Genomic DNA, 288358 nt, shown 5'->3' with positions numbered 1-288358 from the left:
ATCCAGCCCTTCAAAGGTTAATAACAGAAAAAAAACAATACAAGGACGGGAACCACGCCCTAGAAACAACAAGAAGGTAATCCCACAACAAACCTAAAAGAAGACAGCCACAAGAACAGAATGCCAACTTTAACAACAAAAATAACAGGAAACAACAATTACTTTTCCTTAATATCTCTTAATATCAATGGACTCAACTCCCCGATAAAAAGACATAGACTAACAAACTGGCTACACAAACAAGACCCAACATTTTGCTGCTTACAGGAAACTCATCTCAGAGAAAAAGATAGACACTACCTCAGAATGAAAGGCTGGAAAACAATTTTCCAAGCAAATGGTATGAAGAAACAAGCTGGAGTAGCCATTCTAATATCTGATAAGATTGACTTCCAACCCAAAGTCATCAAAAAAGACAGGGAGGGGCACTTCATACTCATCAAAGGTAAAATCCTCCAAGAGGAACTATCAATCCTGAATATCTATGCTCTAAATACAAAGGCAGCCTCATTCATTAAAGAAACTTTAGTAAATCTCAAAGCACACATTGCACCTCATACAATAATAGTGGGAGACTTCAACACACTACTTTCACCAATGGACAGATCATGGAAACAGAAACTAAACAGAGACACAGTGAAACTAACAGAAGTTATGGATCAAATGGATCTGGCAGATATCTACAGAACATTTTACCCTAAAACAAAGGGATATACCTTCTTCTCAGCACCTCATGGTACCTTCTCCAAAATTGACCACATAATTGGTCACAAAACAGGCCTCAACAGATACAAAAATATTGAACTTCTCCCATGCATCCTATCAGATCACCATGGACTAAGGCTGATCTTCAATAACAAAATAAATAATACAAAGCCAACATTCACGTGGAAACTGAACAACACTCTTCTCAATGATACCTTGGTCAAGGAAGGAATAAAGAAAGAAATTAAGGACTATTTAGAGTTCAATGAAAATGAAGCCACAACATACCCAAACTTATGGGACGCAATGAAAGCATTTCTAAGAGGAAAACTCATAGCTCTGAGTGCCTCCAAAAGAAAACTAGAGAGAGCACACATTAGCAGCTTGACAACATACCTAAAAGCACTAGAACAAAAGGAAGCAAATTCACCCAACAGGAGTAGACGGCAGGAAATAATCAAACTCAGGGGTGAAATCAACCAAGTGGAAACAAGAAAAACTATTCAAAGAATCAACCAATCAAGGAGCTGGTTCTTTGAGAAAATCAACAAGATAGATAAACCCATAGCCAGACTCACTAGAGGGCACAGGGAAAGCATCCTAATTAACAAAATCAGAAATGAAAAAGGAGACATAACAACAGATCCTGAAGACATCCAAAACACCATCAGATCCTTCTAACAAAGGCTATACTCAACAAAACTGGAGAACCTGGATGAAATGGAGAAGTTCCTAGACAGATACCAGGTACCAAAGTTGAATCAAGATCAGGTTAATGATCTAAACAGCCCTATATCCCCCAAAGAAATAGAAGCAGTCGTTAATAGTCTCCCAACTAAAAAAAGCCCAGGACCAGATGGGTTTAGTGCAGAGTTCTATCAGACCTTCAAAGAAGATCTAATCCCAGTTCTTCACAAACTATTCCACAAAATAGAAACAGAAGGTACTCTACCCAACTCATTCTATGAAGCCACAATTACTCTGATACCTAAACCACAAAAAGACCCAACAAAGATAGAAAATTTCAGACCAATATCCCTTATGAATATTGATGTAAAAATCCTCAATAAAGTTCTTGCTAACCGAATCCAAGAACACATCAAAACAATCATCCATCCTGACCAAGTAGGTTCCATCCCAGGGATGGAGGGATGGTTCATTATACGGAAATCCATCAACATAATCCAGTATATAAACAAACTCAAAGACAAAAACCACATGGTCATCTCGTTAGATGCGGAAAAAGCATTTGACAAGATCCAACACCCATTCATGATAAAAGTCTTGGAAAGATCAGGAATTCAAGGCCCATACCTAAACATGATTAAAGCAATCTACAGCAAACCAGTAGCCAACATCAAAGTAAACGGTGAGAAGCTTGAAGCAATCCCTCTAAAATCAGGGACTAGACAAGGCTGTCCACTTTCTCCATACATATTCAACATTGTACTTGAAGTCCTAGCCAGAGCAATTCGACAACAAAAGGAGATCAAAGGGATACAAATTGGAAAAGATGAAGTCAATATATCACTCTTTGCAGATGATATGACAGTATATATAAGTGACCCTAAAAATTCCACCAGAGAACTCCTAAGCCTGATAAACAGCTTCAGTGAAGTAGCTGGATATAAAATTAACTCAAACAAATCAATGGCCTTTCTCTACACAAAGAATAAACAGGCTGAGAAAGAAATTAGGGAAACAACACCCTTCTCAATAGTCACAAATAATATAAAATATCTTGGCGTGACTCTAACTAAGGAAGTGAAAGATCTGTATGATAAAAACTTCAAGTCTCTGAAGAAAGAAATTATAGAAGATCTCAGAAGATGGAAAGATCTCCCATGCTCATGGATTGGCAGGATCAACATTGTAAAAATGGCTATCTTGCCAAAAGCAATCTACAGATTCAATGCAATCCCCATCAAAATTCCAAATCAATTCTTCAACGAATTAGAAAGTGCAATCTGCAAATTCATCTGGAATAACAAAAAACCAAGGATAGCAAAAACTCTTCTCAAGGATAAAAGAACCTCTGGTGGAATCACCATGCCGGACCTAAAGCTCTACTACAGAGCAATTGTGATAAAAACTGCATGGTACTGGTATAGTGACAGACAAATAGACCAATGGAATAGAATTGAAGACCCAGAAATGAACCCACACACCTATGGTCACTTGATCTTTGACAAGGGAGCTAAAAGCATCCAGTGGAAGAAAGACAGCATTTTCAACAAATGGTGCTGGCACAACTAGTTGTTAACATGTAGAAGAATGCGAATCGATCCATTCCTATCTCCTTGTACTAAGGTCAAGTATAAGTGGATCAAGGAACTTCACATAAAACCAGAGACACTGAAACTTATAGAGGAGAAAGTGGGGAAAAGCCTTGAAGATATGGGCACAGGGGAAAAATTCCTGAATAGAACAGTAATGGCTTGTGCTGTAAGATCGAGAATTGACAAGTGGGACCTCATGAAACTACAAAGCTTCTGCAAGGCTAAAGACACCATCAATAAGACAAAAAAACCACCAACAGATTGGGAAAGGATCTTCACCTATCCTAAATCAGATAAGGGACTAATATCCAATATATATAAAGAACTCAAGAAGGTGGACTCCAGAAAGTCAAATAACCCCATTAAAAAATGGGGCTCAGAACTGAACAAAGAATTCTCACCTGAGGAATACCGAATGGCAGAGAAGCACCTGAAAAAATGTTCAACATCCTTAATCATCAGGGAAATGCAAATCAAAACAACCCTGAGATTCCACCTCACACCAGTCAGAATGGCTAAGATCAAAAATTCAGGTAACAGCAGATGCTGGCGAGGATGTGGAGAAAGAGGAACACTCCTCCATTGTTGGTGGGATTGCAAGCTTGTACAACCACTCTGGAAATCAGTCTGGCGGTTCCTCAGAAAATTGGACATAGTACTACCGGAGGATCCAGCAATACCTCTCCTGGGCATATATACAGAAGATGTCCCAACCGGTAGAAAGGACACATGCTCCACTATGTTCATAGCAGCCCTATTTATAATAGCCAGAAGCTGGAAAGAACCCAGATGTCCCTCAACAGAGGAATGGATACAGAAATTATGGTACATTTACACAATGGAGTACTACTCAGCTATTAAAAAGAATGAATTTATGAAATTCCTAGCCAAATGGATGGACCTGGAGGGCATCATCTTGAGTGAAGTAACACAATCACAAAAGAACTCACACAATATGTATTCACTGATAAGTGGATATTAGCCCAAAACTTAGGATACCCAAGATATAAGATACAATTTGCTAAACGCATTAAACTCAAGAAGAATGAAGACCAAAGTGTGGACACTGTGCACCTTCTTAGAATTGGGAACAAAACACCCAGGGAAGGAGTTACAGAGACAAAGTTCGTAGCTGTGATGAAAGGATGGACCATTTAGAGACTGCCGTATCCAGGGATCCATCCCATAATCAGCTTCTAAACGCTGACACCATTGCATACACTAGCAAGATTTTGCTGAAAGGACCCAAATATAGCTGTCTCTTGTGAGACGATGCCGGGGCCTAGCAAACACAGGAGTGGATGTTCACAGTCAGCTATTGGATGTAGCACAGGGCTCCCAATGGAGAAGCTAGAGAAAGTACCCAAGGAGCTAAAGGGATCTGCAACCCTATTGTTGGAACAACATGATGTACTAACCAGAACCCCAGAGCTCTTGTCTCTAGCTGCATATGTATCGAAAGATGACCTAGAAGGCCATCAATGGAAAGAGAGGCCCATTGGACTTGCAAACTTTATATGCCCCAATATAGGGGAATGCCAGGGCCAAAAGAATGGGAATGGGTGGGTAGGGAAGTGGGGGGCGCTATGGGGGACTTTTGGGATAGCATTGGAAATGTAATTGAGGAAAATATGTAATAAAAATATTAAAAATTTAAAAATAAATAAATAAAAACAAAAAAACACATAAAAATAAATCTAAGAGAAAAAAGTTTAAAAAAAAGACACAGAACATCTTCTCCATTTCCAATGTTATATTGAATTCAATATTAATATAATATAAATATATAAATATACAAAATAAATATAAATAGCAAAAAAAAAAAAAAAGAGCACACATTAGCAGCTTGACAACACACCTAAAAGCACTAGAACAAAAGGAAGAAAATTCACCCAAGAGGAGTACATGGCAGTACCGGTAAAAAGGACACATGCTCCACTATGTTCATAGCAGCCCTATTTATAATAGCCAGAAGCTGGAAAAAAACCCAGATGTCCCTCAACAGAGGAATGGATACAGAAATTATGGTACATTTACACAATGGAGTACTATTCAGCTATTAAAAAGAATGAATTTATGAAATTCCTAGTCAAATGGATGGACCTGGAGGGCATCATCTTGAGTGAGGTAACACAATCACAAAGGAACTCACACAATATGTATTCACTGATAAGTGGATATTAGCCCAAAACTTAGGATACCCCAGATATAAGATACAATTTGCTAAACGCATGAAACTCAAGAAGAATGAAGACCAAAATGTGGACACTGTGCCCCTTCTTAGAATTGGGAACAAAACACCCATGGAAGGAGTTACAGAGACAAAGTTTGGAGCCATGAAGAAAGGATGGACCATCTAGAGACTGCCGTATCCAGGGATCCATCCTATAATCAGCTTCTAAACTCGGACACCATTGCATACACTAGCAAGATTTTGCTGAAAGGACCCAAATATAGCTGTCTCTTGTGAAACTATGCAGGGGCCTAGCAAACACAGGAGTGGATGCTCACAGTCAGCTATTGGATGTATCACAGGGCTCCCAATGGAGAAGCTAGAGAAAGTACCCAAGGAGCAAAAGGGATCTGCAACCCTATAGTTGGAACAACATGATGAACTAACCAGTACCCCAGAGCTCTTGTCTCTAGCAGCATATGTATCGAAAGATGGCCTAGTAGGCCATCAATGGAAAGAGAGGCCCATTGGACTTGCAAACTTTATATGCCCCAATATAGGGGAATGCCAGGGCCAAAAGAATGGGAATCGGTGGGTAGCGAAGTGGGGGTCGCTATGGGAGACTTTTGGGATAGCATTGGAAATGTAATTGAGGAAAATATGTAATAAAAAATATTAAAATTTTTTTTAAAAAAATTGTGTTCAGAAAAAAAACAAACAAAAAAAAAAATCAAGGAAATACAGGACACAATGAGAAGACCAAACCTATGGATAATAGGAGTTGATAAGAATGAAGATTTTCAACTTAAAGGACCAGCAAATATCTTCAACAAAATTATACAAGAAAACTTCCCAAACCTAAAGAAAGACATGACCATGATCATACAAGAAGCCTACAGAACTCCAAATAGACTGGACCAGAAAAGAAATTCCTCCCGACACATAATAATCAGAACAACAAATGCACTAAATAAAGATAGAATATTAAAAGCAGTAAGGGAGAAAAGTCAAGTAACATATAAAGTCAGGCCTATCAGAATTACACCAGACTTTTCACCAGAGACTATGAAAGCCAGAAGAGCCTGGACAGATGTTCTACAGACAGTAAGAGAACACAAATGCCAGCCCAGGCTACTATACCCGGCCAAACTCTCAATTACCATAGATGGAGAAACCAAAGTATTCCACAACAAAACCAAATTCACACATTATCTTTCCACAAATCCAGCCCTTCAAAGGATAATAACAGAAAAAAACCAATACAAGGACAGAAAGCACACCCTAGAAAGTAATTCCTCAACAAACCAAAAAGAACAGCCAAAAGAAAAGAATGCCAACTCTAACAACAAAAATAAAAGGAAGCAACAATTACTTTTCCTTAATATCTCTTAATATCAATGGACTCGATTCCACAATAAAAAGACATAGGCTAACAGACTGACTACACAAACAGGACCCAACATTCTGCTGCTTACAGGAAACCCATCTCAGAGAAAAAGACAGACACTACCTCAGAGTGAAAGGCTGGAAAACAATTTTCCAAGCAAATGCTCTGAAGAAACAAGCTGGAGTAACCATTCTAATATCGAATAAAATCGACTTCCAACCCAAAGATATCAAAAACGACAAGGAGGGACACTTCATACTCATCAAAGGTAAAATCATCCAAGAGGAACTTTCAATTCTGAATATCTATGCTCCAAATGAAAGGGCAGCCACATTCATTAAAGACACTTTAGTAAAGCTGAAAGCACACATTTCACCTCATACAATAATAGTGGGAGACTTCAAGACACCAGTTTCATCAATGGACAGATCATGGAAACAGAAACTAAACAGGGACACAGTGAAACTAACAGAAGTTATGAAACAAATGGACTTAACAGATATCTACAGAACATTTTATCCTAAAACAAAAGGATATACCTTCTTCTCAGCACCTTACTGGACCTTCTCCAAAATTGACCATATAATTGGTCACAAAACCTGCCTCGACAGATACAAAAATATTGAAATCATCCCATGCATCCTATCAGAAAACCATGGACTAAGGCTGATCTTTAATAACAACATAAATAATGGAAAGCCAACATTCACATGGAAACTGAACAACACTCTTCTCAATGATACCTTGGTCAAAGAAGGAATAAAGAAAGAAATTAAAGACGTTTTAGAGTTTAATGAAAATGAAGCCACAACATACCCAAACCTATGGGACACAATGAAAGCATTTCTAAGAGGGAAATTTATAGTTCTGAGTGGCTCCAAAAAGAAACTACAGAGAGCACACACTAGCAGCTTGACAACACATCTAAATGCTCTAGAAAAAAAGGAAGAAAATTCACCCAAGAGGAGTACATGGCAGGAAATAATCAAACTAAGGGGAGAAATCAACCAAGTGGAAACAAGAAGAACTATTCAAAGAATTAACCAAAGGAGGAGTTGGTTCTTTGAGAAAATCAACAAGATAGATAAACCCTTAGCTATACTCACTAGAGGGAACAGGGACAACATCCTAATTAACAAAATCAGAAGTGAAAAGGGAGACATAACAACAAATCCTGAAGAAATCCAAATCACCATCAGATCCTTCTACAAAAGGCTATACTCAACAAAACTGGAAAACCTGGATGAAATGGGGAAATTTCTAGACAGATACCAGGTACCAAAGGTAAATCAGGATCAAGTTAATGATCTAAATAGTCCCATATCCCCTAAAGAAATAGAAGCTGTCATTAATAGTCTCCCAGCCAATAAAAGCCTAGTAACAGATGGGATTAGTGCAGAGTTCTACCAGACATTCAAAGAAGATCTATTTCCAGTTCTGCACAAACTATTCAACAAAATAGAAGTAGAAGGAACTCTACCCAACTCATTCTAATAAGCCACAATTACTCTGATACCTTAAACCACAGAAAGATCCAGCAAAGATAGAGAACTTCAGACCAATTTCCCTTATGAATATAGATGCAAAAATAATCAATAAAATTCTCGCTAACCGAATCCAAGAACACATTAAAGCAATCATCCATCCTGACCAAGTAGATATTATTCCAGAGATGTAGGGATGGTTTAATATATGGAAATCCATCAACGTAATCCATTATATAAACAAACTCAAAAGACAAAAACCACATGATCATCTCCTTAGATTCAGAAAAAGCATTTGACAAGATTCAACAACCATTCATGATAAAAGTCTTAGAAAGATAAGGAAATCAAGGCCCATACTTAACAGGATAAAAGTAATCTGCAGCAAACCAGTAGCCAACATCAAAGTAAATGGTGAGAAGATTGAAGCAATCCCACTAAAGTCAGGGACTAGACCAGGCTGCCCACTTTCTCCATACCTATTCAACATAGTACTTGAAGTCCTAGCCAGAGCAATTCGACAACAAAAAGAGATCAAGGGGATATAAATTGGAAAAGATGAAGTTAAAATATCACTTTTTGCAGATGATATGATAGTTTATATAAGTGACCCTAAAAATTCCTCCAGAGAACTCCTAAACCTGATAAACACCTTCGGAGAAGTAGCTGGATATAAAATTAACTCAAACAAGTCAATGGCTTTCTCTACAGAAAGAATAAATAGGCTGAGAAAGAAATTAGGGAAACAACACCCTTCTCAATAGTCACAAATAATATAAAATATCTTGGCATAAATCTAACCAAGGAAGTTAAAGATCTGTATGATAAAAACATCAAGTCTCTGAAGAAAGAAATTATAGAAGATCTCAGAAGATGGAAAGAACTCCCATGCTCATGGATTGGCAGGATCAACATTGTAAAAATGGCTATCTTGCCAAAAGCAATCTACAGACTCAATGCAATCCCCATCAAAATTCCAACTCAATTCTTCAACGAATTAGAAAGAGCAATCTGCAAATTCATCTGGAATAACAAAAAACCTAGGATAGGCAAAACTCTTCTCAAGCATAAAAGAACCTCTGGTGGAATCATCATGCCTGGCCTAAAGCTTTACTACAGAGCAATTGTGATAAAAACTGCATGGTACTGGTATAGTGACAGACAAGTAGACCAATGGAATAAAATTGAAGACGCAGAAATGAACCCAAAAAACCTATGGTCACTTGATCTTTGACAAGGGAGCTAAAACCATCCAGTGGAAGAAAGACAGCATTTTCAACAAATGGTGCTGGCACAACTGGTTGTTAACATGTAGAAGAATGCGAATCGATCCATTCCTATCTCCTTGTACTAAGGTCAAATATAAGTGGATCAAGGAACTTCATATAAAACCAGAGAAACTGAAACTTATAGAGGAGAAAGTGGGGAAAAGCCTTGAAGATATGGGCACAGGGGGAAAATTCCTGAATAGAACAGCAATGGCTTGTGCTGTAAGATCGAGAATCGATAAATGGGACCTCATAAAATTGCAAAGCTTCTGCAAGGCAAAAGACAGTGTCAATAAGACAAAAAGACCACCAACAGATTGGGAAAGGATCTTTACCTATCCCAAATCGGATAGGGGACTAATATCCAATATATATAAAGAACTCAAGAAGGTGGACTCCGGAAAATCAAATAACCCCATTAAAAATGGGACTCAGAACTGAACAAGGAATTCTCACCTGAGGAATACCAAGTGGCAGAGAAGCACCTGAAAAAATGTTCAACATCCTTAATCATCAGGGAAATGCAAATCAAAACAATCCTGAGATTCCACCTAACACCAGTCAGAATGGCTAAGATGAAAAATTCAGGTGACAGCAGATGCTGGCGAGGATGTGGAGAAAGAGGAACACTCCTCCATTTTTGGTGGGATTCCAAGCTTGTACAACCACTCTGGAAATCAGTCGGGCGATTCCTCAGAAAATTGGACATAGTACTACCGGAGGATCCAGCAATACCTCTCCTGGGCATATATCCAGAAGATGTCCCAACCGGTAAGAAGGACACATGCTCCACTATGTTCATAGCAGCCTTATTTATAATAGCCAGAAGCTGGAAAGAACCCAGATGCCCTTCAACAGAGGAATGGATACAGAAAATGTGGTACATTTACACAATGGAGTACTACTCAGCTATTAAAAGGAATGAATTTATAAAATTCCTAGGCAAATGGTTGGACCTGGAGGGCATCATCCTAAGTGAGGTAACACAATCACAAAAGAACTCAAATTATATGTACTCACTGATAAGTGGAGATTAGCCCAGAAACTTAGTATACCTGAAATATAAGATACAATTTGCAAAAAAAAAAAAAAAAAAAAAACATGAAACTGAAGAAGAATGAAGACCAAAGTGTGGACACTTTGCCCCTTCTTAGAATTGGAAACAATCACCCATGGAAGGATTTACAGAGACAAAGTTTGGAGCTGAGACAAAAGGATGGACCATCTAGAGACTGCCATATCCAGGGATCCATCCCATAATTAGCCTCCAAATGATGACACCATTGCATACAATAGCAAGCGTTTGCTGAAAGGACCCTGGTATAGCTGTCTCTTGTGAGACTAGGCCGGGGCCTAGCAAACACATAAGTGGATGCTCACAGCTATTGGATGGATCACAAGTCCCCCAATTGAGGAGCTAGAGAAAGTATCCAAGGACCTAAAGAGATCTGCAACCCTGTATGTGCAACAACATTATAAACTAACCAGTACCCCAGAGCTCTTGACTCTAGCTGCATATGTATCAAAAGATGGCCTAGTCTGCCATCACTGGAAAGAGAGGCCCATTGGACATGCAAACTTTATATGCCCCAGTACAGGGTAATGCCAGGGCCAAAAAGTGGGAATGGGTGGGTAGGGAAGTAGGGGGGAGGGTATGAGGGACTTTTGGGATAGCATTGGAAATGTAATTGAGGAAAATACCTAATTAAAAAAAAAAGAATCCTGAGTCCTATGATTGTTCTGGAACTGCCTATTTCTCTACAAGGAAACTGAATAGTACAGATGTTATGGTAGTCTTCCAGAGGTAATCATGGATTCTTGCTTCAAATGATAACAATAGTCTTGCCCAACTCTGAGGGAACAGCTACATATCTGGCATCCATGTTAGAGCTTGTTTGTACACCTGTAATTTTAACATGAAGGAAGTCATGGAAGGAGGAGCTGTAACACAAAACCATCCTCCTCTGTAGAGTGAGTTTGGAGTGAGTCTGGGCTATGAAATACTGACATCACAAAAGCAAAACAAACTGATTTTTGAGCTCTGTAGATTAAGAAAGTGAATATTGATGGCATTTGTATTCTTCATTAGAAAAACCCTAAATACTATCATAATTAGGAAATATGAGAAGTGTAACAATTTAACAAGAAGTACAAATATATTAAAAGACAAAAGTCACTGAAATAACAAATATAGAATATCTAAATTGAATTAGGTTTATTAAAAAAAAGTTATTCCTAGTCAACTGCATGCCTACCCCCAAAGATATCTTCAGGCCCAGATCATCTCTTTATGGTCAAATCTATAAAAAAAAAAAAATTAAGATACAAATACTGCCAAATAATGAAACTTTCAAAAATACAGGAATGAATTTTTAAAATTTCAAATAAACATTTAAGACCAGTGTTTTCTCCATATCATAAACAGAAAAAAGGCAAGTCTTTTTTCTGTTAGGCACATTAACTTTAATCCTAGTACCCAAGAATGAGAAGTGAGCAGAGTTCTCCAAGTAAGAGGCCATTATGTCTTACACAATGAGTAACAAGCCAGCAAAGATGGCAATATACTTTAAAAAATAAAAATGGACAGATAGCTAGATGATAGATAGATAGGCGACACACAGACAGACAGTTAGATAGGAAAGTTTTCTTTAAAGGCAAACCAAATGGATCATATCCATAATTATAACACTTAAGAGACTAACAGAAGGTCTGACCAAATCTTGAGTCCAGCCCTGGCTATATGGTGAATTCCAGGACAGTAAAAGAAACAATATGAGACCCTATCTAAAAATATAAAACAAATTAAATGTGTAGAAGGCAAGGAGAGAAAGATACAGGTCAATGTGTTACAAATATAAACACAAACATCTTTTAGAAATATTACACAAAGAGACAGATATGGATAGGATGCCATGACTGGTATGTATGAGAATTCATGAACTTACAGCATCTTTGGTAGCTTGTTTATTGTCTTCTACAGCACTGCAGCCATAAAGTCATTGAAGAGCTTATGAGACCCAGTACTACAAAGAGAGCCTCTGTCTCTCTATGGCTTCAGGAGGAGATGAAGCCAGTGTCTTCAGTGAGGTGAAAACTCCTGATTTACTGTTGATCCAGTACATAGCCCAAACCCATGACCTAGTGATTGTTCCAGGTTAAATCCAGTGGCTCCCAAAAGAAAACATCCCCCCCAAAAAAAACCCACAAAGAAAACAAAAAGTGACAAGTGACAGTGTGGTTAGGACTTCACTGGCACAGGGTTGATGAAGTAGGCAGGCATCAGAGGACAGAGGGATGAGTGTGTCCAGAATGAATTAAATACATATGTGAACTTGTTTTTCATAAAATAAATAATAATTATATTTTTATAAACACATACACGTCAAGCAGGAAAGCTATATAAAGTGGAAAATGATAAAATAAAGCAATGTGATTATTCCACATGAAAAGCTCTTTTAAAAGTCAAAAATAAAGACTGCATTTATTTATTGCATAAACATAAATATTAAAAAGCTAATTTAAAGTTATGGCTATTGATCTAAGCAACAGAATTTAGTCCCCACTTGAATAAATGATTTGTCTATCCATGGGATTTCGTTAGGTTCACAATACCAGACATACACCTATTCTGTGTAGTGGGCTCAGTCCATCAGAAAATAATTGTTTGCCTCCATAGTAGTCAGAGCACTAGTTCACCTGTGGGCACAGCTTGCCTGGCAGGATATTTTTCAGGACATAAGGTTACAGCTGCATAAGAATGCTGGTGGCTTTTCTCTCCCCTTAGCCTATATGTCACCTTATGTGTCTATGCATGCTAGGCAGCAGCAAGGATACTTCAAAGTATGTTCCAATTTGATTTTATTATTTCATGCAATACCATCTTATAACATGTTTCTGGTAAGACAAATAAGCAATACATATATCCTGTGTAGTTTGGGGCTAGGGGAGTGTTGTGAGGTCTATTTTTAAAAATATATTTAATGCAAATCAAAACAACCCTGAGATTACACCTCACACCAGTCCGAATGGCTAAGATCAAAAATTCAGGTGACAGCAGATGCTGGCGAGGATGTGGAAAAAGAGGAACACTCCTCCATAGTGGGTGAGATTGCAAGCTTGTACAACCACTCTGGAAATCAGTCTGGCGATTCCTCAGAAAATTGGACATAGTACTACCCGAGGATCATGCAATACCTCTCCTGGGCATATATCCAGAAGATGTTCCAACTGGGAAGAAGGACACATGCTCCACTATGTTCGTAGCAGCCTTATTTATAATAGCCAGAAGCTGGAAGGCACCCAGATGTCCCTCAACAGAGGAATGGATACAGAAAATGTGGTACATTTACACAATGGAGTACTACTCAGCTATTAAAAAGAATGAATTTATGAAATTCCTAGGCAAATGGTTGGACCTGGAGGGCATCATCCTGAGTGAGGTAACCCAATCACCAAAGAACTCATACAATATGTACTCACTGATAAGTGGATTTTAGCCCAGAAACTTAGAATACTCAAGATACAAGATACACATGAAACTCAAGAAGAACAAAGACCAAATTGTGGAAACTTTGCCACTTCTTTTTTTTTTTTTTTTATGTAAGGTTCTCTTTTATTTAAAAGATCATTCACAAAATACCATATCCATAGACTCACTTTCTGTCATAGAACTGAATGTGTTAAGTGTTTGGAATTCCATTCTTACAGTCAGCTGGGCGCCCAGCAGTGTGATGGACGTGCCTGTTGTCTTTTCCGCACTGGAGATGGATTAGATCATCTGAAAGCATCAGCTTTGATTACAACCACGCAATGCATGTCTGTCTTAAGTTAGGTATTGGTGTTACATAAATGGTTCTTATCTCAGAAGCAGAGAAGATGGCAGGCGAGGAAAGGAGTGAGAGTTCTGTAAATTGCTGAGACCTTGTGACAAAGACAATCCCGAGCCAAGGGGTAGGCTGGCAGGAAGCTGCTGGCTACCAAGCAAGCTGCGCACCTCTCAGCCCCTTTCCCCAAGGCTCTAGTGGCTGACTGACCCCTACTGCTCCAACTGGAGCAGACGGAGACTGGGTGCCAATCCTTTTCCATTGTTCACACACAGTTGTTCAAGCCAAAAGCCAAACCTGGTTGATCCCCTTTCTCTCTCAAGTGAGTGCTCCACACTGTAGTGGGAGCAGGGGTCTGCCCCACAGAGGAAGCAGCACACCTAGAGGTTCCTAGACACCTAGGTACTGAGGGTCTCAACAGCTGGGTAACCGATCAGAGAAAGTGCCAGACTCTAGGCCTTGAGCTGTGGTGGCAAGCAGCCTCTTGGGCTAAGCGCCCTGGAGCAGACAGACACAAGGGAAAGAGCGCAGACTCAGTGCAAGCACAGCTGCCCGGTGCAGCTCCAGCACCACCCCTGCTTCCTACAGGCCTCAGCTGCAGGAAGCGGATTGAGCTGCAGCGGGTTGCACCCCCAAGTGGCCTCCATGGCCCTGGAAGAGCAGGGAATGAGCTTCCCACTTGGTCTTAAGAGCGAGCAGGAGCAAAGCCACGTGGCCACTGGCACCCAGGTTGCCACCAGTGCAGAGTGTCCAGATTCCCCTGCACCCATCTGGCCTCACTGTCTGACAGGAGCCTGCTATGGCTGATCAGGCTGCTGGGGCGGGTGATAGACCCCAAACACAGCAGCCTCTCAGGAGCAGCAGGCAGTTTTCTTGTTCGACCCCAAGGTGCACCAATTCTGCATGCTCATCCCAGCTGGATACCAACAAGTCACCACCAGCCACCTAGCTAGTGGCTCCAGCTCTTTCCCAGAAGCCACAGCAACACAGAACTCGACATGCAGGTTGGAGAGAAGCTCTGAGAAAAAGCAGAGGACAGCACGCCCTGAGCGTGGCCAGGGTGTGTAAAGGAAAGAAAGAAAGCAAAGGATGAAGCACCTCAGCCCACCTTCCACACGTGACCAACATCCACACCACATGGGAAGGGCAGGGAGAGGGCAGGAGTGAGAGGGGAGAGAAAGAAAACAGAAAGAAATCACAAAACAGGCACTGGATAGATATAGCAAAGCCAAGAATGTACTAGAAACCACTTGTTAACAGCTGACATGCACTCACAAGCTCTGTGTTTCCGCTGTAAGGAGGACAGTGCCAGGCGGGAATGGGGCCTGTAGGGCGACCAGCTGCCACCAGGCCGTGGTCTTGCTCCAGCTCCCCCACGCCCCATTCCCTCCCAACCTAAGCTCATTCTTGCTCCTTCTGAACCACTTCCTCTCTGGGCCTGGCTCCCCCGAAGATGGCTGAGTTGGGGTTGGCTACTTGATTGAGGGGCATTGCCACTGTCCGAGGTTTAAGCTGCAGCCGCGGTCTCTGTGCTTGTTCCTCTTCTGTGGGTTCTCTGAAGTCCATGTTGGAGCCACGCAGAGGAGGGCCATCTCGAAAGCGACTCCCCATTGGAGGTCCTGCTCGCCGGTCCCCAGGGCGACTGCCCCCCCTACCCCCTAAGAAGTCATCCCTGTAGCCTCTGTCATCAGGCCCGCCTTTCCTGAATCCAAAGCCACCTTTATCTTGTTTTCTGCCTTCTGCAATGTCCACACGAAGTGACCGGTCACCCAAGAGTGCACCGTCATAAGTCAGAGCCTCCTTCAGGGAATCCACCTCATCAAATTCTACATAGCAGAACCGTTTAAATTTGTCTGTGTCTTTGTCTCTGACTAGCCGCACACTCCGTATGCTGAGATCCTTAAAGATAGCATCTATGTCACCCTGAACTGTTTAAAAGGGAGATTTCCTACGTAAGCTGTGTAGGGGGGGGGGGGGCTCTGTGGGTAGCTCCTTCTGGCTTCGGGACCCATGGCCACCAGCACTGCCGCGGGACCCTCTACCGCCACCTAAGCTGCTGTAGGCCCGATCGTCATAGGTATCGAAGTCCTCCATTTGCCGTCTCCGCTCCTTGAGGAATCTGCCACTTCTTAGAATTGGGAACAAAACACGCATGGAAGTAGTTACAGTGACAAAGTTTGGAACTGAGATGAAAGGATGGACCATCTAGAGACTGCCATACGCAGGGATCCATCCCATAATCAGCCTCCAAATGCTGACACCATTGCATACACTAGCAAGATTTTGCTGAAAGGACCGAGATATAGCTGTCTCTTGTGAGGCTATGCCGGGGCCTAGCAAACACAGAAGTGGATGCTCACAGTCAGCTATTGGATGGATCACAGGGCTCCCAATGGAGGAGCTAGAGAAAGTACCCAAGGAGCTAAAGGAGTCTGCAAACCTATAGGTGGAACAACAATATGAACTAACCAGTACCCCCCAGAGCTCTTGTCTCTAGCTGCATATGTATCAGAAGATGGCCTAGTTGGCCATCATTGGAAAGAGAGGCCCATTGGTCATGAAAACTTTATATGCCTCAGGACAGGGGAACGCCAGGGCCAAGAATTGGGAATGGGTAGGTAAGGGAGTGGGGTGGGGAGGGTATGGGGGACTTTTGGGATAGCATTGGAAATGTAAATGAAGAAAACACCTAATTAACAAATTAATAATAAAATAAATAAAATAAAATTAAAAATATATTTATTTAATATACATGAGTAACACTGCTGCTGTCCTCAGACAGAAGAGGGCATCAGATCCCATTACAGATGGTTGTGAGCCACCATGTGGTTGCTGGGAATTGAACTCAGGACCTCTGGAAGAGCAGTCAGTGCTCTTAACCGCTGAGCCATCTCTGCAGCCCCTTGTGAGGTTTTCTTGATGAACTGACCATAGAGAAGTATCAGACATCTGTACTGGGATTGTTCTTTGATGACCTGTGGTTTTTGGAATTCAAATATCATGAAGTAGCTCCATCCAGTTACAGCTGTCATTACTGGGGCTGCAAAAGTTTCAATCTGTCAAAAGTCAGTTCTGTATGAAGAAAAGATTCGTGAGACATTAATTCCCCAGGAAATATTAGATATTGACAAAGTTTGGGGAAGGGATCAGTATTGTCCTCTATTGTGCCCTTATCAATCAGCACACCAGAATTAATGTAGTTCTTCTCTACTCCACATGCTCCAGGGGTTGACCTAACTGAGGCAGTGAGCAAATGAAGAAATGATAGACACACTGACACAGAAAAGCTGTGATCAGGTTCTGTGGGTTCTCTAAGAATATGCAGCACATGAAAGCATCGTATATTTATTACTGAGAGTTAAACTGTGAGGCACTTATTCCATGAAGCTGAGCAGTAGGTAAATCTATAGCATACAGTCAAACAAGGAGTAAAGTTTAATTTATTTCAGTAGGTGCAGTCTCTGTAGGGGAAGTGTCTTCAGGCCATAAAAATCTTGGGGGAAAACAGATACAGTGGACATGTTATGCACAAACAGACACCATTCACAGTCAAACATTAGGTGTCCTTTGCAATTCTTCTGAGCTTCACCTGTGGAAGGCTCTGTCATTCCATGGGCCTTGGTCCTTGACATGAATGATTCTTCCTAAGTCACACAATAACATCCACTGAGGACTTGACTCAATCTCTAAACTCATCCATAGTAAATTAAACACCCCTTGTTAAACTTACTTAGACACCAACATAAACAAAAAAAAATTAACAGGGGAAAGGAGCATATAGAAAAAAATAAATAATAAAGCACCTTAAAAACTATCAACATGTGTAAGATATATCACAAAATACTGAAAGAAGTTAAGACTTCACCAAATGAGTAAAGCTATAGCCATGAGTTTTCACAGCTCCATAAGGATATGGATACTACTGCTATAGATTCAGTAAAATGCCATTGGACATTTTTAAAGAAATTTTGAGAGAGGGAATGGAAGTGAAATAATCAACAAAGCAACAATTTTGGAGGATTGGTGAATTTCACTGTACAGGTACTAGAAGTATGAAGTGGGAATTATATCATTCCACACTTAAACATCTCCACTGAAACAAAGAGAAATACCCCATTACCTCCACCAGAGTAATTATGAAGTTAAAATCTCCAATCCTAAATATTAATCTGAGAGGACTAAGTAGTTAAGGATAACTTAAAATTGTTCTTATGAAAGGGCAATTTTCACCAATTTTACAGTGAACCAAAATTGTCTCTGTTCATGCATTTGTTGATGGACATGAAATAGGTTTCTAATTGTTATCTATTACAAAGGGAGCAGCAATGGAAAATGTTTAGAAAATCTCTCTGTGATAGAATTAAGCAACCTTTATGACCTATGACCAAGAGTCATACAGCTGAACCTTCAGGTCTATCAGTGTCCAACTTCATAAGGAAATGCTGTGCTGATTTCCATAGTGGCCGCATATCTTTGCACTCCCTCCAGCAATGAATCAATATTTTTGCTTCTGTCAATGCTGGTCAGCATGAGCTGTCATGTGTTTATTGGTCTTGACCAATCTGACTGGTTAAAATAAAATCTCAAAGTTGTTTGATTTGTATTTCCTTGAGTACTAAGGATATTGACCATTTCTTTAAGTTGTGGTGGATGGGCCTGGTGCTGTTTGTATGCTGATGCTAATTCTGCTCTCCTGGGATGGGTTGCAAACAAGTAGTGAGTCATACTCAGGTGACTTCTTGTGAACCAATCCCCTAATGAATAGAGGAGCCAATCTCTGCCCACATAGGCAGGACTTCTGGGTTGGAGAGGGAAAGAGGGAAAGCAGGAGTGCATTAGGTCCTCTGGACTAGGATAGTGTGAGGACAAGATGTAATTATGAGTCTGTTCCGGTTTCAATGGCAGATTCATCAGGATTCACCACCAGAGGATTTGGATTTAATAAGGCTTACAAGTTAGGATTTTAGTTGTTGCTCAGAGTGATTGAGTTACCATTGTTTCTGAACTAACTTTGTGTTGCATTTTCCTTCACGTGGTGGCTCATCTGGGTTCAAGATATAAATGTACAGCAGCAAGCATGGGTTTGCCTGAAGTGCACCACAAAGATTGTGGAGGTTTGGAAGCATGGGGCTGGCATGATAGCAACCCACCAGTAGGAACTTAGTGAGCTGGGTAGAGAGATTATGGAGCACTGAGTCAGAGTCTCCACGAGATAAAGCAGGTGGGCCATTGCCTGCCAGTGCATGGCCTGCCAGTCTGCCGGGGCAGAGAATTGCCAGCACAAGTGTGGGAACATGCTGTTTTATTTTGTTTTGATCCTTCCCACAACAGCTTCTCAACCATTTGATTCCTCATTTGAGATATCTCTGTTTAGATCTATATCCAGTTTCTTTATTGGGTTATTTGTTTTCTTGATTTCAAGCTTTTTGAGCTCTTTATATATTTTAGATATTAGTCCTCCATCAAATGCAAAGCTCAAAAAGACCTTTGCCCATTTGATGGATCACATGAAAACCTATAACAGTAGAAACAGAAAAATACATACATACATACATACATACATACATACATGCATACATACATACATGCATACAGTGATTTAAATGGAATCTCAAAATAATACAGGAGAGCACCAGCTTGATATCTCCTGTCAAAAGAGAACACACAAAATGAAGTTTCTAGTATCAAAAATGCATTATATCTAATCAAGTTGTAGGACAAATGGGCTTGATGTGATTCCCAAACAAAAAATGCCATTGTCAAGGTTACTGATTGCTCTACACATACAGATGGTAAGGCCTTATTGCTGATGGCAACACCTACAGAATTTCTTAAACCAGAGAAGTCTAGGTGTTTCCTACCAAAAGACTTTACCCCTACTGACTAGGATTCATAGTACTAGAAAATAATCTGCATTTTACCAGTGGACAAAGGAAAAACACTAAACCAGCTACAAATACTTGTTCTACAATAGTGACATGCCTGAAAGATATGGTAGTATAAAAGTGACACAAAGTTTGTAGGAGGAATAAACAAATAGCTGATTGGTGATAAGAGCTCCTTGATGAGATAAAACCCATACCCAATGATGGGAGGCCAAGTACTTGAGTCTGGATAGGCCATGGTCCAAGAGTAAAACCAATTATCACTGTTGTGCTAAAAGAATATAGTATTAAAATTACTTATGATGGCATTCTTATATACTGAAAGGTCTGTGACTTGGTTTTGCCAGACAGATTTACTTGCAAATCTTCATTGTGATGAGTCATTTTTCTGGTTTGGGGCCTCTGGTTTCTGCTACATTCTAATACTGAATCCTCACTAGGACTCCTCTTGGATATCTTGTTATTCCCCTGTGTTATGGAGATTTTAAAGCTTTGGATGTTCAAGTCACTTCATTTAGTCCAGAAGTTCATAGATGTTGTTGAAGTAAGGGTAGGAAAATTCAGAGTCTTGGATCTGGGACTGTGTAGACACTGAGTTGGTCATACCACCAGCTCTCTTTTGCCCATGCCATTAGGGGCACCTCTCCTGCTTTTGCCTGATGAGGTGCAGGGCCAACTTTACTGATTTCACACTCTCAAGGCCAGCTCATCTTCCTGCCACAGGTAGCTATATGGGCATTTCTTTTGCACTCATGTCATCACACATCAGAATACGGGCAGGGACAGTGCTCCTTTGTTCATGCCCTTTGGGCCTCCTCAATTGAGGACTAGGGCCATCTCTCCTGAGTATCACAGCTAGCAAGCTGCAGGACCAGCTCTCCTAGTCCCACACCACCAGAGCCAGCTCTCTCATGCTGCCCAGGTGAATGTCACATTATCACACTGCAAAGACATCAACATGACTTCAGGCATAAACCCAGTCCATGGACATCCACATGGTCTTTGGTAGTAACACAGACCTCAGATACCCTGGTTGTGATAGGACCATTGACACAGACATGACATGGCAGCAGCAGGGACTAGATATCATCATTGCCTCAGATGGCAGCACAGACAACTCAGATCAGTCAGTATGTACCCTGTCAGCAGCATTGCTGATAAACATCAGAGGTTCTCAAATGGCAGCCCAGACATGGGCCATCCACATGGCCTCTGGTGGTAATTCGAGCCACAAACATTAATATATACCCTAGTTGTAGTACCAAAATGAACCCAGACAGGTCCCTAGTCAGCATCCCAGGCCTAAACATCACCATGACCCAAGGTATTAAGCAGGCTGCTCATGTCTGCTTGTTCCTCAACATCATCATGTCTCCAGATCTACCTCTCTCCATAGGGCACAAAACGCTCAGCTATAATTTCTCTCCCATCCCTACAATACATACTCCATCTTTTCCATCTATTGATCATATAGTCTTTCATCATACTGGTCTCTGGTGCCCTGGGCCATGGATACTGAGGTAGGTACTTGGGTATCTCTCTTCCAGCTGCACCAATTATGGACTTTCTTTTTTTCCCATTTTTTATTAGGTATTTAGCTCATTAACATTTCCAATGCTATACCAAAAGTCCCCCATACCCCCCCCCTCCCCTTCCCACCCACTCCCCCTTTTTTGGCCCTGGCGTTCCCCTGTATTGGGGCATATAAAGTTTGCAAGTCCAATGGGCCTCTCTTTCAAGTGATGGCCTATTAGGCCATCTTTTGATACATATGCAGCTAGAGACAAGAGCTCCGGGGTACTGGTTAGTTCATATTGTTGTTCCACCTATAGGGTTGCAGTTCCCTTTAGTTCCTTGGGGGCTTTCTCTAGCTCCTCCATTGGGAGCCCTGTGATCCATTCCATAGCTGATTGTGAGCATCCACTTCTGTGTTTGCTAGGCCCTGGCATAGACTCACAAGATACAGCTATATCTGGGTCCTTTCAGCAAAATCGTGCTAGTGTATGCAATGGTGTCAGCGTTTGGAAGCTGATCATGGGATGGATCTCTGGAGATGGCAATTACTAGATGGTCCATCCTTTCATCACACTTCCAAATTTTGTCTCTGTAACTCCTTCTATGAGTATTTTGTTCCCTATTCTAAGAAAAGGCAAAGTATCCACACTTTGGTCTTCTTTCTCTTGAGTTTAATGTGTTTAGCAAATTGTAGCTTATATCTTGGGTATCCTAAGTTTCTAGGCTAATATCCACTTATCAGTGAGTACATATTGTGAGAGTTCCTTTGTGATTGGGTTACCTCACTCAGGAGGATGCCCTCCAGGTCCATCCATTTGCGTAGGAATCTCATAAATTCATTCTTTTTAATAGCTGAGTAGTACTCCATTGTGTAAATGTACCACATTTTCTGTATCCATTCTTCTGTTAAGGGGCATTTGGGTTCTTTCCAGCTTCTGGCTATTATAAATAAGGCTGCTATGAACATAGTGGAGCATGTGTACTTCTTACCGGTTGGGACATCTTCTGGATATATGCCCAGGAGAGGTACTGCTGGATCCTCGGGTAGTACTATGTCCAATTTTCTGAGGAACAGCCAGACTGATTTCCAGAGTGGTTGTACAAGCTTGGAATCCCACCTACAATGGTGGAGTGTTCCTCTTTCTCCACATCCTCGCCAGCATCTGCTGTCACCTGAATTTTTGATCTTAGCCATTCTGACTGGTGTGAGGTGGAATCTCAGGGTTGTTTTGATTTGCATTTCCCTGATGATTAAGGATGTTGAACATTTTTTCAGGTGCTTCTCTGCCACCTGGTATTCCTCAGGTGATAATTCTTTGTTCAGTTCTGAGCCCCATTTTTAATGGGGTTATTTGATTTTCCGAAGTCCACCTTCTTGAGTTCTTTATATATATTGGATATTAGTCCCCTATCCGATTTGGGATAGGTAAAGATCCTTTCCCAATCTGTTGGTGGTCTTTTTTTCTTATTGACACTGTCTTTTGCCTTGCAGAAGATTTGCAATTTTATGAGGTCCCATTTATCAATTCTCGATCTTACAGCAAAAGCCATTGCTGTTCTATTCAGGAATTTTTTTCCCCTATACCCATATCTTCGAGGCTTTTCCCTACTTTCTCCTCTATAAGTTCAGTGTCTCTGGTTTTATGTGGAGTTCCTTAATCCACTTAGATTTGACCTTAGGACAAAGAGATAGTAATGGATCAATTCGCAATTTTCTACATGATAACAGCCAGTTGTGCCAGCACCATTTGTTGAAAATGCTGTCTTTTTTCCACTGGATGGTTTTAGCTCCCTTGTCAAAGATCAATTGACCATAGGTCTGTGGGTTCATCTCTGGGTCTTCAATTCTGTTCCATTGGTCTACTTGTCTGTCACTATACCAGTACCATGCAGTTTTTATCACTATTGCTCTGTAGTACAGCTTTAGGTCGGGCATGGTGATTCCACCAGAGGTTCTTTTATCCTTGAGAAGAGTTTTTGCTATCCTAGGTTTTTTGTTATTCCAGATGAAACTGCCAATTGCCCTTTCTAATTCGTAGAAGAATTGAGTAGGAATTTTGATGGGGATTGCATTGAATCTGCAGATTGCTTTTGGCAAGATAGCCATTTTTACTATATTTATTCTGCCAATCCATGAGCATGGGAGATCTTTCCATCTTCTGAGATCTTCTTTAATTTCTTTCTTCAGAGACATGAAGTTCTTCTCATACAGATCTTTCACTTCCTTAGTTAGAGTCATGCCTAGGTATTTTATATTATTTGTGTCTATTGAGAAGGGTGTTGTTTCCATAATTTCTTTCTCAGCCTATTTGTCTTTTGTGTGGAGAAAGGCCATTGACTTGTTTGAGTTAATTTTATATCCAGCTACTTCACTGAAGCTGTTTATCAGGCTTAAGAGTTCTCTGGTGGAATTTTTAGGGTCACGTATATATACTATCAGATCATCTGCAAAAAGTCATATTTTGACTTCTTCCCTTCCAATTTGTAGCCCCTTGATCTCCTTTTGTTGTCTAATTGCTCTGGCTAAGACTTCAAGTACAATGTTGAATAGGTAGGGAGAGAGTGGAAAGCCTTGTCTAGTCCCTGATTTTAGTGGGATTGATTCAAGCTTCTCTCCATTTACATTGATGCTGGCTACTGGTTTGCTCTAGATTGCTTTTATCATGTTTAGGTATGGGCCTTGAATTCCTGATCTTTCCAAGACTTTTATCATGAATGGGTGTTGGATTTTGTCAAATGCTTTCTCAGCATCTAACGAGATGATCATGTGGTTTTTGTCTTTGAGTTTGTTTATATACTGGAATACGTTGAAGGATTTCAGTATATTGAACCATCCCTGCATCCCTGGGTTGAAACCTACTTGGTCAGGATGGATGATTGTTTTGATGTGTAATTGGATTCGGTTGGCAAGAACTTTATTGAGGATTTTTGCACCAATATTCATAAGGGATATTGGTCTGAAGTTCTCTATCTTTGTGGGGTCTGTTTGTGGTTTAGATATCAGAGTAATTGTGGCTTCATAGAATGAGTTGGGTAGAGTACCTTCTGTTTCTATTTTGTGGAATAGTTTGTGAAGAACTGGGATCAGATCTTCTTTGAAGGTCTGATAGAACTCTGCACTAAACCCATCTGGTCCTGGGCTTCTTTTTTTTTTTTTTTTTTTTTTGGTTGGGAGACTATTAATGACTGCTTCTATTTCTTTGGGGGATATAGGGTTGTTTAGATCATTAACCTGATCTTTTTTTTTTAATTAGGTAATGTCCTCAATTACATTTCCAATGCTATCCAAAAAGTCCCCAATACACTCCCCCCCAGTCCCCCACCCACCCACACCCACCCCTTGGCCCTGGCATTCCCCTGTACTGGGGCATATAAAGTTGCCAAGTCCAATGGGCCTCTCTTTGCAGTGATGGCCTACTAGGCCATCTTTTGATGCAAATGCAGCTAGAGACAAGAGCTCTGGGGTACTGGTTAGTTCATAATAATGATCCACCTATGGGGTTGCAGTTCCCTTTAGCTCCTTGGGTACTTTTTCTAGCTCCTCCATTGGAAGCCCTGTGATCCATCCAATAGCTGACTGTGAGCATCCACTTCTGTGTTTGCTACGCCCCGGCATTGTCTCACAAGAGACAGCTATATCTGGGTCCTTTCAGCAAAATCTTGCTAATGTATGCAATGGTGTCAGCGTTTGGAAGCTGATTATGGGATGGATCCCTGGATATGGCAGTCTTTAGATGGTCCATCCTTTCTTCACGGCTCCAAACTTTATCTCTGTAACTCTTTCCATGGGTGTTTTGTTCCCAATTCCAAGAAGGGGCACAGTGTCCACACTTTGGTCTTCGTTCTTCTTGAGTTTCATGCGTTTAACAAATTGTATCTTATATCTTGGGTATTCTAAGTTTTTGGGCTAATATCCACTTATCAGTGAGTACATATTGTGTGAGTTCCTTTGTGAATATGTTACCTCACTCAGAATGATGCCCTCCAGATCCATCCATTTGCCTAGGAATTTCATAAATTCATTCCTTTTAATAGCTGAGTAGTACTCCATTGTGTAAATGTACCACATTTTCTGTATCCATTCCTCTGTTGAGGGGCATCTGGGTTCTTTCCAGCTTCTGGCTATTATAAATAAGGCTGCTATGAACATAGTGGAGCATGTGTCCTTCTTACCGGTTGGAACATCTTCTGGATATATGCCCAGGAGAGGTATTGCTGGATCCTCTGGTAGTATTATGTCCAATTTTCTGAGGAACCGCCAAACTGATTTCCAGAGTGGTTGTACCAGCTTGAAATCCCACCAACAATGAAGGAGTGTTCCTCTTTCTCCACATCCTCGCCAGCATCTGCTGTCACCTGAATTTTTGATCTTAGCCATTCTGACTGGTGTGAGGTGGAATCTCAGGGTTGTTTTGATTTGCATTTCCCTGATGATTAAGGATGTTGAACATTTTTTCAGGTGCTTCTCTGCCATTCGGTATTCCTCAGGTGAGAATTCTTTGTTCAGTTCTGAGCCCCATTTTTTAACAGGGTTATTTGATTTTCTGGAGTCCACCTTCTTGAGTTCCTTATATATATATTGGATATTAGTCCCTTATCTGATTTAAGATAGGTAAAGATCCTTTCCCAATCTGTTGGTGGTCTTTTTGTCTTATTGACTGTGTCTTTTGCCTTGCAGAAGCTTTGCAACTTTATGAGGTCCCATTTATTGATTCTCGATCTTACAGCGCAAGCCTTTGCTGTTCTATTCAGGAATTTTTCCCCTGTACCCATATCTTCGAGGCTTTTCCCTACTTTCTCCTCTATAAGTTTCAGTGTCTCTGGTTTTATGTCGAGTTCCTTAATCTACTTAGATTTGACCTTGGTACAAGGAGATAGGAATGGATCAATTCGCTTTCTTCTACATGATAACTGCCAATTGTGCCAGCACCATTTGTTGAAAATGCTGTCTTTCTTCCACTGGATGTTTTTTGCTCCCTTGTCAAAGATTAAGTGACCATAGGTATGTGGGTTGATCTCAGGGTCTTCAATTCTGTTCCATTGATCTACTTGTCTGTCGTTATACCAGTATCATGCAGTTTTTATCAAAATTGCTCTGTAGTACAGCTTTAGATCAGGCATGGTGATTCCTCCAGAGGTTCTTTTATCCTTGAGAAGAGTTTTTGCTATCCTAGGTTTTTTGTTGTTCCAGATGAATTTGAAGATTGCTCTTTCCAATTCGTTGAAGAATTGATTTGGAATTTTGATGGGGATTGCATTGAATCTGTAGATTGCTTTTGGCAAGATAGCCATTTTTACAATGTTGATCCTGCCAATCCATGAGCATGGGAGGCTTTTCCATCTTCTGTGATCTTCTTTAATTTCTTTCTTCAGGGACTTGAAGTTCTTGTCATACAGATCTTTCACTTCCTTAGTTAGAGTCACGCCAAGGTATTTTATATTGTTTGTGACTATTGAGAAGGGTGTTGTTTCCCTAATTTCTTCTCTGCTTGTTTATCCTTTGTGTACAGAAAGGCCATTGACTTGCTTGAGTTAATTTTATATCCAGCTACTTCACCGAAGCTATTTATCAGGCTTAGGAGTTCTCTGGTGGAATTTTTAGGGTCACTTATGCATACTATCATATCATCTGCAAAAAGCGATATTTTGACTCCTTCTTTTCTGATTTGTATCCCCTTGATCTCCTTTTGTTGCATTAACCTGATCTTGATTCAACTTTGGTACCTGGTATCTGCCTAGAAACTTCTCCATTTCATCCAGGTTCTCCAGTTTTGTTGAGTATAGCCTTTTGTAGAAGGATCTGATGGTGTTTTGGATTTCTTCAGGATCTGTTGTTATGTCTCCCTTTTCATTTCTGATTTTGTTAATTAGAATGCTTTCCCTGTGCCCTCTAGTGAGTCTGGCTAAGGGTTTGTCTATCTTGTTGATTTTCGCAAAGAACCAGCTCCTCATTTGGTTGATTCTTTGAATAGTTCTTCTTGTTTCTACCTGGTTGATTTCACCCCTGAGTTTGATTATTTCCTGCCATCTACTCCTCTTGGGTGAATTTGCTTCCTTTTGTTCTAGAGCTTTTAGGTGAGTTGTCAAGCTGCTAATGTGTGCTCTCTCTAGTTTCTTTTTGGAGGCACTCAGAGCTATGAGTTTTCCTCTTAGAAATGCTTTCATTGTGTCCCATAAGTTTGGGTATGTTGTGGCTTCATTTTCATTGAACTCTAAAAAGTCCTTAATTTGTTTCTTTATTCCTTCCTTGACCAAGGTATCATTGAGAAGACTGTTGTTCAGTTTCCACATGAATGTTGTCTTTCTATTATTTATTTTGTTATTGAAGATCAGCTTTAGTCCATTGTGATCTGATAGGAAGCATGGGACAATTTCAATATTTTTGTATCTGTTGAGGCCTGTTTTGTGACCTATTATGTGGTCAATTTTGGAGAAGGTACCATGAGGTGCTGAGAAGAAGGTATATCCTTTTGTTTTAGGATAAAATGTTCTGTAGATATCTGTCAGATCCATTTGTTTCATAACTTCTGTTAGTTTCACTGTGTCCCTGTTTAGTTTCTGTTTCCATGATCTGTCCATTGGTGAGAGTGGTGTGTTGAAATCTCCCACTATTATTGTGTGAGGGGCAATGTGTGCTTTGAGATTTACTAAAGTTTCTTTAATGAATCTGGCTGCCCTTGTATTTGGAGCATAGATATTCAGAATTGATAGTTCCTCTTGGAGGATTTTAACTTGGATGAGAATGAATTGCCCCTCCTTGTTTTTTTTGATGACTTTGGGTTGGAAGTCAATCTTATCAGATATTAGAATGGCTACACCGACTTGTTTCTTCATACCATTTGCTTGGAAAATTGTTTTCCAGCCTTTCATTCTGAGGTAGTGTCTATCTTTTTCTCTGAGATGAGTTTCCTGTAAGCAGCAAAATGTTGGGTCTTGTTTGTGTAAGCAGTTTGTTAATCTATGTCTTTTTATTGGGTTGTTGACACCATTGATATTGAGAGATGTTAAGGAAAAGTAATTGTTGGTTCCTGTTATTTTTGTTGTTAAAGTTGGCATTCTGTTCCTGTGGCTGTCTTCTTTTAGGTTTATTGAGGGATTACTTTCTTGTTTTTTCTAGGGCAGGGTTCCTGTCTTCGTATTGGTTTTTTTTTTTTTTTTTTTTTTTTTTTTTTTTTTTTTTTTTTTTTTTTTTTTTTTCTGTTATTATCCTTTGAAGGGCTGGATTCGTGGAAAGGTAATGTGTGAATTTGGTTTTGTCGTGGAATAGTTTGGTTTCTCCATCTATGGTAATTGAGAATTTGGCTGGGTATAGTAGCCTTGGCTGGAATTTGTGTTCCCTTATTGTCTGTATAACATCTGTCCAAGCTCTTCTGGCTTTCATAGTCTCTGGTGAAAAATCTGGTGTAATTCTGATAGGCTTGCCTTTATATGTAACTTGACCTTTTTCCCTTACTGCTCTTATTATTCTATTTTTATTTAGTGAATTTGTTGTCCTGATTATTATGTGTCAGGAGGAATTCCTTTTCTGGTCCAGTCTATTTGGAATTCTGTAGGCTTCTTGTATGTTCATGGGCATCTCTTTCTTTAGATTTGGGAAGTTTTCTTCTATAATTTTGTTGAAGATATTTGCTGGTCCTTTGAGTTGAAAATCTTCATTCTCATCCACTACTATTATCCATAGGTTTGGTCTTCTCATTGTGTCCTGGATTTCCTGGATGTTTTGAGTTAGAATCTTTTTGCATTTTCCATTTTCTTTGATTGTTGTGCCGATGTTCTCTATGGAATCTTCTGCACCTGAAATTCTCTCTTCCATCTCTTGTATTATGTTGCTGATGCTTGCATCTATGGTTCCAGATTTCTTTCCTAGGGTTTCTATCTCCAGCGTTGCCTCACTTTGAGTTTTCTTTATTGTGTCTACTACCCTTTTTAGGTCTAGTATGATTTTGTTCATTTCCATCACCTGTTTGGATGTGTTTTCCTGTTTTTCTGTAAGGACTTCTACCTGTTTGGTTGTGTTTTCCTGTTTTTCTTTAAGGACTTGTAACTCTTTAGCAGTGTTCGCCTGTATTTCTTTAAGTGAGTTATTAAAGTCCTTCTTGATATCCTCTACCATCATCATGATATATGCTTTTAAATCCAGGTCTAGCTCTTCGGGTGTGTTGGGGTGCCCTGGACTGGGCAAAGTGGGAGTGCTGGGTTCTGATGATGGTGAGTGGTCTTGGTTCCTGTTAGTAAGATTCTTACATTTACCTTTCGCCATCTGCTAATCTCTGGAGTTAGTTGTTATAGTTGTCTCTGTTTAGAGATTGTTCTTCTGGTGATTCTGTTAGCCTCTATCAGCAGACCTGGGAGATAGGCTCGCTCTTCTGAGTTTCAGTGATCAGAGCACTCTCTGCTGGCAAGCTCTCCTCTTACAGGGATGGTGCACAGATATCTTGCGTTTGGACCTCCTCCTGGCCGAAGAAGAAGGCCCAAAACAGGACCTTTCCCTGAAGCTGTGTTGCTTTGGCAGGTCACAGAAGCTGTCAGCTTCTGTGGTGCACACTCTCACCTGTGCAGACTAAGTTCCTAAGTTCGGCTGATTCCCAGAACCAAGATGTCGCCTACTGCTCCTGAGGCAGAGGGCTTCCAAGCCAGGTGGACACCTGTCCTCTGGCCGGGAGGGTGGCCGGATGTCTGTGGCCCAAAAAGGGTGCTGCCTCAGCGGTTCTGTGGCTCCTGCCTGTCCCAGAAGCTGTCCGATTCTGTGGTGCACCCTCTCACCTGTGCAGACTAAGTTCCTAAGTTCGGTGGAGTCCCAGAACCAAGATGTCGCCTGCTGCTCCTCAATTATGGACTTTCTATGTGTGCAATTGTATGTGTCTCACTAAGTCTTGTCTTCAACTGTGACATGCCTGTAATATACGCTAGAATAATAGTACTTTGTGTCTTGGAATTTTTCTTTGAATCTTTCTCTTCTGCTTGTTTCGTTGTATTCTATCGAATTTTGTTTTAGCTAATTTTACTTTATTATTATTTATGGATGCCTGTTTTATCTAGAATATAAAGGGAAAAAATTATGTGGATGGGTGGGTACAGGAAATGGAGAGGATCTGGAAGAGAAATGGTGGTTAAACCATAATAAGAATAGATTACATTTTAAAAATCTAATTTCAAGTAAAACATCAAAATAAAATAAAACAAACTTCTCTGAGAAGTAAAGTATGTTTAAATGTCCAGTACATGGAGAAAATACAACTCTGCATAGTACATAACACTCTGAATAAGACCATACTAATTTACAGTATAAGAGAGCATATATCTGCTTGCCTGAGGCCAGAGTTCAAGGCATTCTGAGGCCAGAGTTCAAGGCAGAAATGAATTTTGAGAGATACAAAACCCTGTAAGGGTTTAATGTTTCTCTCAGCTAGGGTTTCTATTGTTGTGATGAAATACCATGATCAAAACAAGAAAAAGCTTGGGGAGGAAAGGAGACATTTTTGCATGCATTTTCACATTGCAGTCTACTATTGAAAAGAGTCAGAACAAACATTAAAGTCCAGCAGAAACCTGCAAGCAGTAGCTAATGCAGAGGTCATGGGTGGGTGCATCTTTCTGAAAGCTCAAAATGGCTTGCACAGCCTGCTTTCAATTCAGCACTATCATACCAGGGGTAGTAACACCCATAATGGACTGTACTTTTAACATCAACATCTAGTTAAGAAAATGCCCTGTAGGCTTGTATAGAGCCAGAAGTTATGGGGTCATTTTATCAGTGGAAGCCCTCTGTATTCAGATGATTCTAGCATGTATCAAGCTGACATTGTCATCTTATTGCGCTCAATGGCTCTATAAGAGATGTACATACCTATTAAAACTTGTTTTTCTTATGACTTACAATGGGCACATTTTATTACATCCATTCTCTTCCAGCAAGATTTTAATTATTTTTAATATCAGAAAAAATCAAAGACATTCAAAACTAAAGGGCATTACAAGTGAGTGCATGGCATAATCCTAAACATGAAGTCCTAAATATAAACAGTGACATGATCAAAAAGCACAAATATAAATTTGGATTATAGATTAGATCATATTATTACAAAAATACCACATTTCTTCATTTTACCATTCAATAAGATGCTATAAAAGAAATCGGAGGCTGGAGGGATGGCTCAGTGTTTAAGAGAACTGATTGTTCTTCCATAGGTCCTGAGTTCAATTCCCAGAAATCACCTGGTGGCTCACAACCATCTGTAATGGGATCTGATGCCCTCACCTGGTGTGTCTGAAGACAGCTACAGTATACTTCTATATACAGAGCAAATAAATAAATCTTTAAAAAGAAAAGAAAAGAAATTGCTTGTTTTTAGAAAATACTTATGGACAGTTTAATGTTATTATCATCATCATCATCATAATTATATTTCATAACAGAGTCTCACACTAAGGCCCACAATGGCCACAAACATACTATGTAGCCTAGACTGCCTTCAAACTCATGTACCTATAAATTATACCTCTGAGCCATTGCATCTAGCTGGCCTCAATAAATATCACTGCAACTACGGGGTTTCCATTTATCACCAAATGAATTATATTGATCAGGGAAACAGAGACAGAAAGACAAACACAAACAAAGGGAGAGAGAGAGAGAGAGAGAGAGAGAGAGAGAGAGAGAGAGAGAGAGAGAGAGAGAGAATAAGAACACATGAACTATGAAAGGTTGTATGGGTTCACTAAAATACCTTGGCAACTATTCATCAAGTTATAAAATTATAATTTCCAGCAAATAAAAAAATTTTCAGGTTAATTCTTCTACCTCCAAAAAAAAAAAAAGAAAAAAAAAAGTTACCAACCAACTAACAAACAGCAACTGCATCCTGGTTCTTAAGTGTGATTTCAGAGCAATAGGTTATAGAAATGGATTATCCCAGTGATGATTAAGTATTGCCCGCGCTTTTGTGTCCCCCTGGTAAGAACACGCTCAGGGCAACCGGAATCTTCTGCAGCACAAGCTTTATTGCTTACCCCATCAGGAGCCAGTGGAGAAGAGAGCCAGAGAGAGAGAGAGAGATGGCGGAGCCCCCTCCCTTTTATGAAGGACTGTCCTCCGCCTCGGATGTGTCACTCCCTGATTGGCTGCAGCCCATCAGCCGGAGTTGTCGTCACTGGAAAGGCAGAGCACATGGCGTGGAAAGCTACCCCGGCACATGCGCAGCTTGCTTGTTTACTACTTAGAACACGGGTGTCAGTGCCATCAGCGCCATCTTATAATGGCGAATGTGAAGGCGGCTCCTTACATCTCCCCCTTTTCTTTTATTTAAGAGCAATAGGCCACCCATATTAATGAGAGTGGAGATAGAGGTCAAATCCCCAGTGTGTAAAATAGGGGCTGTCTTAGTTAGGGTTTTACTGCTGTGAACAGACACCATGGCCAAGGCAAGTCTTATAAAAAACAACATTTAATTGGGGCTGGCTTACAGGTTCAGAGGTTCAGTCCATTATCATCAAGGTGGGAGCATGGCAGTATCCAGGCAGGCATGGCACAGGAGGAGCTGGGAGTTCTATGTCTTCATCTAAAGGCAGCTAGTGGAAGACTGACTTCCAGGCAACTAGGGTGAGGATCTTATACCCACATCCACAGTGACACACCCATTCCAACTAGGTCACACCTATTCCAACAAGGCCACACCTTCAGATGGTGCCACTCCCTGGTCCAAGGATATACAAACCATCACATTCCACTCCCTGGTCCCCATAGACTTGTTCAAAAACATGAGTCTATGGGGGCCACACTTAAACATAGCATAATGCAAAATGCATTTAGTCCAACTTTCAAAGTCCTCATAGTCTATAGCAGTCACAACAATGTTAAAAGTCCAAAGTTAAAGGTCTCTTCTGAGATTCATCCAACTTAATTAACTGTAATCTCCAAAGCAAGGCAGGAAACCAGCTGGGCAAACTCCAAACTCTGCATCTCCATGGCTGATGTCAAAGCAGTCTTCAGATCTCCACTCCTTTTTCATCTTTGTTGACTGCAACAAACTGCTTTCTCCTGGGCTGGTTCCACTCCCTGTTAGTAGCTTTCCTCAGCATGTGTCCCATGGCTCTGGCATCTTTAACATCTTTGAGTCTCCAAGGCAAATTCAGTGTTACAGCTTCTTGTTTCAGTGTCTGGGATTCCACTTGATCTTTTGGACTCCTCCTAAGGGCTGGCATCACTTTTCCAGCACTGCCCTCTGTAGCACTCTAAGCTCAGGTTGATCCACTCCACTATCGCTGCAGTTCTTGGTGATCACTCCATGGTACTGACATCTCTAATACACTGGGGTATTCCACTCCAACTAGGCTTCACCAATAGCCTCTCATAGGCTCTCTTCAGGGTGCCAAGCCTCAAATCCTTTGCATGACCCCTTCAGTCCTGGGCCATCAACTACAGCTGAGGCTTCACCTTCTCCAATGGCCTTCCCTGGCCTCTCACAGTGCTAAGCCTCAGCTTCTCTCCATTATCCCTTCATTCCTTCATAAGCAGTACCACCTGAGTGACTCTTACACATTACCAAGTCCAGCCCCAGCATGAGGTGCAACCTTGGTTATCTCTGGAACACAGCTTCTTTGTGCTCCCAGAAAACAATTTCCAGAAGATTTCACCTCAGTGATGCTGGTCTCTTCTTAATCACTGCTAATTCCTTAGCTCCAGCTAACCAGCATCAATTTTCCCAGTAGTTCCTTCCATTCTTAACTCTAGAGCCAGAGCCACATGGCTGAAGCTGCCGAGTTCTGCTGCTTACAGGAACTAGAACATGATCCCCTTGTCCTATTACATTATCACTAACTTTATGTTTTCTAAATCCTTCACTGCCTAAGCTTGGCTATCCTGGTTCTTGCTCTGTAGATTGACCTTGAATGCAGAGATCAGCATGCCTGTCTCCTGAGATTAAAGGTGTGTACCACCATGCCTGGATTTAATTTAGCTGGGTAGGATCTTGCCCCAAGGTCCCACTCCCTTAATCTGTTATCTCCTAGAACACAGGAATTTGTTCCATTTCATTTCCTGGTACCCCTTTAATACTCAAACCATATATTTTATATTTTTCCTTTCTAAGCTTGCTATGCTTGTTCAAACTTTTCTTCATAAGACTTAACCAGAGAACAAAGTCTCTGCTGGGCTTTTTTGAAACTTCCTTTGTCAATGCAATTAATCCAAGTCTCTTCACCTTAGCCTCAGGCAAACTTTTCAGACAAGGGCAAAAAATAGCTACATTCTTCACCAAAGTACCACAAAACCAGTCTTTATGCCACATTCTGAAATTCTTCTCCTTTGAAATCTCTTGGGCCAGGTCAACACAGTTCAAATTACTCCCAGCAACTAAGTCTTCCATATTCCTACTAGGATGACCCATTAAGCCCAATTTAAAGCATTCCATTGCTTTCCAAATACAAAGTCCCAAAATCCACATTCTGTCAAATAAAAGCATGGTCAGGCCTATCACAGCAGTACCCCACTCCCAGTACCAACTTCTGTCTTAGTTAGGGTTTTACTGCTGTGAACAGACACCATGACCAAGGCAAGTCTTATAAAAAACAACATTTAATTGGGGCTGGCTTACAGGTTCAGAGGTTCAGTCCATTATCATCAAGGTGGGAGCATTGCAGTATCCAGGCAGGCATGGCACAGGAGGAGCTGAGAGTTCTATGTCTTCATCTAAAGGCAGCTAGTGGAAGACTGACTTCCAGGCAACTAGGGTGAGGATCTTATACCCACATCCACAGTGACACACCCATTCCAACTAGGTCACACCTATTCCAACAAGGCCACACCTTCAGATGGTGCCACTCCCTGGTCCAAGGATATACAAACCATCACAGGGGCTTTACACAAAACCTCCTCCCAGGCTCATCACCCAAAGGGGTCTTGGTCTGCTCCCGTGTCGTTTTTCCTGGGGGAAGGACACTTGGACACTCAACCTTCTTGAAAGATGACATGTCTCCCTAGAATAGGCTCATAAATGCCACAGAGCCCTTCTACTGCAGTGCTTAGCCGTGCAACTCTCTCGGGCTGCTGAAGCACACTCACTCTATCCCGTGCAATGAGACTAGCCTCGTGGGGTGCAAGAGCTGAGTGGCCAGCGACCTATTGCTTAAGCATAGATAACCATATATCAGGGGAAGCACCATGTTCTAGTGCTGCAAGCGCCTGGGAAATAACCACCATGTCTCTCCTAGTTTGGGCCTTAAGCTTACAGACCAATCAGAGAAGCAACACTAATCCACAGCAAAGAACAGCTCCAAATAATTCCACCCCCACCCATTCTTTAAAGAAGGAAAATGTTGAAAAGATAGTCCTTAGGTCAGGGACAGGTCCAAGTGCGTGGGGCAAGTCTCAATTTTCAAAGGGTCTGTTCAAATTTAGCCGTCCAATTCTGTATCTCCCAATGCTGCTCTCCCTTTGTTGTTATCGCACTGGACATCACCAAGACGAGGGACATCAGTATTCCCTTGGTCAGTCTGGATTTTTCGGGTGAGTCTTTCTGGTATCCAAAATGGGTTGTCTTCATTCTGTGGAAAAACACAAACAGCTCCCCTGGATCTTATCAAAATAGGATCCGGGCCTTTCCATTTGTTATTTAAAACATCTTTCCATTTAACCATCTCTTTGGGCCTATCTGGCTCTGAACAATGTCGTTCAGCCGCGGTATGGCCATGAGAATCAAGATTTAAAAAATTGAGTGTAAAAAGTGCTGTAGACACAGACACTCTTGGTACTCGGGGTAGAGCCTCCTCGACTCCCCCTTTCTGTTTTATTAGATAGGATTTGAGGGTGCGGTGCGCCCGCTCAATAATACCCTGTCCTTGGGGGTTGTATGGAAGTCCAGTCAGGTGGGTTACGTCCATCTGATGGCAGAACTGTTGGAATTTTTGAGATGTATAAGCTGGTCCATTATCAGTCTTAAGGAGTTTGGGTTTTCCCCAAGCACTCCATGCCTCAAGGCAATGTTGAATCACATGTGAGGCCTTTTCTCCAGTTAAAGGAGAGGCAAACAAAACTAATTGTATCTACTGAAAAATATTGGCAACTTTACTGGAAGGCTTAATCACTCCAGCCACTTCTAAAAAATTGATGGGTTCTAAAAAGGTTTTTAAAACTTTTAAAACCACTAAACACTCTACCACTTGAGGTGAATTTTCATTATATTGTTTGGATACTACTTTACCATTAGCCACATAGGCACCTATGCCAGTTTTTGATCCATCAGTATATACCACAACCCCATTTTTAAGTGGGTTTCTTACTGTTATTTGTGGAAACACAACAGATTGATTTTGGGCGAACTGTAAAATTGGATGTTTTGGATAATGGTTATCTATTTTTCCTGAAAAGGAGGTAACTAAAACTGCCCAATCATTGGATGTGGCTGCCAAGGTTTGAACCTGTCAAAAGTCCAATCTCTCTGCTCTGGAGTCAAAGCAGCAGCGTTTGCTTGGGCCTGCGTTTGTGCAGCCTCTTGCCATAGAACTCTCCATTCCGTATATTTGCCCATATTGGGAAGAGCGGCTTTTGCAATCATTTGCCAGTCGGCAGGAGTTAGTGCCATGCCGGCAAGCCTGTACTCTACTGGAGCATGAACACGCCTACCCTCGGCTCCTTCAAAGACCGGAAATGCCTGTTGCATCTTCCTTTGTTCCTCTCTTGAAATGAACCAGTCTGTGCACTGCCTCTCTGCGCAGGGCTGATGTACTACGCAGGGCGGGGGCTCCGCATAGGGCGGAGGTGCACTATGACCTTGAAGCCGACTGCCTGGAGACCGAGCCGCAAGCTGGCCTTTGTCAGCCGCTTTTGGCTTTTTTCTTGACCTATAAGCTCGCATTTCTCTCTCATAACGAGCTGCTCCCTCCTCCAAGTCTGTTTTCTCAGAAGGGCTAATTTTTTCATCTGATTCACAGCTACTAAGAACTGGCTCTTTAAACTCGTCTCTTTTCTCCTCTTTCCTTCTAATCTCTCCCCAGGTATTCTTCCCTGACATTAACTTTTCTTTTTTCCTTTGTTTTTTCTCCTCTTTCCTTCTAATCTCTCCCCAGGTATTCTTCCCTGACATTAACTTTTCCTCAGGTTCAAGACCCGTGGAAAGGCCTGTATACTTATTTGGCGCGCCATGCTTTCTCTTTTTTCCTGCTCTCTCTCCCTGCTTTACTTCTGATAGACTGTCTTGAATTTTGTCCAGAATTCTCCACCCCATCTTAACTGCTTGTTGACATGTGAAAAGAAATAAAAGGGCTTTTAACACTAGAGAAAGTCCAAGACCAGACATACCTTGTAAAGCTGTAACGCGCGTCCCATCCCCACAGTTCTGGTTCTGCTCCGTTCCCCAGCTGAAGAGTTCTGAACCCATGCCGGATCCTTCTCAACAGTCTGTTTTGCGGGAACACTTCATTAACCGCTCCTTCCCCGTGATGCAGTAGCTCCCGGGTTCCGGCACCATTTATTGCACGCGCTTTTGAGTCCCCCTGGTAAGAACACACTCAGGGCAACTGGAATCTTCTGCAGCACAAGCTTTATTGCTTACCCCATCAGGAGCCAGTGGAGAAGAGAGCCAGAGAGAGAGAGAGAGATGGCGGAGCCCCCTCCCTTTTATGGAGGACTGTCCTCCACCTCGGATGTGTCACTCCCTGATTGGCTGCAGCCCATCAGCCGGAGTTGTCGTCACGGGAAAGGCAGAGCACATGGCGTGGAAAGCTACCCCGGCACATGCGCAGCTTGCTTGTTTACTACTTAGAACACGGGTGTCAGTGCCATCAGCGCCATCTTATAATGGCGAATGTGAAGGCGGCTCCTTACAATTAAGAATGTGAGTGATTGTCTGAGTATTGTATTTTGTTCTGTGTGTAATTCAGGAAACAGAGTGATTCTTCAAAGCTTAGAGCAAAGAGTGTCCATTCTTCAGACACTAGCTTCTCTGTTTACCAGGAAGGAAGATGGCTTCTGCTCTGTTAAGTCTGTTGTGAAAACATTTCTTCACTTTCATCTTCATCCCTCTGCAGAGCAGATTGAGCTCTGTGAATGAATGATTCAGCTGTTAGGTAGTCATAAATCTTCACAGGAAACAAACAAAGATGAAAACATTCCATTTTTACCTTCCCTTGGCACAGCTCCCTGGAATAGGGAATCTATTCAATCTCTTTTCACAAATACAACCATGAGTTCTAGCACAGTCTTCCTCTTGTGTAGAAAAAGAACTTATATATACACACTTTTTTATGTTACGTACTGAATTCCTTGCTGCTGAATCACTGTAAAACAAATAAAAATAATGCACAGTGATTTACATTTGAAAGTTATACTGATTTAGACCATTATTTTTTCAAGTTAAAGTTTATTGACTAAAATATGGAGAATATGAAAAATTAGTAAGTATATCACTAGAAGTTTCTCATTTTCTCTAAACTCACAACAATTGTCTTGGACCAATGGCATGGCTCAATGGGTATAAACCATTCACAGCAAATCTGACAATCTGAGATCAGACCACAGATACTAAAGAGTAGAATGAGAGAAGTGACTCTTTCAAGTTCACTCTTATACACATGTGCTGTGACATGTGCCCATACTGTGTATACCTTCACACAAAAATAAATAAATCTAACAAAGATAGAAATTGATCACAAATCAACTTCTTATCTATTGCACATTGTTGATTTTTAGTCCTCAAGTAATATATAGTTTCAGAATCACTAAGAGATGACTTTAAATTATGCTTCCCTATGAAAATTTTTGCAGCAATGACAAATAAAAAGAAGAAATAAATATGTGGCACTCAGAGATCTTCTGTGCCCGTGTTTTAAGAGAAAGGTATTGTATTAGTTAGGGTTTTACTGCTGTGAACAGACACTATGACCAAGGCAAGTCTTATAAAAAAAAAACAACATTTAATTGGGGCTGGCTTACAGGTTCAGAGGTTCAGTCCATTATCATCAAGGTGGGAGCATGGCAGTATCCAGGCAGGCATGGCGCAGGAGGAGCTGAGAGTTCTATGTCTTCATCCAAAGGCTGCTAGTGGAAGACTGACTTCCAGGCAACTAGGGTGAGGATCTTATACCCACACCCACAGTGACACACCCATTCCAACCAGGTCACACCTATTCCAACAAGGCCACACCTTCAGATGGTGCCACTCCCTGGTCCAAGGATATACAAACCATCACATTCCACTCCCTGGTACCCATAGACTTGTTCAAAAACATGAGTCTATGGAGACCATACTTAAACATAGCATAATGCAAAATGCATTTAGTGCAACTTTCAAAGTCCTCATAGTCTATAGCAGTTGCAACAATGTTAAAAGTCCAAAGTTCAAGGTCTCTTCTGAGATTTATTCAACTTAATTAACTGTAATCCCCAAAGCAAGGCAGGAAACCAGCTGGGCAAACTCCAAACTCTGCATCTCCATGGCTGATGTCAAAGTGGTCTTCAGATATCCACTCCTTTTTCATCTTTTTTGACTTCAACAAACTGCTTCCTCCTGGGCTGGTTCCACTCCCTGTTAGCAGCTTTCCTCAGCATGTGTCCCATGGCTCTGGCATCTTTAACATCTTTGAATCTCCAAGGCAAGTTCAATGTTACAGCTTCTTGTTTCAGTGTCTGGGATTCCACTTGATCTTTTGGACTCCTCCTAAGGACTGGCATCACTTTTCCAGCTCTGTCCTCTGTAGCACTCTATGCTCAGGTTGATCCACTCCATTACAGCTGCTGTTCTTGGTGATCAACCCATGGTACTGACATCTCCAATACACTGGGGTGTTCCACTCCAACTAGGCTTCACCAATAGCCTCTCATAGGCTCTCTTCAGGGTGCCAAGCCTCAAATCCTTTGCATGACCCCTTCAATCCTGGGCCATCAACTACAGCTGAGGCTTCACCTTCTCCAATGGGCTTCCCTGGCCTCTCACAGTGCTAAGCCTCAGCTTCTCTCCATGATCCCTTCCTTCCTTCACAAGCAGTACCACCTGAGTGACTCTTCTTACACATTACCAAGTCCAGCCGCAGCATGAGCTACAACCTTATCTCTGGAACACAGCTTCTTTGTGCTCCCAGAAAACAATTTCCAGAAGATTTCACCTCAACGATGCTGGTCTCTTCTTAATCACCGCTAATTCCTTAGCTCCAGCTAACCAGCATCAATTTTCCCAGTAGTTCCTTCCATTCTTAACTCTAGAGCCAGAGGCACAATGGCTGAAGCTGCCGAGTTCTGCTGCTTACAGGAACTAGAACATGATCCCCTTGTATTATTACATTATCACTAGCTTTATGTTTTCTAAATCCTTCATTACCTAAGCTTGGCTCTCCTGGTTCTTGATCTGTAGATTGACCCTGAATGTAGAGATCAGCATGCTTGTCTCATGGGATTAAGGTGTGTACCACCATGCCTGGATCTAATTTAGCTGGGTAGGATCTTGCCCCAAGGTCCCACTCCCTTAATCTTTATCTCCTAGAACACAAGATTTTGCTCCATTTCACTTCCTGGTACTCCTTTAATACTCAAACCATATATTTTATATTTTTCCTTTCTAAGCTTGCTATGCTTGTTCAAACTTCTCTTCATAAGACTTAACCAGAGAACAAAGTCTCTGCTGGGCTTTTTTGAAACTTCTTTTGTCAATGCAATTAATCCAAGTCTCTTCACCTTAGCCTCAGGCAAACTTTTCAGACAAGGGCAAAAAGTAGCCACATTCTTCACCAAAATACCACAAAACCAGTCTTTATGCCGCATTCTGAAATTCTTCTCCTTTGAAATCTCTTGGGCCAGGTCAACACAGTTCAAATTACTCCCAGCAACAAAATCTTCCATATTCCTACTAGGATGACCCATTAAGCCCCATTTAAAGCATTCCACTGCTTTCCAAATCCAAAATCCCAAAATCCACATTCTTTCAAATAAAAGCATGGTCAGGCCTATCACAGCAATACCCCACTCCCAGTACCAGCTTCTGTATTAGTTAGGGTTTTACTGCTGTGAACAGACACTATGACCAAGGCAAGTCTTATAAAAAAAAAAAAAAAAACATTTAATTGGGGCTGGCTTACAGGTTCAGAGGTTCAGTCCATTATCATCAAGGTGGGAGCATGGCAGTATCCAGGCAGGCATGGCGCAGGAGGAGCTGAGAGTTCTATGTCTTCATCCAAAGGCTGCTAGTGGAAGACTGACTTCCAGGCAACTAGGGTGAGGATCTTATACCCACACCCACAGTGACACACCCATTCCAACCAGGTCACACCTATTCCAACAAGGCCACACCTTCAGATGGTGCCACTCCCTGGTCCAAGGATATACAAACCATCACAGGTATAGAGGGAGTAAAGTCACAGAGGAGGGGTTGATACTGCTATTTTGGTTGATTTCCTCCCCCATCCTCTCTTAGAGCTAATGAATCTTGACTGAAACAATGTGATTAAGTGACTTCCTTGTATTTAACATTTTATAATCTCTGCAGGATGATAAATTGATACTAAAAATTCCTTTCTGTGAAAAATTAATTTAAAATTAAGATAGAAATCAAAAAATGAGTACCTCATATAAACAGGCAGGACTCACATGGAGCAATAAAGACATCAAACCACCCACAAAACCTTCAACCCAAACTGTCCTGCCTCCAAGTAGTGCAGGGAGAAAGATGAAGAAGAGACTGAGGGAATGTCCCAGAAATGACTGGCCCAACTTGAGACCCACCCCATAGGCATGAACTAATCTCTAGCATTATTAAGGATATTCTGCTATGATTGCAAACAGGAGCTTAGGAAAACTGTTCTCTGAGAGTCTCCACCCAGCAACTGACTGAAACGGATGGAGAGACCCACCACCAAACATTCAACCGAGTTTAGAACTTCTTGTGGAAGAGTTGGGAGAAGAATTGAGAGACCCTGAGGAGGTAAGGGCTCCATAGGAAGCCCAACAGGGTCAACTAACTATCCCTTGGAGTATCCCAGAGACTGAAATACAAACCAAAGATTATACATGGACTGGACCTAGCCTCATGCTCCACACTCACATGTGGAGCAGATGTGCATCTTGGTCTTATACAGACTGAGACTAGAGTAGAGCTGAGACTTCCAAAGTAACAGCAGAACATGTCAGACAGCCATTGTCCTAATACCTAGGAAAAGACGAATAATCAATCTATGAAAATGATCATTCAAATACTAAATAATGTATGCAGACAGATGCACTGGTATACAGCTGTAGTCTCAGCATATGGGAAGCAGAGGCAGGAGGATCAGAATTTGTTCACTGGGAAACACAGTGAGATTGAATCAGGATAACAGACTAACAATCTATGTCAGAGAAGATGAACCAGGGAAAGAAATCCACAGGGATGAGATGGCAAAGGGATAAATCTTCAATGAAAATTTGCTCTTCTTGAGCCCTGTATAAGCCAGGGAGAAGTAGATTATTTATATTTATCAGAGGAACAGAAAGAGAAGATAAATAAAACTAAGAGAATTGTGAAGCATAAACAGAACAGGGAGGATACAGTGGTAATGAGAATACACATTAACCAATTATATGTAATTATGAGTACAATCAATAAAGCAGTGTGTTGAACATAAGTAAAGAGGAAAAATCATAGCACACATTAACTAGACACAACATTAAGCACATATTCTGAATCATAAGCTCTTAACTTTACCTCTATGGTGAAGACCATCTAGAATTCTACACAAGAAAATCAAGTTAGGCTCAGTTGTTTAGTAGGTTCATTAGAAGCTACCATTGTAATATATGTACAAGCTTCTGCACCTTCCCACTGGATAAAATGTCGAGAAACCTTCCTAATTAAGGTGGAAGTCTACCATGACCTGACAGTTCATCTGACCTTGGAACAAAATGGAAAATTTCTTTAATCAGAGGGACTTCCCCTTCTTTGACCATATTTGGAGATTTTGACTCCCCACATCCTCTACCTAGGGTAGGTTGGGCAATCATTGGCAGACTTACAAAATTCCCCCCCCTCCTGATAAGAACTCACCCAGCAAGTACCAGAGATTCCTGGAATGGCTCTCCATACAAATGAATCATTCACAGAACTTTAAACTCTAGCCAATTATTTTCATCTACCCTCAAAACTCCTTCCCAATCTTCAAAGTTCATGTTTACCCCTGGTTCACCCTAAATGCATCCAATCCTTCCAAAATAAATGTATGTATACAAGATAAGATAATCTAAGAGAGCTATTTCATTGAATCTCAGAGAAGACCTTTGCATAAAAGAGTTATAAAAGCCTTCTGACTACTGGACATCCTTACTAAAGTCTCAAACCTGAGCCTAGCAAGCACACCATCAGCAAGAAACAGTTCTAAAGCATAGTCAATGTCCAGAAATATCTCTTAACCTGGATGCAGGCATTATCTCAGCCTCTGTCATCTCAGACCAAACGCTACCACCTGCCAATTTTACTCTCAGGCTACAAACAAATTTATCAACTCTGTGACCAATCACACTGAAAAACAGCAGAAATCCTAAGGCTTGGGTATAGATGCAGGTGGAGTAGAGCTAGCCTAGGAGAAATGATCTTTCTTTTAGAAAACCAATATTAATTATAATACTATTAATCTGCATGTCTGTGAAGGTGAGCATGCAGACTGGAGAGGCAACACATCTTCTGTGACAAGCCCTGTTTCAGGCCTTCATCTTCAGCCAGGAGGCAAGTCTAAATGCCAGATATCTGTGCACCTTTCCTGCAAAAGAAGAGATTGCCTGCAGAGAGTACTCTGACCAGTGAAACTCAGGAGAGAGCTAGACTCCCTGGTCTGCTGACAGAGGCTAACAGAATCACAGGAGGATCAAGCTCCAACAGGAGACAACTATTACAACTAACTCCAGAGATTTCCAGATGGCAAAATGCAAACATGAGAATCTTACTGAAAGAAACAAAGACCACTCACCATCATCAGAACAGAGAAAACACAAAATGAGACAATGCTGGAGATAAAAAACCTAGGAAAGATAGCTGGAAACATAGATGCGAGCATCAGAAACAGAATACAAGAGATGGAAGAGAGAATCTCAGGTGCAGAAGATTCCATAGAGAACATCTGCACAACAATCAAAGAAAATGGAAAATGCAAAAAGATCCTAACTCAATACATCCAGGAAATCTAGGACACAATGAGAAGAACAAACCTACAGGTAATAGGAGTAGATGAGAATGAAGATTTTTCAGCTCAAAGGGCCAGCAAATATTGTCAACAAACATATAGAAGAAAACTTCCCAAACCTGAAGAAAGAGATGCCCATGAACATACAAGAAGCTTACAGAACTCCAAATAGACTGGACCAGAAAAGAAATTCCTCCCGACACATAATAATCAGAACAACAAATGCACTAAATAAAGATAGAATATTAAAAGCACTAAGGGGAAAAAGTCAAGTAACATAGAACGGCAGGCCTATTAGAAATACACCAGACTTCTCACCAGAGATTATGAAAGCCAGAAGATCCTGGGCAGATGTTATACAGACACTAAGAGAACACAAATGCCAGCCCAGGCTACTATACCCAGCAAAACTCTCAATTGCCATAGATGGATTAAACAAAGTATTCCACAATAAAACAAAATTCACACACTATCTTTCCACATATCCAGGCCTTCAAAGGATAATAACAGAAAAAAAAATAATACAAGGACAGAAACTATGCCCTAGAAAAAGCAAGAAAGTAATCGTTCAACAAACCTAAAAGAAGACAGCCACAAGAACAGAATGCCAACTCTAACAACAAAAATAATAGGAAACAACAATTATTTTTCCTTAATATCTCTTAATATCAATGGCCTGAATAACCTGATAGAAAGAAATAGATTAAGAGACTGGCTAAACAAACAGGAACCAACATTTTGCTGCTAACAAGAAACCCATCTCAGGGAAAAAGACAGACACTACCTCAGAATGAAAGGCTGGAAAACAAATTTCCAAGCAAATGGTATGAAGAAACAAGCTAGAGTAGCCATTCTAATATGGAATAAAATCTACTTCCAAACCAAAGTTGTCAAAAAGACAAGGAGGGGAACTTCATACTCATCAAAGGTAAAATCTTCCAAGAGGAAATCTCAATTCTGAATATCTATGCTGCAAATGCAAGGGCAGCCACATTCATTGAAGAAACTTTTCTAAAGCTCAAAGCACACATTGCAAATCACAAAATAATGTGGGAGACTTCAACACACCACTTTCATCAATGGACAGATCTTGGAAACAGAAACTAAACAGGGACACAGTGAAACTAACACAAGTTATGAAATAAATGGAACTGACAGATATCTACAAAACAATTTATCCTAAAACAAAAGAATATAACTACTTCTCAGCACCTCATGGTACCTTCTCCAAAACTGACCATATAATTGGTCACAAAATGGGCCTCAACAGATACAAAAATATTGAAATTATTCCATGCATCCTATCAGGTCACCATGGACTAAGGCTGATCTTCAATAACAACATAAATAATAGAAAGCCAACATTCACATGGAAACAGAACAATACTCTACTCAATGATACCTTGGTCAAGGAAGGAATAAAGAAAGAAATTAAAGACTTTTTAGAGTTTAATGAAAATGAAGCGACAACATACCCAAACTTATGGGATACAATGAAAGGATTTCTAAGAGGGAAACTCATAGCTCTGAGTGCTTCCAGAAAGACACTAGAGAGACCACACATTAGCACAACACACCTAAAAGCTCTAGAACAAAAGGAAGCAAATTCACAAAAGAGGAGTAGACAGCAGTAAATGATCAAACTAAGGGCTGAAATCAACCAAGTGGAAACAAGAAGAACTATTCAAAGAATCAACCAAACAAGGAGCTGGTTCTTTGAGAAAATCAACAAGATAGACAGACTCTTAGCCAGAATCAATAGAGGGCACAGAGACAGCATCCTAATTAACAAAATCAGAAATGAAAAGGGAGACATAACAACAAATCCTGAAGAAATCCAAAAACACCATCAGATCCTTGTACAAAAGGCTATACTCAACAAAACTGGAAAACCTGCATGACATGGACAAATTTCTAGACAGATACCAGGTACCATAGTTAAATAAGGACCAAATTAATGATCTAAACAGTCCTATATCCCCTAAAGAAATAGAAGCAGTCACTAATAGTCTCCCCACCAAAAAAATGCCAGGACCAGATGTGTTTAGTGCAGAGTTCTATCAGACATTCAAAGAAGATCTAATTCCAGTTTTGCACAAACTATTCCATGCCAAGGTACTCCGGTGGAGCCAGCTTGAGGCAGTAATGCCAAAAAAGCTGCTCATGAGAAATGAATTCCTAGAACTTTTTCCTGGAGGTCTGATGAAAGTCTGACCCTCCAGCTTGGATCAGTTTGGCAGGCGTAAAGCCTGGAAGCTGTTCTTGAGGATCAGAGTTCCATGGTAATTCTTCTCCCAGAGGTTGGCATTCTCTCCTGAACCCAAAATTATCAAATTCCCACCGCATTAGTTTAATGCATAGATTCACGTGCACTCTATTAAGCATTACCTTATAGTAAATGCCTTTTAAGATTGAATTCTAAGATAGCTAAAGCCTTTCCCAGTGTTCTAAGATCCCAGATAACAGCAAGGAGCTTAACCTATTCAGTAACTAATTTAGCTCTACCATAAAACAATAAAACACTAGCCATTAGCTCAATTATCTGCAAAAAAGAGACTAAAAGTCTCACTGAGATAGAAATATTTACTACAAACTACATTCCACACCAGAGCAATTTGATATACTATCCTGATAATGGAAATTCTCCAAATTAGATATAATTTAACAAGGCCCACAGAATTTCGGGGTCAGTGACACTACATTACTCATGAAGCCTGTAAAGATTTAAACCCCATGGAGCAATTAACAAAGTGTAAAACTCTTGCCAGGCTAGGGCTGAAGTAGGCGCTTATCTCTAAGTAAACATAGTCTTTTTAAAGTCACTCCTCTTGCATCTGGAGGGACACTTATCTATAACCTAAACATTTATCTGGTTCCTGCAAATTCTTTTGTAGTCACTCCTCTTGCACCTGGGAAACTTCAATGTACCGTATCTGTTATGTTTTACAATTTATGATATTCGCTGTAATATAATAGTCTCCTGTTTTACCAAGAGATTACATTCAGATTCGACACCTCTCTTGTGTGTGTCTCTGTCTGTCCCATCCGACTCTTTGCCCATCTGCTCGAGAGAACTCTTTCCTACACAGGCACGGGACCCAGAGGGTCTGCGGCAATTCCACAAAATAGAAGCAGAAGGTACTCTACCCAATTCATTCTATGAAGCCACAATTACTCTGATACCTAAACCACAGAAAAACCCAACAAAGATAGAGAACTTCAGACGAATTTCCCTTACGAATATCGATGCACAAATACGCAATAAAATTCTCGCTAACCAAATCCCAGAACACATCAAAACAATCATCCATTCTGACCAAGTAGGTTTCATTCCAGGGATGCAAGGATGGTTTAATATATGGAAATGCATCAACGTAATGCACTATATAAACAAACTCAAAGTCAAAAAATACACGATAATCTCATTAGATGCTGAGAAAGCACTTGACAAAACGCAACACCCATTCATGATAAAAGTCTTGGAAAGATAATTCAATGCCCATACCTAAACATGATAAAAAGTAATCTACAGCAAACCAGTAGCAAACATAAAGGAAATGGTGAGAAGCTGGAAGCAATCCCACTGAAATGAGGGACTAGACAAGGCTGCACACTTTCTCCCTACCTATTCAACATTGTACTTGAAGTCCTAGCCAGAGCAATTTAATAACAAAAGGAGATCAAGGGGATACAAATTGGAAAAGAAGAAGTCAAAATATGACTTTTTGCAGATGATATGGTAGTGTATATATAAGTGACCCTAAAAATTCCACAAAAGAACTCCTAAACCTGATGAACACCTTCAGTGATGTAGCTAGATATAAAATTAACTCAAACAAGTCAATAGACTTTCTCTACACAAAGTATAAACAGGGTGAGAAAGAAATTAGGGAAACAACACCCTTCACAATAGTCACAAATAATATAAAATACCTTGGAGTGACTCTAACTAAGGAAGTGAAAGATCTGCATGATAAGAACTTCAAGTCTCTGAAGAAAGAAATTAAAGAAGATCTCAGAACATGGAAGGATCTCCCATGCTCATGGATTGGCATGATCAATATAGTAAAAATGGCTATCTTACCAAAAGCAATCTACAGATTCAATGCAATCCCCATCAAAATTCCAACTCAATTCTTCAACGAATTAGATTGGGCAATTTTCAAATTCATCTGGGATAACAAAAAAAGAAACCTAGGATAGCAAAAACACTTCTCAATGATAAAAGAACCTATGGTGGAATCACCATGCCGACCTAAAGCTGTACTAGAGAGCAATTGTGATAAAAACTGCATGGTACTGGTATAGCGACAGACAGGTAGACCAATGGAATAGAATTGAAGATGCAGAAATGAATCCACACTCCTATGGTCATTTGATCTTTGACAAGGGAACTAAAAACATCCACTGGAAAAAAGACAGCATTTTCAACAAATGGTGCTGGCAGAGTAGGTGGTTGTCATGTGGAAGAATGACCTTGTACTAAAGTCAAATCTAAGTGGACCAAGGAGCTTCACATAAAACCAGAGACACTGAAAGTTATAGAGGAGAAAGTGGGGAAAAGCCTCGAAAATATGGGCACACGGGAAAAATTCCTCAATAGAACAGCAATGGCTTGTACTGTAAGATGGAGAATCGACAAATGGGACCTCATAAAACTGCAAAGCTTCTGTAAGGAAAAAGATATTATCAATAAGACAAAAAGGTCACCAACAGATTGGGAAAGGACCTTTACCTATCTTAAATCAGATAGGGGACTAATATCCAATATATATAAATAACTCAAGAAGCTGGACTCTGGAAAGTCAAATAACCCCATTAAAAAATGGAGCTCAGATCTAAATAAAAAATTCTCACCTGAGGAATACTGAATGGCTGAGAAGCACCTGAAAAAATGTTCAACATCCTTAATCATCAGGGAAATGCAAATCAAAACAACCCTGAGATTCCACCACACCAGTCAGAATGGCTAAGATCAAAAATTCAGCTGACAGCAGATGCTGGTGAGGATATGTAGAAAGGGGAACACTCCTCCATTTTTGGTGGGATTGCAAGCTTTTACAACCACTCTGGAAATCAGTCTCATGGTTCCTTGGAAAATTGAACATAGTACTACCAGAGGATCCCGCAATACCACTTCTGGGCATATATCCAGATGTGCCAACTGGTAAGGAGGACACATGCTCCACTGTGTTCATAGCAACCTTATTTGTAATAGCCAGAAGCTGGAAATAACCCAGATGCCCCTCAACAGAGAAATGGATACAGAAAACGTGATACATTTACACAATGGAGTACTACTCAGCTATTAAAAAGAATGTAGCTCTTCCGGTCAGAAAAGCGCCGGGGTAGCTAGGGCGCAGGGTCAGCTGACACCCGCCAGCTACCCACGACACCCGCCACAGGATTTTGAGACTGCTGGTGAGTGGAACACAGCTTCTGCTCCAATCTTTAAACAGTGACAACGACAACAACTAACCCCAGAGATTACCAGATGACGAAAGGTAAACGTAATAATCTTACTAACAGAAACCAAGACCACTCACCATCATCAGAACCCAGCACTCCCACTTCGCCCAGTCCAGGGCACCCCAACACACCGGAAAAGCTAGACACGGATCTAAAAGCATATCTCCTGATGATGGTAGAGGACTTCAAGAAGGACTTTAATAACACACTTAAAGAAATACAAAGGAACACTGGTAAACAGGTAGAAGACAGTAAAGAGGAAGCACAAAAATCCCTTAAAGAATTGCAGGAGAACATTGCTAAAGAGTTACAAATCCTTAAAGAAAAACAGGATAACATAATCAAACAGGTAGAAGTCCTTAATGAAAAACAGGAAAACAGATGATGGAAATGAACAAAACCATACTAGACCTAAAAAGGGAAGTAGACACAATAAAGAAAACCCAAAATGAGGCAACACTGGAGATAGAAACCCTAGGAAAGAAATCTGGAACCATAGATACCAGCATCAGCAACAGAATACAAGAGATGGAAGAGAGAATCTCAGGTGCAGAAGATTCCATAGAGAACATCGGCACAACAATCAAGGAAAATGTAAAATGCAAAAAGATCCTAACTGAAAACATCCAAGAAATACAGGACACAATGAGAAGACCAAACCTACGGATAATAGGAGTGGATGAGAATGAAGATTTTCAACTCAAAGGACCAGCAAACATCTTCAACAAAATTATAGAAGAAAACTTCCCAAATCTAAAGAAAGAGATGCCCATGAACATACAAGAAGCCTACAGAACTCCAAATAGGCTGGACCAGAAAAGAAATACCTCCCGACACATAATAATCAGAACAACAAATGCTCTAAATAAAGATAGAATACTAAAAGCAGTAAGAGAAAAAGGCCAAGTAACATATAAAGGCAAGCCTATCAGAATTACACCAGATTTTTCACCAGAGACTATGAAAGCCAGAAGTTCCTGGACGGATGTTATACAGACACTAAGAGAACACAAATTTCAGCCCAGGCTACTATACCCAGCCAAACTCTCAATTAACATAGATGGAGAAACCAAAGTATTCCACGACAAAACCAAATTCACACATTATCTCTCCACGAATCCAGCCCTTCAAAGGATAATAACAGAAAAAAACCAATACAAGGACAGGAACCACACCCTAGAAACAACAAGAAGGTAATCCCTCAACAAACCTAAAAGAGGACAGCCACAAGAACAGAATGCCAACTTTAACAAAAAAAAAAAATAACAGGAAACAACAATTACTTTTCCTTAATATCTCTTAATATCAATGGACTCAACTCCCCGATAAAAAGACATAGACTAACAAACTGGCTACACAAACAAGACCCAACATTTTGCTGCTTACAGGAAACTCATTTCAGAGAAAAAGATAGACACTACCTCAGAATGAAAGGCTGGAAAACAATTTTCCAAGCAAATGGTATGAAGAAACAAGCTGGAGTAGCCATTCTAATATCTGATAAGATTGACTTCCAACCCAAAGTCATTAAAAACGACAGGGAGGGACACTTTATACTCATCAAAGGTAAAATCCTCCAAAAGGAACTATCAATCCTGAATATCTATGCTCCAAATACAAAGGCAGCCACATTCATTAAAGAAACTTTAGGCCGGGCGTGGTGGCCCACGCCTTTAATCCCAGCACTCGGGAGGCAGTGGCAGGCGGATTTCTGAGTTCGAGGCCAGCCTGGTCTACAAAGTGAGTTCCAGGACAGCCAGGGCTACACAGAGAAACCCTGTCTCGAAAAAACAAAAAAAACAAAAAAAACAAAAAAAAAAAAAAAAACAAGAAACTTTAGTAAATCTCAAAGCACACATTGCACCTCATACAATAATAGTGGGAGATTTCAACACACCACTTTCACCAATGGACAGATCATGGAAACAGAAACTAAACAGGGACACAGTGAAACTAACAGAAATTAAAAATCAAATGGATCTGGCAGATATCTACAGAACATTCTATCCTAAAACAAAAGGATATACCTTCTTCTCAGCACCTCATGGTACCTTCTCCAAAATTGACCACATAATTGGTCACAAAACAGGCCTCAACAGATACTAAAATATTGAAATTGTCCCATGCATCCTATCAGATCACCATGGACTAAAGCTGATCTTCAATAACAAAATAAATAATAGAAAGCCAACCTTCACGTGGAAACTGAACAACACTCTTCTCAATGATACCTTGGTCAAGGAAGGAATAAAGAAAGAAATTAAGGACTTTTTAGAGTTCAATGAAAATGAAGCCACAACATACCCAAACATATGGGACGCAATGAAAGCATTTCTAAGAGGAAAACTCATAGCTCTGAGTGCCTCCAAAAGGAAAATAGAGAGAGCACACATTAGCAGCTTGACAATATACCTAAAAGCACTAGAACAAAAGGAAGCAAATTCACCCAAGAGGAGTAGACGGCAGGAAATAATCAAACTCAGGGGCGAAATCAACCAAGTGGAAACAAGAAGAACTATTCAAAGAATCAACCAATCAAGGAGCTGGTTCTTTGAGAAAATCAACAAGATAGATAAACCCTTAGCCAGACTCACTAGAGGGCACAGGGAAAGCATCCTAATTAACAAAATCAGAAATGAAAAAGGAGACATAACAACAGATCCTGAAGACATCCAAAACACCATCAGATCCTTCTACCAAAGGCTATACTCAACAAAACTGGAGAACCTGGATGAAATGGAGAAGTTCCTAGACAGATACCAGGTACCAAAGTTGAATCAAGATCAGGTTAATGATCTAAACAGCCCTATATCCCCCAAAGAAATAGAAGCAGTCATTAATAGTCTCCCAACCAAAACAAGCCCAGGACCAGATGGGTTTAGTGCAGAGTTCTATCAAACCTTCAAAGAAGATCTAATCCCAATTCTTCACAAACTATTCCACAAAATAGAAAAAGAAGGTACTCTACCCAACTCACTCTATGAAGCCACAATTACTCTGATACCTAAACTACAAAAAGACCCAACAAAGATAGAAAACTTCAGACCAATATCCCTTATGAATATTTATGCAAAAATCCTCAATAAAGTTCTTGCTAACCGAATCCAAGAACACATCAAAACAATCATCCTATCCAGGGATCCATCCCATAATCAGCTTCTAAACGCTGACACCATTGCATACACTAGCAAGATTTTGCTGAAAGGACCCAAATATAGCTGTCTCTTGTGAGACGATGCCGGGGCCTAGCAAACACAGGAGTGGATGTTCACAGTCAGCTATTGGATGTATCACAGGGCTCCCAATGGAGAAGCTAGAGAAAGTACCCAAGGAGCTAAAGGGATCTGCAACCCTATTGTTGGAACAACATGATGTACTAACCAGAACCCCGGAGCTCTTGTCTCTAGCTGCATATGTATCGAAAGATGGCCTAGTCGGCCATCAATGGAAAGAGAGGCCCATTGGACTTGCAAACTTTATATGCCCCAATATAGGGGAATGCCAGGGCCAAAAGAATGGGAATGGGTGGGTAGGGAAGTGGGGGGTGCTATGGGGGACTTTTGGGATAACATTGGAAATGTAATTGAGGAAAATATGTAATAAAAATCAAAAAAAAAATCACTACACTTAAAAAAAAAAAAAAAAAAAAAAAAACAATCATCCATCCTGACCAAGTAGGTTTCATCCCAGGGATGCAGGGATCGTTCAATATACGGAAATCCATCAATGTAATCCAGTATATAAACAAACTCAAAGACAAAAACCACATGGTCATCGCGTTAGATGGGGAAAAAGCATTTGACAAGATCCAACACCCATTCATGATAAAAATCTTGGAAAGATCAGAAATTCAAGGCCCATACCTAAATATGATAAAAGCAATCTACAGCAAACCAGTAGCCAACATCAAAGTAAATGGTGAGAAGCTTGAAGCAATCCCTCTAAAATCAGGGACTAGACAAGGCTGTCCACTTTCTCCATACCTATTCAACATTGTAAATGAAGTCCTAGCCAGAGCAATTCGACAACAAAAGGAGATCAAAGGGATACAAATTGGAAAAGATGAAGTCAAAATATCACTTTTTGCAGATGATATGATAGTATATATAAGTGACCCTAAAAATTCCACCAGAGAACTCCTAAGCCTGATAAACAGCTTCAGTGAAGTAGCTGGATATAAAATTAACTCAAACAAATCAATGGCCTTTCTCTACACAAAGAATAAACAGGCTGAGAAAGAAATTAGGGAAACAACACCCTTCTCAATAGTCACAAATAATATAAAATATCTTGGCTTGACTCTAACTAAGGAAGTGAAAGATCTGTATAATAAAAACTTCAAGTCTCTGAAGAAAGAAATTATAGAAGATCTCAGAAGATGGAAAGATCTCCCATGCTCATGGATTGGCAGGATCAACATTGTAAAAATGGCTATCTTGCCAAAAGCAATCTACAGATTCAATGCAATCCCCATCAAAATTCCAAATCAATTCTTCAACGAATTAGAAAGTGCAATCTGCAAATTCATCTGGAATAACAAAAAACCTAGGATAGCAAAAACTCTTCTCAAGGATAAAAGAACCTCTGGTGGAATCACCATGCCGGACCTAAAGCTCTACTACAGAGCAATTGTGATAAAAACTGCATGGTACTGGTATAGTGACAGACAAATAGACCAATGGAATAGAATTGAAGACCCAGAAATGAACCCACATACCTACGGTCACTTGATCTTCGACAAGGGAGCTAAAAACATCCAGTGGAAGAAAGACAACATTTTCAACGAATGGTGCTGGCACAACTGGTTGTTAACATGTAGAAGAATGCGAATCGATCCATTCCTATCTCCTTGTACTAAGGTCAAGTCTAAGTGGATCAAGGAACTTCACATAAAACCAGAGACACTGAAACTTATAGAGGAGAAAGTGGGGAAAAGCCTTGAAGATACGGGCACAGGGGAAAAATTCTTGAATAGAACAGTAATGGCTTGTGCTGTAAGATCGAGAATTGACAAGTGGGACCTCATGAAACTGCAAAGCTTCTGCAAGGCTAAAGACACCATCAATAAGACAAAAAAACCACCAACAGATTGGGAAAGGATCTTCACCTATCCTAAATCAGATAAGGGACTAATATCCAATATATATAAAGAACTCAAGAAGGTGGACTCCAGAAAGTCAAATAACCCCATTAAAAAATGGGGCTCAGAACTGAACAAAGAATTCTCTCCTGAGGAATACCAAATAGCAGAGAAGCACCTGAAAAAATGTTCAACATCCTTAATCATCAGGGAAATGCAAATCAAAACAACCCTGAGATTCCACCTCACACCAGGCAGAATGGCTAAGATCAAAAATTCAGGTGACAGCAGATGCTGGCGGGGATGTGGAGAAAGAGGAACACTCCTCCATTGTTGGTGGGATTGCAAGCTTGTACAAACACTCTGGAAATCAGTCTGGCGGTTCCTCAGAAAATTGGACATAGTACTACCGGAGGATCCTGCGATACCTCTCCTGGGCATATATCCAGAAGATGTCCCAACCGGTAAAAAGGACACATGCTCCACTATGTTCATAGCAGCCCTATTTATAATAGCCAGAAGCTGGAAAGAACCCAGATGTCCCTCAACAAAGAAATGGATACAGAAATTATGGTACATTTACACAATGGAGTACTACTCAGCTATTAAAAAGAATGAATTTATGAAATTCCTAGCCAAATGGATGGACCTGGAGGGCATCATCTTGAGTGAAGTAACACAATCACAAAAGAACTCACACAATATTTATTCACTGATAAGTGGATATTAGCCCAAAACTTAGGATACCCAAGATATAAGATACAATTTGCTAAATGCATGAAACTCAAGAAGAATGAAGACCAAAGTGTGGACACTTTGCCCCTTCTTAGAATTGGGAACAAAACACCCAGGGAAGGAGTTACAGAGACAAAGTTCATAGCTGTGATGAAAGGATGGACCATTTAGAGACTGCCGTATCCAGGGATCCATCCCATAATCAGCTTCTAAATGCTGACACCATTACATACACTAGCAAGATTTTGCTGAAAGGACCCAAATATAGCTGTCTCTTGTGAGACGATGCTGGGGCCTAGCAAACACAGGAGTGGATGTTCACAGTCAGCTTTTGGATGTATCGCAGGGCTCCCAATGGAGAAGCTAGAGAAAGTACCCAAGGAGCTAAAGGGATCTGCAACCCTATTGTTGGAACAACATGATGTACTAACCAGAACCCCGGAGCTCTTGTCTCTAGCTGCATATGTATCGAAAGATGGCCTAGTCGGCCATCACTGGAAAGAGAGGCCCATTGGACTTGCGAACTTTATATGCCCCAATATAGGGGAATGCCAGGGCCAAAAGAATGGGAATGGGTGGGTAGGGAAGTGGGGGGCGCTATGGGGGACTTTTGGGATAGCATTGGAAATGTAATTGAGGAAAATATGTAATAAAAATATTAAAAATTAAAAAAATACAAATTCAGCTAAAAAAAAAAAAAGAATGTATTTAAGAAATTCCTTGGCAAATGGATGGACCTGGAGGGCATCATCCTGAGTGAGGTAACCCAATCACAAAAGTACTCACATGATATGTACTCATTCATAAGTGGATATTAGCCCAGAAACTTAGAATACCCAAGATACAAGATACAATTTGCAAAACTCAAGAAACTCAAGAAGAATTAAGACTAAAGTGTGGACACTTTGCCCCTTCTTAGAATTGGGAACAAAACACCCATGGAAGGAGTTAGAGACAAAGTTTGGAGCTGAGACGAAAGCATGGACAATTTAGAGACTGCCATATCTAGGGATCCATCCCATAATCAGCCTCCAAACGCTGACACCATTGCAAACACTACCAAGATTTTGCTGAAAGGACCCTGATATAGCTGTCTCTTGTGAGTCTATACCGGGGCATGGCAAAACAGAAATGAATGCTCACAATCAGCTATTGGACAGAACACAGGGCCCCCAATGGAGAAGCTAGAGAAAATACCCAAGGAGCTAAAGGGGTCTACAACCCTATAGGTGGAACATCAATATGAACTAACCTCTACTCCCAGAGCTTGTGTCTCTAGCTGCATATGTAGCAGATGATGGCCTAGGTAGCCATAAATTGGAGGAGAGGCCTTTGGTCTTGCAAACTTTATATGTCCCAGTATAGGGGAATGCCAGGGCCAGGAAGTGGGAGTGGTTGGGTCGTGGAGCGGGATGGGGGGAGTGTATAGTATGCTTTCAGAGAGGAAACTAGGATAGGGGATAGCATTTGAAATGAAAATGTAGAAAATATCTAATAAAAAGTAAATATAAAAATAAATTTAAAAATAATTTAGAAAAAATAAGCAAAGCAAAGTGTAAGGCAGGGCATACATTCAGGGGAATTATTGATCAGGGAGAACATAGAGGCCTCCAGAATATCATAGCTTATTGACATTGGCCTTACCATTTTATTAACAGCCACAATTACATGGTAACACCCTATTGCTGAAGATACAACACAATTGGATGTCAGGACATAGAGAAATCCATCATAAACCTATCGGAAATTATTTTCCCCTGGACTGACTTTCAAAAGGTCAGAAGGTCCTGCAGGAGAGATAAGATAAGAATTTTCCTACCCACCACTAATCCCTGCATGCCACCATTCTGACCTGCTAGGCAAGATGTGTCCAGTTTTATCATTATTACCAGATGACTAGCTACTTTTTTATTGAAGTTGAGGCCTTTATCACATGTGGAATGTCATGTTTGGTGTTGTAGTAGAAATCCAAAGTCTATGACTGGGGAGGTCACAAGCTCTACTATGGAACCTTCTTCCATAACTTAAGTCATCAGGGATCAAACTGCATGCTTAATACTTGTGTTTATATCCTAGACCTGGGTGCTCTCAGCCTTAGTCAGAGAAACATCTTTATTCACTGGGTAGTACAGAGCTGTAGAACTAGTAAAAGTATTAATGAGAAGAGAATATGCACTCAGCCCAAAAGCAGACAACTTCACAAACACCTTCCCCAAACACAGTAAGACTCGTGGAACATCAAAGAAGACATAAAAAAAAAATGTAAGAGCCAGAGAAATTGAAAGTCTTGTGAAGTGCTTTCTGCCTTCTGGACATGACAAGGCTATCCCACCACTCACAAATTGCCAGCAACTGTGGTTGCCCATGTGAGACCTGCATTGGAAATCCTGTATGGATGTGGAGGGCCCTCTGACCTTAAGGAATTACTATTGTTAGGTCACAGGTGCTGGAAAAGGAATATTCAATTGTTTATTGAGGATGTGGCCACTGTTGGATTTCCTTGCTCTGGTGGAAAGCCTACAACAATCCACCTATTTACAGTAAATGAAGAAATGGGCTAGAAGAGAACATGTCAGGGCACATGAAGGGGAACCTTGATAGTGAAGAAAAAGAGTGAATATGATCAAATTTCATTCTGTATATGTATGAGATTTCTTTCCTTTTTCAGGTGACAGCAGATGCTGGCGAGGATGTGGAGAAAGAGGAACACTCCTCCATTGTTGGTGGGATTGCAAGCTTGTACAACCACTCTGGAAATCAGTCTGGCGGTTCCTCAGAAAATTGGACATAGTACTACCAGGGGATCCCACAATACCTCTCCTGGGCATATATCCAGAAGATATTCCATCAGCTAAGAAGGACACATGCTCCACTGTGTTCATAGCAGCCTTATTTATAATAGCCAGAAGCTGGAAAGAACCCAGATACCCCTCAAAAAAGGAAAGGATACAGAAAATGTGGTACGTTTACACAATGGAGTACTACTCAGCCATTAATGAGAATGAATTTATGAAATTCCTAGGCAAATGGATGGACCTGGAGGGCATCATCCTGAGTGAGGTAACCCAATCACAAAAGAACTCACTTGATATGTACTCACTGATAAGTGGATATTAGCCCAGAAACTTAGAATATCCAAGATATAAGATAGAATTTGTAAAACACATGAAACTCAAGAAGAATGAAGACCAAAGTGTGGACACTTTGCCCCTTCTTAGAATTGGGAACAAAACACCCATGGAAGGAGTTACAGAGACAAAGTTCGGAGCTGAGACGAAAGGATGGACCATCTAGAGACTGCCATATCCGGGGATCCATCCCATAATCAGCCTCCAAACGCTGACACCATTGCATACACTAGCAAGATTTTGCTGAAAGGACTCTTGTGAGGCTATTCTTGGGCCTAGCAAACACAGAAGTGGATGCTCATAGTCAGCTATTGGATGGAACACAGGGTCCCCAATGGAGGACCTAGAGAAAGTACCCAAGGAGCTAAAGGGATCTGCAACCCTATAGGTGGAAAAACAATATGAACTAACCAATACCCCCCCCCCCAGAGCTCATGTCTCTAGCTGCATATGTATCAGAAGATGGCCTAGTCGGCCATCAGTGGAAAGGGAGGCCCATTGGTCTTGCAAACTTTATATGCCTAAATACAGGGGAACGCCAGGGCCAAGAAGTGGGACTGCGAGGTGGAGGATAGTGGGGCGGACAGCATGGGGGACTTTTGGGATAGCATTTGAAATGTAAATGAAGAAAATACCTAATTAAAAAAAAAAGAAATGAGGAACTCTGTGTGAAATGAGAGGAAAACCTTTGCACATGATCCTCTCAATTCCTGTACCAGTGTTAGAGTGTGCAGGGTTCTGGAAACTCACGGTTTAGATGGTCTATCTTCAGTCTGTTGCGATTCCTCTTTGCTTTTATCATGTGTCAGTTCAATCCAGTATGTGTTTCCTTGAAGTTGGGGTTTAAGGAACTTCTGTAAAGAAAACAACACATCTTATGATAAGATTTCCATCAGTTTGGTAAAAGAACAACCAAGAAACTTCCTAGCTATTTCTATCAGTTCTCTGATGTCCTGTCAGCAGGAGAAAATTTCTAAAGTAATTTCATATGAGTAGCTCATTTCTGTTAAAACCAATGTCAATAAGCTATTTCATATGGTTGATTCAGGTTCTAGTAATAAATAAAATAATTAAATAATTATTAAATTAAATAATTTGTCATTAAATAATTTGTGACTGTGTTTCTTAGACAAAGTCATGCCAAGTAGCTGAGGCTGGGCTTGAATTCACAATCTTCCTGCTTTAGGACACCAAGTATACTCTACACACTGGCTTATTAAATAATTTCTGATACTTTATTAAATTATTCAAGTGATTTTTCCAAAAACTACAGAGGCATGTACAAAGTGTTCATCATAAGTGATGTTCTGTGTTTAAAGCAAATCTACTAAGATAAAAACTCCTGTGCAAAAAGCTGAGTATTAAATTCCATTCTGCAGAGAAGAAGCCTTTCATAGTTCAGATTCAGAAGTGACAGAACTTGAGGAGGAGATGGGAAGACACCTACAAGTACTTAGTATGTCTTACATGTGACATTCATGGTGCATAATGTTGCACTATATTTCAGAATATATATCATAGTACAGGTTTAAATTTAACTATGTATATTGTATCTAATTGAACTTTATATTAAAAATTATAATGCCTGGTCTGGCCCCAGTGAGAGAAGATGCAGCTAACCCTTGAGAGACTTGAAGCCCCAGGAAGTGGGGAGACCTGGTGGGGTGGATGTGGAGGGTGGAGACATTCTCTTGGAGACTGGGGAGGAGGTATGGGATGAGGAACAGTCAGAGGGCAGAGAGGGAAGGCAATAAAGACTGGACTGCAAAAAAAAAAAAAAAAAAAGGTAATTAACAAAAAATTATAATAATGTTATAGTATTAATAATGTAATTGTGTGGTTGTTTAAATGTGTATTAAACTGATATATAAATCTTCTACCATATTATAAATTGCAAGGCTTCAAACTGATCCTGCAAGCATTTCTCCAGGCAAATATAACTTCCATATTTGTAGAGATTTCCTAACTAATGAATGTAAACAGATAATGTGAGTTCCTTGGCCACTTTGTTTGTTTTTTTTAAATACCAGTTTCTAAAGATTAACATTTTATGATGCAAAGAATATTATAAAGTAAATGTTATAGATATATTCAGTTAACTGGTATGACTATTTAGTTGCATGGTTCTCACATAATTTCTCATTTGGAGATAGACACAGTGGTTAATTACTCCCCCTGTTGCCATTCAATTACTCATCTCAAACAGTCACATTACTGAATTCCAAAGAGCAAGCACTAGGCATCTGCCTCTGGGGCATTAGTTGGCACTCTTGGTCACAGGTTGTGCTGATCCAAATGTTAAGCTTTATCAAAGAAAGACATGTTTCTCTAAGGCACTCTGTTGCAGACTACTGAGGAAGGGAGGAGATTTCAAACATTCAACTGTCTCTTTAGTAACAAATCTCTTCATAACTGATGCTGAGTCCTGACTTTAACTGGAGAGCAGGAAAGAGTCATCTAGGAGATTATTACTGAACAGTTTTTGCTCACATTACAGAAACACCACACACAACCCATGAAGGACTCTTAAAAAAAAAACCACTTCTATGGGCTCATATCTTATTATCTAAGGTTTAGAAAGAGAGAGTCTAAAGAAAAAGAAGGATGTAAGGGTCTATAATACCAATTCATCCTCATCATTTGTCTTCAAAAGAGATAAGTTGCACCCCTGGCAGATCTGTTTACATCCATCCCATTTTTTATTGTCCGTGATGAAATAATAACATTTCTTGCCACAGCAGAATCCTTCCACTTGTTTGCCTACAACAGAAAGGGTGAATGATTAAACTTCCCATTTTCTGGTATTCTGATATCAGAGTGATGTGTTTATAATTAAACATCTACTAAGTAAGTAAAATCTCACAGCTCTCAGAAATTGAGGTTATACAATGCCCAGAGACCCCTGTACACCCATCCTCTATGCAGAATTGTTTAACACGATAGAAAAGGTAGAGCAAATGTAGCAAATACACTCAAGGGAATACTATTTAGCCTTGGAAGTAAAGTAAAGCCTGTCAGGCATGACATTTTATAGCTATAATGCCAGCACCCCACAGAGTGAGGCAGAAGGATCACCACCAGTGTAAGGTCATCTCAAGCTGAGTACTGAACTCCTGGACAACCTGGGCTATCCAGTGAGTTTCAAGTCAGCCTGAGCTACACAACAAAACCATGTCTCACACCCAACTCCCCCCCCCCAAAAAAAGAAATCCTGACCAAATGTAACCAACTGTGCAGTAAGTGTCTCCCAGGCAACTCCTGCCTGCTGCTCACCTAGTGTCAGGATGCAGTGTCTATTATGAGGAAACTCACTGCTAAAGAGACAACAGGGTCTTTGTAATCTCCTGTCTTTCTCACAAATATGTAATAAAGTCCATCAGAGAGAGATGGATGAATTGGAAACTATCATGCAAAGAGAAGCATGTCAGCCCCAAGTCCATCCTTTATGATTCCAGTCAGATGAGGTTTCTAACCCAGGCCAACTCTAAGAAGCAGAGGTTTGTGAAATGCCAGGAGCTGGAAGGCAGAACATAGAGGGTGGAATTCTGGATCTGAAGTAAGGCACTGAAAGAAGTAAAACATAAAAACAAAATTCTAGGCCTTTAGGCCCAAGCTTGAGAATGTGGCCTCTGTGGCTCAGTGCTCCGAGGTGTGCTGGTCATAAAACAGATAGCGACATTCCTTCCTCCACCCACCCACTTCCTGGGTTCAAAGAGTATTCATTCAAAGAAAGTCACTCTGACCTTTACTGGAACCTGCAATGCAAATGTGCTATTGTTAGGGGCTCTTAGAAACTGTCTTGAGAGATAACCTGACACTTGTGACTTTGCACTTCCTTGTGACTCTTAACTGGTATTTTTGGTATCTTCCAACAACGCCCTCCCCACCTCCTAGAGTTGTGGTTTCTTCCTTTAAATACCCCCTTATCCAGCTACTCAGGGCGCCACAGTCCTCTACCCCTGCGTGGTGTATGACCGTGGGCCTGAGAGCGCTCTTAAATAAAAACCCTCTTGCAGTTTGCAGCAAGACCGTTTCTTGTTGGTGATTTTGGGGTGTCGCCTCTCCTGAGTCAGAACGTGGGGGAGTCCTCAAGTTGTTGGTCTTTCATTACAATGCCCACAGAGGTCCATATGCTACTTGGAGCTGTGCTGTAGTCTCTATTAAATGCTCTTGCCTTAAGACACACATAAAGATCTTTTTGAAGGTGATAGTCTTCTGATTAAGGTAAGGTGTTCAAGGGTATATATCCTCACATGCTCAAAAGTGACAAATTGAGTACATGAAAATGTGTATAGTTTATATTGTATCAGTATTTCAACATGATTATTTTGTTTGGTGAGATTCTGGGAATGGTCATGATCTCTCAGTGAACTTTAGCACCAACCTTTGCTTTTCTATAAAGAAGTATCACAGTATAGCTCAGGCTGGACTGGAATTTGTTTGGTTGCACTACCAGACCTGAGCTCTGGAGCATAATTAATCCCCTTGCCTGAACTCCTGAGAGAAAAAATCTATGCTCATACTGTTTTCAGTGATATGACCTAGAATGCTCACTGGCCCTTTATCATCCTCATTGAAGCTTAGATCCACACTTGGTGCCACAAGGTTCCTAGTCCAATCCTCATAGATCACACCAGCATCTCCTCTCTCACTTGGTTGAGGGGAACAGGCACACCCACTTCTTCCAACACTGTCTTTCATTTTCAAATGACCACTTTCACTCTCAGTCAAAGCTTCTTCAACATAACCATTACTTGAATCAGGAATTGAAAGGTAATTCTTGCTAAATTGTCTATCATCAAACTCAGATTTATGTAAAATATTCACCACTTAATGAACTGAGTAGGAAATTTGTCTCACCCTTTTACCTGTTGAAGTTCATTATCTGCTTACTTCATGGTCAGATTCACCTGGAAATCATTTCAAAATACAATGAAGCAGTCGGCCTGGGACAGCCTGCAGAGGTGAATTGCACATGGTCCCCTGAGCCCCACTGTCTATCTCTGGGCTTACTCTCCAGTTTGGAGGACCCCTGACATCCTGCTTAATGTTGAAACCTCAGGAGGCCCCAAGACTAACTTGGAACCCTGCTCCACCAATCCTATCCCAGTCAGATCTTCCCACCATGCCAGTTGGGTCCAACCAGGGCACAGCCTGCAGATTAAGGTCCACTCAGGACACAGCCTATAGACTGGGGTCTGCCTGAGAAACAGCCAGCAGAGTCTGGCAGTTTGACTTTGATTGTCTGCTCCATGGCTTCCTCCACCTTCCAAAGAAGTCCTGCTGCCATCAGCATTGTCCAGCTAAAACCAGGGAAACCCAGGTGCCAAACGGATAGCATAGAAACACAATCAACAAGACTCAGGGAAATATGGCATCACCAGAACCCAGCTATCCTGAAACACATCCTGGATCTCCTAATGAAACTGAAGCACAAAAAAAGATCTTAAATCCCATTTTATAAAGATAATAGAGGGCTGTAAAGAGGACATGAATAAATAAATCCCTTAAGGAAATACAGGAAAATCCACACAAACAGGTAGAGGCATTAAAAGAAGAACCAAATAAATATAAAGAAATACAGGAAAATACAATCAAACAGATGAAGCATTTTAATAAAACTAAGAACTGAAAATGGAAATAGACACAAACTGAGTCAGTCCTGGAAATAGAAAACCTAGAAAAGAGGACAAGAACTACAGTGTATGAATCACCAACAGAGTACAGGAGATTGAAGAGAGAATTTCAGATGTAGCACATGCGATAGAAGAAATCAATATATCAGTCAAAGAAAATATAATACTTAAAAATTTCATAACATAAAACACCCAGCAAATTTGGGACACTGAAAGACCAAACCTATGAATAATAGGAATAAAAGAAGATTTCTAGCTCAAAGGTGAAGAAAATATCCTCAAAAATAATATAGAAGAAAATTTCCATGACCTAAAGAAAGAAATTAATATAAAGGTACAAGAAGCATATAGAACACCAAGCAGACTAGACCAAAAAAGGAAAATGCTATGTTCATAATAATCAAAACACTAAATATACAAAACAAAACAAGCATTTTAAAAATAGCAAGGGAAAAGACCAAAAAACATATAAAGGCAGATCTATTCTAATTACAAATGATTTCTCAACTGAGACTCTAAAAGTTAGAAGGCCTGGACAGAGATCTTGAAGATCCTACGAGACCACATTTCACTCAGCAAAACTTTCAATCACCATAGATGGAAAAACCAAGAAATTCCATGACAAAACCAAATTTAAACAATACCTTTTTACTAACCCAGCCCTAAAAAGGATAATAGAAGGAAAACTCTAACTCAAGAAAACATGAGAAATAAATAATTTGACAGCATTAAAAGCCATAAGAGGAGAAACACAAACACACATGCTACATCCACTCCTGTACTGACTCACTGGCAAGCCTAAAAGCCTGACAGCAGTCCTGAGGCAAAGAGTTTCAAGGAAACTTAGTCTCCTGGAACCTTGGCACTCCCATAGCAAGAATGCCCCCAGACCCTGCGATAGTGTAGAGGGTCTTGCATGCTTTCTTACAGTATTTTATTGGATAGGAGTTGGAAGTCTCAGGGCAGGCTTAGTAAAGTATACTTAGAATCTTCATTACAGTCTGGTATTGCAAACTACATTACATATTAGAAGTTGGTGAATTCTTCTGACAAATGGAGATTCCCTACAGATACTTAAAAGAACAGCCAAGTTGCTCTCATATGCAAAAATTTACCAAGGCCTAGGAAAAGGGGGGCTTGTGGTTTTAAGAGGAGCTACAGTATTGCATCATTCATGATAAGGTTTGCTAGAGCAAAATCCTCCTGGTGCTAGCTTTCACAAGGCTCAAACGAATAGCATAAATTGTGACTAGGGTGTGAAATCCTTTCCTGGACCCTGTCATTATTATTAACTGTAAACATTGCCTGGTTCCTGACAGTCCTTTGAAGGCATTCCTTTGTTTTGTGTCAGATAACTTCATGTACCTTGCCTGCTCTGACAAGCTACTCCTTTTTAGCCTCCCTATTTATAGTGCCTCCCTAATCCTTTGTTTTCTGTATTATATGAAACTGATGCTAACTTTGACAAAAATTACATTCAGATACACACACTCTCTGTGCCTGTGTCTGTTTGTCACCCTCAGCGCCAACTCCTTGCTCATCTGTAACTGGAACCCCCTGATTTCTACCACTGATTGAGGGAGGCTGACTGAGGCTGGTCCAAGGCACACACACACACACACTAACATCAAAATTACAGGAAATAACAATCATTCATCATAATATCTCTCAGCATCAATGTACTTAACTCCCCCCAGTAAAAAGACATAGGCTAACAAAATGGATGAGCAAACATAATCCATCATTCTGCTGTATAAAAATAACATATCTCAACAACAAAAATAGTCATTATCTCAGTATAAAATGTTGGAAAAAGGTTAACCAAGCAATTAGACCCAAGAAACAAGCTGGAGTATCCCTTCTAATGTCTAATAAAATAGACTTTCAAAACAAAAGCAATCAAAAGAGACAGGGAAGGACACTTCATACTTATCAAAGAAAGAATCCAAGAGGAAATCTGATTTCTGAACATCTGTGCCCCAAATGCAAGAACACCAACATTTGTGAAAGAAGTATTAGTAAAGTTTAAATCACACATTGAACCCCACACATTAGTAATTTGAGACCTCAATAACCCACTCCCACCAATGAACTGGTCATCAAGACAAAAACTAAACAGAAATAACAGAACTGCTGAGATTATGATTCAAATGGGCCTAACAGATTAAACATTTCACCCAAACACAAAAGTATGTGCATTCTTTTCACCACTTCATAGAACATTCTTCAAAATTGACCATATAATTAATCACAATGCACACATCAACAAATACAAGAGCATTGAAATAACCACAACATCTTACAGATCACGATGGATTAAAGCTGGACTTCAACAACTGAAACAACATAAATCATACATATTCATGGAAAGTGAACAGTTAATTACTCAATGATCACTGGGTTTTAGGGAAGAAATTTAAAAAGGTATTAAAGAATTTCTAGAACCCAATGGAAATGAGGGCACAACGTACCCAAATTTATGGGACACTATGAAAGCAGTACTAAGATGAAAGTTCTTAGCATTAAGTGCCATCATAAAGAAACTGGAGAGTTCTTACAAATTAAAAGTACATCTGAAGGCTCTATTTAAAAAAAAATGTAAACACACCTAGGAGGAGTAGATGGCAGGAAATAATCAAACTCAGGGCTGAAATTAATCAGTTAGAAACAAGATTAGCAATACAAATAATCAAGGAAACCAAGAGTTGGTTATTTAAGAAAATCAACAAGATAGGCAAACCCTTAACCAAACTAACAAAAAGACAGAGAGACTTAGCCAAATATACAAAATCAAAAATGAAAAGGGAGACATAACAATAGAAACTGAGGAAATTCAAAAATCATTAGGTCTTATTTTGAAAGCCTGTACACCACAAAATTGAAAAAGCTAAATGATGATTTTCTATATAAATACTATTTACCAAAGCTAAATCAAAATCAGGTAACTATCTGAGTGGTACTATAACTCCTAAGGAAATAGTAGCAATCATTAAAAGTTTGCCAACCAAAAAGAAACCCAGTGTCAGGTAATTTAGTGAAGAACTCTACAAGATTTTCTTTTTTTTTTTTTTTAAATTAGGTATTTTCTTCATTTACATTTCCAATGCTATCCCAAAAGCCCCCCATGCCCTCCCACCCACTCTCCTCCCCCCTCCCACTTCTTGGCCCTGGCATTCCCCTGTACCTAAGTTTGCAAGACCAATGGGCCTCTCTTTCCACTGATGGCTGACTAGGCCATCTTCTGATACATATGCAGCTAGAGACAAGAGCTCTGGGGGATACTGGTAAGTTCATATTGTTGTTCCACCTATAGGGTTGCAGATCCCTTTAGCTCCTTGGGTACTTTCTCTAGCTCCTCCATTGGGGGCCCTGTGTTCCATCCAATAGCTGATTGTGAGCATCCACTTCTGTGTTTTCTAGGCCCAAGAATAACCTCACAAGAGACAGCTATATCAGGGTCCTTTCAGCAAAATATTGCTAGTGTATGCAATGGTGTCAGCGTTTGGAGGCTGATTATAGGATGGATCCCTGGGTATGGCAGTCTCTAGATGGTCCATCCTTTTGTCTCAGCTCCAAACGTTGTCTCCATAACTCCTTCCATGGGTGTTTTGTTCCCAATTCTAAGAAGGGGCAAAGTGTCCACACTTTGGTCTTCGTTCTTCTTGAGTTTCATATGTTTTACAAATTGTATCTTGTATCTTGGGTATTCTAAGTTTCTGGGCTAATATCCACTTATCAGTGAGTACATATTATGTGAGTTCTTTTGTGATTGGGTTACCTCACTCAGGATGATGCCCTCCAGGTCCATCCATTTGCCTAGGAATTTCATGAATTCATTCTTTTTAATAGCTGAGTAGTACTCCGTTGTGTAAATGTACCACATTTTCTGTATCCATTCCTCTGTTGAGGGGCATCTGGGTTAAGAAGAGCTAATACCAATACTCCTCAAATAAGTCCCCAATTTGGAAACAGAAGGAACATTGCCAAATTTCTTTTTATGAGGCCACAGTCACCATTGTGCTTAAACCACACAAACACTCAAGAAAAAAGAGAATTTCAGACCAATTTCCCTCATGAATATTGATGCAAAATTACTCAATAAAGTATTCACAAACTGAGGCCAAGAACACATTGAAAACATCATTCACCATGGTCGAGTAGGCTTCATCCCAGGGATGTAGGGGGTAGTTCAATACATTAATATCCACCAGTGAAATCCAAACAAACTGCAAGGAAAAACTCATGTGATTATCTTCAGAAGATGCTGAAAACCTGTTCTATAAAATCCAGCACCCCTTCATTTTAAAAGACTTGGAGAGAACAAGGATACAGGGTGCATACCTAAACACAATAAAGTCAATATGTAGCAAACCAACAGCCAACATCAAACTAAATGGAGAGAGACTTAAAGAATTTCTACTAAAATCAGGGACAAGTTAAGGCTGTCTATTCTCTCACTATCTCTTCAATATGGTACTTAAGATTCTAGCTAGAGCAACAAGACAACTAAAGGAGATCAAAGGAATAAAAAATGAAAAAAAGTGATAGTATCACTATTCACAGGTGATATGATAGTATGAATAAGCAACTCAAATGCTACTACTTTTACAGCTGAAAAACAACTCCAGCAAAATAGTTGGATACAAAATTAGCTTGAAATCAGTAGTCCTCTTCTACACAAGTGATAAAGGGGCTGAGAAGGAAGTTATGGAGACAGTTCCCTTCACAATAGCCACAAATAATATAAAGAACTTCTTGTATTTGAAGAAAGATGTTGAGGAAGATACCAGAAGATGGAAAGATCTCCCATACTAATGGATATGTAGGATTAAGAGTGAAAATGGTTATCTTACCAAAAGCAATCTACAGATTCAGTGCAATCCTCATCAAAATGCCAACACAGTTCTTTAGAGATCTTGAAAGAACAATTCTCAACTTCATATGGAAAAAAAAAAACAGTATAGCTAAAATGATTCTGAACAAGGAAAGATCTTCTGGAGGTACTCCTATCCCTGGCTATACTACATAGAAATAGTAATAAATACTTCATGGTATTAGTATAGAAGCAGACAGATGGATCAATGGAATTGATCTGAAGGCACAGAAATAAATCTACACACCTATGGACACTTGATTTTTGATAAAGAAACCAAAAGCATACAATGGTAAAGGGAGAGCATTTCCAACAAATGGTGCTTGTCTAACTGTATGTCCACATACAGAAGAAATTGATTCGTATTTATTACCCTACAAAAAAAGTAACATCCAAAGGGATCAAAGGCATCAATGTAAATCCAGATACACTAAACCTAATAGAACAGGAAGTGTGGAACAGCCTTGAACTTGTCAGTACAGGAGACAGCTTCCTGAACAGAATATCCAAAATATATAAAGAACTTAAGAAACTAGACATCAACAATCCAAATAACTCATTTTTAAAAATGAGATACAGAGCTGAACAGAATTCTCAGCAGACAAATCTCTAATGTTCAATAGCACCTAAATAAATGTTCAAGATTCTTTAAGTCTTGGTAATCTCTCCTATCCCAGGTCTCTGGGACTTTCTAGAGGTTCCCTTCCCTGCTGCAACCCCCACTGCTGCATATTTTGGTGGGAGTGTAAATTTATACAACTCTGGAAATCAACTTGGCAGTTTCTTAGAAGATTGAGCTTACTTCTACCTCAAGATCCAGCTACATCACTCCTGGGTATATACCCAAAATATGCTCTACCATCCACAGGGACACTTGCTCAAGTATGTTCATAGCAGCTTTATATATAATAGCCAGAATCTAGAAACAACCTAGAACATGGTCAGCTGAAGAATGGATAAAGAAAATGTGACTAAATGTGATTCGTTTACACAATGGAACATGACTCAGCAATTAAAAAAAAAAAAAAGGACATTATGAACTTTAAAGGCAAATGAATGGAACTAGAAAGGTTCATCCTGAGTGAGGTAAATGAGGTAGGTAATCCTGGCCCAAAAGGGCATCCATGTTACATACTCATTTATAAATGGATATTAGCAATAAAGCACACCATGCTTTAATCAATAGACCCAAAGAAGCCAAATAACAAAGAGAGCCCAAGGGAAGACGGTTGGATCTTTCTCAGAAGGAGAAACAAAAGGTAAGGGATCAGGGTGGGGGATTGAGACCATATGCAAAAAGAGCAGGGGAGAAAACAGGGAGATCAGCTGGCAGAGGCCAGAGGGTCTAGAGTCTCAGACTCTATCTGAGAGTTTTTGAAGTGGGGATATGTATCCTGAAGTGGTCACTTCCTGTAGCCTGGCAGTACATTCAATGGAAGGATAAAGACAACAACCCTGTGTTCCATCTAATAGATGACTGTGAGCATCCACTTCTGTATTTGCCAGGCACTGGCATGCCTCACATGAGACAGCTATATCAGGGTCCTTTCAGCAAAATCTTGCTGGCATGAGCAATAGTGTCTCAGTTTGGTGGCTGATTATGGGATAGATCCCCTGGTGGGGTAGTCTCTGGATGGTCCATCCTTTTGTCTTAGCTCCAAACTTTGTCTCTGTAACTCCTTCCATGTGTATTTTGTTCCCTATTCTAAGGAGGACTGAAGTATCCACACGTTGGTCTTCTTCTTGATTTTCTTGTGTTTTGCAAATTGTATCTTGGGTATTCTAAGTTTCTGGGCTAATATCCACTTATCAGTGAGTGCATATCAAGTGACTTCTTTTGTTATTGGGTTACCTCACTCAGGACGATATCCTCCAGATACAATCATTTGCCCAAGAATTTCATAAATTCATTGTTTTTAATAGCTGAATAATACTCCATTGTGTAAATGTACCATATTTTCTGTAGCCATTCCTCTGTTGAGGGACATCTGGATTCTTTCCAGCTTCTTGCTTTATAAATAAGGCTATTATGAACATAGTAGAGCATGTGTCCTTTTTACCAGTTGGAACATCTTCTGGGTATATGCCCAGGAGAGTTATTGCTGGATCTTCTGGTAGTACTATGTCCAATTTTCCAAGGAACTTCCAGACAAATTTCCAGAGTGGTTGTACAAGCTTGCAATCCCACCAGCAATGGAGGAGTGTTCCTCTTTCTCCACATCCTAGTCAGCATCTGCTGTCACCTGAATTTTTGATATTAGCCATTCTGACTGATGTGCGGTGGAATCTCAGGGTTGTTTTGATTTGCATTTCCCTGATGATTAAGGGTGTTGAACATTTTTCAAGTGCTTCTCAGCCTTTCGGTATTCCTCAGCTGAGAATTCTTTGTTCAGCGCTGTACCACATTTTTTAATAGGATTATTTGAATTTCTGGAGTCCAGCTTCTTGAGCTCTTTGTATATATTGGATATTAGTCCCCTATAGGATTTAGGATTGGTAAAGATCCTTTCTCAATCTGTTGGTGGCCTTTTTGTCTTATTGACAGTATCTTTTGCCTTACAGAAGCTTTGCCATTTTATTAAGTCCCATTTGTCAATTCTTGATCTTACAGCACAAGCCATTGCTGTTCTGGAACACAGGGCCTCCAATGGAGAAGCTAGAGAAAGTACCCAAGGAGCTGAAGGGGTCTGAAACCCTATAGGTTGAACAGCAATATGAACTTATCTGTACCCCCAGAGCTCGTGTCTCTAGCTGCATATGTAGCAGAAGATGGCCTAGTCGGCCATCAGTGGGAAGAGAGGCCCCTTGGTCATGCAAACTTTATATGCCCCAGTACAGGGGAACACCAGGACCAAGAAGTGGTAGTGGGTGGATAGGGGAGCAGGGCGGGGGGGAGGGTATAGGGGACATTCGGGATAGCATTTGAAATGAAAATGAAGAAAATATCTAATAAAAAAATGAAAAAAAAAATGACTCTCCTTCAGAAGTCATCAAAGTCAGTAACTCTTTACGTAGGGTTGGGGCTTCAGGAGACCCCTCCTACTCCATGTTGGCTATTTAAGTCTTGATCTTGTGTAAGTAACCAGGGTCACTGTGAGTTCCTGTGGGTGACAACTATGTCACATCCAGCAAGCAGCCTTTCACAGCACCCCTCATCCTCTAGCCCTTCTAATGCAACCATCTTTTTAAAAGGAATTATTTAAAATTTAAATTATATTTAAAATTTATCCTACCTAAACAAAATCTCTGAATATTGTGTTTCAGCAGCAGTGTGAGAAAGATGAAAGATGTCCACGATGGGGGAGTAAACAATTGAATTCATTAGAAGTATGGAACTCAAGCCATCTACAGCTCAAAATGGAGCAGATGATTTTCTTTAGTTTTTGAACATAACATTTTTTTTGTATTCCAATCTTTTGTCCTTTTTTTGTTGTTGTTGGCTGTTTTCTTTATTTACATTTCAAACGTTACATACATTCACCAAATTCTCCCTTTTAATCATTCTTTTTTTTAATTTTGATTATTTTAGATGACTTTACTCTGTAGTATTCATTACATCTTTCTTCCATAATTTATATGTTTTGACAAAATTAAATGTGAATTTTTCTAAGATGAAAAAAAAAAAATAACAACCCATCCACAAAACCTTCGACCCAAAATGTGCCCTGCCTACAAGATGGGCAGGGACAAAGTTTCATGTACACTGAAGTGAAGATAAGTCACGAGCGGGCAATGTATTTGAAAACAAGTCATAAGGAAAATACACACACACACACACACACTTGTTTTTATGATGGAATCCATATGGATACTGAGAACATTTTAGCATAAATATTTTGTAAGTACACTATTACTGGAAACTTTTATTTTCTGTCAGCAACAAATCTGGAGATCTGAATTTGCTCAAGAACCAAAACAAACTGAATTTCTCAAGGATTCTTGCTTTACTAACCACCTGAAAACAGTAAGAGCTAGAATGGCCATTGAGTTCTAGATATTATAAGATTCTCCTAATCCAAACAGATATTTCCAGGGTTCCAGAACCCTACATGAAATAAGGAAACGCAAAACCATTAATTCACATATCACCAGCATTATTAACTGCTAATTAGACTTCAAGTCTTGGATTAAATAAACAATACAGAATACACTTTGTTCAAAATCCCTGCCATACCTTTGTTCTGTGAGCAATCTAAAACAATCTTGGTTTTCCTGAGGCATCTGTTCGGTTCTCTGTTGAGGGAGTGCAGACTATCATTGAGGGCCTTACACTCTGAAGACTTATTTCTTAACATTTCTTCCATTAAGGAGCTGTCATTTTTCATGACCTGGTACTCTTGACGGAGGTTATTTAGAGTTTTCTCCTGTTCATGTTTCTCTTGTGCATCCCGGAAAACTAAAATTAATAGCAGATATAAAACACCAACAGTGTTCATAATGTGTAAATGTTAAAATAAGATTTGAGATAAAGCCCAGGTTGACAACCAACTCATATCATTTCTTTAATTGCTACTTAGACATTTAGAAAGTAACACTTAAATTAGCTAACTATAGAAACGTGAACATCTATTCGCTCCATCAGCAACTTCAGTGTAAAGTATAAGATACAGCTGAATTAAATTGTGGTGAAAATACCATATCTTCTAACTACTTTGTTTTTTTTCACACCCACAACTTACAAATAAGTATGTAAGTAAAATATTTGGTGAACACTTAACACACACCGAGAATATAAAGTAATAAAAGTGAAGAACCAGCACAATTCAACTTGGACCAGATGGATAGCATAGTATCCAGATATGTAGTTATGAATTAGCACAGCCTGGGGGTGATTTCCTCTAATGATGTGAAGGAATCCAATATGACTAAAGCTTTAATATCTCTGTACAGATCTAGTCTATTTACTTCACCATGACCTCAATATACAGTGAGGAAAAATTAAAATAAAGTCATCATTTCTTTTGCACAGAAGTTTCTCACAGAATTTTTACCTAAGATTCACAATCATCTGAGTTCATAAGGCAGATTATCACCAAGCCCAAAGAAAGAACAGAATCACAAAAGAGACAGAGCAGAGCAGCTCCCAACAGCCCCAGAGCTAACATATTAGGTATGGAAGAGAACAGGTCATCATAGTGTTTCAGAAAAAAAAAAAAAAAAAAAAAGAAATCCAGAGTTATGTGGCTTGTCTCCTGGTTGTAGGCAAGTTAGTGAACAGAGTGTGTATCTGCATAATTAATGTCCAGAGTTATCACTTACAAAGAAGATATATACCAGTTACTCACTGTGTATCACCAACACTGCCACAGTTACCAGCAGAAGGAAACAGAGGATTCCAAGAACTATCACAATGAACTTCCAGGGGACTGAACACTCTTAAATCAAACAAACCAAGAAAATCATCACCATGAGAAGAGCAAGTCTCAATACTAATTATACTTTTCCATTGTTTAGAAACAAGGGAATATTGGTCTCTAAAAATTTTGCAGAAGTCTGTGATACCAACTAACTGAAAATGTGCTTCCAAAACTGTAGATTTCTGCCTAAAATGCACCCACTGTGCAAAATCCTAAATGTATGCAATTTAATGTTGATTTTTTTTTTTTACCTATGGCCTTTTATACTAAATCCTCCTGACTCAGCCTAGAAAGATCTGGATGGCAGGCATGTACCCTTATCCAGCTCTACAGGATCAAAAGTACATCCTACAGAAAACACAGGAGGCACAGACACACTCTAAGTACAAGACAGCATAACTAAGGATAGAGATGAAGGAAAGAGGGATGGATGTTCTTGAGAACTGTTTGGGAACTATGGCTGTTCTGTATACAGACCCATCATAAAAGGGGCTTAGAAGTCAACATTGTACATATTTTTCTGTACATAATACTAAACATCATCGTGTGTCTGAGGTGGTCATAAATAGGAAAATTAAGCAGCAAATTACCACACCAACTAAGTTAATGTTCTCAGCTTCAAGTTCAATTCTGACATTTTGTTCAGACTGATCCAAAAAGGGGAATAGAAAATTGAGAGTTCCTCTTTTTCGTTAATAAACAATATTATTCTTTAAGATTTTCAGAAACTCACACTGGGGTTTACTCATTCCCACACCCACTAATCCTCTCATCCCCTCTCTTCCTCTGCAATTTCCTTCCCAGGAAGGGACTTCCTCTTCTGATGTGTTGCATTAGACATTAGGGATATTTAAGACAATTAAAACTCCTTCATCTGGAGTATAAATATTCTTTCCTCTGCACACTTTTCATTTCTTAAGGTTTTATTTTTCTAGAACATTTAGTGTTTCTTCAGAGTCTAGTTTGTCTGTATTTTTAAAGGTTTCAGAACTTTTCATGAATAAACAAACAAAAGCAAAAGCAAACAAAACTTCTCTTAATGGGTTCTCAAATGTGACAGAATGCGTCTCTTCTCACGTCTCCATTCTCAAGAGCTTTTTTCTTTGTCTCCCATTGTTCTGCTCTGCTCATCTGGCTTTCTTCTGTTATCAGCTAAGAGCCAATAGGATATTGTTTTCAAAAGTCAAAAGTTACAATACATAAAAAAAAAAAAGAGGTGAATTTAGTCACTTAAAAACACTTACCTCTGTGGCCCGCATCTCTGGGCCCTTGAGTCTCCTCAGGCCTCACTGGGCTCTGCAACCCTGAAGACTTATGGAATCTCAGAGTTGTGTAAGTGACCTCCTGCTCACTCATCTCGGGAGGATGTGAAGTATGATTTGTATTAAAATGTGGCCTCGAATGATTTCTAAAGAAAAAGTTAAAATGTCCACCTTTAGGAAGATACCTGGATCTGATGCTGCATTGGAGTGGGAATGGGTGAGCCATGATTAATTTTCTTAATGATCCAAACACCCTGACTCTGATTTCCTCACACACAAGTGAGACCTCTTTGCATATAATCTGCTTAAATGGAAAGAACTTTAAAAATATGAATAAGTCATTACTATTTTCAAACTGCCTTAGTTCAAAATATTGTACATACATGAAAAAGTTAGGCAAAATTGCTACCACCATAAATCATTAAAACCATTTAAAACTATTAATTCAAATAACAAAACTTAAAATATTTTTTAAAAATTAAATGTTTTGCTTTAAAATTATGTATACATTTTGTAAAACACATGAATATAAAAATGTTCTTGTCTTTTCAGTTATACATATCTATCCAAGTTTCCCAGACAACACTTTCAAAAGAATACTTGAATGTTAATACAGAAGATGATTAAAATTTGGGGTCCAACATAAATGTTTCTTGAGTTGAAGCTCAAACTCCTGAGATGTCCTACCTCTACACCTAGCCACATCCTACATATTCTTCTTCAGGGCCAGCCTGGTAAATAGATGCAACTACAAAAGATCCTACTGAATGGAATAACCCAGACCCAAAAAAGACAAATGCCGCGTGGTCTCTGGCATCTGAGGCTCTGGCTCCAAGTCTTCACATATCCCACCTAACATGGAATACCTAAAGAAACCAGGTAAGTGGAAAGGATCATTGCATGGGTGGGGTATGGGAGCAATAGAGAGGGGAATAGCAGGATACAACCAGAAATTTAATCCCAAATTGTTCCATGTCCACAATCATTTCACATATTACATTCTAATACTTGATATTTCCAAACAAGGAACCTATATAAAAATAAATTTTGTCACTATGCCATCATTAGCTAATGCCCATAAGGATCCAATCTGATAATATAAATAATTATATTACTAAATAGCAAATATTTATAACTAGTCTTCCCACTTACATTAATAACAGATAATAGCCCACAGATAATATGGAAAACAAGCTGTACAAAGATTGATTCTTCCCTAGATTTTTAATGAAGTTTTCTGAAATTATTCAATTTTCACTTGTTCCTTTTTTCCTCTCAATCTCTCTCTCTCTCTTTCTCTCTCTCTCTCTCTCTTCCTTTTTTTGGGGAGGGGGGGCTGGCTTTTTGTTTATTTCTTTGTTTTCAGGACAGCAGGGTTTCTTTGTGTAGCCCTTGACTATACTGGAACTAGTTCTGTAGATCAGGCTGGCCTCAAACTCACAGTGATAAACCTGCCCTATCTCATGAGGCTGGGATTAAAGGTGTGTGCCACCACTGCTATCCAAGATTCTTTAAGAAAAAGGAATCTACCCACTAGAGAATACTTTTTTTAAATTGTTATTATTGTTGTTGTTGTTGTTGTTGTTGTTGGAGTATTACCTGTGGCATGGTACATGTATGTCCAGAGGACAACTTTACCACGTGAGTTCTCTCACTCCACCTTCAAGTGGGCTTCAGGGATCAAACTCAGGTGTCCAATCAGACTTGTGCAGCACACTTTTCATATGGACCCATCTTACCTGGCTCCTAGTATTACTTCTTCTAAATGACTTAGAGATAAGCTTTGACACATTTAAATGAATGTCATAGATCCTCACCCATAATTTCATAGCTCACAGCAGAAGTGATAACAAACTCAGAAATAAAATAACGAACACAGAACTCCAATTTTCACATACTGCCAGAGTTAACTTCATCTAACACAACCAAGAGGGTTTCCCCATCAATCCTGCTGCCAAGTCACAGCATGTAAAATTCTGATAGAAAAACACAAAAAGCAGCTGTTACCTGTGTCTCTACCAGGAAGTAATTCGGGTGGAGGGAATTAATCCACTAACTGAGGGACAAGTTGGCCACTCCTGGTCTGTATACACTCAGAGCTTCAAGAAGAATGACGGAACTGAATCATCTCTGAGTAATACTCCAGCTCATAACATTCGGTCCCTCCTCTTGATCGAAGAAAAAAGAGGAAATTGCATAATAAAAGCTGACTCTGACAGCAAAGGAAAGGACCAATGTATTATGGCATATACTGCAATAGATGTCCATAATTGATAGTAGAATACTGAGAAGATACCACTCCTTCAGAGAAAGCAAAATAAGTGTCCTTAACAAAACCATAGGAAAAGGGTGGGGGACTGAAATTCCCCTGCTTCTTATTTTGTAATAGGCTGTTGGAAATTTTCTTTTTCTATTTGAAAATGTTTACTTGTTTATGAATTGTGCTTATTGTACCTGTGTGTTTACGAATACCTTTTGAAGGCATTTGCACTGTTAAACTTCTTTTTTTTCTGTTAAACTAAGTTTTTTTTTAATTAGGTATTTTCTTAATTTACATTTCCAATGCTATCCCAAAAGTCCCCCATACCTTCCCCGAGACTCCCCTACCCACCCACTCAAAATTTTGGCCCTGGCATTCCCCTATACTGGGGCATATAAAGTTTGCAAGTCCAATGGGCCTCTCTTTCCAGTGATGGCCTACTAGTCCATCTTTTGATACATATGCAGCTAGAGTCAAGAGCTCTGGGGTAATGGTTAGTTCATAATGTTGTCCCACCTATAGGGTTGCAGATCCCTTTAGCTCCTTGGGTACTTTCTCTAGCTCCTCCATTGGGGGCCCTGTGATCCATCCAATAGCTGACTGTGAGCATCCCCTTCTGTGTTTGCTAGGCCTCGGCATAGTTTCACTAGAGACAGCTATATCAGGGTACTATCAGCAAAATCATGCTACTGTATGCAATGGTGTCAGCATTTGGAGGTTGATTATAGGATGGATCCCTGGACATGGCAGTTTCTAGATGGTCCATCCTTTTGTCTCAGCTCCAAACTTTGTCTTTGAAACTCCTTCCATGGGTGTTTTGTTCCCAATTCTAAGAAGGGGCAAGGTATCCACACTTTGGTCTTCGTTCTTCTTCAGTTTCATGTGTTTCACAAATTGTAATTTATATCTTAGGTATGCTAAGTTTCTGGGATAATATCCAATTATCAGTGAGTACATATCATTTGAGTTCTTTTGTGATTAGGTTAGCTCACTCAGCATAATGCCCCCCAGGTCCAACCATTTGCCTAGGAATTTCATAAATTCATTCTTTTTAATAGCTGAGTAGTACTCCATTGTGTAAATGTACCACATTTTCTGTATCCATTCCTCTGTTGAAGGGCATCTGGGTTCTTTCCAGCTTCTGGCTATTATAAATAAGGCTGCTATGAACATAGTGGAGCATGTGTCCTTCTTACCGGTTGGGACATCTTCTGGATATATGTCCAGGAGAGGTATTGATGGATCCTCCGGTAGTACCATGTCCAATTTTCTGAGAAACCGCCAGACTGATTCTCAGAGTGGTTGTACGAGCTTGCAATCCCTCCAAAAGTGGAGTAGTGTTCCCCTTTCTCCCCATCCTCGCCAGCATCTGCTGTCACCTGAATTTTTAATCTTAGCCATTCTGACTGGTGTGAGATGGAATCTCAGGGTTGTTTTGATTTACATTTCCCTGATGATTAAGGGTGCTGAACATTTTTTCAGGTATTTCTCAGCCATTCGGTATTCCTCAGGTGAGAATTCTTTGATTAGATCTGAGCCTCATTTTTAATGGGGTTATTTGATTTTCTGGAGTCCACCTTCTTGAGTACTTTATATATATATTGGATATTAGTCCTGTATCTGATTTAGGATAGGTAAAGATCCTTTCCCAATCTGTTGGTGGCCTTTTAGTCTTATTGACACTGTCTTTTGCCTTACAGAAGCTTTGCAGTTTCACGAGGTCCCATTTGTCAATTCTCGATCTTACAGCACAAGCCATTGCTGTTCTATTCAGAATTTTTCCCCTGTGCCAATATCTTCAAGGCTTTTCCCCAATTTCTCCTCTATAAGTTTCAGTGTCTCTGGTTTTATGTGGAGCTCCTTGATCCACTTAGATTTGACCTTAGTACAAGGAGATAGGAATGGATCAATTTGCACTCTTCTACATGATAACCACCAGTTATGCTAGCACCATTTGTTGAAAATGCTGTCTTTTTTCCACTGGATGGTTTTAGCTCCCTTGTCAAAGATCAAGTGAACATAGGTGTGTGGGTTCATTTCTGGGTCTTCAATTCTATTCCATTGTTCTACTTGTCTGTCGCTATACCAGTACCATGAAGTTTTTATCACAATTGCTCTGTAATACAGCTTTAGGTCAGGCATGGTGATTCCACCAGAGGTTCTTTTATCCTTGAGAAGAGTTTTTGCTATCCTAGGTTTTTTGTTGTTCGAGATGAATTTGCAGATTGCCCTTTCTAATTCGTTGAATAATTCAGTTGGAATTTTGATGGGAATTGCATTGAATCTGTAGATTGCTTTTGGCAAGATAGACATTTTTACTATATTGATCCTGCCAATCCATGAGCATGGGAGATCTTTCCATCTTCTGAGATCTTCTTTAATTTCTTTCTTCGGAGACTTGAAGTTCTTATCATACAGATCTTTCACTTCCTTAGTTAGAGTCATGCCAAGGTATTTTACATTGTTTGTGACTATTGAGAAGGGTGTTGTTTCCCTAATTTCTTCCTCAGTCTGTTTATCCTTTGTGTACAGGAAGGCCATTGACTTGTTTGAGTTAATTTTATATCCATCTACTTCACTGAAGCTGTTTATCAGGTTTAGGAGTTCTGTGATGGAATTTTTAGGGTCACTTATATATAAAATCATATCATCTGCAAAAATGATATTTTGACTTCTTCCTTTCCAATCTGTATCCCCTTGATCTCCTTTTGTTGTCTAATTGCTCTGGCTAGAACTTCAAGTACAATGTTGAATAGGTAGGGAGAAAGTGGGCAGCCTTGTCTAGTCCCTGATTTTAGAGGGATTGCTTCCATCTTCTCACCATTTACTTTGATGTTGGCGACTGGTTTGATGTAGATTGCTGTTATCATGTTTAGGTATGGGCCTTGAATTCCTGATCTTTCCAAGACTTTTATCATGAATGGGTGTTGGATTTTGTCAAATGCTTTCTCTGCATCTAACGAGATGATCATGTGGTTTTTGGCTTTGAGTTTGTTCATATAATGGATTACTTTGATGGATTTCCATATATTAAACAATCCCTGCATCCCTGGAATGAAACCTACTTGGTCAGGATGGATGATTGTTTTAATGTGTTCTTGGATTTGGATAGCAAGAATTTTATTGAGTATTTTTGCATTGATATTCATAAGGGAAATGGGTCTGAAGTTCTCTATCTTTGTTGGATCTTTCTGTGATTTAGGTATCAGAGTAATTGTGACTTCATAGAATGAGTTGGGTAGAGTATCTTCTATTTCTATTTTGTGGAATATTTTGTGCAGAACTGGAATTAGATCTTCGTTGAAGGTCTGATAGAACTCTGCACTAAACCCATCTGATCCTGGGCTTTTTTTTTTTTGGTTGGGAGACTATTGATGACTACTTCTATTTCTTTAGGGGATATGGGACTGTTTATATCATTAATCTGACCCTGATTTAAGTGTGGTACCTGGTATCTGTCTAGAAATTTGTCCATTTCATCAAGGTTTTCCAGTTTTGTTGAGCATAGCCTTTTGTAGAAGGATCTGATGGTGTTTTGGATTTTTTCAGGATCTGTTGTTATGTCTCCTTTTCATTTCTGATTTTGTTAATTAGGATGCTGTCCCTGTGCCCTCTAGTGATTTTGGCAAAGGGTTTATCTATCTTGTTGATTTTCTCAAAGAACCAGCTCCTCGTTTGATTGATTCTTTGAATACTTCTTCTTGTTTCCACTTGGTTGATTTTGACCCTGAGTTTGATTATTTCCTGCCATCTACTCCTCTTGGGTGAATTTGCTTCTTTTTTTACTAGAGATTTAGGTGTTTTGTCAAGCTTCTAGTGTGTGGTCTCTCTAGTTTATTTTTGGAGGCACTCAGAACTATGAGTTTCCCTCTTAGAAATGCTTTCATAGTGTCCCATAAGTTTGGGTATGTTGTGGGTTAATTTTCATTAAACTCTAAAAAGTCTTTAATTTCTTTCTTTATTCCTTCCTTGACCAAGGTATCATTGAGAAGAGTGTTGTTCAGTTCCCACATGAATGTTGGCTTTATATTATTTATGTTGTTATTGAAGATCAGCTTTAGTCCATAGTGATCTGATAGGATACATGAGACGATTTCAATAATTTTGTGTACGTTGAGGTTTCTTTTGTGACCAATTATGTGGTCAGTTTTGGAGAAGGTACCATGAGGTGCTGAGAAGGTAGATCCTTTTGTTTTAGGATAAAATGTTCTGTAGATATCTGTTAAATCCATTCATTTCATAACTTCTGTTAGTTTCACTATGCCCCTGTTTAGTTTCTGTTCCCACGATCTGTCCATTGAGGAAAGTGGTGTGTTGAAGTCTCCCACTATTATTGTGTGAGGTGCAATGTGTGCTTTAGCTTTACTAAAGTTTGTTTAATGAATGTGGCTGCCCTTAGATTTGGGGCATAGATATTCAGAATTGATAGTTCCTCTTGGAGGATTTTACCTTTGATGAGGATAACATGCCTCTCCTTGTCTTTTTTTATGATTTTGGGTTGGAAGTTGATTTTATTCGATATCAGAATGGCTACTCCAGCTTGTTTCTTCAGACCATTTGCTTGGAAATTTTTTCAGCCTTTCATTCTGAGGTAGTGTCTATCTTTTTCTCTGAGATGAGTTTCCTGTAAACAGCAAAATGTTGGTTCCTTTTTGTGTAGCCAGTCTGTTAGTCTATGTCTTTTTATTGGGGAGTTGAGTCCATTGGTATTAAGACATATTAAGGAAAAGAAATTGTTGCTTCCTATTATTTTTGTTTTTAAAGTTGGCATTCTGTTCTTGTGGCTGTCTTCTTTTAGGTTTGTTGAGGGTTTACCTTCTTGCTTTTTCTAGGAGGTGGTTTCTGCCCTTGTATTGGTTTTTTTTTTCTGTTATTATCCTTTGAAGGGCTGGATTCATGGAAAGATAATGTGTAAATTTGTTTTTGTCATGGAATACTTTGTTTTCTCCATCTACGGTAATTGAGAGTTTGGCTGGATATAGTAGTCTGGGCTGGCATTTGTGCTCTCTTAGTGTCTGTATAACATCTGTCCAGGTTCTTCTGGATTTCATAGTCTCTGGTGAAAAATCTCGTGTAATTCTGATAGGCTTGCCTTTATATGTTACTTGACCTTTTTCCCCACTGCTTTTAATATTCTATCTTTATTTAGTGCATTTGTTGTTCTGATTATTATGTGTCGGGAGGAATTTCTTTTCTGGTCCAGTCTATGTGGAGTTCTGTAGGCTTCTTGTATGTTCATGGGCATCTCTTTCTTTAGGTTTGGGAAGTTTTCTTCTATAATTTTGTTGAAGATATTTGTCGATCCTTTGAGTTGAAAATCTTCATTCTCATCCACTCCTATTATCTGTAGGTTTGGTGTTCTCATTGTGTCCTGTATTTCCTGGATGTTTTGAGTTAGGATCTTTTTGCATTTTCATTTTCTTTCATTGTTATGCCAATGTTCTCTATGGAATCTTCTGCACCTGAGATTCTCTCTTCCATCCCTTGTATTGTGTTGCTGATGCTTGCATCTATGGTTCCAGATTTCTTTCCTAGGGTTTCTATCTCCAGCGTTGCCTCACTTTGGGTTTTCTTTATTGTGTCTACCTCCCTTTTTAGGTCTTGGATGGTTTTATTCATTTCCATCACCTGTTTGGTTGTGTTTTCCTGCAATTCTTTAAGGGATTTTTGTGCTTCCTCTTTAATGTCTTCTACCTGTTTAGCAGTGTTCTCCTGTATTTCTTTAAGTGATTTATTAAATTCCTTCTTGATGTCCTCTATCATCATCATGAGATATGCTTTTAAATTCGTGTCTAGCTTTTTGGGTGTGTTGGGGTGCTCTGGACTGGCTGAGGTGGGAGTGCTGGGTTCTGATGATGGTGAGTGGTCTTGGTTTCTCTTAGTAAGATTCTTACATTTACCTTTCGCCATCTGTTAATCTCTGGAGTTAGTTGTTATAGTTGTCTCTGGTTAGAGATTGTTTCTCTGGTGATTCTGTTACCCTCTATCAGCAGACCTTGGAGACTAGCTCTCTGTGTTTCAGTGGTCAGAGTACTCTCTGCAGGTAGGCTCTCCTCTTGCAGGGAAGGTGCACAGATATCTGGCGTTCGGACCTCCCTCCTGGCCGAAGATGAAGGTCAAAACAGGACCTTTCCCAGAGGCTGTGCTGCTTTAGCCTGTCCCAGAAGCTGTTAGCTTCTGTAGTGCACACTCTCACCTGTGCAGACTACTTTCGGTGGAGTCCCAGAACTAAGATGGCTCTGGCAGATGCTGACGGAAAGCCCTCCCGGGCCGGGCGGACACCTGTCCTCTGGCTGTGAAGGTGGCCAGATGTCTGGAACCCGAAAAGGGTGCTGCCTCAGAACAAGTTCTTTCTTATTAATCACTCTCTGCTTCTTGCTACTGATGTAATGTGGCCAGCTGCCTCAAGCTCCAGTAATTTTGACTTCCCTATGGTGAAGGTCTATACCATTGAACTGTCGCTAAAATAAACCCTTCATTCCCAAAGTTGCTTTTGTCAATATTTCTGTTCTTTTATAACAGAAAAAGAACTTAAGACACTTGGAGTGCAGGTGGTTTTTGAAGAACAGGGTAGAGACAGTAAGTGAAACAGGACCTAGGAAATCCACAGCAGTGAGAAACCATTGCTTTAGAAAAAAAAAGCCACTGATGACTAAGATCTGGAGAGTCACATCAAACTGCCCACAAGAAGATTAATGCTGTTGAGACGTTTGTCTCATTTTCATCCTTATCCCTGGGAGGAGGCCCTTGTTCTCAGGATGAACACTGAGCGAGTTTGGATCACATGCTCACATGCTTGTGCTCTGTTTGTGTCTTCTCACTGGAGGTCTGAGAGCACACACTCTAAATCCTTTCCTTCATCTCTGTGACAACACAATAGACAACAGATATGGTGCCACCAATGTGCTTGACAGAAGAGGACAATACACTACACGGAACCCCAATTCCAAGTGCAGACTTTTCAGCTTTAGAAAAAGGCAGAATCACACCAAGAACTTGAGCTCTGAATAAAGCAGCAGCAGCAAGTGCAATTTTCTGTTTATTGCATAGCTCTGAGTTATGAGGAAAATAACACATCTTTAAATGAAGACAATTGCATTAGATGATTGTGTCCTTTCATATGAAGGTGATTGACACTCACATTGCAGTTCTGAGAGCGAAGTGCAACAAACTAATGGAAAAGGCTGAACTGCATCTCCACCAGCTAATAAAACAGAAAGGTGAGAAGCCTGAAAAACGCTTTTCATTTTCTTGATTTTTTTCTTCTAATCTCACTTTTATTTTTTTCATAATTCACTTTTTCATTTTACAACTCAGTTGCAGTTCCACTCCCTCCTTTCCTCCCAGTCCCACTCTAACAAATCTCTCCCCTTATTACCTCTTTCCCTTGGGTACCATCCTACCCACCCTGAGAAATCTAGTCCCAGCAGGACTAAGCATATCCTCTCTTACTGAAGACAGACAAGGCAGTCCAGTTAGAGGAACAGGATTGGCAAGCAGGCAAGAGATTCAGGGACAGCACCTGGTCTCGTTTTGGGTGCATAAGAAGACCAAGCTGCACATCTGCTACAAATGTGTAGAGGACCTAGGTCTAGCCCCTGCATGTTCTTTGGTGGTCGTTCAGTCTCTGTGAGCCCCTATGGGTCCAGGTTAGTTTACTCTGTAGGCTTTCCTGTGGTGTCTTTGACTCCTCCAGCTAACTGTACCCTATCCCTTATTCTTCCACAAGATGATGTTTGGCTACGTGTCTCTGCATCTGTATCCATCCACTGCTGGATGAAGCCTCTCAGGAGACAGTTATGCTAGATTCCTGTCTTGAAGTATAGCAGAGTATCATTAATAGAGTCGGGGACTGGCTCCCATGTGCTGGGTCTCAAGTAGGGACAGTTAGGAGAGGGCCACTGCATTCTCTATATTCCCCACTAATAACCTCAGCTAGGGTCACCGCCTTAAATTCCCCCATAGCCTCTCCCATTCCAGGTCTCCAGCTAGTCTCAGAGTTGCCTCCCACTGATTTCCAGTCTCACTCCCAGCCCTCCCCTCACACCTGATCACCATCCCTGCACCTCCTTTCCCACCCAGTTCACTCTCTCCATCTACCTCCAATGACTACTTTGTTTCCACTTCACTGTTACACAAAAACATCCTCTTACACACAAACATGAATATATATTCATCTATATATATATTTACATTCCAGGCTGCCCTGCTTCAAAAGCCATTTTTATTTGAGAAACCACATCATGTGCCCACTCACTTCCTATGACGCAGCTACCTGGAAGCTGTGTTCATCAGTGTAGTCTCACCTTCAAACCGTCTGGTCACACCCTCAGCCTTAAGCAGTAGCTTTATCATTTATCAGCCACAAGCTGCTCTTTGTGCCCAGACTGAGGAGTTTATCTGTAGTGGCCAACAGACCACAGAGAAGGTTGGTTTGAATAACATCCCTGAGAGGAGCTGCCAGTCTCTAGCAGCTTCCCACCTCTTACTACTTCTCTCCTGAGGTCAGACTTTCACAACACTGAACTTCATAGGTGTTAGAGTAAGAAAACCAAAAATCTCTATTTTGAGATTTCCTGTGCCCATTACCACTCTGTGTGGCCCGGCACTTAAAATTACAGCTATTCTAATGGTCTATATTATCTGCCTACGCACAAAGTCCTCTCAGGGCCAGAAGCACTGAGAGTGAGGAAATGAGAAAGATGATTCGGGAACTCAGTAATAATGATAAATAGGGCCCCAAAAGAGTTTCAGACAGTTGTCTGGGATCTCCAAAACCCGGGGATAAAATCTGTCTGGAGGCTGAAAGAGGTAGTTAAGCACTGATCCATAAATAAGCCTCTGCCTCTGCCTCTGCCTCTGCCTCTGCCTCTGCCTCTGCCTCTGCCTCTGCCTCTGCCTCTGCCTCTGCCTCTGCCTCTGCCTCTGCCTCTGCCTCTGCCTCTGCCTCTGCCTCTGCCTCTGCCTCTGCCTCTGCCTCTGCCTCTGCCTCTGCCTCTGCCTCTGCCTCTGCCTCTGCCTCTGCCTCTGCCTCTGCCTCTGCCTCTGCCTGTGCAGTCCCTGTTCTCTTACTATACTACAGTTCAAAGGAGAAACTCTAAGCAGCTCTCCAACTCCACTGTATCCTCTGTGGAGTCTGCAGGCCCAGCACATCCTCCTCAAAGCACACTTTCTTTTCATTTTTTTTTTCTGATGCATACTTTGATATAGTTTGGGATGGCCCATAACTGACTGTAGCTGAGAAAGGCCTGGGCCCCTGATCCTCCACCCTCTATTTTGAGTTCTTGGATTGCAGAGTGTGCCATTGATCCTGGACATTGTAGTATTCTTTTAATTTTATTGTGTATTCTTTTTCTATTTTGATAAGATGTTTTATGCTAGCTCACTATCCAGTAAGTCTAGGAATACAGCTATTTTAACAATCAAATAAATTTATGATTCAAATTACACCTTAGTCCTGTATAATAACTCTCATATATTTTAAGTAAAGACACGGGTGTCTAATAGTTGGATATGTAAATATTCACAACTATAATTCATATTCCTGATAAAAATGTTCACATAGTGAGAAGGAGTGTTGCCTAAACAGGTAATAGCACTGCCTAATCTTTCAGAGGATCCAGTATTTAGTCCCAGCACCCACATCGTGAGTAAATTTATCTGCATATCCAATTCTGTGGTTTCTGTCTTTCTCTGTGGCATCCAGAAGTACCATGCTTCACCTGAAAAATGTTCAGCATCCTTAATCATCAGGGAAATGCAAATCAAAACAACCCTGAGATTCCACCTCACACCAGTCAGAATGGCTAAGATCAAAAATTCAGGTGACAGCAGATGCTGGCAAGGATGTAGAGAAAAAGGAACATTCCTCCATTGTTGGTGGGATTGCAAGCTTGTACAACCACTCTGGAAATCAGTCTGGCGGTTTCGCAGAAAACTGGACATAGTACTACGGAGGATCCTGCAATACCTCTCCTGGGCATATATCCAGAAGATGTTCCAACTGGTAAGAAGGACACATGCTCCACTATGTTCATAGCAGCCTTATTTATAATAGCCAGAAGCTGGAAAGAACCCAGATGCCCCTTAACAGAAGAATGGATACAGAAAATGTGGTACATTTACACAATGGAGTACTACTCAGCTATTAAAAAGAATGAATTTATGAAATTTCTAGGCAAATGGATGGACCTGGAGGGCATCATCTTGAGTGAGGTAACCCACTCACAAAAGAACTCACACAATATGTACTCACTGATAAGTGGATATTAGCCCAGAAACTTAGAATACCCAAGATATAAGATACAATTTGTGAAACACATGAAACTGAAGAAGAACGAAGACCAAAGTGTGGACACCTTGCCCCTTCTTAGAATTTGGAACAAAACACCCATGGAAGAAGTTACAGAGACAAAGTTTGGAGCTGAGACAAAAGGATGGACCATCTAGAGACTGTCAAATCTGGGAATCCATCCCATAATCAGCCTCCAAATGCTGACACCATTGCATACACTAGCAAGATTTTGCTGAAAGGAACCTGATATAGCTGTCTCTTGTGAGACTATGCTGGGGCCTAGCCAACACAGAAGGGGATGCTCACAGTCAGCTATTGGATGTACCACAGAGCCCCCAATGGAGGAGCTAGAGAAAGTATCCAAGGAGCTAAAGAGATCTGCAACCCTATAGGTGGAACAACAATATGAACTAATCAGTACCCCCTGGAGCTCGTGTCTCTAGATGCATATGTATCAGAAGATGGCCTAGTTGGCCATCATTAGAAAGAGAGGCCCATTGGTCCTGCAAACTTTATATGCCTCAGTACAGGGGAATGCCAGGGCCAAGAAGTGGGAGTGGGTGGGTAGGGGAGTGAGGGAAGGGTATGGGTGACTTTTGGGATAGCATTGGAAATGTAAATGAGGAAAATACCTAATAAAAAATTTTAAAAAAAAGAAGTACAAGGCTTCATACCTGGCACAGACACACATATAGGTAGCCACTACTGAGTTACTTGGGCTTTAGTGGATAGCCCTCTCTTTCCAATCACTATTAGAAACAAATTCCTTATAGGCTTGCCTACAGGCAGATCTTACTGAGGCACTTTCCACTCTCAGATGACTCCAGCTTTTGTCAAGTTGACATAAAACTAGCCTGAACAATGATACATAAAAAGGAGTACTGATTTGATAACAACCACATTTCAAGATTACAATAGGTATATTTTATTCCACCATTGTCATCATTGGTGCACATTTATGACATCAATGTCAAGTCACATTTTTTAAATGTTAAGGACAAAAAGACCCATAGAAATCATAACACATAACTGTTTCAGAACTGAAGGACACTACAGAGGACATTACAGTGAATGCATTGCATGATCCTGAACATGAAGAAATATTCAATGATATGATCCAGAAAACTGACAAATATGAATATGGATTGATTATAGAATAGAACTCATCACAAAATCAATAAGTGCCTTGACTTACAACCTTAGTATGAGTCTATTAAAGAAGTTGCTTGTCCATAGAAAATATTTGTGGACAGTTCAATTTATTCTTATAACTATCATTATTACTATTATTACTATTTATTATTATTATTATTACTATTACTATTATTATTACTAGGCTTCATGAGACAAAGTGTCACTCAGTAGGCATAATGGTTTCAAACAGTTATGTAGCCTGAGCCCAAACTCATGTTCCTAATTATTATAATATTATATGTGGACCACCACATCCAGCTTACTTCTGTAAATATTACTATAGCTATAGGGTTTCAACTTTTTAAACAAATGGATCAAAAAGAAAAAGTGAAGGGGAACACATATGAACGATAGATGTCTATATGAGTTCCTTGTACTAACTTGGCAACTATTCAACAAACCTAAAATTATATTTAAGCAATTAGATAATTTTTAAGAAAAAAAATTCTTACATACATAAAAAATAACAGATGGTAACCAACTAGCTAACCAAGAGAAACCCACAACTGCACCATAGTTTTTTGTTTTTTGTTTCTTTTTTTAATGTTGGTTTTTCAAGACAGGGTTTCTCTGTGTAGTCCTGGCTGTCCTAAAACTCACTCTGTAGATCAGGCTGGCCTCGAACTCAGAAATCTGCCTGCCTCTGCCTCCCAAGTGCTGGGATTAAAGGCATGATCCACCACTGCCCAGCTTTGTACAGTAGTTCTTAATCATTATGTCAGAGCAATTGAATACTGAAATAGTGTATGCAGTAGTGATGAGATATGTGCACTATTTCTCAGGAATCTGTATTTGGTTTTGAGTGCCATTCAGGAAACATAGAGAGTGATTCCTATGGGTTTGGAGCAAAGGCACCCATTCTCCAGACACAAGCTGCTCTGTTTACCAGGACAGAAGATAGATTGTGCTCTGCTAAGTCAAATTTCAGAAGAACATGTCCAGCTCTTCACACTTTTTGTGCAATAAAATGAGCCCTGTGGTTAAAAATTCAGTCATGATATCCAATATATAAAAAGAACTCAAGAAGTTGGAAAATGAGGTTAAAAATGAGGTTTCAACGTTGTAGATTTCTGGGTAAAATGTACCTTGTGTAGAAATCCTACATGTATGAAGTTTCACAAGATGTTGAACTATTTCAGCTTTGGCCTTGTGTTTTATATCCTCCCAATTCAGCCATGAAGGAGCTGGATGACAGGCATGTGCTCTTAACCAGTTCTACAGGATCAAAAGTGCATACTCCAGAGAGTACTGGGGACACAGACACAATCCAAGTACAAGACCCCAAACTAGATCATGCAGTCCACCAAGAGAGCAAAACTGAGGATAGGAAGGAAGGAAAGAGGGATGGATGTTCTTAAGAACTAATAGGAATGGTACTTCCTTCCATCTCAGCTCTGAACTTTGTCCCTGTAACTCCTCCCATGGGTATTTTGTTTCCCGTTCAAAGAAGGAACAAAGTAACCCATACTTTGGTCTTCCTTCTTCTTGAGTTTCATGTGTTTTGCAAATTTTATCTTAGGTATTCTAAGTTTCTGGGCTAATATCCACTTATCAGTGAGTGCATATCATGTGTGTTCTTTTGTGATTGGGTTACCTCACTTGGGATGATGTACTCCAGATCCCTCCATTTTCCTAAGAATTTCATAAATTCATTATTTTTAATAGGTGAGGAGTATTCCATTGTGTAAATGTACCACATTTTCTGTTTCCATTCCTCTGTTGAGGGACCATCCAGAGACTGCCCCACAGAGGGATCCATCCGATAAACAACCACCAAATCCAGACACTATTTCATATGCCAGCAAGATTTTGCTGACATGACCCTGATATAGCTGTCTCTTGTGAGACTATGCCAGTGCCTGGCAAATACAGAAGTGGATGCTCACAGTCATCTATAAGATGGAACACAAGACCCCCAATGAAGGAGCTAGAGAAAGCACCCAAGGAGCTAAAGGGGTCTGCAACCCTATAGGAGGAACAACAATATGAACTAACCAGTACCCCCAAAACTTGTATCTCTAGATGCATATATAGCAGAGGATGGCCAAGTCGGCCGTCTATGGGAGGAGAGGCCCTTGGTCTTGTGAAGATTGTATGCCCCAGTCAGGGCCAGGAAGTGGGAGTTGGTAGGTTGGGGAGCAGGGCAGGGGTGGGTATAGGGGACTTTTGAAGAGGAAACTAGGAAAAGGGATAGCATTTGAAATGTAAATGAAGAAACTACCTATTAAAAATTAACATTTAAAAAGGAAAGAAAAATAAATAAATATTTTTGAATGGTACTAAAATAAATAAATAAATAAATAAATAAATAAATATTTTCTCTCTTTCTCTAGGGAAAAAAAAAGAACTAGTAGGGAACAATTGCTGGTCTGGATATGATTTGTATATAGCCCTATCCTTAAAGAGCCCTAAAAGTCCATAAGTTTTTCCATAAGTTCTATTTTTCTCTACACAATAGGAAGCATCTTTGTGTGTCTGAGGTATTCCAAATGGTAAAGTCATGCTATCTATTATCACTAAACCAAATAAGTTAAGTTTCTCAGCTTAGAATTCAACTCTGACAGTATGTGTTGAAAGAGCAGCAAATGGAGAAGAGAAAGTGAGATTTCTTTCGTTTTTGCTATTAAACATAATTCTTCATTTACATTTTAGAAAATGCACAGTTGGGTTTACACATTCCCATCCCCGCTACCCTCTCTCATGCCTTCTCTCTTCCTCTGTGACTTCCTTCCCAGAAAGAGACTTCCTCTTCTGAATAATGACTGTCATTGCCTTGTTGCATTAGATTTGGGGGATATTTAAGACAATTACAACACCTTCTGCTAGAGTGAGAGTATTGTTCCTAGTGCGCACTTTTCATTTTATCTTCTAGAAATTTGGTGTTTCTTCAGCCTCTAGCTTCTTTGTTATTTTTTAAAGTTTCAGAATTTTTCTTGACTAAGGAAAAACATAAGCAAAACCCAAACCAAAACCCCTCTTAATGGATTCTCAAATGTGACAGAATGTTTCTCTTCTCTCTTCTCCATTCTCAAAAGCTTTTTTCTTTGAAGTCTCCCATTATTGTACTTTGCCCATCTGGCTTTCTTTTGTTATCAGCTAACTAGGGCATGCAGTTCCCTAAGAGAGCATAATTGAGGATGGGGAGGAAGCAAAGAAGGATGGATGTTCTTAAGAACTAGTAGGGAACCATGGCTGGTCTGGATATGATTTGTATACAGCTATATCCTAGAAATCCAACTAGAAATAGGATTTCTGTTTTCACTAGGAGCCAATAGTATATTGTTTTCAAAAGTCAAAGTTTAAAATGCACAAAAACAGGTGAAATTAGACACTTAAAACACATATTTCTGTGGCGAGCTTTTCTGGGCCCTTGAGTCTCATTAATCCTCACTGGGTTCTGCAACCCTGAAGACTTAGGAAATCTCCCAGTCGAGTAAGTGACCTTGTGGTCACTCATCTTGGAAGTAAGTGGAATATGATTATTAAAGGTTAAAACCTGGCCTTAGAGTGAGTTCAAGGACAGCCAAGGAAGGCTACACAAGGAAGGTTTGCCTTGGGAGGTCAGAAGGAATACAAAAACAAAACATGGCCTTGAGTGATTTCTAAAGATAAAGTCAAAATGTCTCCTTCAGAAAGGTACCTGGATCCAGTGTTTCAGACAGTGTTGGTGGTGTTGAGTCTGGCTAACTTCTCTACTGATACAAACCCCCTAATATGGACTGATCCTGATTTTAACTGAAGAAAACCCTTTGCAGATTTCCATTAAATTCATTTATACTTCTAATGATCACAGCACTTATTATAAGGAAATACAGAGAGAATTTAAAACTTACTAGTAAATCATTGTTCTATTAATGTATCCTCTTTGTTCAAAATATTCAACATATATAAAAATGTTAGGCAAAATTGGTACCACCACAGATCATTTAAAAACTTTTTAACTATCAATTCAAATAACAAAAATTCAAAGACTTATGAATAAGGATCTTTACTTTAAAATTACTTAGTCATTTTGATACACATAAATATAATAATGTTCTGGCAGTCATTTCAGTTATACATGACTATCAGTTTCCCAGAAAAAAAAAAAAACTTCAAAAGAATATTAGAAAGTTAATACTGCAGGTGATCCAAGTCACATAGATAAATATCTTTTGTGTATGTTACAGCTCTAAACAGCTGAGATAGTGAACATTCTCTACATTCTCCTCAAGGGTTGGGCCTGATAAATAGATACAACTAGGAAAGATTCTACTGACTAGGATAACACTGACATAGAAAGACAAAGGCCAAGCATTCTTTTGTATCTGAGGCTCCTGGCTCCAAGAATTGAGACATTCTACCTAACATGGAGTAACTGTAACAACCAGGAAAGCAGAAAGGGAGCTTTGCAGAGATGGGGTGTGGAACCAATACACAGGGGCATTGCAGGCTGCAACCTGACATCTAATCCCAAAATTATCCTATGCACATGATCAATTTACAAATAATATCCTGGTATATGATGATGCCTATATGAAGATAAATTTTGTCACTATGCAGTCATTAGCTAATGGCCATAAGGGATATAATCTGATAATAGACACCAATATATTATAAAACATTAAATATTTGTAACTGACTTTCCCCCTTATATTAATAGGTCAAATGATAATCAACAGATAATATAGAAAATGCACAATAAACTATTCTTTTCTTTTCGTTTTAATTAGGTATTTTCCTCATTTACATTTCCAATGCTATTCCAAAAGTCCCCCATACAATTTATGAAGAATTTTGAAGTTATTCAAAATATCCCTTATTTGTTGAGAAAGAGGAATCTTTCCATTACAGAATTATTTTGTAATTGGTGTATATTATTGTTATTGTGGAAAGGGTGCATGTGAGTTCAAAGGACAACTATTGTCAGAGACCATCCCGTGAGAAAGCGAGCCCTTCACAATCTCCCTAACAGGCCAAATGGCCTCGTGCTAGGAGCTGGTTATCACCCCCTCCTCCCTATTCCCTTCCTGGCTCCTGAAGCTGTAAAAGCTGAATTATAGTCCCCTCTTCCCTATCTCTTCCTGAACTCCCATGCCATCAGGACATGAGTTACGCCTGAGCCCAGCCTGACACCCAAGGCTGTCAAGGAGCATCTATGTTCCGGAGATAAATTGCAGAGTGCCCGCTGCCTGGCTCCTGACTTCTGCCCCCATGTCATCAGATGCCTGCTTCTTTGTTCTTTGTAAAATTCCCCCTTGACCCCTCCCCTATTCCCTGCGATGTATGCTTTAAAATCAAGGCACCTCAGCTTAATAAACGAGACCTTGATAGGTACCCTTCTTGGTCTCCTGCCTCTCCTTCCCTTCCTCCCATTTCCTTCCAGGTTTGTGGTCCCCCTCGCACCCACGAATAACTGAATCCTGCAGGACGGGATAAGTGTCTTTGCCTGATGAGAAGCATATCACCAGTGGTAGGCCAAGTTAAGAAAAATCCTTATCGACTGTATAATTACACCTGGCTAATCATTAACGAGGCAGGTGACATAGCTAATACCACCTCCAAAATTGAAGGTTCTATCCCATGGCCCATCCTGAGGGTCGATCTTTGTAAATTAGTCCTAGGAGGTCATAATGACTGGGGAAATCACTCAAAATTCCTGCCACAAAAACAAGCTATTGACGAGCCAAGACAAGTTGCCTATACCATTCCTGGATGTGCTAGTTTAAGTCGTAGGAGAACACTTGCCAGTGTTTTAAAAAGATGGGTCATGTATATTTGTCCTGGCCCCAGTCACAGGAGTCGCACTCTTAATTATAAATGTGGTTTTGCCCCTGATTATTTCTGTGCTTCCTGGGGCTGTGAGACCACAGGAGACACTTATTGGAAACCCACCTATTGGGACCTAATAAAGGTCCAGAGCAGGCCCGATTATGCTGCCTGTGCTAGTTCCAACCAGACTTCCAGAGGATGGTGAAACACCTTGGAAATCTCCTTTACTGACGCAGGGAAAAAATTTAACTGGAAATATACATGAGGAGCTGAGTGGGGTTTAGGTATCTATAGAGATGAAAAAGATTTTGGAGTAACCTTCAGAATCCAGTTACTTAAGAACACCCCATCTTTAGGGTCGGCTGCTATAGGCCCCAATCTCATTTTACATTCCTCATATCCTAGAAAGCCGAGTCTTCCACAGACTGTTACCTTAGGTCCACTTAGGACTACTGTATTCCAGCCTACTTTACCTGCTGGATCTCCCTCCTCTGCAGAATTGATTTTATCCTTAGTAAACGCATCAATTGCTACTATGCACACAGCTAATGCTACTCAATATGAAGAATGTTGGGTGTGTTTTTCTCCTCAACCTCCCTTTTACAAAGGGGTGGCAACATTCGGATCAGTTATTGCAATTAATGATTCCAGCAAACTTGGATGGCACCCTGAGAGCCATGATGGGCTCACTCTAAGTCAGGTGTCTGGCACAGGCTTATGCCTTTTGGAGCCTTCCATGCTTCCTTCCCAGGCCTTATTAGAGGTTTGCAATCAGACTATTAGGGTAAATGCCACCTCTCGGTAACTTGGAGCACCTAATGGTACTTATTTAGCATGTTCTACTGGACTTACTACCTATATAGTTACTCAGACCTTTTTAGATAGCAGAGATTATTGTGTTGTAGTTCAGCTTCTCCCAAAGTTGACAGTACACCATGCAGAAGACCTCCTCCAATTCTGGAAGAGTGGCACAGATCTACCCCGTGTTAAGAGAGAGCCTATTTCTGCAGTAACCTTAGCAGTGATCCTAGGCTTAGGAGCTGCAGGTGCAGGAACTGGCATTGCCTCTTTGGTCACTTCCCAACAGCAATATACTCAGCTCCACCTTGCTGTGGACAGAGATATACAAGAGCTACAGAGAGGCTTTAAAATTTTAAAAGATTCCTTGGTCTCTCTGTCTGAAGTGGTATTGCAAAACAGGCGAGGTCTTGATTTAGTGTTCCTTAAAGGAGGGTTATGTGCAGCCCTCAAAGAAGGATGTTGTTTTTATTCTGACAAGACTGGCTTAGTTCAAGATAGCATAGACAAAGTTAGAGCTAGTTTAGAAGAGAGAAAACGCAACGGAGAGAAACAAGAATATTGGTATAAAAATTGGTTTTCAACTTCTCCTTGGGTCACCACCTTACTTCCCAGCCTTTTAGGACCTTTCATGGGTATTTTGCTGCTTTTGTCTTTTGGCCCCTGGGCCTTTAAAAAATTAACCAGTTTTGTTAAGTCACAGATTGAAGCTGCTTTAAGTAAGGCAGTTGCAGTCCACTACCATCAGCTGGATATCCAGGACTCAGACGAAGAAGATCCTCCTCTCACCGAGGCAGAAACAGCGACTCATCTGCAATTTTCCACCCTTGCTGCTAATGCAAGCCTTAGTTCCTCAGGCTTTGGAGACAATAGAGACGAGAAAAGGTGACCTCCAGCTCCTAATATAGCTTAAGAGCCACAAATTGTGGTGTTACAATTGACATAATTCTTGTAGAGGCCTTACTGAGTCTGAGGTTGACAATTCTCCTTCAGGAGCTGCACAGAACTCAGAACTGTGCATGCTGGTTCGTGATAATATGAATCCAGTATGGGCCCAGCATGGGTGCAAACTAAGTATTGCAAGGGAAGGTCCATATAGACCGTTTCTGAGTTCCCTGAGAGACAAACCCGGTTTGGATGGAGGTTGGTATCTAGTTTCAGTTGCAAGTAAAGAATTTTTCTAAGGCTCTGCCTCCCCTCCCCAAAAGATACCAAGAGCCACAAGTGTGGGTCTGTGACAGCACCTACTGGAAGAATCGGGTCAATGCCCCCCGCCCCAGCCATGGTAATGCCTGCTCATCCAAGAATGAGAAGATTATTTGATCACCTCAGTTAAGTGTGGCCTTATTAAATGTAATTCAGAAGGGGGAAACTATAACTACTGAGTCCTCTCATTTCACCTTTGTGTGAGTTCTAGGGATCAAACTCAGGTCGTCAGTCAGGCTTGTATAGCCAGTATGTTTCACACTGAGCCATCTAACCTAGCTCCTGTTATGACTTCTTCAATATGGATACTATATAAACATATGACCCAGTTAAACAATAATCAACTCAAGAGATCCCTTTTCCATAATTTCTTAGCACACAACACAACATACTCTCAAAGAAAACAGCCAGTGCCAAACTTCTGTTTACTCATGCTGCCAGAGTTAATTCAATCTAACACAACTAACATGGCTTCCCATGTATTCCACTCTCAAGGCATATCATACTATAGAAATCCTCTAGAGTATGATGATCATGTGATAGAAAAAAAATAAAAGCAGCTCTTACCTATGTCTCAATAAGAAAGTTATTCTGGTGGAGGGGTTTGACCCACTAATTGGGGGAGCAGTTGGCCTTCCTTGGAGGCTCTAAGAGGAAAGGCAAAACTTAATCACCTCTGAGTGATACTCCAGCTCATGATTTTCTGCCCCTCCTCTTGACAAAAGCAGAGAGAGAAAATTGTGTAATGAAAGCTGACTCTGACCAAAATTACAGAACCAATGTATCATGCCATACCCTACAATAAATGATCATGATCAATAGTTGAAGACCAAGAAGATGAACACTCCTACAGAGAAAGCAAAACCAGGGTCCTTAGCAAAACCACTAGGAAAAAGAGGGGACTGAAGTTTCTAGGTTCCTACCTTTGTAATAGTCTGTTGGAAATTTTCTGTAACTATTTGACAAAAATGACTTCTTGTTTTTAAATTATGTTTATTGCAACTAAGTGTGTTTTAGGAATGCCTTCAAATCATTCAGATGTCCACTGTGAAACTCTTGCTGTATATCCTTGTAGGCTTTTATTCATAAGATAATATTCATTGTGAATATCGATAGCCCTACAAAAGTGATGATCTTATTATTTTATGGCATATTAAATCTAAGAAACTGAGCATGCTAAGCAAATACAAATCACTGAGCTATACTTGGCATTCTTTTTGTTTTGTTTTTGTTTTTATTTAAATTTTGGTTGTTTTGTTTTGTCTTGTTTTGTTTGAGACAGTTGTTATGTCTCAAATTACAAACTATGTAGCCCAGGCTGTTGTCAAACTCACAGTGTGTTTGATTCACTCTCTTTAGTGCTGAACTTATGGCTGTATACCACCATACCAATTTGTGTCATGTTTCTGATTGATCTCTTATAATAAATAATAAGCATTTCTATGTTTTATAAATACTGACCTACAAAATTTTTAAAACCATATATAATTATTAATCACTTGTATACAGTATAAATTAATTAGTTATGTAATTCCTACTGTTGAACATTTGTTGTTTCCCCTGTTTTGTTGTTAGTTTAAACTACATGGAAAATGCTTAGAACATACAAAGACACTTTATGGGTGAAGTCATGAGATCAGAGCAGATACACATTTAAGAAACTCTGATATAGATTGTCATAGGACCTCTAGCTCATTTATAGTCTCTACCAGTTGGATATAAAGATATTCATAATTGTTTTCTTTAGAGAATAGATAAGGTGATCTTTTCTTCTGTGAGTTTTGCACATGGGTTTGTGATGAGACTTCCTGGAAAAAAAGTGTGTCAGTAAAGACTGATTTACTGATTAAACTAGAATGGCATTGTTTAACATTATAGGTTGAAACTAGAATGTTGTAAGTCCAGAATCTAATTACCTTACCACAGGCTAGCTCTAGGTCCCTAAATAGCCAGTCCTTGCTCACCTGTGCCAAACCTAACATCCTGTGCCTAATAGAAGAAAACTTTTTGAAATCTATTCATTTAGCAGACCACTAAACTGTCACCAGCCTGAAAGATAAGAATATCCTCTGATGTTCCTGGAGAATCTTCTTGGAATTGCTTCCACATTGGAACATGGAACCATAGTCACTCAAAATGGCTCAAAAATAAACTATTTATCATTCCTTTTAAGGTAAAAGCTGTGTTTTGTATCAAAAGGTCTTATTCCTAAACTCTTGCTATGCGCACTGCCAGTGAAACCTCACATTCTAACACTGAATGCTGAAGATTTTAGGAACTTCATTAGGAAGGGGGTATGAGTCAGAGATGGGCCTTGCTTCTGATGTGCATGTTTGAGCCCAAGAACCACAATAAAATGACAATAGTACAATACTACTACTACTACTACCACTACCACTACTAATAAAATAACAATAATACAAGTAGAAGGAAGATTATTTGATTTCTAGAGTGTGTTGCCATGATCCAACCTTTGTCAGAATATGTTCAATCTCTCCCTAAATTTTATGTTAATTTGATCATAATTTTTCAAGCCTACTGGCTTGTTTTTTATCAAGCCAATTTAACTTGTTCTTCAAATCAAGTGACAGACATAAATGGAGCACTGGAGGATGGTGGCTGGGGAATAGGCTGGAAAATAGAAAAGGAGCTGATGATGCAAAGACAGTCCTGATTCCCACATGACAAGGCTAGAGGTGACCCTCCTGGTTCTCTCCTACTTTGCTAAGTTCTAGCCAGCCTTTATTCATCACTCTTAGCCTTCATTCACTCCCACTTGCAATATTTCCTCCTATTTCACAATCTACTCATATTTTCACCAAGAGGCTATGCCGCCTGTGTCTTACATGACCAGTTCCAATCTTACATTGTTCATTTTGTGGACTTAAAAAAGTTTTAATTTTTTTTAATATTGTGTGTAATGTATGCTCTGAGGCATGTGTTGGGGTCAGAGGATAACTTTAGGGACTTAGTTCTTTTCTACTAGCATAGGTTCCAGGGATCAAATTCAGGGATCAAGCTTTTGTGGTCACTGCTTTTACCCACTGATACATCTTACAGGCCCCCTGATATCTTTGAGTTACCACTCAAGTCTGCAATTGTCATGCACCCAAGGTCCCTGGAAATAGCTCATAGGTATTAACTCAACAGTGAAAGCAAAGATACTTCAGTGCAGTGTGGATGCTTCCGAAATACACACACACACATACACACACACACACACACACACTTAGAGAAGGGAAGCAGGGGTGGAGGAGCTATAGTGCTGAAAAAAAGAGACCAATACTTCAGTGTCCAGGGTACAGGAGATGCTTGTGTTGTCTAAGTTTTCCAAAGGAAAAATTGAAAAAAATGAGCTGATTTATTTAGGGATACCGTATAACTAACTTTGGACACCTATAAATAAAACCTAATGAATGCACAGAATATGTATGCAATGTGGACGCGGAAAGCCCTGGGTTTTAAGCTTGCTACCAAGCATGAGTCTGGGAGCTGGGGGTATGTGAGTGGAAACATTAATTTGAGCTCCTATCACTTTGTGGAAGTCCCATGATTCTCATGCTTTGACCACAGTAAAGCAGAAGAGCCATTTCTCTTCAGGGTTGCTGTGAAGGTTAAATAAAATGCACAAATAGCCTTTTGTTTTGTTGCATTTGAGAAAGGGTCTCACTATGTATCCCTGGCTGACCTGGAACTCACTACATAAACCTGGTCGACCTCAAACTCATCTAGATCACCTGCTTTTGTCTTCCAAGGTGTTGCCCTAGCCCTCGGCCCCTTGGGATGATCCTTCGGGGTAGAGAGTAAGAAGGAACAGATTCAACAATGTAGACTCCAAAGGGCAGGTGAGAAGCAGAAGCAGGCTCTCATTTATAGCGGGATCAGGCTGTCTCTTTTTATATCTTCCACCCATACCCCTTTGGTCCATGACCAGTTGTCCCTTGTCCAGGTCATGAGGTCATGTGTCTCCATGTGCCAGGTAGATCTTAAAGTTATAAAATGCAGATGCAGCTATTGTGCATGCTTGGGTCCTGATGGGCTGCCAGTCAGGGTATGCAGACTCATTCCTCCTATACCAAGTGATGGGGTTAAAAGTATATGCCAAGCCAAGCTTCACAAAATACTCAGTCATAACCTGACAAATGGATAGTATGTTGCATTCAACATTCAACGTTATTATTTGCTGCTCAAGATTCCAATATTTCCTTAGCATATAATTTTGAGCAAAACACTTACTCTTCAGACCTGTGTCTGAAATGGTCACCAAGAGTGTGTCACCTACTTCCTAAGTTTAGAGTAATTGCAATCAGGATTATAGACAGAGGCTTTTGGGTTTCAAGAGAACTTTTTTTGAGCATACTAGCCTCCAGAAGCTTCTCTAAGATGATGAGCTAGGTTTTCTGCCAAAACTTGTCAGAGTGCAGGTGTTTGCAAGAACAGGACAGGGAGAGTACCTGAATAACAGGGAGGAACTGAGAGACCTGCTGTTAATCTCGGCTGGCAAAGATAAGACTACTGCCACAATTGTGAAGCCAAACTTTATTAAAATACTGATAAGGGTGGTTATATGATGGCCACCACATCAAAGATTCCCAGAAAATGGACACAAAGTACATTAGTCGGGTGCTTAAAAAGGCAAACCCCACAAGGCTAAGTCCTTCCCGACTTTGTCCAATGGGGGCAAGCATACATCTTGACATCCTTCCTGTCTAAATACCTCCTGCCTGCATGTCATCAGGCACATCCTACAAAGTTGAGGCAAACCAACTTAGTTTACAGATGTGAAAAAAACATGAGTCATTATCTTACCTAAGCAATTGCTCACAATCTTCCAGGAAGTTCTCTATTCTTGGGTAAGTGGGGTTTACAAGTTAGAGCCATTTTTGCTTTATAGATCTCTTAACATAACTTTAGTCCTCGAGTTACACCTGTGAGCCACTGTTGCTCTAGAAAATTGACATTCCCTGGCTCAGATTCCAGGGTTTATGTCACAATGTCCCCAGAAATATTAATAGTGCTGAGACCATTTTGCATTCTTATCTCTGCTGAGAGGGTGTGATCCTTACCACAGAGGCTAACCACATGCTCAGGGCACAATTCTTTGTGCTTTCTGCATAATGTTTGCCTCCTCTAACATGATGCAAAGACTGTGAGCAAGAACTCCAGAGCTGTTTGTTCATTATTGTGGCCACAGCATGAAAATGAGATGGAATGCCTACCAGTGCACTTGATAGAGGAGGAGGGTAGTTAACAGAAACTGAACAGAGAATGAGTGACATTTTGATTCTGTACAAAGACAGAAGCATGCCCATAACTGTAAATCCAAAGGTCAGCAGCTTCCTCTGAGTTCTGTACTACTAAGCTCTGAACTTCTAGAGAAATGGAAACTGTTAAAGAGCACAGGTATCACTGACTGACATTCCTACTGTGTGTGGGTTTTTTTTTTTTTTTTGACCAAAGGACAGCACAAAACAGGAAGTATTGTACTTAGCCAGATAATAAAAGGTAGGTGAGAAGCTTGAAGATTTTGTTTTCCTGAAGTTTTTCTTCTTAATTTATTTTTGTGGGGAAAGAAACCTGAACATATACACACAAATATATATTCATTTCCGGCTGCTTTGCTGTAAGTCTTTTTTTTTTTTTGTGAAGTCACAACTGCCCACTCCTTTATGTTGAGACAGACACAACACTAATCCCAATTTCAAACCTTCCAGTCAGATCCTCAGACTTCAGTGTACAGCTGCAGGCAGCTCTTCCTATTCCAGGCTGAGGTGAGGGACACCTGGAGTAGCTACCAGCCTGAGGAAAGGATGACTGACTCACTGGCTTCACTGCAAGGACTGGCTGGTCCTGGTTAGAGTCCCACCTCTTGCCACCTCTTGGTACTTCTGGCTTAAGGTGGAACTTAAACAACACTGAAATGCGGTAAACTTCACAGCTCTTAAGAAAACAAGGAAGATCAAATCTAAGTGGATTAAGGAACTCCACATAAAACCAGAGTCACTGAAACTTATAGAGGACACAGTAGGGAAAAGCCTCAAAGATATGGGCACAGGGGAAAATTCCTAAATAAACAGCAATGGCTTGTGCTGTAAGATAGAGAATAGATAAATGGGACCTCATAAAGTTGCAAAGCTTCTGCAAGGCAAAAGGCAGTCAATAAGACAAAAAGGCCACCAACAGATTGGGAAAGGATCTTTACCTATCCCAAATCAGATAGGGGACTAATATCCAATATATATAAAGAACTCAAGAGGTGGATTCCAGAAAATCTAATAACCCCATTAAAAAATGGGGCTCAGAACTGAACAAAGAATTCTAACCTGAGGAATACCGAATGGCAGAGAAGCACCTGAAAAAATGTTCAACATCCTTAATCATAAGGGAAATGCAAATCAAAACAACCCTGAGATTCCACCTCACACCAGTCAGAATGGCTGAGCTCAAAAATTCAGGTGACAGCAGATGCTGGCAAGGATGTGGAGAAAGAGGAACACTCCTCCATTGTTGGTGGGATTGCAAGCTTGTACAAACACTCTAGAAATCAGTCTGGCAGTTCCTCAGAAAATTGGACATAGTACTACCGGAGGATCCAGCAATACCTCTCCTGGGCATATATCCAGAAGATGGCCCAACAGGTAAGAAGGACACATGCTCCACTATGTTCATAGCAGCCTTATTTATAATAGCCAGAAGCTGGAAAGAACCCAGATGCCCCTCAACAGAGGAATGGATACAGAAAATGTGCTACATTTACACAATGGAGTATACTCAGCTATTTAAAAGGATGAATTTATGAAATTCCTAGGCAAATGGATGGACCTGGAGGGCATCATCCTGAGTGAGTTACCCCAATCTCAAAGGAACTCACACAATATGTACTCACTGTTAAGTGGATATTAGCCCAGAAAATTAGGATACCCAAGATATAAGATACAATTTGCTAAACGCATGAAACTCAAGAAGAACGAAGACCAAAGTGTGGACACTGTGCCCCTTCTTAGAATTGGGAACAAAACACCCATGGAAGGAGTTACAGAGACAAAGTTTGGAGCTGTGACGAAAGGATGGACCATCTAGAAACTGCCATATCCAGGGATCCATCCCATAATCAGCTTCCAAACGCTGACACCATTGCATACACTAGCAAGATTTTGCTGAAAGGACCCAGATATAGCTGTCTCTTGTGAGACTATGCTGGGGCCTAGCAAACACAGAAGTGGATGCTCACAGTCAGCTATTGGATGGGTCACAGGGCCCCCCAATGGAGGAGCTACAGAAAGTACCCAAGGAGCTAAAGGGATCTGCAACCCTATAGGTGGAACAACATTATGAACTAACCAGTACCCCGGAGCTCCTGACTCTAGCTGCATATGTATCAAAAGATGTCCTAGTTGGCCATCACTGGAAAGAGAGGCCCATTTGACTTGCAAACTTTATATGCCCCAGTATACGGGAACGCCAGGGCCAAAAAGTGGGAGTGGGTAGGTGGGGGGGCCGGGGGGACTTTTGGGATAGCATTGGAAATGTAAATGAGGAAAATACCTAATTAAAAAATATATTTAAAAAAAAAAAAACAAGGAAGAGCTCTACTTTGAGATAACCTGTGCCCAAAACCACCCAATATGTATCCGAATTTATAACCACAGCTGTTCTAACTTTCCAAATTATACCCTACCCACATAATCCCTGCTGAACCTAAAGCATTGAGACTGAGGAAATTAGAAAGATGCTTCAGGAACTCAGTAAGAATAATGGGACCTTAAGAAGGGTTTCAGGTCCCACTTCAGGGACAAAGACAATTCCTCAAAGTAAAAGGCTGGAAAACTATTTTCCAAACAAACTGTCCAAGCAAACAAGCTGGAGTAACCGTTGTAATACCAAATAAAATCGACTTCCAAACCAAAATTATCAAAACCGACAAGCAGGGGCACTTCATAACTCATCAAAGGTAAAATCTTCCAAGAAGAACTCTAAATTCTGAATATCTATGCTCCAAATGCAAGGGCAACCACATTCATTAAGGAAACTCTACTAAAGCTCAAAGCACACATTGCACCTCACACAATAATAGTGGGAGACTTCAACACCCAACTCTCACCAATAGACAGATCCTGGAAACAGAAACTAAACAGAGACACAGTGAAACTAACCAAAGTTATGAAACAAGTGGATTTAACAATACCTACAGGATATTTTATCATAAAACAAAAGGATATACTGTCTTCTCAGCACCTCATGTTACCATCTCCAAAATTGACCAAATAATTGGTCACAAAAGAGGCCTCAACAGATACAAAATATTGAAATTATCGCATGCATTCTATCAGATCACCACAGACTAAGACTGATCTTCAATAACAACATAAGTAATAGAAAGCCAACATTCATGTGGAAACTGAACAACACTCTACTCAATGATAACTTGGTCAAGGAAGAAATAAGGAAAGAGAAAAAAGACTTTTTAGAGTTTGATGAAAATGAAGCCACAACATACCCAAACTTATGGGACACAATGAAAGCATTCCTAAGAGGAAAACTCAAAGCTCTTAGTGCCTCCAAAAAGAAACTAGAAAGAGCAAACACTAGCAGCTTGACAGCACACCTAAAAGTGATAGAACAAAAGGAAGCAAATTCAACCAAGAGAAGTTGACTGCAAGAAACCAAGTGGAAACAAAAAGAATTATACAAAGATTCAACCAAACCAGGAGCTGGTTCTTTGAAAAAATCAACAAGATAGATTAAACCCTTAGCCAGACTCACTAGAGGGCACAGGGACAGTATCCTAATTAACAAAATCAGAAATGAAAAAGGAGACATAACAACAGAACATGAGGAAATCCAAAACATCATCAGGTCCTACTACAAAAGGCTATACTCAACAAAACTAGAAAACCTGGATGAAATGGATAATTTCTTAGACAGACACCAGGTACCAAAGTTAAATCAGGATCAGATTAACAATCTAAACAGTCTCCCAACCAAAAAAAAAAACAAAAACAAACAAAAAAAAAAAAAACCAGGACTAATGGGTTCAGTGCAGTTCTATCAGACCTTCAAAGAAGACCTAATTCCAATTCTCCTAAAACTATTCCACAAAATAGAAACAGAAGGTACTCTACCCAATTCATTCTATGAAGCCACAATTACTCTGATACCTAAACCACTTAATGACCCAAAAGAAAAAGAGAATTTCAGACCAAATTCCCTTATGAATATCGATGCAAAAATACTCAGTAAAATTCTTAAAAAACGAATCCAAGAACACATCAAAACGATCGTCCATCATGATCAAGTAGGCTTCATCCCAGGGATGCAGGGATGGTTTAATATACAGAAACCCATCAACGTAGTCCACTATATAAACAAACTCAAAGACAAAAACCACATGATCGTCTTGTTAGATGCTGAGAAAGCATTTGACAAAATCCAACACCCATTCATGCTAAACGTCTTGGAAAGATCAGGAACTGAAGGTCCATACCTAAGCATAATAAAAGCAATCTATACCAAACCAGGAGCCAACATCAAACTAAATGAAGAGAAACTTGAAGCAATCCCGCTAAAATCAGGGACTAGACAAGGCTGCCCACTTTCTCCCTACCTAGACAATATAGTACTTGAAGTCCTAGCCAGAGCAATTAGACAACAAAAGGAAATCAAGGGGATAAAAATTGGAAAGGAAGAAGTCAAAATAACACTATTTGCAGATGATATGATAGTATTGATATGATAGTATATATAAGTGACCCTAAAAATTCCACCAGAGAACTCCTAAGCCTCAAAAACAGCTTCAATGAAGTAGCTGGATATAAAATTAACTCAAACAAGTCAATGGCCTTTCTGTACACAAAGGATAAACAGGCTGAGAAAGATTAGGGAAACAACACCCTTCACAATAGTCACAAATAATATAAAATACTTTGGTGTGACTCTAACTAAGGAAGTAAAAGATCTGTATAATAAGAACATCAAGTCTTTAAAGAAAGAAATTAAAGAAGATCTCAGAAGATGGAAAGATCTCCCATCCTCATGGATTGGCAGGATCAATATAGTAGAAATGGCTATCATGCTGAAAGCAATCTACAGATTCAATGCAATCCCAATCAAAATTTCAACTCAATTCTTCACTGAGTTAGAAAGGGCAATTTGCAAATTCATCTGGAATAACAAAAAACCTGGGATAGTAAAAACTATTCTCAACAATAAAACAATATCTGGTGGAATCACCATGCCTGACCTCAAGCTGTACTACATAGGAATTGTGATAAAAACTGCATAGTACAGGTACAGTGACAGACAGATCAATGGAATCGAATTCAATAGAATTGAAGATCCAGAAATGAACCCACACACCTATGGTTACTTGATCTTTGACAAAGGAGCTAAAACCATCCAGTGGAAAAAAATACAGCATTTTCAACAAATGGTGCTGGCTCAACTGGTGGTTATCATGTAGAATAATGGGAATTGATCCATCCTTATCTCCTTGTACAAAGCTCAAGTCTAAGTGGATTGAGAAACTCCACACAAAACCTGAGGCACTAAAGCTTATAGAGGAGAAAGTGGGGAAAAGCCTTGAAGATATAGGCACAGGGGAAATTTTTCTGAACAAAACAGCAATGGCTTGTGCTGGAAGACCAAGAATCAACAAATGGGACCTCATAAAATTGCAAAGCTTCTGTAAGGCAAAAGATACTGTCAATAAGACAAAAAGGCCACCAACAGATTGAAAAAGGATCTTTACCAATCCTAAATCCTATAGGGGACTATTATCCAAGATATACAAAGAACTCAAGAAGCTGGACTCCAGAAAATCAAATAACCCTATTAAAAATGGGGTACAGAGCTAAACAAAGAATTCTCAACTGAGGAATACCGAATGGCTGAGAAGCACCTGAAAAAATGTTCAACATAGTTAATCATCTGGAAAATGCAAATCAAAACAACCCTGAGATCGCACCTCATACCAGTCAGATGTCTAAGATCAAAAATTCAGGTGACAGCAGATGCTGGCCAGGATGTAGTGAAAGAGGGATACTCTTCCATTGCTGGTGGGGATTGCAAGCTGGTACAATCACTCTTGAAATCAGTCTGGCAGTTCCTCAGAAAATTGGACATAATACTACCAGAAGATCCAGCAATACCTCTTCTGGGGTAATAAGGACACATGCTCCAATATGTTCATAGCAGTCTTATTTATAATAGTCAGAAGCTTGAAAGAACCCAGATGTCCCTCAACAGAGGAATGGCTACAGAAAATATGGTACATTTACACAATGGAGTATTATTCAGCTATTAAAAACAATGAATTTATGAAATTCTTGGGCAAATGGTTGTATCTGGAGGATATCGTCCTGAGTGAGGTAAACCAATCACAAAAGAAGTCACTTGATATGCACTCACTGATATGTGGATATTATCCCAGAAACTTAGAATACCCAAGATACAATTTGCAAAACACACGAAACTCAAGAAGAAGGAAGACCAAAGTGTGGATACTTCGTTCCTCCTTAGAATGGGGAACAAAATACCCATGGAAGGAGTTACAGAGACAAAGCTTGGAGCTGAGACAGAAGGTAAGACCATTCAGAGACTGCCCCACCCAGGGTTCCATCCCATAAACAGCTACCAAACCCAGACACTATTGCATATGCCAGCAAGATTTTGCTGAAAGGACCCTAACATAGCTGTCTCTTGTGAGGATATGCCAGTACCTGGCAAATAGAAGTAGATGTTCATAGTCATCTATTGTATGGAACACAGGACCCCCAATGGAGGAGGCAGAGAACTTACCCAAGGAGCTGAAGGGGTCTGCAACCCTATAGGTGGAACAACAATATGAACTAGCCAGTACCCCAGAGCTTGTGTTTCTAGCTGCATATGTAGCTGAAGATGGCCTAGTCGGCCATCATTGGGAGGCGAGGCTTTTGGTCTTGTGAAGATTATATGCCCCAGTACAGGGGAACACCAGGGCCAGGAAGCAGGAGTGGTTGGGTTGGGGAGCAGGGCGGGGGATGGGGGTAATAGAGGACTTTCAGGATAGCATTTGAAATGTAAATGAAGAAAAAAAATCTAATAAAACAGCATAAGGAAAAAAAAAAACAAAAACAAAAAAGGATGGGTTTCAGCTATATTTGGGATAAAATATATCAGGGATAAAATCCACTTACAGGTTATAAGAGAAACCGGGGCTAGAGATATGGACAGGTAGTTAAGGTGGCTGCTCTTGCAGAGGGCTTAAGTTTGGATTCCAGCACCCACATGAGACAATTCTAGTCCTAAGAGATCCAATGCCCTCTTCTGCCTCTGCAGGCACTAGGCATACAAAACATACATGCAAGCTGAACACTCAAGCAAAATGAGCCAACATAAAATTTAAGAAAGAAAGTAGTTAAATACTGTTCCATATCTAAGTTTTACTTTTTCAGTCCATGTTCTGTCCATATCACAGCTCAATAACTGAAGCCACACACACACTGAAGACTTTGAGCAGCCCCTCAACTCCATAGCTCATCATTTGGGGAATCTGTAGGTTCAGGTCATCTTTCCTAAAATATTCTGTGTTGTAAAACAGTGTTTCATGTAGCTTAAGGCAGCCTAGAGCTGACTATGTTGACAGGCGTTGAATTCCTGACCCTTCAGCATCTTCTTCCTAGCCCTGGGATGGATTAAGCTGGGTCACCATGGCCAGCTCTCAAGTAACTCTTTTACCTTAGTTATTTTTCTTATTATCTGGTTCATTGTGTATTAATGGTATGATTATTAAACAATCTCAGGGATTAGAGATGAATTTCAAGGTGAACAGTCCTCACAGTTCCCAGTTCTCACACATTTAAAGCAATGACAGAGTCTAATATTTTCAGGATACTGAAAATAATTTCAGCAGTCTTGTAATCCTATTGGAAATGTTCACTGAGACCCAGCTTGGCACTGACTGCTCTCTTGCCTGTACTCTTACCTGCAAGTAGGGGCAGGACCCTGAAAAGTAAAAATGAAATATGTTCTGATTAGTAAGGATAGGGAGGGCGAGCTTGCAGAAAACCACAATCTCCACTCTTTACTATGCTGTGTACTGCTTTGATCACAAAGTTAAAAATGCATGTGTGTGTGTGTGTGTGTGTGTGTGTGTGTATGTGTGTACATACATACATATATGGAATTGTCAATGAAAAATTTAATCAATTTTTAAAAATTCAACCCAAAAAATGCTAACTCATGAAATAAATGTTAACACATTGTAAAGAGACTGCTAGATGTGCTGGATCCCATTAAAGGGGAGGTGCCGTGCAGAATAAGCACTTGGAAGGGGTGATTACTGTACAGCAAGAGGCGTCTTTTCTATATGATATGGTAAAGGGGAACATGTGCCTGCTGACAAAGCCCAGAAAAAGCACTTCCTTATGCAAAACTACAAACCATACGACTCTTTTCTAATGAGTAGTCTATTAGCAGTTTAAAATCAGTAAGAGGCAACTCAAACAAAGTGAAAGAAAAGTAGCAGAGAGCTGCGCATGGTGGTATACACCTTTAGTGGTAACCTGAGGAGGCAGAGGCAGACAGATCTCTGTAAGTTTGAGCCTAGCCTAGTCTACACAGAGCTCAGAGAAAGCAAGAAAAGAGGAGGAAGAGGAAAAAGAGGAAGAGGAAGAACAGGTAGATGAGGAAAAGAATTACACCAGCATCAGTGTTAGCAGAGATAACAAGAGATGAATGGCAGAAATTTCAAAGGAACTGGGAAACTCAAATGATCCTGTATCCAATGAGTCTAAAAATAGGTGTGCACACTATAGATAGCTAAGACAAGGTTTCATATGACTTTGTAAAGCTTAACTCAGCTCCTACACATGTGTGCACACACCTACGAGAATAACATAGGCCAAATGTGGGGTAGGTACTGACTGTGCTCCTCCAACAACTTAGGAAAGTATTTAAATGTGGAGTATCCCAAAAGGGCTTGTGATGATGCTTAAAAAAAAACAAAAACAAAGAAACTGAAACCTCTGTTAAAACAAACAAAAACAAAAACAGACACCTCAGTAAGTGTCACAAAGGTAAGTCCTATGAAGTATGGAAGAGGAAGAGTGACAGAGTGACACTGTGGCAGCTTCAGAAGCTGGGATTTCACTGTGTATTTCCAGCTGAGAGGCCTCTCTCTGCTCTAAGCTCTACCAACCAGAACAACTTACTGTCCTTAACGCAAGTCACTGATTCAGCCGCAAAAACAAATACCTATTCTACATCTAGGCTTTGGTACATTTTATTAAAGCAAAATTTCAACAAAAAATGGCTTTTATTTACAGAATCAACTATATATAGAAACTGTCTATTCCATGTGGAGCCAAGAAATAAAAACCATGTAACCTGTTTTTTTTTTCATATATTGAGTTTATATATAAAAGTTTCACATTCATAAAAATCCCAAAATTCCCAATAGAAAACCCTTCCTTTAATTAAATATATAAATAACCTCAAAAACATCCAATTCAAATTGGCTTAATCTTGAAGTGTAGACCAATGAGGCTGAACACTAAGCATTTCAAGTCTTGTACCAAATAGTAAAATACACGAAGGCCTTCAGGATCCCTAAAATTTAAAAAAAGTAAAAGTTAGCCTTTGTTCCCTATAAAATATCATCTTATAAATTCCTGAAACAAAATTGAAACCCTTATACTAATTAAGTTTATAGACTTAAGGAAAAAGGAATACTCTTGCTGACAGCTATAGAGAACAAGCTAAACAGTTAACAATTCTCTCTCCTATAGGAAGAATATGCTCACCAGCACTCACTGCTCTCTGAAGAGAAGTGCACCCACTTAGAAACCCAGAAGAGTACAGAGGCCACAGTCTCATCAACTGTAAGAATATATTTATAGATTTAAACATTGGCTGTTCTTTGTAAACACAGATTATGCATTCATTCTTTGCCCTTCTTTAACACTTATCTGAAGCACCTACTACGGCCTGGGCACTATGCTTACTCTGAAGACAGAGCCAGGTTTTCATGCAGCGTATACCCAAGCAAGTTCTGATTTAGGGCAACAAGAAGCAATGGGAGCATTAAGGGGACATTTTGAGGGAAAGGGGCATAAAGAAGTGACTCAGGGATTCAGGCCAGCAAAGCTTCAGTATGTGCTGCAAAGAAGCTAAGGACACAAAGGTGGCTCACACATGCCTGTTGTTCTTTTCAGTATGGTATAAGATGGGCCCAATGAAGCTGATAAATCCCAACAGATCCTTTCCATTTTCTGACATTATAACCAGGCTTTTAAATACAAAGCAACGAACAAAAGTGAGGCATTACTATGCACACTGCTGAACTAAGTACTTTAGACAGTGAGATATTCTGTTTACTTCTCTGACAGACAAGAAAACAAGTGTTTAATTACTTAAAAGTCTGAAGACTAAACTGCCTTGGCTAACAGACAAGCTCTGACATGAGCTTCCCTTATGAATCAAATCAGCTCAGCCAAACTGTAATATACTTACTTTGACTGATTTACATCAATAAGAGAACCTATTTTTGATGTGGTAAAAGAAATGTGTTCATCCCCAATTACGATTTCAAGTTCCTGGAAACAAAACAGTAGAGAAAAGGCATTAATAAAAAAAAGTCTACCCCAAGGACACCTATATTCATGCTACAAAGAAGTACAAACTTTCCAGAACTTAATAGACAAGGAAAGAAATGTAATCTTCAGCAAGCACAGTGGCACATATTTATAATCCCAGCACTCCAGAAGCAAGGCAGGAGAACTACTCAAGTCTAAGGCCAGCCTGCTCTACAGAGAAAGTTCTAGACCAGTCATGGCTACACAGAGAGACTCTTTCCAAAACCCAAAAGAAATTTAATTTGCTAACAGAATTATCTTAATGTAACCTCATCAACTGTTCATGACCAATAGCCTCAGTTTCATGACCAAACCAGAACTGCTTTCCAGAGCCGTGATAAAAAAGGGGCTCAAACAAAACAACACAGAAATATTTCTTGTGATGCGGTAAACATGAGAGCTGTCATATTTAAGCATGTGAGAGAAATGATTATATAATACAAATCCATTTAAAATATCATAAAATGTATTTTCTCTTTATGTAAGTTTCTACAACTATATGACATTAACAGGAGTATCTGCCATGCATCAGGCCCAACTGCTAGGAGATTACAAATACTCTCTGCAGGCCCTAAAATACCTTTACAAGGTTTCAGTCTTTACTACACTTATTTCACAAATGTACAATCCAAAACTTATAAAGCACAGAACATACAATGGTACCAATAGCCAGGAGTAACACTGGCTCTCCATAATAGTAATGTTCCTACCTAGAGACTAATACTCTATGAAACTCAATAAAAACTAGAACTTATAAAACAATGCAATATAACCCAGTTACTCCAGTATCATTATCATCATACACATTTTATCTGTACTACTTATGCAGAAATCTAGAGCTAGTGAAGGGGCTGCATATTTAATGAATTTTTACACTAAACTCTTAAGCAGATGCTATTAAAGATAGTCCCAGCTATTTAATCGAAAGGCCTAACTATGCACTTCAAGAGATACAGCCAAATGAGAACTAGCTAAGATTCTCTAATAGTCACAAAGGCTTGGCTTAATTGTCCAGCAGCAGTGTCTGGAGCATGCAGACTACTCTCTCATGGAGAACATGTCAGCACTGCACAGATATGAGCACTGGCTCTCCCCAGGTGAAAAATATTTTTATACATAACCTACTCTGTTTCTGAATTTTTTTTCTAGAATTGATGTTCAGAAATGTTACTAAGGCAAAGATAAATAGAAAATATCAGCATTTTCTGATGTATATTACAAAGCCACCCTGTGAAAGAGTATATCAACTTATTAATGCAGACAAATCTGCACGGCACATCCTCTCTGTAGGGCAGGTTCCATACTTTTAAAGCATCCCACTGTTCTCTGTGGACACAGATGCCCAGTGACTACTATGCTAACGGTGGTATTCCTGTAACTCGGGTTCCCGCCGGACACAGACCACTGCCTGTGCTTCCCTATACCATGCTCTCCACTGTGTTCCTGCCACAGAACAGTTGCTGCTACTTTCAGCTATATTAGATCTCTCTACAGATCTTTCTTCTAGGCAAAAAGAGTAGCTCATATAAAGTATAAGCCTCAGGAACACGCAAAAGTGAGATTAAATATCTTCTCTCTCAACCTTGTACCTTACTCCTCCAGGGGTTGAAAAGACCCAATTTAGAAACCAAACTATCTATACGGAGTGAAATTGGGCCTGCCGAGATCTTTGGGAGAACTTTGAGAAATATCAATTATTCTGAAGGGAATATGAGAGGCAAAAACAATGGTTCACTGGAACAAAGAAATCCATCAGATCTCTCTCTGGAATACTCAAATACATGAATTTTAAAAGACAAAAAATTGGAAAAAGTGAATTGCTGCATTCAATGAAAAGAACCATAATGTTCAAATTTAGCTAGCACCATGTTGTACGTACTTACAATAGAAACAATTAATAATAGCTAATTGATAATAAATAATTCATAAATGTCAAAGTATCCCAACTTTCTCTGGACTAGCTAGAGAAAAGATGTAGAATACTGTCTAAATTTAGAGCTATGCACTAACACCTGTAGTAGCTGGAGGCAGCAAAGAAAATGAAGCTAAGTAAGGGCTGGGAGCTGTAACCTGGAAGGAACATTGGGCTTGCCTGGCATATATGAACATTGACTTCAATGTCTAATACCAAAATAAAACTGTTTAGAAAGAATATGAAGCTTTATAATCAAAGTTTCAATAAGAAACCATCCTGAAAACACAGTAACTACATTACCAACTTTGACTCTGTCCACTTAAGGAATCACTAGGCACAGACCTGCCGCCCAACCCTGTCAGGGGGTGGCCACAGAGCGTCGTCCTCTTTTGTAATTTCACTGTCGTCAATAATTCTCTTCAGTTCTTCCATTACACTCTTGTGGACATAGGCCTGAAAAATCAGTTACAATAAAATCTTTGAACACCTATCTGTCTTCCCACAGTTCAGCAAGATATAATAAAAGCAAGTTACAAGTCCTAAATATCCAAACAGAATAGGAGTGAGAACTGAACTTGATCCCAGAGCTGCAGGATGCAATTCATCCTTCTCACAAATGCTACTCACCCATGTCCTTTACCACACACAGGTGCCATCTGCTCACACTAGCTGCTTTGAGGCCCCATATTCTGCCAGGGTAGTAGGGGTACCAGGCAGCTTACAGTTAGTTACAGGGCCAGTATTAGGGCTGTAGACTGAGGGCACAGCACAAGCACACAGGAGCTGGCACTTGAAGCCCAGCCTAACTTCCTCACCTTCCATTTAAAATTGAAACTCGGAAAGAGGATAACATTTGAAATGTAAATGAAGAAAACATCTAAGAAAAAAATTTTATGCTTCATAAAATGAATTAAATGATATGGGCTGTAAGTATTTAGGCTGACTCTTTTGTTAAAACTGTCACCAGGATGGCTCAGTGGATAAAGACAGCTGAGAAAAAAGACCTGCGTTCAATCACTAGAACCCATATAGTAAGAGAAAAAAAACCAATTTCTACCAGCTATTCTTTGATTTCTACCAGGAATACTATGTTACATGTGCATTCCCATACAAACACACAATAAAAAAAAAAAAACTTTTTAAAAATGCTAAAATGCTGGGCGGTGGTGGAGCACACCTTTAATCCCAGCACTTGGGAGGCAGAGGCAGGCAGATTTCTGAGTTCGAGACCAGCCTGGTCTACAGAGTGAGTTCCAGGACAGCCAGGGCTACAGAGAGAATTCCTGACTCGAAAAACCAAAAAAAAAAAAAAAAAAGCTAAAATCATATGTAATTAAAATAGAAACCTTTCAATCTATAAATTAGTTTCTTCTTGAAAGAGACCCTTGACATAACTTCAGTCAACACAGACAAGATAAATGAACAAAATGTAAAAAATATGACATTTAAAAAGAAGTTAGCCAGAGGCAGGTGGATCTCTGAGTTCTAGGCTAGTCTGGTTGGTCTACACTGAGAGAGCCAGGACAGCAAGGCTAAAAAGTGAGACCCTGTCTCAAAAAAGAAAGAAAGGAAGAAAGAAAGAGAGAGAGAGAGAGAAAGGAAGGAAGAAGTCAAGCATGTATGCATGCACGCACACACGCACAAACACATGCACGAACAAACGAACAGAACTTGCCTCTTTTCTGATCATCACGTCATTTTTATAATTACTGTTGTTGGCATATCTAAGCTTCCCTGTGTGGAGAGAAAGAAAGAACATCATGAGTAATTTTAGAGGTAAAGACAATTTCATAATCCCACTTTTATTAGTATATCTACTTTTCTCATGCAAGATCAATGCTAAATAATAAATATAAAAGCAGGCTAGTAATTCTTAAAACATTCCATACCTTCAACATGAAATGGGTCAGGTTTGTTAAGGTCTGTTTGCTTCCCTTCCTTCCTTTCCTTCCTTCCTTTGAGACAAGACCTCACTGTGTAATGAGGTTGGCAGCCTTGAACACACAGGGATCTATCCACCTGCCACTGTCTCCTATGTTTGCGGATTAAAGTTGTGCACAATAAACAGTTTTATTTTCTTAATCTAGCCCTAAACACAAAGTGACTATGTCTAAGCACTAAGTATTCTCTTCAGTGTCATATGTTAGTGCTAAACGCTGCACTCACAACATTTCATCTAATCTCTAAAGGAATACCAAGAACAGCTTTCACTTTCTCGCCTCTTCATAGGAGATAAAATCAAGTTAAGCAATTTGCAGAGCTGCAGAGTCTCAAAAGGTCTGTTTTGCATCAACTTTCTCTATTGTTCCAAAATATTCTCTTAATTCTTTTCCTTCATATTAGTGTATTTTGCTAATAATTTTTTTAAACTAGGAAGCAAGCAAAGGACATAAACTGCCAAGTTTGTTGGCTGCTTTATTTCAACCCATCCTTCAGACCTCTGAAGCCCCTGCTGTGTGCTTCCCTGCATGGTGAGTCAGTTAGGTGTCCTGATACAGCTGTAATGTCTTTCTCATCTGCTAAACTGACAGGTTACCCTACTGGGGTGTACCCCTCAGGAACTGTAGATTCCGTGGTTCATTGTTTTCCATGTAAGTGGAACAATGCAGTGGCAGAGACGCATGAGAACTAATCCTTACATAAAATTCTCCTGATACTGTTGGAGGTCTTAATTTGAATGACTCAGAGTGCTAAGAACAAGCTGGTGTTATTCAAATGCAAGAGGAACAAGAACAGAATTACAAGAGGAATAAAATTTTTAAAAAGCAATTAATTTTTTATAAAAATAAATAAAACTAGGGCTGGAGAAATGGCTCAGAGGTCAAGAACACAGTGCTCTTCCAGAGGTCCTGCATTCAATGCCCAGCAACCACAAGGTGGCTCATGTCCATCCATAATGAGATCTAGTGCCCTCTTCTGGCCTGCAGGTATACATGCCAGTAGAATGCTGTATATATAACAAATAAATCAGAAGAAAGAAGAAGAAAGAAGAAAGAAGAAGAAGAAAGAAGAAAGAAGAAAGAAGAAAGATGAAGAAGAAAAAGAAGAAGAAGAAGAAGAAGAAGAAGAAGAAGAAGAAGAAGAAGAAGAAGAAGAAGAAGAAGAAGAAGAGGAGGAGGAGGAGGAGGAGGAGGAGGAGGAGGAGGAGGAGGAAGAAAGAAAGAAAGAAAGAAAGACAGACAGACAGACAGACAGACAGACAGACAGAAAGAAAGAAAGAAAGAAAGAAAGAAAGAAAGAAAGAAAGAAAGAAAGAAAGAAAACTAGAAGACCACTGCCACAACAACAAAATTTGGAAAACAAGGGTGAAGTTATTAAGTTTCTAAATAACAGCAGGAACACTGACTGCTATGCTGACTTCTTCCTAAATGCTTGAAACTTTTGGAATACATGATCCTTTCCTTACCTTTCAAAGAACCTTGTGCAAATCATGCATAAAGCACTTAAGTAAAATCCATATTGTCCTATGGTAGGTTAAATGTTCGTCTCCCAAGTACCTTCAGCTTTGACATTTATATACTGCCCACTACATGATGGACATTTAAAAATAAAAATTCTTGGTGCAGGTAAGCAGAGCTGTCCCAAGACAGAATTGCCTTACACTACACAGGGAGAGGCTTCAACAAATCCCTGATCATTCTGCTCTCCTCTCGTTTTTTCTCACCCAGAAACCAAGAAGGTTTCTCAGTTTTATCTCAATCAAGTGTCTCATCTTCTAGGGGCAGATTGGTTTTTGCATGGGGATCTTTGTGAGGGAACAGGGTTTGTCTGTGTAGCTCTGGCTTTTCTGAAACTCCATCTGCCTGCTTCTACCTCCAGAATACTGGGATTAAAGACTCAGGGAAGCCGGGTGTGGTGGCGCACGCCTTTGATCCCAGCACTGGGGAGGCAAAGGCAGGTGGATTTCTGAGTTCGAGGCCAGTCTGGTCTACAGAGTGAGTTCCAGGACAGCCAGGGCTACACAGAGAAACTCTGTCTCAACCCCCCACCCCCCAAAAAAAAGACTCAGGGAAAACTCTTTTTGTTTTGTTTCGTTTTGTTTTTCAAGGTCTGATCATTTATTTCTTTGTCTTAAACACTTACTATTTACTGGACTCAGACTTAAAAGTAGAAGCTCTCATTGAGGACAGTCTATGTCTCTTGGAAATCTGTTCCTGGTTTTTTGTTGTTGTTGTTGTTTTGTTTTTTGTTTTTTTTTTTTTTTTGCTTCATTCTCTAGGCCAAAGGCTAAGCTTATTCTGTAGCTACCTTGATTTTCTTAGTGTGTTGCTTCTTCAGAACAATACATTGGAGATGGTGTTGTTGAAGGACAGGTGAAGCAAATAGATGCCGAACCTTGGGTGCTTTCCTCCTGGATTCCTCACCGTCACTGTTGCAGGGCTTTTCAATAGTATATTAGCAGACACCATCTTCTTTAGAGTTACTAAAATGCTTTAGGATTCTGCTAGCTCTTTGGGACCAAGTACAGAGGGACAGGGGCTCAGTCCAGCAATATCAATATCTTTTACAATAACCAATTTGAAAGCACGCAGATTGGCATCCATAATATAACTAGAACAGACCTGCACTTTCTCTCTCCAGCTCTCCTTGGTCTATAGAAGTATGCCCCTTACTCAACAGCAGGTGCACTCTGCACTGCGTCAAGAAGCCTTGTTTTCTGGGAAAAGCTTGTTTGTCATTCCCCCAAGTCCTTGGTTGTGACTGGGACCACACAACATTTCCCCTCTTCACCCAGAGCATCAGCGGCTACCCCTGTGGCCATTTGCTTCTTGCTGAAAGTATAAAGTTTGTGTTCATTGCCCACTTGGAAGAGTTCTGACAGCTGGTGGCTAGGAAGGAGATTTTCAGAGTCATCTAGGCAAGGCTGGCCGACTGCCTAGGAGGTGGCACAAAAAGAGCTTCTAGGAGCATTTCCACTGACTCCCTTACCTTTGGCCATCATCCATTAGTGAAGAACTGTATTTCAAACCTGACACATACCACATTCCTGTGTTCAGACACGGGGTTCCTCCCCTATAAAGCAGCTTTAACACATACCATGAATGAAGGAGTAGGCCAAAGAGGTCACCTAAAGATTCCATGCATCCTCTGGAGTATCACTTGATAATTCTGTTAACACTCCCGGAGCACAGGTTCTCTGCTCTAAGTTTCCGATTCCTGTATGTTCAACTTTTCGGGAGTGGCAGAATTCGCTTTTCTGCATTACTTTACAGCATTTTTTCCCTCTCACAAACATACCCCATGTCTGCTCTCACAAACACAGTACAAGCCTGCTACAAAAGAAAACTCTTCCAATGTTGGAATGAAACCCTTCAAGCCCTTCTGGGAGTCTGGTGCGTGGTGACACGACTGTCATCCCAGCATCCCGGAGGCTGAAGCAGGAGGATCGTGAGTTCGAGGGCGGCTTGGACTACACAACAAGACCCTTTCTCAAAACTAAACAAGTAAATTGAAATAAAGAAGAAAGGAAACAAACACACACACACACACACACACACACACACACACACACACACACACTGAAACCCGCTCCCTGGGCGTCTCGCCCTCCCTCGCAGCCCCTCCGCCGCTCACCGTCCGGCCGAAACTCGAACTCCAAAAACTCGTGCCCAAACTTGCCCTTATGCCCGACGTAGTAGCGCAGGTAGAAATCACTACCCATAGACATTTTTATCCTCGGTAAAGCACCGCTATAAAGCGGGGCCAACGTGTTGCCGGCGCGGGGTAGTGACGTCACGGGCGCGGGCAAAGCACGACACCAAGGGCGCGCTTACTCCCGTAGGGAACGAAGTCCCGGAAAACTGAAGATGAAGCAAGAGACCCTCAAGAGAACTGAAGGTTCGCACTGGAGCCGCTTCACCACGATCTCTAGCACTTTGTTTTCTTTTTTATTTGGAAAAGATTTTCATGTGCTTCGATTTTTATGTTTTAACTGTGTCGATGCTACACGTACATGATGAATTTTAGTCGCTCCCACCATGTTATCTTCTCTCATCCCTTCTCCGCTGAACCAGTCTTACCAATAAGCCCTCCTGTACGTTTACGCCTTGTTTTTGTCTGGGTTGCGGGGAGGCTCGCCGAGTTTAATAAGGGTGGCTTGCATGAGCGCGATGGTGGATACAAAGTCCCGGATTTCATTTTGGCATTCTATATTTTGGTTGAGCCACACTGCACCTCTCCCTCATCTACTGCCCCCAACCGTTGGTCCCGAGTTATTCCCGCTGCACTTTCTTGTTAAATGTATCCTGTTACCCTTCCCACTCCATTTCTTTAACCAACACTCAGTATCCCCTCTGGTTTAATAACCTACACTCAATAGCACATAAATACACTCATACAAAAACTAAAATTCTATACAAGATTTGTCTTAATACTTCACGATTACCTCACTATAATAATTGCCAGATTTGACCATTTTCCTGTATATTTTATCTTAGCAAAGAAATAGCTAGGGATTTTGTTTCTTTGTTTTCTTCTCGTTGTTTAAATGGGCTTGGAAGGAACGGATGTAAAACCACTTTTACTTTCCAGTTGCCGTATGCTATGGGTGTGTCTTTTTCTGAGTTTTGAACTAAGGTTTACAAACTGTACTTATTGTGGGTATCTCTGATCTCGAAGCACATTGTAAAGTGGGGTGTGACTCTACTTCCTGAAACTGGTGAAGTGAGAAAAGATACATTCCGGTGGCAACCAGAACACAATCTACCAGAGTCCCTTTGGATAATGCTTCATAATATCCAGTAGCTAACAGCCTAGACAGAGACACAGAGTAAAATGAATCTGTCTGGTGGGAGTTTGATGTTTAAATAGCACATGAAACTGAGAAGTCCAGATAGTCGTCATAGAAGAGTTTTTCATAGTGTACTACAACTCGTGAGTCACTAAGGGTCAATGGTTAGTACCCTATATATTTGCCGGGCTAGGTCACAGTTCTCAACAATTTGAGTTGGAGAAATACGGAACATCCAAGTGTGGGACGGTGTTGAAGAGCACAAAATGACAGTGAACTTGCACCCAGTTCCCTCGTTCTAATTCCTGATCACCTTTCTGTCAGCACCACTGAGTAATCCTATCGGTGACTGATGGCCTTCTGTACTGATCCTAAAAAGAGTCCAGTCTCAGTACTGGTCCCACCTAACCTTGGACAAGTCATTATCTCTCAACCTGATTGATCATTAACTAACTAGATACACAGTGATCAACTGCCAAACACAGACCTGAGAAAATTAAACAACATGTATATGATATGCTTTGAAATCTATGCAACACGAGTTTTAACAAGCCTTTTTCTATGTGCCAGAGCAGATGGAAGTTAGTAATACAGCAATTACAACATTTAAACCTTCAGAATAAAAAGAAAGCAAACATGTTAGGCAAACGCCAGCAAAGGGAAGTAACGGGTATAGTAAAGAATGCATGCAATAGAACAGCTCTGTATGAAAAGGGCAAGTCGTTTTATTGGGAGGTGGAGTTAGAAGTTTATAAACAAGGGTGGTATTAAAGAAGACATATAAAAGGTGCTATTTGAATTGACTTTTTTGGTGACCATATTCTGTGAATGTCTTAGCAGTATAGACAAGCATTCCAGTGCTTTAAAATAAAGCTGGGTGGTGTGAATGTTTGTATTTGGGGAAAGAAAAAAAACCCCATGATATCCACACCTGAAATCAATAAGTTGCTAGACTTGTTGGGGTTTAAGAAAGTGGAGTAACTGTCAAAGCAAGTTGGGGCTGGTTCTCTTTGGCCTTCTTAATAGTTATGTAATAGTTAAATTTACTCACTCCTGTAGTGGGGTGGCAGGCTGCTATTTAGGAAAATATATCAGAGATGTAAATCAACACACCTTACCATTAGGATGCCCAACCCTTTCAATTTGTCCAGATTTGAGGAGGAATTTTGGGAAGTAAGGGATGGAAAACTTCTAGTTTTAAAACTGAGAAGGACCTCATATATTACAAGAACAATTCACAGAAACTTAAGCAATGTGTTTTTATAGCCTCTGTGGAAATATCAGCTAAAAATCCCTTTCACTGAATTATACAGAAAGGCTTGTTCAGTGGCCTTAGGATGGTTCTCTGTGAATTTCCTTTAAAATTTTCACACATGTATCAAGTTCATTTTCCTATTTACCTAAGTAGAACTATAGATGTCAGGATTTAAGTCTATTTAAACGCAGTGTAAAATACACACAGTGTTAAGACTTTCTCTCTTTTTTATTTTTTATTAGATATTTTCTTTATTTACATTTCAAATATTATCCCCTTTCCTACTTTCCTCTCTGAAAATCCCCTCTCCCCTCTCCCCTCCCCCTGCTCCCCAACTCACCCACTCCTACTTCCTGGACCTGGCATTCCCCTATACTGGGGCATAGAATCTTCCCATGACCAAGGGCTTCTCCTCCCACTGATAGCCGATTAGGTCATCTTCTGCTACATATGCAGCTTTCTTAAGTTGGCCCATTATGCTCTTGGTCCCCTACCATTTCCTATGAGTTCAGACTTGTCCTCTGGAACTTACATTTTTTTTAGATAAAATAGAAAACTACTTACCTAACTCTCCATCTTGTAGTCAAGATTGTATCAAAATGGGACCTTCTGAGATGGTAGACCCTGGGGGATGTGGGCAGGTGTTTTGTTTACTGAGTTCTTAAATGTGGCTAGTGAGACAGGGGAAACTAATTTTGTGGAATTCTTAATTGTTATTAATGTAAAATAATATTTAAATATCACATGGGGCTATATTTAAATAACAACATGAGTTTCTCATGTTGGTTAGCACAGCTGTGTAAGGGTCTCAGCTATCCATCATCAGACTGGAAGTAGTGAAAACATACTGTGAACATTTCCCTTTTTCCATTATTGGAGTTCCAAACTAGGGTATAATTACATTGTCAGAGTTTACTTTTGAAAATAGATGTCTTTACATTGCTCATGTGAAACTAAAGGACTGTTTCTGCTTTTTGCCAACACTGTGGTCAACTTTATAGCACCTAGTGAAACTATTTTGATGCAGGTAGGAAACAAACCTTCCCAACTGTGATGAAAATTGAGGCTTGATGGTTTAATGTACAATATTTGATGATATTTTTTCCACACAAGTGTTTTATTTTTTTCAATCATGTGGTGATGCATCAATTTCTTTCATTTCTGTTCATTTTGCTTTTTGTTGAGGCAGGGTCTCATGGAGCCAAACTGGCCTTAAACTCACTAATGTAAATCCATGACCTTCTGGCCTTAAATCCATGACCTTCTTCTGCTCACACTGAATGTCCTGGTACTCCAAGTGTGCACCACTACACCTCCCTTTTTTAGATGTGGCTCTTGCTTGGAGTCATTAATATTTTAATTGCTCAGCTGGGTTCCCCCACCCCCACCCTGTGTACAGAATTCTCTTCTTTTGAACTCTTTTTATGTATCCTCTGCCCATCTACATCTTTTTGTCTATTTAAAGTGACCAAATAATTCCCTCCTTCAATTTTCAGAAACAGTCTCTAATCATATCCTAATAAACACAACAGGCAATAAGCTTATATTTTCATTTTCTGTCAGTATAATTGTTGGTTTTATACATTTACAGAATAAAATGTCAGAGCTGTCTCTTTCAGTGAAATAAATCTGTGTAGCAATAGCAGTATGTAGTCTAATCGAGCATACTGAAGTTGGTACATTTTGAGAAGGAAAAGCCAAAGTGTGGTGATCTGTTTCCATCCATATCCCTCTGCTCACCTGTCCTTTTTTATTCCATCTTAGACTTTTTTATGGATTTCAGCCATGTCTTTTGCCACTGTATTTGCTTTTCAGATAAATCCCCATCATTCAGGAACACCAAACCCCCTTACACCACTAATTATCAGGCAGGATCATAGATTACCATGGTGCAATTAATTATATTACTGCATCTGGAACTCTTAGAGTATGTTAGGGTATCCTATGATTTAAACACTAAAACATAACTTGTAACTTACATTGAAACAAACACAATCCACTAAATTAAATATTGTAGGCTCTATGTATGTGTTTTCTTATTTCTTTGATATGGTAAAGCATTTTATAAATTGTTGTAGTAAGATTGAGAAAGTTCTATTAATGTACACTAATAATTTTATTAACCTGTTTTATCTTCATTTAAAATGAAGAAAATGAAGCTGGAGAGATTGCTCAGTGGTTGAAGCTACATGCAGAGGATCTGAGTTTGGTTCTCAGCACCTATGTCAGTCAACCTACAGCCAACAGGAACTCCAGCTTCAGGGAAACCAACACCACCTTCTGACCTTGCTGGCTACCTGTATCCACCTGCACATACCCAAGAAAGGAAGAGCAAGCCATCCTCTCTCTCATTATATGTCTCCTCCCCTTTAACTTACATGCTGCATCCCTGTAGACAACCTATCAGCCCTTCACCTGTGTATTCCCTTTTCTGGTTATGATTATGGTTTTGTCTTTTACATGTGCAACTTTTAGCATGTATATGTTCAGTGTATGGCAAATTTGTTAAGTGTGCGCCATATGGAGATCACAGTAAAACTTTGGGTATTCATCCTTGCCTTCTACCTTATTTGGGCTTGGGTCTTTTATTGTTGATTACTGAGTCTGGCAGGTAGCCATTCTGTAAGCTCCTGGGGATTCCTGTGTCCATTCCCCATCTTGTCAAAGGTGTGCTGGTGTTACAGATGTATGCTACCATATCTGACTTTTGACATGGGTTCTGGATATCCAAATTCCATTCTGAAAACTTGGATGGCAAGCACTTTATTCACTGAACTATTTCCCCAGCTCCACACTGGTTCTTCTTACCTCAAAATTGTCACACATTCCCAAAGAGTCCCACTCGTGGAGTCTTTTGTATTCTTCCTGTCATTACATGACCTTTCCTTAGGGTCTCAGGTTGTATGACATTTATTCAGAGTCTTCACTCTGCACTCCCTTCTACTATCCCATATTTAACATAAGGTTTTAATTAGCAGGTGGCTACATATAAATACATCCTGCCTAACTGTATTCAAAGCTTCCTTTTCTTATCCAACACGTACCCCACTGTCTGGCACAGCAAGCTTTGACACTCACATTTTCTAAATATTCACATGAGAAAATATTTTGTAAAAGTGGCTCAAATTAACATCTAGGAAACAACAACTGGATCCCATCCTTCTCCAGCTCACTTAGATCCTGACTACTCACTGTGGTATCCCCACAGAAACAAGAAGCATTCTTCCTTTAGCTGACTCATTATGACTACACCAAGATTTCAGTTGATGCCTGGGTGTCAGTTTCCAGCTGCCAGTCATCCTTACCACAATAGCTCTCCTTGTCCTTCCTAAGGTACCAGGGTCACAGATCAGCTTGTTTAATAGAATTGCTCTCACTGTGATACAGTATTTTGAAATCATGAAGACTATAGTCATCAGCCCAAAGCCCACACAAACATGTTAGCTCAAGACCAGGATAGAGCATTTCCCTGTGTGTGTAAGGCCCTGGGTTCAATTCTCAGTGCTAGGAAATAAACCATGGTTACAGTTTAATCATGTGCTGCTCATACCAGCCCACCATCTTTTAGGCATGTTCTACTATGTGCTATCACTGGCCTGTCTTTTTGACCACAGTATATGTTTTGTTTTTTTTTAAAAAAAAAAAAAAAAAAAAAAAAGAAGAAGAAAGAAATGTTCTGAGTTAGAAAGGGGAAACTAGTATTTATTGAGAACATATTATAGTCCACGTAATACACAAAAACATATTCTCATTGTTCCTCACACCAACCCTGTGAGGTAGAGAGTCATCTCATTTTGCACATAAAGACTCTCTTTTTGAAAACTGTAGGTTCTCTAATTTTCCTAGTAAAATTACTCCCATTTATTTTCTTTTAGCCTCCTTATTACAGAGATTTTGGCAGCTATACACCTGAAAAGTCTACTTTTGGTCAATAAATACTAGTTTAATGAGTTGCTTCACAGTTATTTCAATGGATGGTTAAAAATTAGAAGCTACCAACCATTCCTATAAGATTACTTCTACTCTGTACCTCTTAATGACCACCTGGGTTACTAAGTCTTCTTGCTCGACTTTCATGCTTCCTGTTTGTTATACACACACACACACACACACACACACACACACACACACACACACACACACTTTTTATCCCTGGTTCTAACTTCGGCTCTATAGGCTGATTCTCCTTATTCTTACAGGAACTGGCAAGCAAATGGGATGAACAATGTTCCTAATCATGAAATGACTCCTCCTGCTTCTAATTAAACTTAGTATCATGCATGGTCCACCTTCCTCAGAGTTCAATGAAAGGAGGCTCTTCTATCTATTGTCAAGGAAAGGCTCAGTATTGTTTCTTATAGATCTTCTTCAGCTCTTCATAACTGGACGAGGACTTTTACATCCCTCCAACATAGATGAGACAAGGCCTTTCCTTGAAGGATATGTTGACTCACCTTAACACTTCTCAACAAAAAGAACCTAGAATTTTCTTTCTCATGAATTCCAATATTCAATTCATGGTTAAAAATTAGAAGGCGTTCATTCATGCCCATCTGGTTTATTTTTACTCTGTAATAGTTTAACTTAAAAAAAAAAAGAAAGAAAGAAAGAAAAACTAGTTTTAGTAGTAAACCAGCCTGGAGTGAGTGGGACCAGACCTTTTCCCCAATTCCCTTACAATCGTTGCAGATTTTAAAAACCTCCTTTAGAATGACATGGTCCACCACTTATACTTCAGCCCTTGGGACTGGAAAGCAAAATACAATTGATGGTTATTCTTAGCTCAAGAGTACATGGTATGTAGAGGTAGAGCTTCATCCAGCAGCATTTCATATCTCTAGGAAAATGTTTAGGGAAAGATGCAAGATCCATGTCCTTTTTTCTCCCTTGGTGGGCCACAGAAAGTTCCTTCTCTCTGTTCTTGAAGGAACTCATTCTACCCATATATAGTCACTTGTCTGGGACCATCTTCAAAGGACACTGAAGCTATAGGAAATGCTTTCGGCCCTGATGCCAGCCACATCTGCATACAGTTCAGGCACCACCAACTCTGGCACTTGCAACACAGCCTTGTCATTGGCAGATCTAGAGGCAGCTTCTAGGCGCTGGAGCAGCTGACCAAGTAAGGGGCGGCTGTCCTCACTCCAGCGCCAACAGCACTTCATGATGTTGTACCTGTGAAAGGAAAGGAACATAGTCCCTCTTCAACAACAAAATAAAACCCTCAGTTCTTTGATCTTCCTACTCTGTCTCCCTATATTCTATACTATATTTCCAGAAACAGATACTCTACCATTTTCTTTGTATCAGCTCTCAACATCCTATGAATGTGATTTCTTTTTATAATAGAATATTAGAGATTTTTCCTTATATATATATATATTGGATATTAGTCCCCTATCTGATTTAGGATAGGTAAAGATCCTTTCCCAATCTGTTGGTGGTCTTTTTGTCTTATTGATAGTGTCTTTTTTTTTGCAGAAGCTTTGCAATTTTATGAGGTCCCATTTGTCAATTCTCGATCTTACAGCACAAGCCATTGCTGTTCTATTCAGGAATTTTTCCCCTGTACCCATATCTTCGAAACCATATAATATCAGAAGAGCCCTGCCTTTTCCACCATGCAGTGCAATCTTGTAACAAGGCTAAGAGAAAACTGTCTGTTCTACTCTATGGAATGAGGGGTAGCGCTTAGACTCATCCAATGTTCGAACTATATTCTCACCAGAATGTTAGGTACTTTAAGGTCAGGAACTTTGTCAAGACCCTTCTTCTGGAATCAAAACATAGGTTCCTAATCAAGTCCTCAGTGATAGCCTCAAGATTGTATGAGTGGATGTGTGTATATATATACATATATGATAATTAAACATATATGACACATTTATGGCTTGAGCCTGAACTGTCCCTCTCCACAGGCCCATGTTTTAAGTGCTTGTTGCACTAGGGGAAAGCTTTTGATAGCCATAGCCATCCTAATCCCAGCCTATGTTGAGTACCTTCTGGTCTACAAGCATGTGAACAAACTGTCTAAGTGCTCCTGCAGCCACAGACTGAGCATCTCTGCTCTGACTTCTGCACCATAATGGAACTGTGAGACAAAGTCAACCTTTCTTCCCTGAAGCAGTTTTTTTTTTTTTTGAGGGGTTGGGGGGGTGGGTACTTTGTCATAGCAATTAAAAAAGTGGCTGATACAGTTATTGAGCAGAAGTGTTTTTGTTTTACCTCATGCTTCATTTATGTCTGGGCATTAGCACATTAAGGACAACTAAAGATCCTCCGAGGCACATTTTAAAAGGTGTGGTTAAGTATGGAGAACACCATGATGGGGAATTACAGAATCTCAAGCGTTTAAGAGCCTCTTACATGGCATGTGAGCAGCTGCTCGGTCTCTTCATGATTTTATTTCTCTGAAGATACTGTAGGATGCTGGTGGGAGGGACTTCAGGGTATGGTGGTGCCCCTGTCAATATGGAAAACACAAGAGCAGTACGAGAGCTTTTAAATATGAAATGAGAAGAACACCAATCTCCAGTGACCTGAAAAACAGCCTCTAAAGCATAATCATGGGGAAACTATGTACAGTAAATTTGCTCCTTTGCAAAAGGGTGTTTTGGAGAAGAAAGGTAATGTTAGGAGATCCTGAGGTTTAAGCAAAGTAACAAAATGAGGCGAGCCAGGAAATAAGACCTGCCTTTCATTCTTCATAATACAAAAGGAACCACAGTTTCTATATTGAAGAAAACATTTTTACATTTATATGATATTGCTATGGGAATTGTTCTCTGGGTTTGAAAACATTCTATAGAGATGGTATGGTTTATGGAAAAGAAAGGACGAAAAGGAGAGATAGAGAAAGTTAAGGAAGTCTGGGAGAGGAAGACAGAAGAAAAGGGATCATCATTTTAGTAGACGTTAGAGGAATGAGTCCCAGAATACATGTCAGCCCAGTGCAATAGTCCATCCTATCCTGAGAACACTTTCGCAAGGACTACAACACCACCTTCCAAAAAGCAAGCTTGCCTGTTCACAGAGAGGTCATACTTACCTAGAGTCACCATCTCATAAAGCAGGATCCCAAAGGACCAACTGTAAAAGAAACAGAATCACCCACTTAATTCCTATCTTTATCTGTTCTCAAGAGAGCTTGCTTTAATACCAGAAAGGAGATTAATGAGTCAAGGAGAGCTGGATTATTTAACAGAGTTATTAGAGGACATTTCTGTCTACATCCTTCAAAATCTAATCTCTTCAAGGGCTGCGTCTATGTCCCTTCTTCATAATATATGTTTGCATATATTATGTTATTATATAATAACATTTGTTATTAGCATGTGTGAGTGTACACTCCCTAAAACAGAATGCCCTCATTTATCTTTTTCATCTATTCCTTCCCTCTGTACCCAAACTCTAGCCTTTACTCAACATGAACCAAACCAAACAGAGATCCTTAATTTAACCACAGCTTCCTCAGATGACCTATTTACTCAAACCTAGGGAAATATTAATAAAATAAACCAGATATTTGGACAGGGAATTTGGCTAATCAGTATGACTTGAGAGGTACATACTACTAATACCATCATTAAATAAGCAATATTTTGTAAGTAAAATTGTCCATAGTCTGATGAAAAGTAGGTATCAGTGACACATCAGTGGAAGCATCTTAATTGACTCATATTGAGATGTAAATCCCCGATGCCTCCTGTGATACAGATGCAAGTGGGGTATTCTGCATGAATTTGCGTGCTTCTTCAAACAACTTGGGTATATGATTCCTAAAGGTCACTTTCGCTTTTTTACAATCTGGTTATACTAACTAGCTGTATATGTGATTATAGTTATGCTGTGTGATCACCAAATGCTCTAGATGCTACTTAAATATTTGCATAAGATATATCTTTAAAAATACATTGTCTGGTGTGGTGGCACACATTTTTAATCCCAGCACTTGGGAGGCAGAGGCAAGTGGATTTCTGAGTTCCAGACCAGCCTGGACTACAGAGTGAATTCCAGGACAGCCAGGGCTGGACAGAGAAACACTGTCTACAAAACCCAAAAATAAATAAATAAATAATAATAATAATAATAATAATACATTGAATATTTTAAAACTAATCTATAAGAGTATGTTGCTTAAAAGAAAATGTGATGTAATTGTACTACACCCCTGAAATACTAACACTGGAGAGGCTAATGAAGAAGGGTCACCAATTTAAGTACAGTCTGGCTACAAAGGGAGACTCTTGTCTTTCAAAAAAGAAATTGACCTGAAGTGGTGGTGCATGCTGTTAACTGCAGCTCATGGAATTATGTCATGCAAAGGCAGACAGACTCCTGTGAGCTCAAAGTTAAGAGTGTTCTACATAGCAAGACCCCTCCATCACAAATAAATAAAAATTCAAGCAAATAAAGTATTATAAAATTGTAATGATGAGTCAACTGTTTAAAAAAAAATGAGGTGAGAGCCCGGCAGTGATAGTGCACACCTTTTTTTTTAAGATTTATTTATTTTTATTATATGTAAGTACACTGCAGCTGTCTTCAGACAATCCAGAAGAGGGCGCCAGATCTCGTTACAGATGGTTGTGAACCACCACGTGGTTCCTGGGATTTGAACCTCGGACCTTCGGAAGAGCAGTCGGGTGCTCTTATCCACTGAGCCATCTCACCAGCCCCAGTGCATACCTTTAATTCCAGCATTCAGGAGGCAGAGGCGGGTAAATCTCTGTGACTTCAAGGCTAGCCTGGCTTACATAGATAGATTTAGGACAGTCAAGGCTTCACAAAGAAATCCTGTTTTGAAAAACTAAAGCAATAAAAAATGACAAAATGTAGGGGGAAACAGTAAAAGACTCAGATTTCTCACAAATATTTTCAGGTGTCTCATTGTACTAAGAACCATCTCAAAGAGGCATCCAGCCATTAGTCATCACTACAGATGCTATTCAGAGAAGAAGCACAATTTACATCTAGGCATGGTACAAACAGTGTAACTCCTGCATTTGAGAGGTGAAGGCAGAAGGGTCGTGGTTTATGTGCTATACTTGGATGTTCAAGAACCATCATGAAATATAGATTTCTCTTGCTTCAAAGATCTGATAAATAAATGTTTATGCAAACATTTTCACTTATCATGACCTGGGAGTGGAGAGATAGCTCAGTGGTCAGTTCACTTTCTGTTCCTGTAGAGGACCTGGTTTCAGTTGCTAGCACATAGATATTGATTGGCTCACAACTTCCAATAACTCTAGTCATGGGGATTCGACACTCTCTTCTGACCAACATGAGCTCTTGTACATACATGGTCCTCATAAACTCATCCAGGCACATATGATACTAAGTAAATATTTTTAAAAGAGGTGACTTAAAACATGGGTATATATTTTATTTCAAAATCTTCATTTCCTGGCTCTTAAGTAGCCCTGTGCCCTAAAGGTTAAAGTAAGACTACTAAGTCCTCTGACATGGACTTGAATAATGTGAATATTTTCACATTTTTCTTTTCTAATGAACGCTGTTAATCTAATTCACAAGAACTACCTGGAAAAGCATTAAAAAAAAAAAAAGATTGAAGGCAGATGACAAACATTTTTGTTTAAGAGTATGTCTGACTCTTTTGCATAAATAATTGATTACAAGCTTATTCATATTCAGAGGGAAAGCCCAGGTCACAAAGAGAGGAAGCAAAAGAGCAGAAATAACATACATATCTCCCCTGATGCTTGCAGGTTTCAGGAGAAGCCTTTCTGGAGCAAGCCACTTGAGAGGGATGGTGCTGGATCGAGCAGAGGAGATGGCCCCATGGGCATGAACTTCATAAGCCAGGCCCAGATGACAAAGTTTGGGAGTCAGGTCACTTTGGATCAGGATGTTCCTGGCAGCCACATCCCCATGAAACAGATGCTTCTCCTGCAGGAATTCCTATCAGCACATGATCAAAAGTAATCAGCCTTCGGTAGGTCAAAGTTCACAGATAAGACAGTCCTGGGGGCCTTCAAAAGACAAAGGTCTTCTCTGCTCCCAGCACTCTCATTAATCAGTGAGATCATTTCCAAAACAGGGTAAGGGATTCGCAGCTTTTCACCTTATGTTGAGGATTACCAAACTCAGTGAATAATCCAAATGGCTCTAAGGCAGGGATTTCACTCCAATGCTAAGGATGGATCCTGGTGCTTCCTGCATGCTAGATGAGCACTCTGCTCTGTTACATGCTCAGCCCTAACACTGGATTCTGAAAGCATAACCACATGTGCTGTGGTCAACCCAACTGCTACCCTGCCCCTTAATTGTACTTTTCCTTAGATGGTACTCAGGTAGATTCTGGAACAGAGAGTATAAAAGCTGAATGCCATGTCATAAACTTATACAAAGGTTCACACTATTTAATTCTGTCCTTATAGCTGGAGGAGGTATCTTTAAGGCCAATGCAAAGGAACACAGAAGGCCATACTTTCATCAGGTGATTGTGGCCCAGATCTGAATTTCTTATCTCAGGAAGTGGTACAGACCCTACCGATCCACTAATAATCCTTAAGCCAGGCTTCAGATCAAAATTCTCTGAGAACTTATTAAAACAGACTTTAAGGTTTTTAACACAGATTTATTAAGCCACCATCTAGGGAGAGAGAGGTAGTGACTTGCATTATAAAGGATCAAAGGATTCTGGTTTGGTTAGAAAAGTAGGTAAAAATCAAGGTGACTGGTGACATGTGCTGCATCACCAAACACAGAATGAGGAAATTTAGAAAGCTAAAGTGATAATTTCCAATCATTGGTGAAGAAAGAGTTCAGGACTAGCAGTTCTCTATCTCTTGGAAAATTTTTAGAACGAATAAACTAAATATAGTGAGAAGAATTAATGTATATGTAAGGAAATTATTCTATTGTGAGAAGAATTGAAGAATGTACTAATCTTAAGATCACTGAAGGTAGCAACAAATATCCTGGCTTGTGACAGGTGACACAGTGCCTGATGGGTACATCTGCTTGATGTGAACACCCCTGTAGAACACCTCTGCATTTATGATTCCAGAGGTAAGATAGACTGAAGTTCATAGTTCAGCAGTGCTATGACTACACCCCCTAGGAGGCTCAGACAACTGCCAAGTGAGAGGTGTTCTTTCCTCATCCCATGGGAGCTCCAACCAGAACCATCACTTTCTTTTTACTCTATCTTTTCCTGCTTCCACTTAGATATCCTTTAGATAGGCCAGGCATGCAGCCCTTGCCTAGCAAGAGGCCTTGTGTTCAATTCCCAGTACTACCACCACACATACACAAACAGACACACACACACAGTCCCTTTAGACTCTGATACATTTCATATATTGTGGTAGCAAAATACAATAAAGCTTAACAACATGGTTTCACAGAGCCTTGATCTTTCTATTTTAAAATAAAATACCTTAGAAAGACATCCAAATAATTTCACAGGCATAGTTATAGAAACTTCCTGAGTAATTCTGGTAAAGGTAATTTTTTTCCTGTAACCCTGAATTCTTAAAACCTGGTTTAAGAATAAAAGACCACTCTTCCGGTCAGAAAAGCACCGGGGTATCTAGGGCGCAGGGTCGGCTGACACTCGTCAGCTACCCACAACACCCGCCACAGGATCTTAAGACTTCAGGTGAGTGGAACACAGCTTCTGCTCCAATCCAATTGCCCGGGACCTGAGACTGCATTAGTTTTTAATATTTTTATTACATATTTTCCTCAATTACATTTCCAATGCTATCCCTAAAGTCCCCCATAGCGCCCCCCACTTCCCTACCCACCCATTCCCACTCTTTTGGCCCTGGCATTCCCCTATATTGGGGCATATAAAGTTTGCAAGTCCAATGGGCCTCTCTTTCCATTGATGGCCGACTAGGTCATCTTTTGATACATATGCAGCTAGAGACAAGAGCTCCGGGGTTCTGGTTAGTACATCATGTTGTTCCAACAATAGGGTTGCAGATCCCTTTAGCTCCTTGGGTACTTTCTCTAGCTTCTCCATTGGGAGCCCTGTGATACATCCAATAGCTGACTGTGAACATTCACTCCTGTGTTTGCTAGGCCCCGGCATCGTCTCACAAGAGACAGCTATATTTGGGTCCTTTCAGCAAAATCTTGCTAGTGTATGCAATGGTGTCAGCGTTTAGAAGCTGATTGCGGGATGGATCCCTGGATACAGCAGTCTCTAAATGGTCCATCCTTTCATCACAGTTACGAACTTTGTCTCATTAGTTAGGGAAGCAGAAACCGGCCTGAGTAGGGCCACAGGCCTCATCCGGCCGGATCAGCACAGGGGTAGCTAGAGCGCAGGGTCGGCTGACACCCGCCAGCTACCCACGACCCCCGCCACAGGATTTTGAGACTGCTGGTGAGTGGAACACAGCTTCTGCTCCAGTCCAATCATGCGGGACTTGAGACTGCTTTGGTTGGGGAGGCAGAAATCCGGCCTACGTAGGGCCACAAGCCTCTTCCGGTCAGAAAAGCACCAGGGTAGCTAGGGCGCAGGGTCGGCTGACACTCACAAGCTACCCACAACACCCGCCACAGGATCTTAAGACTTCTGGAGAGTGGAACACAGCTTCTGCTCCAATCCAATTGCGCGCTGGAACTGAGCCTGCATTAGTTAGGGAAGCAGAAAACCGGCCTGAGTAGGACCACAGGCCTCTTCAGGCTGGACCAGCACCGGGGTACCGCCAGCTACCCACGACCCCCGCCACAGGATTTTGAGACTGCTGGTGAGTGGAACACAGCTTCTGCTCCAATCTTTAAACAGTGACAACGACAACAACTAACCCCAGAGATTACCAGATGGTGAAAGGTAAACGTAATAATCTTACTAACAGAAACCAAGACCACTCACCATCATCAGAACCCAGCACTCCCACTTCGCCCAGTCCAGGGCACCCCAACACACCGGAAAAGCTAGACACGGATCTAAAAGCATATCTCCTGATGATGGTAGAGGACTTCAAGAAGGACTTTAATAACACACTTAAAGAAATACAAAGGAACACTGGTAAACAGGTAGAAGACAATAAAGAGGAAGCACAAAAATCCCTTAAAGAATTGCAGGAGAACACTGCTAAAGAGTTACAAATCCTTAAAGAAAAACAGGATAACCTAATCAAACAGGTAGAAGTCCTTAATGAAAAACAGGAAAACACATCCAAACAGATGATGGAAATGAACAAAACCATACTAGACCTAAAAAGGGAAGTAGACACAATAAAGAAAACCCAAAATGAGGCAACACTGGAGATAGAAACCCTAGGAAAGAAATCTGGAACCATAGATACCAGCATCAGCAACAGAATACAAGAGATGGAAGAGAGAATCTCAGGTGCAGAAGATTCCATAGAGAACATCGGCACAACAATCAAGGAAAATGTAAAATGCAAAAAGATCCTAACTCAAAACATCCAAGAAATACAGGACACAATGAGAAGACCAAACCTATGGATAATAGGAGTGGATGAGAATGAAGATTTTCAACTCAAAGGACCAGCAAACATCTTCAACAAAATTATAGAAGAAAACTTCCCAAATCTAAAGAAAGAGATGCCCATGAACATACAAGAAGCCTACAGAACTCCAAATAGGCTGGACCAGAAAAGAAATACCTCCCGACACATAATAATCAGAACAACAAATGCTCTAAAGAAAGATAGAATACTAAAAGCAGTAAGAGAAAAAGGCCAAGTAACATATAAAGGCAAGCCTATCAGAATTACACCAGATTTTTCACCAGAGACTATGAAAGACAGAAGATCCTGGACGGATGTTATACAGACACTAAAAGAACACAAATTCCAGCCCAGGCTACTATACCCAGCCAAACTCTCAATTAACATAGATGGAGAAACCAAAGTATTCCACAACAAAACCAAATTCACACATTATCTCTCCACGAATCCAGCCCTTCAAAGGATAATAACAGAAAAAAAACAATACAAGGACAGGAACCACGCCCTAGAAACAACAAAAAGGTAATCCCTCAACAAACCGAAAAGAAGACAGCCACAAGAACAGAATGCCAACTTTAACAACAAAAATAACAGGAAACAACAATTACTTTTCCTTAATATCTCTTAATATCAATGGACTCAACTCCCCGATAAAAAGACATAGACTAACAAACTGGCTACACAAACAAGACCCAACATTTTGCTGCTTACAGGAAACTCATCTCAGAGAAAAAGATAGACACTACCTCAGAATGAAAGGCTGGAAAACAATTTTCCAAGCAAATGGTATGAAAAAACAAGCTGGAGTAGCCATTCTAATATCTGATAAGATTGACTTCCAACCCAAAGTCATTAAAAAAGACAGGGAGGGACACTTCATACTCATAAAAGGTAAAATCCTCCAAGAGGAACTATCAATACTGAATATCTATGCTCCAAATACAAAGGCAGCCACATTCATTAAAGAAACTTTAGTAAATCTCAAAGCACACATTGCACCTCATACAATAATAGTGGGAGACTCCAACACACCACTTTCACCAATGGACAGATCATGGAAACAGAAAATAAACAGGGACACAGAGAAACTAAGAGAAATTATGAATCAAATGGATCTGGCAGATATCTACAGAACATTCTATCCTAAAACAAAACGATATACCTTCTTCTCAGCACCTCATGGCACCTTCTCCAAAATTGACCACATAATTGGTCACAAAACAGGCCTCAACAGATACAAAAATATTGAAATTGTCCCATGCATCCTATCAGATCACCATGGACTAAAGCTGATCTTCAATAACAAAATAAATAATAGAAAGCCAACCTTCACGTGGAAACTGAACAACACTCTTCTCAATGATACCTTGGTCAAGGAAGGAATAAAGAAAGAAATTAAGGACTTTTTAGAGTTCAATGAAAATGAAGCCACAACATACCCAAACTTATGGGACGCAATGAAAGCATTTCTAAGAGGAAAACTCATAGCTCTGAGTGCCTCCAAAAGGAAACTAGAGAGAGCACACATTAGCAGCTTGACAACATACCTAAAAGCACTAGAACAAAAGGAAGCAAATTCACCCAAGAGGAGTAGACGGCAGGAAATAATCAAACTCAGGGGCGAAATCAACCAAGTGGAAACAAGAAAAACTATTCAAAGAATCAACCAATCAAGGAGCTGGTTCTTTGAGAAAATCAACAAGATAGATAAACCCTTAGCCAGACTCACTAGAGGGCACAGGGAAAGCATCCTAATTAACAAAATCAGAAATGAAAAAGGAGACATAACAACAGATCCTGAAGACATCCAAAACACCATCAGATCCTTCTACCAAAGGCTATACTCAACAGAACTGGAGAACCTGGATGAAATGGAGAAGTTCCTAGACAGATACCAGGTACCAAAGTTGAATCAAGATCAGGTTAATGATCTAAACAGCCCTATATCCCCCAAAGAAATAGAAGCAGTCATTAATAGTCTCCCAACTAAAAAAAGCCCAGGACCAGATGGGTTTAGTGCAGAGTTCTATCAGACCTTCAAAGAAGATCTAATCCCAGTTCTTCACAAACTATTCCACAAAATAGAAACAGAAGGTACTCTACCCAACTCATTCTATGAAGCCACAATTACTCTGATACCTAAACCATAAAAAGACCCAACAAAGATAGAAAACTTCAGACCAATATCCCTTATGAATATTGATGCAAAAATCCTCAATAAAGTTCTTGCTAACCGAATCCAAAAACACATCAAAACAATCATCCATCCTGACCAAGTAGGCTTCATTCCAGGGATGCAGGGATGGTTCAATATACGGAAATCCATCAACGTAATCCAGTATATAAACAAACTCAAAGACAAAAACCACATGGTCATCTCGTTAGATGCGGAAAAAGCATTTGACAAGATCCAACACCCATTCATGATAAAAGTCTTGGAAAGATCAGGAATTCAAGGCCCATACCTAAACATGATAAAAGCAATCTACAGCAAACCAGTAGCCAACATCAAAGTAAATGGTGAGAAGCTTGAAGCAATCCCTCTAAAATCAGGAACTAGACAAGGCTGTCCACTTTCTCCATACCTATTCAACATTGTACTTGAAGTCCTAGCCAGAGCAATTCGACAACAAAAGGAGATCAAAGGGATACAAATTGGAAAAGATGAAGTCAAAATATCACTTTTTGCAGATGATATGATAGTATATATAAGTGACCCTAAAAATTCCACCAGAGAACTCCTAAGCCTGATAAACAGCTTCGGTGAAGTAGCTGGATATAAAATTAACTCAAACAAATCAATGGCCTTTCTCTACACAAAGAATAAACAGGCTGAGAAAGAAATTAGGGAAACAACACCCTTCTCAATAGTCACAAAGAATATAAAATATCTTGGCGTGACTCTAACTAAGGAAGTGAAAGATCTGTATAATAAAAACTTCAAGTCTCTGAAGAAAGAAATTATAGAAGATCTCAGAAGATGGAAAGATCGCCCATGCTCATGGATTGGCAGGATCAACATTGTAAAAATGGCTATCTTGCCAAAAGCAATCTACAGATTCAATGCAATCCCCATCAAAATTCCAAATCAATTCTTCAACGAATTAGAAAGTGCAATCTGCAAATTCATCTGGAATAACATAAAACCTAGGATAGCAAAATCTCTTCTCAAGGATAAAAGAACCTCTGGTGGAATCACCATGCCGGACCTAAAGCTCTACTACAGAGCAATTGTGATAAAAACTGCATGGTACTGGTATAGTGACAGACAAATAGACCAATGGAATAGAATTGAAGACCCAGAAATGAACCCACACACCTACGGTCACTTGATCTTCGACAAGGGAGCTAAAAACATCCAGTGGAAGAAAGACAGCATTTTCAACAAATGGTGCTGGCACAACTGGTTGTTAACATGTAGAAGAATGCGAATCGATCCATTCCTATCTCCTTGTACTAAGGTCAAGTCTAAGTGGATCAAGGAACTTCACATAAAACCAGAGACACTGAAACTTATAGAGGAGAAAGTGGGGAAAAGCCTTGAAGATATGGGCACAGGGGAAAAATTCCTGAATAGAACAGGAATGGCTTGTGCTGTAAGATCGAGAATTGACAAGTGGGACCTCATGAAACTACAAAGCTTCTGCAAGGCTAAAGACACCATCAATAAGACAATAAAACCACCAACAGATTGGGAAAGGATCTTCACCTATCCTAAATCAGATAAGGGACTAATATCCAATATATATAAAGAACTCAAGAAGGTGGACTCCAGAAAGTCAAATAACCCCATTAAAAAATGGGGCTCAGAACTGAACAAAGAATTCTCACCTGAGGAATACTGAATGGCAGAGAAGCACCTGAAAAAATGTTCAACATTGTTAATCATCAGGGAAATGCAAATCAAAACAACCCTGAGATTCCACCTCACACCAGTCAGAATGGCTAAGATCAAAGATTCAGGTGACAGCAGATGCTGGCGAGGATGTGGAGAAAGAGGAACACTCCTCTATTGTTGGTGGGATTGCAAGCTTGTACAACCACTCTGGAAATCAGTCTGGCGGTTCCTCAGAAAATTGGACATAGTACTACTGGAGGATCCAGCAATACCTCTCTTGGGCATATATCCAGAAGATGTCCCAACCGGTAAAAAGGACACATGCTCCACTATGTTCATAGCAGCCCTATTTATAATAGCCAGAAGCTGGAAAGAACCCAGATGTCCCTCAACAGAGGAATGGATACAGAAATTATGGTACATTTACACAATGGAGTACTACTCAGCTATTAAAAAGAATGAATTTATGAAATTCCTAGCCAAATGGATGGACCTGGAGGGCATCATCTTGAGTGAAGTAACACAATCACAAAAGAACTCACACAATATGTATTCACTGATAAGTGGATATTAGCCCAAAACTTAGGATACCCAAGATATAAGATACAATTTGCTAAACGCATGAAACTCAAGAAGAATGAAGACCAAAGTGTGGACCCTGTGCCCCTTCTTAGAATTGGGAACAAAACACCCAGGGAAGGAGTTACAGAGACAAAGTTCGGAGCTGTGATGAAAGGATGGACCATTTAGAGACTGCCGTATCCAGGGATCCATCCCATAATCAGCTTCTAAACGCTGACACCATTGCATACACTAGCAAGATTTTGCTGAAAGGACCCAAATATAACTGTCTCTTGTGAGACGATGCCGGGGCCTAGCAAACACAGGAGTGGATGTTCACAGTCAGCTATTGGATGTATCACAGGGCTCCCAATGGAGAAGCTAGAGAAAGTACCCAAGGAGCTAAAGGGATCTGCAACCCTATTGTTGGAACAACATGATGTACTAACCAGAACCCTGGAGCTCTTGTCTCTAGCTGCATATGTATCGAAAGATGGCCTAGTCGGCCATCAATGGAAAGAGAGGCCCATTGGACTTGCAAACTTTATATGCCCCAATATAGGGGAATGCCAGGGCCAAAAGAATGGGAATGGGTGGGTAGGGAAGTGGGGGGCGCTATGGGGGACTTTTGGGATAGCATTAGAAATGTAATTGAGGAAAATATGTAATAAAAATATTAAAAATCAAAAAAAAAAGAATAAAAGACCAGTTGGCACTTTCCTGTTTTACTTCCCTTAGCTTTGCTCCTTATTTTTCAAAGTTTATATAATACATATATTTTATATCACATCTATTATCACAGCAAATCTCCACCCCACACAATCTGAGCTGGTTTGTCTTGTTCTTTGGGTATAAGTCTGCATCTCTGTCCTTCCACCTATTTCTTTCCTTTCTCTGAATCTCCTTCATCTTCTTTCCCTTCTTCCCTGATTTACATCTACATAGGTTCAAATACCAAATTTGCTTTTAAATTTTAGGCTAAGTAAACTTTCACAATCCTTCTAGCTTGCTGTATTAATCCTAAATTAGAGGTCTTCTGCCTGGAATGCCTTATTGTGCCTTATTTGTAAATAATTTTATGAATAAGGGGCTGAAAAACAAACTGCTGGTGAAGGGTCTTCCCCTAGCTTTGTCTAACTAACTTTAAAATAGAGCTGCCATTTAGAATTGTCAGTGTCAGAAACTTAGCATAACTACTAGGCCGATTAGAAAATACCACCATCAGTTTCCACTGATGCTGATCTTACCAGGGCCAAAAGGATCTGCTTTCCAATGTGATATATTTGTTTTTCCGTGAGATCATAGAGCAGGCCATCCATGGTCATCACATCCTAAAGAGGAAAGAAACCTATGTAAAGATGACTTAACTATATTTTTTAAATTGTGGTAGAGAAACTCTGAAATACAGATATCAAAGCTAAGGACAACATAACTGTACAGGGATTAGGAGTAAGGAGACCTGACTGAAGAGATGGCTCAGAGGGTCAGGATGCTCCTCACCCAGAATCCACATGGTGGAGGCACAGAAGTGACTCCCAACAAGTTGTCCTCTGACTTCCATATGCCTCTGTTTCTCTGTCTTTGTCTCTGTCCCTGTCCCTGACTCTGACTCTCTCTGTCTCTGTCTCTTTCTCTCTCACACACACAAAAATAAGGAGAAAGAGAGAGAGAAGTACAAAAACTTAAGATATATTTATGTTTCTTTTATGAGTGTGAATGTATATATGTGCACCTCATGAATTTCTGGTGCCATTGGAGGCCAGAAAATGGCATCTGATCCCCTGAAACATAGAATTAAAATTAACTGTTAGCCTCCATGTAGGTGCTAGGAACTGAAACCTGGTCCTCTCCACAAACAAGATGCACTTTTAGTTGCTGAGCCATCTCTCCCTACCCTGAAAAGTATTTAAGTTAGAGACAAACATTAGATATGTTCAGATATGCAGAGACATGAGGTTCCCTCAACTGCAGAAATGCTAAATAAAGAAAGCAGTTGAACAAACAACAGGCAAGAAAAACAAGCAAGGGTGACACTCTCCACTGAATAACACAAGTAGTTTATCTGGGACTGTGTGTACAGACATGCACATGATTAATATAGCCATAGGGAAAGCCTACATATGCCAGTTTCCCTGTTTAAAAACTTGGTATTCAGGCTGGAGAGATGGCTCAGCGGTTAAGAGCACTGACTGCTCTTCCAAAGGTCCTGAGTTCAAATCCCAGCAACCACATGGTGGCTTACAACCACCTGTAATGAAATTTGATGCCCCCTTCTGGTGTGTCTGAAGACAGCTACAGTGTACTTACATATAATAATAAATAAATCTTAAAAAAATGAAAAAATAAATAAAAACTTGGTATTCAAAGGTGGAGAAAATATGGTTTTTTAAAAAGAAAAATTAACAAACAGAAAGAAATTGGGGAAAGTCATTATGTACTGTTTCCCATCTGAGCCTGATAGCTGCTGCCTTCAAGGTGTACAAAATGCCAGCTGTGTGACCCAGAATCAGGAAACTGTAAATAAATAAATGGCCAAATATGGTAACTGCCACAAAGGACATGTGCAGCACCCATCAGACCACTCAGTGCTAGGAGGAAGAAGAGAGCCACCTCAAGGATAGACTCTGAAGAGTGGGAAGTTGCTTGTTGGCAAGAGCACTGAACTGGTGGCAGGTGATGATCTCTTGAAAGGTTTAAACTGCCCGGGTCTACACAGCACAGAGCAGACTTCAGTCCACAGACACCTTTCCACCCACCTCCAGTTGTGTGAGGATCAGCCCATCTCAGGGTCCAATTAATCCTGAGCTGACTAATAAGCAAGTGAGAAACCAGGGATACTGGTTTCTTCAGATCTTCAGGGAAGAACATGTAGAAAACTAAGGATATTATTATCAGTATTTTGTTGTTTTAATAACTTTTTGCTTTTGAGATTATCATCAATTACACCACTTGTCCCTTCCCTTGCCTCTCTCTAAACTTTGCAAGTTTACTTTCCCCCTTGCTCTCATCTCCTTTCATTAATTATTGTTGCATGTATGCTTGTGCATAACTATATAAATCCAACCTTTTCAATCTGTATGTTACTTGAGTATGTATGGTTTCAAGAGCTGACCATTTGGTATTGGACAACCAATTGATAGATTTTTTTTCCCTTATTAATTTTTTTTAAAATGAAGTCTATGAGGATCTAGAAACTTCTGATTGTTTTATTTTTAAGATTTTTGGCACATAAAATTGTATAGCTGGCTTTTTCCCTTGTCACCTCTGCCACAGTAGGGTACTCTTACAGAATGGAAAATACACTTAGTAAGAAGAGAATAACCATTATGGCTGAAACTAGTATACAGTTACATGGTTATCATATTAACAGCTGCCATCTTGATTGCTTGTTAAATACTAATTGCTGTTATGTTCTACATAGCTAAAGTCTCTCACATTTTATTATAATTTATTTATAAAACTCGGGATCAGAATTCATTTTCCAGGCCAGGCATGATGGCACATGCTTCTAATCCCAGCATTTGGGAGGCAGAGACAGTCAAATATCTATGAGTTCAACACCAGTCTGGTCTACATAGCAACTTCCAGGACAGCCGAAGCTTCATAGAAGAACCCTGTCTCAAATAATATCAGTAAACAAAACCAAAACTTGCCAAAGTCACAAAGTTAGGTGGTGGAGGCAAGAAAGAGTCTTTAAACATACACTGCCTAACAATATAGTGACCAGCCACGCATGTCTCCATGAACTCAGTGTGTAAAATTGCACAGAGTAAAATGTTCATCTTCTGTTTCTTCTGCACTAATTAGATATTTAATAGTCACATGTGACTTGTAGCTAGTGGTCCACAGAACAAGTATGGAATTTCAGTTTTTTAGTCTGGGTCTCATGGAGCTAAAGCTGGCCTCAAAATGGTATAGTTGCGAATGACCTTGAACTCTGGATCCTCCCCAGTGCTGGAACTGCAGGTATATGCCACCACTCACAGTTTTATCCTGTGCTGGGATCAGACTTTGTGCTAGACAAGCATTCTACCAACTGAGACGCATTCACTGCCTCCAGCTCTGCGATAATTGTTTCACACTTACATTGCCATAGTACCATTTAAAGGTGATAATTGTTTTACCTCATAATGGAGGCATATTTTGACAGGTGTGGTGTCAATTGACGTGTGAAACACTAACCAAAGCTTTTCCTTACTAGTGTAGCTTCCCTATTACACACCCTGCGACAGGTCCAAAGAAAGCTGAGCAGGTCCCCTGGGACCACATCCTCCAGCATCATATAGAGTGGCAGCCTTTCTGTACAGCAGCCCTCCAGCTGTACCAGGTTCTTGTGTTTCCCCAGGTACTGATAGAATTGGATTCGTCCTATAAAATCCTGGACCTCCTGGAGTCCAACTGGATCTGTGAAAAACAGAAGAGTGGGGGGGGGGGAGGTGTCAGTGAACGGTCAGTACAGCTGATAAGTAAAAGGCAAGGAGCAAAAGGCACATGCAGATGGTAGCATTCAAACAGTGGAAGAATTACAGTCATAAAGGGGATAGAAGGGAGGACCACCTAGAAGACAGTAATGCTCAGTCACCCATCTTTAACAGAAATAAAGAGTCAGGGTCTTAGACATAGACTGGTTTTCACCTCCTTGAATAAACAGTGTCCTGGTCATATTACAACATCATCATCTGGGAGTTTGATAGATATTTTTGATTATGTTTAGCCCTTCCTTGTTTTATGTTCTATGTATCCAATGGTAGTTGAGAAAGAGAAAGGAAAGGGAGGAAAAGAGACACAGTATCAAGAAAGGATATAAGAGCCAAACACTGGTGAAAGCAGGTGACCATGCAAGTCTGAGAGCTTTTCAGTCACAATGGAAAGAGAGAACCAACACCTGAAAGTTCACCTCAAACCTCATACTTGTACAGCACACACCTGCACTCACACATATATGCCATGCACACACACAATAAAATTAAGTAATTTTAAAAAGGTATTTTAGTTAATAACAAATAATAAAAATAAAACAATAAAGGAAAAATGAGGAAATAATCTCATAATCTAAGGCCAAGTAGCATCTACTATGGAAATGACTACTTGACAGGCTTCAGTAGGTAACGGTGAGCTATATATCCAAAGACCCAGGAAGAACAACTCTGCATCAAGCTTCCCTTATACACAATTATAAGCATATGTGCTAGTAGGCATCTTAATGTTTCCAGTCTCAGTATTTACAGGGATGGGCTCACAGCGGAGAAGTAAAAGGGGAGAGAAATTGATTTCCTACTTTACCTTCTAAAGCCTTAAGGACCACACTTTTGGGGTTAGGATGATCCTTGGTGGTCATTGTTGCATGATAGAGGGTCCCACAACTACCATTGTGGATCTGCTCCAGAACCTCCAAGAGTTGTTCCCTGGGCACCTGTAGCTTAGCCAGGCAGGGTGTGGCCGCTCGTAGAAAGCCCTCCACTGAGGTCTCCTTAAGAGGCAGAAGTACTTTTTCTCTGTGCCCTGCTGCCTCCTGGCTTCTGCCCCTAGATGCAGGTACAGAGGCAGTGCCTAGAACAAAGAGATAATGTCCATCAATTGCCCCTGCCCTGGGAACACCAGAAAAGCATATTGAATAAACTAGCTAGGAAATTTTCTCTATAACTAATACAAGGACCTCTTCTGATGCTTCTCAATGAATGAATACCAACACCGAGTTTTACAATGGTCATGATAATTTCATTCCTTGTAGAAAACTAAAGGTGAAGCCCTTGAAAGGGGTAATGTTTCTTTTTTATAGTCCTTGGGATTATCTTCATGTTCCTCATGTTCCTCATGAGGATAGCACTGAGACAGGACAGTTCTAAAAAGAAATCCACACCAAAGGTACCAAAATATGACAGTTACTATCAGCATGGATGGCCTCTAAGTTGGTCATATGACTTCCAAAATTGAAGGCAGGATATATATATGTGTGTGTGTGTGTGTGTGTGTGTGTGTGTGTATGTATATACAGTATACATATACACATATACATATATACACACATATATACATATACATACACACATATATATGTATGTGTGTGTATATATATGTGTGTGTGTGTATATATATATATATATATATATATATGAGTTATAGTTTTTCTTTCTTCAGGTTGCCCTCAAATGTGGAATCATTTTATATTTTCATGAATCATAGTCAAAAGATCTGCTGAGACTATCACCCATCCACAGCTACCATTACAATTGACTAAAAAAGTTTCCTTCTGAGATTTCTAATAATTGGTTAATCAATAAATCTGTTCAGTAAATATCACCATATACCATATGCACTCTCTGAGTTGAGGATAGACAAAGTTCAGATCTACCTAAGATTAGTTTTCAATCATAGAACATATAGCATTAAGAATGAAAGAGACAGTGTGTTAGGAGGGGAAATAGCAAAATGAGATAACTATTTTATCTATAAATGCCAAAAGTAGGCTTTTTAGATAGGGTAACATTTAATAAAGGCCTAGAAACAATTACAGAGCAAACCATGATGACACTGTAGCACATGGAACAAGATGTATGAAGGCACTAAGAGAAGGATACACTTAGGATGTTTAAGGAACAGCAAGGAAGGCAGTACAGAGGGAGCCAAGTGGGATGGCTGGACAGATGTGGAAGACAGGAACAGAGGGGCCAGATCATACAGGGCCCTGGGAAGAACCTTACTATATTCTCTTCTGTGGAACACAGGGAACTGATGGAGGGCTTTAAAAGATATGAGCTGAGAGACCAATCAAGACCTTCATGGATTATTCTGGGTTGTCAAGGGAAAATTAGGTCACTATAGAGTTGAGATCCGGTAGAGAGAAAATCATTGGACATGAGAGATATTGAGCGGCTTGGGCTTATCATTTGTAAGATCTGACTATGGGTTGGGCCTATTGAAAACCTGGGTTATGGTTTTCTTAAAATCAATCTTCCCTGAACCCATGCCTACCCCTAGAGTTTGAGCCTTACCTCGGGGTCCAGGGCGCTGCCTTTGGGATCTCTGTCCTCTGATAAAAAGCCACAGAATGATTGCAAGAAGGATAAGAAAGCCACCAACCAGGAGAGCAGGAACAATGATTACTTCATACTGTTTCTCTCGGACAACTGTGTAGGCCATAAACGGGGATAGAAGTAAGAAACCAGCCACAGTTTCCCCTACATTGCCTCAGTGCTCCCGATTTCCCTTCTTTCCCTTCAATGGAGACCCATGGAGGCCAAACTTAACCAGACACTAACCCTGTGGTTTAGACCATCAAGGATCATTTTTTGTTATTTCTGATTGGCATGTCACCCTCACCCTATAAAAATGATGCCTTCCACCCCCTATTCATTTCCACTAGAAGTGAAACCACCATCCTCCTGTAGAAATATCCAGAAATCAGTCTCTATTGTTCTGGCATCCGGCTACAGGCAGATATGGTATCTGCATTTACCACACAGCTTGTCACTGAGACTGCATTCCAACAACACCCGGCTCAGGTGACCCTTCTCTCCCATGGCCACAGGGCCAACCTCCTCTGTTAGGCCCACAGAGGATGCACGGAGCACAGCGGCAGTGGTGCAGTATTTCCAAGGACTTCGTTATTTTTCTAGGGAAAAAAAAAAAAAAAACACAGCACATGTAGAAAATTTAAATATACCTGACACTCAAGTTACTAAGCACATAGTGTCTTTTCTGAGCCACCCACTCCTCTCTGCTCTTTTTTCTAAAATTCAGTCTGAAAAACATTCATTTCCCCCCAATGCATATTACTTTCTCTCTTATGCAACTTTCCAGCCTTGCTCCTTTTTTCATTGTTACTGAAAGTATTATAAAGGCACCCTAAACTTTTGTGACCATGCTGAAGTAGGGACCCGCCGAACCATCCTGACTGCTGATAAATATCTACCCCTGCTACAATCTTGAAGCATGTTAAATTCCTTTCAGTTGCATGTCACATTTTTGTACACATAACATTTCATTCCACTTTTATCCAAACCATTGTCTGAATAAATATATATGGCAAATGCCAAGAGATGATTTATGCTTTTTTTACATACAACATATAAATATTTTATTTTACATCAACCAACTGAAATATAATGTAGGAACAATTTCCAATAAGTTCAGTGGGACTTTGTGCGGGTTGGATGGAGACAGAATTTCTCTGTGTAGCCCTGGTTATCTTAGAACTCACTGTGTAGACCAGGCTGGCCTTGAACTCCAGAGATCTACCTGCCTCTGCTTCCCTTTAATTTTAAAGCAGAGTTTCATGTAAAGTTACAAGTACTCAACAGATGTGTCCTCTTTCTCTGTATCCCTCACCCAGTTCCCCCAATGACGACAGATTAATGTAACTATGCAATACCATAACAAGGCAACTCACACCTGAAAAAACAGCACTCTAGAGACAAAGACAGGCAGATGGCATGTTAGATGCCAGCCTGTGGCTACCTAGTAAGTTCCCTCTCTACCTTAGTATGTGTGTGATCTCCGTATACCCCAGCATAACTGCTCTGTCTCAAGCTCTAGCTGGCACTGTCTCCTGAACTACACTCACACCCTCCTGTATTACCCCTAACTCCTGGTAATAAGGAATCTGTCTCATCCCTGTATTATTTTGTCATCATATTATATAAATGGAATCATACAATAACACATTTGAGATCACCTTTCTCACTTGTATTATTGTCCTTGAAATCCATCCCAGATCAATAGTGACTTTATTGTCTTCTGAGAAATTCAGTGGGACTTTGTGGGGGTTGGATGGAGACAGAGTTTCTCTGTGTAGCCCTGGTTATCTTAGAACTCACTGTGTAGACCAGGTTGGCCTTGAACTCCAGAGATCTACCTGCCTCTGCTTCCCTTTAATTTTTATGAGAAGTGGTATAACCATCCTGGAAGGAGCCATCAGATTGCTAAGGCATTGCCCCCAAAGTTGGAATTTCCATACAAATCTCAGGTTGGAAGAAGGAAAGGGCTGAAGCCTGATGTCAGTTTTTGCTTGCCTATTCTGATATACTTGCACTCTCTGAAGAATTGAATAGACATCATTTATTAACGAAAGCTATTTGGTCCCTCAGCTATGAAAGCTTATGTGGACCTCCTCTATACCCATCAGAGGTAGTTCAACAAACCCACATTCTAACCAGGTCCTATACTATAGAAAGTGTCACTATAGAAAAAGCCATCTTTTTTTTTTCCTTTAAATAAAAAGGAAATACATCTATATGATAATGTGCTTCAAACAAACATAGGGCTGGGGAGATGATTTAATATGTAAATTGCTAGCTGTGACTGCCTGAGAACCCGAGTTTGGATTCCGGAATTTGTGTATCCCAGCCTTCCTGGATGAGAAGCAGAAAAACGGAGCACCTCTAAAGCTCACAGGCCTGCTAGCCTGCTGCACACTGCAGGTAAAACAACAAACAGGGCCTGGAACAAGAGGTCTGATATCAGATGATGTCCTCCACACTAATGTAGTGGCATGCAGACACTCACACATGAATTTTAAATCATAATGTAAAATATTGTAGCATAAAAATGTTTCCTTCTCCAGTTACCAATTCTCCAAATAGATTACAGTGTCTAGTTTCTTGTTTACTGTTGGAGATTCTTTTTATTATTAATCTGCTTTGTCCTTTGGAAGTTTCATACAAACATATAATGCATTTTGGTCCTCTCCCACAACTCTCACACACACACACACACACATTTTCCTCCTGCCTCTTCCTTACAACACTCCTTTCTTTATAAATTAGTTTGTTGGGTTTTTGCTTCTTTTTTTTATTATTATTTTTTCATACCCACAGGGTTTAACTTGGGCCACCTGTTTAACCCTACATCACCAATGGGGTGCATAACTGTGTGCTTTGCCTCCCTCTCAGCTAAAAGTCTGCTAGTTAGCAATAGATTAGCAGTATGTGGTAGGGCTCAGGAGCCCCTTCTCCCTCCATAGCTGACTTGGAAAAGCCCAACAGTGTGGACCTAGTGTTACTGCTCATAGCACAGCTGCTGTGACCGAGCAGGCTTTTTATCTAACCACCTTCAACAACTCCATACAACCCACACATCTTTTAAATGACACCTCCAACCCTGCTTCTTTCTGAACAGAAGCAATAGTTCCCACTCTTCCATGTGTTTAGCAACTTACTCTCTGCCCTTGCTGAGAGAAATGGTGGCTCTGGAGTCAGTGCAGCCTACTGCTTTAATTCTGACCAGTCTGAAACCAAATGTAGGGATTTTCTTAACTGTCAGTTAGGCATCCTAGGTTACAGACTATCCCAGTTACACATGGAGTTTTAATGTTGGTGCTGATGAGCAAAGTGCTACTTACTGAAGCACAGGCTCCCTGTCAAAAACAAAACAAAACAAAACAAAGCAAAAAACAAAAAATATATAAAAAACAAACAAGCAACAACAACAACAAAAACATAAGAAATCTGCCAGCTCCAACCTCATACCTTTTCACTTTTCCCCCAATCATGAGCAGACACGGTGGATCACAATTAAACAAGGCAGAAGGGAGACAGGTGTGTGGCCGGCTAATTAGGAGTAGGCAGATGGTGAAAAATTGCACACAGGAGAGAGAATCAGCTGGGCAATCCCAGCACACAAGAGGCAGAGGCAGGAGGACCTTTGTGAGTTTGAAGCCACTCTGGTCTACACAGTGAGTTCCAGGACAGACAGGACTACATAGATAAAGCCTTTATCAAAAAAAAAAAAAAAAAAAAAAAAGAGCAATGGGTGTGGGAGGAGGAGAGAGAGAAAGAGAGAAGAGGGATAAGGACAGAGAGAAAGGGATAGAGAGAAACGTTTTGTCTGTGAGTTTGCTCACAGCATGCAGTCTATAAAGACACTGAACGGAGAAGTCTACCTCAAGTAGGTGGTGAACCAGAACAGCAAAGAGAAAAGCAATTCAGAAGACATCCACCTTCCGGAGACCATGGGACAGGAGAGGTCCTGATGACATCAGCAAAAACAGCACCCAGCATGTGGAGCAAAGGAGAAGGCCCTGAAAGCATGTCAGCTGGGTGCTCAGAGCCTATTTGAAAATGTCTCAGGGTCCAGGCATTCTGGTTTTCATTTCCTCTTACTTCCTTTTGGGGATGTTATCAGATGTAAGTAATTATTTTTGTTCAGGGAGCAGCCAGTTGAACAAGTTTGGCTCCCTGGTGAGTAGGTGCTAGGAACACAATCTCTACACAGTACAAGTGAAAAAAAAAAAAAAGTTAGTCAGCAGCAGCTCAGAATGTGAGCTCCGCCCAGAAATCAAACTACACGCCCACTAGCACATACCAAAGGAAGTAGCCTGAAGACTGTGTGCACAGACTCCACGCTGAACTGGCCATAGCCAAACAGTGACCCAAACCCAGTTTCCTTTCCTCATGTTTGCCTATACAGAACATTCACTTAAGACAGCATCGGGCCTTCATGTATTCTTCCTGAGCATAGCTTCTTGCCCCTAGTAGTTTAAGGAAACTAGGATCATGAACACCTGGCTAACCAACACACACTCTGTGAAGCTGCTTCTGAGATATCTATATGGGCGGAGAGATGAATTGAGGCTAAAGGTACTTCCTGTGCTAGTCTGGCAACCTGAGGACAATCCCCAGGAACCAAAGGGTAGAAGTGAGAACTCTTAAAAGCTGTCCCCTAACTTCCACACAGTCACCATGGTGTGTGTGTGTGTGTGTGTGTGTGTGTGTGTGTGTGTGTATGTGTGTGTGTAAACACACATAGTAAATAAAGAAATGTAAAATAAAATAAAATAAAGCCAAGAAAGATAATTGTACAATAAGCCCTTTCCAATGGTTACAGTTGGCCAAAAGACTTGTGGCATATAACCAAGGAGTTGAGGATTTTTTAAAACAAACGTGCCAGGCATCCTTATCAGGTATACCCACAGAGTCAAAACTGTGCAGGAAACCGTGCCACTCAGACCCCTGACTCCCTCCAAGCTTATACATCAGAAGATGTTCACATTGGCTTGTAACAGCAAGAAAACTTCATATGCCACTTTTCTCCTGAAATTTGTAATCCACTAGCAAATAGACAAAGCCTGGTCTATTGTTTTATATCAAGGTGAGAAAAGGCACACCTCAATGCCCAAATCTCTGGGATGGTTCTTCTTAAGAGTTAAAGTCTGGCTTATTTACCCAATACTCATACTCATAAATATGATAGATATATTAAATCAATTCATAATACCAATAAATAGGTATAATACACCTAAATATTGGAATCCTGAGTCCAATAGCCCATAACCATTATAACTCCTTAGATCCTATGTGGAATCTATCTACAGAAGGAGGTAGGTCACTTAGGTGCCTAAAAAAAGAACATTAATGGATTAATAATATAATTGAAATTAAAATATATTAAAGCCCTATTTATTAATATTTAGGCAATTTTCCTATCTTGTTAAAAAAATTGTAGCATGGCTACAGCTCCTGACACATGGACTGCAGAAAATTTAAGAAGGTAAAACATTAACCCACAGTTAGTGCCACGGATAAGCATATATATGCATTGGAATCACAGAGCTCTTGCACTTGTGAAGTTCTTTATTCTGACCCTCATTTGACAGTTGCAAAGTAGGTTTGGATATAGCTTGCCTACAGTTTGCATGCATCTGTACCTGCTAAACCTCTCCAGGCAGAATTCTACCTGAAACAATAGCACGGCCTCACCAGTGGCTTGTTATCCCGTGATTTCTCTCCTCTTGGCTATTTCAGTGTCTTGACTTTCCTATAAAAGGTTTCCTTTCACCATTTGAGTTGAGAATCAATCACACAGTGGCAAAGGAGACACAGTATAGAGAGAATGTGAAGGATAGTTGAGAAGATTCCCTAATTAGTTGCAAGATGACATTCTGGAGTCGATAGAAGTTAGTGATAACTAGAATCTAACTAAATATCAAAACTAACTCTCAAACTGATACACGGATTCACAACACAATCAGGAACCACAGGGCGCTTTCAATGCATCAGAGGCAGGTCTATTGGCGACAGTAGCACAACCCTTGTTCCTGACTTTTCTATTCAGTTAACTCAATGTCATTCCCCAGACACAACCACCAATCTACCCACAAGTTTCCAGAAGAAACTTTTCCCACCAAAGCACAGTCACATACTAGACTTTGAAAGCAAACTTGTCCTGAGAAAAGAAAGGCTCTGTGTGTGCTGCAGAAACTTCCCTGAACCTGTTCCACTGAGGAGTGAGTCTCTTTGCAGCCTCATTCCTAGTCTGAGCATGTGCATAACAGCCTTTGTGGATCTGCCAGCAAGGTGGTTTTCAGAGATCCAAGTGACCCACTTTCCAGGTAAATATAATGGGTCAAGGTATTTAGTGGTTATGAGATATGGAACAGAAAGCTTGATTGATTTAAATGAGAAGGAAACTTGTGGAAGAGGGACCTCAGGCTGTGAGGGTCTACTTTCCTTCTGGAGTCACCGACCACTACTCTTTCCTTTCTGCTCCCAAGCTACCAGACAAGAAAGCTCCCTTGCTAGGGTGAACATATTCACTTAGCAGTAAAAGTCAAAACTGCTCTGATCCAGAACACAGTATAACTCATGTCCAACATCCTTAAAACCAAGCTACCTTTCCTGATTTCAGATCTTAGATACCAAGCAAATACAGCATACCAGTCATTGTGCCAAAGAAGAAAAGCAGATACTGAGGCATTAGCTCATGATTGATGGAATCGCAGAGCCTTTAATTAGCCGCGTGAATAAATGGCTGAGCAAGGTTTCATATCCGGTCCCAGCACTCTTATTTATAAACCCAATATTTTTTAAACTACCGAATGTATATGAACCTGTATATGTGTGCATGTATGTACACAGACACACACAGATACACACACACACACACACACAGACACACACACACATACAAACACACTCACATATACATACCATTCCATTGAACAAAAGAAGTAATGCCAAGAAGGAATTATATCAGAATCCAAAAATATCATGGAAACCACTATGCTAAAGTAAAATTTTGATGACAAATGCACTGTTATTTGAAAGGAACATGTAAATGTATTGTTCATGTTCTTACAGTGACACAGATGATGTCTATATAACTGTCTTCTATTTTGAAAATAATCATATTTTTTCCAGTACTCACAAGATACACAACCTTCTTATTTCCTGGCTTTACTTTCCTGAATGCTCCTCCTCCTCCTCCTCTTCCTCTTCCTCCTCCTCTTTCTTCTCTCTCTCTCTCTCTCACACACACACACACACACACTAACACACACATCCAATTCTATTTCTATCATCTGCTTTTTTTAGTGAAAAAACTCAGTTCTCAGGAATAGTAATCTTTAATGTGTCTACTAGCCAAAAAGGGGTCATTATCCAAAAGGGCAGAGCAATGGCTGGGGATATGAGATACCATGGCACTTCTCTCAATCTCAGGCTTAACCCTTCTTTTGGAACAAACCTGTGAGAGACCAGACAAAAAGGCAACAGCAGAGGAGACCCAGAGAGGCAGGCTCATGCAGACCCTGGAGTTAAGTATCTTTGGTATCCACTGCTGTGAGGCGGTACTTAGGTGAGGGGGCACATTGCTCTGCTTTTCTCTGGAATTGAGATTTGGATTGTTAGGATTTTCTCCCTATCCATCTTCCAGAGACTTGGGGCTGGAAATGAACTTGGAAACCCACAAAAAAATAGCCTATTTGAACATTAATCTTTTGATACAAAGATTGTTATCAGCTTTCCAAATGTCTGAAGACCTGTGATGTAAGGCAGTGGAGAGGAGGCCTATTTTACAAACTGATGCTTCAGGAGAGTTGATCTTGGAAAGCAACAAAATGCTTTTTATGGTAAATAATCTGCAAAGGATCAAGGTAAACTCAAACATAACCAACAGCATCAGAGTTCACAAAGACAGACAACCCACACACATCACCAACATCATCAGGGCTCATAAAGACTGATAACCCTCACACATCACCAACAGCATCAGAGCTCACAAAGAAAGAGTAACAATGATGTACTTATCTGATTTCCTGTGAGGCATTTTATACACTCAAAGCATTGATTCTTTTCAGATTTTCATTCTACTTTTTTTTTCTGATTTTCTTTTTTTCCCCTCTCTCTCTCTTTTATTAGGTATTTTCTTTATTTACATTTCAAATATTATCCCTTTCCTAGTTTCCCTTCTGAAAATTCCTTATCCCCTTTCCCCTCCCCCTGCTCCCCAACCCACCCACTCCCACTTCCTGGACTTGGCATTCCCCTATACTGGGGCATAGAACCTTCACAGGACCAAAGGCCTCTCCTCCCATTGATGACTGACTAGGCCATCCTCTGCTATATATGCAGCTAGAGTCATGAGTCCCACCATGTGTTTTCTTTGATTGCTGGTTTAGTCCTAAGGGGCTCTGAAGGTACTGGTTAGTTCATATTGTTGTTCCTCCTATGGGGCTGCAGACCCCTTCAGCTCCTTGGGTACTTTCTCTAGCTCCTTCATTGGAGACCCTGTGCTTCCGTACAATGGATGGTTGTAAGCATCCACTTCTGTATTTCTCAGGCACTTTCAAAGCCTCTCAGGAGACAACTTTATCAGGCTCCTATCAGCAAGCTCTTGTTGGCATCTGCAATAGTGTCTGGGTTTGGAGGTTGTTTATAGGATGGATCCCCAAGGGAGGCAGTCTCTGGATGGTCTATTTTTTTATGTCCACAATTCCAAGACCCACCATCTACTACTTTGAAACCTTAAAAGATCAGAAGCGATGTATCTGAAATGTTTTCTTATTTATTCCTTTCTTTCTGTGGTTACTCCCTAATAGTTTCCCAAAGTCCTCAGTTTCCCTCATCTACAATAAGAGTTCCCCAAAGAAGGAAGGTACAAAAGCACACAAAGTTGTCCACCCTAAACAGCAACCTCAGATCCATCTGTGTCATCCTGTCCCTATAGGACCTGTGGTGCTGTTGAAGCTTTCTTCCAGAAACCTTCCCTGTTCACCCTATTTTCTAGTACACTGGGCTTTCAAGACTTGGTTCCCATGTTTGATTCATCCCATTGGCCTTTGCCTATTAAGTAGGTGCTTCTGCGTCTTTAAAAATCTCAAAGCTGGTTGTGATGGCATACAACTTTGATCCCAGATGGCAGAGGCAAAAGCAGCGGCAGAGGCCAGAGGCAGGAAACCAGAGAGTAGAGGGCAGATGGATCTGGGTGAGTTTCAGTCCAGCTCAGCTTGGTCTATAAGATGAGTTCCAGAACAGCCAGGGCTACATAATAAGACCTTGTATCAAAAAACCAACATTCATATACATACATGTACATACAAACATACACACAAACATAACCTCCTTTCAGTTTCCTCTATAACCAAGGAGAACTTTTTATTTCTGGCCACTCTTATCATCTCTTCTATACTTCTGGTAGACAGAAAGGCTCAATCTAAGGTCAAGAAAAGAGACCAGAGGACCATGCATGTGCTTACTACCCTCCTCCTTCTCCTCCTCCTCTTGCTTCTCCTCCTCCTCTTCTTTATCTTCTTTCTTCTTCCCTCCCCACCTCTTTTCTCTCTCATTCTTTCTTTCCAGGTCCAAAATCAAGAAATCCATTCAGCTGCCTTTACCTCAGTACAGTGTCATGCAGGGTGTGGTCCACTAAGGACTTTGTACACAGAACACAAACCCATGTAAACAACAGATATCTGATCAGACTAAAAGTGTATCCCCGGGAGCACATTACTACCTCCTTCTGCAGAGTTGGGAGCCAAGGCAGAGTGTGTTCCCTCCTGAGGGTGGGTCAGTGGTGGCTGTGAGCCACACTGGAGAAGTAGAGCCGGCAATAACTTGGCTCTGGGATAACAGAGGTTGGCAGTTTGAGCTCAGGTTTGGTGGATGATTCCTGAAGCACCTAAGGCACAGCAGCATCTGACCTTGGCCTACCTTTTCTTTACCTTTTCTTTCTCCTCCAGGAATTAGGAAACCCTGCCTCTCTCTCTCTCTCCTGTGAGCAGTGGAGAAAAAGAGAGCAGCAGGAAATGAGTCAGGGTTGGAAGGGTCAGACTCAGGTGGAAGCAGGTTCTCCTCCTTGCTTCTTCCCTGTAACCATGTGATTCTTTCCTACCTAAGAGGAAAACATTAATGTTACTAATCACTGAACAGTAAGTCAGAGGTAAGAATGAGCATGAGGGACAGGTTGTTTCCCAAGGGGCTCAAGGATTACAATACTAACAGTGAAAATAAAGACTGGAGATGTTAGAGAGATTGGACCTGCAGCACACAGGATGCGTATGAAGGGCAAAGGAGAAGGACAATGAAAGACAAGAATGGTGCGGGTGTATTAGTTATATGTGACATTTCATTTGAGGTGTCCAGTAGACATCTGGGATGAAGATGAGTCAGCAGGTGTTAGTTTTTGTTTTGCTGTGCTGTGTTTGTTTTCCTTTGTTTTGGATTTTATGTATATTTGTCTTTTGCACACATGTATGTGTGTGCACTGCTTGTGTGCTTAATGACAACTGAGGCCAGAAGAGAGAATGGATCCTTTGAAACTGGAGTTACATATGATTATGAGCCACCATGTGTGTGCCAGGAATTAAACCGAGGCTCTTTGGTAGAACAGTGAACTGTGGTCTTAACTGTGGAGCCATTCCTCCAGCCCTAGAATCTGTTAGATGATACTAAAAGTTTTGGAAGTGGACAGGAAGAATAGAGGGAAAAATGAAAAGAAGAGAAGAAGATAAAAGGGATTTGTGCATGATGCAAGTGCCATATGATTTAGGAAACGTAAAGGAAGCACAGTCCACTGAAGAGGAAATGTACAAAGGCCTTAAGAAAGAACATGGACGGAAGTAGGAGAATGAGGAACAAGTATTGTGGAGGCTGAAGGAGGAGGGGACTCAGCATCAACAGAGAAGACAACTGGAAAGCATGGGAGGGTTACAAATGAACAGCTTGTTAATCCCAGCACTTGGGAGGCAGAGGCAGACGGATTTCTGAGTTCTAGGCCCGCCTGGTCTACAAAGTGAGTTCCAGGACAGCCAGAGCTACACAGAGAAAACCTGTCTCAAAAAAATAAAAAACAAAACAAAAACAAACAAACAAAAATGCACAGCTTAGTGGACACAGACTAAAGAGATGGGAGCAGAGGACACAATAGTTGAGGATAGACCAGAGTGGATCTTCCTAGGAAGGAACAGGTGTGAGCATATAAGAAATTGTGTCCAGGCATTGCTCCAAGGGTATTTGAAGATTATGAATTAGAGAACTGGGAGGAGTCAGAGCTTCCAAGGTTGGCCTGTTTAGACCGCAGGCTCCAGCGGATCAGTAGTCCTCACACCTGCCTGCAGCATTGCACTCTCAGGAGCTTTGTGAAAATATTTCCCAGCTGCTCATTCCCCACCATTCCCAGAGGAAAGGGTCCTAGATTATGACTCCACACAGCATCTTGCAACAGTGGAAAAGCTTCCCAGGAGATGCAGACAAGCAGCGGGAACTGAAACCTACTAAATAAAGTTCAGGCAGTGGATTACTTATTTGATCAAAAATAATTTACATCATTACTTCATTGATAACAAAATAGATTTAGTTGGAAAATAAAGCAACATCTTTCTGAGAAACATATGTTCATGTTATAGGTTATATGAGATTGGTAATTATTACTTCATAAACTTCAAAGGTGAGATATTTTCCCATAGGAAAAAATCACACTGAAAAAGCCAATTGATACACATAAAAACACAATGATTTTAATATAATGATAAAACTGATATGCTGATTAAGAAATTGCTAAGAATGACGGGAGATAATAATGACTTTTATATGAATTAATTATTTTATTTTATTTTTTTTAACCATAGAGACAGGATCTCACTATGAAGCCCTGGCTGGCCTGAAGCTTATTCTTTAGACCCTAATGGCCACAGACTCCCAGATATATACCTGCCTCTGCCTCCTAAGTACCAAGATTGAATGTGTATGCCTCCACACTCGGTTTAATTAGTAATTTTTTGAAAATACATTTAAATACATGCCTAAAACCCCACAACATGGGAGGCAGAGGCAAGAGGAGTACTGTGTGTTTAAAGCTGCCCTGATCCACACAGTAAGACCATGTGTCAAAAAACTTTGAAATATAATCAGATATAACTTTTTTCCTATTTTGATGAGTTTTCAAAATTGCTCTCCTGACCTACTGTCAGGGTGGAGTCTTGAGTTTAATGAGTTCTTCCTGGTGATTGTTAAGGTCACTCTCTGACCCAGTCTGGGAGACAGCCAAGTCCACAGAATAAAGTTAATGTCTTATCTCTTCCCAGTAGCAGAAAGAACTTAAAGACAAGAATCTGGAGTAGACTTATCTCAATGCGCTGAAAGTTTCATTCTTAATCCATGCAGCTGAGCTCATTCTTAATGCTCAGTCCAGAGAATGCTTCAGGGAATCAATGAGAATGTGAGTCTCATCAATGAAAGTGGTTGCAAGGGGCTGCTCTAGCAAGAATTCTTTCTGATAACCACAATGGGATTCTTTTATTTTATTTGTGTATGTATACATGGGTCCCTGGAAATAGAAACCAGACCCTCATTCATACTGCGAATGCATTCTACCTCTGAGCCATAGGCACAGCCTTAAAATAAAAATTGTTACTAAAGTGGGATGGGCACTCTTGGGCATATACCCAAATAATGCCCCACCATGCCAACAGGGCAAATGTTCCACTATGTTCATAGCAGTCTTATTTGTGATAGCCAGAAGCTGGAAACAACCTAGATATGCCACAATGGAAAAATGGGTACAGAAAATGTGCTTCATTTGCAAAGTGAAATAATACTCTGTTATTAAGAATGAGGACATCCTGAGTTTTGCAGGCAAATGAATGGAACTAGAAAATATCATCCTGAGTGAGGTAACTTAGACCCAAAAGGACATGTATGGTATGTACTTACTAATAAGTGGATATTAGCCCAAAAATATGTACAGAATACTCAGGATACAATCCACAGAACTCAATAAAGTTAGCAAGCTGAAGGGCCCAAGTGAGGATGCCTCAATCCCACTTGGGAGGGATAAGAAAGCAATCATAGGGGAAGCTGGAGGGACCTGGATGAGAGAGGAGACAGGGAGAGGAAAGGGGGAACATGATCAGGTATTGGGGGGAGGGGACTGAAGCCCTGAGGGCCAGCAGAAAGAACAGAAACAGGCAATCTCAGGAGGTAGGAGGGGTGGGAGCTCTAGAATGTGCCAGAGACCTGAGAGGTGAGAGATGCTCAGGACTCAGAGGGAGGGTCCTTCGATGAAATGCCCTACAGTGGGGAGAGAGAGCTTGTGGAGTCTGCCTCCAGTGGAAGGACAGACAGGGCAAGTGAAGGGATGAGGTTGTCATCCCAAGGTCAGGAACTCTAACTCAGAATTCTTCCTGTCTAGGAGAACTGCAGGGACAAAATTGGAGAAGAACCTGAGGAAGAGGAGGTCCAGTGACAGGCCCAGATTGGGATTCAGCTCCGGGAGGCTCCAGGGCCTAACACTGTTACTAATGCTATGGCTGCTTACAGACAGGTGCCTGGTGTGGCTGCCCTCTGAGAGGCTCAACAAGCAGCTGAAAGAGTCAGGTGCAGATACTTACACCCAACCAATGGACAGAATCCAGGGACCCCTGTGGTTGAATTAGGGAAAATCTGGAAAAAGCTGAGGAGGAGGGTGACCCCATAAGAAGACCAGCAGTTTCAACTTGCCTGAACCCCTCACCCTCACCCCGAAATCTCTTGGACACTGAGCCACCAACCAGGCAGCATACACTAGCTGATATGAGGCCTCCCCGCCACAAATACAGCAGAGGACTGCCTGGTTTGGCCTCAGTGAGAGAAGGTGCAACTAACCCTAGAGAGACTTGAGGCCCCAGGCCCCAGGGAGTGGGGAGGTCTGGTGCGGTGGGGCGGAGGTGGGGACATCCTCTTGGAGACAGAGGATGAGATATGGGATGGGGAGCAGGGGGTGGCAGAGTAGGAGGGGGTAGCAGCCAAACTGTAAAGGAAGTGTAAAAAATACTACTACTACTACTATTAATAATAATAATAATAATAATAATAATAATAATAATAAAACCTAAAGTGGGGTCAGTGAGTCTGGGGTGTAGCCCAGTTGGAAGAGGGCATCACTGAGCCCCAGTGTTCAATCCCCAGCTCCGTATAAACTGGGCATGGTGGCACTGCTTGTAAACTCAGGACTTCAGAGGTAGAGGCAGGAAGATCAAAAATTCAAGATCAGCCTTAGCTAGATATCTAGTTCAGGGCCAGAACAGATTACATGAGACCCTTCCTTTAAATAAGTAGAGAAACAAAGAAGGACTGACAAGATAGTTCAGCAGATATGGGTGCTTGCTACTAAGCTGAAGTGACTTCAGTCTTAGAGCCCACGTGGAAGAAGATGTCTTCAAGTTGTTCTCTGACCTTCATGTTGATGTTTCACGTGGTCGACTGCCACTGCCCACCCCATTAATAGATAAATGTAAACATGTTTAAAATAAATAGATGATAGATAGATAGATAGAGAAAATTAGATTAGATAGGTAGAACAGGATACTTAGCACCCACAAATTTCGCAGTGCACATAAGTGATAATCTCATTCATTCACCAACAACTTACCAAGTCAAGAAACTTGTTTCTAGAATTAATTCTCAGACAAAGGATTCTGATTTTGTGTTTCTGAATATCACAGAACCTGAAGTTTTTAATAGATGCTACAGATTCACTGCCATCCACTCAGGAAAATAAGCTCCTCTTCAAAACACAGACCTAAACATGAATCTAGTCCCTTTCCTCCTCTTAACTCAGTGAAAGACTTCCTAAATGTTAAGAAAGAACAGTTGGGAAATAATCTAATGAGCAGAAGTGTAAAGCCATGTGTGCACAGGTGTGGATGTGGGTGTGTCGGGGGAGGTGTTACAGCTGTAGTACCTCACTGTACCACCTCACTGTAGTCTAGCAGCTAGCCCAACACCTGTTGTTCTCTCTGCTGAATGTATGCACCTTACTGTCTCTGCCCTCTTTTCCTTACAGACTTCTATAGCTGTTTGTTAAAGACAAATTTATCTTCCTTATCCATCATCCACATGTTGGCTTCAGCTCATTTTCTATTTTTGCATCAAGTCTCAGAAGTATAGTAAATTAATCCCATTTATGAAATCAAATACACCTGCCTCTAGTGCTCTTTGACTGTTTATTGTTTTCTCTTTTTCTTATTCAGTTTGTAATGTTATCTAAGTGTCACTGTAAATATTAAGAGATATCACATACAAAACATTTAGCATAACTTAGCATGTAATACCTAGTTTCAGGTACTGATTATTATATGAATAAACATCATCTTGTAATAATTGCTGTTACTATTTACCAAGTTATACATCTTGAAATGGTCTCTGCTTTCACTCTATGCAACAATAATCTAATGCAATCAGTGTCAAAGCATAATATCATAAGCAGGACACTTATTTCCCAAGATCCAGGTTTAATGTGTCCTTGCAGGAGATGTCACCAGTGTATCCAGCAACTTTTTCACACTCCTTCTACAAAAATGTCTAGTTCTTAAAACTAGAGATTTGGGGTTTGCTTTGGGGATTTTGGTTGTTGTTGTTGTTTTGTGACATGGATTCATATAGCCCAGGCTGACTCCATTGCACTGTAGCTAAGAATGGCCTTGATATCTTGGTCCTCCTATCTCCACCTCTGAAGTTTCAGGAGCACGCCAGCTTTACCATAACAGGTAGGTACATCAAGGTTTTAATTCTTCTGTCCTGTTTTGTGAATTGTTTCACAATATCTAAGATGAAATATTGTGTACTTATAAAAGGGATATAGCAGATTTTAAACTTCTTTTTCTAGACAGTAACTCCCAAGTAGAAACCAGTGGTTCTTTTGGAGTTTTTTCAAAAGGCTGTGAAAAGGAAAGAAGGCAAGAGAGTCATCCCTTAGGATGCGTCTAGAATGAATTTTAAAGATAATAAGATTCTCTCTGCTAATGAGAACCAAGTATTAAGAGAATTCTGGACAAGTGTAGTATAAATGGCAAATATGCTCAGCCTTCAGGTGCTAAAGTCTGTTTATCTCTCTTTCTAAATTAATCCAAAGAAAATTCACTGGTTCTAACTCATGAGAGAAGATTTTGTATTCACAGCCAACCATCTTCCTAGTACCACACACATATGCTTCCCTAATTCTGCCTTCCCTGAATGTTCTATGTACATTTGAGCAAATGTCATCCCTTCTCTGTTTTTGAATTCCTAATCTGAAATAATAAATCATAACACTAAATCCTAATCTACAAAACTGTGAATCACATTATCAGAGACATGGTGACAGAAACAAAGGAGATGAATCACATGAAAGAGCTGGGTGTGGAAATGAGCACCTCTAAATCCTGCAGAGGAGGCCGAAAAGGGAAGATCAAGACTTAGAGGGATACCCTAGGCTACAGAGAGACCCTATCTCCAAACAACAAATGAAAGATTAAATTGCTTTAAAGCTTAAAGACTAAAGTACTAAAAATCTCCCAGGTAGGATGATGTGATGCTTTCTGTGCCACTCCAGCCACCCACATCTATTCCCTCCCTTTTCCAAGGCAACCTTGGAAACCCTAACTTAAGGAGTTGAAGCTCAGTAGTAAACGAGTTGAACATCTAGTAAACTGTGGCTCTGTTATTTAAATAAGGTCAAGCTGGTTCTGCACATAACTGTGCCATTTGTTGGCTGCACATTTTCTTCTCTTACATCAATTCTTTTTTTTTTTTTTTTTTTTTTTTTTTTGGTTTTTCGAGACAGGGTTTCTCTGTGTAGCCCTGGCTGTCCTGGCACTCACTTTGTAGACCAGGCTGGCCTCGAACTCAGAAATCCACCTGCCTCTGCATCCCGAGTGCTGGGATTAAAGGCGTGCGCCACCACGCCCAGCTTCTTACATCAATTCTTACAATTGCTTAACTACAATATTTTATTGATTATTTGGGAATTTCACATAATGCACCCTGATCACCCTACTTCCTACTACTCCCAGGTCCAGGTCCACCCCACTCTTGTGCTCCCCCCAAAAGAATGTTTTTAAAAAGCCCAATTTATGTTGTCCATGTAGTCACTGGGGCGTTGTCAAATTCCCATTGATCAGCCCCTTAAAGAAAAGTGAGTTTTTCACTAGCCCCAGCCCCTCCAGTAGCCCTCTGTTGTGGAGAGCTACATTTTATCCATATCATAATTTTTAAGATTTCTCTTTGTCGGTGGATGGTTTTGTGCACTGTGTATTCAGATGCTAATTACTAGGCTGGGATATCTGGTTGTACATTAGCACTGTCAAGCATCTCCTGCCTCAACTTTGTCTACAAATTATTTGCCATAACCTCTGATTGGTTAGTAAAATATCTGAGCAGGAGAGAAAGAAGAGGGACTTCTGATCCAGGGAGAGAGGAGATTTGCCATGAAAGATTCTCCATGAGAGATTTGCAAGAGAGAGTCACCACTGGGACATGGATGGAGCAGCCAGGGCTAGACTAAAATAGCAGGTAATGGGGCAGGTGGCTGGGTAGTAGGCAGCACAGTCAGGTAAGAATAAATGTGCACCCTGGCCAGCTATGATGCAAGAAGCTGTTTAATAAATATACCAGGCCTCTGTATTATTATTCGAATCCAATAGAGGGGGTAGAAATGTCCTGTACTTTTACATTTGGCATCTGAGACCAATGCAGTAAGCACAGAGTTCTTAGACAGAAGGATTCAGGTATTAGTGAGGAGGTCTCAGGTAGAAGGTGCTAACAAGCACTCTTCTGGGAAAAAGCAGCTTCTTTAGAGACCCTGTTACACAGTAAGGCCAGTGGCAGACTGCCCAATAATAGTGAGCCATCACTGCTTAGTGGAGGCACAGCCCAGGAGCTTCGGCCCATGGGAAAAACAGCCCAAAGACCACAGCCATGGGAAAACTGCTACAGGTTCTCTTGAGCTTGGCACCATGGCCTAAGCTTAGCAGTTTTAACACTAAGAGGGTTAGAATCCCATTGTGTAAACATACCACATTTTTAAATCCATTTTTCAATTGAGAGATACTGAGGTTGTTTTCAGTTTCTGGCTACTACGAATAAACCTGCTATGAACATAGTTGTGGAACGGTAAAGTATATTTGGGGTATATGCCCAGGAGTGGTATAGCTAGGTCTAGAAGTAGAACTATTCCCAATCTTCCGAGAAACTGCCAAATTGATTTCCAGAGTGGTTGTACATAGTTGCACTCCCACTAGCAGTGGAGGAGTTTTCACAAGGACACCATGAACTTCTCAGGAAAATTGATAGAACTAGAAAGTATCATCTGAGTGAGGTTAACACAAACCCAAAAGGACATGCATCATATGTACTCATTTATAAGTGTATATAAAATCCATAAAATACAGGATAACCATGCTAAAATTCACAGACCTAATGAAACCAAATAACAAGGAAGGACCAAGGGAGGATGGTTGAATCTTTGCAGAAGGGGAAAGAAAATAGATATAGAAGGTCAATGGAAGGAGAGAACTGGGTCAAAGACAGGATGGGGAGGAGATTGGGGCTGGGGACAGAGATCATATGTAAGGAAAGCAGGAGAGAGAGATGGGAGATTAGTGGGGAGTTTACTGGGGAGAGGTTATCTCTAGGATGTGCCAGAGACATGGGATGGGGAGAAGCCCCAGAGGGTCTATGGAGGTAACTCCAGCTGAGACTTCTAGCAGTAGAGGATATGAGTCCTGTTGCCAGGTAGGACTCTCAGTGGAGGAATAAGGATAGCAATCCACCCACAAAACATTTAACCCAAAATGTGTCCTGCCTACAAGAAGTATAGGGACAAAGATAGAGCAGAGATGGAAGGAATGGTCAGCCAATCACTACCCCAAATTGAGGTCCATCCCATGGGCAAGAGCCAATCCCTGACACTTTTAATGATACTCTGTTATGCTTGCAGACAGGAACCTAGCATAACTGTCCTCTGAGAGGCTCCACCCTGCAGTTAATGAATACAGATGGAAAGAAGAGACTTACACCCAAACATTAGATGAGCTTGGGAAGTCGTATGGAAGAGTTGTGGGAAGGATAGAGGAACTGGAAGAGGACAAGGACTCCACAGGAAGACTGACAGAATCAACTAACCTAGACTTTTGAGGGTTCCCAGAAACTGAACCCACCAACCAAAGAGCAAGCCTAGGTCCCCTGCATATATGCAGCAGACATGCAGCTTTGTCTTCATTTCAATCCCCCAACAACAAGAGTTGGGGATGTCCCTGAATTTATTTCATGCCTGCCTGTGGATCCTGTTCCCCTAACTGAGAAATCTTGTCTAGCCTCAGAGGGAGAGAATGCACCTAGCCCTACAATGACTTAATGTGCTAGGGGGTGAGGAGTGATACCTAGAAGGGGGCTCCCTTTCTCAAACGAGAAAGAGAGGGAGGAATGGAGTGAGTGTCTGTGTGAGGGAGTACTGGGAGGAGAGGAGATATTGGGTTGTAAAGTGAATAAATAAATAAACAAACAATAAGTAAAAGACCGAGTAAGGCAGAGATACAGTACTCAGCAGCAGAGTTTCTCCCAAGGGGAGACTGCCAAATGATGGCCACAGGCAAACCAAGTCTATGAACAGCAAGGAGGAAAGAGCCAGAGACTTCAACAGGCCATGTGCTTGTCTTCTTTAGGCATAGTTCACCCTGTAGCCTGGGGGTTGGGGGAGTGGGGTGGGGAATCCACAGAGCAGAGGTCCAGGAACCATGTGACACATAAGGCTGGCAGAAACCAGGCAGCTCATGCTTCACCCGGGGAAGCTCTTCCAGGAGGCATAAGTAGCAGTGTCAGGCCTCCTGACAAGGGCCAAGCATCTGGTGAGACACAGATCCCAGCTAATGATACAAATGTGAGACTTGGCAGACTCTGGCTAGAGGCACATGGAGATGGTGGAAACACCTCTTCTTTGTGAGCTAAAGGGCTCGGGTGGAGCAAATCACTGGAGGATGCAGAATCCAGACAAAAACAGAAAAAATCTGAACATAGAGGAACTTCTGATCAAGTGAAAATGTTTGAATTTGTGATGAAATGCTAAAGAAAGAACTGGGTATAAAAATCATAGACAGATATTAAGAATTTGAAATTATAAAACAAAAGTACACTAAGAGAGAGAAAGTAATAAGAGAGAAACAAATGCACATAGAAAATAAAGTCTCAGAAGAAGAGAAAGAAAAATAGATGGAAATGTTTTAAATATGTATGGATGCTAAAGAAAGTAAAGAAACTGAACATATGCAGTCATAGAAGTACTATATTTAAATATTAAATATAAAGTCTCCAAAGGAAGGAATAAGAAAGAAAAATAAGTAAAGATGGTCTGTAAGTGTGCATAAATAAATAAAATAGAAAAGAAAAAGACTAAAAACTTAAATCCTAGATTGGAGGTCATGGAATAGAGCTTAGAGGATTGTTTAAATTAGAATATAGGATCTTCAGGAAAATCTAATCTGGAATCTACAATGACAGCGAAAAGGTACTTCCAGATGAGAAAAATCCACAAAGGCCTGAGGAATTATAATGGCAACTCACAGAAATATAATATTCTAAGTAAAGCATACAGATTCTGTTTAATGATACTGCCTTAGTACAATGTCATACAATAGATTATGTGATTCACTTTGTAGAGTTTGAAATTTTAAAAATATGTACATGTTTTGATACTTCGAACTATTGATACATATTCAAAATTCCAGTGGGCTTCTGCCTTAAGTTCTAAAAAGGATAATTCTGAGATTGTACATTTATTAATGATGATTCTCTCTTAGAAACACCTTTGCAGATTAAAGTTAATGATGCTCTGGCACTTCTATCCAGTAAAGTACAACAATTTTCTAACATTATGGCATATAAAATATTACAGATACATCTTAGAATCGTACAAGTCAAGGAACTGTAGAGTGGTCTAACAGGGCTTTCAAGGAAATGTTCATAGAACAGATAGGGGATATGGGATCTTCCAGATATCAATTAATTTTTTTCAAATGAATTTCCCTTATGAATAGCGATGCAAAAATAATAAAATTCTTGCAAACCGAATCCAAGAACACTTCAAAATGATCATTCTCCATGATTACATAGGTTTCATCCCAAGGACACAGGAATGGTTTAACACAAGAAAATCCATCAGTACAATCCATTATAGAAACAAATCCAAAAAAGTCACTTCATCATCTCATTAAATGCTGAAAACCCCATTGACAAAATCCGAAATGCTTTATTGACTTTAATATTTAAATGTCAATGAGACAGTTAACACAGCTGCTGAAAACACTGTGTTTATAGAAAAGACTTTTGAATTCTATCATCATATAAATGTTTTAACTTCAGAATGGAAGGAAGGATTTTTTTTATTCTGAAGAAGTTTTGCCTGTGTTACAACATGAGAAGAGCTATGGATTCCATCAAAATTAATAAGATTAGATTTGACCATGGGATACCTCTGAAAAATCTTGTCTGCAGACATTAAGGGAAAAAAAACCAAGAAGATCAACAAAACTGGTAACATAACTGCTGATCCCCTCTACATGAGGCTGGCTGAGACATTAAATGTTTCCAGCCAGGATTTCACCTAAGCAAAGCCAATAAATCTTGTTGGCTGCAAGAGTCCTCAGGACTTTCGCCATTCTTTCAAACAGCATGGATAAAAATGTATATTACAGGGGCTGGCAAGATGGCTCAGTGATTAAGAGGGCCAACTGCTCTTCCGAAGATCCCCAGTTCACCGAGTTCAAATCCCAGCAACCACATGGTGGCTCACAACCATCCGTAAGAAATCTGATGCCCTCTTCTGGGGTGTCCTAAGACAGCTACAGTGTACTTACATATAATAAATAAATCTAAAAAAAATGTATATTACAGTTTGGTTATACAGTCCAATCTAACTTACAGAAAAGAACGGATGCTTTACCTGCTCAAAGAGCAGAGAATCATCTTTAGCTGAATTGTGTACACTGCACCTTCCATTACACGCGTTAATGCAAAAAAAAAAATCTATATTACCATTAAAAGTTTATATGTTTGCAGAGTAAAAGAGCCAGACACCAAAAAATGATAATGTAAATAACCCAGATGATCCAATCTCACAAATGGTCGCAATAGCTGTTTCTTTAAGAAGGTGCATCAAGAACAATTTTAAGATGGCTAAGATGGCCCAGCCTCACAGATTGCTCCTTCCAGGACTTCAGTTAAGCTGTGTACTTTTACATCACACAGACTGGACAGCAAATAATACAGCTAGATTTCTTAGGACTTAGATATGATCTTAATTTTCTTAGGACCCCGAAAAGAGAACATTCCCAAAGACAGCAGGAATCAATTTTAATAGACCAACATCCCACTTCCAAAAGGCAGAGTGGATGGGTTTTGGTCATTCAGTGGGTGACAGATATTTGTTGTTGTTTAAAAGTGATTGGTTACTAGTTGTTAATAGTCTTGGTTAGGGAGGAAGAAAAGTGTAGGAGGTTAGATTTAGATATTTCTCTCTTTTTCTTTCCTCTATTCTTCTTTCTCTCCTATCTAATGTTAGGGAAAAAACTGGGAGGAGGGATAAAAAAGGGAGATATAGGAATCATAGGATAAAATGTTAGGGTATTGCATCTGTTCTGTTTTATAAAAAAGAAAGAGATCCAGGAATACATTTTGTAGAGTCAGGTAGTGGGTATGGTGAGAGGGGTGCTTCTGTGGTCCCATGCTAAGACATCCCTTTCCCCTGAGGCACCAGCCATAGGACAGATATAGTATGGAATAGAGTTTATTTAAGACATAGGAAAGGGAGTTGGGAAGGGAGTAGAGACAGAGAGAAGAGGTGGGGAGAGAGAGAGAGAGAGAGAGAGAGAGAGAGAGAGAGAGAGAGAGAGAGAGAGAGAGAGAGAGAGAGAGGAGGGAAGGAGAAAGATGAAGAGGAGGAAGCAGAGGAGGAGGAAGGGGAGGAGGAGAGAGAAGAAGAAAGACCAGCCAGGAATGGGGGCGGGGAGGAGTAAGGGTAGAAAGGGAGAAAGGGTTCAGAACAAGAAGGGGCAGAGAAAGAAAGTAAGAAAGCAGAGAGCAAGGAGGGGGTGAACAGCCCTTCTTAAAGTAAGCCAGGCATACTGTTGTTGCCAGGTAACTGTGGGGCAGAGCCTAGAAGGAACACTAATAGAATCTACTTTTAAACTGAAGAACATCAATTAGCCAAATATGTCTACATTGGTATGGAATTTTGTATATTGTTACAAATTTAATAATATTTTTGCTACAACATACCGTATTATGTTTCAACTCTTTTTAAAGGTATTATACCTATGCAACTCGTTTTAAAAATGTAATGTAAAGTTCTAGTCCTTGAAACCTGCTAATATAAACCGCTTAGGATAATTAATAAATGTGAGTTAATAGTCAATCAGACGTGTAGCCATGTTAGGTACTACGGAATTACAGAGATAAGGTTTATTTAGCTTTCTGTGGGTGTTTTCAAAGTTGAGCAAATAGTAGATAGCTAGAAAGAAGCATTTGCCTATTCAGAGATACAACAGATAGATGGTCTTCAAAACCTCATTGATCTACAGAATATGGCATTCAAAGGTATTTTATTAATAAAAGGCTTTCATGACACAGTGGGGGATCAGCTCCCAGCAGCACACCAACTGTACTTCAAAGAAGATGATGAGCATTAAGCACCTCCTTATGGATTTGCTTCAAATGTGGCAAGCTAACCACTGGGCAAGAAACTGCCCTTGCCTCAACTGCAGAGAGCATGCTATCCAAGCTGTGGACAAACAACACAGAAGAAGCCGACTCCCATTCTTTGAAAGAACAAAGTAAGCAAGTCCTTTATAATTCCTGCTTCCAGAAAAATATTTCATATATTGAGCCAGAACGTCAAAGATGATATTCCAATGACACAGAGAAACCTTGGGTGACTGTCCTGGTAGCCAATGACCTCTGTCATTTCTATAGTTTTGAAAGCTGTTTGTTCTGCACTTTCTGTTTATTCTGGTAGTATATTTCACAGGTCTCTGATGGAGTTGAAGACTAGATAGTTATAGTCTAACAATTAAGCTTAAGTTGTTTTGAATTTAAATAAAATAAAAATATGTGTTTTAAAGTTTAAAAGGATATTTATAGATTAGTAAATGCACACTATGATAGAAAATTATTTAAATACATAACTTTGTACTTACCAAGATAGACTAGATAATAGAGTACTTTTTCTAAGATGGCCAAATACAAGTGGACTTGACACTATAAGTTCAATTTTTACCTGATAGTTTTCATAATTGTTCTTATTGTGTATTACTTATTAATATAAGAAAAAGAGCCTTTATTAGACAAAAAGAGTTGGGAGATTGTTTCATGTACTGGGTTTTCAGAGGCTGATTACTGTGCCCAGAGATCTAGTTCCAGTCCAAATGTTGGCACTGTCAAGCATCTTCTGTCTCAATGTTAGATAAAAATTGTTTTCCATCACCTATGATTGGATAATGAAGATCTGATCAGCCAATAGATGAGCAGGAGAGGATGAGGTGTGAGTTCTGATTCCAGTGAGAGGGTCTCAGGTGGGGACCAAGAAGAGAGGAGATTCGCCATGAGAGCTTTACCAGAAAGGTACCAGGAAGACATGGATGGAGCAGGGGCAGCCAGGGCAAGACTAAGATGGTAGGTAAGGGGGCAAAGGGCTGGATAATAGGCAGTGTAGTTGGGTTAGGATAGTTATGAACTCTGCCCAGCTACAATGCAAGATACTTTTTAATAAATATACCAGGTCTCCATATCATAATTCGGATGCAATGGGGGGTATAGAAAAGCCCCATATTTTACATCTCTTTGATGGCTTCCTATCTAGGGTGTTACTTTTTTGTTTGTTTGTTTGTTTGTTTGTTTGGGGGTGGGGTGGGGGCTGTCATAGTGATACAGAGCTTTTTTTTTTTTCATTTTTATTGGATATTTCCTTTATTTACATTTCAAATGGTGTCCCCTTTCCTGATTTCCCCTCACCCAAGAAACTTCCATCCTGAGGGTGTTCCCCACCCACCGACTCACTCACACCTCCAACCTCAAATTCCTCTACACTAGGGCATCAAGCCTTCACAAGACCAAAGGCTTCTCCTCCCACTGATGCCTGACAAGGCCATCCTCTGCTACATATGAAGCTGGAACCATGGGTCCCTCCGTGTGTACTCCTTGGTTGGTGGTCTACTCCCTGGGAGCTCTATGGGGTCTGGTTGGTTGCTATTGCTGTTCTTCCTATGGGATTGCAAACGTCTTCACCTCCTTCAGTCCTTTAACTCCTCCATTGGGGACTCTTTCCTCAGTCCAATGATTGGCTGCAAGCCTCTGCCTCTGTATTTTTCAGGCTCTGGCAAAGACTCTCAGGAGACAGCTCTATCTGGCTCCTGTCAGCATCCAATTCTTGGCATCCACAATAGTGTCTGGGTTTGGTGACTGTATATGGGATGGAACCCCAGGTGGGGCAGTTTTTGGACGGCTTTTCCTTCAGTCTCTGCTCCATACTATGTCTCCGTATTTGGTACCATGAGTTATTTTGTTCCCCTTTCTAAGAAGGACCAAAGCACCCGCACTTTGGTCTTCCTTCTTTTTGAGCTTCATGTGGTCTGTGAATTGTATCTTGGGTATTCTGAGCTTCTGAGCCAATATCCACTTACTAGTGAGTGCATACCATGTGTGTTCTTTTGTGATTGGGTTACCTCACTCAGGATGATATTTTCTGGTTTCATCCATTTGCCTAGGAATTTCATAATTTCAATTGTTTTTGATAGCTGAGTAGTATTCCATTGTGTAAATGTACCATATTTTCTGTATCCATTCCTCTGTTGAAGAACATCTGGGTTCTTTCCAGCTTCTGCTTATTATATATAAGGGTGCTATGAACATGGTATAGCATATATCCTTGTTATCTGTTGGAGAATCTTTTGAGTATATGCCCAGGAGTGGTATAACTGGGTCCTCAAGTAATACTACATCCAATTTTCTGAGGAACCACCAGACTGATTTGCAGAGTGGTTGTAAGAGCTTACAATCCCAACAGTGGAGGAGTGTTACTTTTTCAGTTGAGCCAGCAGCATTTGCTAAATATGCTATCTTTTTTCCACTGGATGGTTTTAGCTTCCTTGTCAAAGATCAAGTGACCATAGGTTTGTGGGTTCAGTTCTAGGTCTTCAGTTCTATTTGTCACAGAGCATTTTATGTCTCTGTTTTTCAACTGTGCGTCTGCATTCTTCAACACTACTGCATAAGAAGTTTTCTTGTCCTTTATAGTCAGCAGGAGCATGGTTCATGGACTTCCACATGGTATCTGGTAAGAGCATGGAACACAGACATCCATCTGGCCTCCAGTGTCAGCCCATTCCATGGACTTCAGCATGGTATCAAGCAGTAGTACAGACTATGGCCATCAGCATAGGTAACTGCACTCACATGTACACACACACACAAACACATACATACACACACACACACACACTTAGACCAAGAGCACAAAGATGACCTGTTTCCTTCTGGAAGAATGTTCCTCAGAAGTGTGTGTCTAGTCATTATTTGCATTAAGCAACAAAACTCATGAAGTGCTATTCACCATCTCTTCACATGTGTTTGGACTTCACAGGACCCAGGTACAGCTTGAAAGAGTAACTCAAACCTGTAATCCCAAAATTTGAGAGGCTGAGCCAGGAGGACTGAAGAGGTTTAGAGGTCAGTCATTGCTCCATAGCCAGCCTAGACTAGAGTGGGACTCTGACTCAACAACAAAAACAAACTAACAAAAAAAAAAAAATACTGGACCAGGAAACTATCTGCATCTCCATATCACACCCCACCCTCTCCCCCATCAGGAGACCAAAGTTCACATAATCAACCTCTGCCCCACCCTGTGGTTCCTTAACTGACACTCAGCCTGAGCTTACTGGATTCTGGTTTTCTCTCCCTATTACCTAATGCTTTTAAGTGTGTTTATGATGCTGAATATGGACAACATACTCACATATGCATTGCATATAGTGAATCATAAAATTCTCACAGATGGAGAGACTTTGGCCCTAAGTCTATGTTCTTGATTTTTACCCTATACTGCACTATCTCTTTAAAGCTCTTCTGTCCTTCTTCCAGTTTTTTCTCTCTCAACTTTCCTACCTTTGTCTTGCTTCTCTCCTTTCCTTCTTTATTTTGCAAAGTCAGAAGTATCTTTAATGTTGCTTTTTAAATTGTGTATCCTAAAATTGGACATTTCAAATTTTAAAAAGTTGTTTTCAGTACATTCACAAAGTTACAAAACTATCTGTCATCACCATGTGACTTTAAAATATGTCACTGGGCTGAGGAGATGGCTCAGTGGTTAGAAGCACTTGTTCTTTCAGGTTTGACTCCTGGTGGCTCACGGGACCTGGCATCCTCCTCTGGCTTCCCTGAGCACCAGGCACATATGGTGTACACATTCTTACATCCAGACAAAACACCATACACATGAAAATAAATATTTTTAAAAAGGAAATATTTGTATAACCTGCTGAAATGAAATGCCTAATCAGTAGCAGTGATTGCCCAGTACACCCACCCCCTAACCAAGGCTACTGGATAGCCATTTTCTTTCTATGTCTATTATCCTGGACATTTCATATTAATTGATTAATTTATTATGTGGCCTTCTGTGTCTGCATTCCTTCACTTAGCGTAGCGTTTTCCAGACATGAGTCATTGCTTCAGTTGTTTTTTGAGGCTGAATCACTGGATTGTGTGAATATTTGTATGTATTTACTTTAAATACCATTTACCATGGTAATTTCCAGTTTTCCCCTCTATATGTTACAATGAACAGTGACATACAAAATATTTTAGTCTTTTCAAATGTTTGTTGAAGTAAGACTTAACATAAACTTAATCATTTTTCCTTTATTTCTTCCTCTTGGTTTTTTTTTTTGTTTTTTGTTTGTTTATTTGTTTTTTTCAGAAATCCACCTGTCTTTGCCTCCAGCTTGTTTGTTTTTTGCATTTTGTTTCTTGGTTTTTTAAGCTGGATGTACATGTATGTGTCCATCTGTACATTTGCTGTGGACAATTTCAAGGAGTAAATTCTCTACTTTCACTCTATGAGTTCCCAGGATCTAACTCAGGTCATCAGGTTTGCATGTCAAGAACCTCCCATCTCACCAGGTCATAGTCATTTTAAAGTACATAATTCAGTGGCATTTAGTGTGTTTATTTGAGTGCCTAGCAATTCTATCTAGTGTCAAAACATTGCTATTACTCAAAAGAAAGCTCCATGTTCCTCATATCCTTCAGGACCAAGAAAAGGTATCATTTTTAAAGAATTTCAACATCAAACAAAACATTCATGAAAGCTTCAGGTGGCTGTGTTATATAAATACTATGTAATTCACAGGGGAGAAAAACTACTAAGTGCATTACATTATCTTAGAAACCCATGGTGTTTGTTTTGTGTTAACTGCTGTCTATGGTATGTGACATAAAGGAGACAACAAGCTGATGCTTTTTGCACTGCACACAGGACAGATATTGTGCTGGTATTAATTTTCGAAATGATTAAAGCTATCTAGAATACTATGCTTGCTTCTTCTCTCTCAACTCTCTCAAGCATTTTCCAACTTAGAACAGACATATGCAGAGAATAGCCTTTTTTTCTGCTAAAGTTGAAGAAATAAACCTACTTATGTTTTAAAAACTCATCAGTTCAGTGTGTGTTTATCAAGCACTGCAGCATGCATACTAACATATATGTAGAACTTCCCTTATGTCATCATGCCCCAAATGCAAAATTAAAATCCTGAGAGCTCAAGTGGCACTTCTTAAAAGAAGAAATATAAATGGGCAATAAATACCTGTTAATGAAATGCATGTAAAACACTGTGAGTTTCTGTCTCACCCTGAAGGGGGCTGTTCTGATTCTAAGGTCCTGTTTCCCCGTTGGTTCTTGATTTGTTAGTAAAGAAAACTGGAGGCCACTTTCTGGGCAGAAAGTATCGGCAGAACTTCTGGGTCTCAGGAAGAAAAGGCAGGCATAAAAAAGGAAAGGGGGTTTTTCATCCATGCTTTAGAAGAAGGAGAATGCAGCAACCATGTGAGGTCTCAGGGGAAGCTGGGACCTGTGGTTATCACTACAGGTAGGTTGTCATGGATGTTTGGCATGGCCTAGGTGGGGCTAGCCCCTGAAGTTTAGGGCAGGTGGAGAGACAAAGATAATAAATTGGTAAGGGAATGCTTTTCCAGGTGGGAGTTTTTTTCCAATATTTTTATTAGGTATTTACTTCATTTATATTTCAAATGCTATCCCAAAAGTCACCTATATCCTCCCCGCCCCCTGCTACCCTACCCACCCACTCCCACTTCTTGGCCCTGGTGTTTCCCCTGTACTGGGGCATATAAAGTTTGCAATCAGGTGGGAGATATTAATGCCCAACAATTGTGCCAAGAAGGCAACTTATAAAGGAACAAAGTGTGTGTGTGTGTGTGTGTGTGTGTGTGTGTGTGTGTGTGTGTGTGTTTTATCCAAGAATTTAAGGGAAGCTGGGTGGGAGCTGGTAGCCCATTTCACCTCCTAGAACTAAAGGCAGGAGGAGCAAATGGGAAACCACATATGCAGGCTGGTAATGTGGCCAATCCAGGATCAAAAGTGGTAGAGTAAAACTACATGAATCACCCTAGTCAGAATCAAGAAAACAAATGTTAATGAGGCTATGGGGCCAAAAGAACTTATGCAACTGCTATGTAAATCAATGTGGCAACATCTAAAAACAGAAAATTCAGAATTGCCACTATGCCATATAGACCTCTTGGGACTATACTCCTCTTGGGACTAAGGACTCATGTAGATGACGCTTACACATCCACATTTATAGTTAGACGATTCACTGTAGCCAGAGAATGAACCAGCCTGGATGCTCATCAATATATGAATGAATAAAGAAAATGTGATATGTACATAAGGCAATTTTAAAAAATGTTGTTATGAAATGTGTGGAACTAGACATCATATATTAAAAGAAATGAGCCACACTGAGAAAGATAAGTACTACTATTTTCTCTTACATGTTGAAACTGAGTTAAAAATTGAGAGAGGGAGCCGGGCGTGGTGGCGCACGCCTTTAATCCCAGCACTCGGGAGGCAGAGGCAGGCGGATTTCTGAGTTCGAGGCCAGCCTGGTCTACAAAGTGAGTTCCAGGACAGCCAGGACTATACAGAGAAATCCTGTCTCGAAAAAACCAAAAAAAAAAAAAAAAAAAATTGAGAGAGGGGGTTCATGGATGTAGAAGAAGGAAGGGAAAAGAGGAGGGAATAGGGTAATGGAGTACCTATAATAGGAAAGCAGAAGGGTGATTTCTCAGGACAGAATGAATGAGATAGAAGGGTTGGCAGCATGAATTAAGGGAAAGAAGTGATGAAGGAAGTGTTGTCTAGTTTATCAATTGACACAACATAAAATCACTTCAGAAAAGAGAACCTCAACGTAGAAAGTGTCCTTACAAGATTGACCTGTGAGCAAGCCTGTGGTACATCTTCTTGATAGATGACTGATATGAGAAAAGCCAGTTCTCTGTGAATACTACAACCCCCGGGCTAACAGTCCTGGGTTCTATAAAAAAGGCAGGCCATGTAAGCCATGAGAAGCAAGTCAGTAAGCATAGCTCCTCTATGGCTTCTGCTTCAGTTTCTGCCTCCAGGTTCCTACCTTGAATTCCTTCCGTTTTCCTTCAATAGTGGACTATGCAGTGTGAGTATAAGCTGAAATAAACCTTTCTTCTCCAAGTTGTTGTTGGCTATGGTGTTTATCACAGCAGTAGATACGGGCAAGTGAGATGGCTCAACCTGTAAAGATTCTTGCTGCCATGCCTGAGAAAATGAGTTCAATCCCCAGGAGCTGCATTTAGGAAGGGGAGAATTGACAGCAGCAAGTTGTCCTCTGACCTCTGTCCTACACATTCATGCTCTAGCACTCATGCCCACATGAATATGCAAAATAAATAAGTAAGTAAAATCTAAAAAAAAAAAAAAAAAAAAAAAGAAACACTAACTAAGAGGGAAATGAATGAGAATGAAGTATAATGATACTTTGATATGTATAAAAGTGCCATAATGAAAACTGTTGCTTTCCAGAATGGTAAATCAAGCACTGTGGTGTGAAATGGGGCCACTGATCACGCTACTGCTGCTGGGCAGATAGAAACAAAAGTGCCATGTATAGTTCTGTTGATATTTTCACCAAGCTCACTCTTGCTGACAGCCCTGGGATGATCTCACTTCCTTGCATGGCCAAGAGGGCATCCAAAGAATCCACGTTCCTAAATTCCATCTACATGTTGACTTTTATTAATCCATTCTCCAGAAGAACTCGCTGCTTCCTTGCCACTGAGAATATGTTTCACAAGATTTCTATTACACTGTTCATTCATTCTATTAGGATTTCAGGTCTGGTTTTTTGTTTTGTTTTGTTTTTGTTTTATTTTATTTATTTTTTAATTAGGTATTTTCTTCATTTACATTTCAAATGCTATCCCAAAAGTCCCCCAGACCCTCCCCCTCCTCCACTCCCATACCCACCCACTCCCACTTCTTGGCCCTGGCATTCCCCTATACTGAGGCATATAAACTTTGCAAGACCAAGGGGCCTCTCTTCCCAGTGATGGCCGACTAGGCCATCTTTTGATACATATGCAGCTAGAGTTAAGAGCTCCAGGGGGTACTGGTTAGTTCATATTGTTGTTCCACTTATAGGGTTGCAGACCCCTTTAGCAGCCTTGGGTACTTTCTCTAGCTCCTTCATTGGGGGCCCTGTGTTCCATACAATAGCTGACTATGAGCATCCACTTCCGTGTTTGCCAGGCCCTGGCATAGCCTCACAAGAGACAGCTATATCAGGGTCCTTTCAGCAAAATTTTGCTGGTGTATGAAATGGTGTCAGCGTTCGGAGGCTGATTTGTTTTGTTTTGTTTTGTTTCTTGTTTTTGTTTTTGGTTTTTGACAGTGCTAAAAATCAAGCCTCAGCAGGCTGGAGAGTTGGCTCAGAGGTTAAGAGCACTGACTGCTCTTCCAAAGGTCATTTCAGTTCCCAGCAACCCCATGGTGGCTCACAACCATCTGTAATGAGATCTGGTGCCCTCTTCTATCATGCTGTTGTACATGCAGGTAAAACGCTGTATACATAATAAAAAAATCAAGCCTTAGGCTTTATCCACGTCAGGCAAGTTCTCCAGTACTGAGCTACATCTCTATTCATGCCCACAGAGCTGTAGCCCCCATAGCATTGCTAAACCGTTCACTCATGCATGGCGATATACAAAGTGCATTATCGTCAACTCTATCCAAGCCATCAAAGAATTTCCCTTTTGTAAGGGACTTGTGTCACGCTATCTGGATACCTGTAGCCCACAGCCAATCACCAGTTATGGCCCTGCTGACATCATCTGGCAATCATTGCCCCCGCAATCTACGCTCCTGCTTTCACTTTCAAGTGAGGTTGCCTCCATTCCTTACTCATGATTAATCCAGGAGACGGAAAATCACTGGCTTTCATTTCGGTCCAAGAAAGAACGGTTAGTGCATTGATGAAGGATGGAGTGGACACAGATAATTGCAAATACTACCTGGGTTATCCATATTCCTCTCACACAATCTTACATTGTTGAGGTACACTTTAAGTTTTCCTTCATTCTTGTGGTAGAAAATCAGGTCAGAACCCCTCGCTGCTGTTGTACTAACAGCATAATACATATGAAAACTATAAGTGTTAAGTTTAAAAATGTCTTGCGCTGGGCTGAGAGATGGCTCACTGGCTGCTCTTCTAAAGGATCAAGATTCAATTCCCAAAACACAGAATGCAGCTCACATGACTCCATTCAGGATCCTACATCCTCATACAGACATACATGTATGTAAAACCCCAACACATATGTGTGCATCCTGAGTTTGGATTATGGGTGAAAAAAAGGATGAAACTGAGGTCACATGGGAGTCAAGACAAGCATCCTGGGCTTCAAGGAATAATGCAAACACAGCAGGTCAAAAAAAGCATCAGAAAGTCATTGTGTTAGCACACTGTACATGTACTGAGAACCTCTATGTTCATGTCACAATAGTCATATTCTAACTGGAGAAGCAAAAATACCTGAGACAGAGATCTACTATTCATTTCTTTAAAAATGTGTGAGTGTGTGTGTGTGTATGTTGCATATGTGCATGAGCTTGTGCCAAAGTGTGCGTGTGTGTGCAGTCCAGTGGGTTATTTCTCTTAGGGATTCATATAGACAGACACTTATCTTAGAAAGATAAGTGTTTGTGCCTCCTAAGCCATTGCACTGCTTTCTGACATCCCTACCTACCCACTTTGTTTGTTGTTTGTTTGTTTGTTTTTGAGACTCATCATGTAGCATGTGCTATCCTGGAGCTTGCTATGTAGACCAGGCTGGTCTTGAACTCATAGAGATCCACCAGGCTCAGCCTCCCAGGTGATGGGACCTGGCTCATTCATTCACTAATCCCCTCATTAACAGAGGGCAAATTGCAGCACATGTATCACAAAGGCCACAAGCTCTGAAACAAGGGCCCTCTGAAGAAATTATTTAAGAAGAGAAAAGAGCATAGTGGGAGAAACAGTAAGAGAGGGTGATGTGAAAACGTCACCAGCAGATCCAGTATTCTATACCATTAATGAACATAAATTACAACTAATGAAAGAAGGTGCCAGAAATACTCACATCTACCCAGCAGTTCACTAGCACTGAAGCTAAGGCTGGCATTGGGTGTTTCGAATCCCCACCTAATGCTTGTCCCACTACAAGTTCTTACCACTCAAAAGCCAGATGATGTTCAGTCTTTCTGTGTAAAAATGAGTTTTACGTGGATGAGAATGAAACAGGAGATTCCAGGTCTTGGAATTCACTGTGTCCATATGCTGCAGGGGACCTTCCCAGCATGGAGAGGAGAGCCAGAGGGGAATCTCGGAATCTCAAGCTGACTGACTAGCAATCAGGTGTGTCTTTATTTATACAATTTCCATAGAACAAAGACTGACTAGTGATTATCCAGGTGGTACAGAATATATGTTTGATTTTTCATTACATGTCCAGTCACAGTTAGAAAATACAAATGGAACTAATTCTTCTTATTGTTATTAGCACCATAACTCAAATTTAAAGAATTTAAAGAATGTATCCTCCAAAGCAAACACATTTAATATATCACACCTGCTTTTAGGATGGCACTGTTTGATGCTTGAAAGCACTGCAGACAAATGGAAAATCTGAACTGGTCTTTTTACAAATAGCAAATACTCATACCTAACTTCTTTTACTATATGTTTCATCATCTATGCTATAAAATAGGCAGTGTTTACTTTAGTCAACCTATCTTATTTACTGAGTTATATTCCTTTACGAGTGTACCCTGTATACTCCCTACCTTTAAACTACGTTTTTAGAGACCTCTAACCCTATAATACAATTAGACTAGAATCTGTAACCTATTCTCCTGACCAGTCAGAGTTTGTCAATTATCTGCTTGCCAGGCATCAAGTACACTATTTGAGTTTGCCCAGGGGCAGATACCCAAAGCAAATTCCTGGAGTAACGGCCTCATCTAGCTATGTGCTTATCTGTGCTTAATGATCCTCAGGGCATAAAGAAGACTTCCAAATAGCGGCCAAATAAAGTTAATTTTAGGATTTTTCCTAAAAGGACTCAGGTATGATTTTTCTCAGAAAAAGTTGAAATGATTCACAATGCAGGAAGTCCCTAATTATGCACTATGCAGAGACAAAAACCCAAGAGTTAGAGATAGAAGTACAGCGATTGCCACAATCAGCTCAGCTTTGCTGGAACTGTGTTAAGCAGCTGTGGCAGCTTCATGATGCTCACCATTTCCAGTGGCTATGGCTGCACCAATGTACTGTCATAGTATCTTCTGCTACTAAGCCTCAGGATGGACAGGCTTCTGAACCCCATCCCTGCACACAGATAGGATTTGCCACTTACCCACATCCTTACTGCTAAGACTATAAGAATATTCTAGCACTCTGTTCTTTTCTTCTACCAGAACCCAGGCTGTCTCATACCAAGCTGTCAGCTTCAAGGAACCTTGAAGGAATCAGATATTGAGGCCAGGAGGGAAATTCAAGTAGCAAGAAGCCAGATAGGCCCACCCAGATTCCAACCACACTGACTGAATTTGTGGAATGTAACTATAAATCAGATGGAAGACCAAATGTCCAAGTCAGATTTTTGGCATCCCTTTAACCTTTCCCTGCCTTGAATCACAAAGTACATCACTTCTGCTTCTCATACTGACAAATCCTGCTGCTGTGCCCACCAACTGATTAGAAGCAGCACTAAATTTGGGGCCAAAGAGTCATTGAGCATTTAGGTAAAAGTCAGCAGGAGCCAGTCCAGCAAACACGACCTCAAAGAGGCTGATCCTAAGCATGTGTGTGTGTGTGTGTGTGTGTGTGTGTGTATGTGTGTAGGTGTGTATGTGTCTGTATGCCTCTGTGTGTGTGTGTGTGTCTGTGAGTGTTTGTGTCTGTGTCTGTGTGTGTCTGTGTTGCTTGCACTTGAGTAGATCTACATGCCACTGTGATCAGCCAGTGTCCTCTTCTATCACAGTTACCAAGGAAATACAGTTCTACTGGTATCCTTGAGGCAGTTTCCAGAAAAGTTAAACTGAGCATAAAGGACCCACCCTAAATGTGCAAGACACAGTCATGGATTTCATCCCAGCTTGAATAAGTAGGAGAAAGTCATGTCAAATGTCATGCTGCAGCCTGTATCCCATCATCAAGGAATCCCAGGACTGCATCAGCTACATCATAAGTTCAAAGCCAGCCTGAGGTCCATGAGACAAGTAGGAGGGAGTACATTCCCTCCCATCTGAAAATCCTCCCCCTTCTGCTATCAGAACCACAAGGTCCCACTGCCATGCTTTGGTCTCACCTTGATAGATGGCACCCTCAAATCGTAAACCTAACTAGTCCTTCTGCCCCTAATTTGCTTCTTGTGAAGTCTTTAGTCCTAGCATGCAACTCAGTTGGTGCAATGGGAATGGTAGGCTTCTACCCTTAATTAAGAATGAGAGGAGGATGCCTGCCTTGAATATCAGCACACCCAGGAAAGAAGGTACATTATCCAAAAGTAAGTGACCCAGCTATACATGAACCTTTCTTCTCATTATTATTCTAGGTGGAGAACTCAAAGAAATTCTTAGAAGCCTGAGAATAAAAGATTCCAGTCTTTAAACTTGGATGTATCCTTAGGCATTTCTATATCTAAACCCACCTTTTCTTTCTAAGAAGAAAAAGTATAACAAAACAATCAGAAACAGAGAGCTATATGCTTTTTTCCTTTGGTCACAGAGTGATAGCACTTAAACTCAGACAGAGGCATGGTGGCTCACATTTGAATTCCAGCCTTGGGGAGGTAGAGGAAGGAGGATAGGAGGTCCAAACTCATCTTTGGCTACACAGTAATTTCAGAACTGCCAGAGATATGTGACACCCTGTCTCAAAACAAATAACAACAAAAATCCAATAACAACTAGGAAAAAAATCCCCACAGTAATAATACCAACACTGATAATAATAAACAAAAATAAAATAAACTCAGGACCTGGACTCGAGACAGAACTCTCAGTCGTTTCAGAACCTGGCAGCTTTACCTTCAGGGAATTCATTTCTTCTCTCATTTTCCCCATTTGGAAACTGTGTCCAAGGCATGAGCTAACGAATAGAGAGCATTCAGCACCCACGCCACTAGCCCACACTGAATCCAAGTTTCCTATTATTATCTGTTCACTCCCACCCACATCCATTTCCTACAGGGCATCAGCACAGACAGATGTAAATACAGGGAGCATGTGGGGACCAAGACCAGCTAAACTTGCACTGCTGAGGACAGATCTGAAGTGACAAGAGTACAGGTGCAAAAGAAATGTTCATGAACACAAAGACGTAGGTGCTGGGTTATCCTTTTTATGGCTGTATCCCTGGAACCAAGGCTTACTGAATAGGTCAATTTGTCTATAAATGTATCCCTGGGTCTGCAAGTCATTCTTATAAGAAAATCACTACAGAAACTGATTGAGCATATCAAACTGCAATGACAACCATGGGAAAAAATGTGTTTTTCATTTATCTTGGATAGATAGATAGATAGAGATATATATTATAGATATATTATAGAGATATATATTATATGTAGAGAGAGAGAATATGTGTGTGTGCCCATGTATGTAGGCGCATACATGCATATACCACAGCTCATTGTGTGCAGCTCAGAGAATACCATTTGGGCCTTGGTTCTCTCCTTCCACCTTTACATGGGTTTGGGGGTTCATCTTGGCTTTTCAGGCTATATAACAAATATCTTACCTACTGATCCATTTCTCCATCCCAAAGAGTTTCTTTAAACAGTATTAGACAGAAAGTATCATGGCACCCAGTTGCTGCCCAGTGAACACATTTTTTTATTCATTCTATCTTTGGGCAAGCTGATGTTTTCTCTATAAAAATGATTTAAACTTCCTTGCTAAACACACTGATCTCTGAGTAAAAAGTGGATGCTAACAGTTACTCTGGAAGTTGAGACATGAAAATAGAAGGTTCAAGACCTGACTGGGCCACGGAGTCAGTTCAGCGCCAGGTTGGACAACCAAACACCTGTTCAAATGTAGAAAGTAAAAAAGGACTGAAATAGGGCTAGAGAGATGACTCAGTGGTTAGAAGCATGTATTGCTTTTGGAGAGGACTCCAGTTCAGTTCCAGCACCCGACTCCAGTGGTCCCCAGCTGCCTGCAACTCCATCTCTGGATGATCAATGCCTCTTGGCTGCACTCACGTGAACATACTCACATTTTGGTGTATGTGTCTATGTATGCAAGTAATATAGACACAAACGTAATGTAAAAATTAATAAAAGAAAAACTGTTGGAGAGAGAGAGAGAGAGCTAAGGGTAAGTGACAGGGCTGTGAGTTCATTCTCCAGCAATGAGAAAAAAAAGAGAGGGATGGGGAGTTGGGGAGATAATAATCAATTCAGTACAAGACTAAGAAAAATTACTCCCTTTTCCCACAATGCCCATGCCCTAGATCTCTGGAACCTATTAATATCTTGATTTTATTAGTATTAAAATAGCAAATGGAAATTAACATTGCAGATGGGATTAATCAAATAAAGAAAAACAGAGTGAGTCTGGTGTGTCACAAGTATCCTTAAATGGTCAAGAAGGAGGCAAAGCATCAGTGGGAAGGACTAAAGCATCAAACAAACCCAGGCAGTGTGGGGTGTGAACATGGACAAAGAGGCATGAACTCAGGAATGTGCCAGAAGCTCTAGAAACAAGCAAGACAGGGAACTGAGTTTCCTTTAGAGTCCCCAAGACAAGAGATCATCCTACTCATGTTTGAATGTGTGTTTTATGCCATCATTTTTGCTTTGGTATGGTGTGTGTGTGTGTGTGTGTGTTTCCATTGGTTACAGTAACCGCAGCACAGGTGAGATCTCACAGCATAACAAAACAGAAGTGTAGATAGAATCACAGACCGTGCAACTTCAGAGCATGTCACGTTGTTGTTGAGACCACAGGGAGAGGTGCGGAAGGTGGGAGAATGATTCTGTAGGAGGCAGCTGAGTAGCCCGCAAGAGGTCCTGACTATCTCTAATACACTTTTAATGGAATGTAGCTGGGCACATATATAAAAGACTAAAGTTTTGTCATGGGTTGAATTGTGACTCCCCACTCCATTCATATTTGATATGGTAGCACCTCCTATCCCCAAATTTGACATTATTTAGAGACAGAATCTTTCAAAAGATGAGATAAGTAGGATTGGTATTAGCCTAGTATGACTGATCTACTTACAAAATAAATGAAAGGGAAAGGCAGATAAGCATAGGTGGGGAGGGATGTTATAATATAAAGACAGCCATCTACCAACCGCAGAAAAAGGCCCAGAATAGATCCCTCCCATGGAGTGCAAGAGCAACAGTCCTGAAGACATATGTACTTAGTTCTGTATGTACTTGGTTTCTATAACTTGAAACTAGAGTTTTGGTTGTGCAAACCCTGATTTTTTCTGGGGGGAGGGGCTTGGTTATAATTTTCAATGGCACAAATACTTCGTGATGTCTCAGTAAAAGGATCAGTCTCCTGGCTGTGAGTGGAGATACTGATGGCAGCAAGATGATAAATCAGGCAGTTAGCAAAGTCCAGTGTCCATCCAGGTCTACTGAAGTGTGCCAGCAGTCCCTGGCTTTCTTCCTACATCCACTGATGGCTCTTACTAAATAGTGAAGGAAAGACATGGTCTTATATACAGAAGAAACTCACATGGAGAGAAGAATCTTTACAGAAGGAAGTACTACAAATGAGAGAGAGGCGGAGTGAAGGAGGGATGGAGGTGGAGGGAGGGGGAGTATGGGAAAGGGGGAGAGAGAGAGAGAGAGATTGAGGAACTGAGAGAAAAAAGGTTTGGCCCAACAAAGGACAACATGCAGTTTTGAAATATGATATAATACAAATATTATCTCATTTAAAGTATCCATCGCCTTGTGCAGTAACTGTAATCTGAATACCTAATTCTGAGACTGAGTGCGCTGAACCCAAGGTACTCATTACAGACCCCCAGGTAAGTAATGTGCCCTCATTCTTTTTATACTCCTGATACTGGCTGTTCCTTCTCAGAGAATCTCATCTTACTGTTCTCTTTGCCAAAACTGAAGTTTTCATGTCATAAAAAGCCAGAAGTCAAAAGCCACAAGACACTTGTTCTAAAGAAATACCATCAACACCTTGGTTCTCATACAGCCAGCCTGGCCATTCCACCTCTAGTTCCCTCTCCCTTTCCATTCTTCTCCCCAGACTTCAAACCACCCAGATTCACCCTCTGTACCTCTCCCTCCCTCTGACCGCAGAAGCCAACTGGTACCTTGTCCCTCCTCCGGTCACTCTGGTTTCAGATGGAGCTGGCCAGTCAGGGGACTGGAAGAGACAGGTGAGGCACAGCAAGGTGTGCCAGCTTTAAGGAAAGGCTTTCCAGTCTCAACTTCCTTCAGTGGGGCGTGGCTGCCCTCAGAGGATGAAGGAGGAGCGCCCCACAAAGGGAAATCTGCGGGCTCTGAGGTTTCCGGAACTCAACCACACAGCAGTCAGCAGGAAACCTCGGCTGAAACTGTAAAACTTGGACTTGTTGCCAAGCAAGGCGCTCATTTTCGATTGCGAGGTGAATGAACAGTGCAAAAGTCTGTTCATGGAGACTCAAAGTCATGGTGAAGGCCAACAGCGCCACCGCCTGGCAGACCCTGCAGCAGCCGTTTCCCCGGGAATTTGCAATTGTCTGGAAGACTCTAGGCATGGTTCTACCGAAAGGCTTTGCCAGGTGCTACAAGACCAAAGGAACCGCCACCACGACACCGAGAAACCTAGGAATAATAAATACAAAAGAAAGTCCTAAAAGCACGTCATCAAATATTTAGTACGAAGCTTTAGAAACCCATTATTTTCTGGAGCTTCCTTCCTTTTGGGAAAAGGTGTGTGGGAAAGTGGAGTTATACACTCCTTTGTCTAAGTCCTCTTGATGTACAGTTGAAGCACGGAGGGGAATTATAATTCAACTGGTAAATTTATTTCATCAAAAGGGTATTTTTAAAGCCTAAAAGATGTTCAATCCTGAGGCACACTGCTTTGAAACTGTTTCAAAGACATTTAACATCAAGTGAGTCAAACGATTCTTCTTACTTTATCTGAAAGCAAGGACACCCCAAAGAGACTGCAACGCCTACCCATGCCCCAAGCTTTCCCTGAAATGTTTTCCTGGCAATAAAAAATCACCAGAGAAGCTCTGGTGGAGCTGTGGTCAGATCTGGAATTTCTGCAGTGGTGCCTGGTACCTTAAGCAATTTCCCCCAGTACTGAAGAAATTTAAGCCAGGCGATCAAAACGGCGGGACCCAGATAGGAGAAGATGGGCTGGTGATTTATGAGGTCCCTTACCACACTGAGGATTCTTGGGGTCAGAGGGAAATTTTTGTAAGGTTTAAAAAAAGGTATTGTAAAGAAAAAAAAAGTATTGTATGATTAGCTAAAAGCAAGGAAGTAAGTACGGGCTGTTGCTCTCAGTGTGACCTTGTGTTAACACTGGGTTGGTGTAAATCAGAGAATGTTGGTCATGGGTAAAGGTCCATATGAGAATTATGTTAGCTTTAAGTTCTGTCAGCTCAGTAATACATTAGTTTTCTATTGCTGATTTAACAAATTACACAAATGAAGTTGCTTAACTAACATAGATAGCTCAGCATGCTGAATTTTCAACAAAGGTCTCCTTGTACTAAAATGACTGTATATATTCCTTTCTGGGGAATCTGGGGAAAGATCAGTTTCCTTGTTTTTCCAATATCTAAGACATTTTCCAGACTCCTTGGTCTGGCCCAAACTCCTGGCTACTGTAGTCATTATCCACAGTGGAGCATCACTGCTGGGTTAGCTTCCAACTCTGTTTGAGCTTTCTCGGGGCTGAGGAATTGCTACCAGACTGCTTACTCCATAACCTTTTCTTCCACCTTCAAAGCCGGAAAGGCAGTAACAGGTGGAGCCCTTGCATGTTTTTTCAGTCAGAGAGATCAAAGCCAGGACTTCACATAGACTAAAAAGTCCTTTACTACTAAATTACACCCCCAGCCCAAGTTTTCTTTTGGGAGAGGGTTTTTGGGTAAGTCGGAGGTTAGGAAATTGGAAAGGGAGGAAGATTCTCACTGAGACTGCTTAATGCTTTCAAGACAGACATCAGCAAACAGTACTCAAAATGCTTGCGATTTGGTTGAAAATGAACCAGTAAAGCAGTGTGGGGCTCTAATCTGGCTGATTCTGTCAAATAGGTGACAGAAATGACAAATAGCTGTGCCTTCCTGGCCCAACATCCAAAAGAGCTAGAAAGGTAAGTTCACAGCAGTACACTTGGTTAGCTCTCATCTTCTGTCTCATACACCCATCCTGACATTTGGATTTACACGGAGCAGCCTGTAACTCACTGCAAGATTAAATCAACAGGCATAAAATGTGTTTATTTCTTTTTGTATCAGCCTGACGAGATGGAGTGTCACATGATCCTTGGCAGATGACAGTCTTTCAGCTAGCCTGAATAAAGCAGAGGCTTGCTACAGCTCTTCTGTGTACTTTATTGGTTCACCTATCCTGCTTTCTGGCCCGAAGTATTACCCTTGCCCTGGATTCCTGTTTTCATTAAAAGCTTTCTTAACGTTTTACTGGTGTCCATTTCCTGTCTGGGAACAATGCTTATGGGAGATGTCACTAACCTTCGGCTGCCTCATCCAAAAACCAGGTGATTCCTAGTTATGCTGACAGTTTCGCTATGGGTGATCTTGAAGTCACTGGAAACTTGCGCTGGCCTGGCAAATTCTTGTGATCCTCCTGCCTCAGCATCCTGAGTATTGGTATTACAGGAGAGCAAAGTCACACCTAGCATTTATGTGTTTGACTGTTTATGCATCTCTAGACAAACAAACAAAAACAAACTGTCTTAACAAAAGCAATAGATCAAAGAGGTTCATTTGGTGCGCAATGCTTGCTGCCAAGACAAATAACTGGAGTTTTGTCTCAGCTCCCATGCTGAAGGAGAGGAATGATTCCCACAATTGTCCTCTGACCTCCATATGCATACCTACCCTGCAAGCATGCGCGCGTGCGCGCACACACACACACACACACACACACACACTTTTTCTCAGTCTCTCATGCACACATACACACACACACTTACATAAATAAGAAAATAAACAAATGTAATTAAAATGTTTTCAAAGTAAAAATGTTTAAAAAGAATCAAAACAATTCATGTACCTTATCAAAGCATGGTGAGCAAACGTGAGAAATGTCAACAAGAAGCAAAAGTACAAACACTTTGTAAATAAGTGCAGATGGAGCACCATGTTCTTAAATGGCCAATAGATCATGAAAACAAAACAAAACAAAACAAAAACAGGATAAAAAATTTAAATTCCTAGAATCAAATGAAAATGAAAGCACAACTTACCAGAACCTTGGGGTAGAAAAGGAGTTCTAAGAGAAACGTTTACATCAGTGGATGTTTGCATGAGAAAAGAATCAGAGGTATTGCAAGTAATTAACCTACTAATATCCCTTAAATTCTCCTAGAAAAGGAGCCAAGCACCAAAGAAGTAAATAACAGGGGAAATCCAGAGTAGGAGTGTGGGTGGGCGAGGGGGTGACGTGGCACACACTTGTAATGCCAGCCTTTGGGAGATGGGGGCAGGAGGATCAGAAGTTCAGAGGGCAGTTTTGCCTAACATCTTTTCTCTAGAACTCACAGAATCTGTGAGTGTATAAGCCATCAACATTCCACCATGAACTGGAGGGGGGATTACAAGATCCCAACCACATCGGACAAGCTATAGGCAATTAACAGTTTCTAGAGGAGCGGGGGACCTTTTATTCACCAGTATAACCATTAGTTAAGGCACCAGTACTCCTGTAAATCACCCTTCATCACCTTCTTGCGAGCAACCCAAGTGACAGTCATTGAGTAACACACACACACACACACACACACACACACACACACCAAGAGACATTAAGTAAGATCAGAATTTACTGGGAAGAATAAATAGAAGGGGACAAGAGATAGTGGAGATACAATCATAACACAGTACATCCATCTGAAATTGTGAAAAAATAATTTTCTAAAGAACTTAAGCATTTCCAGACAAGCACATTTGTGATTTGCTGCTCCTGAAGCACTGGGGGTGTGGGGTTTACATACTGAACCCCATCACTTCTTTGATCTTAGCTCAGATGTCACTTCTGCAGTAAAGCCTTTCCTGACCACCCACACCATCCCATCTTGCTACATCCATCACTCTTATCAGGCTCCCTCTCTTTCGGGACTCACTATCCCCAGACATACTAACAATTCTTTGTTATTCATCCTCTCTGTTGCATAACTCTATAACACAGTTTTATCTTGCTCATAGATATAGCCTCAGAACATAAAATAATACGTGGCACATAATAGTCACACAGTATCTATCTGTGTGGAGGATAGATAATGTCAGAAATCCCTGGCTTATATTCCCTTCTGGAGTAAGCATAAAGTGCTTCTGTAAGGTTTTGAGGCAACTGATTTTCTCTTTCTGACACAATGTTTCTAAATTAGAAGTACATCTATTCTATATCTCACTGAATACTTAGCCCACCCTACTTGTGGGACTGTGAAACGCAGCCTATTTTGGTTGAATGGGCTTGTTCCAATGACCCAGTAGAGAACTCTACAAGGGACAGAAAAGCGAACCACGTTCCTAGAGACAGGTGCCTGACACCACAGAGCCCCCCAAACTCCATAATTCTGTGACTATCAGTCACGCAGACAATGTCCCAAGCTTCTGGCATTCTGGCTAGACTCCACCCCCACAGTTACCTGATAGCCCAGCCCACTATAAGAGAGGCTGCTTGGCCCCTCCTCCCTCTCTGTAAGCCCTCACCTTTCTTACTCTCTAACCCTCCTTCTCTCTTTCCCTTCCCCACTTTCTCCACATGGCCATGGCAGCTCGCTCTCTCTCTCTCTCTCTCTCTCTCTCTCTCTCTCTCTCTCTCTCTCTCTCTCTCTCTCTCTCTCTCTCTCTCTCCCTTCTCTCTTCCTCCCTGCCTTTCTACAATAAAGCTTTAAAACTATAGACTGTCTCTGCTCATCAAGACCTGCCGTGCTTGAATGATGGGATAGGCTTTCTCCTAATGAACTGCTTCTAACCTCCCACCAGAAGGTCTTCCTGCGCTGCAGCCATGGACCAGACCAAGGACTCTCCACCACATGGGAACCAACAAGCACCCTCTCCCTCTGCCTTCTCCTCCCTTCAGCCCCAGAGCTCAGTGCTGCCCCAGGGCCCCTATTATGTTCTCAGCTTTTCCACAGTGTCCACTGGTGTATGGGATGCCAGAAGCTAGGAACCTGGTGCCTAGGAGTGCCCCTTGTCCACCATCCGGCAAGCTGGGGTCAGTAGCTTACAACAGCCAGACATCCACCCAGGGCCAGGTGGAAATCATGGGGCAGTCCTCCTGTGGGTTCTCCCCTCTCTTTCCCCCACACCCACGGCCCCTCACTTACTATTTACAGTGTTTCATATTTCACATAGAGTGCTTTATACCAGTTTTGACTTAAATGTATTTTTCCTTTCACTTCATTGTCTCATCAAATTTTCACTTATTTTATTTTCTAGTGTCATATATATTTGTGACACATACACACATACATATATGTTTAAATATGTGTATATATATATATACACACACATATATACACACACACATATATATATATATATACACATATATATATATAATTCTGAGAAAGAATTTAATAATCCCTAGGAAATTCTAAAATTTACCTTACTAGAATGCCACTTGTTATATGTCATTTCTATAAACACAACATTAGAAAATCCTTCATGAAGTAAGAATCATATAATTTATGAAGAAATAAGCATGAGCTCAGATTGTTTTCCCGTAGCTGTGCACTTACTGCTGGCTGTTGTGCTTGTTGGCCCTCACTTTCTTGTACTAACAAGGCAGCATGAATAGGGAGGCAGGTTATAGAAAGCAGAAATAGCATGTTTGAAATTAGGCCCTTTTCTTTGCAGTTTGTGCCTTGGGATTGTGGCAGAGGCTTATCTAACCTAGGTTTTGTGTTTTTGTTGTTGTTGTTGTTTGTTTGTCTGTCTGCATTTACACAACTGTCCCAGCCCCATGAAGATGTTGTAAGTAGCTCTTACTTATGTATCATTAGCAAAAGGACTGTGTACTCCTTATCTAAAGGAAAATGGTCCCGTAGTGGTCCTGTGTACTGGCTGGATAACAGCTAAGACTGAAACCACATTTTAAAGGAGACAGAGCCACACAGCATGAAGGAAACTTTATTCCTGAGTAGCCACTGGGAAAAAGCACCCAACCCAACACATTGGCAAGAAAAAATGTCTTCTACTACGCCACTGGAGTTTACGGTTGTTAGGATGCTGTCCTGGGTCTGCCTCTCCCTTCTGGGTAGCTAGGCCCATTGCACAGTGAGCTGGACTGGAGGGAGGTAAGCTTAGCAGGGTCGGGTGGGTACAGGCAGGATCTTGGTCAGTTGTGAGGGCACAGATAAAGAAAACACAGACTGGGGAACAGCTTCAGAGCACTGGTTCAGTTTGTTGGGGGAACCAAAGGCTAATGGAACCTTTGTGGGATGAGTAGGGGCTCTTGGGTCAGTGTACATCACTGGCTGGGGCCAGGATGCTAGGGATGCCTCATTTTCCTGAGCAGAAATTCCAGGTGCTGCTGGGCATGACCTTATAAGGGGAAAGGAAATTTAACCTAGCTACTGGCCATGTGACATTCTCTGGTGAGGCAAGGGTGGGAGGCATACATTTGCCAGGACATAGGGGCCTAGGCCAAAGGGGGCAGTGGAGTGATCCTGCCCCTGCCCACCTCAGATGAGATTTCCAGGATTTGGGCACACATCAGCCCCACTCATCCAGGCCTGCTCCTCTCCATCTCTCCATCTCACAGCTTCCTGGCCCTACATTAAGACAGCAGCAGGCATTAGTTACCCTAAGGACCCCCATCCTAGGAATGTCTCAGAGGCATATTTTTCTTATCAGCAGAAGAGAAATAGGTTAGGCCACAATAAAGATAAAATATAGCATATCAGAAGCACCTGGTCCATGGATTATTTAGTGAGCTATATATAAGTTAGGAAGATGATGTAAAGATTTACCTAGCATGATTTACCCTGAAATTCAATCTCCAACCATCGAGAAGGAGAAGGAAGAGAAAAGAACAGAGGGGGAAGAGAAGATGGGAGAAATATATGAAAGTAAGCTTAGGGTTTGAATAGGAATGGACCCCACAGACTCGTGTTTGAATGCTTGGCCAATAGGAAGTGGCAGTATTGGGAGGTGTGGCCTTATTGGAGGAAGTGTGTCACTGTGGAGGTGGGCTTTGAGGTCTTCTATCTTCAAGCCATGCCCAGTGTGACACAGTCTGGCACCCATTCGTTCTGTTGCTCCTTCTCCAGTACCATGTCTGCCCACACACTGCTGTTTTCCTCTATGAAGATAATGGACTAACTTCTGAGACTGCAAGCCAGCTCCTGTTAAATGTCTTCCTTCATAAGAGATGCTATGGTCCTGGTGTCTCTTAGTAGCAATAAAACCCTCATTAAGATAGTCGGGTTTCATTGAAAAATCTCAAAATGTCACAGATTAACGCGACAATAACACATTGGCAGTTGCTGAGTCTGTGTCATGTACAGAAGGAAAAGCATCCTGAGAAAAGAATGGCCCTTATATGAAGTGAAGTGATTAACCACCTGGAAGACCCCCCCCCCTTTTAATTAGTTTGAGGGGTCAGCCCATATGTGTGCAGGTGCCTCTGGAAGCCGGAAGGTATCAGATCCCTTGGAACTGGAGTTACAGGAAGTTGTGAGCTGCCAAACACAAGTGCTGGGGTTCTGACTCTGGTTCTTATGAAAGCAAACTGTATTAAACAATGAACAACCATTCCAGGGTCCATGGAAGAAGATACTGTGTGTGTGTGTGTGTGTGTGTGTGTGTGTGTGTGTGTGTGTACTTTTTTGTGGATGAGTAAGTCTTTGCTGTCAGCGTTGTTTATTTTGTAAAATCAAAGGAATAAGTATGGCATACCCTGAAATGAAAATAATGTATGTAGTATTAATTCATACTACTGAGAAGCTTCCTGTTATCATGCGCAAATATTTAGTTCTCATGATTAAACTATGTGTACTTTTCCATTTATATGAAGACAAACCTGCACTTTTACTGCCATCATTCCTGAGACGAGTACACTAGGCCAGTGAACAGTTTTGAAGAAAAATGAATAGCTTTACAATAAAGGAGATATTTTAACAATCAAAACCCCAACAATCTGAAGTATGCCTACATTCCCAGTCCTTGGGAGGTTAATATAGGAAGATCAAGCATTCACGGCTAGCTGGGCATAGTGGGACATGCTTTTAATCCCAGCACTGGTAGGCAGAAGAAAGTAGATATCTGGTTTGAGGTCAGTCTGGTCTACATAGACAGTTACAAAATAGAAAGACCCATTCTCAACTCCCCTTTAAAAAGAGAACTCAGCCAGGCAGTGGTGGTGCATGCCTGTAATTCCAGCACTTGAGAGGTAGAGGCAGGTGGATTTCTTGTGTTTGAGGCCAGCCTGATCTACAGAGTGAGTTCCAGGACAGCCAGGACTGCACAGAAAAACCCTGTCTCGAAAAACCAAGAAAGAAAAGAAAAGAAAAGAAAAGAAAAGAAAAGAAAAGAAAAGGAAAGGAAAGGAAAGGAAAGGAAAGGAAAGGAAAGGAAAGGAAAGGAAAGGAAAGGAAAGGAAAGGAAAGGAAAGGAAAGGAAAGGAAAGGAAAGGAAAGGAAAGGAAAGGAAAGGAAAGAAGGAAGGAAGGAAGGAAGGAAGGAAGGAAGGAAGGAAGGAAGGAAGGAAGGAAGGAAGGAAGGAAGGGGGAGAGAGAGAATAGTCACATCCATAAAGTGTTAGAACTAAAGAAAAAAAAAACCTGCAGGACTAATACTCTGACATTCACTAGTTGCTACTTGTTGGAAATGATACAAATGATTGCAAGTTGTGCGTGGTACCAGCAAAGCAAAAGGAAACTTAACCAGAAAAGGACTCTGCAGAGGCGAGTGCGGCCAGAGAACAAAGGGCCAGGAAATTTCAATGTCAAGAAAATGTCTTCAGGCCTTCTTTGTCATTGTAAGTACACATTACTTCTCATCTCACGGATGCTTGCCATAAAGGATCTGACGCCGTGGTATCGTGGCTTAAATACACATTTTTTCTAAGTACAAGCAACATTAGAAGTAGCTGCTACAAACCTTCACTTACAGTGATACACAGGAATATGTTACAGGATCACACCTGCCTGTAAATGCTTTTCCTGGGGCTCCAACTCCCTCTTCTGGCCTTCTCAATTACATGTGTGTGCACACACACCTAATAAGTTTTCTTTTAACAAAACCTGGGCATTTTTTTTTTTTTTAAACTCAGGAAGTGGCACCTAGATTGGTGTCAGTCTTTTAAAAGCTGAGTAGTAATTCTTTGACAAATTTATTCAGATTAGTTTATTTCCTGAGGAATTCCTTCATCCTCTGACTGGCATATATACATTTACTACATCCACCTCTTCCTTTTGAGTCACTTTTTCTATGAATTCTTGTTTAAAATATTAAGGCATGCATATAAGCATTTTGCCTGCATATATATATATATGTATATATATATATATATATATATATATATGCATACCATGTGAACAGAGGCTAGATTAGTGTGTCAGATCCCTTGGGACTGGAGTTACAGATAGTTGTAATCTATATATGTGCAGGGAGACATGTACTCCTTCCACACCCCCGTGTTTTGGAGCATACTATACCTCCTTGGATGTGTGGAACATGGTTCCCTGGATCCTACTCCCATCCTGAGAACTGGAGAACACACTCTGAGGTGAACAGTGGAGTTCAATGCCGGGAACTGTGTAGAAACTCTGTGTTTTTGACACATTATGGCTACCACCTCTTAACCTGCCATCAGTCTCCATGCCTCAATGCCATGAACTGGACTGTGCTCTCCATTACTCAGCTCATGGGAAACATGAATCAGAGACACTTCTATTCTACTTTCCCACCAAAACCACAGCTGTGTGGACATGCTGGACATTTATCTTTTTATACCCTTGTTTGCATAAAACATGCTGATTTTTCTCCCTTGCTGGCACCTGTTCAAGCTCTGCCCCTGTTGCTGCCTCTATCTCCTCTCTCTTACTGGCACTATGACCTACCTGGATTCACGTTAATCCCCATTTGAAGCACTGGACAAAGTAATGATCAAAAGGAGTGCACTTAAAGGGAAAGCTTTCCTTATGAAAATTAGATATATCCCCAAATGGAAAACATTCAGAGGGGACCTTTCCTTGTTTCTATCACCGAAATAATCTAAATACAGCCTCAGAACTACTTACAGGGCGTTTAACTTGTCTGAGGGCTATCTCAGGTATGACAGGACAGGGGCTGAGGCACTGCTCCACTTTAGTGAAGGCGATGGGCATGCAGGGATTATGGTTCAAGTGTTCAGACACATGAATGGCTTTGCATGAATGGCCAGAGAACAAGTGTGTACATGAGACATAGCAGTTTGGCCTCAAAATCCTCAGGGATAAAGTTAAGAACATTTCAGAAGCCCACAAATAATCAACAGTAGATCTGAAACTTCACCTCACAGCCATCCTGCTGTTGCTCTAATAACCAGCCTAGAAATTCAGCCTGTACACCTCATGCCTACCAGAAATAAGTTTATCTCTGGGTTGCACATTTCAAAGATACCCACCCAGTTCCTATGATCTCAAACTCACAACAAAACATATGAAACACTAACTCATCTGTGCCTGGCTCAGCATTTAACAGGGCTGGGGAGATGGTGAAAAAGCACAGGCTGCTCTTCTAAAGGACTCGGCTGATTCCCAATACCCATGGCAGCTCGCAGCTGCCTGTGACTTTCCAACACCCTCTTTGGGTCCCTAAGTGCACTCATGTGGAACACCAACATTCACACGGGAAGAGGTGGAAGGAGGAAGAGGAGGAAAGGGAAATACACACTAGTTACACAGCCTTTCCTTTGAAGGTAAAAATTTTATTTTTGAGGAACTTGTTACTGCACATTTCAGAGAGAGCTATGTGAGAAAGCAAAAATGTTCTCCCCTCATCCTAGGAATAAATAAGGGCATAAAATTTCTTCTTAAATCATGACACTTGGAAGTTTAGCACCAGCATCCAAAATGAACAACAAAGGAAAAAGAGCATTTACTATATATTTCAGATTTCTTTGGTTGGGGCAATCCCCATGTGGTATTAATATTTCTTCTTTTAATTCATATTACCAAAACAGTAAAAACCAGGAAAAAAATATAAAGCACTAGGTTGCTGAAACTGGGGAGGCTGCTCTCCTGCGCCTGTGCAGGTTCCCGGGATACAGCTTGATGGACACTTGCTGGCTCGTTCCCTTTGTAGTTGTTAGTTTCGTAGAGAATAGCAGTAAACATTCTAATGTCCAATTCTTGGTTAGTCTTCCATTTTATTGCTTAGATGTTTCTTTGGTGTTGGTAAGGTCGTGGGTGTGCTTTTTTGCCTTGTTTTTGAATGGTCATTAATTCTTTAGGTCACCTGGAAGAAATTAAAATCAAATTTTAAGAGTGATATACAGTGACCCAAAGTTAGGACAAACAGGCAAAAATTATTTCCATACAATTCAAAATTATTTACAAGGCTCTAAAAATTAGGTATATGTCTTACATAGGCATAATGGGATGAAAATTCTTACTTTTTAATGAAATACTTCTACAAAGTAGAAGAGTCAGTATATACTTAGTATATAAAAGGCCTTGAATGATGATGAACACTGTAACGCAGAGCTGTAAAACACAGGACTGTTGGGGCTTGCTGGCTATTAGCCTAACCCTACACACAGCTGAGTGGGTTAATACAGGTCCTGAAGGGGGACTATCCAGTCTGCCTAGAGAAACAAGGAATGCTGCTACACCCAGCACAGCAGTGTGCTCTCACCAACAGCCAACTCCAACCCACAGTACTGCCCGGGAAGGTTCATTATAAACCCCAAACTGCACTTTCAATAAGTGGCATGGACAGAGTAGGTTTTACAACTGGAGCAAGAAAGAAATACATAAAAGGGTATAGGAGGGTGATAGGCAAAATCCTGGGAATGAACCAGGTGCTCAAGCACAGGCCTGGAATTCCAACACTCAGGCCCAAGTTCAAGACTACAGCAAGTTGGCCACCTGGAGCCTATAGAATGAGCTCTCATCTGTCTGCCCCGAGCCCACCCAAAGAAAACCCAAAATCAAAATCACATATGAATAAAGCTGTTAGCCTAACCCTCTGGCAGCTGCACCTCCTTGCCTAACTTCAGTCTACACAGGTAAAACTTACATCTTTAGCAAGACAGATAAGGAGCTGCTCTTCTCCATTCCCCATTTGAATACCACAGTTGAGTGAAGCACTCATATGACAGCATTAGTCACCTGATAGTGGGCATGTCAATGCTACAGAAGATGCACTGCTCAATCTCTAATCCCCAAGCAGGCCAGAGCTTCAGAGGCCTCCATCCCATACCAAACTGCATAGGGCAAAGAAAAACCATTCACATTTATGCTGCAGTTAACACTTCCCTGGAATTTAAAACCAGGCTCTGGTCAGGAAGTTTTAGATTAACAAACTGAGTCTAGTATGGTGATGCATGCTTGCAAGCCTAGCACCAACATGGATCACTGAGTTCAGACAAGCTGGAATACATAGACTGTCTTTTTGTCTGTTCTTTGTGACAGAGCCTCTTTGTGTAGCTCTGGCTATCCTGAAACTTGTTATGTAGACTAGGCTAGCCTTGAACTCACAGAGATCCAACTGCCTCTGCCTTCTACGTGCCGGAAGGTGTGTGCAACCACTCCTGGCTACTGAAAGATTGTCTTAAACAAATCAGTTACACTGACTGGTAGGTGACAGAACAGCACTGCTTTTCCCAAATGACCTTGCAGTGGAAATGGATCAGTAAATGCCTGCCACACAAAAATGAGGACAAGTAAGATTCCAAACACTCACAGGAAGCTGGAGGCAACCCTAGTGTCCCATGGAAGATAGCTTGGCCAGTCTAGCCACTGGGCTCAGTGAGACCTTGTCTCGGCAAGTAACATGGGAAAGAACAAGAGGGGGAAAAAAAAGCAACAACCTTTGCTCGCCACAAACACAGAAGCCGACTGACAAGCCTGGCTTCTGTCAACCCAAGCACTTGGGAACCTTGAAAGAGGATTCCCTCAAGTTCAAAGGGAAGTACCAAGTCAGCCAGGGTTACAAAGCAATACGCACTACAAACCACCAGCAAACACATGCATAAAAAGCAGGAACTGGGTTGGGACAGCCAGCTCAGTGGGGCAGGAGTGTTTGCTGCTTGTGCAGAGGACGTGCTTTAGTTTCCAGTACCAACACTAGGTGGTTCCTTAGAGCCTATTTCAGCTGTCGAGGATCTGATACTCTTCAGAACTAAGTGAGAACTGGCACTCACATGCACATATCCCCACACAGACAAACACATATACACTAGGTTTTTTTTTTTTTTTAAAAAGCATCATCTAAATAGATAGATAAAACTGGGCCAGCGAGTTGGCTCAGTGAGTAAATGTGCTACTTGTTATCCAAGCCTTCTGAGCTCCACCTCTAGATCCCATGTTCAAAAGAAATGACTCACAAAAAGTGGCAACCATTAAACCTGTCTCCATATTTATACCTCAACTTAGGGACTGACCCTATATAAGGGTCAATCTCCAATATACTGAACATCCAACCATACCCCGCTCCTGCTCCCCCTCCCCCCACCGGGCCTCCAACCTCCCAGGTGCAACAGAGACCACCTCGGGCACAGTGGAGTCGCAGTGTGCTGCTGAGAGAACAGGAACAAGGCTCACCCTGCTGGTGGTTACGGTGCCTGGGAGCCATGGTCACTCGGCACTGCTCTGTTCGGTGGCTGGAGCGGGGTTCTCAGTTGGTGCTTCACCTGCCTTGGTCTGAAACAGAGCAAAGCCACAAACTCCTTCAGAGGACTGTGTAGCTAGCATTTAAGGGTAAAAGGTCTCAAAAGTTAATTTTCTTGCATAGGAAGAGAAATAACAATGCGGGTTTTGCCTTTTATGTGTGGGTCTGAAACTAAGTGGCTTCTACTTGCCCAATAAATACCTTTCCTCCTAGAGTCCAGAGCGTGCCACGGCTGTGTTACTCTGTCCTTCTTCACCAGCAGTTCTGTTGTCCTTCATACTAAGCTCCCAATCCCTGCTAGTCTAATTCCTCCAGAGACTGCTTAACAAGCTCAAGTCAAACGCTGAGCTCATGTTACAGGAAGAAAATACTGTCTACAGATGAAGCCTAAGTAAGCATTGTTGTGCTTGATTAAGTGTTCAGTTTCACACGGACAAAGACCATCTTTAGGACTTTAAAAAAGATGGCATAACTCCTCAGGGTGATCTGCGTGTATCCCTCCTGCCTGCTGGCTTTACCTCTTTGCCATCTTGTGAAACAGCGTTCAGGGGACGGGAACGGCGCCTATAGTTGTAGGGACGTCGGAATCCACGGCGGGCAGACGGCTGGTTTGGACCATTAGCCGCTTGCTGGTTTTCTTTGTCTTCAGCCTCTCCAATAGCAGGGGCAGGTCGTGGGCGAGCAGGTCCCCTAGAGCAGGGAACAGAAGTTACGTAAGAGAGCTACATGTCGGAGGTGGGATGTGTGGGTTGAAGGGTGGGGTGGGTAGGAGTACTGAAGGGCATGAGGTTTGTCTACTATTGCGTCAAATGATTACTTGCTCAGTTACCCACAGACCAGACCAGCACAGGCAATGCAGATGGAATGATGTTTGGGTGAAACCTGTATTTCTCCATTCCTTTGCTCTTTTGCTTACTTACAAATTTGTAGTAAACAAACAATACAGTAAAACACATAGGGTCCTACCAGGCACTGTGATAGGCACCAATGAAAATGGAGAAAGAAGCATGGCCCAGGCTGTTGCCTGCACACAAGACGATCTGGCAGAAACCAAGATTCTTGGTTAGCAAGGAAGGAGTCATTAACCATTACTGCAAACAGGAAGCAGCCATGTAAGGAAGGCTGCAGCACAAATTCTTTCCCAGTCTGTTTTGTTTTTGCTTTAATAAACCCTTATTGATAATCAGCTGGTATGTTTAACTAATAAAACACATGCAAATGTTCCGAAGTCTGAAGGCAGGAATAGTTCTCTGGTACCAGCGTTTTAGACAGGGGAGGGACAACATGTAAGACACAACATCCCAGAAGTCCCATTTGTTCCCCTCACCTCGAAGGTGACATGGTACTGACAAAAGCCTCTATTATGAAGCTTCCGCAGGGTGATGGCTCTTGGGCAAGAGCACCTGCACCCTGAACACATGACCGGAGGAATGGTTTCCATCCTGGGAACCCATGAGAGATGCGTGTTCTGACCCCCCCCCCATACATGCTGAGGCACATACACAAGGAAGAAACCTAACAAAACCACCACCCAAAGGGTCTCGGGGAGTCTAGCCCAAATGAGGAGTAGCAAGAGACAAAGCACATTAAAATGTCCCCACTCTTCACTGACCTATGCCAGTGGTACTGACACCCATGGTGTACAGAGGGCATCGTGGTAAACATCAGAGACCATTTATTCATGTAAATGTCTCACCACAGAACAACTTCACCCCTTCTTGGTTGTTTTGTTTTTTTGAGACAGGTCTCACTGTTTAGCCCTGGCTGGCACAAAATTCAGAGATTCACCCGCCCCTGCCTCCAGCTTTGATGACTTTTCAAAATGTCCAAGGTACAGACCTGATGGCCATAGCAGAGGCCAGAAACATGCCAAAGGACACAGAGCTACTAAACACTTGGATTCTTCATAGGCTATGTGTTCTACAGCCAGCTTTCAACAGCCCCAGTAGACTACCTTGATGATTTAAAATGTTTAGTACTTCAACTTACATTTTTGACACAATAAGGTGCCCATCAATTAATGCTTATTTTGTTTAGTTTAGTAAAAATTAGGCATTAAATCAGATATAGTGTCAAACACCTATAAATTCCAGACTTGGGAGGCTGAGAGCTGAGGCAAAAAGGAGTTCAAATTAGAGGCCAGCCAAGGGTACATAATAAATATGAAGCAAGACTTGGCTACACAGTTAAGATCCTGTGTCAAAACAAACAAAATAAAGAGATTTATTTATGCCACTTCAAGTTGCAGGTCATGACCAGCCACAGTTAAAGAGGGAACAGCATTCTTTCTGGCTGTAAAGAGAATGAATATCTCAATGTGTGTGAAGCCCTGGGCTACTCCCACTACAAACGATCAGGCTCATGACCAAAGCAACCATATCTTCAAATAACAAGCATGGCCATGTAACAGACCCGCAGTGCCCTCTTTCATACCTGCGGAACCTCGGGCGGTAAGTCGGATTCCGATGAACCTGGAGCTGTGTTCCCTCGGGGACTCCATCCTTCATCTCCCCAATCTCACCAGCCTAAAGGGCAATGACAGCTGGAAATGAGCCAGGCCACAGGGCACGAAGGGTCAAAGCACATAGTCCTGTGCAGGAGACTGGCTTTAAAAAGCAAATCTGAGGCAAGAGCTTTGTTACCAGCCTGAAGCTCCAGTAACTGAGCCTGCTACTCACTGGCTATTTTTACAAATGACAGGAAAGAAATGAAAACTCATTCCTACCACAACAGCCTTTCCCCTTTCCTTAGCACAGGCTAGCTTTTCACACATTAAAATCTGACCCTTTCAATGCTGAAAAGGCTATCTGAAGGGCTTGAGCCTTATTTTTAGGGCTCAGCCGGCACTGCTCTCACCTAGTATGTGAGAAGAACTAGTTCCCAGCACCAAAAAGCAGACAAAATAACATATTTATATTAAGAGGAAATATTGTATCTCTGAGCAATTGGGCATGTTCAACTGCTTTCAACTCAGATGCACTGACCCACTAAGGGACATAGGTTTCAGTGTTCATGTTACCCATAGCTAGAAGCAGTTGAGGGAGGTGTCGGCCTGGCAGGAGATAAGGAAGGACTGGCTTCAACCCAGTCCTGACAAAGCTTAAGCATACCTTTACCTATAGGTCTTCCTTGAAGCTTTTTCATCCGCTTATGGTTAAGTTTAGCATTTAAAAGTATGTTTTTGGAGGAAGGGGAGTCGTTAAGACAAAGTATTACAATGGAGCGGTGGCTACCCTCTAATGTGTGATCTTTCTATTTCCGTCTACCAAGGGTTAGAATTATACATATGTGTAGCTACCACGCCCACCCCCACCCCCCCAGCTTAAAAATTCCTAGGCCAGATATATGATCTAGGCCTCTAAGACTGGTGACCTGAATTTGTAACCAGGGACCCACATGATGAAGAGATCCTCAGTCAGCAAAGTGCTTGCCTTGCAAGTTGGAGGACTTGAATTCGGATCCCTACCACTCATGTAAAGAGCCAAGCATGCATCTGCAATCCCAAAATTGGGAGGCAGAGGTGGGCAGATCCCTGGTGCTCACTGACTAACCAGTTTCAATCAGAGATCCTGTCTCAAAAGTAAGATGGAGGGGCCAGAGAGAAGGTTCAAGTTAAGAGCACTGGTTGTTCTTCCAGAGCACCTGAGGTCAATTTCCAGCACCCATAGTTCTAATAGATCTAAAGCCCTGTTCTGATCTTCAAAGGTATGAGGAACCATGTATATACAACAGTCATACGTTCAGGCAAAAAGCCTCCCTACCCCACTACTGTAACATACACACAAAATAGTAATAGAATAAATAACAATAACAACAACAAGAATAGAGATAAGAGGAAGACACCTGCCATGGCCCTGTGACACAAACACACATACATTCACTCACAAAACAACAACCTACCCTGCCTGGCATGGTGGCCCAAGCCAGTAACTCCAGCACTCAAAAGACTGAGGCAGGAAGAGAACCATGAGTCCAAGATCAATCTAGGCTACAAACGATACAGATCAATCTCAACAAACAAACAAACAATAACAAAAACAACAAAAAACCCATCTCCTTGCTTCACTTCTTCAAGAAAAAGAGAACATGAGCACTTCCAGCATCCACCAGTATGCCCACTTGCTTCCTTATAATTCATTTCTTTTTTTACCCTGAGTGAGGGAGGGCATCACACTCACACATCCAAACTTGTCTGTTTTCAACACATGAAGCAAAATAACCCATTGGCCTCTATTCTATCACTGATTAAGGCGGGTATGCCTCTTGAAACCACAGCCATCGCCTTCATTTTATAACAATCACAAATGAAGTACCCCTCACTCCTCAGTTGGCATTATGATTTTACTATGTGTCAATGTCCCTTATAGCAACAAGGCCTACTTAGACTCCTGTATTGAGTTTATTTATCTTTCTCATCATTCTTGGCTATCAGATCCGAGCACCTAAATTTAGGATACTTTACATTTATTTCATGTCCCTGGGTAAGAAAGCCACAAAGTAGAGTGATAATCTATTTTTCTGAACCTGTGAAGTGGTGTAATACTGTTGACATACACCAGTTAGTGCTTTCCAAGAGCCCTCTAGCCTGAAAAAGCTCTGTTCCTCAAATGTTTAGTATATCTGTGTATTTATCTCTGCCTGTATGGACTCTTGGGTTTCAATTTTATTCAGTGAGCCATACTCTGTTGCTTTCATTACTGGCTAATAGGAACTCTACACGTAGGTTTATAGACTCTTGACAAGTCTCCAACAATCTTTAGTCTTTAGAGTACTTCCTGCCTTGGTGGCACAGGATGCTCAAGGCTTTTACTGGTATTTTCTCTGACCCACTTCAGAAAACAAGTATTTCTAGAAAGGGGCTTCTTTCCACCAAAGAGTTGCACCCAGAAACAAATAACTCAAGATGAACCATGCTCAGCACTGCTAGGGTATCCCTGCGTTGGGGTCTTTAAGTACATACATGCTCACAGAACATACACATGCAATCCAACATGTTCCGTGTATATGCCTCCCTTGATTTGCTTCATCTAACAGCTCTGGTAGTTACACTCTTCATTTAAATAAGGGGCAAAAGTGAGGCCAGAGGCACCAAACAAAACAAAAAACCAACCAACCAAACAAACAAAAAAAGAAAAAACCAACCAACCAAACAAACAAAAAAACCCCCGCATCATTTGAGTCCTTTACACATACACTGGCAAACTTAAACTTTTCCTCACTGAACACTGTCCTCTATGTTATCAAACCTGACCACCATCTCCTTGATTTCTGATTGTCCCCTACAGCCTCGTCATCAAGAGTAGATAACTTCATGATGCTTATTCTTGGATAGGACTCCCATCCTGGCTTCATCACATTTTCAGCAAGACCTTACTGAGCTTTTGCAGCAATGAGTTGCCTCCTCCAAGATTCTCACCCTATTCCCTCCCTACCCCACACCATCCCGACCAAATTACGTCTGTGCTTAACGTCCTGACCACACAAGCACCACACCACATCAAAGATAGGCAGAAAAGTCATTGATGCAATCTTTATGTGGTAATATGTGATGTGTGTTTCTTTGGTTTTGGTTTTCTTTCATTCTTTCCTTCTTTTTGGTTTTTCAACAGGATTTTTTTGTGTGTAGCCCTGGCTGTCTTGGACCTCACTCTGAAGACGATGCTGACTGGCCTAAAACTCAGAAGCTGGGATTAATGGTGTGGAACAACTTGCCTGGGTTTATAATGTGTCTTGTATGTGTCAGTTTGGTAGTATGGATATATCAATACAGCAGTACACCTGGAGAGGAGAGAGGACAACCTGAGGTGTGGGTCCTTGCATCCCTCCATGTTTGAAACAAGGCCTTTTGTTGTTGGTTTCTGTAGAGGTCAGACTAATTGTCCTGCAAGCTTTTGTAGTTTCTCCTGTGTCTGTCTACAATCTTGCTGTAGGAAGGAGCTAGCACTACATATGCACACTGCTATGCACAGCTTCACTTGGTGCCTGGCGATATGAGCTCAGGTCTAATGCTTGCACGGCAAGTGCTTTTAAAACCACTGCCAAAGTCATCAAAGTTGCTAATTGTTAAAAACACTCAAATCGGTCGGGCGTGGTGGTGCACGCCTTTAATCCCAGCACTCGGGAGGCAGAGGCAGGAGGATTTCTGAGTTCGAGGCCAGCCTGGTCTAAAAAGTTGAGTTCCAGGACAGCCAGTGCTATACAGAGAAACCCTGTCTCGAAAAACAAAACAAAAAAACCTCAAATCTCTTTATCTGTAAGAAAAACAACAAAAAAAAAATAGAAGCAGCATAGCTTAGTTCATAGGCTAAAGACAAAATTAGGACTGATTTTAAACACCTGCCCCTGGTAATAGCCACAGTGCTGCTTCCTTCTCTCATCAATTACTCTCTGAAACTTAGGGGCTCTTTCAAATAAACATAACCATCATTCTCAAGAATGGGGACCACTGGCTACTGATGGTATGTATGTATGTATGTATGTATGTATGTATGTATGTATATCTCCATGTTCTTCAGCATTAACCACTGGTCTGAATGCTGCATGGTATTATTTCCCATGTTGTCCCACATTGGTCCATAAAATTTCACTCTGCAGTAGGAGTCAAAGCCTTTTCCATCTGAACTTAATAGTTTGTAACTACTTGAGGTTAACCTTCACTTTTAAAAAAATAGTTTACAACAACACAATGTCCTAGAAGATGCCTAGTTACATGTAGAAGTTTCTGATTTGGCTTCAGGAGACTTAGTAACTGTTTATCAATTGTGCAGTAGTGCTCCTGAAAGATTCTAATGGAAAAGTTGCTGCAGCCATCTAACATGGGTTCTGTTTCCAAGATGGAACAGCTATGGTCGGCTGTGTTCCAAACAACCACATGCAGTTATTTATATGTTGCCAAGAGTAAGCACGCTGCTGGGGTGGGGTGGTGGGGGGGATCAGCATTAAGTCACATGATGCTCATTCTATGACACCAAGAAATCATTTTGCTCCTATCTTTAGTGTGAACTATACTCTCGGTTTCAGGAAGTGTACCTTATATGCCAAATAGTAGGAACAGCCTGGAAGCCGCTGCTACAGAACGGCAACCCGGCTGCGTGTTCTTGCTTTCCTTTCCTAGAAGCCTCAGACGCTGCCCTGAAGATGCCTACTCTGCCTCGTGTACCCCATGTCTCCATACATCTGACACTCCTTGTTATTTTTAGCACATTTGTCAGGGGCAGCTGTTGAAGAGTTAGAAGGGAAAAACAAGAAGCCGTGTAGAAACAACAGCCATGCATGATGGGAATGGGAGGGGAGAAGCAGAGAGATTGAACAGAATGTTCAGTCCAAACATTTGGGGGGGTGAGGGGTGGTGGAGCCCAAGGACACTAAAGAAGGAGCTGTAGCTGAGGTAAATGAGGACCCACTCTCAGCTTCCCAAGCTCCCTGGGAATTGAAACACTGTTGTAAAGCTTATTAACGAATTCTCAAAATCTCTACTTATTTCCAACACTCAAAAATCTCCATTCTGTTAGGGTACCAGAAAACAGCTCTCTCACCCGATTTGGAATGTTACATTTTCCACTGCATATTGTGCCCCACCCTCATGTTTAATACCACATTCTAGTAAAGGCACTCCATGCCTCCACTTAACAGACAAACTTCATCTCTCCAAAACCTGATTTTCTCAAAAAGTGAAAGCAACAGGATTAAAATCTAGGCCCTTTTTGAAATAAGAGTCGAAGTTCTTTTGTCTCAGTACGAAGCAGAATCTAGCCCTGAACTCGGACTCCTCCTGCTCAGCTTACATCATCATGCCTGGCTTGTTTTCCATACACATCTACAAACTAGACTCGATACCTATTGTCCCATGGTAGGCATGGCTCATGATGTACTTTTATTATTATTATTATTATTATTTTAATGATGTACTTCTAAACACGTTTTTACAAGTGCTCTAAACAGGCGGAGTGGGCCTTGCCTCAGCTTTGGTAGCACAGGAAGCTGCAAGCAATAAGCAATGTGTTACTTCCGATAGCTGGAGTTGAAGGAGGAGGAGGAGGAGGCAGAGAAGGATGAAGGGTGAGGACTGCTGAGGAGTCTCAGGTGCATTTTACCTGCATTCTGTTGGGATGGGGAAAGACCCGTGAGCGACGGTCAAAGGTCTGTCCCACGTGGTAAGGCGGGAAACGCCGCTGCCGGTATGGAGGGCGATACTGGGGGCGGCGCAGCTGATTCCTGGCCCCAGAGAACTGCCCTTCTGCAGCAGGGGGCTCAAATCCTTCACTGCTGCCGCTCCCTTCCTCCTCCTCCTCCCCAGCGTACTAGCGAAGCAAAGAAACATAGTTTCAGAAGAAGTTACAGCGAGGCAAGAACCAAAGAATACCACTTAGGATGAGCTACCACCAGGAGAAACCCCAACTCCCAGAGCAGTGACCTTTCATTGTGAAGACACAACACTGTGCAGACACAAGCACATAGCCCAGACAATCAAATGATTGACTGGGATAAACTACATGGAGATTAAAATAGATCTATGCAGATATCATACCGAGCAGCAGGAAAGCAAGAGCAAATCAATCTATTACCAAATCTAAGAATACTGAATTAGATAGAACAGCAGTGTTACACTGTTTGGCTCCTTTCAATGTGTCTCCCAAATTTACTCAGTGGGGAAAGTCAAGAACTATCAAGAAAAAAAAAAAAAACAAAACAAACAAAATAAAGAAAATTTTATGATGTCACCAGTTGATTTGACCTAGGCTGTAAGCGACCTAGGGCAGCTGGCTCTCTGGAAGCCTTCCCAGGCTACGAAGGCAAGGCACTACCACAATTCCACTAAGATGCTCATCTCTCACCAGCATATGGTGGAGCTTCTAGTTCAGAATGGCAGGCAATCTCTCAAAAGACCAAGCACAAAGCAGACAGAAGAATCAGACTGTCTTCTACTAAACCATGCATCACAGGCAGGCACGCAATGGCGCAGTGCAACCCCCAGTCTTGTCTCCCAATGTGCACAGGACTTTCAATTGAAATGGGTTATCAGTATTGTGTTATTTTAAATTAAGTAAAGTTAATTTTAACTTCTAGTATAATAGCAATATCATACCATTAATGATTTTGAGATCCTTAACACTATCTAAGCCTAAAGGTAGGTTCAAAATTAAACAGCGAGGGCTAAGATCTATCGCATCCTTCCTTTCTATGTAGAGATAAGGTTTAATTATATTTTAATAGCAGGACATCTGAATACTATTTCTAAAATACAGAACTCATTTTTCCCTTTTATTTTAAAAACTAAACAAACATCCCTAAAGAATTTACTAACTCAAATCTCTCTTTAAAGAATATGAAATGACAAAGTCTTGCAAGAAAACACCTGTAATTTTTTTTTTACCTGAATTGAAAACTAGTCAGCTAGTGATCAGTCTCTTAGACGATGGGTTTACTTAAGCTTCAGAGCCTCCACACCAAACCCAGACGCCCAACTACTAAACTCCCCACAGAACTGGTTTGGTCTAACTTCGCAAACCAATAACACACTGTTCTGAGGGACTGGACTTAGCTCAAGGGCCCATCCATGTCAGGTAGGCTCGCTGCCACTGAGCCAGAGCCCAGCCCTTTTACTTTTCATTTGGAGACAGGGTCTCCTAAGTTACTCAAGCTGGCCTTGAACTCACTCTGTAGCCCAAACAGGGCTTGCACTTGCGATCCTCCTGCCTCAGCCTCCCGAGTAGCTGGGATTACAGACCTGCGCCACCAGGCCTAGCTCATTCTACTCTTTATAAAACCTGTATGAATAAATGATTCACAGTTATGTAAAGATATATTTTGCATAAAAAATATTCACCACATAAATTTCTGAAGACATTATCTCTAAGTTCATACACCTACATCTTTCATATAGACCTCTATGAAGCAATCACAATGGTTCCACCCTTGCTGACCATACTCAAGTTAGTACAGTGGAAGACTGCCACAAAGATCAACTTCACTTCTTTTCCAGCTCTTGGAGGGAAAAATGTTCAGGAAAAATGTTTACTGAAGATTTTCTACCACTTTTACTTCTGAATTGACCTACACATGAAACTGACCATACATAGCTAAGATCTGGAATGTGAATGAACTGAGTCAAAGCAAACTCCTGCCCCTCAAAGATTAAGTGGAATACATGTGTGTACCTGTCTGTGTGTACATACATGGGGAGGCTAGAAGTTGACCCTAGGCATTGTTGAGACAGGGTCTCTCATTGAACCTGGAGCTAGGATAGCAGGATGAGCTACCGGCATCTACTTGTCTCTCTCTGTTCCAGTACTTGCGATTACCCAGTGTCTGCTGGACTCAGGTCTTCATGATTGTATGGCAGGGGCTGTACTGACTGAGCCTTTTCCCCAGCCCTCATCAATTGTTAATAAAACATAGTAAGAGAAAAGAATATACAGATGAAATATATGGAATGCAACAAAATCAACGCAGGACAGGAGCAGATGGCAGTTTGAAAGCAGAAGCACACAGAAAATGTGTATGTATCAAAATAGTGCCAAGTCCGTTTCATCTGTGTATTTTTTTTTTTTTTTTTTTTGTAGCTCTAGATGGCCTGGAACTCAGAGATCTGCCTGCTTCACCCTTCCAAGTACTATGATTATAAATAAGGAGCTACCATAATTAGCTAATCTAAAGACATTTTGTTCTTTTGGGATTTTCTTCTGAGTTTTTCTTTGTGACACAGGTAACTTTCCTACCCTACTGTGCTCAGAGATCCCTGACTATTGAGCCTATGGCACTGGCACCAGATTCTACGTTAAAAATATGTATCATTATATTACCACACCTTCTTAATGAAAATCTAGCAAGCTCCTTATGACCACAAATGGGTTCATTATGTTTGCCTTGAGAATATTCCTTTAATCTCAATCTAAGAATGTTCCAACCAGATTCACTTCACCTAAAGATGCTTCAACTGGACAGAGACTAATCCAGATACCTAAAGATCTGTAATTTCGCACCACTTTGCTTTGAACTAAGAACAAAAGGCTGTCCTACACCAAGTAGCCCCTTAACCGCGGCTGTCACTCAACACATCTGAGGCAAGCATGCACCATGATTCCTAAGATAGCCCCACTCTTTCTTGCCAGACAAACGCAGACTTTCTTAGAGGCCAGCTGTCTCAGCATCAATGCAGGAAACAGGCTGCATAGCTGTGATGGGAACCCCAATCCTGGTGCCAGTAAATACCACAAAATGAGGATCTGGCCAAAGGAAGACAAAAAGCCTTTGGACAACTTGGCACCTTCATTAAATCTGGTTATGAGATAAGTGAATGTCTGTTACTTGCAGCCAACTCTATCCTAAATGACACAACTTCTGAATGGCAAGTTTCCAATGGGACCTGTAGCTATGAATAAACTCTGGGCACTAAAAATTTCCTTCCAAAAAATGATCATGTGCCATATCTCTAGAATATGGCACTTTCAAATACGGTATTTATCTGTTCCTAAGTTCATTCAGTTTTAAAAATGGAGACATTTGCAATCAATGATTAGGGACACAGAGAACATACATTACGGGGAGGTCCACGGCGCCTGCCATAGTAGCCGCGTCTGTACCGGCGCCGGTCAGCAGCATAGCGACTCCCTTCTACAGGAACTCCATCTGGGCCAGTCACATTTGCTGCTTCAGCACCCTGAGGAAGAAAACAAAAGTCTCCAAATTTAAAAGAAACCAAGTAACCTTCTTCCAGGAGCAGTCAGTCACAGGGTTAAGAACCCCTACTGTGATGTTAGGGTCCTGGACCTCTGTCTTGAGACACCCCACCCACCCCCTTGTCTGGTCAGTCAAGTTAGAAGCAGTTCATACATCAAACATGAATGAATGAATATAAGGTACTTCAATGGAAGAGAGACCAAATACTATGAAACGTTAGCACATGCTAAACCCTGTGGTACCCCAAGGTACTACTGGAATCCTGAGTGGTTAGCTCCGGCTGCTCTAACCATCGGAGTTACTGCTTAGCTTGACAGAAATAAGGAAGAAAAGGCCCTTGATATAGGAATAGTCTCCACATAGGAGACTTTAGGCCTTCCTGTTTAGGCAATACTGTTGACATTGACTTTTTCTTTTTCTCTAAGAGTTAAGGGATGAAGCTGAGAATTCAAGCATGCTATGAGCCAGTATTCTAACACAGAGCTATATCCCTAGCTACCACATCACCAAATTCACCTGCAACAAATCTGGATTTAAAAAAAAAAAAAAAAAAGCCCTACTTCTTTGATATAGGATACTCTAGAGACAGGGAAATGTGAGCCTGGCCTGTCTGCGACTTTAATCACATATTCTTTACTATGCAGCTAGGTGCAGAAGTACATCATGATCTGGCCAGGGTGAATCCTAGTTATCAAAGCCCTGGTGCTTCCCAAAGTCATCCTGCATACCTGTCTAGAGCCTAAATTCTGGACAGTATGAGATTAGAGACAAGGAAAGTTTTGTCTCCTGGGCCCCTTAGAGCAACCTATACAAGAAATAGGCAGCATACATTACCCAGGAGGCTGCTGTATGCAGCCATTGCACACCAGGATCCACCATGAGAGAAAGCTGGTCGGCTTAATTGGCTGCAGCCAAAGGTTTTTGTCCTTGAGGTGCAAGGGTATACTTTTGAGAAAGAATGTTACTGTGTAGCATAGACTGGCCTCAAACTTGCAACATTCTTCCTTCTTCTTCAGCCTTTCTAGTGCAGGGATCACATAGCACCATGCCTAGTTTATGTGGTGCTAGGGACTGGACCAGGGGCTTCATGAATGCGAAGCAAGCACTCTACTAATCGGGCTACATGTCTGGACCAAGACAGCGTGAGGTCCAAACTAAAATGTCTTACATTTTGAAGGTTTTATTCCAAAGTTCCTTTATTAAACAAGAAACTAAAATATATAGCATATTGAATATTTATAATGGCATCCAGTAAAAGTATTTCTGCTTCCACTCCCTCCTATCACAAAAAATTTAAATATTTCAGAGGCTGAAAGGCCACATATTATACAATAAAACTATGTACACAAACACACATTACAAAGCTTCTCACCTTTTCTCCTTCAACTACATCAAACTCTACAGTTTCTCCATCCCCCACACTGCGCAGATACTTGCGTGGATTGTTTTTCTTGATGGCAGTCTGCCAAGGAAACAGAAAATACCATTGGAGGTGTATTCCAATACTGAAATGTGTTCATCAATTTCATGTTAGCCAGATAATATCTGTATTTTGCTTAAAAACAAATTCCCCCATTCTTCCTTTAACCTGCATTTCTAAACACCCTTACACCACAGTGTACATGTCTTTCCTGACTTGTGGGACGCTTCAAACTGTACCCCAATCGTATCCCAGTCGGTAGTAGAGAGATGCAGTCACTCAGTCAAGACATTGACTCAGGCTGTTACATCAAGCCAAGAGGCTCCTGAGATTTTCTCTCTGGCTCCTTCCATGAGGGCAAAAATGCCTACATGAGACCTTTTATAAATATGGGCATGGTTTGGTTACAGAAGCTTATACATGGAGGGTGGCATGTTGGAGTGTTATGAACACACACTGCTCTTGCAAAGAAAGACTTGAGTTGGGCTCCCATACACACATTATGTAGACACCTGCCTATAACTCCAGAGGATCTAATATCCTCTTCTGGTCTCCACCAGCACTGCACATATTTGCATATAACCCCCCCACACACACACACACAAATAAAAAGTAATTAAAATATTAGTGTGGCTGGATATAGTGATATGTGCCTGCAATGCTAGCATTTGGAAGGTGGATCAGGAGTTTAACACTAGATTCTTTCTCAAAAATACAGAAAGATGGCTTAGGGGCTCATGTTTGGAATTACCGGCACGTGATGAAGCAGGAGAATTATTATGATCTTGAGGCCAACCTGGACAACTGAACATTCAAGACCAGTGTACACAAAGTAAAACCTTGTCTCACAAAACTAAATGAACACATTAAATAGTGATAAAAATGAGATATCAACGAGATAAACAATATACTGGGAACATAATAAACCAGATTCATTTCAGGACTGATGGCACAAAAGTGTAATTTGACCTTTAAGGTCTTCCACTTTATGGAAGAGGAAACATGAGGTGGCGACTTACGCGAGGTCACAAAGCTAAGAGCAAGTAGAACATTTGTATCCTTACACTATGGGAATTTTCAGCATTTTACACCTCACACACACCAGCATTAGGGAACCCACTCTACATAGGGCATCTGCATCTCGATCATCTGCGTAAGAAAAGGCTCTTTCTCTTTTTCAAATAAAGGGAGAGGAAGCCTCAACAAATTTCCATTTCCCTGGCTGGCATCTCCAAACGGTTAAAGGGCTGGGGAGTTTCTATGGAACTAGGTCAACCTTATTTTATAAAGCGATTAGACATGTGTAATCCAGCCTTCCTCTACTCTGAGTAGGAGGGAGAGAAGGGAGGGAAAAGTGAGCCAATAGGGCAGAGACCTCACCCACTCCACAAGGAGGCAGCTCAGGACAGGATGTATGCGCGCACAGCATGAACATTTAACCATTCCAAAAAAACAGCCCCTCCCTGCCGGCTCGTTCCCTTTTTCCTGTTAAACTGGGCAGGCCTCAACACACTGAAGTGACTCACTACACAGCCTCATGGGGCTGAAATCGGGTCATTAACTCACAGGCGAGGAGGACAGCCACCAGCATGGAAGGCCCTTTCTCCTAGCCTCACCAGAACAGGGCGCTTCTTCCAAAGGTCATTAACCTCCACATGGGAAGAGCAACACTCCCTTTTCACACTGCTAGGACTCTAAGTCATCGTATCTCAACAAAGCCACTCCAATCATCTAGTTACAACAGAAACCTAACCCACAGAGCAGATCTAGGAAGGATGGAAAATACAGCTTGTGATGTTTTTAGATGTGGCTATCTCCAACTGCAAAACTGCAGCCCACCACACACACACTCAAACCCGAGGGACCACGTGCAGCGCAGCAGCTGTACAAGTCCATGGGCAATGCCACGGTATCTGGCAAGATTCTTAAAGTGGCAGGCCTCTCTTTCAGACCGAATATACAAAAGGAACATCAAGAACAGGTGTGACTTCTCTTAACCTACTTTATAAAGCAAACAATCTAGGACAATAATAAAGATCGCATGAGGACTGAGACACAGGAAACTGTCCTTGGACTTGGACATGTACTAGATAAGTCTCAACCAACAGGAGGGAAAATTGTCTAAGAAATGGAAGCGTTCTCATGTCTGAGGTCTACACACATCTAATCATCCTCTGGGTGCTGTTCACAAATCAAAGAAGTTTTAGTCAACACCAGCTCAGGCAAAAAGCCAGGCTGAGTCTGGCCAAGCACCAAGGAGAACCACACCATTAGGCCAGTGCTGACATGGAAGCAGATTTTTTTTCCCCTTTGCTAACGACTCACAGACTTTAAAAACCAGAAAGTAATTTAACTGAAAATGACTTCATTCAAACTTGAAAACAACCCAAATGTGTGAAAACAGTTTATATAGTGGGACAGGAAGATGTATCTGCCACTCTGAATAATGTTGAACTAGCTCTCATTCTAAAATGAGTTCAAGACACTACAGTCATTTACAGGACTCACACAGTCAATATATACTGCTAGAATCCCTCTTACCTGGTGTACAAACACATCTTCTTTGGTGTCATTTCTGTTGGGAGGCAGAGAAAAAGAAAAAAAGAAAAAGAAAAAGAAAATCACAATTAAATGGTCTCAGCATTCAGAGACACTTCAAAGAACAAAGGCACTATGAATAAAGACCGAGGCCTAAAGAGAAAAAAAACATCTTTTAAAGTTTGTCCTTTCAAAACAGATGCCAAGAATCAGTTCCCATAACCCTCATCTCTCCCAGATGCCCCTTCCCCACTGCAGACTGCAATGTCCAAGCATTGGACTCCCCACACACAGGGACACCCATTTGCTCTCATGCCTTTCTCAATCACATGCTGTGTAATCAGAGCCCTAAACTTTCCTCCCAGCCGAAGCAAGACAGTCAAAAGGACAGGGCACAGCTGTGAACTAGGCTCTCCTTACACTGAAACTTAAAACAGCCTTCCCACCACCCCACCCTAACCTCCACACAACCCAGACAGATAAGAAACTGGAGGAATTGGTTTTAAAAAGCAAGAAAACAGAAAAACATCAACACCCTATAAAATACATCTCTATGTCTCCAAGTGGCCTGTGGTTACCTGAATTCCAATATGGTCACAAAGTCACCAGGGTTTAAACACTGTTTTCCTCACAGGACTCGGAGCAGACCAGAGCAGGGCTCACAGCCCAGCTCAGTTACTCTCTAGTTTGTGACCTTAAGGAAAGTTGCTTAACCAGGTTCTTTTTTTCTCCATCTGTGAAATTATGGACACAGACTATCTCGTGTTCGTTTCTGACTGTAGTTCTAATCTCTGTCCTAAATACTAGAGTATATGAATATTCTAGGAATGCATATTAATATTTAATGACCAAAAGCTTAGAAATAAAACTATTATAAAACTATTTACAATGCTTAGAAATCTCAAAATGAATACAACCCATTAGTAAAGTAGAACAATGGATTTGTAACTGCTGTTTCTACAAAGTAGGTACAAGACATGCAGACACATACCGGTTTATAAATCCATATCCATTTCTGACGTTGAACCATTTGACAGTGCCAAGGACTTTGGTGGCTAAAAGTCGGGATTAAGCAGATATGTTAGCACCTGACCTACAAAGAGCTAAATCTATCACTAAGGCCCTGGTATCATTACACAAAGCCTAAACACCTTTGAGTAAATCATTAATGGGTTAATTTAAAAAAAAAATTTAAAAAAAAGTGGAAATGTGATTAAGAGAAGATTATTTCAAGCCTGAACTTTTCTTTTGTTCAGACTTTTTACCAAGAACTCAAAGGATGGCCATGTGCCTAGACAATTCTGCAGTAATTAGAACTGAGAAAGGTAGTTGAGAAAAACATGCTGGTAAAGGTTCAATTCCAAGAGAGAGGCAGCTGCATATGCCTATAAATCCAGCACTTTGGAGGTAAAAGAAAGATCTGGAGTCTGAAGCCAGCATGGGTTAAAACAAAAAAGCTCCAGAAAGTTCCCAGGACCAGGGACTTGGCTCAGTTGGTAGAGCACTTCACATTCATTCAAGAGGCAACAGGTGTACGCCTCAAAACAAATGCAAACCATCAACTAGGGAAATAAAGAAACACATAAACACATTCCAGTTATTCACCCAGACATTGCCAATGTACAAAGGAAGAGCCACAGAGAAAGAACAGGTAAGCTGGTTCATCTTATCAATTCTAGTACTTTAAAATATTAGGCAAACTTTAATGAGCAACACAGTAGCTCCTTCTTAGTAATCAACTTACAAAGATATAAAGAAACTGTCATCAGGTGGCCAAATAGGGCTGGTCAGAAGTCCAGAGTAATAACAGAACTGATGCTGTCTCACCCCAGTTCTGTACAGGACACAACAGACGTTTTCACACCAAGGGGTTAACCTGCTGCTGTCTTCAACAGCTGAGAAGGAAACCCTGGCATTTGCTAGAGTTGACAGACTACTATTTTCTATCCTCTGTCATGGGTAATTTCTCTAAAGTACCTCACTTGAAAATTCATTAAGAAAAAGAATCTAAATTTTGTAAACTCCAAACATGGCTGCTGGGATCAATGATGAATGTCAAATTTAGTATCTCCAGGAAATAGGCCTAAACCAAGGAAATGCATGAGACAGTCATCAACACTCAGTGAAATAGAAAACCTGGCAGGACTACAGTTAGAAGGGAAAAGCTAAGGAATGGACAAGCCAGGTCTACTGCCTCTGAGTGAGAAGATGCAGGGGTTCTTTCTGAGTGGTGCAAGGATGGGCTTGCACCAACCTCTTAGCTTTCCTTGAGGAGCTCCTAAGCCTTAAAGCCAATCTAATGTGAGCTGCAGAGCAAATGAGAAAAAAAACAAACTGATGTTTCAGATGTCAACACAGGGAAGTCAGGTTTGGATAAACAGTATGGCTTCTACATCAGGATTTACATGAGAGGATTTTGTTTCTTTCAAAAACTCTGGATATACACAAATAAATAAAGATACACACATGGAGGCTCTGGAAGAAACTGATACAAAAAAACACTAAGCCCAATGTGGTGGTGCACACCTGTAATCCTGCCCCTTGGGAGACAGAGGCAGGATGACAAAAAGTTAAAGGTTATCCTCTGCTACAAGGTGAGTGCTGCGGCCAAGGCCAGCTTGGGCTACTTCATGTGACTAATCTCAATAAATAAATAAAAGTGCAAAACCAAAACAGATACGCAAAGAAAGGAGGGGAAGTCAATGATAACAGCAGAAGGGGGAAGACAGGCAAGATTCTCAAGTCTGTTTTCACAAGGTTGAAGGTGTTTCTTTCCTTCTCAAAGTTATTTTTAAAAATACTAACTGTACAAATATCTATAATCAGACAAATTCATTCACACTTTTAATACTAAATTCAAATACACAAGAAGGTGTTGGTTGGTAAAATAAGCCTACCCAGTTATTTTTACTTGAATAAACTTGTTTTCCCTAAAGGACTACACGGTATAAACCAAAGTTAAGGCCCCTTTGCAAAGACCAGAATGAGAGCGTCCAAGATATCCATTTCAGTCAGTCCTGAGTCCAGAACATTTTGGATATCCCTGTGTCGGCCTGGCACAGGAGATGGCAGACCACATCGAACAAAGACAAACAGTGCTCAAAGTGTCAGGTGGAGGCTTGCCCTTCATTTTCAGAGTCTGGACTTTTGAGTTGGCAGGATGAAAGACATCAGACTCATCACCAGGTATCTGGCAGAAACAGAACTAAACTGCTGGGGATTACAGAAATTAACCTTCGTTTATAGCCCTACCCCCCTCCTCCAATCTCCAAAGATATTATCTACTTTTCTTATCTCAAAAGTGCAAGGATCAAGTAAAAACCTGTAGGATTCCATCTGCCCTTAGTAAGGTATCATTAAGAACCTGCTTCGGCTAGCAACACAAGGTTCTTTCATTTTGTGTGGAAATGGTCCAAGGAGCATCTGGTAGAAAGTGCCACAATGTAACACCCACAAGACCTTTAAGGAACTTTTTAGTGAGGGTGGGGAAAAAAAAATTGGCAGGAACCAAGTTTTTAAAGCCTTGGGAAAACAAGAACTAGAGAATTGTCAGGGGTGGGGAACACCGAATGGTGTTCTATTTCTTCCACAATTATTCCTTCAGCTTTCTTGCTAGAATGGGGAGGAAGCTCAGAGAGCAGGCGAGCCCAATCGGCCCCACCCAGAAACAGTGAACATTTCTGAAGCATCCTACACCATCTGTTAACTTTCCTGTTTCGGATAGCAAACCACATGCGCACGCACACACCCTCCGGGGAGCTTATCCACCACCCACCTGCTAGGCAAGCTTGTGGAAGGCTTCACACCGGGCGTTCCTTAAGGAAGATGAGGACACCCAAATGTGCGACAAAATACAACAGCCACAGTTGTAAAACCTCTGCCCCCCGCCCCCCCCCCCCGCGAAATCTCCAGTCCCCACCTTCCCTTTCCCTCCAGTAACAAGTCGTAAGTGTTTTGGACACTCGTCCTACTCCACTTCCGACTAAGTTTTTCTCAGCCGTCACACCACGTGTGTTCCCACGGTGCGGGAGAGGGGGAGAGGGGAATGTGCAGCAATAGGAAGGTACTGGAGGCTCTTTGCATCTGTGGGCACTGTAAGGGGAGGAGAGTGCCCGCCCCAAGTTTCCCGGGGCGTTGCAACATCTCTGTGCCGGCATGTGGCCCGCAGGAGCATGGCGGCTGTCCCAAGCCCACGAGGGAAGGGCGTCGGAGACAGACACCTGACCCTCCCAGGCCAAGGGGGTAAAAAAAAAATACACCACACAATAAAATCTTCCCAAGTCACCCCTCCCGTGCCTTCCCGGTGTCCCCTCCTCCCCACCGAGGAAACGTGATGCTTTCACGACCCATAGCAAAGACTCCCCAGACCTGGCCCACGTGTCCCAGCCCGCCCTGCATCCACGTCCATCCTCGCCCGCCGTCTCTCCCGGGCTGCAGCTAGGGACTCACCGAGAACTTTCTTCTCCGCGTCCTCGCCGCCCGCGGGGGCTGATGAGGCCGGGGCGGGCCCGGGGGCTGCGTCTCCGCCGGGGCTCCCCGCGAGCAGCGCGGCGGGCGCCGGGGCCTGGGGCGCGCCGCTGGCCGCCGGGCTCTTAGGCGCGGGGTCCGGGGGCGCCGCGGCGGGCGCGTCGGCCGCGGCCTGCGGGAGCGTGGTGCCGCCGGTGGTGGCCTCGCCCGCCTCGCTCATGCCGCCTCTCCGCTCTCTCCGGGCACCTCGGTGGCGGTTGGCGGCGGTTAACGCGGTGGCAGTCGCGGCGGCCGGCTCGCTCTCGGGGAGGCCGGTGCGGATCGCGCGGCGCGGCGGCGGGCGGCGGCTCGAGGGCTGGGGACGCGCGCGCTCGCGGTCTCGCTGGATCTCCCGGCCCCGAAGATGGCCCCGCGCAAGTGCTCGCGGGCGGCGGGCGGGCAGGCGGACGCGGGGCGGGGAAAGAGAGGGTGGGGAAAGCCGCCGTGGCTGCTTATTAGCATTTAAAGGCGCCGGCGCTACTCGGCAAGGCTCCAGGAGCTGGCGGGTCCGGGGATGCGGGCACCCGGGCGAGGTCGCTGCGGAGCAGAGGAGACATGCCCTCCCCAAGACGTCTTTCACCTGAGCCTGCTTCCTGAGAGGTGGAGTGGGCCCACAGCGCCTTAAAACAAAAACAAACAAACAAACAAAAAACCTCTTTTACATTTGCGCATCCAGCCGATACCAGAAAGTATTCTGGGCGCTGAGATTAGGAACTAGAGTAACCTGGGAGCTGTGGTTAGCCCGCTCCAGTATTACTAGTACACAAGAGGCTGAGGCTGAAATGGCATTGAGAGTAGCCTAGCTTGGGCTACTAAGGCTGTCCTTCAACTATCCCTCCTTCCAAGTAGTAACACACACACACACACACACACACACACACAAACAACAGACAAGGGGTTGGAGATGTAGCTTAGAGGATCCAGTGCTCGCATGGGTCAGTTCAAGGTCATCATGAGCAAAAGAAGTTTGAAGGCTGCAAGAGATTCTCTCCAAACAGCCATGTGCGTGCTTGGGAATACCGCCCCTATCCCCCAACAAAACAAAACAATTACTCTTATAAAAATCAAAACGCCTGGTTTAGAGACTCCACAAGTGAGAAAATTAAAATCTAGATCTTCCAGAATGACTGCAAATGCAGGGTTTACACCTGTCAGAGGCAACAGATAATAAGCTGCTAATATGTATTTAATAACCTACTTTGAAAGAGTGGAATAAATCCACATGATACCTTTTGCTCGAGTTGGCTATAATTAGCTCTAAACTGGGGAAAGCTTGAGCAACTCAGAGTAAGGCCTGCAAGATGCCTCAGCAGGTAAAGGCTTGCCTCCAAGTCTGACCACCTGAGTTTCTTTCCTGGACCTACCAGATGGAAGAAGATAATCAACTCCCTCAAGTTGTCCCGACCTCCATACATGTGCCATGGGAATAGCATGCGGCCCCACCACCCCCATAAATGTAAAACCAAAAACAAACGAAAAATGTATGTTTAAGACAGGTGTCTCTGTGTTAGCCCTGGCTGTCTTTGAACCCGGTTCTGCAGGCCATACTAACCTCTGAAAGATCCTCCTACATCTCTGCCCTCCTCTCCCACTGGGGCTGAGATGAGATTAAAGCTGTGTGCTGCTCTGCCAAGCTTAAGAACATTTGTAAGGAAAAGAAAACAAGAGTCCTCCTGGTCTCTAGGATGAGACCTACAAGACCTACAAGACACCTCTAAACACTCCCAGCAGAGGAGTCCACATTACCCTTTACAGAGTGAAGCTTAACACTTGACCAAAGAACTGAGACCTGTACCAAAGACTATCTGGAATATAGGGCCATTTTGCCCCTGCAGCTCAAAATAGTGTCCCAAAGGTGCTGTGACAAGAGACTGTTATACATGTTTTCAGTGTCTGGTCCAATGAAAGTGTTCTTTTAAAATCCCCTCTTTCCCCACATATTTACCCTCCTTTCACCCCCTACCCCCTGGAAATTGTTGATCAAGTTACCATCTGCCATCAAGATGGTAGTTCTCATGTGCAACTCAAGTTTTGGCATTTCCACTGGCTTGCTCAGTCCCAAGCCTACAATGTGCACACAGTAAATGTTTGCAAAATGAAAACAACACAGACTAGATTATTCCAAAGCCATGTACTTATCAATGCAGTTGTTATCAATGTAGTGTATCCATGACACATACAATTTTTAAAAAAAACAAATGTTGGGCAGGTGAGATGGCTTAGCAGGTAAAAGTGCCTGTTGCCCCACCTGATGACCTGAATTTATTCCCAAACCCCACCAGGTACAGGGAAGAATGGACTGCAGAAATCGGCCCTCTGACTTCCATACTTGTGCTGTGACAAACATGTCACCCATACTTACAGACACACACACACAGACCTACAAATAATGAAAATGTTAAAAAGCAAATAAATGTAAATTCTGAACAGGGTTGGGGTATCATAGCCTTGAAATACCAGTACTTGGAGATTAGAAGGAAGATCATAAATTCAAGGCCATCCTGGGCTACATAACTAAATCTCATACCCCCTGCCAAAAAATATAGACCAAAATAAATAAGTAATCTTTAAATTTTTTAAAAAGTTTAATTGTAAGTTCTCAGTTTTTAAATAGTATCACTGCATGTTCTATATTGAAATCAAATGAAAATATGAATATGAAATGTGAATAACATTAAGAATTTGCTCTTAAATGTAAAATATAGGTGTTGCTTGGGAAAGTCCCATGCTAATGGTTCTTATAGTTAAATTGTAAGTTGTGCTTTATGCTGGTTAGGGATGGCCATTGCTTTTCTTATCCTAACAGAATGGTGATCATTACTGCTTACCAGTCAGAATTGTGTTACAAGGAGAAAAAAAAAAAAATGAGGGCAGTTGAACTCATCAAAGTGATCCAATATCAAGGCTTCAAAAACGTATTCTATTTTATGTGTATGAGTGTTTGCCTTCATATGCTCTACATATGTGTCTGGTGCCCACGGAAACCAGAAGAAGGCACAGGATCCCCTATAACTGGAGATACAATGGTGGTGAGTTACCATATGGATTCTGGGAACTAAGTGAAGCAAGTACCCTTAATAGATGACCCTTCTCTCCAGCCCCATCAAGATGGTTTTGCTTGTTTGGTTGGTTGGTTTTTGAGACAAGATCTCTTGTAGCCCCAGCTGACTTTGAACTTGCTATGTAACTGAGGCCGACCTTGAACTCCTGTCTCTACTTCTCTTTTATTTTTAGAATACCTTTTACTTATTCCTTGACAAGGTCAAACGTATATAATACACATGTGTATATCATGATCATTACCCACGTTAACCCCTCCCTCAACTTCCCCCATCCACTTCTTGACTTTAGGGATGGCAAATGTGCCACACCTGGAGGAAAAAAATATATATATATCCACTGTTGTCGAATAACTCCTAATCTCTGGAGGACCTTAAAGAAATTGTAGATGTTGTTAAGGAGGCTTCCTAGAATTTGTACCATAATAGTTACCCCTCTACTCATTCTTTAAAAAAAAAAAAAAAAAAAAAAAAAAAAGCAGCTGAGAGTTCTTGATCCTGAGCTAGATAGAGAGAAAGGGTAAAAGAACACAACCTATGTCATCTTAATAATCTTTACTTGGAATTACCTTGGGTACAGATGCACATAGGCACCGGGTCCTCCACCTCTTCATTCACTCATGCTCTCACACAACCAGGAAGAGCTCCTCTACACCAAACAAAACACTGCACTATGAAGAACAGTTGTTACTTTAGATTTCTCCCTCTGAGATCTTTGTGTGACATTCAAGTGCTTTCCCTTATCTTTTTTTCAATCCTCTTTAATGTCCTTTTCTGAGACATGGTCTCCCAGTGTAGCACAGGCTGTCCTGGAACTCAGGACAGGCCTACTGTCTCATGCTCACAAGTTTGCAGACTATAGGATGAGTTATTATACCTATCATTTATTATTTCTCTTAGAAATATGTAATTGTTATTCCTTGAATTATAGGTAAATTGGATACAAAGGCTGTTGCAGACAGAAGTCATTTTAAAACATTGGCTATCTTATCTCGATCCTGAGAACAAATGCTACTATTTTCCTAGTAAGAAGAAGGGCAGAACATCCACGAGGGTTGCAAAAGCAGAGGGAGAGAGTCAGAGCAGCATTCTCCAATCTCTCAGCATTTGGTGTCCCTCTGGAGGCTATGCTGTCTCTTGGAGGAAGCTGTTGGTAGTCCTTCACTGGTATCCAAGTTTGATGATACCTAAAGCCAAAACAATTTAGAGAGCTTCCTTAAAAGTAAATAAAGGATTGGCAAGATGGCTCAGAGGGTAAAGGTGTTTGCCACCACAATGGTGACTTAAGTTCAGTCCCTAAGGCACACATGGTTCACAGAGAGAATGAACCCTCACTGACTATCCTCTGACTTCCCTCAACACTCGAGCATGTGCCCTCTCCACAAAGACGAATAAATAGTTTTATTGCAATTATAATTCTGTGGTGAAACTGCCCTCCACCCCCAGGCTCTGGTATTTGAGTACTTGGTCCCCAGTTGGTGGTCCTGTTTGGAGAGCCTCAGGTGTGACTTTGTTAGAGAAAGCGTGTCACTGAAGATGAGCTTTGAGGTTTAAGAGGACCTGGCCATTCCCAGTGTGTTCTCTGTACCTGCTTTGCCATTTGAGATCTGAGCTCTCAGGTATTCTTGCCACCATATGCTATGATTCCCTGCCATGAGGGACTCTTATACCTCTGGAAGTATAAGCCATAGTGTTTTATTATAGCAATAGAAAAGTAACTTATATATGTTCTGAGACCAAATTTGGTAAGGCCATTTTAGAATCTCACTGAAAGTCCTTGAAAGGCAAGAGTTTTGAAGTTTATTACCTTCCCAGCACCACACCTGCACCTCCGAGTTGGCAGCTTCTCCAGAAGTTCTTCTGGAAGGATCTTGAAACCTGTACTTTGCCCAGGTATCTTCCTGTAACTGGCTTTGGGGAACCTTGGCTTCCTCCTCTTTTGCTTTCCAGCTGACAGATTCCCAGCTGGAAGTAGGTAGTAGAGAAAGAGATGCTGGGAAGTATAGTTTCTGGCTTCAAGGAGGCTCAGGATGAGGCAGAGTTGACAGGAGACTATCCAGCAAATCACCCCAGGGAAAAGACAAATTGGTCCTAATTGACTATGGTGAGTTTAGAAGAAGCAACAACACATTTACGTAACTAAAACAGGGAACTAGTCATGTAAACCTGACATGATAAAACCCCAAAGAAGGGAAGCAGGTTGGCATCTTTTTTTTTGGTTTTTCGAGACAGGGTTTCGCTGTGTAGCCCTGGCTGTCCTGGAACTCACTCTGTAGACCAGGCTGGCCTTGAACTCTGAAATCTGCCTGCCTCTGCCTTCCAAGTGCTGGGATTAAAGGTGTGTGCCATCACTGTCGAGCACAGGTTGGCATCTTAAGGTATAAATAGAAAGTAAAAATTGCAGAGTATCCCTAGCAGTGTTGGAAGGAGGTAGGAGCCTAATTATCCCATTCCATTCACATATGATAACATTGCTCTCAGAATAGTTACTGTTTGGTCCCATTAGGTGCTAAAAACAGGACCTAAAAGGATAGCCAGGATATTTGGGGAGATTATAATTTAGATCAACACTGCCCCAATTGGAATGCAATTAGAGCCACAAATGTGAGACACACACACACATATAATATGTATATATTACATATATAACATATATCATACATATGTGGATGATATATTATACATATATATGTGTATATGTATGTAAATATATTCATAAGTACATTAAATATGTAGCATACATGTATATACAATACATATATATTATATATACGTGTGTGTATGTATGTGTGCCTTAGTCAGGATTCAATTGCTGTGAAGAGACACTATGACCAAGGCAACTGTTATAAAACAAAACATTTAACTGGTGACTTGCTTACAGTTTCAGAGGTTTAGTCCATTATCAGCATGCAGGCAGGCACTAGAGCAGTATCTGAGAACTGCATCCTGATCCACAGGCAGAGAGAGAGAGAGAGAGAGAGAGAGAGAGAGAGAGAGAGAGAGAGATAGTCTGGCATGTCTTTTGAAACTTCAAAGTCCTCCCCCAGTTTCTTAAACAAGGCCACACTTCCTAATCCTTTCCCTTTCTCTCTGCGGTGACTAAGAATTTAAATATATAAGCCTGTAGAGGCTATTCTTATTCAAACCACCACAATGTGCATCTAAATCCCACAGTTTGTTATATTTGGGGGCGACAGGATTTTATTCTATACCCTAAACTGGAATAGAGCTCACTATGTAGCCAGACTAGCCTCAAATTTAGACTCATAATCATCCTCCTGCCTCAGCCTCCAAAGTGTTGGAATGACAGCCTGAGCCACCACACCCTGCTTTAAATTTTGTAAGTCACAATAATAAAAGAGGGGCTGGGCAGTGGTGGCGCACGCTTTTAATCCCAGCACTTGGGAGGCAGAGGCAGGCGGATTTCTGAGTTCAAGGCCAGCCTGGTCTACAGAGTGAATTCCAGGACAGCCAGGGCTACACAGCGAAACCCTGTCTCGAAAAAAAGGGAAAAACAAAACAAAACAAACCAAAAAAAAAAAAAAACCAAAACCAAAACAAAACAAAACAAAATGAATAAAAGAGGGAATTCTTCTTTAAGGATCCTGTACCTACAGTTGGATATGGATTAGTTTCTGGGACTCTTCTGAGAAATTCACATCTATGCTCTGGGTTGTTACTTCATTCTGAGTTCTTCTCTTTGCCTTAACCCTTGTGACTAAGCCTATAAAATATTTTTTAACTCTGAATTCTGCTTTAAGAAAAAATAAAAATAAATATAGGAGAGCTGGAAAGATGCTGAGCAGGTAAAGGCATCTTTCACGAAGCATATGGGGAAAGAGTCTGAGTCTCCCTCTCAAGCGGGCACCCTTTTCCGCAGTTGCAGAGAACCTGCAAACACTGAACTATCTGCAGAATCCTAAGGCTTGCTGGCTACTGAAGAAGGGCAGATCATTCCAATTAGAGCGTCTGGAGGGGAAAGCAAACAGCTGCATGCAATTTTCCCTTAGAGCATCTTGGAACACTCTGAAACTAGGAATAAAATATATCACTTTCCATAAAAAGTTCTCTTCTGCCTTTTCATAAATATTTCTCCCTCCCTCCCTTCCTTCCTTGGGGGGGAGGGGGGTGCTACTTACATCTGCTTTGCTTATTGTTTAGTTGTCTTCACTACTTCATGAATTTATTCATACCCTCACATTCCTATTTCTTCGGGAATTAAATTTCATGAAAACTTTATGGTATACCTAATATCAACTTCGGTTGAAGATGTAGTGTCTTAAATTTTTGGTACACGTGATCATTCTGGGAAACACACTCTCGCCTACAGAAGACTAATAGTACATATCTTCTTCTGGGATTCTTCTCAGAAACTCAAGTCTCTGGTCTTGATTGCTACTTTATTCTGAATAATTCTCTTTGTCTTAACCCCTGTGATTAAGCCTATAAAAATATACTTATTAACTCCCATTTCTGATTTAAGAAAGAATAAAAATAATATAGGAGGGTTGGAAAGACTAAACACGTTCCTTTTGAGGACAGGCCTGGTGGTGTAAACTCTGTATTTAGGCTTAGAGACCAACAGGTGGTAAGTTCACAGTGATACTAAATTATACAGTCAGTTTAAGGCCAGCCTGGGCTACTTGAGACTCTGCCTCTCAAAAAGACAAGAAAGAGAAGAAAAGGGATTTCTAATGAATGTCTGGAGCTAAGTGTGTGGCTCAGTGGGGAGAGCACTTACCTAGCAACCATGGGGACCCAGGTTCAATCCTCAGCACTGCATAAAGTCACCACTGGAGAGATGGTGATGAGCTCAAAGCCAGCCTGGTCTCCTTGAGACCCTAGCAGAGAAAAAAAAAAATCTCTAATGAGTGTTTCTCTTCCCCATTCTCTTTAGCATATTTATCTACTACTGCAGCAGTCTGTTAGTGATTGCCCTTACAAACAACTGTTTAATTGGATTTTTTTTTCTTTTTCTTCCTTCTGTCTTCCACCTCTTCCTCCTCCTGTTCTTCCTCTTGATCCTCCTCCTTTTCTTTCTTGAAAGTTTCATGCTGTAGCTCAGGCTAGCCCAAAATTCACTCTGTCTCCATGGTTGACCTCAGTTTCCCAAGTGCTAAAACTAAAGATACAAGTCACCAATCAGACTCCATCCTCTCTCTATCTGATTCTTGTATGATACTGAGGAGTGAACCCAGGACTTGTGGATACAAGTAATCACTCTAACATTGAGCCATGTCCAGCCCTTTAGTTTTTGGGGTGTGTATGTATGTGTGTGTACAGATGCTTTTTTTTGCCCCTGCAAGTAAATGTGGAGGTCCACCAGTAATGTCATAAAATGTCTTGCTTCATCATTCTCCACTTTATATTTTGGAATAGAAATCTAGCCAGACTCCAGGGTAAATCTGCCTCCACTCCTGACTCTGAGGTTATAGACTTGCACCACATTGCTGTCCTATCCAGCTTCCACATCAGGTACTTAACCAGTTGAGCCACCTTGCCAACACATTTTTTTAAATTTAAATTTACTTTTTTGAGGATTTAATACATGTACACAATGTATTTAGATCATATGCCCCCTCCCTCTTCTGATATAGGTGCCCCGCCACCCCACCTCTTCCTCTCAACTCTGTTCTCTTCCTCTTCCTCCTTCTCCTTCATCTTGTCTTTCTCCTCCTCCTGCTCCTCCTCCTTTTTCCTTATATCCCAATGAGTCCGACTAGAGCTGCTTGTTTGCACGTGGGTGTGTAGAGCCATTCATTGGAGCATGGCCAACCTAAGAAGAGCCACACCCATGAAGAAAACTGACTCTCTCTCCCTCCCCTGGCAGCCATCAACTGCTAATAGCTATCAGCTAAGGGTGAGGCCTCCTGAGTAAGTCCTATCCCCATCCCTGATGGAATGTTGACAGACTGGCTTGATGTTGAACAGGCAGCCACAGCTGCTGCTGTGAGTTCATGAGTGTGATGGTCCTGGCAGGAGGCACTATTTCATACTCTCTCCCTAGACTTCTGCTTCCTACAGTCCCCACCATCACCTCTTTCTTCTTTGATAGTCTCTGAACTTTGAAAGGAGAAGATATTGAGCTCCATTTTGGTTCCAGCATCTGACAGTCACTAATTGTCTACACTTTGCCTCTCTGTCAACTTGTAAGTGCTGGAATAAGAAACTCTGATGATGAGTAAGAGCTGCACTATTCTTAACATATAAAGATAAGTATTTAGAAGGGAGCTTTTCTTCCATAGGGCACATGGTCTTACTAGCTGTGGGCTTGGGGGCTAGTTTATAATACCAGGCTTGAGTTCCCTCCTGTAAAGCAGGTTTTAGACCCAGTCAGAAAGCTATTTGTTATCCCCATAAATGCCACTACCTACTATTGTACCAATACTACTAGGTACTATTGCACCTAGTTACTGTTGTACCACTGGGATGACCATGACTATAGCTAGTAGAATTCACATTGAAGGGGCAGGGGTAAAGCCCTTGACACATTTTCTTCCTAAAAGCTTACAAAACACCTTCTAGTACTGTGAAAGCTAGCCATACTAGGTAGGTTAGGAACTAATAAGGGGGGCCCTGGGGAAGAGGAGAAGGGGAAGACCCACACCCCGCCAGAGTTCCACCTATACTCTGGTCAGTCAGGCATGGGAGGGCTGCTAACTACCTTCCACTCATCTCCAGTTGGTCATCTAAGCCTCTGACCCACTCTTGGGGGGTGGGGGGGGGGCAAGGGGCAGCCCTACCTGGGATTCCTGGAGTTACTTTGTTAAAGCCACTGGGGTTATGGGAGAGAGGGATGAGGGAAGAGGTTCCCAACACTGGTGAGAGTGAGTGCAGCGTATCTTGACTGGAGCACAGGAAGGCCTTCCATCAGGAGATTAAAAAAACGGCTCATTAGGAGAAAGCTTATTCCATCCTCCAAGCGCAGTGGGACTTGATGAGCAGAGACATTCTATGGTTTTAGAGCTTTATTGTAGAAAAGCAGGGGGGAAGAGAGAAAGGAAAGGAGGAGAGAGAGAGAGAGAGAAGGTTAGAGAGAAAAAGAGAGTAAAAGGGAGAGAGGAGAAGACAGAGAGGAGAGAGTGTAAGAGTGAGGAGTAAAAGGGAGACAAGTAGGAGAGTGAGAAGTAAGAGAGCAAGCAGGGGCCGAACTGCCCTTTTTATGGTCTTTACTGTTGCTAGGTAACTGGGGAGGAGTTTAGCCTGAAGGTCAGAAGCTTGGGCCATTGCCTACATGACTTCTAGCCATGCTTCTTTTCTGGGGAGTTGTAGGGATGGTAACTTAGGCAGGAGCCAGAGTTCCAGGAGCATGAGAGAATACCTACCGTGTCATGTAGGTGAATTACCACCATTTTCGGGGTTCAGACCTCAACTCAACTGGAGACCAGCCTGCAATTCCTCACACAGGACCATGTTGACTTATGCCCTAGTCCAAAATTTGTGATGTCTTCTGCAATTTGATTATACCATCAAGTTCTGGTAGACAATTGAAACCAATGGTGATATCCTGTATTATTTGGGGTGTGTGGTGTTCTTTGATATACTCTTTACCAATGACATGAAGGAAGGTATTCTATACCTGGTAGTTTTTGTTTGATAATGTATGCCTTCTGAGAGGAGCATTGTCACCCTATGTAGGGTACTTCAATTAAACAACTGCAAATTGAGGAAATTTGGGGGATAGCAGAAAGCAATAAAGGACACCCAATACCAAATTCTGGCCTGCAAGTATACATATATGCAAAATGCATGCACTCATTATAAAAATCATTGATTTTTTTTTGGGGGGGGGGGGTCGGGATCTGGCAAGATGTCTCAGTTGGTAAGAGAACTTGCTACCAAGCCTGGTGTCTGTGTTCAAACCCTAGGAGCCATGTGGTAGAAGGAAAGCACCAACTCCTGTGAGTTCTCCTTTATCCTCCCTCCATCCTCCACATGAGCCCATATGGATTTCACACATACACCTGGAAACAAAACGAGAAAATTAATTTGAAGCTTGTTTCAAGAGTGACAAATTAAAAACAGAAATTAGAAATATCAACCATGGAGACTTCAGTTCAATTAAATTAGTTCATAAAAACAAAACCATAAGAATAAGTCACCACATTACTTTGCCTTGGGGGATGATGTTTTGAGTGACTGCTATTATCTTTTGCCATTCTAGAAAACAAGAAACCCCAAATACCTGTAAATCAGAAGGTGGGCAGTAGTTTAGCCATGGTTATATATCAGGTTCTGACTCCCATTCTCAACTGTTTTGATGTCATGAGCTTGAGTCACTTTCAGAATTCCTAACCTAAACCACATGCGAGCATACACCCATAATCCTTGAACTTGGGAAACTGAGGCCTAGAGGATCAAGAGTTTGAGGCTAGCATAGATTGCATAATGAGGCCCAATCACACCCTCCTCACCGAAACTAGAAAAGATTTGCATAAGTCCCATGAAGAAAAAGCACCAGGGTAGCTAGGGCACAGGGTCGGCTGACACTCGCCAGCTACCCACAACACCCTCCACAGGATCTTAAGACTTCTGGTGAGTGGAACACAGCTTCTGCTCCAATCCAATTGCGCACGGGACCTGAGACTGCATTAGTTAGGGAAGCAGAAACCGGCCTGAGTAGGGCCACAGGCCTCATCCGGCCGGATCAGCACCGGGGTAGCTAGAGCACAGGGTCGGCTGACACCCGCCAGCTACCCACGACCCCCGCCAAAGGATTTTGAGACTGCTGGTGAGTGGAACACAGCTTCTGCTCCAGTCCAATCACGTGGGACCTGAGACTGCTTTGGTTGGGGAGGCAGAAATCCGGCCTACATAGGGCCACAAGCCTCTTCCGGTCAGAAAAGCACCCCCGCCACAGGATTTTGAGACTGCTGGTGAGTGGAACACAGCTTCTGCTCCAATCTTTAAACAGTGACAACGACAACAACTAACCCCAGAGATTACCAGATGGCGAAAGGTAAACGTAATAATCTTACTAACAGAAACCAAGACCACTCACCATCATCAGAACCCAGCACTCCCACTTCGCCCAGTCCAGGGCACCCCAACACACCGGAAAAGCTAGACACGGATCTAAAAGCATATCTCATGATGATGGTAGAGGACTTCAAGAAGGACTTTAATAACACACTTAAAGAAATACAAAGGAACACTGGTAAACAGGTAGAAGACAGTAAAGAGGAAGCACAAAAATCCCTTAAAGAATTGCAGGAGAACACTGCTAAAGAGTTACAAATCCTTAAAGAAAAACAGGATAACATAATCAAACAGGTAGAAGTCCTTACAGAAAAACAGGAAAACACATCCAAACAGATGATGGAAATGAACAAAACCATACTAGACCTAAAAAGGGAAGTAGACACAATAAAGAAAACCCAAAATGAGGCAACACTGGAGATAGAAACCCTAGGAAAGAAATCTGGAACCATAGATACGAGCATCAGCAACAGAATACAAGAGATGGAAGAGAAATTCTCAGGTGCAGAAGATTCCATAGAGAACATCGGCACAACAATCAAGGAAAATGTAAAATGCAAAAAGATCCTAACTCAAAACATCCAAGAAATACAGGACACAATGAGAAGACCAAACCTACGGATAATAGGAGTGGATGAGAATGAAGATTTTCAACTCAAAGGACCAGCAAACATCTTCAACAAAATTATAGAAGAAAACTTCCCAAATCTAAAGAAAGAGATGCCCATGAACATACAAGAAGCCTACAGAACTCCAAATAGACTGGACCAGAAAAGAAATACCTCCCGACACATAATAATCAGAACAACAAATGCTCTAAATAAAGATAGAATACTAAAAGCAGTTAGAGAAAAAGGCCAAGTAACATATAAAGGCAAGCCTATCAGAATTACACCAGATTTTTCACCAGAGACTATGAAAGCCAGAAGATCCTGGACGGATGTTATACAGACACTAAAAGAACACAAATTCCAGCCCAGGCTACTATACCCAGCCAAACTCTCAATTAACATAGATGGAGAAACCAAAGTATTCCACGACAAAACCAAATTCACACATTATCTCTCCACGAATCCAGCCCTTCAAAGGATAATAACAGAAAAAAACCAATACAAGGACAGGAACCACGCCCTAGAAACAACAAGAAGGTAATCCCTCAACAAACCTAAAAGAAGACAGCCACAAGAACAGAATGCCAACTTTAACAACAAAAATAACAGGAAACAACAATTACTTTTCCTTAATATCTCTTAATATCAATGGACTCAACTCCCCGATAAAAAGACATAGACTAACAAACTGGCTACACAAACAAGACCCAACATTTTGCTGCTTACAGGAAACTCATCTCAGAGAAAAAGATAGACACTACCTCAGAATGAAAGGCTGGAAAACAATTTTCCAAGCAAATGGTATGAAGAAACAAGCTGGAGTAGCCATTCTAATATCTGATAAGATTGACTTCCAACCCAAAGTCATTAAAAAAGACAGGGAGGGACACTTCATACTCATCAAAGGTAAAATCCTCCAAGAGGAACTATCAATCCTGAATATCTATGCTCCAAATACAAAGGCAGCCACATTCATTAAAGAAACTTTAGTAAATCTCAAAGCACACATTGCACCTCATACAATAATAGTGGGAGACTTCAACACACCTCTTTCACCAATGGACAGATCATGGAAACAGAAACTAAACAGGGACACAGAGAAACTAAGAGAAATTATGAATCAAATGGATCTGGCAGATATCTACAGAACATTCTATCCTAAAACAAAAGGATATACCTTCTTCTCAGCACCTCATGGTACCTTCTCCAAAATTGACCACATAATTGGTCACAAAACAGGCCTCAACAGATACAAAAATATTGAAATTGTCCCATGCATCCTATCAGATCACCATGGACTAAGGCTGATCTTCAATAACAAAATAAATAATAGAAAGCCAACTTTCACGTGGAAATTGAACAACACTCTTCTCAATGATACCTTGGTCAAGGAAGGAATAAAGAAAGAAATTAAGGACTTTTTAGAGTTCAATGAAAATGAAGCCACAACATACCCAAACTTATGGGACGCAATGAAAGCATTTCTAAGAGGAAAACTCATAGCTCTGAGTGCCTCCAAAAGGAAACTAGAGAGAGCACACATTAGCAGCTTGACAACATACCTAAAAGCACTAGAACAAAAGGAAGCAAATTCACCCAAGAGGAGTAGACGGCAGGAAATAATCAAACTCAGGGGCGAAATCAACCAAGTGGAAACAAGAAAAACTATTCAAAGAATCAACCAATCAAGGAGCTGGTTCTTTGAGAAAATCAACAAGATAGATAAACCCTTAGCCAGACTCATTAGAGGGCACAGGGAAAGCATCCTAATTAACAAAATCAGAAATGAAAAAGGAGACATAACAACAGATTCTGAAGACATCCAAAACACCATCAGATCCTTCTACCAAAGGCTATACTCAACAAAACTGGAGAACCTGGATGAAATGGAGAAGTTCCTAGACAGATACCAGGTACCAAAGTTGAATCAAGATCAGGTTAATGATCTAAACAGCCCTATATCCCCAAAGAAATAGAAGCAGTCATTAATAGTCTCCCAACTAAAAAAAGCCCAGGACCAGATGGGTTTAGTTCAGAGTTCTATCAGACCTTCAAAGAAGATCTAATCCCAGTTCTTCACAAACTATTCCACAAAATAGAAACAGAAGGTACTCTACCCAACTCATTCTATGAAGCCACAATTACTCTGATACCTAAACCACAAAAAGACCCAACAAAGATAGAAAACTTCAGACCAATATCCCTTATGAATATTGATGCAAAAATCCTCAATAAAGTTCTTGCTAACTGAATCCAAGAACACATCAAAATAATCATCCATCCTGACCAAGTAGGTTTCATCCCAGGGATGCAGGGATGGTTCAATATACGGAAATCCATCAACGTAATCCAGTATATAAACAAACTCAAAGACAAAAACCACATGGTCATCTCGTTAGATGCAGAAAAAGCATTTGACAAGATCCAACACCCATTCATGATAAAAGTCTTGGAAAGATCAGGAATTCAAGGCCCATACCTAAACATGATAAAAGCAATCTACAGCAAACCAGTAGCCAACATCAAAGTAAATGGTGAGAAGCTTGAAGCAATCCCTCTAAAATCAGGGACTAGACAAGGCTGTCCACTTTCTCCATACCTATTCAACATTGTACTTGAAGTCCTAGACAGAGCAATTCGACAACAAAAGGAGATCAAAGGGATACAAATTGGAAAAGATGAAGTCAAAATATCACTTTTTGCAGATGATATGATAGTATATATAAGTGACCCTAAAAATTCCACCAGAGAACTCCTAAGCCTGATAAACAGCTTCGGTGAAGTAGCTGGATATAAAATTAACTCAAACAAATCAATGGCCTTTCTCTACACAAAGAATAAACAGGCTGAGAAAGAAATTAGGGAAACAACACCCTTCTCAATAGTCACAAATAATATAAAATATCTTGGCGTGACTCTAACTAAGGAAGTGAAAGATCTGTATAATAAAAACTTCAAGTCTCTGAAGAAAGAAATTATAGAAGATCTCAGAAGATGGAAAGATCTCCCATGCTCATGGATTGGCAGGATCAACATTGTAAAAATGGCTATCTTGCCAAAAGCAATCTACAGATTCAATGCAATCCCCATCAAAATTCCAAATCAATTCTTCAACGAATTAGAAAGTGCAATCTGCAAATTCATCTGGAATAACAAAAAACCTAGGATAGCAAAAACTCTTCTCAAGGATAAAAGAACCTCTGGTGGAATCACCATGCCGGACCTAAAGCTCTACTACAGAGCAATTGTGATAAAAACTGCATGGTACTGGTATAGTGACAGACAAATAGACCAATGGAATAGAATTGAAGACCCAGAAATGAACCCACACACCTATGGTCACTTGATCTTCGACAAGGGAGCTAAAAACATCCAGTGGAAGAAAGACAGCATTTTCAACAAATGGTGCTGGCACAACTGGTTGTTAACATGTAGAAGAATGCGAATCGATCCATTCCTATCTCCTTGTACTAAGGTCAAGTCTAAGTGGATCAAGGAACTTCACATAAAACCAGAGACACTGAAACTTATAGAGGATAAAGTGGGGAAAAGCCTTGAAGATATGGGCACAGGGGAAAAATTCCTGAATAGAACAGTAATGGCTTGTGCTGTAAGTTCGAGAATTGACAAGTGGGACCTCATGAAACTACAAAGCTTCTGCAAGGCTAAAGACACCATCAATAAGACAAAAAAAACCACCAACAGATTGGGAAAGGATCTTCACCTATCCTAAATCAGATAAGGGACTAATATCCAATATATATAAAGAACTCAAGAAGGTGGACTCCAGAAAGTCAAATAACCCCATTAAAAAATGGGGCTCAGAACTGAACAAAGAATTCTCACCTGAGGAATACCGAATGGCAGAGAAGCACCTGAAAAAATGTTCAACATCCTTAATCATCAGGGAAATGCAAATCAAAACAACCCTGAGATTCCACCTCACACCAGTCAGAATGGCTAAGATCAAAAACTCAGGTGACAGCAGATGCTGGTGAGGATGTGGAGAAAGAGGAACACTCCTCCATTGTTGGTGGGATTGCAAGCTTGTACAACCACTCTAGAAATCAGTCTGGTGGTTCCTCAGAAAATTGGATATAGTACTACCGGAGGATCCAGCAATACCTCTCCTGGGCATATATCCAGAAGATGTCCCAACCGGTAAAAAGGACACATGCTCCACTATGTTCATAGCAGCCCTATTTATAATAGCCAGAAGCTGGAAAGAACCCAGATGTCCCTCAACAGAGGAATGGATACAGACATTATGGTACATTTACACAATGGAGTACTACTCAGCTATTAAAAAGAATGAATTTATGAAATTCCTAGCCAAATGGATGGACCTGGAGGGCATCATCTTGAGTGAAGTAACACAATCACAAAAGAACTCACACAATATGTATTCACTGATAAGTGGATATTAGCCCAAAACTTAGGATACCCAAGATATAAGATACAATTTGATAAACGCATGAAACTCAAGAAGAATGAAGACCAAAGTGTGGACACTGTGCACCTTCTTAGAATTGGGAACAAAACACCCAGGGAAGGAGTTACAGAGACAAAGTTCGTAGCTGTGATGAAAGGATGGACCATTTAGAGACTGCCGTATCCAGGGATCCATCCCATAATCAGCTTCTAAATGCTGACACCATTGCATACACTAGCAAGATTTTGCTGAAAGGACCCAAATATAGCTGTCTCTTGTGAGACGATGCCGGGGCCTAGCAAACACAGGAGTGGATGTTCACAGTCAGCTATTGGATGTATCACAGGGCTCCCAATGGAGAAGCTAGAGAAAGTACCCAAGGAGCTAAAGGGATCTGCAACCCTATTGTTGGAACAACATGATGTACTAATCAGAACCCCGGAGCTCTTGTCTCTAGCTGCATATGTATCGAAAGATGGCCTAGTTGGCCATCAATGGAAAGAGAGGCCCATTGGACTTGCAAACTTTATATGCCCCAATATAGGGGAATGCCAGGGCCAAAAGAATGGGAATGGGTGGGTAGGGAAGTGGGGGGCGCTATGGGGGACTTTTGGGATAGCATTGGAAATGTAATTGAGGAAAATATGTAATAAAAATATTAAAAATTAAAAAAAATAAAAAATAAAAGTGTTTTCTCCAAAAAAAAAAAAAAAATAAGTCCCATGAAGAGAATGGTTTCCCTAATACTAAAATAGGGAGCAGGGTATTTAAAGAACATCATGAAGTACATAAAGCCCCAAGAAAACAGAATAATGCTATTGTACTGATATGTATGAATGCTAATTAGCTATTTAATTATAATATTAAAAAAGCAATAATGTGAATTATGCCAAGAAAGTTATCAGCCTAGTAGTATTAATGTGTGAAGAGTACTTCTTAACAAGCCTGAGATCAATCCCTGGGACCCATGGTGGAAGAATCAATTTATGCAGCTTGCCATCTAACAATCACACATATACATGTGCATATCTACAATTACACACACATTATACACATGTGCACATAATAACAATAAATAAAATTAAGTACTTTTCACACGTTTCATTTATCGTCTTTTTGTGCATATATGTATACATGTGTATGCAGCCTACTTGCTCAAGCAGGCATGTGTCTGCCATGGTATGGTATGGTGGTTAGTGGACAACCCATGAGAGTCTGTTTCCTCCTTTGACCACATTGGTTATAGGTATTCATTAGGCTTTGTAGTAAGTACCTTTACCCACTGAACCATTTTGCCAGCTCTAGCCTAAAATTTTATTTATTAAGTATAAAAGGGGTGAAACTCAATACAAAGATATTAAGGAGTGATTGTGGGTATTCCCACAATCTTCAAGGACAAGGCTTGGTTGGTGGTTGCTTGACTGTTTGTGAGACAGCCACAGGATAGGTTTCATGGCTATTCTGATATTCATCAGGTGAAGTTTACTCTAGAGCATTATTCACACTCCCATCATCAGTCAACTCTCAGTGGCTTAAGAAATAATTTTCATGAAGAGTGCTGAGCAGGTGTAGCTGGACACGCCTTCATCTTAGTGTCTGGTGATCTCAATGTGTTCTTGTCCCTCAAGATTATTTGGCACTCTCCTTGTCTCTATTATGGCCAAGATTATTAAGCAAGCTGCATGAGCCTACAGAAATAGGCCATGATGCTATGTGAAATAGAAGACTGTCAAGAAAATGCTGGATTTGGATTCTTGATGTCCTTTGTCCCAGCTCATCTCTCTCTTTTCCCCAAGAAAGTAAGGAAGAACAGACTTGAATACTTCCTAAAGACTTGATCTCTTCAACTGATCCTATCCATGGTTTTTGTTTGTTTGTTTTGTTTTGTTTTGTTTTTTGATGGGTGTTACTCTGTGAACACAGGGGCACAGGCTGGACTGAAGCTCACTATATGGCCCAGGGTGACCTCAAACTTGTGATTCTCTGCCCCAACCTCTCCTGTACTTATCTGAGTTACTGTGCCTACTTCAGCTCAGTTTGGATCTATCAAGTTTGCAGGTTTGCCTTTTCTGTGGTTTAATAAAACTTCCATAATAGTAGGAGGTACTATTGTTTTTCTGGTGTCTTCCTAGGTACTACAAAAGGGCCTTATGTTTATTATTTCTAATTCTTCCCTCAGATTCTCAAAGCCCATATTCAGACTGTTTGCATGACTTTGTCATAGGTTAGGAGATCATAGGCCAGGGACTCAAATTCAGGTTCGTTAAAGCTAGGGTGGTTGTTGCTGCTGCTGTTGTTGTTGTTGTTTTCTTGTTCTTGTTTTATTTTCTCCAAGTAGATGATATGATTCCACCAGCTCCAGAAAGCCCAGTGATTCAGTATTCATTCAGGAGAGCACTTGTTTTAGAAATGACAGATGATACAAGATGTAGATGTTTGAAATTGATGTCAAACTGTAGCTACCTTCATCTTCCCACCTTCTTCCTCCTTATCAGCCTCCCAGGCACAGGTACATGGAAGCTAAGAGGAGGAGAGAGGATATATTTAATGAGATAAGTGATAATGCTGTGGGTACTTTGTTATCTGTTTGTTGGTTTTTGTCTTTTCTTCTTGAGAAAGGGTCTCAGTATATAGCCTTGACTAGCCTGGAGTTTCATATGTAGGACACACTGACCAGAACACACAGAGATCAGCCTGGCTCTGCCTCCAGAGTACTTGAATTAAAGGTATGTGACACCATGCCAAGTTCAGCTATTCTATCTCTTATAAGCTGATTTTTGTATTCTATTATATGCTAGAGTCAGTCTCAACTCTAGCTTCTGCTAAGAAGTTCCAAGTCTATCTACATTTCTAAATTTGATTTATGTAAATTAAATTGCCTTTTACTTGTGTTTCAGTAGGAAAAATCCAAGAGAATTCTAACTGGGTCTGTTTCCATGGTTTTATATTTCTTTCTTATTCCAAAAGGAAAGCTGTGATTTTGGCAGTTAGTAGCTGTCAGGCTGAACACAGAGTCTGTTTTAAGAAGACGTTGACTTTGTGAAAATGCAAACCCACTAAGGAAACTATGCTTGGGAGTTTGGAGTGAAGGAGAGAAGTGACTTTGAGAAGAGACATGAAGACAGGGTCCAAGACTAGGAGGTTTTGAAGATAGGAAAGAAACCATCAGCTACTATGGGTAACTGGGACTCTTGCTTATTCCTTTTGTGCCTCTTGGAATGACTGTGAGGTACAGGGAATTTTATGGTGGTGGATTTGGATTGCATACTATCCTTGGAAAAATGTTGTTTAATGACTGTAGTGCAGAACTATAGAACCACTAATCTTAGGCAGAGTGCCAAGTGGGCAGTGTACGTGTGAACAGGGGTCACAGACTGATGGGTGTGTTCTTTGTAAGAATTACAGGCTGGATGTGGATGAGGAGTATGGGCAGAGCTGTGCTAATCACTGAACTTCTTATCACCTTGATGTTTTGGCTTTCTAGCATAAGGCAAATTTGAAGTTAACAACAATAGGGCGAGCTCCATATGATGGTGCTTCATGCCTATAAATCTGAGTGCCCGAGAAGTGGAACCAGGGAACCCAAAAGATCAGGAGCTCAAGGAAGGAAGCCCTCAGCAGCATAGTGAATTTGAGGACAACCAAGGCTATATGAGGCCCTGTCTCCAAAAATGAAGAAGAACTGGAGGAGGAAAAAAGAAGGAGAAAGGGGAAGAGAGGGGGGCGGGGAAGAAAGAAAGAAAGAAAGGAAGGAAGGAAGGAAGGAAGGAAGGAAGGAAGGAAGGAAGGAAGGAAGGGAGAGAACAAAAAGAAGAGGAGAGAAAAGAATAATGTAGCTGGGCTTGAAAGCTCTGTAATCCTTGATACTTTACACTCTGGGAACAGATGCTCAAAGTGAACCACAGACTCAGTACAATACCAATTACAACCCCAGTGCCACTCTTAACAGAAAAGAATGAAACAAAACCACCTTAAAATTCATTTGAAAGCACAAAAATTTCCAAATAGCCAGGGTCAAACATCAAATATATCAAAGACCTAACATGAAACCTGCAACTTCTAAGGTAAAAGCTAGAAAACACTGTATGAGGTGTTGGCAAAAGTTAGGACTTTCTAAATAGGATTTCTGTTGCCCTGATATAAGACTAACCATTGACAGGTGGACCTTATCAAATTAAAGGTTTTCTTTTCAACAAAGGAAACTATCAATTAAATGAAGGGGCGACTACAGAATGAGGAAAGAAATCCTTACCACCTGCATGGATAATTAATGTCGAGAACATGCAAAGTACTCAAAAAACCTTCAAGAAACCAAATAACTCAATTTAAAAAGAAGGAGGGGGTACAGAAGTGGACAGAGAAGTACAAATGGCTAATAACCATTTTTAAAAATGCTCAACATCTTTAGCCATGGGTAAGTATAAATTAGGACTACTTTGAGATTCCATCTCAGCCCACCCAGTAAGAGTGAATATAACAAAACAAACAAACAAACAAACAAACACCAAATAACAAATGATGGTGAGGCCATGGAAAAAGGAAACTGTTGGTGTGGCTGAAAACTGGTGTAGTCACTGTGGAAGCCAGAATGGTGGTTTCTCAAAAAGCTAAAAATAGAACTACCACATGACCGAGCTATATCTAGGCATATACCCAAATGACTCCACATTCTACTACAGAGACACTTGTAAAAATAACTTTTATTCGCCTGATGTAATTGTCATCTTGGAAGCTTATTGCCTCTGTCTGCTAACCTAGGCCTAGTCCTGGAAGCTTCTAGTCTCCATACAATCTAATCTAGGCCTAGAATGTTTTCAGACTTACTGCTGAATAAAATCACTCTTCCTAGTTCTTTCTGATCTCTGGGTGGCTGGTTCAACTCACCTGTTCTGGCTCAAATTCCTCTCCAAACTGACTGATTTAATCTGGCTTCTTCCAGCTTCTCCTAAATTGCTCTGCTTGGCCTCCAACTAACTCTGCCAATCTGTTCTAATCTTCTGACTTCTCACTTCCCTTTCCCCTGCACTCCCCCCCCCCCCGCCCCTGCATTGCTTTTTTTTTTTTTTTTTAAGTAGCTCCCCTTTCTTCTCTTCTCATGAGAGTTGGTCATACCTTATCCTGTTAAATCTTTCTCTGATTGGTCACTTCAGCTGCCACTCAATTAGACATTAATTTTTAATCTGGGTGCATCCTATAAACTGATCTTACCTTCATTGTTTTAGGTTAAAGGTCTGTATTCAAGATATGTCTGTATTCCAGGCAGAGGGATTAAGTGTGTGCATAGGGCTGAGCAACACCCTAAGGTAACCTTGGGGTTCACAGTGTCATCAAATATCCATCCTGCAACAGACGCTCACCCATTGCAGCTCTATTCAAAATAGCTAAGGAATGCAATCAGCTTAAACATGCATCACTTAATGACTCCATAATGAAGATGGGGTATATATACCTAACAGGATTCTCATCGGTGAAGAAGAAAGGGAAGTTTGCAATGTCAGAAAAGAGGTGGGAAATATTACACTGACTGGGGATTACCACAGCCCAGAAAGACAAATGCCATTATGATTTTTTCTCATGTGGGGATCCTAGCTTCAAAATTTTAAATTTCTGTGTTGGGGTGAGTGTTTGTCAAAGCTAGGAAGGAAGAAAGGTGTCGGAAGAAACTGTGTGTGTGTGAAAAAATGTCTTGGCAGGAGGAGTGGTACAACATGTGGTACACATGGTAAAGTAGAGGAGAGGGTTATTAGGACTGAAAAGGTTAAAATGGGGATCGGTGGTTGATGAGGTAGTGGGGACTTGGGGAAAGTAACCACAACTTAGAATACAAGGAAACTCTGTATAGAAACCTATTATTTTACAAGCTAAATAAAGACATAATTATTATAAAGTCTGGCTAATGTCACCCTGTATCAATGAAGAATGCTGTCCTCAGATTTCATAGGTCTTTATCAAAAGTTTCAGTGCCAAGTGCAGGATATTTCCCTACAAGATACTGGCTAGGAAACCCCAAAAGGCTCCCAAAACAATGGAGGCTATTGTCATTGCTCTTGGTCACCCAGAAGACCCTAGGGTTAAAGACACAACATAGTTGGGACAAAGCACTTATGTAAATCAAGCTGGGACTGAGCTGGAAGCTTCTTTAACACTCAGCACCATGGTACCAGCAGGTGGCATGCAGACTGCTGGGGATTAGGGGAGGGGACAAAAGGCATCTTTGGTCTTACACAGTCGTGAATGCTGCAGACTGCAAGACCTTCATGTCTGCCAGACAAAGTGTTCCTACTGCTGTAATGAGGTCATGATTAATTATCTCCATGGGAAGGAATTCCCATTCTGTTGTAAACTTGGGGGAAATACTGTGACTGCAGAGCTCGCAAGCCCTAGGAAGACCTTAATATTGATACTATGCTGAACAGACACACAGTCTAAGTGCCTTCTAAATCCTTGTATGCACCCAGACTGGTGCTTCTCTTGGCTTTGGCTGAGCGGTTTTGGTTAATATAGAGACTCATAACTGGACAAAGTGCTGACACTAAGTGACTGTTGAATGGCCTTAAGTGGGACATCTCCTTCTCCAGGCTCAGGGAACATCACCAAAATGGGAGTAGAAAGATTGAAAAGCTGGAGAATGGTCACCTGCACAAAACCTGCATACACAAAATAAGATGGAAAAGTCAGAGGGGGCTACTTGGGAAGAAAAGGGGGGTTAACAGGAGTGAGAGAACAAGAGAGTGTGGTGGATATGTTCTCAATCCATTGCATGTATGCGTGAAACTGTCAAGATTAAATTGGAAAAAGTTAAAAGGAAGATAGTTAAAGGCTTGCCTGGACTACAGAGTATGCTTAGGCTATCCCTGGCAACTTAGTGCAACTGTGTCTCAATATAAAAACATTGAGAAAAAAAAAGAGAAAAAGAAAAAGAACGGGTAGGGGATGTGGCTCAGTGTCAGAGTGAGTGCTTGACTAGCACGTAGGAGGGAAGAAAATGATGTGTGTGTGTGTGTGTGTTGTGTGCACATGCCTTAATTTCATTCTTGCTGCCTCCCTTTCCTTCTTTCTCTGAGTCCTAGGAAGCTTTAGACACTTTCTGTAAATGGCCTCTGGCTTGTGGTTGGGTCCAGCCACTAGTATGCATTACTAAGAAACAAAAGGACGGGAACAACCTGAGTTGGGATATTTATTGCCCAGAGATCTCTCCCCCAGGGTTGTGGGTCATGGGTCATTTTACAGAAGGCAGTAGACCTTGTCTGGTGGCTGCCCTTATAGTAAGTTCCCTTAAGCTGGGATCTGGTAACTCTGTCTTCTTACTCTTTGAAATCTGGGATCTTGGCTACTCTGCTATTGTCAGCTCTGGGGAGTCAACATCATTAATTGTTCTGATTATGTCTTTTTAAAGAATTATGTACAAGTAATTATCTTCTATCATGGTACCTTGTTTCTTTCTCCCTCTATTCCTACCTTTCTTCTTTGTCCTCCTTCTCTTCTCTCTTACCTGTCTGCCTGTGCTGAGACACTTCATGGTTCTTTCCCATTCCAGAATATGTTTGTAATGTTATTCATACCTTTTGTATTCTCCTCAAGATTACAAAAACAACAAAAATACCATTGTGCATGGGTAATTGCAGATTTTTAACACTGAAGCCAAATCAATGTGAACATTTAATACAAATTTCCACAATCTGGCAATACCTTGGTCCCAGAAATACAGGCAAACCTGGTGACTGACCAGTTTGACTGGGACTCAGGTGTCCAGTTTGTGTGTCTGCTCACAAGGTTCTACTTGGGAGCTTGAGGATGGAGAATTGAATGAGTACAGAATGAGTTCTTGGGGTAACTGAAGGAGACTGTCTGAAAAGGAAAAGCAGAAAAGAAAATCTTACTTATGTTAAACAAGATCTTAGATGTAACCCAACATGCTAGAAGGAAGAGGAGGAGGAAGAAGAGGAAGAGGAGAAGGAGAAAATAAAATATAGGTAACCAGAGGGTTGTTGCATTTTGCAGTGCCTTAGAGAACATTTTCATGTAAGACTATCATTAATGAATGAGTGATTTAAAACAAGCAACCAAAAATGGAAGACAAAACTGCAGAACGAATTGAAACTTAAATGACCACTTCAAGATGTTGTCAGAGCCTTGAGTATCACGTGGTTGTAACTTTACTAAAACTGGACCAACCACTGGGACACATGACAGAGCTAAGCAAAGAACATTCAGAATATTATGAACATGATTACCTGCCCAGAAGCTGAGAATTTTTTGCAAACTGGAATTTCTAGCCTGAGGGAGGGAAGAGACATTCCTATCATGGGACAGTGAAATGGCAGGATACTGAAAAGCATGTGGTCCAAGGAGTGGGTGAAGAGGTGGATAGGTGGATATTGTGGTCTTGGGTAATGTGTTTCCTCTGACTAGCTGGAGTTATTTGAAAGCTGACTTTCAGGACTTATTTTAAGAAAATCTTTCAGTTAAACCTCTCAAATGTCCCCCTGAGAGCTATCATACACAGACTGTATTCAAGGAAAGGTTAGTAGGATGCCACAAAGGGACCGGTGGCCCCCAGCATAAGGCGGGCTTTGGAAGAACAGGTAGGGGTGGGGCAGTAGCAAAGCTGATTAACCTTCTTCCCTGAACCTTTATCTTAAGAAGCCCTATCCCTTTCCAGTTCAAATTCCCCCCAGTTAGAAAAGCAGGTGGGTGGTCTGGAGAGAGGGATCAGGTACTTGCTACCAACCCCATAACCCGAGTTTGATTCCCTAGGACACACATGATGAAAAGATGAGACCTCCACAAGTGCACTATGGCATCCCCATCAAACAAACAAACAAACAAACAAACAAACAAACAAACAAACAAACAGTGTGAAACATGTTAGAAAGAGAAAAGAGAAGAGAAAGCTCTTCCAGAACAAACTGCAGCAGGCAGGCTGACAGGTCTTCTTTTTGAGGATTGGCTAGGCCTGTCGGAGAATACACATGAAGTTAATGTGGCAGAGGATACTGTAAATGCTCTATTTCAACAGTTTCATAACCATCTTCCCTGGGTGCTGCACTGATGGTAGCTCTGCTTCTTATCCAGCTTCAGTGAGATATGATTTCTGGTAGCCTCGCTTAGCATAGACATTAACTTGCCAACAGTATTGTGATTCAAGGCACCTGCAGAGAGCCTAGAACTTGGAAAGGACTGGAAACAACTGCTTTCCTGACCAGCATCCACGATGGTTAAGAGTGGAGATGTGAAGCCGTATTTTCTGGGCTTCCAATGTTACAGATTGTGAAGCATTATGAAAGGTTCTGTTTCTTTACTGTGAGGTGGAGACAGTGGCAATTCCTCTGTCTAAGGATGGTGTGCTGATTCAATGAGACAACACCTGGAAGGTTCTTAGCTTAGAATCTGCCACGGCTGTCTTAGATAGAGTTTCTATTGCTGTGATGATGACAAAAAAAGCAAGTTGGGGAGAAAAGGGTTTATTTAGCGTATTCTTCCATATTGCTATTCATTATTGAAGAAAGTCAAGACAGGAATTCAAACATGGCAGGCTCCTGGAGGCAAGAGCTGATGTAGAAACTATAGAGGGTGCTGCTTACCAGCTTGGTTCCCTTGACTTGCTCAACCCACTTTCTTATAGAACCCTGAACCACGAGCCCATGGATGGCACCAACTTCAGTGGGCTGGGCCCTCCTCCATTGATCACTAATTGAGAAAATGTCTTACAGCTGCATCTCAGGGAGGCATTTCCACAATGGAGACTCCTTTCCCCGTGATTATTCTAGATGATACACAAAACCAGCCAGTACAACAGCCAAATGCTCAGGGATTGCTTTTCTTTCAATTCCTTTCTTCCTTCTTTGTTTCTTTCTTTGTTTCTTCCTTTCTTTCTTTCTTTTTTTCTTTCTTTCTTTCTTTCTTTCTTTCTTTCTTTCTTTCTTTCTTTCTTTCTTTCTTTCTTTCCGCTCGACGGGAGTGCCTTTTCTTATCATGGGCAGGGATGTACTTGCATGGCAGTTTTGGAGAATACATTGTGTATGATTACCTTTCTTTTATCATGCTTTGAGGATAATTGGTGTTCTGTGAGTAACCACACAAAGTGTTCTTATGAAACATAAACTAGGGTGTATGTGGGCTTTTAAGGCTGGAAGGGCATCCCTGTGCCCACACATCTTAGTGGAGGCACGTTGGCATCTCTTTGCTTGATTCACACAGTGAGTGAATTAATCAATGGTCTTATGACTAACTTTATGCACCTACAAATTTCGATAGGACAGCCCTGGGAGCTCTGTTCAGAGAGTTGTAGAAAGACAACTAGCTTCTCCTGGGCAATGCCCTTCCAGGAGGGCCATGCAGGGACTGGGGAAATCATTTGGAAAACATTAAGTAAACCTGAAAATGGACAGGAGAAAGTAGTCTTCGCTCTCACTAGGGAGCAGAAGAGAAGGGAGCTAAGAGAGGGGTGGCACCTCCTAACTCCCCCCACCCCTCCATCCCATCCAAAGTGATTCCATCAGAGCCCAGAGGCCAGGGCAAAAAAAAATTGCTTCTACACATCTAGTGGCTTGGCTGAAAACTGTGCTCAAAGGAGCAATTTCTTGTTTCTCACTAAACTGTAGTATCCTTGTTTAAGCCTTTCCCAGCTGCTCCATGCTAAGTTGTCCTAGGCAGGCATGATGAGGGGTAGACCTAGGACTATTTAGGAAGAAAGATTTCCAAGACTATCTCAAGTTCCTCCAAAAGACAGGCAAGAAAGGTTCCCCTTTGACACAGAGATTCGAATAATTGCAGAGGCAATACTTACGCTGCTTCAGACCTTGATTCTTCTCAGACACTTCCTGTCTTTGACACACCTCAGGATATAAACAGTTTGTGTGTCTAACTAACTGTTTAGGTTAGTTTGACAGAGGATCTCACTCACTAGCCTAGGCTGGTATGAAACTTAGTATATATCCCAGACATGTTTTGGACTCACTGTACAGCCAAAGCCTGTCCTGGAACTAGAGGTGATCCTCCCGCCTTTATCTTCTAGTAGGATTACAGGAGTATGCCTCCATTCCAGGTTTTGATTTGACCTCATTTTATTTACAGTGAATAAAGTAAATACAGTTCTACACCATTCATAAATATTTCAGCTTGTAACGAGATCTGTCTTCATATTAGTATTGCTCAAAACTTTCTTTCAAGCTCACCAAGTTCTGTGCTAGGTGAAGATGTTTTGCAACAAATAATTTAGCTTCTACCCTGTCTGAAGTCAACACTCCAGAGCTAATCCTAACTAATTTGTGCACCAGTTTGCTGATCGAAAGAAGATTGGAGGTCATGAGTCATCGGTGGAACTCTGAAGTAGCCCTTCTCACATTCATGTTTTAATGTGAAACAGCTTGTAGAATGTGCTCAGCTGAAGGCCCTGTTACTGCTTCCTGCCTTTCAGACTCTGGAGCCCAGGAATATTTTCTTTGACAACTTTTTTATTTTTGTCTCTGATTGAAAAGAAGAAGAAGAAGTTAAAAAAAAAAAAAAAAGAAAAGCTGGGTGTGCTGGGTGCACAGTTACAATCCCTTCAATCCCTTTCAAGCCTCCCCCATCATTCCACTCACTAGAGATAACCACCATTGGAAGTTTGTTTTACTTAATTAAGTGCAGTAATGAGGTAAAGGAAAAAAATGAGTCAGTGAGTCATACAGACAGAAAATAAACAAATGGAGAGAAATGAGAGCTCTTGTTTAGAAACAAAATGTGGAGAGCTGATTGTGAATGAAGCAGGGTCAGCTTGAGGTTGAAGCCCACGCTTTCCGGGTAGAGTGACAAGAACTGGCTTAGGAAAGAACACACAATCAAGCTGATATGCTATGGACAAGTGCAAAACTTCTATCCAGTAATAAGGACATCTCAACAGAAGATGAAAGAGAAACCATATAGATTTAAAAAACGGGTAGAAAGTATTCTTTAAAAATGCCAATTTATAAAAAATGGAGAATGGTTAGACTAAGGGAGCTAAAGCGATATGGTCCCTAGGTGCAACATAGCATTAGCTCTGTGTGATGGAAGAGGGAAAAAATGGTATAGAAGCCTTGCTGTTGACTTGTAGGCTTGTCATCCTAGTACTCAGGAGGCTGAGGCAGGAGAAGACAATTGGACAAACTGGCTAGATCATAGAGCCTGCTCTCTGTCAGCTCAGGCCAGGTTAGACAGTATTGATAAAGACAACACTCATGGTGATGAGGAGGTATGTAGAAATCAACCTGGAACTGGCCTCGAAGCTTTCTGTCCCTGGTGAGCCTCCACAGCAATGGGAGGAGCTACACAGTTGACATCATCAATGACCTGGAAGTGTAAGAAGGAACCTTTCCTCCCGTGTGTTTGTTTCTGCTCATTGTGTTTATCAGTGCAGCAGAATAGTGAATAATACACATGCATCCTCAACTGAGATAGTGGTGTAGCTTTGCCTTCTCTGCCACTGTCGTCTTAGACTATAAAACACAGAACTGAGGAGAGTTCTCAAGACCTCCTACAGGTGATAAAAGTACTTTATGCAGTATGTCTGAACTTCGTGACAAAACAGCTACAAATTACTGTTATTTATCGATGAATAGAACTTCCCCAGCCATGCATGCCATAACTGAGCAGAATCAAATGAACAGTGAAACAAAATATATTTTAGACCATTTATAATTATTAGTTAATTAATTAATTTAGTGAATGTGTATGCTTGTGCACATGTATATGCATGTGTCCCATGGGAGGCATGTCATGTGGAGATCAGGGGATAAATTGCAGAAATCTGGTCTCTCCTACTGTGAGTGTTCTGGGGATTAAACTTGCACCATAGGACTGGTAACAAGCACATTTACCCTGTGTCTTCTTGCTGGCTGGAAGTAAAATTTTGAAACACAAAAAGATGGGTCTTAGGGAGTCCAGGCAAATTATTTTGGATTCTTGCCTATTGTTTCAGTTTAGTTGCTCTGTGTTGTGATTAATCTTCCATGTCAGCCTCACTGGATGTCTAGTCACCCAGGAGACACACCTCTGAGGCTCTGAGGGCATTTCCAGAGAGGTTAAATGGAGACGGGAAGACCAACCCGGGATGTGGGTAGCACCACTCCATGGGCTGGGACCCTGGAATGATTTTAAAAAGGAGAGGAAGCAGAAGGCCAGCTAACCACAGGCACTTGCTCATTTTCTCTTTTCTAGTCTGACCAGATGTGAGCAAGCTGCCTCATGCTTCTGATGATGTGAGCACCACCATGTCTTTCTTCTCACGGTGGGCTGTGCTCTTCTAATCTATGGGCTCAAATAAACCTCTCCTCCATTAGTTGCTTATCTTGGGTTTTTATCACAGCATCAGAAAAGTAAAAGCTGATGCAGATAGTTTTATTAAATTAGTTTCATATTTTTGCAAATTAACTTCTTGGTACAAGTCGCCAGGGTTTTCCTAAGAAGGAATCTGAGAATGCTCAGGGTTTTAAACACAGTGGCACAACACTTGCTTTGGAAGGTCTTTAACACTGCTCCTCCAAATAAGCATAAAAAGGACTTGAGGTGTAGTGAGGTTCATAATGAGTTCAGAATGGAAGAAAACACTGATGAACTGTGGCTGTCTACCTTGGCTACATAAAGGGTTATAGGTTACTGTCAACATCTACAGGTCAGACTGGTAGTTACAGGTAATTGAGTTGTTTCTCTGGTGATCTTTTTTCCTGTACTGCCCCGTCTCCATAATAAATGCTATTTCATGTGTCTGGATACACGTTCTTTGACATACTGAAGAACTTTCACTATTCCTTAATGATGGTATTCAAGCTTTCCTTCATCCATGAAATCCTTCTGGCTTTCATAGATTCTAATACCACTGGACTATGAGCCTCTAGAAATGTGGCTCATGTCCTTTCGTGAAACCATACAGTTTTATCAATACTAGCAGAGTGCCTGGTCAAAGAAGACACCAGAAACATCTGCACAGAAAGAATCACAAGCCAGTGCAGGAAAATAGTACATGAGTGGGTGTTCAATATGAGAATGATCGGAAAAGAAAAAAAAACAAAAGCAGCTGAGTGTTGGTAAATATGCCTGCAGTCTTAACACTTGGGAGTCTGAGGAAGGACTGTAATGAGTTCCAGGACAGACTTGCTACAAAACAACAGCAACAAAACACACTGCCCACTGCACCCTCCCCCCACCCACACACAAATACAAATGACAAGGTATTTTGGGGATTTGGAAGCTCAGATAGATCTGAAACTAAGACAAAATAATGAAGTATGTATGTCACATTTGGATGACACATTGCTAGATAATACATTGACTAGGGAAATAGTAAGAATCACTGGGCAAGGGTCTACTCGTGAAACTTGAATAGAACAGGATGGCAATGCTATCCAATGTAGCCATTTTATGTCACCGAGAATATAATACAAACCAGACAATATTGTAGGCAAGAGGTCTATTCTTGAATAGTTAGGGAAGAAGAGCATCTATTCTATACAAGTTTAAAGTCAGATCTCCCCTAGTCCCACTCCAGGACAGACTCACTGAAAGACTGAAGACCATTGGAATAATGAAGGAAATAGATTAAATTGACCAAAATACCCCCCACCATTTTTTTTCTTCTTTCAAAAGATCCACCAGCAAGGCCCCAATGAAGTTAAATACAAAAATAGTAGACTTGTTGGTTTTGGAGGTTCGTGCCAGTAATCTCAAGGCTATTTAGAAGGTTGAGATAGGAGACTCTTGGGTTCAAGGAAGGCCTGGCAGAGTTAGCTCAAGGCAGCATGCTTTCAAATGAAGTTCAATAATTATAAAATAAAATAAGACTAAAGGGCTGGAGATGTGCTTAGAGGTAGAGCGCATATCTCAAATGCACAGGCTGTGGGTTGGATTCACAGCACCTGAGAAACAAATGAGGAGGGCACTACTCAGAGGGAGGGATGGTCAGGGTAAGACAAGGAATATTGGCCAGTGAGGAAGGCATCCTGCAGTGAGAATCCCCAGGTCCATCCATGGTACACCAGGTGCCCTTGAAATGGACAAGGTGGGGTAAGAAAGCTCATGTTTATGAAAGCTAAACAGCTTTAAATTGTGGCTGTTGACATTGAGCTTTCATCTGAGCAATTATAATCTTATAATTCAGTTTTCTGGTTTGTAAAATGGGGTCATTATGACTGTGATAGTGCTTACGACGATGATACCTGTGCACCCCAGTGAGGATAAATGAACTGACTTCCTTGTACTTCTCAGGGCTGTGATGATGGTGGCTATTGTTATAGAATACCAGCTACATTCTGGACATTTTGATATGTGTTAACTGATACTATGCATAACATTACCTTCTTTCTGTTAAAAAAAAAAAGTTTATGATGTTCTGCCTGTAGGGGTGTGCACACCATAAGTGTGTGCCCAGTACCCATGCAGACAATAAAAGAGCATCAGATCTTCCAGGATTGGAGTTACATAAGGTTTTGAGACCCATGTGGTTGCTGGGAATTGAACCTGGGTCCTCTGGAAGAATAGCCAATGTCCTTAACTGCTGCACCATTGCTCTAGTTAATAGCATCACTTTCAATAGGCGTTATGAAAATCGATATGCAACTGGACAGCCTCAGAGAGTTACAGAAGTCTCTTGATTCTTCTATTCACAATAAATGGCAGATTTCAGTCAATTCTGAATGGTCTGACAACAAACTGGAATGGAACACGTTACAATCTGAGCACACATGTTTGCTTTGTCTTGTCTAAAAATATCTCACTTTAATGGGCTTTCTTGAGCTTGCACTTAAAAAAGAAAAAAAAAATCCAGCGATTGAAGGTTTGTGGCAATGTACCTTGAGCAAGTCTGAGTTATCTTCCCAGCACACACTATGTTTTGGTAATCCTAGCATGTTTTTCAAACTTGTTCATTATTATTATATCTCTTTCTTTTCATTTTATTTTATGTGTATGGGCTTTGCCTGCATGTGTCTGTGTTCCATGTTCATACATTGCCTGAGACTAGAAGAGGGCTTCAGATACTCTGGGACTGGAGTTATATAAGGTTGTGAGTCTTATGTTGGTGCTTGGAATTGAACCTGGATCCTCTGGAAGAGCGGGCAGTAGTCTTGACCACTAAGTCATCCCTCCAGCCATCAGTAAGAGACTTTAAAATAATCTTTTGTGATTCTCCTGTATATTTTTCTTCTGGCCCTATTATCAATCATATGTTCTTTAAAAAAGGGGATGCTAAAATGAGCAGGTGAGTTATAGATACTATATGTATGAATTCAAAGTAATTCTAATTTTTATGTAATTCTAAATACTGTTAGAAGCTGTCAAAATTTGTAGTCTGCCTGATATTTTTGTAAGTTTTATAGTTTTACCATTGTAGAAAGCAGGGGTATGCACAAATATGCTAAATTAGTTAGAATTCCAAACCAATTATCTGGGAAATTTATTTATTCATTCATTCATATCTCCAGTAGCAGGGAAGTCACCCAGAGTGCCTCATATATTCAGCAAGTGCTCTACCATTGTGTTACATGCTTAGCTCAAATCTGTAATAATGTAGGTAATAAACTTATGTGTATGTATTCATGCTTGTTTATATATATATGTGCATACACATGTGTATAAAGGTCCGAATTCTATGTCGCATGTCTTTATCAATTGCTCTTTGCAATTGATGAAATTCATTTATAAATATTTTTCACTGAATCTGGAATTCACTGTTTTAGCTAGACTGGCTGCCCCACAAGCTCCAAGGCACCTCCTATCTCTTCTGTACCAGTGCTGAGATTACAGGGGTTCACTGGCACACTTGACTTATTGTGTGTGTGTGTGCTGGAAGTTAATCTCATGTCCTTAAATATGCATACAAAGCACTTTACCACTGACTAAGCCATCTCTCCAATCCCCTAAACCAGTTTTTAAAGTTTCCCTCCTTTTTATCTAGCCTAACATTTTCATAGGGTGTTTGTATCTCAGAATCTCCTTCATTGATAATTACTACTCTCAACCATTTTTAATTATACTACAGCTGTAGAGATTGTGAATAAAGGAATCAAAGACATGGGTCTGTCTCCTTTAGTCCCTGGAGGTAAAGATGTGTGAGAGGGAAGAGAGTCAGTCCCCAAAAAGAAGAAATGTTTTGCACATGACAAGAAAGGCATGGAGAGGGGATTCCAGAGGAACAAAATACAGGTTAGGAATCCCTTATTCTAGATGCTTGAGACTAGAACTATTTTATGTTTTTAAATTTTCCTTAAGTAAACTTCCTATGTAAATTTACATGTATATTAAAAGAAGCCCAGTAGGGAAGAGATCCAAGTCTAAACATGAAATTCATTTCTGTTTCACACATACATTACACACATTGCCTGGAGGTAATTATACATTATATTTTTATTGCATCTATGTTTTGAGTGTGACTCATCTCATGAGGTCAGGCATGGAATATTCCACTCGTGGTGTCAGGTTGGTACTCACAAAAGCTTTGACTTTAGAACATTTCACATTTCAGGTGTTTTACTTTTTTGGAGGGGGATCGGGTTTCACTCTGCAGTACAGGCTGATCTTGAACTCATTGATATCCTCCTGTCTTTGGAGTGCTGGGACTAGAAGAATGAGCTGTCACTTCTGGTTATGTGTAATATGGTTGGATCATGAGGGTCTGTGTTCTATTTTCATTTCTGTTGCTATGATAAGACATTTGATAAAAGGAAGCAGAGGAGAGAGAGGAGTTTATTTTTGCTCACAGTTGCAGGATATAGTCCATCAATGCAAGGAATTCACAGAGGTGCAAATTTTGAAATAGATAGGCACATCCACAGCCAAAAACGGAGAAAACAAATACATCCATACCTCCAGCTCAGCTCCCTTTCTCTGCTTCTATACAGTTCAGGAACCAAACCTAGAGAGTGGTGCAACTAACTTTTAGACTTGGTTTTCCTACATCAATTAACATAACCATGACGATTCCCTAAGGATTGACCACACAGGCGCACCTGATCTAGATTATCCTTCACTTCCCCAACCAGGTGACTCTAGGCTGTGCCCAGGTAACAGTTAAAATAAGCCATTACAGCAAGTATGAAAAATTATAATAATTTCAGGTGCTTTTCTGATATTTTATTTCAATCTTCTGTATCAAAGAAGCCTTTTATCTTTGTATACTTTAAAACACCCCATAGTTACTTTAAATGCCATTTTTTCTCTTTTAACTCAGTTTGGATGCAACTCTGTTGTTTCTCTTTTAAGATAAGAGCAAGTATGGGGTGGCACCATTATTTCATGGTGCCAAGGGTTGAACCCAGAGACAAATACCTGTTAGGTAAGTGTTCTTTTGTGGAGCCACACTCCCACCTCCTCATGGGTGGTTTAAGCTACAAGGGACAGATCTGAGCGACCCTGATATAAAACCCAAAGTGGGCATTGCTACAGCTGTCTAGTGTTTTGTAGTGACTAGGAGATGATTTATATTAGCCTGTTCTAAAAAGGAGTCAGCTTGATGGTGCTCCCTTTCTCTTATAAAGAAAACAGTGAAAGCATCATTTCTTGAACTAGTGAGTATATAGAGGAAGGAAGGGCACTTTGGGTTAGTTCTCTTCACAGGTGTCAGCATGCTGTAGGATCCTGGGCATTCGGCTAAGGCTGGAATTCTACCTCCATTGCTTACTTTCAGTAACTTGGTATTTTAGTAGCTTATCTTCCCCCTCCCAGTTGTCTCACTTTCTTTCGAATCAGTAAGGGATTGATTGGTAAAGCCTGCTTAGTGTGGCAAAGGACCTAGATCATAGCTGAACCTCCTCTGGGAGTTATTGGTCCCACTCTCAGGCTTTGTGTGTGGCCTTTGTTCTACTGGCCCCAGCAGCCTGGTGACTTCATAAAAACCGGGAAGGGAGAGCTGTAAACATTAGCTTCCGAAGAAGACAGTTTCTGAGAAGACAGTTTCTGAGACTCTTAACTTGCCATTTATTTTTACTCAGTGTTATTGCCACCCAGTGGATTTGTTGGGTAATGAAACTAAGGCTGAGAAATCAAAAGGGGAATGGAGCCAAGCCAAGTGCATTCCAGTCTTTATGAGTCCCCTCTTCCAGTGCTGGGAGAATGAACCCATGTTGTTTTGCTTAGGTTTGTAAAGTTGAATACAAGGCTGGGGCTTGAGTGAGATCATTACTTAATACACTTTCATCCAGAAGCCCCCTTCCTCTTCAATTTCACATGTAAAAAGCAAGTTCTAGGTAATTTGAATTTCAAGCCTGGACAGTAATGAATGTAGGAAGAGAATCTAAGATCTCCTGATGTCTAATAAAATATTCTTCCCTCTAACAGGGTTGGATAACAAATACTATTAGCGCAAAGAATTGATTATTTTCTCAATACTATCTCATAAACAACTCTTTTATAATACAAAGTGGTAATTATTTGTGATAATTACAAGTAATTGATCACTTAGAAATCTACCTTATAGCATTGTATCTCATGTGGTTCTGCCCTTTTATGGTTGATTTCCTTGGAATTGTTCTTTACCTTTTAGAAGCATTTTCTGTTGCTCTCTTTTTACGGATGTGCTGCCCGTGGTCACACTCTAAGGACCAGTCTCCATTTACTTCAAGCCTCCTTGAGAACTTCCTGTATCTGTCTACTTCCAAAGACACTCCTCAGCCTCAGAGAAGCTCTGTACATGTTATTACCTCTATGTTCCACTACGTCCTGTCTGCTTCTGAGCCTGTGGGTTGTAGTGGTTCATCTTCCTCTTTTGAGGCATTAAGGCGTTCTTTCAGCATTTTACTAGTTCTTTAGTCAGGTGTCTCATCGTATGTGGAAGAGCACTTGAATTGCCAGCATGCATTCAGTCACTATGCATTTATTAACCCATTGTGGGTATCCCTTCCCTTCCTTTTCCCTTTCAAGTACTTTTCTTTCTTTTATCAAGGTGGTTGAGATGCAGAGAGGAGGGCAGATTAATTTTAGAATATTTAAATCTCATGGAAAAATTCTGTTTGGATTCATGACTTGATAGAACAACCTAGAGAGAATTGACAGTTTAGAATCATCTTCCCAGCCTGACACTTGAGTTACTGCTCTTTGTCGTACCTCCATTAACTCTCAAAAATGTTCTGATTTTCTTTTAGAGACCTGACATTGAGGTTTTGTAAAAAGGTTTTTTAAAAGACTTCCCTTTTATATTGGTCATTGCTGTTTAAACAACGTGTATTTACATGCTAGTTATTTTAAACGTTAGTCAACTTTTACTTGGTCAACTTATTCATTAATTTAAATACTGTCCCTTGGTTTTGCTTGGATTCTCAAAGACAGTCATAATGACCGACCTTTGCCCATTTAATAGTTATGCTTTCTTTGTACTTTCCCATTCTTTCTTTTCTATTTCTGGTTTTTAGTGAACTCATTCCCTCCTGTGTAGGCTTTGTTTTCCTTGACTTACCATGAGTGAATGTGTGTGTGTGAGTGTGTGTGCATGTCTATGTGTCTGTGTGTGTGTCTCTGTGTGTGTGTGTGTATTTTGTGGAGGCTGATGTTTGTGTTTTTGTGGTGGGTGTGAAAGCAGGGCTAACCTGTTGGATCGTTTTGCATTCCTTCTATAAGCAGTCATCTTAATGAGTGCCCTAGACTCCCCAGTCTTCCCTGTTTGCCTTAATTATAGGTTAGGAGAGTCTAAAGACTAATCTCAGCCTTTATCAGAGGTTTTACCTGGTTGCTCGCTCAGTAGAGATATGCCCTTTCAAGTAAGTACTCCAAACTCCTACGTTTTGAAGGGACAGAAGCAGTTCTATTTTTCTGTTCTTTCTTCTTCTTTTTGAAGTTTAAGTGTTTATTTATTCTTCTTTGATACATCACAACCACAACTTCCCCTTCCTCTACTCTTTCCAGCCCTGCCCCCATGCTCCAACCCTAGACTCACACCTTCCACTCCAGTCTCTCCCTGAAAACAGCAGGCCTCCTAGTGATATTAACGGAACTAGCACAAGATACAGAGAGATCAGACACACAACCCTTACATTAAGGCGAGACAAGATAACCTAGTAGGAGGAAAAGGGTCTCAAAAGCAGGCAAGAGTGTCAGATGCCCCAACGCCCATTGTTAGGAGCACCCCCTCCCCTGAAAGGAAAAACAAAACAAAACAAAACAAAGCAAACAAACAAACAAACAAACAAACAAAACAAACCAACAAGAAGCCAATAACAACATATATGCACAGGACCTTCCCCTGACCCGTACAGGCTCAGCTACTGTTGCTTTATTCTCTGAGTTTATTAGACCTATTTAGTTGATTCCAGGGCCTTCGTTCTCCTGGAATCCTCTACCCCTCTTCTTCATGGGAAGGTTCTCAAGTTTCAATGTGGACAGATTGAATGGAGATCTCCAACCTGGGCTCTTTCTTGGCCTTAGTTTTGGCTGTGGGTCTCTATATCTGTTGTCAACAGCTACTTGATGCAGCCTTTTCGAGTATAACATTATAGCATTAGGTATTTCATTGATTTCCCCCCACTAATCCAGACATTTTTGTCTACCCTAGGTTTCTGGGCTCTCCAGCCTTCTATTCCTAGCCATCCAGGCAGCATTGGGAGTGGTCTCCCCCTTGTGGCTTGGGTCTCAAATTACACCAGTTATTGGTTGGCCACTCCCGCAAATTCTGAACCACCATTGCCCCTACACATCTTGCAGGCAAGGAAGATTGAAGTTTTGCTTCTAGGTTGGTGTCCTCTGTCTGGTTACATAAAATGGACGGTTCAGACTCTGAATCCTCCATTACTAGCAGTTCTTGCTGGGTCACTCCAGGGAGATTCCATCGCACTAGGTTTCCACACTGACCCCCAAATGTCCTCCATTTCCAGTTGTCTCTATTGTTTCTCCTCATACTCTCTTTTCATTCCTCTTCCAGCACATCTGATTCCTCCCATTCCCATCTTCACCTGTCCCCAGTCTATCTTCAAAACTCTATTCTATTTCTCCTTCTCAGGGAGAGCCATGCATTCCCCTAGAGTCTTCCTTGTTACTTAGCCTCACTTGGTCTGTGGATTGTAGCATGATTATCCTTTACTTAACAGATACTATCTACTTATAACTGAGTACATACTTGTTGCATGTAGCTTTGCTACCCAGCTTAAGCTCCAGGAATGGTCTGAGCTACCAGCTCCCATCCATCTTCCCTTGGATTCACACAGAAGACACAGACACACAAGTTGTTCATTTTCAACTTAACTTCTTGGCACAATTACTGGGCATGATTAAACTCCTGTGTCTAGCTTGCCTTAATTAATTCTCTTAGCTTCACACCTCCCACCCGGCCTAAGCTTTAGTTGCTCAGTTACATCTAGTCCCTGCTAAACACTTCCAACCTCCCCCAGCTGGACACAGGCCACCAGCCACCATTCTGCCTGAGATCTCACATAGCTGGTCATCTTTTCTCCCTCAGAAGCATGGCAAACTCTCCTCTCCTTTCCTTGTTCTGTCTCCTTCCTCCAGGGACCTGGAAGTTCTACCTATTCCTTCCACCCAGTAATTGGCCTATGGCTTCTTTACTGACAAATCAAACACCAATTGGGGAACAGCATCTTAGCATCAGAATAATTCCTAAACATACCATGTTTGTCTTTCTGAGTCTGGGTTATCTCATTCAAGATGATTTTTTTTCTAATAGCATTCATTTGCCTGCAAATTTCAAGATGCCATAAAAAAAAAACTGTGGAATACTTGATCATGTAAAATTACCACATTTTTTATTTTCTTTATTTATTCTTCAGCTGAGGAATATCTAGGTTGTTTCCAGTTTCTGGCTATTATGAATAAAGCCACCATGAACATAGTTGAGCACTTGTCCTGGTGGTAGGATCGTCCTTTGAGTATATCCCCAAGAGAGATATAGATGGGTTTTGAGGTAGATAGATTACCACTTTTCTGAGAAACTGCTCCGTTGTGGGAAATATTAAAAACAAACCATCACATTAGCCCTCACAGGCTAGTTGGCCTATTCTTATCTTGTGGAGACTCTCTGGCCCGAGGCTCCTGAATCTCTCCACCCAGCTCACTATGTTCCCACTGGCGGTGGCTACCCCGTGCTTCAAATCCCCCTTGGCCTTTGTGGGGCACATCTGGCAAACCCATGCTTTGCCACCATAACTTTTTCTCTTGAACCCAGTCGAACTGCTGCATGAAGGAAAACACCACACAAACTTAGTTCAGAAACACTGGTAACTCAATCACTGGGCACAACAACTAAAATCCTAATCTTATAAGCCTTATTAAATCTTGTATCCTTATTAAATCTAAATCCTCCGGTGGCAAATCCTGATGGATCTGCCTTTGAAACTAGGAGATACTAGTAATTACATGTTGTCCTCATGCTATCTCTGTCCAAAAGGACCTAATTCTCTCCTGCTTCTGTCTAACCTGGAAGTCCTGCCTACTTGCCCAGTGATTGGCTCCTTTATTCATTAGGGGATTGGTTCACAAGAAGTCACCTGACTATGATAACTTCTTGTCAGCAACCCCTTCCAGGAGAGTGGAATTAGCCTCAAAATACAAACAGCACCAGGCCCATCCACACACTGCTCTATTGATTTCCATAGTGGATGTACAAGTTTTTACTCCCACCAGCAATGGAGGAATGCTCTCCTTGCTCTACATCCTCACCAGCATAAGCTGTCACTTGTGTTATTTTGATTTTGGTGCTGTATGTATGTGTGCGTATATATGTGTGTGCATGTATGTGTTGTATATGTACTTCCTTTATTTTATTTTCACTGGTTTGCAATAATTTGTTTCCTGTGGCTTGTGTGTGTGTGTCTGTGTGTAGGTAAACTCCTTGGGTTGGAGTTTTTCTTCAAGTACTGTCTGTAGGACTGGAATTATGGCTAGATAGTATTTAAATTTGGTTTTCACTTGGAGTATCTTATTTTCTCCATCTATGGTGATTGAGAGTTTTGCTGGGTATAGTAGTCTAGATTGATATTTGTGGTTTCTTAGAGGCTATAAGATATATGTCCAAGCCCTCAACATTTCTTTTGAGAAGTTCAATTTAATTCTGATATGTCTGCCGTTGTATTATCTTTGCTCTGTAGATTTTGTGTTTTGATTATTATATGGGGGAGGATTTTCTTTTCTGGTCCAATCTATTCGTGTTCTATAAGCTTCTTGTATGTATATAGGTATTGTTTTCTTTAGGTTGGGAAAGTTTTCTTCTATGATTCTGTTGAAAATATTTTCTGGTTGCCGTAGCTGTGACTCTTCAACCTCTTTTATTCCTATTATTCTTAGCTTAGGTCTTTTCATTTTTTTTTTATTTTTTATTACATCTTTTCCTCAATTACATTTCCAATGCTATCTCAAAAGTCCCCCATATCCTCCCCCCCCCACTTCCCTACCCACCCATTCCCATTTTTTTGGCCCTGGCATTCCCCTGTACTGGGGCATATAAAGTTTGCATGTCCAATGGGCCTCTCTTTCCAGTGATGGCCGACTAGGCCATCTTTCGATACATATGCAGATAGAGTCAAGAGCTCCAGGGTACTGGTTAGTTCATAATGTTGTTCCACCCATAGGGTTGCGGATCCCTTCAGCTCCTTGGGTACTTCCTCCAGCTCCTCTATTGGGGGCCCTGTGATCCATTCACTAGCTGACTGTGAGCATCCACTTCTGTGTTTGCTAGGCCCCGGCATAGTCTCACAAGAGAGTGGTCTTTTCATAATATTCCAGGTTTCCTGGATTTTTTTTGTGTTAGAAATTTTTTAGGTTTAACATTTTCTTTAACTGATGTATCATTTTTTTTTATCTTCTATACCTGAGATTCTCTTTTCCATCTCTTGTATTCTGTTGTCAATATTTCTGTCTGTTATTTGTCAGGAGCCATCTAAAATAGGCTAAGACCATGCAGGTGACTTTCCTGACAATGGTCCACTATTTTTGCAAGACTATGATGGATAAACTCTGAATTGCAAGGCCTTCAGAATTGTCATCTCAGGATTGTCTCTTACTGCTGATATGCCTTTCCTGTCTTTTTTTGTTTTGTTTTTTTGAGACAGGGTTTCTCTGTATAGCCCTTGCTGTTCTGGAACTCACTTTATAGACTAGGCTGGCCTCAAACTCAGAAATCCACCTGCCTCTGCCTCCCGAGTGCTGGGATTCTTTCATGTCATTATTATATATTGTAATGACTATAGCACATTAGCGGATCAACATAGATATACTCTCTTTTAGCAATGATATAAAGACAAATAGATGGTTTCATAACTCCTAACAATGATTCTAAAGAATTCCTAAATATTATACAAATAATTTTGAGTCCTCCTACAGAAAAAGCTACCACTAGCATTCTGAAAATCTTCATGTGTCTTCATGGGCTAATTTCACTAGATAAAAAAGGAGGCTTGGAACAAATTTATGATCAGGGAAAATGTTCCATATTTCATAGCTAAAGGTCATAAACTGGGAATGGACAATTTACAAGTACAGAAAATAAAATATTGACTGGATTTATCTATAAAAATCTTCAAAACTAATGAGACACAAGGCAGATGATTAGTCCCTTGGCAAAACCAAGCTAACATATGACCTAAGAATTGTTGTTTTAAACTTTTACTAAACTTATGGAGTTAGTGATAAGATAGTAAATATTTAATTGAATAATGTTTTAGTGGAAACTCACATAAGCATACCTGTTTAAACTTCTTATTTGATTTATGATGAACTTTTGGAATGTAAAGACACTTAGAAAACCATGTGATCTATTCACCTGAGAATGTATAAGAACTAAGAACGATAACAATAAGAACAAGCTTCTTTCATTCAGCAATAGAAAGGTCTTCAGTTTTCTTTCTCTCAGTAATAAAAATTTGATCCTTTTTTCAAAGTAAATGCCTTTTTCTGCAAGTGTGACTTTTTGTGGCTGACAGGAGTTAAAGAACTTAGAGCCTCTTGCCTGAGGCAGCAAGAAACCTGTGGGAAAAGAACAAAGAGGGAGAATAATCAGTTCTTTACTTAATTCCCTCGCCATTAATCACCAGAGGCTAGGGATTTTAACCACAGAATAACAAGAGTGTTAAGTTTCCAGAAGCCATCAGCTTCTAGTCTCCAGTACAGTTAGAGAGAGTTACAAGGCCAGAGATCTGTCAGTGTTTTAGCCTTCTTTCAACTCTGTGTTCCATCCCAGCTTGTTCCCCAGTCAGAGCATGCCTTTGATAATTGTTCCTTTTCACTTTCCTAGGTTTTCCATTTCCAGGATTGCTTCAGTTTGTGTTTTCTTTATTGCTTCTATTTCTATGTTCACGTTTTGAACAGTTTTACTTATCTTCTTCACCTGTTTAATTTTATTTTCCTCTATTATTTTTTAAAAATTAAAAAATATTTATTTATTTACTTTTTGCATATGAGTACATTGTACCTGTTTTTCAGATACACCAGAAGAGGGCTTCCTATTCTATAACAGATGGTTGTGAGCCACCATGTGGTTTCTGGGAATTGAATTCAGTACCTCTGGAAGAGCAGACAGTGTTCTTAACCACTGGGCCATTTCTCTAGCTCCTTTCCCCCTATTTTAAAAAGGGATTTATTTGATTCTAATTGAAAGACCTTTACCTGTTTGTATTTCTTTAAGGGATGTATTTAATTCCTTTTTAAAGACCTCTACCATGTTTATAAGATTGGGCTTAAGGTCATTTTCTTGCAGACACAAGTTACTATGTAAGGTCATGTGGATGTTCATAGTCTGTGCCATCATCTGAAGTCATGTTGATGTGAGTCACCTGTGCTGTTACCTAAGGCCATGGTGATATATGGGTTCATGCTGTTGAGGGCCATGATCCTATTCTATCCAGGATCTGTGTTTTAGTGTGTAACCTATGTTACCACTGAAGGCCATGCAGATGTCCATGATCTATGATACAGTCTGAAGACTTGTTGATATCTGTGGGCCACACTGCCACTGGCAGAACATATTGATGTAAGTGACCTGTGCTGCTACATGAGACCATCTTGATGTCTTTAGTTTGTGCTGCCACTGAAGGCTATGATGGTGTTCATGTCCTGTGAAGTGGCAGAGGACCATGCTGATGAATATGGTCTGTACTGCCATTGGTAACCATGTTGAGTTAAGGTCCTTAGCATGTACTGATGTTGAAAGTCCTGTGGATATCAGTTGTCCATGCTGTCACTGGAAACCATGTATAAATTCATGTCTGTGCTCTCACTGGCTGAACAGGGTAAGGAAATTACTTTTTACCATGATACAGATGACTCACAGTTGAGAAAGAGGGAGATAGAATGATTTTGTGACAACTCCCAACACTGAAGTTACAGTCTAGACAGAAAGCCCTTGAAGACTACTCCTCAATTATGATAATTGGAAGACCATTAATTGTGTGTACTTCCATTCTCTGGGTCTGGGACCTGACTGTGTAAGAGAGGAGACAGTTAAGTGAATAATAGTCACACATGCATTCATTTCTCCTTGTTCTTGACTATGGACAATGTTACCAGCTATCAAAAGTTTCCTTGCCTTTGTCTGAAACTTGGAACCGTGAGCTAAAATAAACCCTTTTTTCCTTAAGTTGCATTTGGTCAGAGTATTTTATCACAGACACAGAGATGGAATTAGTTGTGCTAGTTTGCTTATGTTGCTATGATAAATATAGATCAAAAGCCACCTGGACAAGAAAGGATCTGTTTGGTTAAGAGTTACACATCATAGGCCATCATTGAGGGATGACTTCTGGGCAGGAACTCAAGCAGGAGGAGAAACAGAAACTGAAGCACGGATTATGTAGAAGGATGCTTACATTTTGGTCCCCTGGCTTGCTTGGTTTTTTTTATTTGTACAACCCAGGACCACCTGCCAAGGAGGACACTAGCCATAGTGGACTGGACTATCTCATATCAATCACAAATCAAGAAAATGTCCCATGGACTTGCCAACAGGCTAACCTGATGGAGGCAATTCTTTGGTTGAGGTACCCTTTTCTTTCCCAGGTGAGTTAGTAGTGAATTTTTTTTTTTAAAAAGACAGACTCTCCATGTATATACGCATGTATAGATATACTCCTAGAAAGTAGAATGTAAAAACTATTCTAAAAGCTTGTTTTAGGATAACAGAGACTAGAGCAATGGCTCAGAGTTAAAAGCACTTGCTATACAAGCATAAGGAGTAGAGTTTGGATCTTTGTACTTATGGAAAATCCAGGATTTCAGTGTGGATCTGTGGAGAGCTGTGAGCAATCACCATTACAAGATGGCGCCGGCTTCTGCTGTGCCTAACTGATAAACAAGCAATGTGTGCAGGTGCAAGAGTGAATTTGTGCCAAGTCACTGCCCATCCCTGGTCGTAGCAATGAGGCAATGGGAAAGCAACAAATCAGGTGCTGACACGCCACTCCAAGGTGTATATAAGCAGCACCATTTTCCGGGGTTTGGGGTCTTCCTCCTAATGAAGCAGTAAAGCTTTGCAGCAGAAGAATCCGGTTGTCCGAGTGTGTTCTTGCTGGCGAGAATTTAGCTCGGGACATGGATCTGTAAACTTAGGACTGAGAATTCTGGATTCAGGATGGTCCTTGGAGCTTGCTGGCTGCTAGTCTTGATAAAAAGCCTGAGTACCAGGTTCAGTGAGAGACCCTGCTTCAGAAGTAATAATGTGGAGAGTGGTGGAATCAGACACCTGTCATCTTTCCATTCTTTGCATCCCCAGCTCAGGGTTGTGCTCATGTATAACACACACACACACACACACACACACTCCACAGGTACAGGCACATACAAGAAAAAGACAACACTGTAAGATGTATAATTTTACTTAAACATTTTTATTTTCCTTAGCTTATGAGAAGTCTCTGAATTTGCTTCTCTTTCCTTAATTAACTTTATTATTATTTTTTTGACAGGCTCTCCATTCCTCTGGATGATACAAGAAAGGAAAAAAAAAACATCACTAATGAGAAGCAGCTCATCTTTTGTGATGTAACTTGTGACTGCTTTGTGAGACTGAGGCTTGGATGTTTGTGCAGGATGTACATTCCTTTTCTGCTGCTTGGTGAAATGTTCTGTTTGTGGTTTAGATTCATTCATTCAGTTGTTTCCTTGTTGATGTTCTATCTGGTCTGGACAGTCTCTCTCTCTCTCTCTCTCTCTCTCTCTCTCTCTCTCGTTTTTTGAGACAGGGTTTCTCTGTGTAGTTCTGGTTGTCCTGGAACTCACTCTGTAGACCAGGCTGGCCTCAAACTCAGAAATCTGCCTCTCCTCCCAAGTGCTGGGATTAAAGGCATGTGCCATCACTGCCTGGCCCTGGACAGTCTCTTTATTGTTGAAGGGGTATTGAAATCTCCCACTGACCTTGTGTTGTCTATTCCTCTCTCCACTTATGTTAACATTTGCTTTACAAATTTATGTGTTCTCATGTTGGGTACATTCATCTATAATGGTTATCTCATAGCAAATCAGCACATTATGATTATGTAATGCCTTTTTATGTCTCTAGTTTAGATTTTAACTAAAAGATTGCTTTGTCTGACAGAAAGTGGATGTATCTCTTCTCTTTTAATTAACATTTGGATGGGATGTCTTTTTCCCTCTGTTGCTTTTATCTTGTGTATCCTTAAAAGTACACTACACTTGGGTATATCCAGAGGAAGCTCCACTCCCAGGCACTCTAACGTGCCCAGGATCATAGGAACAGAGGTGAAGAGGACAAAACATCTGTCCCAACACTAGGAGTAACTGGGACCAGCGAGACCAGGCATGCAGGAACTCCACCAGACCAGTGGCATGGGTTCCTTCTGTCTGTCTGGGCCGTTGACCTGAACAGACCTTGGGTGCAAACTCTGCAGCCAGTCCCATAACACCCAGGGGAAGCTCCACTCCCAGGCACTCTAACATGCCCAGGATCTCAGAATCTCAGGAGCTTCATTACACCAGTATCTCAGGGTCCCAGAGGCAGCTTGACTCCCAGGATCTCTGACACACCCAGGATCTCAGGATCACAGGATCCCAGAATCATAGGATCACAGAGACTACTTGTATCTGAGGAGTTCTGACACAACCAGGATTCTAGGGAAGGATAGGCTCCAGTCACATATAGCCAGGGCAGGTAGCACTAGAGATATTCAGATGAATGGAGACAAGCATAAGAACATAAGCAACAGAAATCAAGGTTATTTGGCATCATCAGAACCCAATTCTTCCCCCATAGCAAGTCCTGGATACACCATCACACTGGAAAAGCAAGATTCAGATCTAAATTCACTTCTCATGATGATAATAGAGGACTTTAAGAAGGACATAAATAACCACCTTAAAGAAATACAGGAGAACACAGGTAAACAGCTAGAAGCCCTTAAAGAGGAAACAGAAAAATCCCTTAAAGAATTATAGTAAAACACAATCGAACAGGCGAAAGAAATGAATGAAACCATTCAGAATCTAAAAATGGAACTAGAAACAATAAACAAATCACAAAGGGAGACAACCCTGGAGTTAGAAAATCTAGGAAAGAGATCAGAAGTCATAGATGTAAGCATCACCAACATAATATAAGAGATAGAAGAGAAAATCTTAAATGCAGAAGATACCATAGAAATCATTGACACAACAGTCAAAGAAAAGATGAAAAGCAAAAAGCTCCTAACCCAAAACATCCAGGAAATCCAGGACACAATGAGAAGTTCAAACCTAAGGATAACAGGTATAGACGAGAGGGAAAATTTCCAACTTAAAGGGCCAGTAAATATCTTCAACAAAATTATAGAAGAAAACCTCCCTAACCTAAAGAAAGAGATGCCCATAAACATACAAGAGGCCTACAGAACTCCAAATAGACTGGACCAGAAAAGAAATTACTCCTGTCACATAATAGTTGAAACACCAAATATACTAAAGAAAGAAAGAATTTTAAAACCAGTAAGGGAAAACGATCGAGTAACATATAAATGCAGGCCTAGCCGGGCGTGGTGGCGCACACCTTTAATCCCAGCACTCGGGAGGCAGAGGCAGGCGGATTTCTGAGTTTGAGGCCAGCCTGGTCTACAAAGTGAGTGCCAGGACAACCATGGCTACACAGAGAAACCCTGTCTCGAAAAACCAAAAAAAAAAAAAAAAAAAAAAAATGCAGGCCTATCAGAATTATACCAGACTTCTCACCAGAGACTATGAAAGCTAGAAGATCCTGGGCAGATGTCATACAGACCTTAAGAGAACACAAATGCCAGCCCAGGCTACTATACCCAGCAAAACTCTCAATTACCATAGATGGAGAAAACAAGATATTCCATGACAAAACCAAATTTATACAGTATCTTTCCACAAATCCAGCCTTTCCAAGGATAATAGATGGAAAACACCAACACAAGGAGGGAAACTACACCATAGAAAAAGCAAGAAAGTAATGTTTCAACAAACCCACACAAACATAATTCCACCTCTAACAACAAAAATAACAGGAAGTAACAATACTTTTCCTTAATATCTCTTAATATGAAAATTAATATTACCAACATATCCTAATCAATTGAAATTCAAAAATATGAGGAATTAGGAATTTGTTGGCTGTTATCCAGCTGTCTCTCTAATTTGGTAATTTCTAATTGGAGAAATAGCCCAATATTGTACAATCCATATACACTTTTTGCTTGTTTGTATGTGACAGTATCTTGCTGTGTACCACATAATGGTCTTGAAATCATGCTTTTCCTATCTCAGCCTCTCTATTAATAGGATTGGTTATTTGATGTTTTTACACTATACTGTGGTTTTCAGAACAGCTTACATATTTCAAAATTATTTATATATCCAAGAGAAATGTAGACAATTAATTTGAGAGGTGGCTTGTAAGAGAACAACAAAGAGTGAGATTGAATGTTTTACTTGATATTTACAACTATTGTATCAATTTTGAAGAAGAGAACATTATAAGTTACTCTTTTTCTGAGATGAATGGTTTTCAAAATCATCACAGTCAATGAGCCAGAATCTTACCCTCACCTAATGTCTGTGCCACCCTTCAAGCAGAACCATTGTTTATTGAAACAGTTGATGAATGACTTAATGGATAGACCATCCTAATTTATACACCATTTCTTAAATAAATGTAACCTGTTCCCTGTGGGGTGAGAATGATGACAATCACTCAAGTCAAATAGCTTTGACCATGTAGGAAATATGTATCTAAATAATCATGCCTACAATTCATTCCTTGGCACAGCAGAACTGTCAACTCTTAGCTTAGCTACTATGGAGGTAAAATCATTTGGTGATGTGAGGGCACTGAAGTACAGCCTTATTACAGTGAACTCCAATGTCTAAAATTTGTTCTTATTTTAGGTTTGTACCACAGTAAAAGCCAAGATTTTAAAGCTCTAGTAAAAACAAAACAATGAAACAAACAAAAACACTTTATTTATTTATGTTCATTTAATAACATGCCCATCATTTTTATGATTGGTATAAAATATATATTATGCTGAACATGATAAAAAAATAGTTCAATTAAAAATAAGTCTCCCAACCAAAAAAGCCCAGGTTTTAGTGCAGAATTCTATCAGACCTTCAAAGAAGACCTAATACCAATAGTCTTCCAACTGTTCCACAAAATAGAAACAGAAAGAACACTCACTACCCAATTCCTTCTATGAAGCCACAGTTCCACTGCATATTCTCCCTTGAAGATGGAACAGTTTCTGTCTAAACAGGAATCTGACACAATTTCCTTTCATAGAGGATTTCATAAAAGATTTTTTTCTACTTCTATTTTGGTTAGTGTTCCAAATAGATTTTAAAAACGGAAAAACAAAACAAACAAACAAACAAAAAAAAAACAAGTCTGAACTTGTGCCTGGACGATAGAGTGAATTCAAGACCAGCTTGCAACAACTAATGAGACTCAATACTAAAATAAGAAGTCCAAAGACTGAACACAGCCCATTGTAGAGTCCTTGCCTTGCAGGTACAAGGCCTGCTGTTCAATCCCTGGTGTTGTAAAAGGTTTTGATCAAACAGCTCAAGGTCTCCCTTACCTCTGTCTACACCAGTGTCTCTCAACCTTCCTAGTGTTGTGACCCCTTTAATGCAGTTCCTTATGTGTGATGACCACCAACTATAAAATTATTTCGTTGTTACTCCAAAAAGAAAAAAAAAAAAAGAAGAAGAAGAAGAGTATACTACATCTCCCATAAGCAGTATGTACTTAGAACTTTTGTTTTTAGTTCATTCAGTCACTTTTAACCTTTTGCCTGGATAATTTAATTCACTTAAGGTAATTTATCTTGTTTTTGAGACAGGGTCTCATGTAGCTTAGAGCCTAGAGCTCTTGATCCTCCTGCCACTACTGTGAAAGGGCTGGCATTTTAGATATGCAGCAGTATATTCAGCATTGTAGTAATAGACAAGGATTTCCCATGCCATCATGGGATTTCCCCACTGTTCTGTAGTTTCTTGTGTTGTTCTTTATATCTTTCTGACCTCCCTTGGTGATTTGATCCTGTTTGTAAAATGACATTCTTTAATCCTCTTTCTCATTATCTTTTGTGTATTAGTTATAGACTTCTTTCTTTGTGGTTTCCAGGATATAAATTATCTTGCAATAATTTACAAACAGCTTCCACTTATAAGGACTTCAGCTACAGTTCTAATTGTACTGGGATGCTAGGTGCACAGATTACACTGTGACCTTTCCCAATGTGGTGCTTGCAGGTGGGCAGCCCCAGGGAGCTACAGTTCCTAGGCAGTCACAGAGCCACACAATTCACAACACTACAGAGTGTTGTGTTGCTTCACTATGATAGTTGCCAAGCTTATACACATGTCAACTTACTCTACTATGGTTTTGTCAGGGTCTAACCCCTGTATAAGTTGAGAAGCATCAGCTTAGTTTCAACCACATACAAATTCTACACTTTAACTTATTCTTGCAGCTTTATTTTACCGAAGTTATTGTTTACATCTTTTCTATATCAGATACCAACTAACACTGCTGTAGCAATAGGTATTTGTAATGCTTTATTTTGATGTTGCTTGTTTGACTTTGAGACGAGATTTGTTCTAGCCTAGGCTGGCTTCTAAATTGCTATGTAGCTGAGAATGACTTTGAATTCCTACCTCTACCCGCCAAGTGCTAGATTGACTACAGGTATGCACTACCACACCCAGCAATACTTCTTGACTTTATAGAGCTGACAGTGAGTTCTGCACCACCACTGAAGTTTTACCTCATTTTGAATTTATTGCATATGTACTTTTATAGCAAGTTTTATACTTTCTCTCATTTTTGTATTGACAAATGTTGTAGAGTTCTACTTGTACAAATTCCCTCAGAAACTGGGTGTGCACTTGAGAAACAGAGGGCATTTGAGGAGGAGGTTCAAGAATTTGTGGGTAGGGACTGACAAGATGACTCAGCAAATCAAAGACTTTCCATCAAGGATGACTACTGTAATTCAACTCCCAGGACCCACACTGTGGAAAGAGAACTAACTACCACAAATGTCTTCTGACTTGTACAAGTGCACTGTGGGATCCATACATCCATGTGCCCCTTGACCTCAATAAAAAGAAGGTAAGAACAGAAAAGAGTTTGAAGCCAGTCTAAGCTATACAGAAAAATCTTATCTCAACAAAAGACTAAACAAGAAAAGGAACTTACTTTAGCCTCTCTAATAGAGCAAGTTTGATGTTGAACCACCATGTTTGAGGAGTCTATCTTCCTCAATTTCCGAAAGATACTTTTAGCAGGCATAGTATTCTTAGTTGGTAAATTTTCTACCCCACCAAGACCCTTTATTTTGGTTTTCAACTTATATTTTGCTCTCTCCTGGCCTACAAAACTTCCACCAAAAAAATCTGCAGAACAATTTATGTGGTTTCATGTCATGAGTTGCTTTTCCATAGTATCAAAGGACTGTCCCCTCCACCCCATTTTGGTGAAGGTGAATTTTTTTCTTTTTGAAACAGGGTCTTAGCTTTCTCAGATTTTTCTCAAATTCCTCAAATTCTGTATTTAGTTAAGGATGACCCTGAACAGCTGATCATTCTGACTTCATCTCCCATGAGCTGTCTTTGATTTTAAGAACTGGAATATATCATGTCTGAATAATGGTGATGGCCTGTGACCTGGAAGTGTAAGCTAATACAGCCTGAAATGGGTTTTTCCTAATGCTGCTTGTGTTGTAATGTTAATTTTGGTGCCCCAAACTACTTACATGAGTGTCTGCACATAAGGCACTGATGGATCCTGCCCTCAGTTGTTTCCAATTGGTCAATAAAGATGTCAGCATCCAATGGCTGGGCAGGGCAGACAGAGACTTTTAGGATTCCTGGGCTTAGGACAGATAGGAGAGAGCTAAGGAGGAGAATATCCATGACTTGGAGGCAGAGGAATAAGATTTAAAGTTGCTGTAGAGAAATAATTCAGCAGTGTAGGTGGAAGGGAAAGCAGCCCTATGTGGGGAGGGATGGTGGGGTGGGGAAGGGGACAGGTGTGGGAGTGGGGGTGGGTGGAGGAGATTGTCCAGAACATAACTGGGCAGCAAAGATAAAATGTAGTTTTGGAGGAAGTTAATTTAGGAATATGGAGGGGAGTGAGTGATAGCCTCAGGGAGGTTTGGAAGTATCCAACCATTGAGCTAGTAAAGGCATATTAAAATTACCTGGTATGTGTGTGTGTGTGTGTGTTTAATTCTTGATTTCAGAGAACCTATGGGTGGGGTGTAGCACACTGGGAGCTGAGAGCAGTTAACTAAATTTTTGCAACACAACCTTTCTTCCCCTAAGTTGGTCAGTATTTGACCCAGAAATTGAAAAAATCTAGACAGGTATTGGTGTTGAACATACTAAAGTATGTTGTTGTTTAGCTTTATGATCTCTTTGTATTGTCAAGATATTAATACAATCGCTTGCAAAGATTTCCTTTCACTCTTGTAGAGAAATTTTAATCCAGCAACATGGCTGCTCTGGCAAGGGATCATATCCAGAAATATGATCTGGCTGGAATGCAGACATTCCCTGAGTTAAACTATGATCTGGCTGGAATACAGACATGCCCTTATAATACACCTTTAATTCCTAATAGTGAAGGTAAGGTTAGTTTGTAGAAGAAGCCAGTCATGTCTGAAAGTGATGTCTAGTTTCTGTAGTTTCTCCACAACTGAAGATATTAAGTACAGCAAAATTGACAAATTTTCAAAATATGACTGCTCTGCTATGATTTCAGAATCTAATAAATATTGAGAAAAGACAATTTTTATCTCAAATTCTACATAGTAATTTATACTTAGGATACACAAGGGACTCTGCTGCCTCACTGAAATATGAAAGCGATAGGCAATTTCTGCCAGAGAGGAATCAGCAGCATCTCCTTTCCCAAGACATGGCTCTATCTGTGGTTTGACTTTGAAGTGTATATACAAGGTGGGTTAGTGCTGATGAGTATTAGGCACACAATTTAAGGAGAAAATTACACCATTGTGAATCCATCTTCCAAATGATTAATAAACATCAAAAGCTGCATTTAAATAGAAACCAACTTAAAATACCATGAGCCAGAAACTTAGGTTCCAATTATGGTGTCAGGCAGTCAAACAAACTTCAGGAGAGTGGGAAAAGCCACTTCCTATGTAGGAAGTACTTCAGGTGCTGAATCAATTCCTCATCTTCCAATATATAGCCAGGAGAGTCTCTGTAACTTTGTTTCCAATTATTGGCAGAATTTCCAATTACATTTTGAAAGTGATACTAGGCTGGGGCTGAAGGTGTAGCAAAGTTGGGAGCATGTTTGCCTAGAGGGGAGGAAGTCCTGGATTGGAAACTAGGTCAAGTTGACTTCAATTAAATCCTCACAATTCTCTCCAGAGTACACTGTAGTTTCATTACTTTAAAGATGCTTCTGGAATCACAGGGGACTCCTCAGTTTAACTGCATAGATCCAAAGGGGGTACAGTAAATATTGGTGTGGTGCTGTGTGTTAGAATATTGTTTAAATCATTTAAAGCTGCTTGTTGAAAACAGAGGTACTGAGTCCTGTGCAATTGTGTTGGATAGTTTTATGTCAACTTGACACAACCTAAAGTCATCTGTGAGGAGGGAACCTCAGTGTGGTGGTTTGAATATGCATGTCCCAGGGAATGGCAGTATCAGGAGGTGTGGCCTTGTTCGAGGAAGTATGCCCTTATGGGTGTGGGCTTTAAGTCCCTCATCCTAGCTGCCTGGAAGCTAGTCTTCTCCTGTTTGCCTTCAGAACAAGACATAGAATGCTCAGCTCCTCCTACATTATGCTTGGACACTACCATGCTCCCCACCTTGATGATAATGGACAGAACCTCTGAATCTGTAAGCCAGCCCCAATTAAATGTCATCCTTATAAGAGTTGTCTTGGTCATTGTATCTGTTCACAGTAGTAAAATCCTAAGACACTCAGTTAAGAAGCTGTTTCCTTAAGATGGGACTGTAAGCAAGCCTGTAGAGCATTTCCCCAATTTCTAATGGATGGGGAGGGCCTAGCCTATTGTGCATACTGCCATCCATAGGCTGGTCGTCCTGGGTTCTATAAAAAGCAAACTGAGCAAGCCATCATGAACAAGCCAGTAAGCAGCATTCCATCATGGCCTCTGTATCAGCTCCTGCCTTCAGGTTCCTGTCCTGTTTGAGTTCATGTCCTAACTTTCTATAGTAATGTACTGTAATGTGGAAGTATAATTCAAATAAACACTTTCCTCTCCCTCTCCACCCCCCAAAAAGAAAGTGATGTCTAATTGAGGGGCAGACAAGTGATAAATCAGAGAAAGGTTATGCCCAACTCACAGGAGAACAGCAGAGGTAGAGAGGCTACTTAAGAGCATGAAGAGAGAATAAAAGGTAGTGGGTGGTATGTGTTTATGGCAGTTTTATGGGGATAATTTTTTGTTTCCTTGCTTTTTATTTTATTTATTATTTTTGTCTTTTATTTATTTATTTATTTATTTACACTCCATATGTTATTCCCCCCTCACTCCCTTCCTTCTGTCCACCTTCCAACTGTACCACATTCCATACCTCCTCCCCAATCCTCTCTCTCCAAGAGGATGTCCCCACCCCCATGCCCCACCCAAACAGACCTCTAAACTCCCTGGGGCCTCCAGTCTCTTGAGCATTAGGTATGTCTTCTCTGACTGAAGCCAGACCCTGCAGTCCTTTGCTGTATATGTGTTGGGGCCTCATATCATCTGGTGTATGCTACCTGGTTGGTGGTCCAGTGTTTGAAAGATCTTGGGTTTCAGGTTAATTGAGACTACTAGTCCTCCTACAGGATCGCCCATCTCTTCAGTTTCTTCCAGCTTTTCCCTAATTCAACCACAGGGGTCAGCAGCTTCTGTCCACTGGTTGGGTGCAAATATCTGCATCTGACTCTTTCAGCTGCTTATTGGGTCTTATGGAGAGCCATCATGATAGATCCCTTTTTGTGGGCCCTCCATAACCTCAGTAATAGCGTCAGGCCTTGGGACCTCCCCTTGAGCTGGATCCCACTTTGGGCCTGTCACTGTACCTTCTTTTCCTCAGACTCCTCTCTATTTCCATCCCTGTAGTTCTTTCAGACAGGAATAATTATGGGTCAGAGTTTTGACAGTGGGATGGCAACAAGCCCCCTCATTTGATGTCCTGTCTTCCTGGTGGAGGTGAGCTCTACAAGTTCCCTCTCCCTATTGTCGGGCATTTCATTTAACATTTGTACAGAGAGAGATTAGAGAGAGAACAAGCTAGACACAGGTCATAGCAGAATGAGCCAGAGAATGAGAAGGAGCTATATTAGAAGATATTACCAAAGTTAATACGAGACCAGGCATAGCAATTCAGTCCGAAGCTGGTAGAAGCCAGACTGGATAATTCAGTTTGGAAGATTAGATTGTATGGAGGCTAAAGTTTCCAGGCCTGGACCTAGGGATAGTTAGAACAGAGAAGGAAATACTCTTAGCTTAGCCCAAGCCATGTATTTTCACAACTTGGCTCTGGCTCTCATTTCATTGCTTCTTCTGAGTGAGTTTTAAACAGTCTGTTGGCTCAATCTTTGTTTACTGTTTAGGTTAACAAGGCCCCATTTGTCAATTTTTTGTTATTCCCTTGAGCACTTATAGAGAAAATTCTTGCCTATGCCTAGATTATGAAGTCTTTCCTCTATTTCCTCTGATGATTAAGAATTTCAGGTAGAATACTGAGATCTTTGACCTAGTTGGTGTTGATGGTTTTGCAAAGCAAGAGGTGGGAAATTAGTTCCATCCTTCTGCTTGTGGAACTCCAGATTTCCCAGCACTGTTTGTTAAAGAGTCTTTCCTCCAATATGTACTTTTAGTACCTTTATAAAAAAAATTAGGTGGTTTTAGATTTACTAACTGATTTGTGTAACTTGAAGAGACTTTTGATCAATGGCCTGAAACTAACCTGGTCCTGGTGCTTAACTTTATTAATATGTTCCTCAATCTGAATTCTGAATTGCAAGAATTTTGCTGAGAACTTTTTTGCCTCTATATTCATCAGTAAACTGAACTATAGGATATTGTTGTTATTGGTGCTGTTTGATTTTGCTCTGTTTTAAGTGTTTGTCTTCTTGCCTGTGGTTCTTATTCTGGGCCCTGAAAAGTTTCTGGGTGTGTAGCCCAGGATGACCTTGAACTCATGAACTGCTCAGCCTACTAAGTTCAGCTAGAATCACTAAGTACTAAGTGGTTATAGTACAGCTGAGGTATATGGCCCATTTTACTTTATCCTCTGAAGATCAGATTTCAATTTACAAAGTTTTATAATACAGGTTTAAAACTTTAAATGAGAAAATGAAAGAACAGAAACTTTATGGAGATAATTTAACTCATTATGTCACATGTACATATTTTTTCATTTTTATTAGAAACAATATTATTTCTATTTTTACCATGGCTTAACCCTTTCATTGTGTTTTTAAAAAAGATTTATTTATTTATTTTATGTACAATTATAACTGTCTTCAAAAACACCAGAAGAGGGCATCAGATCCCATTACATAATGTTGTGAGCCATCATGTGGTTGCTGGGAATAGAACTCAGGACCTCTGGAAGAGCAGTCAGTGCTCTTAACTGCTGAGCTGTCTCTCCAGCCCCCCTCACTGCGTTTTTACTGATTTTTAAAAAATTTCTGCCCCGTTAAGACAATGAACTGGGAAACCACAATTACAATTCACAGACTGGAGCATGAGAAACACAAACTCCACTGGAATCCCAACAAGCCCTTCCTTTTTATTCATTCAAAAGAGTCCAGTGTACATGTCAACTATGAACACTGTTGGTTATTTTTATTCTTCCTTAGAAGGGGGAAAACATTTATTCGGGCAGCACTTTTATAATCCATAGAAGTGGTTTTGATACCACTAGTTGTAAGAATAGAAACCATAACAAACTGGGAGCACATTTGAGAGGCACTGGGCTCCTTGGGTAGAACAAATTCCTCTTGTGCTTAGTGGATGGTCCCTCAGCTGCTGGCTGCTGAGTCTTCCCAGGTGTGAAATAAGGAAACAGAATTCTCCATACAGCCACTGAAATTCTTCTTAGGCAGAGTGGCTTCTGTATCTCAGCTGTCTCCTGACACTGAGGCAAGCTGTCATGCTTTGCTGGAGCTTGTTCAGGCACATGACCTTTTGACGATCCTGGCCCTGGCCCCAACACGTGACAGACGATGTTCTCTCATCTATTATGCTTCTCTAAGGTTCAGATGACAACACACAACATCACTATTTTTTTAAATGTCTCAAAGATGGTAAATATCCTCAGAAGACAGTTGATGAACAGCACAGGCTGCTCTATTTCAAACTATTACCACTAGATGGCGGCCTAATCATACCAGGATGCAATATAAACTCAGACGTTTAATGATATCTCACTTTTCAGAAAACTTAGCTCATGAATGCAAAGGGATTTTGAGGGTTTAGATATGAAAGATAAGATGTCAGTTGCCATAAAAATCCACCTGGAAATAAGTACTGTGATTTTATACATTTAAACTGGTTTTGTCTGGTTAAGCATGTAACACTTTCCTCCCTTCCTCACATTTCTAATTTTCATCTGGATACAGTTTACTTTTTAAATTCTCTAGGGCCCAGCATGATGGAACACATTTGTCATTCCAGCTTTTAGATGGTTGAGGTAGTTGAGTATTAATTTGAGAACCATGTGGATTGCGTAGCAAGATTCCATGTCAAAAATCTAAACACAAATATCAAACAAACAAAACCTTAAATTAACATTCTAAGAAATATCTTGTACAAATTGTGCGAGCCAGGGCAGAGAACCACAGTCAAGTTACATTGTGTTCTCTTTCACAAATTGAGGTGAATAGTCCAATAACCAACTTTGGGAACAGAGGCAAAAAGAAATAACTCTTACTAAGCCAAGGATATGAAGGATGGTTTTATTTCCCTGTATTTGATAAGGGTATGCATACCCTTAGCTAATCCCATTGAGATTTTCTTCTTGTATGTATTTGTGTGTGTATTGTGTGTGCATGTATATATGTGAGTATAGTATGTTTATGTATATATATGTTTGTATTTGAGTGTGCAAGCACACACACACGTGTGTGTGTATTGCTTGTTAAATGGAGAAAACTTTGCCAAGATTTTGTGGTTTTACAAGCACTAAATGTAACAGCAGTGACTTTCTGTCTCAGCTACATAGCTGAGTACCAAACACCAACTTTTCCCCCTTTGTTTGCCCTCTTTTAAAAGAACATCAATTGTTAATTAATTAAACACTGTTACAACCAAAATCAAGGCTAAGATGCTGGGGGTTTTGGAAGTAAGAGTGCATGGTATCCCATCAATTGTTAACTGTCAGATCTTGAAGATGTCTTAGTGTTCTCATGTGCAAAATGGAAAATTTTAGTTAAAGCCAGGCACAGTGGCAAATGCTTGTAGTGCCAGCAATTGGAACACTGAGGCAGGAGGACTGCTAAGAGTTTGAGACCCATTCTGGGCTACATAGTGTGTTCCTATTGAATAATATTTTAGTGGGGACTCAATACACACCTGTGTACTCACTCTGTATAAAGGCCCAAAACAGACTAAAGTAACCATTACACCAAAGTCTACTTGTTGAACTAGAGTGGATTGGGGTTACTTTTAGGAGCTTGTGTGACTCAAAGTTACCTGCATTTCCAAGAAGCTTGGTCCAATATAGGTGATGACTCGTGTTCCTGGAGCTTCCTCACAATTTTCAGGACACTGGACAAGTCTGAGAATCTCCTCCCAGCAGCTAGTCTGCTCAGTGTCTTTCCCACCCCCAACTCCCTGCCACCTCCTACTTCCTACCAGTTCCTTATTGCTGCTACAGCCTTGAGGAAGGGCCTTCAGGAAATTTGTTTCATATGAAGTTTGTTTATTTCCAGAGTTTCCCCTCCTTCCTGGAAGAAATGGTCCCATTTGGGAGGAGTTGCTATACTACAGGCCAGCCTCAGCTACACAGCTAATACTGTTTCATAAAACAGAAAATAGGGCTTGGAGACACAGCTCAGGGGTTAAGAGAACTTGATGTTTCTTCAGGTAACAGGGATTTGTTTGTTTGTTTTTTTTAATTGAATTTTTTCATATTTATACTCTGGTCATAGTTTCCCCTCCCTTATTTATCTGAGATCCTCCCTACCTTCCTAGCCTTACAACATCACACATTTTTTTGCTCTCTTTTTTAGTATTAGCTCTAACTCTAGGGGATTGGACACTTTCTCTCTCTGTCTCTCTGTCTCTCTCTGTCTCTCGCTCTCTCTTTTACACACACACACACACACACACACACACACACACAGACACACACACACACAGACACAGAGATTAAATAAATAAAATATTACAAAGAAAATAAGCCAGAAAAAAGCAATAAAACAAAGTAAATACTTAAGGATAGATTCTGAATATTCCTAAGAATTGAGAAAAAAATAAGGTTATGTAGTACTTAGCATAAATTATGCTGAATGAAACTCTTCAATATATGTTATCATTTGGGATAGTAAAAAGTGAAAATAAAACAAAAGAACAAAAAATGGGAAAAGTAATGTATATATTTAGAGTGCATATAATCTAGAGCTTTTCTGGAAAGATGAATCCATATAATAATGCCAGTTCCAACAGAAGACAGTGCTAACACCACATTGTAGTTTATGTTGTAATTTCTGTTACCCTGTTTCTGCTTAGATTATTTTGTAGTACTTTTGAATATACTACAGTACACACACACACACACACACACACACACACACACACATATAATCTTGCCTTTACTGCAGTATGGCCCCATCACCCACTCTATTCTCAGTTGTCTCACCCACTCTATTTTCAGTGTCTCATTTCTTCCTCCTTTCTTTCTTTCTTTCTTTCCTTTCTTTCTTCTTTCTTTCTTTCTTTCTTTCTTTCTTTCTTTCTTTCTTTCTTTCTTTCTTTCTTTCTTTCTTTCTTCCCCTCTTCCTTCCTTCCTTCCTTCCTTCCTTCCTTCTTTCCTTCCCTCCTTCCTTTCTTTCTAATTTCATTTTTATTTATATTTATTTATTTATTTATTTATTTATTTATTTATTTATTTATTTTTGAGCTTGGTTCAGTTGCTCCAGTTGTCCTGGAACTCTCTACCTAGAAAAGGCCATGGTCAAACTTGGAGAGATCTACCTACCTCCCAAGTGCTGGGATTAAAGGCATGAGCCACTATGCCTGGCTCTCATTTCTGTTTATTCATTTATTTATTCATTTATTGATTCCTTTGTTTCAGATTCTTTTTTTAATAATCATTTTATTTCTTTACATTTCAAATGATATCTCCCTTCGTGGTTACCCCTCTACCAACCCCCTCCCCATCCCTTTTCCCCTCCCAACTCCCCTTTGTCTCTATGATGGTGCTCTGCCACCTATTCACCCATTCCTGTCTCAGGCCTCTTGAATCTCCCTAAGCTGGGACATCAAGCCTTCTTCCCCTTAGATTGATGTCAGACAAGGCCATCCTCTGCTACATATGTATCTGGAGTCCTGGCTCACTCCATGTATATTCTTTGGTTGAAGATTTAGTTCCTGGGAGCTCTGGGTGGTCCAGTTATTTGATATTGTTCTTATGAGGTTGCAATCCCTTTCAGCTCCTTCAGTCCTTCCCTTAGCAATTCTACTGGGGTCCCCAGGCTCAATCCAATAGTTGGCCATAGTTGGTCTCTACAGGTTCTATTTCCCTTTTCTTAGTTATTTTGGCTAAAGACATTCCTGCGGGGTCCTGGGAGCCTCTTTCTTCCTTGTTGTCTGCGACTTTCTAGTGTGTGCCAGATTCTTTGATAGAACTGTAACAGGGATGGCTTCCAGCTTGCTTCTAAGAGAATTGGATTAGCTCATGAGTATCTGTCTGAGTTTCTCTTGACATCTGGTTATTTAGCACTCACCAGAGCTTATTAAACTCTGATGGCAGAAATGTGGGCCTTTTCTAAGCTTTTATCTCCAAACTCGTCCATATTCTTACTGCAAACCAATTTTAACTGCCTATAGTCAGTTTGACATCAGAACAACTCCTCTCACAGCTCCTAACTTTCTTCACAGCTGTCATTATCTAAAAGATGAGACTTACAGAACGAAGGGGTTAGTTTTTGATCTGGTTTAGGAGAAAAGAATCTAGAGGGTCAGCATGGTGTGTGCTGATTGGCTCTATTGAATCAGAAATTTGTCAGTGGGGATATTAACATTGGTGCTTAGCTCATAGTATCCTCTAATTACATTCAGCATTCACACACCCTTGTCATGTTGACAACAAATATCAACCATTGCATATAATCCCGCTTAAGCAATGGGCACTCAAACAGTGTTACATAAAATTTAAGATTATGTATTTTGTAGTAGCTCATTAAAAAAATTCCTATAGCTTTACTTTTCCTTTAAAAATTGGAATTGCATTATTTTCTCTTAAAGCTATGTGTTACTCAAAGAAAGTAAAAGTAGGAAACCATGTTATAGAAACAACAACAACAATGACAACAACAACAACAACAACAAACAACAAAAAGAGGGACTTGTAGAGGTAGCTAAGGAGTTAAGAGCACTGGCTCTTCCAGAGGACCCAGGTTCAATTCCCAGCACCAAAATGGCAGTTCACAACCATCTTTAACTCCAGTTCCAAGGGATGTGACATTCTCATACAGACATGCAGGCAGAAAAAACACATATAATATGCACATATAAAATGCACACATGATATGCATAAACAAATCACCAAAAAGACACAGACCAAGAAAATACTACAATTCATATCTGAAACTTGAATGATGTGTAGCATGGGTGATAAAGAAGCTCTCCCTAGGGCTGAATAAATGGCTCTGAGGTTAGAAGAGATTGCTTACCTGGAAGTCTTTGTGCACACCTTTAGTGCACCACTTGAGAGACAGGGGCAGGAGAATCTCTGAGTTTGATGTCAGACTGGTCTATGCAGGGAATTCCAGACCAGCCAAAGCTGCATAGAAAGACCATGTCTCAAAACAAACAAACAAACAAACAAACAATCCTGTTTATGGTTTGGTATTTTGCTAAATACTGGCCCCCATGGCCTGGTTGCCCCAGGAACCAGAGAATTTGCATGGACACAAAATAAAGCTTCTTAACTTAAAACTATTGGCTGACTAGAGATGAATAAAGGTTCTGATAGCCCATAGCTGGGCAGAAAAGAGGTAGGTGGGGGTTTGGATTCCTGGGATGGGTGTCTGGGGAGAACCATGAGATGAGAGAAAAGAATGTGGATAGAGAAGATCTCATGGAGTAGGTGAGTCATCAAAACATGGCCATGAGGACTGGCCAATTGGAATCAAGAGCTGCCAGGTGCAACATGGCAAGTTACAACTCAGGATTTTTGATGGGCAAGTAGGTTCTAATATTCTAGAGGGTAGATATCTGCCCAGGTCTAATGCATTAAAGACTTACTACAAATATAAAAGTTATGTGTCTTTTATCTGGGATCTGTTAAAAAAAAAACACAAGTAAGATTAAATATTTACTACAACAGCTCTCCAAACCAACTTTCCCAAGTGTCCAACAACCAAAAAACAGTACTTGCTTTCTTTTGTGGCAAAGACCCAAGTTTAGTTGTCAGCATTCTCTTTTTTTATTTATTTATTGTCTTAAAAGCTTTTTGTTTTTATTTTTCTATCTACAATTAGAATTGTATTATCTCAACAATCACCCATGGAAGGAGTTACAGAGACAAAGTTTGGAGCTGAGACAAAAGGATGGACCATCTAGAGACTGCCATATCCAGTGATCCATCCCATAATTAGCCTCCAAACGATGACACCATTGCATACACTAGCAAGCATTTGCTGAAAGGACCCTGATAGAGCTGTCTCTTGTGAGACTAGGCCAGGACCTAGGAAACACATAAGTGCATGCTCACAGTCAGCTATTGGATGGATCACAGGGCCCCCAATGGAGGAGCTACAGAAAGTATCGAAGGAGCTAAAGAGATCTGCAGCCCTGTAGGTGCAACAACATAATTGAACTAGCCAATATGCCAGAGCTCTTGACTCTAGCAGCATATGTATCAAAAGATGGCCTAGTAGGCCATCACTAAAAAGAGAGGCTCATTGGACTTGCAAACTTTATATACCCCAGTACAGGGGAATGCCAGGGCCAAAAAAGTGGTAATGGGTGGGAGGGGAGTGTGGGGGGGGGGAGGTATGGGGGACTTTTGGGATAGCATTGGAAATGTAATCGAGGAAAATACGTAATAAAAAAAAAGAATTGTATTATCTCTGTAAATGGAGTTTTTTATTTAAATAATTTACTAGATATTTTCTTCATCTACAATTCAAATGCTATCTCAAAAGTTCCTAATACTCCCCCCGGCCCTGATCCCCAACCCACCCACTTCTGATTCCTAACCCTGGCATTCCCCTGTATTGGGGCATATAATCTCTGCAAGACCAAGGGCCTCTCCTCCCAAGGTTGTCAGCATTCTTATCAGTTATCTCACAACCACGGCAACTCTAGTTTCAGGGTATCAAATGATTTTTTTATGGTCTGTGAGGAAATTTCACACATGTTGTGTACATACAGACTAGCAGGTTCACACTTATAAATAAACATATAAGTGCACATATAAATAATAAATAATAATACATTTAAAAAATTAAGAGGCTATATCATGTGAGTTCTTTTGTGATTGGGTTACCTCACTCAAGATGATACCCTCTAGGTCCATCCATTTGCCTATGAATTTCATAAATTCATTCATTTTTAAAAAATTTTTCTATTAGGTATTTTTCTCATTTACATTTCCAATGCTATCCAAAAAGTCCCCAATACACTCCCCTCCCCATTCCCCTACCCACCCACTCCCACTTTTTGGCCCTGGCATTCCCCTGTACTGGGGCATATAAAGTTTGCAAGTCCAATGGGCCTCTCTTTACAGTGATGGCCGATTAGGCCATCTTTTGATACATATGCAGCTAAAGTCAAGAGTTCTGGGGTCCTGGTTAGTTCATAATGTTGTTCCACCTATAGGGTTGCAGATTCCTTTAGCTCCTTGGTTACTTTCTCTAGCTCCTCCATTGGCGACCCTGTGATCCATCCAATAGCTGACTGTGAGCATCCACTTCTGTGTTTGTTAGGCCCTGGCATTGTCTCACAAGAGACAGCTATATCTGGGTCCTTTCAGCAAAATCTTGCTAGTGTATGCAATGGTTTCAGCGTTTGGAAGCTGATTATGGGATGGATCCCTGGATATGGCAGCCTTTAGATGGTCCATCCTTTCGTCACAGCTCCAAACTTTATCTCTGTAACTCTTTCCATGGGTGTTTTGTTCCCAATTCTAAGAAGGGGCAAAGTGTTCACACTTTGGTCTTCGTTCTTCTTGAGTTTCATGCGTTTAGCAAATTGTATCTTATATCTTGGGTATCCTAAGTTTCTGGGCTAATATCCACTTATCAGTGAGTACATATTGTGTGATTTCCTTTGTGATTGTGTTACCTCACTCAGGATTATGCCCTCCAGGTCCATCCATTTGCCTAGGAATTTCATAAATTAATTCTTTTTAATAGCTGTGTAGTACTCCATTGTGTAAATGTACCACATTTTCTGTATCCATTCCTCTGTTGAGGGGCCTCTGGGTTCTTTCCAGCTTCTGGCTATTATAAATAAGGCTACTATGAACATAGTGGAGCATGTGTCCTTCTTACCGGTTGGAACATCTTCTGGATATATGCCCAGGAGAGGTATTGCTGGATCCTCTGGTAGTATTATGTCCAATTTTCTGAGGAACCACCAAACTGATTTCCAGAGTGGTTGTACAAGCTTGCAATCCCACCAACAATGGAGGAGTGTTCCTCTGTCTCCACTTCCTTGCCAGCATCTGCTGTCACCTGAATTTTTGATCTTAGCCATTCTGACTGGTGTGAGGTGGAATCTCAGGGTTGTTTTGATTTGCATTTCCTTGATGATTAAGGATGCTGAACATTTTTGCAGGTGCTTCACAGCCATTTGGTATTCCTCAGGTGAGAATTTTTTGTTTAGCTCTGAGCCCCATTTTTTAATGGGGTAATTTGATTTTCTGGAGTCCACCTTCTTGAGTTCTTTATATATGTTGGATATTAGTCCCCTATCTGATTTAGGATTGGTAAAGATCCTTTCCCAATCTTTTGGTGGCCTTTTTGCCTTATTGACCGTGTCTTTTACCTTTGCAATTTTATGATGTCCCATTTGTCGATTCTCCATCTTACAGCGCAAGTCATTGCTGTTCTATTCAGGAATTTTACCCTGTGCCCATATCTTCAAGGCTTTTCCCCACTTTCTCCTCTATAAGTATCACTGTCTCTGGTTTTATGTGGAGTTTCTTGATCCAGTTAGATTTACCTTAGTACAAGGAGATAGGAATGGATCAATTTGTTTTCTTCTACATAATAACCGCCAGGTATGCCAGCACCATTTGTTGAACTCTCATGATATGTACTCACTGATAAGTGGATATTAGCCCAGAAACTTAGAATACCCAAGATACAAGTTGTAAAACACATGAAACTTAAGAAGAACGAAGACCAAAGTGTGGACACTTTCCCCCTTCTTAGATTTGGGAATAAAACTCCCATGAAAGGAGTTACAGAGACAAAGTTTGGAGCTGAGAGGAAAGGATGGACCATTTAGAGACTGCCACATCCGGGGATCCATCCCATAATCAGCCTCCAAATACTGACACCATTGCATACGTCAGCAATATTTGGCTGAAAGGACCCAGATATAGCTGTCTCTTGTGAGGCTATGCCGGAGTCTAGAAAACACAGCAGTGGATGCTCACAGTCAGCTATTGGATGGATCACAGGGTCCCCAATGGAGGAGCTAGAGAAAGTACCCAAGGAGCTAAAGGGGTCTGCCACCCTATAGGTGGACCAACAATATGAACTAGCCAGTATCCCTGGAGATCATGTCTCTAGCTGCATATGTAGCACAAGATGGCCTAATGGCCATCATTGGGAAGAGAGACCCTTTGGTCTT

At 40.8% G+C, this 288358-nt stretch overlaps 4 protein-coding genes, 1 non-coding gene and 1 pseudogene across 6 annotated transcripts; all 6 read right to left on the bottom strand.

Annotated features, from left to right (window-relative positions):
- Window positions 1-14516: 14516 nt before the first annotated feature.
- LOC110296663 (eukaryotic translation initiation factor 4H pseudogene) lies at window positions 14517-16228 on the bottom strand (annotated as a pseudogene).
- Window positions 16229-38002: 21774 nt separating this feature from the next.
- LOC110296324 (killer cell lectin-like receptor 2) lies at window positions 38003-76283 on the bottom strand. The gene is made up of 7 exons (XM_021164979.3): window positions 76172-76283; window positions 74856-74945; window positions 73745-73966; window positions 61685-61821; window positions 59812-59915; window positions 38635-38790; window positions 38003-38554 (listed from the first exon to the last, which is right to left on the bottom strand). Exons 1-7 carry the CDS (start codon window positions 76281-76283, stop codon window positions 38491-38493), a joined length of 885 nt encoding a protein of 294 aa, XP_021020638.1. The 3' UTR covers window positions 38003-38490.
- A 35776-nt stretch (window positions 76284-112059) lies between these two features.
- Window positions 112060-120954, bottom strand: Magohb (mago homolog B, exon junction complex subunit). Its single transcript, XM_021165419.2, has 5 exons — window positions 120793-120954; window positions 116894-116952; window positions 115561-115671; window positions 113182-113264; window positions 112060-112278 (listed from the first exon to the last, which is right to left on the bottom strand). Exons 1-5 carry the CDS (start codon window positions 120884-120886, stop codon window positions 112179-112181), a joined length of 447 nt encoding a protein of 148 aa, XP_021021078.1. The 5' UTR covers window positions 120887-120954; the 3' UTR covers window positions 112060-112178.
- A 6382-nt stretch (window positions 120955-127336) lies between these two features.
- On the bottom strand, window positions 127337-188172 carry Styk1 (STY kinase 1). Its single transcript, XM_021165778.3, has 10 exons — window positions 188014-188172; window positions 148519-148674; window positions 148055-148189; window positions 146346-146612; window positions 145285-145466; window positions 142310-142393; window positions 132913-133127; window positions 130252-130292; window positions 129570-129666; window positions 127337-128378 (listed from the first exon to the last, which is right to left on the bottom strand). Exons 2-10 carry the CDS (start codon window positions 148580-148582, stop codon window positions 128174-128176), a joined length of 1290 nt encoding a protein of 429 aa, XP_021021437.1. The 5' UTR covers window positions 148583-148674; window positions 188014-188172; the 3' UTR covers window positions 127337-128173.
- A 10611-nt stretch (window positions 188173-198783) lies between these two features.
- On the bottom strand, window positions 198784-222249 carry Ybx3 (Y-box binding protein 3). 2 transcript variants are annotated; one of them, XM_021165632.3, is made up of 10 exons: window positions 221797-222249; window positions 218339-218402; window positions 217351-217384; window positions 214762-214851; window positions 213247-213369; window positions 209804-210010; window positions 204144-204235; window positions 202229-202400; window positions 201644-201742; window positions 198784-199334 (listed from the first exon to the last, which is right to left on the bottom strand). In XM_021165632.3, exons 1-9 carry the CDS (start codon window positions 222032-222034, stop codon window positions 201677-201679), a joined length of 1086 nt encoding a protein of 361 aa, XP_021021291.1. In that variant the 5' UTR covers window positions 222035-222249; the 3' UTR covers window positions 198784-199334; window positions 201644-201676. The 2 variants fall into 2 exon arrangements, with proteins under 2 accessions (XP_021021291.1, XP_021021292.1); XM_021165633.3 differs by lacking the exon at window positions 209804-210010 and having other exon boundaries at window positions 221797-222246.
- Window positions 214167-214300, bottom strand: LOC115031366 (small nucleolar RNA SNORA70). Its single transcript, XR_003837007.1, has one exon. It is a non-coding gene; the product is annotated as a small nucleolar RNA SNORA70 (small nucleolar RNA).
- Window positions 222250-288358: the final 66109 nt, after the last annotated feature.

This window comes from Mus caroli, unplaced genomic scaffold (genome assembly GCF_978045245.1).
Source record: "Mus caroli unplaced genomic scaffold, Mus_caroli_1 scaffold_7, whole genome shotgun sequence".
NCBI classification, from domain to species: Eukaryota; Metazoa; Chordata; class Mammalia; order Rodentia; family Muridae; genus Mus; species Mus caroli.
Note: the sequence above shows the minus strand (reverse complement) of the source record. Positions and strands in the feature narration are given on the sequence as shown.

Coding starts and splice junctions, on each gene's coding strand:
- Ybx3 (XM_021165632.3), bottom strand. CDS start 222,034: ATGAGCGAGGCGGGCGAGGCCACCACCGGCGGCACCACGCTCCCGCAG. Junction 210,011..213,246: donor GCCGTGGACCTCCCCGTAAT/GTATGTTCTCTG, acceptor TTGCTTCGCTAG/TACGCTGGGGAGGAGGAGGA. Junction 201,743..202,228: donor TTTCACAAGATGGCAAAGAG/GTAAAGCCAGCA, acceptor GCTCTGTTTCAG/ACCAAGGCAGGTGAAGCACC.
- Magohb (XM_021165419.2), bottom strand. CDS start 120,886: ATGTCTATGGGTAGTGATTTCTACCTGCGCTACTACGTCGGGCATAAG. Junction 116,953..120,792: donor GTTCGAGTTTCGGCCGGACG/GTGAGCGGCGGA, acceptor CTCTCCACACAG/GGAAGCTTAGATATGCCAAC. Junction 115,672..116,893: donor ACGTGATGATCAGAAAAGAG/GCAAGTTCTGTT, acceptor CTGATTTTTCAG/GCCTATGTCCACAAGAGTGT.
- Styk1 (XM_021165778.3), bottom strand. CDS start 148,582: ATGGGAGAGAAGGGTCACCTGAGCCGGGTGTTGTTGGAATGCAGTCTC. Junction 148,190..148,518: donor TCTCAGTGACAAGCTGTGTG/GTAAATGCAGAT, acceptor TGGCCTACACAG/TTGTCCGAGAGAAACAGTAT. Junction 130,293..132,912: donor GCAAGCATCAGGGGAGATAT/GTATGTTATTTC, acceptor TTTCTTTTACAG/TTGGTCCTTTGGGATCCTGC.
- LOC110296324 (XM_021164979.3), bottom strand. CDS start 76,283: ATGAGTGAGCAGGAGGTCACTTACACAACTCTGAGATTCCATAAGTCT. Junction 59,916..61,684: donor CAAATGATGAGGATGAATTG/GTATTATAGACC, acceptor TTTTCTTTACAG/AAGTTCCTTAAACCCCAACT. Junction 38,791..59,811: donor GAAGATAGACCATCTAAACC/GTGAGTTTCCAG, acceptor TTTGTTTTACAG/TGATTCAGCAGCAAGGAATT.